This window comes from Channa argus, chromosome 1 (assembly GCF_033026475.1).
Source record: "Channa argus isolate prfri chromosome 1, Channa argus male v1.0, whole genome shotgun sequence".
Taxonomy (NCBI): Eukaryota; Metazoa; Chordata; class Actinopteri; order Anabantiformes; family Channidae; genus Channa; species Channa argus.
Genome location: NC_090197.1, coordinates 33,211,014 through 33,497,313, shown reverse-complemented (window position 1 = coordinate 33,497,313; position 286,300 = coordinate 33,211,014). Strand labels below are relative to the sequence as shown.

The 286,300-nt window shown below is 38.8% G+C and overlaps 15 protein-coding genes and 1 pseudogene across 51 annotated transcripts; 9 read left to right on the top strand and 7 right to left on the bottom strand.

Moving 5' to 3' along the window:
* Positions 1 to 3,294: 3,294 nt before the first annotated feature.
* On the bottom strand, positions 3,295 to 12,174 carry LOC137132024 (uncharacterized). 11 transcript variants are annotated; one of them, XM_067514064.1, is made up of 9 exons: positions 12,083 to 12,174; positions 10,595 to 10,687; positions 10,061 to 10,293; positions 9,107 to 9,295; positions 8,851 to 9,020; positions 8,351 to 8,500; positions 7,246 to 7,412; positions 6,892 to 7,166; positions 3,295 to 4,876 (listed from the first exon to the last, which is right to left on the bottom strand). In XM_067514064.1, the coding sequence occupies exons 1-9, from the start codon at positions 12,168 to 12,170 to the stop codon at positions 4,871 to 4,873; spliced, it is 1,371 nt and encodes a 456-aa protein (XP_067370165.1). In that variant the 5' UTR covers positions 12,171 to 12,174; the 3' UTR covers positions 3,295 to 4,870. The 11 variants fall into 11 exon arrangements, with proteins under 11 accessions (XP_067370165.1, XP_067370155.1, XP_067370137.1 ...); XM_067514054.1 differs by having other exon boundaries at positions 3,299 to 7,166; positions 8,851 to 9,017; XM_067514036.1 differs by having other exon boundaries at positions 3,300 to 7,166.
* A 6,366-nt stretch (positions 12,175 to 18,540) lies between these two features.
* On the top strand, positions 18,541 to 23,829 carry thumpd2 (THUMP domain containing 2). 3 transcript variants are annotated; one of them, XM_067514023.1, is made up of 11 exons: positions 18,541 to 18,738; positions 19,315 to 19,453; positions 19,663 to 20,298; positions 20,491 to 20,549; positions 20,707 to 20,784; positions 21,042 to 21,094; positions 21,247 to 21,334; positions 21,481 to 21,552; positions 21,945 to 22,059; positions 22,839 to 22,959; positions 23,194 to 23,829. In XM_067514023.1, the coding sequence occupies exons 1-11, from the start codon at positions 18,628 to 18,630 to the stop codon at positions 23,540 to 23,542; spliced, it is 1,821 nt and encodes a 606-aa protein (XP_067370124.1). In that variant the 5' UTR covers positions 18,541 to 18,627; the 3' UTR covers positions 23,543 to 23,829. The 3 variants fall into 3 exon arrangements, with proteins under 3 accessions (XP_067370124.1, XP_067370108.1, XP_067370117.1); XM_067514007.1 differs by having other exon boundaries at positions 19,663 to 20,326; positions 20,417 to 20,549; XM_067514016.1 differs by having other exon boundaries at positions 18,542 to 18,738; positions 20,413 to 20,549; positions 23,194 to 23,828.
* Positions 23,830 to 24,808: 979 nt separating this feature from the next.
* On the top strand, positions 24,809 to 63,904 carry LOC137131954 (mitogen-activated protein kinase kinase kinase kinase 3-like). Of its 14 annotated transcripts, none has more exons than XM_067513963.1 (36): positions 24,809 to 25,037; positions 35,277 to 35,334; positions 35,987 to 36,077; positions 36,672 to 36,736; positions 36,917 to 36,972; positions 37,590 to 37,637; positions 38,016 to 38,058; positions 38,307 to 38,379; positions 38,841 to 38,972; positions 39,385 to 39,447; positions 39,656 to 39,737; positions 40,273 to 40,389; positions 41,532 to 41,606; positions 43,666 to 43,744; positions 43,892 to 43,950; positions 45,841 to 45,903; positions 47,712 to 47,764; positions 48,203 to 48,241; positions 50,300 to 50,368; positions 53,222 to 53,273; positions 53,429 to 53,624; positions 54,779 to 54,885; positions 55,415 to 55,453; positions 55,662 to 55,746; positions 55,874 to 55,953; positions 56,173 to 56,233; positions 56,335 to 56,452; positions 56,593 to 56,651; positions 56,869 to 56,972; positions 57,278 to 57,449; positions 57,565 to 57,633; positions 57,803 to 57,895; positions 58,004 to 58,074; positions 58,897 to 58,952; positions 59,060 to 59,113; positions 59,954 to 63,904. In XM_067513963.1, the coding sequence occupies exons 1-36, from the start codon at positions 24,939 to 24,941 to the stop codon at positions 60,039 to 60,041; spliced, it is 2,868 nt and encodes a 955-aa protein (XP_067370064.1). In that variant the 5' UTR covers positions 24,809 to 24,938; the 3' UTR covers positions 60,042 to 63,904. The 14 variants fall into 14 exon arrangements, with proteins under 14 accessions (XP_067370064.1, XP_067370054.1, XP_067369983.1 ...); XM_067513953.1 differs by having other exon boundaries at positions 55,412 to 55,453; XM_067513882.1 differs by having other exon boundaries at positions 53,429 to 53,801.
* Positions 63,905 to 65,800: 1,896 nt separating this feature from the next.
* On the bottom strand, positions 65,801 to 80,568 carry arhgef33 (Rho guanine nucleotide exchange factor (GEF) 33). 3 transcript variants are annotated; one of them, XM_067513851.1, is made up of 17 exons: positions 79,870 to 80,568; positions 78,233 to 78,276; positions 75,817 to 75,981; positions 75,233 to 75,354; positions 74,745 to 74,893; positions 74,412 to 74,537; positions 73,734 to 73,860; positions 73,520 to 73,549; positions 73,069 to 73,201; positions 70,984 to 71,091; positions 70,722 to 70,814; positions 70,409 to 70,557; positions 68,908 to 69,080; positions 67,844 to 68,304; positions 67,513 to 67,755; positions 67,005 to 67,147; positions 65,801 to 66,456 (listed from the first exon to the last, which is right to left on the bottom strand). In XM_067513851.1, the coding sequence occupies exons 1-17, from the start codon at positions 79,886 to 79,888 to the stop codon at positions 66,327 to 66,329; spliced, it is 2,415 nt and encodes an 804-aa protein (XP_067369952.1). In that variant the 5' UTR covers positions 79,889 to 80,568; the 3' UTR covers positions 65,801 to 66,326. The 3 variants fall into 3 exon arrangements, with proteins under 3 accessions (XP_067369952.1, XP_067369943.1, XP_067369960.1); XM_067513842.1 differs by having other exon boundaries at positions 74,745 to 74,896; positions 79,870 to 80,566; XM_067513859.1 differs by lacking the exon at positions 73,520 to 73,549 and having other exon boundaries at positions 74,745 to 74,896; positions 79,870 to 80,562.
* A 1,425-nt stretch (positions 80,569 to 81,993) lies between these two features.
* slc17a5 (solute carrier family 17 member 5) lies at positions 81,994 to 92,449 on the top strand. Its single transcript, XM_067513796.1, has 11 exons — positions 81,994 to 82,188; positions 84,068 to 84,264; positions 85,004 to 85,237; positions 85,612 to 85,699; positions 86,066 to 86,152; positions 86,847 to 86,965; positions 87,657 to 87,818; positions 89,313 to 89,445; positions 89,587 to 89,734; positions 90,122 to 90,212; positions 91,181 to 92,449. The coding sequence occupies exons 1-11, from the start codon at positions 82,110 to 82,112 to the stop codon at positions 91,316 to 91,318; spliced, it is 1,476 nt and encodes a 491-aa protein (XP_067369897.1). The 5' UTR covers positions 81,994 to 82,109; the 3' UTR covers positions 91,319 to 92,449.
* Positions 92,450 to 93,416: 967 nt separating this feature from the next.
* On the top strand, positions 93,417 to 98,381 carry eef1a1a (eukaryotic translation elongation factor 1 alpha 1a). 4 transcript variants are annotated; one of them, XM_067513813.1, is made up of 8 exons: positions 93,417 to 93,566; positions 94,709 to 94,885; positions 95,130 to 95,309; positions 95,727 to 96,023; positions 96,497 to 96,647; positions 96,837 to 97,093; positions 97,258 to 97,492; positions 97,573 to 98,381. In XM_067513813.1, exons 2-8 carry the CDS (start codon positions 94,742 to 94,744, stop codon positions 97,695 to 97,697), a joined length of 1,389 nt encoding a protein of 462 aa, XP_067369914.1. In that variant the 5' UTR covers positions 93,417 to 93,566; positions 94,709 to 94,741; the 3' UTR covers positions 97,698 to 98,381. The 4 variants fall into 4 exon arrangements, with proteins under 4 accessions (XP_067369914.1, XP_067369908.1, XP_067369929.1 ...); XM_067513807.1 differs by having other exon boundaries at positions 93,421 to 93,566; positions 94,706 to 94,885; XM_067513820.1 differs by having other exon boundaries at positions 93,560 to 93,658; positions 94,706 to 94,885.
* A 144-nt stretch (positions 98,382 to 98,525) lies between these two features.
* Positions 98,526 to 103,427, top strand: cgasa (cyclic GMP-AMP synthase a). The gene is made up of 5 exons (XM_067513780.1): positions 98,526 to 99,576; positions 99,659 to 99,872; positions 100,384 to 100,641; positions 101,049 to 101,148; positions 101,351 to 103,427. The coding sequence occupies exons 1-5, from the start codon at positions 98,731 to 98,733 to the stop codon at positions 101,679 to 101,681; spliced, it is 1,749 nt and encodes a 582-aa protein (XP_067369881.1). The 5' UTR covers positions 98,526 to 98,730; the 3' UTR covers positions 101,682 to 103,427.
* Positions 103,428 to 103,887: 460 nt separating this feature from the next.
* On the bottom strand, positions 103,888 to 117,773 carry ddx43 (DEAD (Asp-Glu-Ala-Asp) box polypeptide 43). 2 transcript variants are annotated; one of them, XM_067513766.1, is made up of 16 exons: positions 117,391 to 117,773; positions 117,078 to 117,133; positions 116,685 to 116,802; positions 114,970 to 115,125; positions 113,220 to 113,301; positions 112,427 to 112,586; positions 111,072 to 111,190; positions 109,194 to 109,304; positions 108,924 to 109,065; positions 108,702 to 108,802; positions 108,373 to 108,460; positions 107,921 to 108,048; positions 107,672 to 107,781; positions 107,361 to 107,499; positions 107,077 to 107,164; positions 103,888 to 105,110 (listed from the first exon to the last, which is right to left on the bottom strand). In XM_067513766.1, exons 1-16 carry the CDS (start codon positions 117,725 to 117,727, stop codon positions 104,979 to 104,981), a joined length of 2,067 nt encoding a protein of 688 aa, XP_067369867.1. In that variant the 5' UTR covers positions 117,728 to 117,773; the 3' UTR covers positions 103,888 to 104,978. The 2 variants fall into 2 exon arrangements, with proteins under 2 accessions (XP_067369867.1, XP_067369856.1); XM_067513755.1 differs by lacking the exons at positions 116,685 to 116,802; positions 117,078 to 117,133.
* A 2,727-nt stretch (positions 117,774 to 120,500) lies between these two features.
* kcnq5a (potassium voltage-gated channel, KQT-like subfamily, member 5a) lies at positions 120,501 to 212,871 on the bottom strand. Of its 6 annotated transcripts, XM_067513690.1 has the most exons (15): positions 212,289 to 212,871; positions 148,214 to 148,304; positions 146,379 to 146,505; positions 145,309 to 145,484; positions 143,892 to 144,017; positions 140,077 to 140,187; positions 139,798 to 139,893; positions 135,960 to 136,054; positions 134,917 to 134,943; positions 130,314 to 130,558; positions 128,760 to 128,868; positions 126,328 to 126,459; positions 125,919 to 126,035; positions 123,231 to 123,357; positions 120,501 to 122,948 (listed from the first exon to the last, which is right to left on the bottom strand). In XM_067513690.1, exons 1-15 carry the CDS (start codon positions 212,627 to 212,629, stop codon positions 121,860 to 121,862), a joined length of 3,009 nt encoding a protein of 1,002 aa, XP_067369791.1. In that variant the 5' UTR covers positions 212,630 to 212,871; the 3' UTR covers positions 120,501 to 121,859. The 6 variants fall into 6 exon arrangements, with proteins under 6 accessions (XP_067369791.1, XP_067369798.1, XP_067369806.1 ...); XM_067513697.1 differs by lacking the exon at positions 134,917 to 134,943; XM_067513705.1 differs by lacking the exons at positions 134,917 to 134,943; positions 135,960 to 136,054 and adding an exon at positions 136,316 to 136,408 and having other exon boundaries at positions 130,314 to 130,554; positions 212,289 to 212,869.
* On the bottom strand, positions 171,917 to 177,874 carry LOC137101422 (adenylate kinase 2, mitochondrial-like; annotated as a pseudogene).
* A 436-nt stretch (positions 212,872 to 213,307) lies between the features above and the next one.
* Positions 213,308 to 218,363, top strand: cnrip1b (cannabinoid receptor interacting protein 1b). Its single transcript, XM_067513742.1, has 4 exons — positions 213,308 to 213,461; positions 213,602 to 214,716; positions 215,987 to 216,131; positions 218,076 to 218,363. The coding sequence occupies exons 2-4, from the start codon at positions 214,538 to 214,540 to the stop codon at positions 218,238 to 218,240; spliced, it is 489 nt and encodes a 162-aa protein (XP_067369843.1). The 5' UTR covers positions 213,308 to 213,461; positions 213,602 to 214,537; the 3' UTR covers positions 218,241 to 218,363.
* Positions 218,364 to 220,385: 2,022 nt separating this feature from the next.
* ppp3r1a (protein phosphatase 3, regulatory subunit B, alpha a) lies at positions 220,386 to 246,749 on the top strand. The gene is made up of 6 exons (XM_067513669.1): positions 220,386 to 220,655; positions 231,381 to 231,420; positions 240,374 to 240,550; positions 241,815 to 241,874; positions 242,387 to 242,571; positions 244,444 to 246,749. The coding sequence occupies exons 1-6, from the start codon at positions 220,653 to 220,655 to the stop codon at positions 244,489 to 244,491; spliced, it is 513 nt and encodes a 170-aa protein (XP_067369770.1). The 5' UTR covers positions 220,386 to 220,652; the 3' UTR covers positions 244,492 to 246,749.
* Positions 246,459 to 251,847, bottom strand: pno1 (partner of NOB1 homolog). The gene is made up of 7 exons (XM_067513655.1): positions 251,541 to 251,847; positions 250,598 to 250,744; positions 250,419 to 250,502; positions 248,540 to 248,600; positions 248,272 to 248,389; positions 247,758 to 247,828; positions 246,459 to 247,640 (listed from the first exon to the last, which is right to left on the bottom strand). Exons 1-7 carry the CDS (start codon positions 251,736 to 251,738, stop codon positions 247,573 to 247,575), a joined length of 747 nt encoding a protein of 248 aa, XP_067369756.1. The 5' UTR covers positions 251,739 to 251,847; the 3' UTR covers positions 246,459 to 247,572.
* A 192-nt stretch (positions 251,848 to 252,039) lies between these two features.
* On the top strand, positions 252,040 to 258,028 carry dnaaf10 (dynein axonemal assembly factor 10). The gene is made up of 8 exons (XM_067513645.1): positions 252,040 to 252,335; positions 253,378 to 253,478; positions 253,655 to 253,785; positions 253,898 to 253,999; positions 255,597 to 255,712; positions 256,199 to 256,333; positions 257,237 to 257,334; positions 257,464 to 258,028. The coding sequence occupies exons 1-8, from the start codon at positions 252,150 to 252,152 to the stop codon at positions 257,669 to 257,671; spliced, it is 1,077 nt and encodes a 358-aa protein (XP_067369746.1). The 5' UTR covers positions 252,040 to 252,149; the 3' UTR covers positions 257,672 to 258,028.
* A 152-nt stretch (positions 258,029 to 258,180) lies between these two features.
* LOC137131833 (uncharacterized) lies at positions 258,181 to 269,427 on the bottom strand. Its single transcript, XM_067513636.1, has 20 exons — positions 268,617 to 269,427; positions 268,328 to 268,535; positions 267,929 to 268,095; positions 267,438 to 267,568; positions 266,896 to 267,062; positions 266,281 to 266,366; positions 265,913 to 265,993; positions 265,597 to 265,711; positions 265,027 to 265,202; positions 264,517 to 264,738; positions 263,522 to 263,724; positions 263,136 to 263,258; positions 262,624 to 262,761; positions 262,131 to 262,380; positions 261,680 to 261,881; positions 261,179 to 261,428; positions 260,077 to 260,165; positions 259,428 to 259,588; positions 258,782 to 259,004; positions 258,181 to 258,411 (listed from the first exon to the last, which is right to left on the bottom strand). The coding sequence occupies exons 1-20, from the start codon at positions 268,773 to 268,775 to the stop codon at positions 258,272 to 258,274; spliced, it is 3,291 nt and encodes a 1,096-aa protein (XP_067369737.1). The 5' UTR covers positions 268,776 to 269,427; the 3' UTR covers positions 258,181 to 258,271.
* Positions 269,428 to 269,765: 338 nt separating this feature from the next.
* Positions 269,766 to 273,512, top strand: c1d (C1D nuclear receptor corepressor). Its single transcript, XM_067513680.1, has 5 exons — positions 269,766 to 269,864; positions 270,147 to 270,288; positions 271,174 to 271,240; positions 271,524 to 271,579; positions 271,675 to 273,512. The coding sequence occupies exons 2-5, from the start codon at positions 270,151 to 270,153 to the stop codon at positions 271,864 to 271,866; spliced, it is 453 nt and encodes a 150-aa protein (XP_067369781.1). The 5' UTR covers positions 269,766 to 269,864; positions 270,147 to 270,150; the 3' UTR covers positions 271,867 to 273,512.
* The last annotated feature ends 12,788 nt before the right edge of the window (positions 273,513 to 286,300 follow it).

The following is a 286,300-nucleotide window of genomic DNA, read 5'->3' as shown; positions in this document are numbered from 1 at the left end:
TCCAGCTGATCTGACACAGCATATAATGCTGCTGTGCAAAAACAACACATATATGCAACCTGTGATAAATACAAAAACAGCACTCATGTACTCATCATTCCTGCAAACAGACTTTTTTGGACTGCAGATAAAGTCAGAAGCACTGACTGTGGCAGAGGTGAGCACATATTTAAAGCATTCAATGAGGGGATGTTAGATCTTAATTCGATTTTTTGAATTTTTCTGTCATTTAGTGATGCCACTTATCAGTTTTTGAGATGCCCCTAAACTTGGGGCTGTACCGCTTCTGGGGAAGCTCTGGTTTCTTCTGGGGGCCTGGGGAGCTCCCTCTTGGTCCGCTGTAATCCAAACCATGTTCTGTGGAGGCTCAGATATGAACAATGATATTTAGAACCTCAATTACTATTTGAATTTCATATAAATTCTCAGCAAATACAGTAAATATTTTTATTTCAATACATTTATTTAAATGTTAGACCAATTAGATACTGTATGATCCATTTGTACTTAAAGCAAATGGAATCGTTTTCATATGCATAAAATATGTAGTAAAAGCCCACCAGACCCATCACTAAGCACAAAAACTACTGCTTTATATTTGCCTTTACTTATAAGCTACATGCTGCCTTGGCTTTTGTGTGTGTGTGTTTGTGTCTGTGTGTATATATGTTGGGTGGCGGTGAGGGTGGGGGTGGGGGGGGGTAGCATGGTTGTAGCCATGTTAGAGCAGGTGTTTCACACAAGCAGAACAAATTGAAATTAAATGTCAGGCAAATACCAGAGCATGAACTCTCCCTGAGATGGGTTCCTTTTGGCAACTGGCAACTTTGAGTTAAAGCGCTTTTCAAGACTATTTAAATGCTGCAGATGTTTCGTGGTGCTCGACATGTGGAGGATTTTTTTTGTTTTTTTTAACCAACAACCTATAAATGCATATATGTTATTTTTATTTACAGTTTGTTTTATGCTGCATGTACTTTATAACATTATTAGGAGGGCAGACTCATCTTGATATTTAGAATTTATCATCTTTTAATGACGACAAATGTTTTCATACAATTTGGAAGCTATGACTAAAGGTGTTTACCTGGGGCACATTTTTCCTTAATGATGCACTTAACATGTTCGACCAGAAGTGTCTGTTGCCATTCATAAGCTTCGTTATTCGAAAGGTAATACTAAAAAATAGCATTAATATAACTTGTTTGGCACGAAGACACAATAGACAATATCTGCTCACATCTGAGAGAAAGTGATGCTGATGAAGAGTCCGCTGTGATTGATTGATTGTCTATTCCAAGTACAAGTCAGTGAAAGTTAAGTTTCCCTTGGTGAAATGAATTGAAACCAAAAGCCGCCTTGAAGAAAGGAAATTAATTTAAGAGCCTATATGTGGCTCTGCAATAATGTAAAGTAATTTGCAATTTGAAGTTAATGGGCTCAAACATGCAAAACCACATTTCAGCTCTTGAAGCTGAACTAGTATTTTTCATAATGATGATGGATCAAATGCCTGTCATGAAATATGACCCTCATTGTGGCAAACTCTGCAGAGCCCATAATCTACAGAGACACATGTCTAAAAACAAATATCCATAACAGCATTAAAAGATAATAATAGCTGAGAATTGTTCAGATTGCTCCAATGTCCCCAGGTGGCCACAAAACAAAAACAAAAAGAAAAAACATCATGAACACACTTTTGAAGTTTGAACAATATGAGATATGTTACCTTCATTTAGCAACATTTGAATCAAACAATCTGAGAGTTGGTGGGTTGTTTGCCAACTGTCAGTCAAATGGGATTAAACCACACAGCTAATAAAACGGAGGATAAATAATAAATAATGGCATGATTTGTTACATGCCAAATGTTGTTGTATATTCAATTTTAAGTTGTCTAAAAGGGACATTTATATTTGGTGTGTATTAGCACAGCTCATCACCACATGATGTTAATTTGTCCTTGTTTTCTTCAATTAAAGTACATCTGTCTTTTCTTTTCCACATTGTCTCCTCCTGTCTCAGCCACCCCTCATCTCTTGCTCTGTCTTTTTTTTTGTTGGTCCTCCTCTTTCCTTCCTCATGTCTATTTGCTTCCTTATTTACTTCCTTTCTACCCTTATTACTCTTCCAGTTTCTCATCTCACTTGCTTTGTGCTTCTTCCGTCCTTTCTCTTGGCAGAAGTTGATGATCAAGTCCTCCTCTCATTGACTTGCAGACTCCCACACAATAACACACACACTGTCAAAACACACTCAAACTTCTGCAGACACACACACACACACACACACACACACTGTCGACAGTAGGTTACTCCATGTCAGCAACTGTTCTCTGCTGAGAGGCTGTGGGCGGCGAGATGATGTCGAGTTACTGTGGCGATTTTCTGTTGCTTGGCGACGCTTGATGATTACTAACCATAGCATGCAACAGCAGAAACATACAAACGACACACATAAACACATACTCAGGAGTGGAGAGGGGACACTGGAACATTTCAACATGCTCTGAGTTACTCACACATACAGACCCAGACACAGTGGAGCTTGACTTGACTCCCCCCCCCACATAAAAGGCAACTTCACAAATTTTCAAATTGCTCTCTAGAGCTTTAGTTAAGGCTGTAAATGTACATTAATGCTTATGAGCTTCCCTCTGACTTCCCTGTATTAAAATATTTCTCTGCTTCTAGCTAAAAAATGTCTCCAGATGACATCACATGGAGGACATTTTTGTAATCATGGTCAGCCTGCTTCTCCAGGTTGACCATGATTACAAACATCATCATTTGAGCAGGATGACATAATCTGAACTGAACTGAAGTGAAGTGATGTCATCTGGAGGCATTTTTCAGCTAGAAGTAGAGAAATATTTAAATATAGGGAAGTCAATGGGAAGTTTAATGGCATTTGTGGACATACCCAAAGCAGAACCAAAAGAAGCACGTTCAAAATCAGTGAAGGCGTCCTTAAACAAAGCTCATCAGGTGGAGTTACCCTAAAACAATCTGACTCTTTACTATGAAGTAGTCATTACATATGATATGAAACAGGGCTGTTTTGAATGTGCTATTTAAAGCATATCAGTGTGTAAAGTGATTTGCTACGTATGTATCCTGTATATGCAATTGACATGATTGATCATAAAGTCGTACATTTTGTTGTCCATGTTACAGCCAGTTTAGTCTAAAAGTAAATTTGGATTAGTTTGCAGATATCATGTGAATTAACTAAAAGTTGACATTTACAAATAATTTGGAGTTATTTCTACAATCACAGGATGCTGATCACCATTGATAGCCAGAGGAGGTGGGGTAGAGTTTATTTAGACAAGATGCATGTAGGAAATGGGAGCAGTAGAACGAGGCACCGGTGCAGTTTTTGACCTCACGTAAGATTTAGCCAGTGGTGGACATGAGTGTTTATTGTTAGGGTACCTAGCAGGGCACATTATCATGATTTTGGGAAACCTTAGAGGCCACTTGAGAATCTGTCAAGAAAAAAGACTTAACAGGACATTCCCGTGCTTTGATTTGGGAACTGTGGACTTTGAAAGATTAGTCAATCCACCTCCAGACACAGTTGAGTTCAGATTGAGTTACACGTTTCTGCTAAATTAAATGTAGTGAACAAGCCTGCCAGAGCTGGCCTAAGGTGAAGAGCAGGAAGGCTGAGCAGTAAGAGTGAGCAAAGCAACATGGAGCAGTCAATGCCAAGGAAACTAAGCTTCAGCTCAGGTGCCAGGGGTCCAGCATTGTGCCTGATCAGTTAAAGACAGAGCTGAATGATGGAGGGAAGCTCGCATTGATTTTGGGTCTCGTCCTGAGGTTGAGAATAAGTACAGCATAACAAACTTAGAAACTATAAACAAACCACCACCTTTTTAATTAAGTGTAGATGTGGCACTGAAAAATCAGGCAATTTGACAGCAACAGAACCTGTGACTGCTGCGTTGGACTGTTACACATGTGAGTCAAAAAATGGCAACCATTCTTAAAATGGGGCCAAATCAGGTGGAGTGGGTGCAAGGATGCTCTGTCTCATCTGTTCCTCTGTCTCCTCTAGGTGCTTAAGCTTCGTTCCACAGCAGTGCTGGTTATGGAGACACTGATTTGTATGGGTGTGTCAAGATCAGAAACACTTACACCACCAGTGGCCACTCGGCAATCTATGAGCCAACTTTGGCTTCCAACAAAATATTTGACCCCCTAGCGAAAGCTGATGGCAAGCTTTCATAGTTGGCATCAAACATTTAGTACAAGTCACAGATACATCTTGGGTAACAAAAGGTTTCCACAGAAAGTGTCTGATAAACATTATTACATGTTTCCACAGAATACAATTATGACCATTCAATTATTATTTGAAGTTACCTGCATTTACTAATCCAAATGCAGAATTTCAAGATTTAAGATAAACAACCAGTTACATTTAAGTCTTGCAATGATACACAATTTTGTGTCAGTTATTATATGTACAGTAACAGTCATTTTAACACTCACTAACGACGTTTCTCAATTATTGTGCTGAAACAAGCCTTACAAACCTTTTTTAATATTTTATTTTATTATTTTTTAAATAAAGAAACATTCACAACATACATAGTCACATGTCCACCACACCTGTAAAACCTGATGATGATGGTTTCAAAGTCCATTTTCCTTTGTGTACACAGGGTTTCTTTTCTGATCGATGCCAATCAGCCTTTTTCAGCTAGAATCAAATGTTCTTTTGCTTAACATCTTTATGTTTACTTGGCTATGAATGGAGCATTTTTCATTAAATCCATCTGAACTGAAATGTTCAAAGAAGACAGTATCCTTCAAGAATAAACCCAGACGTTCCTGAGGTTGCAAACAAAATTGTATTAAATCTATAAAAACAGCACAAGAAAAAGAAAAATACATTAAAACGAAGAAGAATGAACATGAGCAGAGACAATAACATCTTCACAAATTATTATTTTTCAAGTTGCTGCTTTTTATTGTATAAGAATTGTATGTACTTCTTTTCATCAATGTGTACGAATTCACTGAAATTTTACGTTACACCGAACAATAAAGTCACACTAATTTGATAGCCAGTGAAAGAAAAGGAAAGAAATAGAGGTGGAGCAAGAGAACGAAAGCGGGAGAGAGTAATAACACCAATCAGACAGCATTAGCAGAGCAGGGACCAGTAATTGGAGCTGTGAAGTGTGACTCATTGACCACTTGTACCACTCTCCCTCTTTCTTTCTGTACTGCCATCTCTATTATCTCATAAGTAACTCTCTCACACGCACACGCACGCACACACTCCTAATCACTGCCACTTTTAATTCACACAAAAGGCTCATCCCCGTATCCTTCCGAGCTCCACATCTTTATGTCTATCTAATCTAGACGCGAAAACACTCTAACTATTCCTTCCAACACACCAACACCCACACACCCACAGAAATCAGCACACACTCTGTCCCCCCCAGCCTGACATTCACACAGTGCTGCCAGCTATGCCACATAAGAGCTCCTTCCGGTGCTGCTCGCCCACCTGCTGCATCTCGCACCATAATACTGACAGATAAAGTACCTTTTCAACCTTTCTGAACAACAATCACTTCTCTCTCCTGAGAGCGTCACTCAGAACGTCCCCTCTGGAGCACGCAGTTCAATACACATATATGGGGGGGAAATAAAAATCATCTTGTGCATACGGTTGCAGGCAAGTTGCTGGGCTTGTGACCTTTCAACAGTTATTTGGTGCCAAAAGACAGTCACTGCCATGTGATTTGAGCTCATATTTTTAATCATCTGATGTATTTGATGCTGTACTGATCTGAATGCTGTTTGCTGTTTGTTTCACACCTACTTCGAAAGACAATCAGGACATAAACTTAACATAAACGTTGTATTTTCACTTCATTAGGAGCTGAAGTTTACGCTTAACTAACATCCAAAGCAATATCTGTTGCAGCGGCAATCAGTAACCATAGAAACCTGTTTTGCCATGGCTACGCTGTTGCAGAACTATGACTACAAACCTCGTAATCCATCATCAAACAGGATGTCAGCCTTGTACAAATATGGGCTTTGATGTGCGCACGCTGTGGTGAGTGCAGGACTGGGTGTATTTTCCTCCATACTGCTCTATTTACTGGCACTGGTGACAGTAACCATCGTATGTGATGATGGTGTTTTGCTTGACTTAGTATTAACATTATTAATTGTCATTCAGCTAAATGTCTGATTGAGTTTTTAGAAGCTTGTTCTCTTTTCGCTGTTTAGATGAACAATATCCCATTTAAATATCCTATCCAGGTCATATTATCTCAACAATTATTTCCCATCTATTTTTATGTTCCATTCGAGCTTCTGTAAGAACTTCCCGTCCAATAACTGTACTCTCCACTCAACAATGAGCTTTATGAACTATGAGGACACAGTAATCTTGTGTTTGTTTCTTGTCAGTCTTTATGTATTATTGTGAAAAGGTGTGCAGGTAAAAAATGGGTTACATGAATGTTGGGTATCAAAGTATGCAGCTTAGTAGGCAACCCAACACATTCTTGTTGATCTTTAATAATAATAATAAATAATGGCCGATGCCATTTTTGTATTATACTGTGTAGCACTGTAGACTAATCTATACAACTGCTTTTCAGCTTCTATTTTCAGCTCTAAATAAATTAAATGTAAATGTTTGCTTTTTTGTTTCTTTTCTTTTAAACATACTGCAGTATAGCTGCTGTTGCTCTTATGTGCCGTGAATGAGGCTTTCCTCTGCCTGCGTCTCTACAATACTCAGTTTCAAACTTTCATCTCTTTGATGACATTCCTCCATCTTTTCTCGTCTCTCTTCCCTTTCACCCTCAACTTTGCCGCTTTCCACTGTGTGTTGTCCACTTACTGCCTCTGCCTGGTCTTCAAGATGCACTCCATCACTTTGTTCTATTGCGTTTCGGGCCCCTTTCTTGTTTAAACATTCGGGTCCAGGTCTTAGGGTTGTCAAATAGTTGCTAGCCTTGTTAAAGTAGTTCTCCAGCTCTGCCACAGGCCCTTTATCAGAGAACAAATGGTCCAGGTACGCCTGGAGGTACTGGTCTGAGGTGACCAGGTCCAAGTTAATGGAGGAGGACACAGTTAGAAAGGGGTCATCAGGCCCAGAGTGTCCCCTTCTTCTCCCTGTTAATTTTCCATTAGGTGTAATTCAGTTAAATACAACTTTACAGGCACATTTCTTGGTATGATCAAGAAAGTTTACCTGTCTCCAGAGTGCATTGAGGGATGGTCACAGCCTTTCCTGTCTCTCTGTCTGTCAAATAAAGGCCCACCATGGCTCCCTCCTCTGGCACCTCGCTGGAGGGGTCACATGATGCCTGAAGATCCCCTCGACATTTCACAACACGCACTGTATTAGACTTATAACGCCTGTAATAAAGATATCGAGGGGAAGGGGGTGACGTGATAAATAAAGAACTGGGATGGATGAAAAGTGAATGAGTCCTATTTTTCTTTTAAACTTACTCATGCATTTGAGGCTGTGCCAGTGTATAAAACACTTTGTGCTCAAAGTACTTTATAGTCATTAATTTAGACAGGAATCTGATTCATCGCTGCAGCATTACAGTGATGCGCTTATAGCTTAACAGCTGGGGGACAGTCAGTCACCAGGTTTTAAAAACTCTAATGAACGTCACATTGTTGTTTTCTGTTTTTTTGTCCTACATCGTTCAAATGCTTTTGATTATCTCCTGATCGTAGCCATCACCTGTCTTACTAGATATTTTTTACTGTAAGCAGCAAGTCAAAATGCAAGCCTAAAAGTTTACAGCTAGACTTTTCTGACAGTCTGATGAGTGTTTTTGTGTTATTGCTGTCATATTTGGATGCAGGCTGGATGGCTTGTCTCATAGCAGACAGCCAGGCCCTTTGTGGCTGTGGTTTGAGCTGTCAGTAGGTTTTATTAGGCCCCTGCTTCTACTGAACTGCTGTGTATTTACGGTCTGACAACATGCTCGCCAAAAAAATATGCAGTGTTTGTACTTGTACTGTGTGTAGTATAATACTCCTCCTTTCACATGCTTGTATAGGTCCTCCACCTACAGTACAAACTGCAGCTCTACCAAAACACCACCAGTAGAGTTTACTGTAGACTTTCTGCACTGTGCCCATACAGCTTAATATGCTGCTGGCCAAGCATGTCCTATTGAGGAAACAAAAGTCATTGGAGATAAAAGCATGGAGAGTTAAATCTTCCTCCTTTTCTCAATAAAATACAAAACCTTGCTCCACATGGGTCAGTGACAGGCTGGCATTGACAATGACAAGAACCACCATAATGTTCATCAGCACATGTACTGTATTACCTGTAAGCAGGTATGATCTGTGCGAGGTCTTCCTTATAGTGCTCCAGTGCTGCCCTTGCAGCCAGGGGCTCAACCTGACCCTCAAAACCAGCCAGGTGAAGCAACATCTGTGTGTGAAATGCTGCTCCACTGGCCCAGTGTCTCAGAGACCTGGAGGATCACACAATGAGCAAAGAAAACTTCTCATCACTGCTGCTTTTAGCCACTGCAGTACTTAACTGTATAGTACCGTTCTCCTTTCCACACAACTACTTTGTGCTCTACACTGCTTCAGCATTGGTGGATGTATTATCAATCAATACTGGTATCTCTGCTCTGTATTTACATTTACCTTTAGTCACTTTGCAGAAGCTTTTATCCAAAGTGACTGAGTACAAGTTACTGTACTATGCAAACAAAAAGCTAAGCTGTTGAGATGTGTATGTTCTTTATTCTCTCTTCCTGTCCACCATGCTGCTCTGCTGTATGATGCCATCTTCTACTTCACTATATTCTGTCACCTGGAGTCACAGTCTCCCCCCAGCAGGCAGGTCTTTAGCTGGGTGAGGGTGAGGCTGAGCTGGGCTTCCAGTCTGACACAGTCCTGGATCAGCTTGTTTTTATCATTCAGGTTAATCCGACAGCGCTTCAGGTATTCCTCCATCTCCTCCTGGAGCTCCCAAACTCTCTGCTGGAGGTAGAAATTCAAAAATGTTACATAAGTTGCTTTTGGAAGGGGATATATAACTGGACCTAACTTTCCATCAGAGGATTTACCTGGCTCGACGATGACCCAGCAGATTTTCCTTTCACTCTTGACTTTGATGATGTGTGAGCCATATCCATCACCACGGTTATCACCAATCCCACCAGGCCGGCAAGCCGTGGCTCATCTGAGAAGGTCGTCAATCGGTTAATCAGATCCTTCAGGTAGGTGGGCACCTTGTTCCCAAAGTCACCCTGCAGCTAATTCAAGTGAATAAAAAAAAAAAAGCCTAATTTTTACCACCTGTCTAATTGAAATGATAATTAGTGGATTGCTCTGATTTCTTTAAAAAAATAACTATTAGCAGCAATTTGTCATCGTCATATTGCTCAAAAGCACATTTCTGAGTGGTGCTTCATGTTGCACAATTGCCCTTTTTTAACTTTCTCTTTCCCCTCCTGCATGTCTTCGCCTGCACTTCATGACTGAGTGGATTTGAAGGTAAAAATAAATGAGAAGTTCAGATGGAAATCATCTTCTGTTTTACAGCACTATGTCTCAGCAATGTTTTCTTCATAAGCAGCACCATCATGGATGGATTACTGAAGGGGCCTATGAGGTACACCCCCAAGGGCCGATAGCTCAGGTGGCTATCGGGTAAAGTTACTATTCATATTCTTAATTAAGAGGGCTCGGTTAAAAGACAAAATTACCAAAAAGACCCAAAACATCCTAAAATAGAAATAAAAAATCATCCAATAATAGACATTAAACTACCAAAATCACACAAAATGTCAAAAACTCTGGCACCAAATGTCCCAAATAAACCAAAAACAGACCCAAATCAGGCTTAAATCCACCCAAAGTAACGACCCAAAACATCCTAAAACCAAAAACAAACACAAAATGTAAAAGGTGGGGAGCTTTTCTGCCAGTTTTACCCAGTGACACATTTTCTCTTAATCCCACGAGAGCACCATCATTACATCTATACACTGTCACACTTTAATATATTTTATAGTAACTTGTTTCAGTTGTTCCTTGAGGCAGGTCTGGGATTCAAAGCTCTCATTGTGATTGGCTAGGAGGAAAGGATGGGCGACTCTGAGGTCGGGTACAGCACCGCCTTCCAACATGGCATCGTAGAGGAGAGAACCAAGCGCACCCTTCACTTCAGACAACTCTTCTTCTGTTGACAACAGCTGACCCATGATTGACTGTATGTTGTGGCAAATCAGTAAAGATTTATAGCAGCATCCTAAGAGGAAGCGAAAAGAGAGGAAATGCAAAACCAAAGGTTAAACAAAGGTTTAAGTAAGTGTATTGGCTCATTTTTTAGAAACGTCATGTAGTATAAGTAATAGTACACTGTGACTTAGCTGGGAATGACTTGCATGTGTCATAGATTCCACACAACTCCATGACACATGCAAGTCATTCACAACAAATATGTCTTTTTAGTCCATGCAAAACAATTTATCATATGTGAAATGTTAAGCTGTTTCTATATAAACACTCTAACACTTCACTTTACCATTCAGCTACAGCATTTCAGTCACCTCTGACCCCTCTTACTGCAGTGTGTGTGTTTTGGCCAGTCTGTTTGTCTCTTGTCTCTACACGTCCTCTCTTCCTCCTTTGTCCCCAAGCTGCTGCAGCAAAGAGATTAGCCAAGACAACACAGCCTGTGAATGAAGCTCAGCAGTAAACCTAGACCTCCCTCTAGCTGTGGTGACCAGGAAGTGCAACAACTGTGCACACGAGGAAGGGCTTATCATGTCTTCAAGGCCAAGGACCTGAGTCTGTTGTGGTTTTGTCCAAGTAATCTCCTTCCAAAAGGGTTTTTGTTGCTTGTCTGCTGTTGTATGGAGAAGCAAAACCTCTGAGAATAATTATTTCCCACTATCTCTTATAGGACTATAAGTGAATGTGTGAAAGTGGCCTTTAATTAATCCCTCTTGTGCTGGGGGACTCCCTGGACAAAGCCAGAGGTCATTGAGTTTGAAAGTAACTCTTTATAGCTGTGTCAAACACTGGGAAAATATGCCAAGGGCTTTTAGCTTTTTTTATTTAGCTAAAATGGAACAGCAGCCGTGGTGGTAGGATGTTGACTTTTTTTACTTGATAAAATATTGGGATTTGGGAATTTATAAAGTGAGAGAGATGTTCTTTATTAACTGGGACAAGTAATTTGCATTTATTGTAATATAAAAAAATAACTACCTGAAGAGCTGCGCAGAGTGTAGCAGAGCAGGGAGAGGAAGGGCTGGGCGGAACCGAGTGGACCGAGCACCCATGACCCAACTTTAATGTATGTGAAAGAGGCACTTTATTGTGAGAGTATCTGAGGATTCCTAACCTCAATTTTTTCAGTGTGTGTTATTTTATTCCTCTTACTAAATTATATTTTTTACAAAACAGCATGTAATTATTAAGTGGCTGTAACTCAACTAAGGGGTCACAGCCTTCAAAAGGCTGCACGACCCAGCAACCCACTATACTAACAAAACCGTGACGTTCCCTTTTGTCTAGAGGTTAAAGCAAGCGTATAAATGCTAGGTGTAACAGCAATAAATTATTTTTAATGGTGTTACTGAATTTGTCCAGTACAATAGAAGGGAACTAAAGCTCAGTTAAATACGATGTGCACAATAAAGATAAACTCTCTCACTCACTCACTCTCACACATACACATACACATACACACACACACACACAAAAATGGTAAACACAAGGTAAACACAAAAAGTTTGGCTTGAAACCAAAGGAAATAATAAAAATAAAAAAATAGAGCACAAAACAGTAACTAAAGCAGGCCAACAATGTTAGAAGGGTCACTGAGATGAACGAAGGTGGTTAAAAACAAACAAAAAGGTTTGTGGCCTGGCTGAGGCCTAAGCACATGGCACCAGACATACAAAATTGATGACAATGTACCATCAAACAAATCACAATGCCACATAAACTCAAATTAAAACAGCACAGGTCCAAGACTTATAAGTACATGCAACCATACCAAATAACTAACAAGCATATTGAAGACTCACAAAGCAAGATAAACTGTACACCAACACAAAGTACCTCCACCCAGGGTCCTAGTGTTGTTCTACTTGGTACTTGTGTGCTGGGGGGCATCGGCATCCTGGTTGGAGGAAACCCTCTGTAAAGGACCAATGGGATGTCTCCAGAATGACCACATGGCAGATGAAAAGAGGAGAAGAGGGGCGTGGTCCAGACAAGTGTGCGCACCAATAGCAGATGGGCACTGGCTGCAGCAGCTTTACATAGACACACCCACTGGAGAGAGGCACAAATAGGGCAGGAATGGGGCACAACAGCCCTTGGCACAAAACAAAAACCAAGAGGCTTAAACTCTCATGTTCTCCTAAAATGTTTTAAGTTACTTGGCATTATTGATGTTAGTTAGTTAGCTCAGCTGCCAACATCCAACAGGGGAACAGCTGGTGATGTAAATAAGACATCATCCATAGACCGGTCTGCCTCTCTCTACGGAGGGAACATACGAAGACTGCCATGACCAGATCCTTCAAAGGATGCCGCCCCTAAATTCAGACATAGCTATTCAACCACCCAATGACACAAACACACATCTTTGTCACTATCGTATACGTTACCATATCTTTGGACAAACAAGCTAAATTGGCTAAAACGAGCAGCACCACCTGTATAAATACATTTTGACACATAGTAGGAAAAGAACAGGTGTGAATAATGACTCGAATGATGGCTGAACTCAATTTAGCTTCAGCTTGTGCGTCCTGGCATTGTACATGCTGTCACACTGTCAGATTGTCATAGCCGAATGGGACGCGTGAATAGAACGGAGCCATTGTTAAGGTTAAAAAATTTGCTTTTCCTGTCAAAATGTCAGCAGTGAAAATGGCCTGAGCGACTTTATACGGAAGAAATAAGGAGAAGATAAGTCATAACACTGCAGTTTATTAATATGAATTAAGATAGAGGATAGGATGAGACTAATTATTGCATTAAATAACTAAACAGAGAGTAAATCAGAGAGCTGCAAACATGTGGAGAGTATTTGCAGTGAGTACACCAGGTGTCCCAGTATATTTGACAATTATATGTTGATGTTCCAGAACTGAACTTGCAATAAGCGCAACACCAACCAAACACTGTTCCTTTTTTTTCTCCTCCTCTTCTCCCACCAGTCTGTTTTGCACCCTCCAGCTCTTCCCTGTTTCTCCTGTTATTGTTGATTTGGATAGCTTCTGTCAGTTTGATGCAGAGTTTACTGGGTGAGTTTACTGCTGACAGTATGTGTGTGTGTGTGTGTGTGTGTGTGTGTGTGTGTGTGTGTGTGTGTGTGTGTGTGTGTGTGTGTGTGTGTGTGTGTGTGTGTGCGTGCATGCCTGCGTGCATGTGTGTGTCCCTCTCTCTTTCCCACTCACTCTCTCTCTCCATGGATGCTTGGCCCAGTTGACACACTTCACACTCGTTTGAGAGCAGTAAATATTCAAATGTGCTCATGTCACACACACTCACACACACGCACTCGCACACTCAAAAATAGGCATGGCCGTACATATATATGCATGGTTAAGTGGTGAAAATTCAAAACTCACCCTTCTCTCTCTACTTATGCATATGCTTTTTTGCTGTCTCTTTTTAAAGGTCTCATTTCCATGTGAGAGTAAAGGGGAAGGTGAAAGACAGAAACTACAAAGGACAGCAGGAAAGAGATGATGAGAAAAGGGACAGAAAGTTGAGAAGACAGTAGCACACACATACACACAAAGGGTCTGGCCTTTAAAATCTCTCTGCTCTTGACACTTTCCTGAATAATAATAATAATACCAATAATGATAATAATATATAATATATGGCCCTTGAAACGATTTAATTATAAATGAGAAAATACATGATTCAGGGAGTGGATCCATGATGTTTATGTTGTGCAAATGTTGGGTTTCTGTGTGCAGTATGATATTTACGTTGTGTGGGTGTTGGGTTTCTGTGTGTAGCATGTGTGAATGTACTGCATGTGTCAGCCAGTGAGCACAGACACAGTGAGGTAACAGTACCTGTAAATCAGCGACACACAGCTGCAGTGTATCAGTTATGTTTGTAGCATTTGCAATGTATTTAATGGGTCAGCGTGAAATCATTTTGAACACTGCTCGGTACTGAATGAGATATCTTTTTAAGAAAACTTCTTCTTTGACATTAATATCTTAAAGTTACTGTTGATCATATTAATGTGTTATCAACTTTTTGGTCAATTTTATTTTTGGCGGAAGCTTCAGTTTTTTTCCCTTTCCTCATTCACATCTCAAAGCACAAAAGCTTGCCTAGTTATAACTTAACAGAGGAGTAACAGAAGATATGGAGATGTTGGTCACTCGTGAGCTCTATCCCTTGGGTTTAACCTGTTCTGTTTTTCTCTGGAACTCTGCATAAATACCTCTTGGTCAAGCTTCACTAATTAGTTCAACATGATTCCCACTATTCAGCATTTCCTTTAACTGTGTTCTGCCTCCTTTAATTGTCCCTCTCTCTGCTTTTCTCCCTCCCTTTTTATTCTAGAATAAAAAGGAGTTTATTGTAGAATCATATAGCATGGCTGGTGTGCCAGAGGCCAGCTGGCACACCAGCCATGCTATACAATATTATTGTATGCTATATGATTGTATGCTATATGATTGCCTCCATTTTGTGAAATGTTGTGTTCACTTAGCAGCAATAGAGCTAATTAGTGCAAATGGCAGCTGCCAAAAGGACTAATGTCTTCTTTCTACATGGATACATCCAATATTATGGGCTGATGAAATAGTCACAGACTAAACTTTAAACAGTCAGAATTAGAGAAGAGGGAAATGTGAATTTGGTTTCATTCAGTAAAACCCCCATTAATCCTTAATCCTAAAACATTCATTTTAATTAAAGCTCTGACTGAAGGGAAACCTAATCATTATTTAATCTTGCAGCCTTTGAACTTGAGTGTTCTGATGGTGGTTCCGTAGCTGCAGTGTGTTTAGTATTCTTGACCGTAGGGGAACTGGATGAAAAGAAAAAGAAACTATATATATATATATATATATATATATATATATATATATATATATATATATATATATATATATATATATATATATATATATATATATATATATATATATATATATATATATATGTGTGTGTTATATATATATGTTATATATGTTTTGTTTTTCTGGTTAATAAAAGTAAAAGAACACTGGAATGCATCTGTCATATAAATGGTTTGAACAGATTTTAATGGCCTTACTTTCCAAACGTCTCCATTTAGCTCATATTAAAATGCTAAAATTTAGCTACAGTACCAACTGTTGTAGGGCAGTAGTCCAGTATCATGCATGTGCAGCTATCCAACAATTTACCTACTGGGATCAATATGGTAAATATCAAAAGTGTCAAAAACAATTGTGTGTGCAGTCTCCCAGTCTCTTTAAGTTTAAAATACTGAATCTCTAGATTATTTCCACAGGCGGGGCCAGACTGGGGCCATACTAAATTTAGGAAGGCTTTGATTTTATCTTTCTCCAAGTAATTTTTCTTTTTCGTTTTCATTTTAAAAGGGTTAATCTTTTTTATGCCATTTTTCAGACATAGAACAGACATAAGTTGGTTTAAATAATTGATTACAATATTTAAAAATATCTGGCCACCCCCGAGCATTTCACTTCTTCTCCCAGAAATTAAATGATTTCTGACAGGTGTTTTGGCATCACTAGCAGTGAAGTGAATTGACTACCATTACTGACGTACAGTAGAATCCAATAGCAAACTGTTAGAAAAATTATATAATAAATTCCCTGTAATGGAATTTTCTTTTCATATTAGGGGTAGATTACATTCTTTAGATGATCTTTGTGTCAGATTAGCTGATCACAGTGCTGGAACTTCCTACTTTGTCCTGAACCCAGTGATAACCTGCAGCCTTTCATCAACTGTATGATCATCCTGCTGCTCTATTGAGGCCCATTGAGGGTAATTGTGTAGGCACATTTGTTTTCTTATTGAAGGTTTGTGTCTGCGCATGAATAGTAAGTGAGTATTTGTGTGTGTGTGTGTGTGTGTGCCAAAATACAAAAAGGCTTATTGCAATGGCTTTCGTGTTTTGTTTTGTTTTTTGGTAGCCTGATGCTTTACATTAGTATTAAAATATTAACAACAGAATCAATAAACAAATGTGAGTACAGTTTATATATTATGACATTCACAACGTGAAAAATCTTAATGCACCACAAGGGGGCACAAGCCAGTTTCTTCTTGTGCCAGTCTGGATAAAGGCAAAGGGTTGTGTCAGGAAGCACATCCTATGTAAAACACGTCCGAATTATGACTTCCACACCAAATCTGACTCTCATACTGGAACAGTCGGTTGGTTAAAAACGACCAGCACTGGTGCTGTTGACCTACAGGGTGCCGGTGGAAATTGGACTACTCTCGGTCAAAGAAGGAGAGGAGGAACGCCTGTTCGTAGGCAGAGAGAGAAGAGGAAAGCTAAGAGTGAAGGACTGACAGTAGGGACTATGACAGGGAAGGATAGAGAGTTGGTTGACTTGATGCAGACGAGGAAGGTGGACATACTGTGTGTCCAGGAGACCAGGTGGAAAGGTAGCAAGGCTAGAACCTTAGGAGCAGGGTTCAACTTGTTTTACCATGGGTCAGATACGAAGAGAAATGGAGCAGGAGTTATCCTGAAAGAGGATTTTGTGAAGAACGTTCTAGAGGTGAAAAGAGTAAGCTACAGTACCAACTACAGTTAGCTAAGGTACCAACTGTACCATCAGATAGTGAAAGACTTTGCAAAAAGAATAGCAATGGCTGTAGTGAATACTTTCTTCCAGAAACATAGGAACATAGGGTGATGTATAAGAGCAGAGGTAGAAGCACTTAGGTGGACTACATCTTGTGTAGACGTTGTTACCGTAAAGAGTTACTGAATCAGTAACTGAAGTATTGGTAAGGGAAAGTGTAGCCAGACAACACAGGATGGTGGTGTGTAAAATGAGTTGGGTGGTGAGGAAGATGAAGAGGACTGAGGCAGAGCAGAGGACGATGTTGAAAAGGAAGAAGGTTGTGTAGTTTTCAGGTAGGAGCTGAGACAGACTCTGGGTGGTCAGGAAGTGCTTCCAGATGACTGGACCACTACAGTTAATGTGATAAGGGAGACAGCGAGGAGGGTACTTGGGGTGTCATCTAAGAAGAAGTGGAACACTGAGAGGACTGAAGATAGTAGACAGGAGTACAGGGAGATGCAGCGTAAGGTGAAGGTAGAGGTGGCAAAGGCCAAACAAAGAGCATATGAGGACTTGTATACTGTGATGGAGACTAAAGAGGGAGAGGTGGATTTATACAACTTGTCGATACAAAGAGACAGAGATGGGAAGCATGTGCAGCAGGTTAGGGTGATTAAAGATAATGATGGAAATGTATTGACTGGTTCCAGGAGTGTGATGGGAAGATGGAACGAGAACTTTGAAGAGTTGATGAATGAGGACAATGAAAGAGAACGAAGAAAAGAGCTGACTAGTGTGGAGCAGGAAGTAGCAAAGATTGTTAAGAGTGAAGTGAGGAGGACGTTGAAGAGGATGAAGAGTGGAAAGGCAGTTGATCCTGATGACATACCTGTGGAGGTACGGAAGTGTCTAGGAGAGGTGGCAGTAGAATTTCTGACTAGTTTGTTTAATAAGATTTTATAGAGTGAGAGGATGCCCGAGGACTGGAGGAGAAGTGTACTGGTGCCAATTTTTAAGAATAAGGGAGATGTGCAGATCTGTGGCAATTACAGGGGAATAAAGTTGATGAGCCATACAATGAAGTTGTGGGAGAGAGTAGTGGAAGCTAGGCTAAGGGTAGAGGTGAGCATTTGTAAGCAGCAGTATGGTTTCATGCCTAGAAAGAGAACAACAGATGCAGTATTTGTTTTGAGGTGATGAAGGATAAGTACAGAGAAGGTCAGAGGGAGTTGCATTGTGTCTTCGTAGATTTAGAGAAAGCATGTGACAGGGTGCAGAGAGAGGAGCTGTAGTATTGTATGAGGAAGTGTGGAGTGGCAGAAAAGTATGTTAGAGTGGTGCAAGACATGTATGAGAGCTGTAAGACAGTGGTGAGGTGTGCTGTAGGTGTGACAGAGGAGTGATGTTTGCAGATGACATTGTGATTTGTAGTGAGAGCAGGGAGCAGGTGGAGGAAAATCTAAAGAGGTGGAGGTTTGCTCTGGAAATCAGAGGAATGAAGCTTAGCCGCAGCAAGAGAGGATACATGTGTGTGAATGAGAGGGACCCAAGTGGAACGGTGAGGTTGCAGGGGGCAGAGGTGAAGAAGGACTTTAAGTACTTAGGGTCAACGGTTCAGAGCAACGGGGAGTGTGAAAAAGAGGTGAAGAAGCGAGTTTGTAATTTGTATGTTGGTTTACTACTGGCTTCTTTCGCTGTGTTAGAGGGACTCCTGTTGGACAAGACTGGTCACTGCACATTTGAGACGTACTTCCGTTTCCGGTAGCGCCTCTCCTTCTCAAACACAGCTGTATGGGAGTTTCTTTACTCTGGACACATAATAGATCACTATGAGTGACCCGAGGAGCGCAGGAAGTTTGCTTCGCTACTACTGCACCGTCGGTAACGGGATGGAGCCTTTCTTAATGGACGAAGTGAAGCGGAAGCTGGCAGCTGAAAATGTGGGTATTTCACATCAGTACGGATAAACAGACAAACCAAGGATCTTTCAAAAAGAACCATTTCGGTATTTTCTCCACATCCAACGTTAGGGTTCAGTGTGAGGTTTTACAACATTATTACTTCAGTGGACTTTTTTGGTAGGAAACATCGACCAGCACTGAACTGTGGACGGAGATGTGAAATGCGAATATGACTTATTGTAGACCTCCAGCTTACCTCCACCACCTGTCCAGCTCACTATCCAGGTTTAATTAATACACCGTGTATCCTTTAGAAAGCTTAAAAACTCCTTTCCTTTCATTGAAAAGTGAATTCTACATCGTCGAATGTGTCTCCCATTAAACTTGGACTGCCTTCTAAAATATTTTATGGCTGGTTTGTGCAAGGCTTTCAAGTGGTAGGATGAGCTTAAAGAAACTTTCCTTGTGGTGTCAAACTCTGCATGCACATCATTGTAAAATAAAAGATGAGCCAGACATAGTTTAAATTCCTAAACAAGGGAGGATACAATTGAATTGTGTTTGATTTGTACTTCTATTTTGGGTTAACCTGCTCTTTTTGTCATGTTTGTCCAGGTGTGTCAGATGCCAGGTAAAGTGTTGTTCACTTCTTCTGTGAGGATCGACAGAATCAGCGAGCTGAAGGCTGCAGAGAGACTCTTTCTCCTGTTGAAACAAGACGCACCTGTGCAGCTTTCTGTCCACACCAGCCCAGGTATCAGCTATTCACATCATATTCACAGATGAACGTACTGTAAAATGTTTATTTCACACTTAGCAAATACTAAATTTAATATCAGTCTTTTAGTTCTTGCCTAAAGAAATCTGTGTATTTGTATCACAAATTGCATTTGATAATATAACCTCTTTGAAAAAATATTAATATATTATTTTTATTTTACTTTATGTTCTCTGTATTCACAGCAAAGGCAGCCTCTATTCTGCAGTCAAAACTGTTAGGTGACAGGAATCAATGGACCCGTGCTGTATTGACATGGAGTCGCCTGCAGGGGGAACTGGCCGACAGAAGAACTACATACATCATCCCAAGCACTGACCTGGGAGGGCAGGGGAAAAAGGAGGGAAGAGGGGATCGCGAACAGAGAGAAGAGGAGGAGAAGTGTTGTATGGAAACTAGAAACACCACCATAAAGCAGAGGGAGAAGGAGAGAGAAAGCCGGAGGCTGACAAGTAGTGGAGAAAATGGAGCACAGACCTTAGAAAAGAAAAGAAAGCGAGAGAAAGAAATCTTCTTTGAAGCACAGACACTGGAGAAAAAGAGAAAGAGAGAAGATGAAGAATGGGAGGAGAGGAGAATGGGTGGAGGTGAAGACTCAAGTAGTGACAAAACCCTGGTGAAAGGCAAGACATCTGAGAGAGAAAGGAGCGAAGAAGGAGAGGGGAGAGAAATGGTTGTGACATTTGGCAAAGTAAAACCTGGTACAGATTTCAATGGTGGGTCAGTTGCAGTTTGTGACCATGCAACAGGAGGACCAGACAATAATGTGGACAGTAACAGCAGAGGAATAAAGGATTTTGCTGTAGACAGTGTGGAAAATGGTAAAAATTATTTTCCAAATTTAATTGGGTAAATATTTTGTTAAGTTAACAATCTTAAGTTTATTTTGTTTGTATTTCCTTTACTCTTCTCATGTTTCCCTCTGTGTAATAAAGTTAGGTTTAACAGAGGAGATGATAAGATGCTACTGGAACTCAGCAGGAAGGAACCAAAGCTGCCTTTTTGTTTCGCAGTTTCCTTTAGGATCAGCTGCAAGTGCACTGGATCTGTATCACGATTCTTCAGCACACAGGTAGTGCAAGTTAAAATACAGTTGAAAGAAACAGTGTAATGTCAAAGTATTGTCAAGTGTATATCAGTTCGTTCCTCAAATTATATAGTTGTATGGATAACCTACTTAAAAAAAACTGCATCTTAAATATTATAATGGCAAATTGTTTCTAATACAGGAGATGAGCAAAGTTATTGGAGTAGGGGTGAGCAGACTTTTGGGCTGGAAGGCCGATCTGAAAGATCCAAAGCTAGAGGTAAAACTTTTTAATGTATTAAATTAGAATTGCAATCTCACCATTGTATGTGTCTGCCATCCAGTCATGTTGCACTTCATGCCAGTTTGTGTCTGTCAAGAGTAATTGAGTCTGAGTGGATGTTTGTGCTGACATAGAGGCATAAACATCTGCCTTTTTAAAGCAAATGTTCTCTTTGGATGCTGCTATTGGCAGAGACTCACCATAGCTGTTGTCTGTCCTTCTAAATGTAACAACATTAGTGTTTCCCTCTGCAGGTGAATGTTAATTTGAGTGATGACCACTGTCTGCTGGGGATTCCACTGACCAGGTTATTGACTGATTCCATCAATAATTATGTTGTTGTGAAGGGGCCTGGCTGTAGGGTGGTTTTGCTTCATATTATAGCTTTAATTAATTTGAGAAGCAGTAATTGTAGTTTATAAATGGCTGCCCCGCGTGTCTCGTTGTTCTTTACTTCAGGTTACCTCTGGCCAACCGCAGCTACATTAAAACGACAGGATTAAGGTCTACAATAGCCTGGGCTATGGCCTCACTGGCTCAGATACAGGTACTAACAAATTGTTTGACCACCAGTACAGTACCAAAAAAAGCAAGGCAGTTTTAGACCCATTAAATGTGACCAATCACAGCCACACAGCATGCTCTTGACAAACTGGATGTTTGTTTGTTTTGTGTGTGTTTTTTTTTTTTCAGCCAGGTTTCTTTGTTGTTGACCCAATGTGTGGAGTAGGAACCATCCTAATCGAAGCAGCACAGGAACACAAGGTCAGGAAAAGTCTACATAGTGCTCCTGTATAGCTGTCAACTGTAGAAACATTTAGAAGCTGAACTTTTTTTACAACATTTTCAAATTGGTCTACACATAATAAACTGTTGAAAATGTATTAATTATTATTTGTTTTACATTTATGTTAATGCAAAGACTATTGTTAGTTAGTACATGATTGATATAATTTGATAGCTCTTATTTACTAATTGCTTTTCATTTTACAAACAGTTTTTGGCTTCACTTGAAATGTTAAGGTTTTCACTTAGAAAGGTGTATATTATTATGAGTATTGCAGTGTGTACTTCCTGTTTACCTAGTAATAATATATGGCATATAATTGAAATATTATTATTTTAATCTGATGCTTCACTGTTGTTGGGATCCTTAGGACGCCTGTTTCCTGGGAGTGGACATTGATGATGGACAGCTGCAAAAGGCCAATGAGAATGTAGAGTTTGCAAAGCTGGGAAAGAGTATACACCTGCTGAAAGCTTCGTCGATGGGTATGCAAATTCTGTGGTCATATTGAGAGAGACCAACAGTGTGTGCTTCTGTGGAATTGGGTTTTATTATAGTAAATGGCCAAATGTCAAAAGCCAAAAGCATAATTGCAATAAATAGCAAAACACCTTCAATCATTGATGACTGAAACACATCCATAATTATTTAAAAATTATTTTTAAGTGTAGGCTATCTTTTAACATTATGAATGTGTCAACCCTGTTGCACAACCCATTTGAATGTACTACACATGGTACATGATTTAGAAAAACAATTACACAAAAATGTAAATTTGCCATCTAAAATTTTTTTAAACATATGTATGGCATGTTAAGGAGATGTATTAAACCTGCTATTTTTATGATAAATATCACTAGAATTTTTCTCTAGAATATGTACACAAATTATAGATGTGTATATAAATAAGGCATGATTTATACTTTTTAAATACAGTAGCTTAAAAAATACATGTGCATTTCCTTTTTGTCTCTGACTTTTGGAACACATGCAAATAAGCCTGAAAAAAGCTCAAATTGAAATACTTTATTATTACTTTTAAATTATTGTCAGCATTACTGTCGTAACTATTACAAAATGTCATGTCATGTCTTAGAGGAATAGAATCATGAATCTCACCACCTTTTTATTTTGTTTGCTCACCGTGGATGCAAAGCTGCATGTTTTTGGATGGAAGTCAGTGAGTGGGAGCTGAGTGAGGACCCTGCTGTCATGTATATAATTACCTCTTGGCTTTGTATCTGTCCCTTCTCTGTGTGCGCAGTGCTGCCTCTACCCAGTGCCAGTGTAGACGTCGTAGTCTGTGACTTGCCGTTTGGCAGGAAGTTTGGCACCAAAACACAAATGTCTGCCAACCTGCCAGTCATTGTCACTGAGATGGAGAGGTTTGTGCCCGTTTGTCCATTTTAGTTGTTTCTTTTAGAATTGTTCAGTCAGTCAGATAATGTTGTTTGTGTGTGCTCATGTGCTGTGCAGGTTTCTTAGCCTAGGACTTAAGTTGCACAACAGTGTTATTAGATAACAGATTTTTATTTAAAACGTATTCATTTCAATGTCCTCCCTGTTAAAAAAAAAAGAATTAGAGCTCTAATTAATTCACCATTTGTTGTTTTGTCTAGAATCCTCTGTATTGGTGGTAGTCTGGTTCTCCTTCTTAGTCCCCAGTTATCCTGTCTCCTGAAAAAAATCCTGGCACAGAAAAGCACTGGATCAACATCTAATGAAGAAACAAAGCCACAAACTGGGCTAAAAGACTGCCCATTTCCTCCTCTATCTTCCACAAAGCAGCAGACGTTCCAAATCCACCAGGGAGTCAAATCCTCATCTGCTCAACCAACAGACCCTCAGTCTGAGCTACAGCACAGTCTGCCTCCTCCCCACTCATCCCTGAAACATCAAGCAACTATGAGAGTCAGCTTAGGTGCAATAGATGGACTTATCCATAAATATGTCAAAATAGATGCTTAATTGGCATTTATCTAAGTTAGATTTCAAAATAGGTACCTGATTTTGCTATAATTTTTTAAAAATGTGTACATGTTATGAAAGGCATATTTTTGAAACACTTGTGCATGCTCAATAAGTGAACTTTTAAAGTATTGATTTGAGATTTTGCAAAGGCTGATGTTTGTGTTTAAAAACTGTGCAACCACTCAGCCCTGTCTGTGGCACCCAAGCTCAGTGGTTTCTACTGAACATGCACAGTAAATAATAAAAAGAGCTTATACGTATATGCATTTATTCTTTTTAAAAGGGTCTGCAATTTCTTTAATCCATGAAGTATTCTTACAGATGGACACTGTGGATTTGTTGAAGATCTTTCAGAGCTTGTTTCCTAGGTCAATTTGTTGCCTTGATTATTCACAACTAAACAATGACAGGAAATACTGTACATAGCAGTGTCCATCTTCATGTTAATGAAGGATCATGTTACCCAGTGCAACGCTATACTTTATTGTTGTGTTTTGTAATACAACAGTTGAGGCTTATGGCACAGAGGATTATGCTACATTATATCAGATAGATAGATAGATAGATAGATTGTTTATTAATCCCCAGAGGGATTTTTTTTTTGTGTGTGTTACTGCATTATTATGTGTAATAGCTAATGTAACTATAAAAAATAATTATACACTGTACATTGTGCAGTTTAGTGAACAGGTATCACGCATAAAATACCAGAAGAATAGGATTGTTTTTTTTTTTGTCATCAGTAATTCTCGGAGAGTGTTGTTTTAGGGTGAGTAAAATGACAACTGTTTTTCATTAATGAAACTTTTGTTCTGCCTGTAACAGATCCCGTAAGCAGAATCACAATGTTGCCATCTGCCACAGTTTAGCTGTGCTTAGCCCAGTTTTACACTGAGAGGCCAACAAAGGCCATATAGGGCTTAGTGTTTTCATTCATTCCTCCTTAGCTGAAAACTTCCTTTTTGCTGCCTCTTTGATTGAGAAACATGGCCTTACTTTTATTGTATTGATCCCATACTGTAGGAACTTATAAATTAATATACAGTATCTTGGGGTCTAAATTAGGTGCAATGTATTTTTCTCAGGTCTTTTAAATTCTACCTGAACAAACTGACGAGCAACTTCAATGTTTTACAGTTTACACCAAACTAACACTGAAGCCAGTTACCAACAGTACTTAAACAGCTCCATCTCCCTTGTCAGCAGCCTCCATAGAGAGGATACGCAATGGTAGTAAGTGCGCATGCGCAATACATTGTGGCAGCCATGTTGGAGGTACGCTGGATTCGGGTTGGGAATTTCTGACGCCGTATGTTTTTCTTAAAATATCCGTTTTCCTTCATTGTTGGGGTTCTTCAATCGTGCGTGTTCGGCGCCGTAATCGGCAGTGGAAATGATGAACTCCAGTGTCGACCTGTCCCGGCGGAATCCGCAGGAGGATTTTGAGCTGATCCAGAGGATAGGAAGCGGCACATACGGAGATGTGTACAAGGTAAAACTGCAGAGAGGAAAGCAGTTACCCAGTTCCATGATCGGACAAAGAGTTACACAGCAGATTTAAAGCTGTGATTTGTGGCCCGACTGCGTGGTTTTATTAGTGAGAAATAAATTATGTAACTACCATTAGGCCTCTTTCCTGAACTGTGCGTATTGCTACTTGTTGTTGTTTACTGATGCAGTATTTAATCTGCTTCGCGTGCGCCTAACTACCCTTGATTCCATTTTCGGACACACTGCCAAGCCTGTACGTGTTATTGCTGGTGTTGCTTTGGCCCTTTCCCCAAACTCTTTACCAATATTATGTTTATCCTGCTTCAATTTACAGAAACGCTTTAAGTGAGTTATTATCTTTTAATGCCCGGTGCTAAGAAGCTAGTGTTAGCTTACCGTTGACTGTAAATATGTCTTAAGTCGTGCGAATGCACGATGCATGATTTTGTTTAACAGAAATCCTATTCACTTTGCAGTTACTAAATAAATCATCATGCTTGTTTACATTTAATATTCTGTGGCCACCTTGTACATGTTGTGTTTGAGCGTTAACGCTGAAACCGAAGAAGGGTGCTTGAGACGTGTCCGATAATGGACGTTTAGCCGTTAGCTCTCTGAAAAGGGGACGCATTAAACCCGATAGCATCTAGAAGCTAACCAGGCGTTTGTCGCTTTCGTGGGACACCATGACTACAAGCAGTGATTTGTTACTTATGCCCTAAAACAATCTAGTAGCGTTGCCTTTTGTCGTAATATGACAGCTCTGCCGCTAAATTTTACCAAACGGGTACGGTTTTTACTCTGACAGACTTGACAGCTGCCTCCCTGGAAATCCTGTTTGGCTAAAGCCGTTCAGAACAGATCAAACTACAATAACCACCTCTGATTGTGTTTATTTACGTTTTGACACCACTAAGAAGTACTGTGACTCACAAAATAACTGTTGATTTGTCGTATGAAAGTCTATAGCTTCTGATTTATGTCGGGGGATAGCTCAAATGTATGGCCCCACACCTTTCCAAGGGCCTGTCCTGAGAGCAGTTAGCCTGGGATCCAAACGGGAAGACTGTTCCTGAATTGCAACCCAACTTTATCACAGTGATATCATGCGGGTTAAATGCCATCATGCATCGTTTGGGTGCTGTAAATACACAGCTCAGTGCTTCTGACTTCTTTTATTATACTGTATTAAGACTTTATAATTTTAAAAAAAGTGTGATAAGTTCAACAGAAACATACAGAAAAACAATTTCCTGGCTCTTGATAGTTTTAAGTAATTTTTCTCATTGCAAATTTTCATACCTGGTTGTTTTCCACATCAGCTCACTATGGTAAATCAGTCAGGTTATGCAAGCATGCATCCACAAAATCTTAGCACCGTTAGTGTAGCAGCCACTTTGTTGTGGAATTTAATTTCACTGCAGTGTGAGGAAGAGGCTTTTAGCAGACTGGAGATTCAATAAACATGGTTATGGGACTCAGTTGTTTGTTTAACGTCTAGACTTCTTTTGGTAATTACAGGGATATGAGATATCTTAAAGACAATGAAATCTTTCAGGTCTTTTTGGTTGCATAGCATGCTTCTTAATTCAAAAAGTGCACCCTAAGGAGCCTGTTATTCATCATTCTTTCTTTGTTAGTTTTCCATGTTTTATCTCTCTCTGCTGAAGCTAATCTCTTTTGTTTCTAATTTAAGGTCAGTATCTTCCTTTGTTGCCGACACACAGATCTGACAGAATCTCATCACCAGGCCAGGAGCTCAGAGCTCACCCAGCTCCTAGATCCGTGGCAAACAGGCACAGCTGGTTTACGTGGTGGTCTGGACACAGTTATGAAGAGAATCATTTTACATTTTTAACATAAACATGACAGACATATGCATTGATAAGGCTGATATACTTTGAATTTATTATGTAGCTGATGTTCTGGTTCAAAGTAACAGCAAGCCCCTTGCTGAAAAAAACATGGGACTCAAATCTGAAACCTCTATGTTAAAGGATGTGCTTCTAAGAACCATAGTACTTCGTAAACCACATTGATGCCTATATTTGGTTCTGCTGGTGTGTGAAAATCTGTGGCTTGGATAGGAATGTTTGAGCAGGAGGCAAAGTGTGAACTCTGTTAGCTTGTATTCTCCTCTGTTGCCTTGCTTATTTATTTATTTATTTTTTTTGTATGATGAGGTGGACTGTCTGATTGGTTAGAGAGGTCTTATGATCAGGTCTAATCGTTTTAACAGGATGCTCGTAGAGCTTCATATCTTTGAATGAGATGTTTGATTGAAGCTGCCAATACTGGATGTGGATAGTATCAACAAACCAGTATATTTTTATGCTATTCAGTAATTTTCCACAGGAATATCTCCTTAGCAGGAAGTAGAATAACCTAACTGTAGATCAGATTGACCAGTAGCCTCACAGACTAATGAAATTCTTTAGCCACTTGTTAAGGGTGGGTGGAGTTGTTCTGACCTTTACCAACAGCCCTGAGGCTAGAACCATGTTTGCAAACCTGTATCTTTTTTTTTTCCCCACAATGTAGTAATTGTCAGCTTTAATTTAGTTTGGCTTCTAATGTCAATCAATATTTTACCATTATGTTAGGACTGAAACACGTTTCAAATTAAAGTTGTTTCTCGCAGAAAGGTTCATGAAGTACTTGCCATGCTTAACATTGTGAAGTTTACTGTAAATAAGACTATCTAGACAATTTCATGTGTGATGTACTAAACAATCACAAATCATTAGCTTTAAGTCCATGTTGGAAGAAAGCCACACTACTTCTCTTGTACTGCAGGTGACAGGACTGAGAGGTTTCCAATATTTAGGCTGGTTCTCACTTACTTAGCTGGAAACGCCGGTGGGAGCCAAGTGTCTGCAACACACTCAAAGGTCCTGAACATGATGATAGCAAAGTACACACAGCTTTTGTTTATCAATCTGAATGGTATTTATAATGCTTTAAACCAAGAAAAATCAAACGCTGCTGAACTTAATAGGATCTTATGTTGATGACCCTGGCTTCCTAATGTAAAAGAGACAATTTTACAGTGTTTTTTTGTTTGTTTGTTTGTTTGTTTTTTTGCAGCCCACTGTTGTCAATGCATCTCCTTCAAAAAGACTTCAATAAATAGCTGTATTGGCCTATTTTTGTTACTGTATAAGCCATGATAGCCTGTCCCAGGGGAGTGGCTGTAATAGCTGCCCTCACCCTCTGTTCTTCAGAAGACATTACACAGGCCAGGTATTAACCGATACAAAAGATCTGAAGTAAAGTCTGTTTAATATGACTGGTGGCTTGTTTTCTCAAGGTGACAGTGCTTGTGGCTTCAGAATGAGGAAGCAGAGGCACAAGACAGCTTTCACTCGGAAGGAGTCGATTCAATTTCAGTAATGAGGTGGCTCTGGTAGCTGTAGAAAAATGCTAGCTTTCTGGGTTTTTCTGAAGCATGCAATGTTTGTTTTTTTTTTTATGTCAGTTTACAAGCACAACCAGGAAAAAGCTAGAGCTATATATGATATATACATGACCTAAATAAAAATAGCATAATAAAATTAAACTTTTAGCTTTATTTGTGTGAGGAAGTCATTATAATAGCCCCCATGGATTAGAAAGGGATGATTACTGATTAGTTTTAGTTTGGCTTTTCTCAAGCTTCCTTAAAAGGAAGCTTGAAACACATTAAGACAAGAGTCTATAATTGAAGCCATATGCTATAGATTTTTGTTTATGCATTTACACACTCCTCTTTTTAATTTAACAGTAGTGTGCTTAATAAATGTGCTAACTGTTTGCTGTTTCACTGTCCAGTTCTCAGACTATGTGTGGCACAACTAAACAGCCCTGGTCCAGGAATGCAGGATTCTTATTTCCTTCTTCTATGTATGTTTGTGTGTGCATGTCCTATTGTTTCACACTGCTTCAGCAGAGGAAGACGGGTAGAATGGCAAAGTGCAGTACAACACATTCACACATGCACACACGAAACCAGATGACTGTTTTGTCACATGCGTACATGCACAGATGGCTGTAGAGTCACAATTAAAGCTGCTGGCTCAGAACCATCCTGTTTTTGTCACTGTTCCTCCAGTTGTTTGTTCACTGAGGTGGAGATACAGATATCAGCCTGCATTCAAGGAGTCAGAGATCCTCTTTGGCCCCAGACGGGAAACCTAGCCCCCATCCTGGCACCCAAGTTTCAGTTTGCCAAGTATGATTAATGAATTGTGCAGGAATTTGTGTCTGTCATTGGTGCAGTGTCATATTGATAACTTGCTTTGTTACACACTGAATGACAGAGTGTAGTGACATGGGATAAAACCAGCTGTACCACAATAATTGAAGAAATTGATGAAGTCAGAGTATGCTCATACAGCATGGTATGGCCATTAGCTTTGTATTAATATTACTATAGATTATGCAGTTAACAGGCCCTTAAAGACAAAAATCATTGCTTTAATAAAAAGTAAACAAATGAACTATGTGATCAGATATGTTCAGTGGAGACTTTAACTCTTGTGTGATTAAATTCAAAATTATAACAAGGTTAAGAGTTATGAAGTCCACCCTATTATATCCTATGGAAGCATTTATTGTCTCTAGTGAGATTTTATTCTATAATCATTCATCATCTAATTGAATATCTTATCTTTGCTTCTTTTTATTAAATACTAAGTGGTGTCTTGCAGGGATACAATGTTGTTTAATACTTTCTGTACAGACAGCTATTATTATAACACTTCTCTACATGGTGGGTTAACACTAAGGCATTAATGGTGTGACAAGTGAAGAAGACTGTGGTCCTTTAAACACAAACACATTTTACGGTTGCTGCACCTTCACTCAGCACTTTGAACAGCTCTGAAGTACAGGACCTGCCATGGTCAATATACAGATCTTAGAGCCCTGATGCCCTAAGCAAGCAGTCATCAATCAGCCAGTAGCAGGCCTATAATTGCAGAAAGTATTAGAAAAGTTATTGTCTAGTTTATTTTCTCACAGTTAGGCTGCAAAAATGGGGAATTAATGAAGAAAACATTAAATGTCTGTGTTACTATTTAGCAGAAGAAAAAAGTGCTCTCTCTGCCTGTAGCTTTCAACTAACTGTGCAGAACGCGCAGGGTGCATCCTGCACAGTTGCCGCTAGTCGAACTGTGTTTTGGCGGCTTTTAAGCTGATTGAAGATGTTCAAGTGTTTGCCATCCCATCATTATGAGGGCAACTCTGATTGGCTGTTTGGTGAATCAGTGCAGAAGTAGAGACGGCCATTTGTTATTTTCAATTATCAGACATTCTAGATTAGATATAACTATAAACCATCTGTGGTGTGCAAGAGTGATATAAAATTGGTAAGCAAGTATTGCTATGTTTTACTGCTTCTATTGTACGATACGCACTTTGTTGACTGAATCTTTAATTACTTTCAGAAATGTCCATGAATTTTTAATTGGATTATGCAAAATTTTCTCCTCACTTGAAGAAAAAGTTTTGAACCCTGCAGCCTATGTGCTCCAGCAGCACCGCCCCTCTGCCCACAACCACTCTATTACTGCCTACACAAGAATAAAGTCAAACAGTACAGATATAATCTTCAGACAAAAGCGCCACAAGTATGCTGTACATTCTTTGTACATTTTGTGCATTGTACAAAGTACATCTTGGTCCTGTGTGTATAATTCAAATTTTAATAAGAAATGTATCTTTCCAAGAGATATTTCACAGAGAATATGCTTTCTTCATAAATTGTTATATGGATATGAAATTAAATATATTAGGATATGTAAAAACGTTTGGAAAGAAGTGTTGGATCCTATTTTCAGATTGTGTGCTCCTGTGGTAGAGTATAGGGTTCTCAGACCCATAAATGTTTTAATACCAGCTGAACATTTTCTCTGAAAATGTTTTATGAATTATAAAGAGTTTTTTGTGTGTTGTTTGGACAACAAGTTTTCCCCATTTACATATGCATTGTATTAGTTGGTCAGTGTTGCAGCAGTGTGTGAAGTCCACGGGTTAGTTGACTTCTCAGGCCAGCACTAAATGTAGATGCTATTGATGCAGAGGAAGAATCACATTACCATCAGACATCATGTATGGGAAATTTCTTTTTGAAACACCACATTCAACCTTGTTTTAATAAGGTTTTCACATTGTTTGACATACAGTAATTTGAAACAAGTCAGATGGATTCCAGATAGGATGTAAAATACATAAATAGAGGTACATTAGACAGTAGTGCAGTAATTTAGTACTCCTGCCACGTTTCACTAGCCTTCAGCAGTCATTTAGTTCAGTGATTTCCTTTCTGTCAAGTGAAGTGTTGGAAACTAATGTCATTATATTGCTATTGGCTCACCCCATCACTTGCTTTGAAGAAAGCTGAATTTCAACACTAAAAGCTGGGTTAAATCACCCCTCAAGGTGGATGAATTGGCAGTTTATTATTATTATTATTATTATTATTATTATTATTATGTACTTTACTTGAATAAGAAGGTATTTGGCTTTTATAAACAATAAACTTTTCACCTCACCAGTTTTCCCTACTGTTAGTTCCTTCCTATACTTGCCTTCTATCGCAACTTCCTAGAAGTATAGGAAGCCAATGCAACACTCATTGTTAAGTGAAAAGCTATTTGTGTCAATGCCCTAATTGTCTGAAAGATTAGAAAAGCGTGCTTCTGAATGTAGGGTTGTCTGTTTAAAGCCTCAAATCTCGTGGAAAAATCTCTTAGAGGAAGTGAATGACCAGAAGTTATTGCCCCTAAGCTAGATTTGAGCCACCCAACTAGTGAAGTAAAGCTGGTCGGTTGCTGTCAGCAGGAGGTTTTAGTTACAGGGCTGCTCATACATGGAAGACTGTGAGTTAGCATGAAATTAAAACGTAAAATTCAGGTTGAGATGATGGAAGGAGAAGATGTGACCTGGATCAGTTACAACAATATGGGTGTATTTTCTATTTTTTTTTTTTTTCTAATAAAATGATTTGTAGAAGACTTTAGGAAATCTCTAATATGGGGAAGAAACTGCACGTTTAAGCATTATAAAGTAAAATAGCTAAGGTCCTTGAGTTAAATGAATGTTTTGAGTGTCTTCATGTATATGCTGCAAGAAAACCAAAGGCTTTGAAACATTTACATGGTGTTGAAAGTGATTTCCTTAGTAATTAATAAAAAATAAGGGTCAAAGATCACTGTTGGTAAAAGTGGAGACAATTTTAACCACTTTCTGTGCTGACAGGTGCTTAACCCATAATGATAACATTAGTATTTTATTATTTCATAAAGTTTTTGGCTGTCTCCATTAGTACCCCCTCATGCCTTGCCTTTGTCCCCACACTTAACACAGACTTTGTGTTATGGGGCAGGTCCGTCAGGGATCGCATTTGTGCCCACCTACAGTCGCCACAGCCCCTCAGTGCATTTGGTTTGTAAACTGAAGCAGACATTCTAGATTAGATATAACTATCGAACAAAGCCCCTCGAACAAATGCCCCCCACCTTCAGTAATCCTGTTAAAGAGTCTGTGCACGCATTCTGCCTAATAGCAGTGTTACTGATGGATGTGTGGCACATTTCTCCTTTCACTGCAACAGCAACAGCTGATCTGGGTAAACAGGACATGGCAACAGCTCCCCATACCAGCAGTCTGTCCAACCTTGACTTTGTGGGGAAATGTGCATTTCTTCATTTGTTGGATTTTTTTTTTTTTTAATAAGGTTTACTGTAATTATGTAAACATTTCTAAAATAGGGCTGGGTCTGGCAATAAATTGTTTTTGGTAATCCCCCACACTGAAAGATGCATTAAAAAACATGGGCCACGCTGACCCCTAGTCCCCTGGTCAAGTGTTGTGTGTTTTTTCTCTTCAAGGACACTGTCTCTTACATCACAGTTTTGACTCAAGTTCTTGTACAACTCTTTGGGTTGAATATTTCAGAACTTTGGCTTTGATATTGCAAAACAGTCTTTCACAGTGGTTTTGCAATCAGTTCTTGTCACTTCATGCATCATAATTTTCCTCTTTGTCTCAACATGTAAGAGTCAGGCACACAGACTTTGTTGTGTACTGCTGAAGCCATTAGTCATTTATTTATGTGCCATTTTATTGAGTTTGAGTTATCACCCAATATAAATTAAAATGAGAAAGGAACTTTTTTCCTTGTATAAATGTAACCAACAAGATACAGCTTACTGTTTAGTGGGTTCAGTTATAAGATCCCTGATTTGCTTCATTGCTGCATTTTATTTTAATTTATTTTTTGTCAGGGATTGATGGCTTGTACTGCTGAGTTGTAGCATTTTCAGTAATTTTCTGAAGAGCAAATGGAGGATGTCATTCATTAGTTTGTTTGTGTATCACATAAGATGGACGGTAGCATTGTCAATGGTTGATACAAAAGTTCCATTGTGTATAAAAATGTTTTGTAGTCATTTCTGGTTGGCCCCAAATGAACCCAGCATCATTTGCTTTTTTGCTTGCTCCAGAAGCTAACCCATTAAATGCTATGATAATGTTTGTCATCAGAAACTGCTTTTTGGTGACCTTACTTAGCTTTACCAGGCAGCAAGCTTCATGCAGCAGCCAGCACATCAGGCTGAGTCGGTCTGCATGTTGTAGCCACTAACGGTGGCAGTGAGCGCTATGAGTAATCTGTGCTGTCTGCTGACACTGTCTCTGCTTCTTCTTTTCTCTTTTCATCGCTTTGTCTCTCCTCCCTCCCACCAGAGCTTTTTTGGTGTGGATTGGTCTCTGTTGTTCCTCCTCCACCCCTCTTTTTTTCCACTTGGTCACCTCAGTTTAGGAAAACCATTTTCATCTTCTTAAGATCATTATTAATTATGTTTTCTATAACATATTTATATTATGCGTTTTCTTGTGCTCATTGATGTTTAATTTAGTTCGTACAAACTTGCACCGAATGACAAATGGTACAAGACATTTAAATATGTATCAGTATAAACTGTCTTTTAGTCCTTCTGTCCTAATGTGAATGTATCAAAATGGAATTTTCTCTAGTGGCAGAGACTTGATGGATGCTCTTCCATATGTGATAACCAATACAATAAGCGAAACGCAACGTAAAATGTCATGATTTTTTTTATTTCTCATGACTCAGAGTAGAAGAAAGTGTTTATTTTGGTCTCTCCTCTTACACTAAAGGCAGGGAAACAATATAATTTGAAAATAAAGCAACAGATGCTGCTGATAATGACCTGACACATTACGTCCCACATTGTTTGTAGTGGTGAAGCACTTGTTTTTTCCCTCCTGATAGGTCTATTAACTTAGACTGTCTCTCACTAACCCACACATATTCTCTCTTCTTTTCTCTCACACATACTTGTGCAGTATTTCACATGGTCATACTTGAGCATTCTTGGTAAGACAAGTGAGCAGTTCTTGTGTCCTCTGATAAACCATCTTTTATTCATGTGTATCACTTATAGAATTCCTCCCCTGGCCCAATCAGCAATGCTGTTAAATGTAAACAAACTCACTATTTATAGAAAAATCACCCTCAGCATGGGGCAGTCTCTTCGCAGTTCAACAAAAGCCAGCTTTCAAGGAATACAGGAAAAATGGCTTTGATTTCCTGCTGATAGCCATACATTGCTCCTTTACCCAGAGTTATGAATGAATTCTGGTGCTGCAGATTTCTTTAACTGGCTGCAAAAACCAGTTGGATAATTGGTGTTTTTTCCAGTTGCATCAGGAATATGAAATTAAAAATAGAGCCAGAAAATGCAGTCACTAGGGAAGCTCTCATGATAATATACATGAATCGGTGCCAAAATTGTAATCCTGATTAAGTGGAAACCGTAAACAGTTAATAAGGTAAGATAAGATAAGTGTCTGTGTAGAGTGTAAGAGAGAGATTAAAGGTAATTGTAGCTTTATTTGAAGTGATGGACATTCTGATAAGTTTGTTAATATTAGCTACAACAAAGAATAACTACTCGTGTTATGATGTAGTCCTACACAAATGCAAACGTGCACTCACACAAATCCTAATAATGTTAATGTGGCCAAGTTCAACTTCCCTACCTAAGCCCCCTCACTGTTCCAACAGTTCCATTGTTTTTGGTTTTTTCCCCACACAGTGTACATGTGATCTAAAAGTGGCAACAGTGCAATCAAAATTAGTGCTGTGCTATGTTGCACAAACAATATTGCCATACCTGCGTTTCAAAGCCTCAGCTGACCGCATTTGTCTTTCTCTCCTCTCTTCCCTGCTTAGGCTCGCAATGTAAACACAGGAGAGCTAGCTGCTATCAAAGTCATCAAACTTGAGCCGGGTGAGTTATCTCATCTCTTTTTCTTGTCCTTTTATCTTGCATTTGTCTCTTTATTTGTCCCTACTTACTGTACATTAAGTCAGGAATCTATTTAAAAAATTTGACTTTTACTGTTTTCGGTTCAGAGATTAAATTGCCGTTCACAATGTGCTATTTTTTTTTTCTAATGTAAAGGTTATCTAAATTGAACCATAAATTAAAACCAAACAAATTCCCCCCCTCCCCCACAGCCTTCTTTACTGCCCCATTCCCTCATTCATTCAGCCTACACCTGCAGATACTTCAGTCTCTTTCCCTCTGAGCATTATTTGCCCTCTTTCTTTCCCTTCAGCTCAGTCCGGTTAGTTTCCATCTTGCACTCCTCCACTAAACCAAAGAAAACATAAAGGCAGAAATTTCAGGAAGTCTGGAAATGAATCATCACACTGTTTTTAAATAAGAAAGGACAATGTTAAAAAAATAAATGTGGAAATTCTACAAGAAAGATGCGTTAAAACCTGCTTTCCCTCTTCGACTTCCAAAATTCAGTGCCCATCACATTCACACTCACACAAGCGCAAATACAGACTTCTCTATTCTTTTGCTTTGTAAAAATAATAATAATCATGTCACACATTAAGACACATTATAACTATAATTGTTTTCACTCCAGGTGAGGACTTTGCTGTTGTCCAGCAGGAGATCATAATGATGAAGGATTGTAAACACTCCAACATCGTTGCTTATTTTGGGAGTTATCTGCGGTAAGAGTGGACAAAATTTGTTTTGGTACCATTTTGGATGGTCCACACAACTTTAAATTGCTTTTGGATGGTATAGACTTTTAGACTTATTAGAAATAAGTTGAGGTTATGCACTTTGTCCTGATGTTTAAGGTCATGGTAAGGGCAATGGAATGCATTAAGTCAAGGTGTGTCATTTGTTTATTTCAAAGTGTGTGTGTCTGTGTATGTGTGTGTGTGTGTGTTTTAGGGAGAGAGAGAAAACCCAGAATAGCGAGTATGTGTGTGAGGAATATAAGACAGAAGTGTCTGTTGAGATTCTCAGTTCCAAAGCCGCTGTTCACTGGAAAACTGGACTTGTTTGAAGTTCTTGGAACACATTCCATGTTTCATCCGAAAACATATTTTAAGAAAAGCTGAATATAATTGCTGGGATTCCCAGTTAGTCAATCAGCTGAAATTGATGTAGCCTTTCATTTTGAACAGCATCAAACAAGTCCACTTGCCACTGACCAGAACCTGTGGGACAGAGGGAAGTGTGTGAGGAGAAATGAGTTGTGTGAAACAATGTATGTGTAAAGTTATATTGACAAAGTGTTCTCTGTGTGTGTGCAGGAGAGATAAGTTATGGATCAGTATGGAGTACTGTGGAGGAGGTTCTCTGCAGGACATTTATCATGGTGGGTATATCAACCTAAACCATCACACGTATTTCACCACACGTATTTGAACTTAACAGTGCAGGGTTTTTTTGTTTGTTTGTTTTTACATTTTGTTGTAACTCTTTTTCCCCTTCATCCATCTCTCTCTCTTTCCTCTGCTCATGTCTGCCTTACTCTTCTTGGGATTTACTCCTCAAGTAACTGGGCCTTTGTCAGAGTCACAGATAGCCTACATGTCACGGGAGACCCTGCAGGTAAAGAGGGAAGACAAAAACACAAATGTATATTTCATGACATTAATCCTCTGCCTAGGTTGCTTCACTCTTTCTCTCACGCTTAATGTGTTCACTCTGTTCAGTCTATTCAGTTGCTACTTACTGTACATTAAGTCAGGAATCTATTTAAAAAAATTTTGATTTTTACTGTTTTCAGTCCAGAGATCAAATTGCCATTCACAATGTGCATTTGTTTTTTATGTAAATGTTAACCATTTAAATTAAAGCATAAATAAAAACCAAACAAATATTAAGAAAAAAATGGAAATGGGTCCCAAATGGCCCCAGCTGCAAGTATTAGCCACTGTAGTCAGTCATCTATCAGAGACTCAGCTGATATGCTTACCTGCCGCCTGGAAGCTGAGCCAGTATTCCTAATGATTATCATTTAACCAACAGGCTGTTCTAGTAAAATATTTTAAACATTTCCTTTTACAGATATTTTAGCATTGGATTCTTTTCTGTATTTTAATGTGTGGATGTTATTTTAATCATGTAACAGTGTTTTTTTTTTTTTGGGGGGGGGGGGGGGGGGGGTTGTTTTGAAGTTCAAATCACAGCCAATAACACCAGCTGCTGTATGATTCTCTTTTTAGGGTTTATACTACTTACATAGCAAAGGCAAAATGCACAGAGACATCAAGGTGAGTTTGATGTAAAATGTATCCATGTATGTCCATCATTGTTTCAGTTAACCTGTAAGTTTCTGATGATTATGCTACATGTTACCCCATTTTTGCTGTGCATGTTGTACATAGGAAAGTTGTCAATCAGACATTTTCCTGTCCATTTATTGGCATTTGGTAGATAAAGACAACCTCAGTTCTGTTAATTTGTCATGCCTAACTTTAAAAAATATTTTAAAGACTTATTAGGTGGAGTTTATTATTGGGAAACTTAATCAATTACAAACCACTTGGCAACAAATGCGCAGTGCTAAGAGTGCTTCTCGAGATAAATTTGAATTTATCTTATGTGGGATCGTGTTGGATGCTGATGTGTGCCATGTTTGTCTTTGACAGGGAGCCAACATCCTCTTGACAGACAACGGCTATGTTAAACTAGGTAAGAGGAACACGCAAAGCCTGTGCAATTTCCTTCTGCTCCAGAAACACTGAATCTGAATAGCCTCATTGACTGACTTGATGTCCTCTCTCCACTGTCTCTCTCATTGTATAATCATTTGAATTCTTACTCTAACATTTAAAATTCTCCCATAATACATTTCTATTTTTATTTTTTCTCTCTAAATAATTTTACTCCTTCCCCTTTATTCTCATTGTTATCCCCCCCTTTTTTTAATCTTTCCATAGCTGACTTTGGCGTATCAGCCCAGATCACAGCAACTCTGGCCAAAAGGAAGTCATTCATTGGAACTCCTTACTGGTGAGTTGTGCTTGTTTTTTTTCCGTCAGCTCTTTTTTAAAGCTCTATGTGGTAACACATGCAGGTAGTTTAATTGTATAAACTCCTACTTCCTACTTCATGTAAGAGAACTTGGCGGAACTAAATGCTTGTCATGCTATGGGAATGTAACAGAATGTGTCACTTCATGCAATTTATGCAGCAGCCGATGGTTCTCAGTGCAGCTGAAGTGGGGCTAGGCAATTTACTTCTTCATAAAGCCTTACCAAACTTGGAATAAATTGTTTATTTTTTAGTTATAGAGTTAACAGTGTTAAAGAGTTGAATATTATGGTGGGAACTCACATTTTCTAACCTTGTAGGAAATTCATATTCTCTTCTGGTGTGTAGCTGTTTAATTAACTCACATTAGTAGTAATGAGCGCATAATTTCCTACCATTCTTTCCTCTTTCCCTCTTTTTATTTTCTCTTGTTTCCATAGGATGGCTCCAGAGGTAGCAGCAGTGGAGAGAAAAGGAGGTTACAACCAGCTGTGTGATATCTGGGCTGTGGGAATAACTGCAATAGAGCTGGCTGAACTGCAGCCACCCATGTTTGACCTCCACCCCATGAGGTAGGTGTGTGTGTGTGTGTGTGTGTGTGTGTGTGTGTGTGTGTAGGTGCTGTGTGTGATACTTGGCTGTGTTAGTATGATGGCAATAGAGCTTATGTGGCTAATGTGAAACAATGTGGAAACTAAAAATATTCGGCCACATTTGAACGGCATGTCATATAGAATATCACATGGTAATCGGAGCAGATATATCAGTTTATAGCATGAATCAAATCCCTTGGTGAGATATGAGAAGTCTATCTTTTGATTCTGTTTTTAGTTCACACTGCAGGACTATCAGTACGTGTTATATAGAATAAAACATTTCCAACCATAAAACACATTTTTATTATAATTGCGTGATGGGCAAGAAACTCTTACACCACTATAAAGACTTGAGGTTTAATCCTTGTCTTTCTCTCTTTCCTCACAGGGCTCTGTTCTTAATGACTAAGAGTAATTTCCAGCCTCCTAAGATGAAAGATAAACTTAAGTGGTAAGAGGCAGTCCTGTCCACAGTTTGTCGCCTCTTTCATTTCTCATGTTCTCCTAAATTTTTAAAATTTTCAATCGAGTTTTTTTCAATGTACATGAAAAACACAACTGTTGAGATTTTCTAGTTCTGTCAAATCTGTGTCTGTAACAAAGCTGAAGGGCTAACATGTTGTCATTCTTTTGTCTTCCTTTCTTTGCTGGGTTAACAGGACCAATAACTTCCACCATTTTGTCAAACTAGCACTCACCAAGAACCCAAAGAAAAGGCCCACAGCGGAAAAGATGCTTCAGGTGAGCAACAAAACAACATATTTACAAATTCTTAACAAGAACAGCTTGGATGGCTAAGGGCTAAATTATGCTCCCGCTTGCTGCATGCACGCAAATGTTGGCATGTTTTTCCTCGTCACATCTCTCCTCAACATCACTGAAAAATGTCATGCAAAATTATCTGGTGCTTGGGTCACACATAAACATGAATGCATATTACATAAACTGGACTAACATGACTGCATCACAAATAATCATAATCATATTCAAAACCTTGTATAAAATCCACTCTATAATAACATTTAACATATAACCACAATGTCTTGGCTATAACATTATTCAAAGAAGTTGCACAGCAATTGGTCATTAGTTAATGGGCCTGTCAGTAGACAAAATGTAATCTGTTTGAGCTCTGATAAGCAAACATGTTAGTTGTTAGTCAATCAAAACAGTGAATAGCTGTCACAGTTTCTAGCTTTAACGATTAATAAATACAGTTGATCATTGGTCATTTTGATACATCACTCTCATTGACCCTCTCTTGTCCGTCTTCCAGCACCCATTTGTGTCTCAGCCCCTCAGCAGGACACTAGCAATCGAGCTGCTGGATAAAGCCAACAACCCCGACCACAGCACCTACAACGACTTTGATGATGACGACCCAGAACCTGAGGTAACCTTTGACCTTCTCAGGTTTTTTTGTAATATAAAATTAAAGTGTCATTAGCCTTGCAGAAAGCTGGAGAGAAAGTGATTTTGTTTTTCTGGATCTTGCTTCTTTTCCTTTACTTTGACCTTCCTTGTCCTCTCATTTATGGTTTTCATTAAAACACTTCCTTAAAATGGCATTCTACTCTTCCCTCCTCAACTTCAGCCCCCTTTTTTTCACGTGACTAGGGGTGGGACAACGTGTGGAGGTGTCGACATCTTGCAAATTTTCTGTTTGCAAAACATAACTGATACACTGCTACCAACTATAGCTATTTTCTTAACTATACAACTGATCTCAAGTGAAACTAGCCTGGATATTAAAGTTTTTTTTTATACAGTATTTTTGGCTTACTGGAGTATCACTAATTATGGAGACATTCAACTTACTGGAGACAGTCCTTTAGACTTTTTTTCCTTTAGAAGAAGAGAAATTAACAGCAATGCGGAACACCAACAAATCAGAGATGCAGCAGGATTTGCTGATTTGTCTATTAAACAGTTTCACATATTTATATAAACATTTTAGGTAAAGCTGAAGACTCATGAACATATTTACACAAAACACATTAAATGTATTAGTAAAGATGTACCCATGTCTCCTCTTAACTAAATACAAGACATTTTATTCAAATTGCTTTCCTTTCTTGCAAATAAATAGTTTTCAGGTTTAAGGCTGTTTCACAGCTGTATTGTTAATTAAATGTTATTACTAAATTATAGTCTTTTTAATGGCACATTTTTATTGGATCACAGGTAGCGTGATATTTTATTGATTATTTTTGCAATAAATTGTGTGTAAAATTGCAGGCGAAATATCTTGATCGTATCATATCCTCAGCTGACATGTGACTCATTATACTGCTATTTGTCCTCTTTTCTCATTCTCTTTTTCCTTTACTCTGCCCTCTTCTTCCATTTCTCTTTCTTTCCTGGTTTTCATTTCACTTCTTGTCTTTGAACTTCTCTTTGCTGTGCTCTTTCTTCTTCTCTTCCTCCTTTAGCACTTTTTCCTTTGTCCTTACCATTCTCGTCTCCCTTTTTCTCTCTCTCTCTTTTTTTGTCATGTCCTCTTGTCTCCACTCCCATTCTTTACCTCATTTACAGTTTAAGTACAGGGGTCATTTCCTACCTTTAAGCCCTGGTGCTCGACGTGCACCCCGTTTTGCAGCCCGTAGGAAGGTACCAGTGTGGGTTACAGCATCTGCAGTGGTTTCAGTCTAACATAAACCACACTCTTAGTTGTTGTGTTGTTTTGTTTTTTCACTCAATGGATGACCACAGAACTGAATGAATAGAAAGTGGACTTCTATTCAGTTGAGGGTATACAGAAGTTGTCATGGAAACTGACATTGGCATGTGAGCTTCAGACTATTGATGTATTTCCATGGCCGTTGCATAATTAGTTAATGGTCATGCTCTCCTGTTGACATGCACATTATATAAGCTTTTAGTTATACTGTTACAGTTGTACTTTCTTCCAATGACAGTTTATAAAATCTTGTCAGTTAGAGCTACAGCATTTAGTCCATGAATCACTAAGATGTTCAACATTTTCCCCGGTCTTGATCAATTTATTTCAAATTCTCATGTGAAGCTTTCATGCTTTTCTTTGTCACACACAAAGAAAAACAAACTTGGTGTGGAAACATTTCCTTCACATTTCATTCAAGTTACAGAAAATAATATGGTTTAGTCTACAAGCTCATTAAAATGTCTTTACAACACAGCAGATATTATAGCAAAAAAAATAAATGTATAGGGTGTAGATATAATGAAATGCATTCATTTTAGTGTTAAAGATGTTAGTGTTTCTATTGGTGTTTTAATTCCTGTATAGTTGAAATGAATACAACTTAATAAGTAACCCACAAATTACACATACACAAAAAACATTTCCATGACATCCTCATGATGTAATTTCCATGACAACAGCTACATTGGGCATACCGAAACACATCCATAAGCAGCATTGTGAAGGGTCAATTCAGTTCTGTGGCAGTAGGGGGATGATTTAAAAAAAAACAGTTGGGTTCATAAAGATGGCCTCCAAAGTGTGACATTATCAAATTTGAAAATCAATTCAATCAAATCAGCAAGGTTTAAACTGTTTAAAATTGTCCTAATTTGGGAGCAGAGGATGTAAGATAGATACATTCTTTGAAAGGCAGGAGACACTCAAGCATGTCATTTTTGGAAGTCATCTACCTATTCCATTACAGGTAGCAACCATATGTATTGAGAATGGACTTAAGCCTTTTAATAGGTTGTTTTAATTTGAAACTCCATGAGTGCATTTGAACTACAAATGGCTTTGATAAATGCATACTTATGTAGTCTTGCTTTGTGTTTTTGCAGTTGGTTTACAAGCATGGATTGATGTTGCTGTGTAGGGGTTTACATCTTGAAACTAAATATTGATGACAAGAAGTCAAGTAGGGTTTGAATTCTCTGCAAATTAAACCACAGTAAGCTTTACTGCTATGCTGTATTTCCAAACCCCTTGCATGACTACTTATAAAAAAGGGTGATGAAACTATATTTAACTTATTTTCTTTTCAAAAGAAAATCCATCGTGTACAGTAGCCAACTCTGTGTTGTGATAGATGAGGCATTAACACAACTTGGGTTTCATCCTCTGTACATTTTGTCATGTAGGAGCTTGTAGGAGCTCATGAGGACAACACCACATTGAAACATAGATGTTGTTTCCAGGGAAGGTTTGTGTTGTGTGCCCACCGTGTTGCTAAGTTTTGGTTGTCTGGTTGCACAGTGCGGCTTTTGCTGTGTCATCAAATCCCACCCACAGGAAATAGCAGAGGGTGTGTGTGTGTTTTAAACCTATTGTAATCTTCTCAAGTACCTTGTACATTTACATTTGCATTTAGCAGACTCTTTTATCCAAAGTGACTAAACTGCTATACTGTGTACAGAGTCACAATAAGAAGTAATGGCACCTGGTTATATTTAATGGTTGTGTTCTATAAAGATTTAAAATACATGACATACAATACATGACTGTATTTAATCATCTTAGAAATATTGCGTTTGTTGGTAATTGTGACTTTGGTGAAGAATAGATCACATTTTATCACCAATATATGCAAAAAAACAGGAAATAGGAAACAGTGCCTTTACTTTTTCTCATGATTGTATTATTTGAACAGCTATTTGACTTAGTGTGTGTGTGTGTGTGTGTGTGTGTGTGTGTGTGTGTCTCTCTCTCTGTCTAACCCAACAGTCTCCAGTCTCTGTTCCTCATCGTATTCGTTCCACCAGCAGAAGCACTAGGGAAGGAAAGACACTGTCCGAGATTAACTGTGAGTTTAGTTTCCAACATAAACAAATACGGTTTCCGTTTGATCTTCTTAAGTTAAATAATGCATGGAAGTGCCCTATGCTATCTGTATTTATCTTACAGTCTTGTATTGTTCTTACTTTTTTTTTGTCTTCACTTCTGTTTCCAGTTGGCCAAGTGAAGTTTGATGCTCCACTGAGAAAGGAGACGGAACCCCATCATGAACCGGTGAGTTTCTAGTTGTGCCATTTGTCTGGGTGAGCATAAGAATATCTTTGTGTAGTTGTCACCTCACCAGTACCAGCATGAACGCTCCTCACCTAACCACACCAATCCATGTTGTATTTCTGCACTGAACCAAATATGATTATGGCAGGTGGGGAACACAAATCTTCAAGCAGATAGCAAATAAATCATGTACATTGAAATAGGATCACAGAGTATAATTGCTGCTCAATTGCACCAAAGGACTCCAGAATGTGCAGGCATCTTACAAAGATACCACCTGGATGCCTCCCTGTCGAGCAATGTTTAGCATGTCCTAATAGGGAGCGATCCTGATAAAGACTCAAAGCATGCTGGGGGAGGGATAATGTGTACCACCTGGCCTGGACTGCCTCAGGATCCTGCTTTCAATGCTGAAACATGTTGCTTGACTGAACAGGTTCATCTAAACCACTGTCATCCTTGTGTCACTGGTGGAGTAGTGACACTGATTTGCTGCCAGACAGCCCAATTCTGCACAAAGATTACTTTGAACTGCAAAGATTTATTGCCATTATGTTACTTGGATGAACGCATGCTTGATTTGAAATGATCCACCTCCTAATGTCTTGAGCAGATTTGGTTGCTTTATCTTTGTCGTTTTGTATTTGTTTTTGTTTATGTTTTTTCTTTTTGTTTTTTGTTTAAGTGAAAGTGGTTAATTTATATATGCTGGATTCTGGCTGAAAGAAAATATTAACATTAGTTTAACTCAAGATCTGCAATGATGTCAAAAAAGCATGTTGTTGAGCTTTAGTATTGAAGTTGTCTGGTTCCGGACCAGTTTCTCTAGAAACTAAAACCGGTACTGCTATTGCCATTATAGTTTGGAGCAGCCGACAGAGGAAGTTGGTAGTAGACAAATAAGATGGTGCAGGGTTCATGCACAATCACAGCGTTTGTAAAACTCCTCTGTTTCTTCAGTCCCTTCCTCCTTTCTTTGCATTTTGCACATGCACCTTTTCCTTGAAATCCCCTTTGCATTGCTCCACGCTTCACACTGTCTGAGAAAAATTCACTTAAAATCAAATCAAACTCTCACTTCATTCTTCCCTCTTTAACTGCATCCATTATTGGTAAGAAAAACATTACCAGGGAAAGGTCTTTGCGACATTCTTTGCTGGTTTATAGCTGACCAAAGTCCATCAAGGTGTAATTGCTGCAGTGTGCTGCACATTCATGTATTCAAATAATATTATTAATTATGTAAATACTGTAATCAAAATGGTTTTTATTTCATGGCATTTTGGCTCAAAACAGACACAGGCAAACACTGATGTTCCAGGAGCCATAGCCTTTCAGCATAACTTTCTTGTGTAATACTAAACAGAACACCCACAGTGACATCAGATAACCGGGATTTTGATACAATGTAGTATTACTGTAATATAAAGTACTACCGGGAATAGCTGTTCCACAGTACAAACGCTAATTGGTTCACTGAAAGAGGCTACGCAAAGGTATTTTCTTTGATTCTATATGTTTAAGCTTCCCAAAGTGCCTATGTTATTTTAATGCTATATATTAACGTCTCTCAAAGTCCATCTTGCTGATTTTATCCCCCCATATTCACCAGTTTGCTCCTGGATCCTTCCATTTCTCCTTTGGTCAATTGCATTCATCTCCTCTCTGCCTCAAATAAATTTTCCAGCATGTACTTCCTTCTCTCATTTCCAGCATCTACTTCCTTCTATCACTTCCTGATCCATAGACTTCTGAGCCCATTTTATTGTTCTTGCTCTTTCTCATTCTCTCGCTCTCTCTCGCAACCACATCTCCATTCCTCTCTGTTGCCTCCATCAGTCCAGGTTAATGTATTAACTGAGGTCTCTCTCGCTCTGTCTTGCTGACCAGTGTGCTTCTGAGCCCTATCTGGACTGTGTTGAGGAGCACTACTATACCGCGAGATCTAATCTGGTAGTACTCTTTCTGTCTCTCGGTCTCTCTGTCTTTCCTTCTGTCTACATATATGCTGTCTTAATTTCTTTAACCGTATGCCTTCCTTTATACCGCTCTCCCACTCTCTCCATCTTATTTGATGCATTATAAATTTACTTCTGAAGAACAAGTCCACGCCTTTGCTCTCCTATTCTTGCTGTCTTTGTCTTTTTAATGTTCAAGAATGCTGATTGCTTTGGCTGCTCAATGTCCAACATGTGTTTTTGTTCATTTCACATATTTCTTCCATCTGTTACTGTTCATTTTGCTCTTGTTCATTGAGTATTTAGTAATGTTATTTTTCTTCTTTTATACATTTACACACATAACAAAACCCTTAAAGTAACTTGATAAATTTAAAAATAGTTGAACATTTGGAAGTCAGATTCAATTTCGAAGGATGGTACTGATGCATTGCCTTGATTAGGGAGATTTGTTGAATTTACAAACATACACACTTAACAAATTAGCATTTGCTGTATTATAGTATGCTATATTTGTCATATCTCTTGATTCCTCTCTGCAGAGTTTCTCTACTGTTTTTACCGTATATTCTCTAACCTCTTCATCCTGTAGTTGGCCAGAGCAATGTGTGCGCTCGTGTAATGTTTGTTTTTCTCTGTTTGTTTGCACTTTATGTGTCCCACTGTGCAATTGTTGCATTATTTCATGTTTTTGCGACACCATGCTGCATTCACAATGTGGCTTTCAGTAATAGATGAACCAAGACTTCATTTGTTTCAGTTTCAACCTGTACCTGTTTGGAAACTTAAAAACAACAATTGGCATGAAAATTTTGTGATTGACACGGAGATTCAACACATACCTGTTGAAAAGAAGTAGTTGTTATGCAATATGTCTGAAATCTCAAACAAATCAAGCGTCCCAAATTTTAAATGTGGTGTCAATCAAATGGCTATTGTACAGTCATAGCTTATTAGCCATAACTAGACCCAGCCTAGTCAAACTGGATTTCTCCACATGCCAAATAGTTGTCCACAGGGCTTCAGTAGGATGGATACTTCCTCCAAAAGTATTGACAAAAGTTCTGAATTGCAAGGACATTTTTTCTGTACACTGAAGACATTTGTGTTTGTAATCAAACTGTGGACAAAAATATTTTAGGCTTTATTTTTATTTTTTATTTTTTTTTTTTTTTTAATGGTATTTCCACTTGAAGGCAAATAACAGGGGAAAATTTGATATATAATATTTTACATATTATTCTGCTACCCCAACACCTAAATAGGAGTAAGTATTTAAATGAAAATGATGGCCTTTCCAAAACCAAAAACAAATGTGTTTATTTACTAACATAGGCTTCTATCATTAGCATGTTTGACAAATTAGCAGTAACAGAGCTTTACTTATGAGCAAAGGAAATAATTATTAAAATAATTACATTAGGTGATATAGGTTTGTGGCTATAGTGTTAGGATTAACATCTACATTAAGCCACAATGCCAACCCAGCATGAGTCAAATCTATACCCACAGTCGCTGAATTATACAAATTCTGGCATCGCTCTTTTTATTGAGGTTTTATAATTTTTAACGGACTGTTTTAACCTTCACTGCAGCTACTACAGTAGCAGTTTCTGCGATAATTTGGCATTTGAGTAGTGTTTTCAGTTGTTGTTGCTATTTTGGTTTACTGACAGTGGCACATGGCCAAGAGCTTCAGCCCTGTTTTTGCTCCTGGAAAAATCAAGTTCATAGATTCGTTTTTAAATGAGCCAGTTTTGCGATCTTATGTCACAGTACTAATTTAATGTGTCTGTCTTGTAGGACCTGCAGTTTGAGTATGGACATGATTCACCAAGTCTTTTGGGAGGAAACAAGTAAGTTTTGCCGTCGTGTTCTCTCCTTTTTGTCATTCTTATGATGGCCATTTCTTTTTTTTCCACTCTCTTTATCTTTAAATTGTTTTGAATGTTTTCCCATTCTTTTTTTCGACAGTTGCAGTCCTAGTTTTTTGTTAATAATAATGATTTAGATTGAAGGAAGGTGGCGTCAAACAGAGAGGCGGCATCTGAGTTAGAGAGAGTTTTAAATGTTGTGGGTTTGATGATTTATTCATGATTGTAGCTTGAGGCTGAAGCTGTGTGTGAGCTTTCTCCTTGCAATTGTGCTTTGTGAGCAGGAAGCCCAGATTTATATCAGGACAACAGAATTTCCTCCACAGTTTGTAACAGACTAAGGATTACTCAGGAAAGTGGATCTTGTTTCTCTGACCAATCTGTCAAATACTCTCCTTTACACTTTTCACTTATAAACAGGAGTCTTCTCAAATCTGTGGAGGAGGAGCTACAGCAGAGGTAAGTCAGACCCTTCTCGCATCCTTATTCACCGAGGGTGTCTTGATTTGATGGCTTTCTAACCATGCCCACCCATTAGCCAATCATTGTTAACAGCAGGACTAACTTGGCCAGTCACATGCAACTAATGCTGTTAGTTCAGGCAGTCAGGGCTCTCAGCATTTTGGACTCTTCTGGGTTTAATTTTACCTCTGCTGCTTGCGTCACGCTTTGATTTCTTCAGGAAAAGGCTGTGCTTGATAGACGCTTCCTGCAGAGCATGGCTTTACACACAAACGCACACATGCACATGTATACAGTATTGCCCAAAACTGCAGTTATACTGGCTTGTCTTCAGAGAAATTCTTCCTCTTTGCCCCAAAGATAATGATGATCATGGTTCTTGTGAATTTCTATTTTCTTCAAGACCTTTTATTTATTACAAGTGTGACTGACTAAGTTGTGAAGACCTTTTTTGCATTTAGACTCTCTAGAGGCTAAATTTGCTTTATTGTAAAATTCCTGGGAAACACATCTGTTGGTTGATTCTTTTTTTATTATATCATTAAAATAACGATAAATTGGGAGTTAAGTCTATGTTTAGCTTGTTTCGTTACACCTAAAATCTATTGTCTTTTAGTTTTGGTTTCTACTAGTTTTCATCCCTTTTTTCTCTCTTAGTGGACAGTAAAGGAGAAGAAAACATCGATCTTGTTCTAGTCCTTGAGGTTTTTAGATGTCCTCTTCTATATCAGGGATGTGCAATGGTCAGGCAGCAGTTTAGAGACACTGGAAAAATACAGGTCTTTGTTTATGTGTCCAGGTTTTTTTTGTTGTTGTTGTTGTTGTTTGTAGGTGTATGTTTCTGACAGTTCTGTAAAGCGTGTGATATAATATCACAACAGTGGCTTTTTTTTTTTTTTTTTAAACTAGGCTGTGACAGAGAGCATTATTATTTATCCTCATGTGTCAAAGGACGATAGGTTGACAACAATTTTAAAAACTTTTGTCGTTTTCTGCCTTATCTTGACATAGAAGTTATGTATTATTTACTTTATCCAGATATAAGAAAGGGTTAGTATACTGTATATGGAATAGTACAGTATACAGTATTTTATTCACCGTTTCACTGTTTACCTTGCTTTTGATCAGTGGAACATGCTGTCAATAAAATACTTCACTTCCTGCACAGATGTTTCACATTAAAAGTCTTCATTGGTTCTAAAGGCATTGTCCTCCCTTCCTGATGTTTACTATGTAACACCTGCAGGTAGTGCTGAGTTTCATTGACAGCAGCAGAAAGACAACCCTGTTCAAAAGCACTACAAAGTAGATACAGCTGGTGTTTGGTAGTGAGGGAGAACTTTTCTGTCTTTCTGTACAAAGGGGAGAAACGGAGTGAGTAAGCAACTGTCAAACTGTGCTAGTTTAAATTAATAGGAAGCTTCAACAAGTTAAAATATATGTATATGAGAAAACAAGGGGGCATCTTGTCTCTAAAATAGGCCAGCTTGTCTTTACAAAGAAAGGCCTAGCTCTCTTTGCAGCTGATATAAGCATTGCAGTTATTTGAGGATTTATGATTCCAAGTTGCTAAATTTGAATGTAAGGTTAAGTCTGGTGTTGAGGTGTGTGTAGATCTGTAATGATTGTATAGGTTTAAACAGTATGGTTGAGTTTAAAGAGGTCTGCTTGTAGAAGTAAATGGCATCATTTATAGCTGATTTGTTATTGGGGTGCTTTAGGAAATTGTTGTTTTTGTTTTTTATTTTGATGTAAAGCTAGGGCTTCTACATATTTTGTTTGAATCTTTCCACTCCTTTCAGATCTGCCCACAGTTTGAAGGTTAGAGGTAGATTGTGGAACAAGCTTCACTCAGCTCTCCTTCCCCTTCCCCCCCCCCCCCATCCCTTATCCTCTTTCATCTCCTCTTCTTGTCTTGTCTGCTTGCTTCCTTTCTCCCAAAATCTCTCCCTCCTATGCTCTCCCTACCTCTTCTCTCTATTTCTACTCTCTGTCCTCATCCTCTCCCATATCCTTTCCTCCCAACCCTCCTTCCATCTTTCCCTCTTCTCCCAGGGGCCATGTGGCACACTTAGGGGATGATGAGGATGATGATGGTGCAGATGATGATGAAACTCACAATCAGTAAGTTCTCTCCCAGTCTTAGAACTAGAAGCCTCTCCCCTTCTTGTCTCCCCATCTTTCTTTCTCCATACACTTCTACTTCTGTTTAAAGTGAAAAGGAGAGGGGTGGGGAATAAGTCAAGGCGGAAGGCTTCCTGTCTTTGCTGCAGTTTCATCCACACATCTTTATGCAGCACACCCTACCATCATGCCACATATGCCACCTGTGTTTGTGTGTCGGTTTGTATGAACAGCAGAGTGAGGACCAGTCAATTGTTTTTTACGGTTAGAATTAGGATTAGGTATTGACTTGGGATGGTTGAGGTTGGGGGCTAGGGAACGCATTATGGCGAAGAGTGTCCTCACTTTGGTGGCTGTACAAGTGTAAGTGTGTGTGTGTGTGTGTGTGTGTGCATGCATTTACAGCCGTTGTGTTTTCCATGCTGATATGATGGTTTTATTTGAAGTTTAATAGCTACTAACAATAACTCTAACCTAAAACACTGACCTGAAGGCAATTTTTTTTTTTATTTGAGGCCTGAAAAGAAGAGTACATTGTAGCAACATATAAACCCAGCAATAAATATCAGCTTATGGAACATCATATCATTCAATTCAAACTGGATTCTTAAATATTTTTTAATGTTTGAAAGATAAGGTAAGGAAGTACTGTATGTTTAGTGTTTTCTTAACTGATCCTGATGACCTTGATGTCTTATTTGCTGTTGCCTTGTTTTGTTCTCCACTTGTTTCGCCATCTGTGAGCCTCCTTGCGGTGTGTGTGTTCGTGTGTGTGTGTGTGTGTGTGTTTGTGTGTGTGTGTTCGTGCGTGTGTGTGTGTTTGCGTGTGTGTGTTTGTGTGTTCTCAAGCTGCTTTCTGTTTTCTCATGCCTCTATAAAACTGTATAGTCGGCATCCAGCCTCGTCCCTGATTGTACAAAAGCCAAATCTCTCTCGCAGAGGGGAGGGTTCTTTATAGGATAGCTTCTATTCAAATTAGAAAGACATTTAATTATGTTTAAAAAAATTGCCATGAGGGACACACAGTACAGTGATTACAAACATGGCAAAAAGGACTCTCATAAATTGACTCCAAGTAATTGTAGTGTAAAGTAAAATCAGAGCAGATAACTCTATTGTGCTATGTTTAAAATCCTCCTGCTCTCTATGTAGATGCTTTTTTTGCCACCTACCCTATAGCACCCTTTACCTTATAGAGGTACTTTGCCATTGCCTCCCTCATCATGCTACTTACCAAAAAACACTATTTGTATTTTTTTTGTACTAGATCCCAGTCACAGATTCTAGCTTTTTAAATTCCAACCCTGAATGTGTAAACTGTGTCAGCTTTTACTTATGAAGTTTACATTAAGCTTCATGAGGGGGTTAAGCTATGCATCTTTTGATCACAATTTAGCTGAAACTCTGTTACACATTTTTTGTGGTCTTTGTATTCATGTTTACATTCATTCATGTGATTTATCAGGTGAAATGAAAGTCTCTGTGAACATGGGGCTTGTCTGATATTAATGATGGATTATTGATATTTAGCTGTCAGAAGCCAAAAAGAATCAAAATGTAGCATCTCTTGATTCATGTTAGAAAAGCAAGTATGACACTGAAAACATATTCCCTTTTGCTTGACTAAATATTTAATTTAATAATAGTGGTTAAATATTTTTTTTTAGAGACTTAGAGAAGTTTTTAAATTCTCAGAAACTTTAACCATGTTCCATCTGAGTTTTAGTGTATGTAGTAGTTATCCTTTAAAGGCAGTAATCCTTGTGTCAGATGGTGTCAAATTATAGTTCTACTTGCCATCTCGCACTTTAACGTGTGATTACTCTAAAATTTTGCTTCTGATCTGGAATTACAAAAAAAATTAATAATCCACATCAGACAAATTTCAAAATAAACTTAACAGTGTAATCTTTTCACAAATACCTACGGTGTAAGAGGCTAAGAGGCTCCACTTTAAATTACAGCCCTTATTTCTTGCACCTACTCTATAACAACAGGTAACAAAGCGGTTTAGAGTTATACATTTGTGACCAATTAAACGATTACGCTTTTATTTTTATTGCCTCAAAGCATTGAAACCAATTTAAATAACTGAACTTCACTATTCTAAACAACGTATTGATAAATAATTAAATATTACATGATAAGTGTGATAGATTTAAAGTGGAGCCACTTACCCTCTTCTTACCTGTAGTTACACTGTAAGAATTTGCACCTATCATGTAATATTTAACAAGTACCCCATAACTACAACATACATGCACTGTAAGTATTTTTCTTATTCTCATCTTGTTGCCCTGTTATTCCCCAGTTTGCTTATTGTTATCAAGTATGAAACAAGCATGTATCCATAGGTACTGTGAAGGTACACCGTTGTTACTAATAAGAACACAGTAAGTTTGCTGGACTTTCCCTGTAAGCTAAAGTGGTACCGCTCTGCTTGTTTTTAAGGTGTGCTCAGTCAATCAGAAGCTGGAAAGCTATTAGCCAAGATGGCAGTATATATCCATAAAGTAAGTGCATATATTGCAGCTTCTGATTGACTGAACACACCTGATCCAGGTAAACAGCAGTGGATAGTGCAAGGATAGCTGGAAAACAAGCAGGGGTGCAGCTCTAAAGAGTCAGGGTGGGCCGCCCCTGTGCTGAAGTATGTGATATGATGAAATTTGCCTTTTGTGATCACAATTCAAGCTTTAAATTGTAAGTCAACCTTAGCTCCCATGGTGACATGTTGATAAATTATCATTAGCGGTGTTACTAATGTTTGTAATTAACAGTACCTGTCATTATACCATGCCATGCCATGTTGTATGGGTGTGTTCTCAATTTCTCTGTCTTCTCAATCTTCAGTAAATCAAGCACTATCATGAGGCCAAAGGTCCCTCCTCCACTTCCTCCCAAGGTATGAACAAGTGAATGTGTGAGTCACAGTCAATAGTTTTGTCATTTAAATGAAAGTTATTCATTTTGTAACAAATTCTTGGTCTCTGGTTTTGATTATTTTTGCTTTTCAGAATGTGTAAAATAAATAGAAGCTTTATCTGTGTTTTCCTTCAGCCCAAGTCCATCTCCACATCACAGCAACAACAAAAACACGACGACAACCAATCGCACAGCGAGGACGACAGCGGAGGGGGGGGGACCATTAAGCGTTGTCCAGTCCCAGAGATGCAGAGCCCAGCCAAGCCAGCCTCCAATGTTCCCCCACGGCCCCCGCCCCCGAAGCTGCCACCCCATCGCCGTGGTAGCCTAGGTAACGACAGCCCAAAACACACGGACGTCGAACACTCTGCCCCAGAGGATGATGGGAGCTTTAGGCATTTCTGGGAGTGGCTCCACACACCTCACACAGAGGAGGAGCTGGAGGAGGCATGGGAGGTGCTGAAGGAGGTGAAAGAGGTGCAGGAAAAGGAGGAGGAAAAGGGAGAGAGTAAGAACAGACGATTTTTAGATGAGTAGTTTCCGCAGACCCTCTCACTCTCTTTCAATTTGTTGTCTGGTCTTCCATTATCAGTTCTCTCAGAGTCTTAACGGATATTTTTGTTACATAACTCCATCAATATTAGTGCCTTTTGATTTCGTTCATAGTTCCCCAACATAATTGTTTGTCTTTGTAAACATCCTTTGTGTAGTTTTTTTCAAATCAAGTCAAAATCTAGCAGTGTGCTACAGCCTCCTTTGCTTCCTAGGAGGAAGAAGAAGAGGAGAAAACATTGTCCTGGCTGATCAGAAAACTAAACGTCAAAAAGAGTTGGAATGAGCTTTATTCAATTGAAAAGGATAAAAAGAAATTCTAGCAATGTATTCTTATGCTGGAAAGGCCCCTCATTTACAATGCACATCTTGGTAAAGAAGCATGATGTGTATCAGGTGTATTCCCCTGATAAGTCTTTGTCCATAGTTACAGAAACTATTTAAAATAATTACATTCTTGTGATTATTCCGGAGTGTTGGAGTAGACAAACATATCATCAATAATTGACAAATTGAAACCACTATCAGATGTTATATGGCGGGTTAACACCCTACTTTTCCAGTGACTATATTTGAACCTCTTTTTTTCTTCCTGCTAGCCTGCTCCTGCCCTCCCTCCCTCCCTCTCTGCTCCCAGTAGTTTGTTTGCCACTGTTTTAGATCAACTCTGATAAATGTCATTAGTCCTGCAGATGTGATTATACTCATCGAATCCAATAATGTTAATGTGAATGTCAGTGTGAGTGGAATGTTGTATGTTCTATACAAAAGTGTATGTCTGTTTTCTTTTTTTTTTTTTTATATAATTAACATGCTTCCTCAAAAGCCCATATGTATATTCACATTAACACTCCCTCTTTGACTTCTACACTTACACAAGAACTAATTTTCTCATTCACTGACACACATTAAGTTCTTACCCTGTTATTGTAGGTAATGGGTTGAGTTCTTCACACAATGGTGAGAGGGACAGCCCAGCAGACAGACAGTCCACCATGCCCCCTAGTGTCCCCATACGGAAAGACAAAAAGGATGTTCCGGTAAGCAGGCTTGGCACTGCAAATGCAGCTGGCAGTGTTTTATGGGCAGGAAACTGGTGGGTGTTAATGTCTTAACTGCTGTATTAGCAACTTCTACTGGTTGCCGTGTGCAAAGGAGGGTGGGATTCAGTTTCATACCAGTGAACCGTTCTAATGATTAAACAGCTGAAAGTACTGCTCAGGATTCTTCAGGATTCTGGGTTTTATTGATCTGTTATAAAACCCAAAATTGCTGATGGTCCAGATACTGAACTAGTTGAAAGAAACAATAAGAACTGTCCTTTTAATCAGCAAAGTAGTTTTCAGCTGTCACAACATAATTACATCAGTTAAGATCAGTTATCCTTTTAAATACCAATCATAATATGCCACTGAAACACATGACTAGTTGCTGATAATGGGCCTCCAACCCTTACAGTTTAAATGAATTGTATATATGACTGAGATCCAGTTAAAGTGTGTGATCATCGTCTCACTGACTTCGTGTTTGTGTATCTCTGTCTGTGTGTGTTTGCGTGTGACCCAGAAGCCGATCAGTAATGGTCTCCCCCCGACACCTAAGGTCCATGTAAGTGACATTTTCTTTTTTCCTCTCAGTTGGTTTACCCTGTGACAAATAGATCAGACACAGTAGTTCAACCAGTTTATCTAGTCATCCAGAAAAGCCTAAGAATCCTGGAGGGATTCCTTTAACTGGCTGAAGGAAGAATTCTGTTCTCAAATCAAAAATATAATTTACATCATCTTTATTTACTCACTTCTTCTTCCCTCTATAGATGGGTGCATGTTTCTCCAAGGTGTTTAACGGCTGTCCTCTGAAGATCCACTGTGCCACTTCTTGGATCAATCCCGACACCAGAGGTAACCAATAGTGAACAAGATATACATTAGCATCAACTATTATGTGGTCACGATATTCACTGTTGTCTAAAGTGAGCTGTTGCTTTGCTGTAACATATGCTCAAATGTTTGTGTGTGTGTTTTTCAGACCAGTATTTAATATTCGGAGCTGAAGAAGGAATCTACACCTTAAATCTAAATGAGCTACATGAGACCACGATGGAACAAGTGAGACACATTTATGCTTAATGAAAATATGTTTATTAACTTATTTACACTGTTTTTTTTTTACTTTTTGTTTTTAATATTTCATGCGAAAAATCTTGAAACAGTGATGCTTTGTACTAGATTGAGATAACAAACTCTGGAACAAAGGATTAAAGCTGGTGTGTTATACCATGGTGCTCATGTGCTGCATCTGTTTTTTGTTTTTCTCTCCGTCTACAGCTTTTCCCTCGACGATGTACCTGGCTATATGTCATGAACAGCTGTCTTCTTTCAATATCTGGTGAGCTCTAAGATATCTGAGTCAGCATCTTTGGCTGTTTATTTTTGGTCTCTTCTGCTGTCTGTTCTATTTTATTCTGCTCTTTTGTTTTTCCATTTCAGGAAAAGCCTCCCAGCTGTACTCTCATAGCCTGACTGGTCTGTTCGAACAGGCCAGACAGTTACAGAAGTTACCAGTAGCCATTCCCACACACAAGCTGCCTGATAAGATGATTCCTAGGTAATTCTACATTCTGGATGCTAATGTTCACTACCTATAGAATTCTAGTATTTTAAATAACTTTATCCAGATTTAAATCTGTAATGTCAGCCTCAACCCAAATGCCTCTTTGAAGTGACACTGCATTCTCTTGTTTGTAGAAAATTTGCTGTGTCCAATAAAATTCCAGAGACTAAAGGGTGCCAAAAGTGCTGCGTAGGTAAGTTATTGTGACCATTAAGGTTACAAATGGCTTTGTTTAAGCATTTTAGTCTTAGCCTGTTTTATTATTATAATACTGTCAATTTTTTATTTAAGCCCTATTAGTAAATAATAACAAGTTACCTGTAGCAGGAGTGTAAAAACACTAAATGTACAAATTACATCCAGGTTACTAAGACACAAAGGTAGTGAGTATTTGTGTTGTCTCCATCCAGTGCGTAACCCATACACAGGCCATAAGTACCTTTGTGGAGCCTTCCAGTCCAGTGTGATGCTGTTGGAGTGGGTCGAGTCCATGCAGAAGTTCATGCTCATCAAAGTAAGTTTCGTTTCCTTTCAAAACTCCTTTTCTTCCCCCTTTTAAAACTCGTGTTTCACAGTTTAGGAAAAAACTACATACAGAGGATGGACTCAAACATGAAGGCATGTTTTTTTTTTTTTTTTTTTTTTTTTTAAGCTGTTAAATTATAAGACTACTATTTCATGTACTATTGCTGCAGCCACAATTTGTTAATAAAGAGGCTTAGTAATACAGTAATAGTAAAACTCCCTCTCTTTGATGATGCGTATCCTCCAAGCTAACAATTCTCTTTCTCATCTGCCCTCTGCTGATCTACTCGATAGAATATCGACTTCCCGCTGCCGTGTCCGCTGGAGGTCTTTGATATGCTGGTGGTTCCTGAGCAGACCTACCCTCTGATCTGTGTGGCGGTCAGCAAAGGCATCGAACTCAACCAGGTGGTCAAGTTCGGCACCGTCAATCCCAACTCTACCTCCTCCTGGTTTACAGAAGCCGGTGAGAGTCATCTGAGAATTTGTGTTCAACCGGCATTTGATTTGTTGCTGAGATGTTGCATATGTTATGTCCAGTGTAGATGTTAATAACCTTTCTCTCATCTTTCTGTCTGCAGACACACCACAGTCATGTGTGATTCATGTCACTCAGCTGGAGAGAGACACTATCCTAGTCTGTCTTGACAGTGAGTGGCAGACACAAACACATTTATACATGTCTCTGCATTTTTACTGCGCAGCTTTATCTACTACTTAAGATCATAATGCTGAGCTTTTTGCAGCATATTTACCAGGATTTCACTCAGCTGTCTCCTCTCTTCCTCCCTCTCTCCATCTCTCACTCTCATTCAACAGGGTGTATAAAGATAGTAAATCTCCAGGGCCGGTTAAAATCCAGCAGAAAGCTATCAGCGGAACTCACCTTTAACTTCCAGATCGAATCCATAGGTAAAAGAAAACACAAAACAGATCACATATGTTTATTTTACATGTTAAAAGTAAAACTTAGAGATAGCAGTACAAATACAAGCTCTTTTTTTTTATTTTTTTTTGTAGTTTGTCTCCAAGATAGTGTACTGGCCTTCTGGAGGCATGGCATGCAGGGACGGAGTTTCAAGACCAACGAGGTGCGTGTGTGTGTGTGTGTGGTAAATGCAAACTGGAAATGTCATCGGACCATGTACTCTAATGAGGCCCACATCCACATAATAGGATTTTAATTTCAGTTTGAGTGGTAGTTGAAATCCTGCAATGTATAGATTAATGGAATCTATTATTGTATTATATATTAGATCATTAGTACCTTTCTATTGTTCAGACCTGCAAAATCTTGTCTTATGCTTCACCTTGTTGTTTTCATTTTAGCTAACAAAAGTAAAAAGTTCTTCAGCTAGAAGCAACTTATCTAAATCAGAATCAACATGTATTAATTAAAAAAAAATACTAATTAAATAAACTTTCAATTTCCTTTAATGAGAAGTCTTTGAAACCACCATTATGCACATGTCCAGGCATTAGATAGCCTCTCAGTTATACAAGTCAAAATTTGCTTGCTTTGGATTTTGCATTAGTCCAAGATGGTAACATTTAGTGCTAACCTTTGTAGTCATTCCAAATAATTGGAAATAAATCATAAACTACCAAATGAATTCACTTGAAGTTAAATGCTTTTGGTTGCTTTTGAGATAAGCACTGTGCAGACCCTGAATGCCTCATAGGCAATGGACCTGAGCTGCACCTGACAGACAGCTCCCAATATTTCTTTTTTTATAGATAAAATGTTGAAACTGCCAGTGATGCAGTCAATTCTCCACAGGTTTATTGACACTAGTTCTTTGGCCTAATGAGAAGTTTCCTTACCATCAGAAAAAACTGACTTAACAGCAGTGACAGCTTGTCTTTGTGTGTCTTGTGTCTTTTCTTTTTGCCTCTTCTCTGATATTCATCAGATCACCCAAGAGATTTCTGACAGCACACGCATCTTCAGACTACTGGGATCAGACAGGTGAGAATAGACACAAACCAACACATGCACACCTTTATACCCACTTTATACACACCACACACACTCAGGGCTGTGTTAACATCCTTTCTGATGTTTTATCACTGAAGACATGCTGACTGTAGAGATCAAGATGCTGAGGACAGAGGACAAACTCTGCCCAGGTACACTGCCCGCTGGCCTAAGACAGCCCAAATAAGTCTGCCTTTTTCTGTTGGGACACTCGAGGTCTGCTTGACACCATATGTTATTGGTCTGGAGCTTTTGCTCTGTGGAAGTGTGTTTGAAATACAGCAAAGTCTTCCGTGGGATTTTACCTGTTGAGCAGTGTGAGCATAGAGACCAAAATCGTTGGCTATTAATCACTGGCTATTTTGTCTTCACTAGAACCTAATTTTACTAAAAGTAGGACATTTACACTGATTAAAATTTCAGAAAAAGATATTGTAGCAGCTCTTCAGGACTACAATATAAATGCAAAATCCAAAAATTGCATTTCATCTTAGATATTTTCAAAATGTACATATAATCTTCATGCTTTGAGATACGAGCAATTATCGTTTCTGTGTCTTCTCCCACTACTCAGTAAGCAAGTCCCTGTGCATTATGATGTGTGAATGTGTAATCCTATGGGTCCCTATGAAAACAGGAGTGTTTTCTCACAATTCTCCTTAGGGTAAACAGAGTGTACTTTATTGAAGGGCTCAGTTTCAAAATAAATCATCTCCTACTGGTGTCTTTCTAAACAGGGCTTTTTTTTTTTAAGGCTTTAAACATATCCTGTGTGGTTTGGCTGTCTGTCCACATGGCTACCATAAGTCCTGGGTCTTTCCTTCATATCTTCATATTTTATATTACTTAGTGTTTTATGTGTTTTTGTCAGAAAACAGGCTGAAGTAGACTTGACTCTTCTTTTGCCTGGGATGTAAAGGTGAAATAAAGGCTAATTGATGTTTTGTTACCTTCCTTCGAAACTAAGTGGACGTTGTGTGTTTGTGTTGCAGGGTGGTGGTCCTCGAGAGCAGGCCTACAGACAACCCTACAGCCCATAGCAACCTCTACATCCTTGCAGGCCATGAAAACAGCTACTGAGACACAGACACACACAACACACTCTCTCCAAACACTCTGCCACTCATGCAAACAGGGGAGTAAGCAACCCGAAGACAAAGCCAGCCCAGTCCCACCACACCACCCCACCCCCCCAAGCCTCAATTTTTTGCTGGGAGATAAGCACTTTGTGGGTGCAGATACTCTTGGATTCCCAGTTACAGGCATGTAAAATGCACCATAGTGTTACACACGTGTCAGTTAAGCATGTAGTAGTAGGACTTTGTGGGCCTGTTTCTGACAGGGTGAAGGTTAAAACAGCTGGTGTGAGGCTTGTGTGGACTTTCCTATCTGCACCTTAGGAGAGCAACATCAACTGATAGTCCTGATGCCACCCCACCATCCCCTGCATACTGCACACTGGGAAAACTGCACCCAGGATAGAAGTTTGACTTCAACACTATCTCTATTACTACTTCTACACATACTACTACTACTGCTACTACTACTGCTACTACTACTGCTACTTGCGCTATAGCTTCACAGAAGAACCATCTTGCACAGAGAACTTTGTCTCAATCATCCTTTCCTCTTCCCCTTCCCTTTTATAAAAACCTTTATTTATTGTGGCATGATGTAACGTTAACATTCAGAATGGCTTTCCTGTCTTTTTTGTTTTATTTTTTTTCTTTAAGGGTTAAAAAAGCTAAAAAGCTTCACCAACTCTGCTAGCATTGAATTCCAGTACTCATCACTACACCACACAAGTGCTTAATTGACCTCTATTTAATTGTTGTAAATATAAATGTAGTATTTTTTTTATTTTTTTTTTTTTGGACAGAGATGAACACTAAAAAGACTGGTCATGTAGATAAGTGTGTGTATACTTGTTCTGTACAGCTGTTGAGAAAAATGCAGAGACAGGCATTGGGGAGTGACAGGGTGGTGAATTAACTTCCTTGTCCACTGATTATGTGACAACTGTCAGGAAGTATACCCCCCTCAGGTGGACAGCTTTAGTAATTTAATATTACTCTAATGATGATCTAGAGCTCAGGATTAGACTGATTAAACACAGGAAGTGGCGCGTATTGGTCATTTTTATTTTGCATGCGTCACCATCAAGACTTCCTGGTTGTTTACACCATAGCAACTGTTGTCAGGGCAGCAGACATTATCAGTTATGTTCATTTCAGTTTTTTATTTTTGTTTTAAACCCGTTTTTAATCAGCAAATTTTCTTTTTAATATTTTTTATTTTTATTGAACCACTGGTGTTAAAAAAAAAATTTGCACAGAGAAAAAGGTATTTGATTACCAAATGTGATGTCATTATAATATATGTCCTTATGTATGCACTGTGTGTGTGTGCGTGTATGTGTGGTAGACATAGAAAAAATGCACAAACTAGTGCATCATGAGCAGATCTCATCTTTAACAAGTGACAGTCGTGTTTCTGCTTAAGCCACTTGAAAGCTGAATTTACACAGAAAGAAAAATCATTTATTCTATTTAAACGACCTGGTATATATTATCCCTTTGCAGTTGGCACCATGTAGTATTTTCTCATGTAGAGTTGAACAGAGTTTCATAAAAACAAAAGTTGCAGACGTAAAAGGTCCCATATCGTTCCCCTTTTTTATTAATTAAAATTAGTTCACCAGAGGCTAAGAAGACATGTGTGGCATACTCTTATACAAATCCAGTTCTAACCCTGTCGGTTGTTTTCGTGCCTGTTGCTTTAAATGCTGAAGAACCCATGATAACCATACCCCCTCCTCCACATCCCATAGAAAAAGCCTTTGTACCTTCAGTGTTTATTTTGCATTCAGGCTAAAGTCATAGCCACAGTCATTGCTTTGTGATTACTTATCATTAAGGGTCAATGACACAGAGAGTCAAGGTAAAAACATCAAAAAGCATACCATGACCCAAACATCTTTCATAATTCACATCACTTAGCTGTAGTTGTTTAATTGCCAAAAAAAGTGCTTTTATTGTGAAAATGATGCAGGTACCAGAAAATTGACAGAAACAGTAACTTAAACAAAGGTTAGCTCAGCAGTTGGGGACTTTTGCTTTTTAATTGATTTTTTTATTTCTGTGTAAGTTTTAACATATGAATTGTTTGTCATATTTGGACCCACTTTTGGCCTTCATTGCTGTGACTTGTTTAAAGGCTGACATCTGCATGAGCCTTCACACTACACACATGTAGATGCACTGTAGTGTGCTGGAGGGTCAACATGTGTACAGTACACTACCATGCTTTACAAGCTGTGACACTAGTTAATTTTAGAAGACATGAACACTAGTTTGAATTAGGAGAAGTCTTTCTAATGCTGACATCTAAGAGTTAAAATGCTTGGGTTTATTTTTCTTTCACACAGAAAACTCTCCACATATTTTCACTACATTTCAATGGAAATCATTTTGGACCAAGCCAAACTTCTTACTGGATTCAGGCTCCTGATGCGGTGTTGCAAGAGTTTTTGAACCCACTATGAGGATAACGTTTCTAGCTTTCCATCTCCTTTATATAAAGTTGTTGCTTTTCATACAGAAGGCTGACAACACACTAAAGTACCTTGTTGTAAATTATGAGTGGACACTTGTTCAGACACTGAAATGCATAAGAGACCCAAATTAGAGATTTAGTCATAATCATGTTATTGCCTGTCTTTCAGCCAATGCCAAGTATTTCAGATGTGTCATAGTTTCAGGGCTACAACAGTTTCTTTCACACAGTCCAGGTATTTAACACAAATCTTGCCAATTTTTCAGTCAGTGTCAAAAAGATGTGACTAAGACCAAATATAACACACAGCATAACATTGACATCAGCCACATTATTCAGTTTGATTGGTTTGTCACGGTTCCGTTGGTAAAATGTGGGTGAATGAAACACGTTTTAAAGATTTCACATCTTATGCCCAAAGTTAGAGGGTCTATCTCTTGGTATAAGTGGAAAAAACACTCTTCAACGAAACATGTTGATTATTGTTCAGTGGTTCCTGTTAAAATGCCTGTGTCCTCTCAGTTCATGTGTGTACATTTCTATGCAGAGCGATTTTCTTAAGTTTTTTTTTTTTAAATCTTGTTTGGTTTTTCCTAAAAAAAATAATAATAATAATAATGGTTTCTAAAATACTTGTTTGCTTTTATTATAGATTTCAAGCCCCAGAAAACTCATCCTGCATTGTAGCTGCACAAAATTCTAAAATTTATTGTGGACGATATATTGTGTTTAGGTCAGAAAGTCTGAAAAGCTCATAGCATTTTTTTTCTGTGCAGTTCAAAACTTTTTCTTCTGGCAAAGTGTCCTTTTGCAGAACTACTAAATTAGGTTTCTATGAGATTGAATAATGCTTCAATGACTCTTAACATCTGTTAAGTGCTGTGTTTGTACCCCCTCCGCTGTGGGATTTGCTGAAATATTAAAACTTCTGTTTCTGTTTCATAAACTGAGATACTCCTGGGTCAAATCACATCTCGAAATAATTCATAGAAATTCTTTTAAGATTCTTCAGGTAACAGTTGTGTGGATATACTGCATGAAATAGTCACAGAAATCCAAGTAAATTTGGTTGAATTGCACTGGTAGCTTCTATATGGTAAAATCCACCTTTCTGGTGCCCCAAGCACTTCAAACACCGATGAGTTATTTGCAAAAGCTGTTCGATCTAGGTCTCCTCCCTAAATAAAACACAGTAAGTCTGTTTTGTTCTGTTCTGTCATGTTTTGTCTTTTTGTTTTAATGTTGCAATGCACATGTTATGAAATGTATATATTGTAAAAATAAAAAAGGGTTTGTTTTACATACTGTATAATTGCCTATATTTTGTTTCAGAAGTGTAACAGATTTATGAGACGACAGGTTAACATTAAAAAGGAGGAACTGAATCATTTGGTGTCTTGTGATGGTCATTCATTCTTATATTGTGCGGCATGACTCATGGCGCTGGAACAATTTTGAGGAGAGAGAGGGAAAAAAAAAAAAAAAAAGCAAACATGCCATTGACAAAACCTGCTAAAATTATTGGAGATCACAGGTCGACCAGGTGATATTTTTATAAAAGACAATTTATAAATGATTTTCATTTAACTACTGAACCAACAGGCCCCTCAGGCTGAGGTGAATCCAGGTCCAGTTAATGGGTGAAATATCACACCTGTCTGCAGCATGTACAGGTAAGTCAAAGTTTTTAACAGCAAAGCTCTTTATATTTAAATTTTGGGTTTTGTGTTTAACAGCTAATCTTTCCTGGAGTCTGTTTGACCTTTTAAACCTTAGTAAAATTTTCATATTGCCTGTATTTTGTTGTGACGTTGTGCTTTGTTGTTCCTGACGTGAGTGTAGGTGATCATAAAATAATCTATTGTAGGTATTAAAAGGCAGAAAAAATGTTAGACTACAGTATGATCCAAAAAAACAAACAAAAAACAGTTTTTCTTTCCTCTGTCTGTCTAATTTTGTTCTCCTTTTCCTTTCGGCTGTTCCCTTTCAGGGGTCACCACAGCGAATCATGTGCCTCCATCTAACCCTGTCCTCTGTATCCTCTTCTCTCACACCAACTAACTTCACGTCCTCTCTCACTACATCCATAAATCTCCTCTTTGGTCTTCCTCTAGACTTCCTGACTGGCAGCTCCAACCTCAGCATCCTTCTACCGATATAATCACAGTCTCTCCTCTGAACATGTCCAAACCACCTCAATCTGGCCTCTCTGACTTTATCCCCTAAAACATCTAACATGAGCTGTGCCTCTGATGTCCTCATTCCTGATCCTGTCCATCCTAGACACTCCCAAAGAGAACCTCAACATCTTAGGCTCTGCTACCTCCAGCTCTGCCTCCTGTCTTTTATTTAGTGCCACTGTCTCTAAGCTGAACAACATCGCTGGTCTCACCACCGTCTTGAAAAACTTTCCTTTCATTCTTGCTGATACTCTTTTGTCACACAACATACCTGACACTTTTCTCCACCCGTTCCAAACCTGCTTGCAGATGCCTCTTCTCCTCTTTTCCACAGTCAGTAATCTCTTTCGGATTGCAACGTTGACACTAGATGTGGTCCACCTGAGTGCTTCTGCCTCTGCTCTTATACAACACGCTATGTTCCTGCCTCTTATGGAAGAAGGTGTTCACTACAGCCATTTCCAGTTTGCATGTTCTGGGGCACCTGTAGCTCTGTTGGTAAGGCAGTCATCCGCAGACCAGAGGGTAAGTGATTCCATCACCAGTGCTAGCTACGTGTCAAAGTGTCCTTGGGCAAGACACTTAACCCCAAGTTTCTCCCGGTGGGTCAGGTGAGCACCTCGCATGGTAGCCACCACCTACACATGCACACACCATTTGTGCGTGTGTTTAAATTAGAAGCAACATTGTAAAGTGCTTTAGATAACAGCGCTACATAAGCAGCAATTTATTTATTTATTCTTCTCTTTGTTCATGCTTTTATTCATTCATTCTTCAGATGTATTTTGTGACCCTGAGTTCAGACTCTGCACAAGTACATATTCTTTAAAATTAAACACATTATATTTTTCTAAATTGCAGTGAGTCAACAATGTTTGCCTTATTGTTTTATTTTATCCCGAGACTTTTGTCAAGTGAAGGATCTGCTGCTTCCTGACCATGAGTACAGTGCACTTGAAACTGGTTGATCATAGCTCAGTTCGAAATTTGTCGTTTTAGTAAGTTAGGGCTGATAATGACCTGTATGAAAAAAGATCACAAATTCACTTTACAGGAAAATAAAATGGCTTGATTCTGGGAAAATCAGCAAAGCAACAAAACAAATTCTCAGTCTTGACCTTTATTGAACGCTCTTAACATCTCCTGATTGTCATTTCATTAATTTCTTAAGAAAAACTCTACTGAGGCCACAAAACAATTGTCACTGAAAAAAATAATAATTTTTCCTCTAAACAAAAAGTTTAAAAACATACAAAAATTAGAATGATCTCCTGAGTATATGCCCATTATAGTAACTTCAGATTTAGTCCTAAATTAAGCAGACTGCCGTTTATCTGCATGAAGCACAGAATGACAAGAGGCACTATATTATGTTAAAACCCCTTGCAGAAAAGAATAGAAAGGTGTTGGTTAACTAAGAAGTTGGAGGTAGGGTTAGGGTTAGGGTTAACCCTAACCCTTTTATTATGGGAAAGGGTGGTGGATACGTTTCTGTACAGTTAAATACAATCTAAGCCAGTGTTTTCATTTTGGTTAGAGTGAGTGACATCGTACTCTTCTTAAGAATATCAATGTTTTATTATGCTGTATATTTAATCAATGTGTGACGGTGTTTGTGGCGCAGTAGTGTTCATACAGCTGTGCCACGGTTTATTTCCACATGTGCCAGTTTGGGATTTTTCCCCGACATCTCATGTTCACTGTTGTTTTGGTTTTCTGGAGTTTTCTCGCCTCCCTTCTCTTTCTTTTCATCACTGCTCCTGTTAAAAAGAAGAAACTGTGGTAAATTTGACCCTGATTTGGAGACTCGCCTATAAATTGATGCGTTTCATAAACTTTGAAGGAAAAATATTTATTTAGGTGCTTTTTTCTTAATCATTTGATTTGTTTTTTTTTATTATTATCTCCAAGAAACAGAAGACAATCATCAGCTCTCAGCTATTAAAAAGCAAGGGAGGTATTTGCAGTTTCTTGGTTTTTCTGCAGAAAAACTTCTTCATTAACCTCACAGATATCAACAAACACAATATTTCTAAGCTGATAAAACACAGTCAGGATCTTACATGTCTTTATTGAACACACCCATTAAACATACAAAGTGATGGAAAAGTAGTGGCAACACTTGGCCTCTGAGGTTGTTGAGCATCAACTGGAGTCAGGTCTTAACAAACCTAGAGTCTAATCAATGAAACATGAATGGAGTTATGGTTTATAGCTACCTTGACTTATAAAAGCAGGTGAGTTTTACTTAGTTGCAGTTCACATTCTTTCTCTTCCAACTGTACACATGTCAAATTATCATTCTTACTTCTTCTTGAAGAGTTTTTTAAAAGAGCTCCTGAATCCTCCTTTATCCTGTTTCTGACTCCTCTCACTGAAGGGGGTGTGGTTGTTCTCCTCTGTGGCACATCTCCACTTTGACTCGTCCCCCCATGATTGGATACCAGAATCCTGGAGGAGTTGGACACAACATTACATTTACTTCAATTACCTCTTGTGCCGTCCATAATGTTTCTGTCTCCAGCAGATCATGGTGGCTTTATAGAAACTCATAGAAAGATCAAGGTTTTTTCTCAATTTCAAATCTGGCTGTTTCAACCTTAACAAAATCCTAAATCTTTACTGCTAACGCTAATCAAAATGTTAAATTACTGATTTTTCTCTTTCCATTCACAGAACAGATGTGGTGCCAATATTTTTGTTGAGGCCATTATACATAATCTCTGTAGAATAAACAAGAATTCTGCTCTTTTCGAGGCCTCAATGTTTTACAGCAAACTGTACCAGCACCATCACCTCTGTATTCATTAAGTCACCTCTTTGTTGAAACCCACTACGCTGAGCAGCCCATGAAGATCATCACGCTGTTTGTCAGTGTCCACTCTGTTTCCCAGGGGGCTGTGGAGCTTTTGGGATGGGGTGGAACATCCTTTGCTGCCCTTACTCCCTTGGCGCTCTAGCTTGGCGTGACTGCCCAGTCCCACCCTTTGGATATTATCTGACAGAGGTGCTCCGTCCAGACAGCTGACTGTGTTGTCCATCTGCAGGCCATTCAGTGACTAAACATCACAGAAGATGTAAATACTAGTTTTAACACATGCAAAAGTTTGAGAATCTTTCTTTGGACACAGCTAAAAGCAAGCTCACCTTGCTTTTACGCTGGCTGGCCTGAAGGGGGCGATGTTGATTGCGACGCATCATCACAGCTTCATCTGGTGAGACACACCCTCTGTTGGCCAGTTTGCTGTAACCATTCTTTTGGGTTCCACTGTTGCCAAAGACATCCCGGGTTGCAGACACATTTGCTGCCACTGCGTGATGTGACACTGAGGGGCCTTTGGGGCACTTCACAAAAGCGATGTCAATAGAGGAATCAGAAGAAGCAGAGGAGCAGCGATCAAACATAGAGGCATCAGGAATGGAGCCTCCATCCTCCTCATACAGGTTCTCCATCCCTGGGGGGTCTAGAGGAAGAAGGAACTCTCCAAGAGCATTGGCCAGAGCAGAACCCGGTTGAACCTGATGAAATTCAGCCGGTCTGGAGAGCAGGTGATGCTTACATGGCACAGACACCTCAGGTGTCTCGCTCTCTGGGATACTGCCAAGACCTGAAAGCATAAGAATAGATGAAGATGCAATTGTCCCAAAACCGTTTGAGTATAAGTTGCTTTTTTATTTGTACTGAATTCCTATATGCCACAGACAAAAAACTAAACAAAACGATTGAAAAGGAGGTTACAAAACCCACAGGTTATGAGGTATGGGATACAGGTCACCTAATACCTGGGTACCAAGAACTTGCCTGTGTTCAGTTGGGTTAGAGAGTGTATCATTTCCTACCTCTCCTCACTTGACTGACTAGACAGTCGCCTCGCTCTGTCTTTGAGCAAGAGATGTCATTTATCTCAGCTCAGATGGATTTGGTAAGCATCAGATTAGTTCATATAAAGCATGAATTGTTTGTCCTTCCTGTGGAGGTAGCTGTGTGAAAAATGAAATGAGAGACTTTGAAGGAAAAGGTCAAATCCTGTCTACTTCCTGACTCCAGATAGCTGGAAAATTGTTCTGTGAAGTTGGCGTGCTGGTTTGATTTTTTACAGTTCCACAATCTGACAAGCCGTCCATTCCTTCCCTGGACCAACCTAATTAATCACAGCAGAAAAATAATCAGAAATCTGCTAGAACAATCAGAAGCTTCTGTCACCACAGACCTGTCAGTTTGCGGCTCCGTGAGTCGGGGCTGTAGAATGGGAGCTGGGTGGGCCACTCTCTCTCGTAGCAGTTGGTTTGGAGATCCTGCCCCCGATCCCAGTCCTGGAAATGGTGAGACTGGATCTGCTCAAGGAGAGGCTGCTTGCTGTGCCTCACCTGGTTAGAATGTTCCCTGTGATGAATAAAGGATTCATTAAACAGTCGGAGTCATCAAACCCGGGGCTGTGTGTCTGCTCAAACATCATTACTAGCAGTTCTTTAACTTCAGTGGGTTCTTCTGAACATTGAACATTAATGGTTCTTCTGAACATTAACATGAACATTAACGTTTCTTCTGAACATGGCTTCTCTCGCCTACTTCTTGCTGCCAGAGACGCAGCGCTTCCTCTCACATAGCTGAGCCACATTCAGCTTGAGGGAAGAAGCAGTTGAGACCCTCATTATGGCTTGAAGATGATTGTCAGTAAGTCTTGACCTGTACTTGGACTTATTGAAGTTCAAGTTAGAGAAAGACTTTTTACACAAATATGTGCTCCCAAAAAGGCACAGGGTCTGCTTGAACATTCTGGAAAGCTCAGGGGAGCCGAGGGACAATTTTGAACTTCCACTCACCTCCCTGAACTTGGGTTTGAGGTCAGAGTTGCAGTGCACGTCAATGAGCTCCATTTGAAACACAGGAGGGGCATCTTGCACATTAAAGAAGAAGGGGTCATGTCTTTCATGATGACATGAACATCATAACAGATATAGATGGTAGAAAGTACCAGGATAGCGAGCGCAAAAAAAGGCGACTGCTACCAGGCTGTTCATTATCAGCTGGGACAGTAGGACACCATTGTTTATTTATTAAATAAAGCAATGGGATGCAGCCATGGAGGCGTTATTTACTGGCTTTTATTTTCTATAATAACCCCATGGATTCAGCGATACGTCCTAGGAAACACAGATTTTCCGTTGATTATATAACTGAGGCAGGTAAGCCCCTGATTAGGCTCCAGCCTGACTCCAAAGTGGGACGGCGGACGGGACCTGGCTGAGTGGCCTCATCGGAGGTCCACTCCCCTTGGTGACATCGTCAACGGAACATTGGTGTTGGTCGTTTAACGCACCAGTAAGAAGTAGTAATGCTATGACGGTTATGGGATGTTACACGGGCCACAAATTATCGTCTCGAGGGCCGCAATTGGCCCCCAGGTTGCGAGTGTGAGACCCCTGCTTTAAGTGGTTTAAATCTTTACTGGATAGTGTGTATTAAATTCTAACTGTATATAAAATAAATACTTACAGCATAACAGGGATGCAAGGGTATGGTGAGCTAGTGTTGTTACTACAATCTTTAACATCTGTTTCACGGTGGACCTGCAGCATGTGCACAGCACAGTTGGCACACAGTTTCATTTAAGTTTGTTTGTATATTTACAACCTGTGAGCTGCTTGGATAAAAGCTTCTTCTCAGTGAAAAAATGTGAAATGTATAATTTGTAGAGGGGTTCTTCTGACCTCTTCACCTCCTTGCGGTTATGCAGCAGAAGTTCCTGGTTGTGCTGAAGGAGGTGGTGGTACTGAGCCATGAAGGATCTGAACTGCTGGATGCACACCAGCAGCAGGTAGTAGTCTGGGTGTTCTGCATCTGTCTGCCTCAGCAAACCCTACTCACACACACACACACCTATTTACACATCATTCTCTATAAGGTGCATTGCATTATTGCTGTGTGTAACATGTCTAATCTAAATTTTGACTTTAAATAGAAACTAATATCTATCATATATTTCCTAAAGAGAGAGAGTGTGTGTGTGTGTTTTAATCTAACTTGTAGCAGCAACAGGTACTCAGGAATCCTTTGAACCGGCTGGAGGAGCAGAGTGTAGAGGGAGGGTTTGGATTCATCTCCCATTATGTCACTCTGTCAGAAGCACCAGTTAAAATGGTGAGTAAAAGAACATCATTTATTCAGGTATGTGTTGATGTTTTACTCAGTTGTCTTTAAATTCATTATAATAATAAATCATTAATTGCTATACAGTATCACATCTTGTCTTATCCTGTTATGTCTATATCGTGGTCTGGTTTACCTCTAGCAGTGCAGAAGACTTCATGGAGTTGGAGGCAAGCCTGGAGATGACTGACAAACAGTCTGGGAGCTCCTTCAGGTACGACACATAGAAATCCAAGAAATCACTCTGTATTGAGGTGGAGAAAGAGTGAGGTTTGTGATTAGCCTTTAGTTAACAGCTCATTGTGGGAAATAAAAAAAACTGCTTGGTGTACAGAAACAAGCTGAAAGTGGACATCTGTTATTCAAGTAAACCATTTACATCTTTCTGGATTAAATTGATTTACTGTCTTTCCGTGCTACCTTGACACTCTCGTTCATCTGGATTCCAGCTGTCAACATGGCCCAGCTGGGATTTTAATGTCTTTCATGGCTGCCAAAGTGCTTTAATATAAATGGCTTGTCATAAGGCTGACATGTTTGACCTCTCCATACTAAACCAGCCTGGAACATCACTGTACATTGTGGAGGTCAGGTTTTTTGATTTAGGGCATAAATTGGAGGTCGGATTGTATTTATTACATTAATGATGCTTTTAATACACAGTTATAGTTAAAAAAATATGCCAGTAATTAGCCAAGAGTTTTTTAAACTTTACTTTACTTTACAATAGTGAACAGCTGGGAGGTTTAACATGTAAAAAAGAGACCTAAATATTTGATGAATCAGGAGTAAGAGGAGTGTGACAATTCCATTGTATAGTTTTATGTTGCTATGTGTGTTTTGTGCTAATTGAGGTCACATTGTACAACCCCAATTTCTAAAAAGTTGGGAAGATGTAAAAATATAAATAAAAACAATGCAATGATTTACAAATCTCACTAACCCAAATTGTATTCACAATAGAACATAAACAACATATCATATTATATTACTATCATAATATCATATCATATATTAAATATTACCATTTCATGGAAAATATGATCTCAAAAACCAATGGAGGAGCATTTGACAACTAATGAGGTTAATGGCAACAGGTTAGTAACATGACTGGGTATAAAATAAGCATTTCAGAGAGGCAGAGGTTCACTACTCTGCGACATTCTGTGTCTAAAAATTGTGGAACAATTTCAGAAAAATGTTCCTCAATGTAAAATTGCAAAGACTTTAAAGATCCCACCATCTACAGTTTATAATATCATCAAAGGATTCAGACGATCTGGAGGAATCTCAGGTCAAAACTGGATGCATGTGATCATTGGGCCCTCAGGTGGCCACTGCATTAAAACAGACACTACACTCTCTACTGGACGTCACTGCATGGGCTCAGGAAGACCTAAAGTGACACCGTGCTATCCACAAATGATAGTAAAAGCTGTATCATGCAAAAAAGAAGCCATATGTGAACAAGATCCAGAAAAACCGGCATGTTCCCTGGGCCAAAGCTCATTTAAAATGGTCTGAGGCCAAATGGAAAAAAGTTCTGTGGTCAGATAAATCAACATTTAAATAATTTCTTTTTTATTTTTTGGAAACCATGGAGGCAGTGTCCTGTGGATCATCAACAATGTCTCTTTCAGGGATGGCCTTGCATACTTCAGGAAGATGTTTGCAGTATGTGGTTTAGCATCATCACAACAGCATGGCTTTCCAGGAGAGGAGTCTGGGTGCTGAACTGGCTGGAACGCAGTCCAGACCGTTCACCATGAGAAAATATTTGGCACATTAGAAAACGGCTAATCCAGCAATAAAGGCCCAGGACTGTTGAGCAGCTAGAATCCTGCATCAGACAAGAATGGGACAACATTCCTTTCCTAAACTCTAGAAACTGGTCTCCTCACTTTTCAGACGTTTACAGACAGTTCTTAAAAGAAGAGGGGAAGCTACACAAAGATAAATGTTACCCTCTTCCATCTTTTTTGAGATGTGTTGTGCCAATAAATTCAAAATGAGCTAATATTTCTCAGTTTCAACATCTGATATGTTGTTTATGTTTTATTGTGAATAAAATATGGGTTGATGAGATTTGCATTTTACACATCTTCGCAATTTTTTTGCAATTGGGGTCGTATACATTGTATCTATAAGCAGTAACAACTACATTTTTACTACTATAAATAACAGCTACTCTGTGTATTCAAATTCTATGTTTATTCATTACCTCTTTGCTGGTGAGCCTCATAAACACATCCCCCATGATACCTTGCCACTGGCATTTGAGCACACGGTCCTGGAGAGTGTGAAGCAGCTCGAGATGCTGCTGTATCAGAAATCTCAGAGAGCTCGGAAAAGGACTTAAGAGGGCAACACGAGAGAGAAGAAAGGGTGAAGTTTAATTACAGAGGATATGTAGTTAAATAACCAGGTTAACTTTCATATATAGAAGAGTTATGTGATCCTAACATGGATGCTTTTTTTCCCTTTCAAATTCCATTTGACCCAGTTGCACCTTTTCACTGGTGCTTTTAGTCACTGGGAACAGGTGAGATGCGGCTGAACAATGCTTTTTTTGTGAGAAACCTGTTCAAATACCTTGTGAGATAGCCCTATTCATCCTGCTAGGGTTTATATCCTGCCTTTATGTCATTACTTCACTTCTGATTTCCACTCACTTTAAACTCGGATTAGATCCATAGCTGCTCCTGAAATAAATTCTGAGTGTTAATCTGTGGATGCGATAGAGACATGTTGTCTGTGATACATATATATATATATATATGTATGTATGTGCATCATAGTGTTAAGTTTGTATCTAATGTCATGTATCAAAATTTGTTGTCAGTTTTGTCAATCTGAACTCAGTTGTCTTTGTGTCTGCAGTCTTACCGTTTGTCTTTGGAGGTTAGTGCCTCCGATCCATTGAAGGATATGTTGGCCTTAAGTAACAGAGACAAGTGAGAGACGTAAACTCTCTCAGACTCCAGCAGCTCCAGAGCTGCTCTCTGCCTCTTATCTGTGCACACACAAAAATACGCACAAATTGGCCAAAACATTAATACTACCTGGTGGTGTATGTCAGCTTAGATTGAGTCATATGATTTGCAGTTTTTCATGGAGCCTCCCCTGGTGGACTAGGAACCTTATAGTGAAGACAGATGTAACATGTTTGCTAAGTGGCAGACCGATAGGGGGAATTTTGTTAACCTCGCACAATCCCAGGCTGTCTGATTTCTAGTACAGTAACTTAAGTGGATGCTCGCTACACCCTGTCGTACTCTAGTCCAACTCTTGCAAAGACTGATAAATTGGACAAGAAATTTTAGGACATTTAGAAGTCAACATTGCACATATGGAAACTACATAAATGTGACACTGTCCAAAACCTAAAATCCAAAGGAACACTGGTCTGTGTGAAGTGTGTGAAGGTATGGAGCACACTGTGGGTATTACTGACAGCAGGAGCAATAATAGTAGTAGTTGTGGTAATAGTAGTACACTTAGTGGTACTAGTGGTAAGAGGTGTGGCTGTAACAGCAGGAGGAGTAGTGTAACAGTGTTTCTTACTGTTTTCAGTCTGGTTGTTGGGGATTTCTATGTCGTCTCTGCTGTTCTTCCCCTCTCCCCAAGCTGGTGACCTTGACATACATCCTCTCTGCTGCTGCTGCTGAGCCTCTTGCTCAGAGGTTGAGGCTGCAACACACACATACACACACAAATGCGAGTAAGTGGCCCCTAGTGTTCTTTCATATGTTTCCCTTTATTTTACCGGCTTCCGTGATCGTACCAACTGTTAGATTTAGGGTTGTGTTACATGTGTATTTACATATGTACAAATTTTTTGATGCAAAATAATGGACATTATTGAAAGCTTTACATGAAGTTTGAACATGGACTCACTGTGCGTTGATGTGGTGCTCCTCTGTGGTGACCCACTGTGTGACAGACTGGGAAAAAAGTGCTGAGTTATAGCACTGAGTTCTGATTGGCTGGGACCACAGACGTGTTCCTCACCCGATGCTGTTAACACGTCTGCCTTAGAGCTCTTTCTGCTTTTGGGCCAATCACCACAGTCAAAGAGAAAGGAGAAGGAAGAACTTATTTGCAAAGTTGCATAACACAGGTTATATTTTCACATTCCTGATAAAAGGCATCCATTTAAGGGAATCAAAAGCAGTTCTGGAGACCTTTCACAGTCTTTGCATTGCTCAAGGGCACTTAATTAGCACTAGTAGGCATTGTAGAGGAAAAACGGATGTTCTGTCTCCACCGATGTTGATAATCAAATGCTGCAAGTTATTGAGAATAGTACAATAGTGTGGATTAAACTCATTTGTGTATCTGTTTGTGTATGTGTATGCATGTACCAGTGCATATTTCAGCCCTACCTGTGTGGAAAAGTGAATATATCCTTGATGCTTTCTGATTGAAGCAGTTCTATCTTCTTCTGAACCTCTCTCTGTCTGCTTGACACATCCTTAATGTGGAACAAAGCCACATTTAGCTCCTCCTGGAGGCCAAGAAACTGCATTAGTGTTACTGTTACTATTACACTGGGCCACCAGGTCAGCTTTGGGGAGAGATCTGCTGAGAGAGTGACTTTCTTCTATAGTAACTAGTTCTACAAATTGTATAGTTTATGGTGATGTCAGATTGTGGACTAGGTGAATAAAAGACAGGAAAACAATTTTCAAAATGAATAGCATCCTGACAAAAACACCCATTATGGGCTACATAAAAGATGCACATACCTTTTACTGTTAAACAGTGTCTGAAATTTCTGCTTTCCAACTAATAAATTAAATTGGAGTCACTGTCAGATGTTCTGAATTAACCCACAGCATCCTCTCCACCTCAATAAGAATATGTGTGTGTGTGTGTGTGTGTGTGTGTGTGTGTGTGTGTGTGTGTGTGTGTGTGTGTGTGTGTGTGTGTGTGTGTGTATGTTTTGACTCTGTAGCATCTCCACCACCTTGAACGTGTTGAGCGAGTTCTTGACGCCCATTATCTTATCATCCACATCAGTCTGATGAGCCTGGAGCTTCTCCTCCAGGCTGTGATCCCTGTGACGCAGATCGTGCAGCTCTGTCAGGGCAGCGTGGAGTCCCTCGCGCAGCTCAGCCACCAGGCCCTGCAGCTACATGAAAACAACTTATTTTCAATGTTTCAGGAAATGCTAAAAGGAATAAGAAGAGTTTAAATTTAAGGAAATGAGAATTGGATGTCTATTGGACATCACTGCATGAGCTCAGGAACACTTGCAGAAATCACTATCTGTGAACACAGTTCATTGTGAAAACCACAAATGTTAGTTAAAGCCATATTGTGCAAAGAAGAAACCATATGTGAACATGACCAGAAACACAGCCGTGTTGTTTGGGTCAAAGCTCATTAAAATATTCTGAGGTAAAAAGGAAAAATGTTTTGTGGTCAGAAAGCATGGATGCTGTGTCCTGTGGAATAAAGAGCAGAGGGACCATCCAGCTTGTTATCAGAGGATAGTTCAAAAGCCTCCATCTCTCACGGTGTTGGGGTGCATTACTGCCTATGGCATGGACAGGTTACACATCTGGAAAGGCATCATCAATGCTTAAAAGTACATATAGGTTTTAAGCAACATGCTCCCATCCTCACGTCTCTTTCAGGGAAGCCCTTGCATATTTCAGCAACACAATGCTTAACCATATGCTGCATCCATCACTACAGCATAGCTTCACAGGAGAAAAGTCCAGGAGCTGAAGTGGCCTGCCTGTCATCCAGACCTTTCACTATTAGAAAAAATTGTGCACAGCATAAAATGAAAAATCCGTCAACAAAGGACCAGGATTTTTGAACAGCTAGAATCCTGCATCAGAAAAGAATGGGACAACATTCCTCTTCTAAATTGGTCTCCTCACTTCCCAGATGTTTACAGACATTTGTCGAAAGAAGAGGAGATGCTACACTATAGTAAACATCACCCTCTTCCAACTTTTTTGAGACGTGTTGCTGCCATCAAGTTGAAAATGAGCTAATATTTTCCATTAAATGTTAACATTTCTCAGTTTCAACATCTGAGATGTTGTTAATGTTCTATTGTGAATCAAATATGAGTTGATGAGCTTTGGAAATCACTGAATTCAGTTCCTATATATGTTTTACACATTGCCCCAACTTTTTTGGAATTCCTGCTTTCTGTTCATAGCGGATTAATTCAGCAGGAATGACTGAATCTGCTCCTGGGAACATAACATGGGTCTCTGTGTCTCATGTATCTCTTTTTGCTTCTCTCTCTGTCATGTGAAAGGCATCAAGCAGCAGACTGAATAGAGCCTCTGTCCTTTTCGCCTTCTGCTGTTTTTCCTTTTTGATGTTATCATTGGTTGACAGTGGCACTGTAGGTCTGTACACCTGGGTGCTGAACATCTCAAGCACCACTGCAACATGAATTCCTCATAGATACGAATATTTAACTGTATCAGTCGAAGGCTTAGCAACAGTAAAGAATGTTTCAATGACATTTGAGTACACAGTTAGTCTATTGTATCCTAAATAGGGCTCTTAATCAAATATCAAGAGACCTGGTTTAAATTAAAACCCAAGAAGTATGCATGAAGTGACACAGATTTGTGCTTCTATCTACTAGAAAGTCTGAAAATTTAAAATTCAAGAGTTAAATAGGTAGAAAAATAAGCAAGTTGTAGATAATGCCCAAATGATTCCATTCCCAAAATACTATTTATTAACTTTTATTTAGAAATCAGCCTTTGGAAATGAAGCACAAAAACAGATAATATATTGTCTTTTGTATTAGGATGCTTGACTGCAGAGTCTGTTGAAAGGAATTTCAGGTTGTTTCTCTAGTTAATTCTAAATCTCAAATTCATTAATGATCCAAATTAAAATATACACTGATCAGGCATTACATTATGACCACCTATGCAATTTAAAGCAATCCAATCCAGTGGCTCTGCCACGATTTCTACTTTTTACAATGTTATAATTTCTCAGTTTTTAGATTGAAACTGTCAGAAAGGTGATAATTCTAATATGTGTGTATTATTGAGGTCAAAGTGGGTGGTGGAGTTGTAATGGAGTGCATTATAAGATCACTTGGTTCTAATGTTTTGCCACCCGATTCATTTTAAATAGGGTGGCGATGTTATGCCTGATCAGCGTATATCTATGCACTCCTAAAAAGCTGACAGGTGCATTGGAAAATTCAAGGAATTAAGCAAAATTCTTGTGCACTGTCTCACATCTGGCTTCAATTTTTCTATTCAACATTCATCAGGTTAACACTAAAATTGTTCCACTACAATATGCATATAGAAATAAGTCCAGTTATCCAGTCACAGGACCATAGCAACGACAGTGATTATATTTTAAAAGAAGGGGCTCTCAGTTACCTGAACAATCTCTAGGGTAGCCTCATCCACATTTTCTTGTTTATCTAGAAAACAAAAGACTCGATTAGGCACCCACTCTTGCAATGGTTAACCTAAAATTAAAAACTAAAATTATCAAATTATTCTGTCATATTATTGTTTTATATACACATATAAAGCCAACAATGGAAAGCATGAAGCAGTGACAAAGTCATACATTTGATGAAATCATCCAGCATGCAGAAAGCTGCAGAGCTACACAAAGTCTGTACCCCATGTGGTGTGTTAGCGGTGCATAGTTTTGCATCTGTGGGCTGTAGTCATAGGTTTAGATATCCAGTGTGTAAACGCTAAAATGTAATATCAGCTTATTTCATCTTTTGTTCATTCAAGACAAAAAATAATAACGATGACAGTCTTTCATACTATAATTTCTTCAAACAATGCTTTTTTTGTTAAATGATGCTTTCTAATAAAGCAGAATAATATTCGTCTCATGGGTGTGTTTGTGTGTGATGTGTTAGAGATGAAAACTTGATGACAAAAATTTCTTGCCACAGACAAGACAGTAAGAGTGCTTCAGCAGTCATGTGAAAGTGCTACACATGCCAGTCTTTCTCAGAATAGAGATCCAGCTCCATAAAAACAAACCTCATGTTTATGTCCTTTCATTCCTGTATGTTACACTTCCTGACTTATGACTTATCTGCAAGTCTCCATTTCGCTGTAAACACACCAGCTCTAGGAAGTGTCTCCTAATGCAATCACACCCTGATTTCTAGCTGCAGGAGCATTTAGAGGGACTGCTGGAGGACAGTGCGCATCGGATTGCAATAAGCACAATGCTTCTGTTTGTTGTGGAAATATCACAGGTCAAGACTTTTGGCAACATTGAAGAGGGCCACCTCAAATACGTATTTAACATATATTATCACGCATAACTAACGTGCACAATGTACCATGTCTGCATGAGTCCAAAAAAAAAAGGAAAATCCAGTGTCCAACAACAGTCTTTCTGTCTGCAAGACATATGGGATGAAAGATTTCCTTTAACAATTTGGGTTTGTGCTATTGGCCGCAGTTGTTGTAGGTCAAAAAAATGACGTCATATCATGCTGCTGTCCATGAGTGACTCCAAACTTCAAGTAAAAAGATAATCTTCCCATAGTTGTCTCTAATTGGAGAATGATTATGACATGATTACATCATTGTCCTTTAAATCCATTTACCAAACAGTCCATGCATTACAACTGTTAGTGTAACATCAGTCAGTTGATGAACTCCAGGAAACAATGTGTTAAATGTGTTATATTAATGTGTTATATTAACATTAACTTACATTTTGGATGAGCATTTCAACAATTAGCTAATTTCTATTGATTTCTGGCATCAGTCAACCTCATTTTTCTTGAGAAACCTGTTGCTAAGACCGGAAAATCTGAAAGAAAACTTTAATTGATATCTCTGCAAATACTACAATGGCTTTATGTTGGACAGAAATTTAAACTTTTCATAAAAGAAAATATTTATATCGTTTACGCAAAGAGCTGTTTTACCCATTTCAGTCATAATGGTACAAACTAGCACAGCTGTCAAATGTTTTCTCTGAGAAAATCTGTTCAAAAGATGCAGCTCAAGCTTTCTGATATCTGTTTTACCTTCTGACACAGCATCCATCTTTCCTTCTGTTTAGGTCCAGTCTGATCAAATCCAGTTCACAGCTGTCCAGTTCTGAACTTGTTACCCTGCTCAAGATAACTTCAGTCTGCTCCTCTGTCTTGTTGTTCTTCTCTGAACAACTCTATCCTTTGCCTGTGATCACTTGCTGTCTTCCAAAGCATGTGAGTCCTATGATTTCCCTTTTGCACAAAAAGCGCACTGTCTTTAGAGAGTTGAGAGACACAAGGGAAAGATGAGGAGGAGAGAGAGTCCTTTGCATACTGTAGATAACTCATTAGATTTAAGGAGGCGTGACTCTGTCATTGATAATGACTCACACAGCAGCAATAATCACCATAAGGTTGAAATTAAAAGAGCTCAGTATAAACATCCCAAATTACCACAAGAAGATGCAGAACACTTTAAAAAGTTAAACAATGACCTAATACTATCCATAAGGTAATGACCAATACCAGACACAGTAAACCCTGCTTTGCCAGCAAACATAGTCACTAACGGCATTTCTTAAAGTTCAGCAACGTGAGACTTAGCCAGACAAGGCATGGATCAGTGATTTTTAAATCATACAATATGATTTCTTATACATATACTACCCGGTTTTAACCGTTTCTCCTTTAAAAGGAAGCAAAAGGTTAGAGGTGAAGGTCGGTCACAGAACAGCAACCTTTAGAGATCTAGGAAAAGGACACAGAAGCTGGATAATGACCTTTTGAACTTGAACTTTGCATCTTCAGAAAGAACTTAATGAAACATTTAAAGGAATAACCGGTCATGACAGTTTACAGTGCTATATTTGCTTTTATATCTTTTTTTTGTGCTGGAAGTCTATATGTATCTATTCCTGTAAGTCTGTCTGTCTGCAGGACTTGTGTCTTTGCTTTCTCTGGCCTTCTGTCTGTGGTGGAGACAATAGAGCCTGGAGAAAAACTGCTGAGCTGCTCTTCATTTCAACAACAAACCTGTGTTTGAAGGTTACATCATTACCGCACATCATCTGATGCTGTGGCTACATGTGAGTGGTTTCCATTTGCACAAAAAAACAAGCTTCTCTTATTCACCAATAATTAAAATGGTGCTTAGAGAAAATATTTTTCTTATTTACTTTGCAGAAACAATGTCTACAGTGTCCCATCTGTTGCATAAGGAGATCATTTCTTTGACCTTTCCACACTACATTTGTTTTCCTAATGCAGGGGTTGTAATAGAAAAACTGTGGTATCCTGGATTCTAATGTGATTAGATAAACCAGGAACAATGATGGATCATGTTGGTAGAAAGGTCACATCTCTTTACTCTCTTTGAAGCTGAAAACATGGTGGACAAAAAGTTCCTTTGCATGTGATTGTTAACTATAAGAAACCCAAAAACTGTAGGCAGAATGTTTCTTCTATAGGTCCATTCATTTGGTTCAGGAACCAATTTAAAAACTGAATACAGACCCTAATGTCTCTTACTTTTCTCTAAGTAAATCTTCAGTAAATCATTAATATATAGGTTTTTTAAAATATGCTTACAGTACTAAAGTAGAAGTACTCATTAAGAACACTGGGTTTCACCATTACTTAAAATACAAAAACCTCAAAACCATACTGAAGTAGTATGGGCATTTGATTTTATGTACTTATATGCATACCTATGAGTATATGTATATGTGACAACTGTATTACAACTGTCAAATAATTATCATTGTACTAAGGTGAAAAATACTATATTTCCTTCTGGAAAAGTAAAAGTATAAAATATAATTAAATTGAAATAGCTAAAATCTCTGCTTAAATAGATGTCACAAGATGTAAAAAATGACTATATTTCCATCTGTAAAATTTAAAGTATAATAAAATAACTATTAATTAAAAAAACTACTAGGAGTAACGCTGCGTACAGTAAATGTGCTTATTTACCTTTTACAACTGGTAATGCAAAAGTAGTTAAAGTAATAAGAAATAAATACCACAGTGGCACGCTGGATACTTCGTAATAACTTGTATATTGTAGGACATGAGAAAAAAAATTAAGTCTAAAGATATTTAAAATAGAAAAATACAAACGTACTTACTTCCGATGTGGCACTACTTGTCACGTGACTGCAGTCAGCACTGATCAGCTGATTGGAGCCTACAGTGAAGACGGGTTAGCATGTTGCTGCTGTTGCCGCTGCTGTGTTGTTGGGTTTAGCTTGTAATGTGGTAGACTGTTAACTGGCAACCTTTGACCGAAAATGGAGAGGTACGGGTCGGACACGGATATGGACGAGCAGGAGAAACCGCTGCTTCACCGAGGACACGAAGTCCAGAAAGGTAAAAGAGAACTATATATTAGCCAACTTAGAAGAACGACGTCTAATAAGTGAGCTGATTTTTTATTTATTTTTTGGCGCTGTTTCTTGGAAAAGTAGCAAAAAAAGCTACATCCCTCTAACTCGTGTTTCCCTCTCTAACGGGTTTTTCCTTTTGGACAGCGAGGACACATAACAGACACCTGCACTATGTAAAGCAATCTACCACATCAGGACTAAGGCGTCTGGAGTCAGGAGCAAGAGCACGAAATGTTGCAATAGAGGCGTTGTCAGTGCTGAAAGAAGAATATAAATCACGTTAAGCGAAATTATACTTCAGAAAAACTGAGAAATTAAAAACTAACACTTTGGCACTGATGTAATTTTCCTAGTTTTACTCTAACTTTTTATTTTTATTTTTATTTTTGATGTGCATATTATGATGTTATGTCTGGGGTTAAGTGTGCATCCTAACATAATAGCAATGCACAGTCTGCTAGTACATTAACATTGACAAAAAATGCAAAACAGTGTATAAAAAAAGTTGATGCAAACTGATGTACCCAACTTTAAATATACTTTTCACCAGTGGCTGTTAGTACTGGATTAACTATAGTGGCGTGTTGGTCATAGTTCCAACTCTGGTGCATTAGCTTATATTCAAAAGTAGTTGAGTAGCTGAATTATTATTATTTTAAATTAACTGTATCTAACCATTACTATAAGCTCATTTACAAAATTAAAATTTTTAGGACATTATTGTTTATGGTATTCTCCACACCTAGACTGTGCTTTGAACATATACTGAAATTAATAAAGTTAGCTAAGGCAATCATCCATCGACCACAGGGTTAGTGGTTCAATCTCCGGTCCTGGCTACGTGTTGAAGTGTCCTTGGGACACCCACCATCATATGACAGGCCTACCTGAACTATGAGTGATGTCATGCTCGCACCAACAGTCAAGTAAATAAAAATGCCAAATGATGTCCAAAAATAGTGGCATTTAAATCTCCTAAGTGTAAAAGTGTATTGAAAGGGCACAAGCATAACCATGTTTAAACACGAGTTGTGCTGGCTAAGTAAGCAACTGGATTATGATGTGCTATTGTCTCTCATGTAAAGAGCGAGAGACAAGGGCCTTGCCTGTAAGACACTGTATATACTGTATGTGGTTTGCCTAACAGTCATGTGAGCATGTTATGCAGACTTATCAGTCAGACTTATCATGAGCCACTACTCCAGGTATGAAAAGCAGCTGTATATGGCTTCTCTTTCTGTTGACTGACAAAAAAAAATGGTTATATAGTTTGTAAAAAACTATACAATGTTAAAAAAATGTTCTTGTCTACCTATTAGTAGACAATTCACCATAGTGTCGGATAAGTAAAAGCAGCAAATTCTCACATTTGAGAAATGTATTAGATTGAAATTAGATGTGTTCCTGAAAATGACTTCAACCATGACTTGTTAAAATTATTCACCAAAATAGCTGCCAATAAATGTTTTGTCACCTATCATCTTATTGTTGCATATCTGGTGGGTACATTAAACATTAATTTAGTAATTCTTAGATTAATAGATTAATTGTTTCATTTCTAATACTACCTGTGAAGTGTGAGGTTGGACTATGTGGAAATATTTCATTACCACTATATTTGGTAAGTAAATGAGCAAATGACTTTATTTCCAAAAAGATGAATTTGAAAGTTTAGGTTTTGTGCATTTCCTGTTGCTGTGCAGAGAGATGCAGAGATAACCATACTCTGCACTGCCTGTTAAATGTTGCATGTATTACAACAGATACTTACTGACAATGTTACTTGATAAATTGATTGTTGTAAAATGTTACTGTAGAACAGAGCACAAATACAATATCTCTCTCTCCTCTTCTCTCTGTAGCCCCGGTATGCTGTTCATCACGCTACGGCTTGGCGTTGCTCTCCTCGTACGGCTTCTTTGTTGTCTACTCCTTGAGGGTGAACCTCAGTGTGGCCATGGTGGACATGCTTAACAGCACCCACCAATCCAGCGCCGACCACAACATGTCTGTGTGTCCTGGTGATCTCAACCCCGCACAGCCCAAACGCAACCACTCGGTGAGCAAGAACACGCCTGCAGCCGAACCATGTGGTTCTCATACCACATGGAAAATATCAGTGGTTAAGATGTTCCGTGAATGCTGGCAGTGTAATCTCACTTAGGACAATTCTTATCCAAGTATTAGGCCAAATAACGGCCATGTCAGTGCAACTAGAGTAGCAATGTATAACTTTTTTGCTCTCTGAAAAGTCAGAAGTTAGTGTTATTATTTTCTTTCGGTACATAATTGCTGCATGCCCTTTTTAACATTTTTAAAGGCTGAAGGAACCCAGGTGATCACATCGGGCTATAAAATGCCCCTTTAGTAGTACCACAGCCATTTGCAACTGAGCCACCTGAGCATATTAGACGTGACTTCTGATATTCTAGGTTGTGTTCTGGGCTGATGCATACACATAATTTTATGCTATATATTTATTTACATTTTTTTACCACTTCTCTGCAGACATGACACAACAAAATTGCAACACAATCCACAACTGACATCTGGACCGTACTCACTGTATTTCACTGTGTGTAGTTGCATGCTTCATTGCTTCTGTCCTGTTTGACACTACTCGTTAAAGTTTGACTGTTGGGACTTTAAGGAGATTATTGCATTAGGAAGAAAATTAGGGCAGTAAGAGACATATAGCCAGACAACCACAAATCAACGCAATACCCTTTATTAAGAAAGACTTCATAATGTTTGATCTAGTTTAAATCCTAATTAAATAATTCTCTCTCTCGTCATAGGCCAGTGTGTACAACTGGAGCTCTGAGACACAGGGCTGGATCCTTGGCTCCTTCTTCTATGGCTACATCCTGACACAGATCCCTGGGGGCTATCTGGCAGGCCGCTTTGGACCCAAGTGGCTGATGGGCTTTGGAATCCTGGGAACTGTAGTTTTTACACTGCTTACCCCTTTGGCTGCAGACCTGGGTGCAGGTTACCTCATTGCTGTCAGGGCACTGGAAGGGGTAGGGGAGGTAAGAAAAATTGTAATTACATCTGGATGCATGTTGTTCATTAAATGGTAAATAGTCGCTTATATATCGCTTTTATCCAAAGCACTTTACAATATTGTAAACCATGTGGTCCATGGTCAACTGCCTTACCCACTGAGCTACAGCTGCCCTTGTTTACACCATAAACACCAGCTATACTGCAGCCATATATGAAACGAGCTTTATTTGCCTAAGCTTCTGATGTTAAAGGCATCCAGTGAGTGTTGAGAATAAAACCTTAATAGACTTTAGAGACAGACACACTTAACAGAGTTGGTTTGTATGTAGATGGCATATTAGTTCCAGATGAATGTCATTTGTAGACTCCTGGATTAATGTTTTATGTTTATTTTCAGGGAGTCACATTTCCTGCCATGTACACCATGTGGGCAGCGTGGGCACCGCCGCTAGAGAGAAGCCGACTGCTCACCATTTCCTACATCGGTAAGATGGAGGGACACAATGTCAAACGATAAATGTACATCAGCGAACTGCATGTCTATTGAACACTGTCAATCCTTCAGTTCGGCTGAAAATTACCAATCGACCGAAGATGCTTAACATCTATTGGTTCTGGCCTCTCGAATGTGACGATTCGCTGCTTTTGTAGAGATCTCACTCATCAAAAAAAAGAAAAACAAACACAAAAATATGAGCCACCTGTCAAAGTACAGTGTGCCTCACCCCAACCATATGTACTTAAGGGGCTAGACTTACATGCCTCATAATTGCTAGTGTTGACAGAACTCTGTGTATAGTCATCATTTTGTATGCTATGTACAGATGTTTGTCTTTTCTCTTCCTTTGCAGGAGCCCAGCTTGGGACAGTCGTATCTCTTCCTCTGTCTGGTGAAATCTGCTTCTACCTGGACTGGACCTATGTCTTCTATGTATTTGGTAATGGACCTGGGGTGTCATTTGTGAAAGATAGGGGCAATCCACTCAGTCTGTAACAGTTCATCAAATAGAAATCTGTACATTGTAACTACTTTGTAAATTAGTGGTTACCTATCTTTTACATCAACCTACTTTTTAAACAAAACTTCCGTTTCACCTTTTGTCTTTAGTACAGCAGACTTTGTTTTATGGCACAGTTTCTTAAATAGATGTCAGGATACTCGATTGGCCCATAAGAATTTGTAGCTGTATGTGCGTGTGATGCATCAGTTTGAGTGCTGATATAAATAACTTATGGAAACTTTGCATCTCAGCAACACTGGAAGCCCTGTTTAATGAAAACATACTTTGCAGATTATGTCCCATCTTGTATGAAACACTTGCATATTTCTCTGACCTCAGGTGACCTTTCCAGCTATTAGCTACAGACTTGTTTTCCATTTAACAGTTGGCTTTCTTCCCAAGAATCAGATGAGCCGTTTCCAGTGTCTCTGTTTCTTTGTTCCTCTTCTGTTCTGCTGGAAACAATGATTTAGCAAGTAAAAGAGGAAAATGTGCTAACTGACCGAACCTTGCAGAAGTCTTGGTTTTTTCACTTGCTTTATTGTCCTCTCCACACAACTTCACACCCGCGAGACACAAGTATCAACTTATTCTCACAGATATTAATGCTTGTTTGCGTTTGTGTGTCCAGGTGTTGTTGGCCTGGTGTGGTTCGTCTTGTGGGCGTTTCTTGTCTTTGACAGTCCAAACACTCACCCACGAATATCAGAGCAGGAAAGACTCTACATCACCAACTCACTCAAGAATGAGGTAACAGCAGAAATCAAGTTTTATGACCCAAATTAAAGTAACACTTCACTATATGGTTTCCACTGATAAAGGAAAAGTTTTTTCATTTTGATTTATTCCCTTATCACTGGTGGGATTCTAAGTTAGGTCTGCACTTGTCTTAGGTTTTTCTTTTTCCAGATTGAAAACCAAAATCGGACTTCCTTAGTGCAGTTTATTGATGCTAAAAGGTCCAACATGTAATTATTGTGTAACAAATTTTAGATAAGAGGCAAAGATGAAAACAAAGGAGTATATAATTATATTATATACTCCTTATATACTTTATTACATATTATAAAAAGGTTTAAAATATATAGCAGCATTTAAAGTACAATGATTATACACCTAATTGTCATTTTGCACTGTTTTTATGGCCATTGCTAAGGAGAATGCTTACAGGCAGTTCTGCTTCAGTACAGTAATCTGATACTAATGTTGCATAATCTCAGTGTATTGCAGCATCTTATTCTCTTATCTGTTTTACTCAGCTGTTAGGTGACAACACCCACCGCAAGTACCCCAATTATTTAGACATTTTGATGCATTGCTACTTGCATTGCTACTTCCTGTTTCTATCACAAGACCACAATGAATATTTAGGTAGAATTACAGATGCATCTGTCGTTAAAGAAGATTTTGATAAATACATCAATTTCCTGTGTTGGCCTAGCTGTCTACCTCAGTAAGCAACATCCCCTGGCAAGCCATAGTGACATCCAAACCACTCTGGGCCATCGTCGTGGCTCACTTCTCCTACAACTGGACCTTCTACACCCTTCTCACCCTGCTGCCAACCTACATGAGTGATGTACTGGGATTCAACATAAAGGAGGTTAGGCTAACAACACATACAGATGTCGTTTCATGGTTAGATATTCCTGCAACAGCTAGTGGCAAAAATCAAATGATAGGTAGGTGGCACAATAAAATTACTAAATTCTTCATATCTTTTGAAATATTTTTATGGTAAAATTTTATTAGGAGTGTGTGAAAAACAACTCCTGCAGTCAGAGTTCTAGGAATGTCAGAAGCTTTAAGCATCCAAACCTACAATGTAGTTTCACTATTATAGCTGTACACAGACTGAAAGACAGATGCTGCACATACACCTGAATATGAGACCTAAAAACATATAACTTTAGAAAATACACTTTAGAAATTCTGTAACTCCAGTTGCTGAAACCTTACTTTGGAAAGCGGTTTAAAAAAAAAGTTCCCCTATCAAATTAAAGGCACCTTAAGAAAATATATTTGAATGCTTACTAAAAAAAATATAAATGTAAATAAAAATTAATTAATCACTAATTAAGTTATTTACAATAATGTCAAAATATCTAGCCTTTGAATGTCTGCAGATCATGGCGTGCACTTTAAAACAGAACCAGCTAAACACCTATGCAATGTTTTACCATAAGGTCTCTTGATATTCATCCTCTAGAAAACCTTGTGTACAACGTGAGTGAAGTATGCATTTATGCCCACATTCTCACCAGACACTCTTCTTTAATCAGGGTAGGAGAATAGGGAAACCAAATTATTCCCTAGGCAGATTTCTCCTAGAGAACAGCAATTCTCTGAATTGTATACAGTGCATCTGGAAAGTATTCACAGCGTTCAACTTCTTCCACATTTTGTTATGTTACAGCCCCTGTAGGAAAACCAAAAAAAAAACATAGACTATTGGTCTTAATGTGATGGAGGACAAGGGTCAGCTTGACCACTTTAGGCAGTCTGTGTGGCTACAAAGTAAAAAGTTCATGTATTGGCCTAAAAAATTATTTCTTAAAAAGGTACCACTTCTAATCTTTTAATCAAGTAAAAGTAGTAGAGTACTTTTACTTTTTACTGTAAATATAATATTTCATTCATCTGGAACTAATATGCCATCTACATGCAAAAATGTGTATTTTGTGGTAATTATGATAAAATGTACAATAAATAAAACAAGGGTCAAAGATCCCTGTTGGTAAAGGTGGAGCTGATTTTTAGCCCCTTTATGTGCTGACAGGGGGTCAACCCATAATAATACATCAGCATTTATAAGTTAAGGTATTTATAAGGTATTAATAGGGTGGTTAATGTTGTGGCTAATAGGCAAAAGCTGGAATCTGATTACTTCCATCCATGTACTGCATTGGTACATCTCCAGTAACCTGCTCTCTGAAGTGCTTGTAAACTTGTTGCCCTTTTGCCCAGGAAAGCTGGTTTCTCCTAGTAACCTGGTCACTTAAGTGTTACCAACCAAATGTTGTTCGGTAATATCTAATCACTTTTAAAATGCATAAAATTAATTTGTAAGAATAAAAATGCTTCCTGTTCTGAACAGAATGGCATCTTGTCTGCGCTACCTTACTTGGGCTGTGCTGTGTTCGCTGTGCTGAGTGGCCAAATTGCGGATTACCTTCGGGAAACCTGCCACTACCCCACAGTCAACGTCAGGAAATCCTTCTCTGCTATTGGTAAGGAAAATCAATATTACAGCTGAATAATTAATGTGTTATTTTGGTTGGTAAAACAATATTGGCACTTCCTTGGCAATCCATACATCATGTCTATAGCTTCTGGAGAGATTTCAGTGGTTTTGCATTTTTTTTCTGCAGGTATGGTTGGACCAGCAGTGTTCCTGGTGGCAGCAGGATATACAGGCTGTAACTACATCTTGGCTGTGACCTTCCTCACTATCTCCTCTTCTCTGGGTGGAGTGTCAGCTTCTGGCTTCAATATTAACCATCTTGACATTGCACCTTCGTAAGAATGATTCCTTCCTTTCACTTAAATACTCTCTGGAAATATTACAGCCTTTCAGTAATTCAAAGGCTAAATATACAACCTTAAGAGAATAATTCTACCCAGCCCACTAATTTAACAGGATTCATTTCTTTCTTATTAGCAGTACTTCTGAGCAAAATAGCTGTTTTTATTTTCGCAAATGGAGTATATAAAAATGCAATCCAAACATTGACCGATTTGTTTTTGTCTTGGAACAGGATTATTTCCTATAGGGGGAGAGGGCTCTCCTGAAATTGTAGGCAGACTTTGTTAAACGTAAAATACTGTTGAACTGAGTACTGGGGGAGTTCAGCAAGGAAAAGCTCTAAATAGTTGTGGTATTAACACAATCTGCTTTTTGTGCAGGTATGCTGGCATACTGCTGGGGATCACCAACACCTTTGCCACAATTCCTGGCATGGTGGGACCAGTCATAGCAAGATCTCTCACCACCACTGTAAGAAACACATTTTTACTCATATGCAGCCATTACCTCTGCACAGTGGGTTTGAACAGAGCTGGTTGGGCTCAAAGAATAAAGCTCAAGTTTAAATGTGGTTTAACCTGATCTCTGTGCTGCAGCTGACATACTAACATAGGTCAGACTGGGTGTCCTGACCTAAAGTGTCCTAGCCTTACAACGGCATGAACATTGGTGTCATGCTCCATGTCCTGTGTAATTAGTCTAGTTAACATTTGGCCACTAGGGGGCAACAATAGTCCTCTATAACTCAGAGGCACAGTGTTTTTGTCTGGAAGGATAAAGGGAGTTAAATAGCGTAATTTTATATGTGGAGAGTAGCACAGGAAGGTAAAACAAGTTTAAATGTAACATGTCCTTTCACATAAATGTTCAAACCCCAAATAGAAAGAGAGGGTTCTGCAGAGCAGCACACTACACTTAAATGGCTACATCATGGCCTTGAGCCGAGGACACGCTGTTAGTTATAACTGGTTATTTAACAAAATACATTTATTCACATCATTGATCGGGGCTGATTATGGGGTAGTTATCTCAAATGTAATACTGCATGTTAGTTAGTATTCTTTAAGAAAAACAAGCTGCAGTTACTTGTTAGGCAATAAATTACCTGTGCATTACTCTCAAAGTGCATCATTAACTAAGTTATGGGCTAATAAAAGATAAAACTTTAGATCCAATTATCTTATGTTTTTTTTACTTTATGGGTGGTTTAGAATGTAGTCTTCATTAATGCTATTACAGAGGCTATCCAAACCCTAATGTGTCCCACTTACAAAGCTTTAAACCAAACCAGATTCATTAAAATACTAAATTACCTTCTTCTGAACAAAATGCACCAACTGCACCCCATAAAATGCCAAATCTTTAATGAGACACAGTACACTGAGGTTTAAACACTTTTTAAAACTGCAATACTAAATGCCTGTGCTAACTGTCTTCAGAACACCATAGAAGAATGGCAGACTGTCTTCTACATTGCTGCTGCTATCAACCTGCTTGGAGCCTCATTCTACACAGTTTTTGGCCGAGGCACAGTGCAGCTCTGGGCTGTCCACACATCCAACTCTTACGGACACTGAGGCGGAAAACGAGTAGCAGACTCGTCCATTTGATGAATCAATCACGGCCTTATTAGGAGGGTACTTTCTACAAGAGGTGTGTTCCAGCTGTGTTGATAACGACCATCATAAACATGCTGTGACTGTGGGTGTTACTATACTTAGTAGATGAACCTGCAGACACTAATGAAAAAGAGGAATGCAGTTTTAGTTTAAGAACAATTTCTAAGAGGCATATATGGTTTTATGCCTCTGAGTCTCTGGGATCTGCTCATTAATTGACTCACAGTATGCATCTGCAAAAAATGTATCACGGGTATCTGTTTGTATGGAGCCACCAACTCTAGTTACTGATAGGGGGGGGGGAAAGAGATTGTACCCAGTTGGTTAGACAACTGCAGGTTATTATTGATAATGTCAACCTGACAGCTCAGCTAGGCTATGAAAGCTTTACTGAATCAGAATTATTTCCCATGTTTAAACTGTTGTCAAGAATGATGAATAACATTTTAAATGAGCCATGAAAGAAAATCACTTGTGGTTTTCCTTTAGTGTTAAGTTCTCCCAGTTAGTTGAGCCTTCTTAGCACTTACACTTTGAAAATTGTTTTCCCACAAATTTGAAGGTAAGCCTTGGATTTTATTTGAGTTCAAAATTCAAAACTAGACACATCTACTGGAAATCCTCTTTGAGGAAATAATGACTTCACAGTAGGCACAAGCACTTGTTTGGGGAAGATGCCCTACAATGAAGTCTACTTAAAATTATAAAGCTCTGTCTTTCATGTGATTGCAAATCGACCATTTTTTGTATTTACTTGTCATATGGTGCGGTTAAGGGATTTTATGTGTAGATTGTGTAATGTCAGTCAGGCGTATCTTTGATTTTAGGCAGTGGGCTTTAATGCGTAAAGTACGGGTTATAATATCCTAAGTCTAGAACACTAAAATAAGATGCACTTGTGCCTTATTGCATTAGCTTAAATGTGGTCAGTACAATTCATGACTTGTTCTTTTTATGAAGGATTCGTTTTGTGTTTTACATATAGAAAATAAAGGGACTTTGTTGTATAATCATTGTAAACATTCCACAAATGTATAAATTCACGTGTTAAATACTACATCAAATATACATATATATGCTCAAATCTGATATTGTTGGATTGTTTATTTTATAAACAGCCACTGGGTTTCCGCTATTTTTATACACCTAACAGGCATAACATTATGACCACCTGTGCAATTTAATGCAATCCAATACAGTGGCCCTGCCTTGAAGTCTTACCTTTACGATTATAAATTCTCAATTTTTACCTTCAATCATGACCTTTCTGATGGGCTGTGAAATCATACTGTAGAGCATTATATAAATGTGGTTCTGATGTTTTGACCAGACTATTTAAATTAAATGAGGCAGCCTAAACATTAGAACCACTTCTCCTTATAATGCACTCCAGTATGACTCCAATACCCACTTTGGCCTAAATAACCTGACAGTTTTCTAACCTAAAAACTGATAAATTATTAAGTAGAATTCATGGCAGAGCCACTGGATTGGATTGCAATAAATTGCATAGGTCATCATAATGTTGTGCCTGATTTGTGTACAGTTCCAAATGCTTCTCTAGGTTTGACAACATAAAATTAAAAATATAGCCTCTAATCTGAAATATTTACCCCATTCAGGTATGTAAAGAGAGCAAGCTTCCACATTAATGTCAGGCAAAACTAATGAAATTTAAATATGTAAACTGAATTTAAATAAACTCACACTGTACCCCACTAACAGAGGCACAAATGACAAACATGCTTTTCTTTCATATTGGTCATTCTGGCCAAAATTGCTGCTTTATTTCCATGACTAGATGTTATATTTAACAAAAGAAAAAGCTTAATACCATCAGGGTCGGGACAGATGAAACTTATCTACACCACACAGTTATCCAATTCTCTACTCAGACATTTCTTAATATCCATATAAGAGAAGGCATTTTCAGTTTCATCAGCCATAATTATAATCCAGACGCGCTGGAAAGAAGTCAAACGCGAGATCATTTCAGTTTGCTTACTGGTGCGTCTTTCTTGGGCATACAGGATTAATAAATGATAAAATCCTTTAACCTAACTTCTAAAGTCCCTTCTGATGCTGTGCTGCTGCGGGTGCGCGCAATTACGCAATACCCCCGCCTGTCCTGCGCGCTATTACCGGATCAGTGTCTGTCCTCAGTCTCTCCCGTTCTGCAGCCAACCCGACACCGGTCAGCTCTCAGGTACGACACAGTGCATGATTTAATGCATTAGCGGGATTTTTTGTATTTGATGCTATGAGGACAACGAGTCCAGTGTTTTCTCAGTCGGCCCAGTATCCAAGCAGCGCAATGGGAATATTGTGATGCAGCAACGGGAGCAGGCGGCTGGTAGTTAACACGCATCTAGGCGTCAGTAGGCAGACAGATGATAGAACATGGCGGATGGCTGACATTTCCGTTAAATCATAAAGACATAAGAATGACCGAAATAGCTGTGCTAATTTCCACACACTGACCGCTGACGTATCATCGTCTGTACATTACAGCGCACTCCCGCAATTGGCTGTGATGTTATATATGAAGAATAAGCCAAATACGCGCATGCAAATATTTTTTGTCCTTGCACTGAGTTCACCTGAAGACGTCCGTGAAGATCATGTGGGGGTCCGTGTTACAGTTGTATTAAGCTACTGGCCTTTTTATTAGGTGCAGACTAAACGCAAGACTAACCATAGTAAATCTACACTGACTTGGATTATCTGTAAGAAAACTGTGTAGTTTATCTTCTGAATCCTCATATTACCAACCCTCCTGCAGAGGTAACAGCACTGAGCACTGCACTGTGGTGCCTGACAAATGGCTGCTACACTGTCAGTGAACAGAACCTGACAAAATGGTGGATTCTAGCTTAGAGTGAAGCTGTAGTAAGACCAGGTGCTGTGAAAAATCAGAGCATTGTTGTCTTGATGTGTCAGTGCACACCAGAGCGAAGCAGCGACAACAGGAGAAGGCATAGAGAATATGAGAGGCAGAGGGCCTTGGTGCAGTTCGGTGGCCATTGACAACCTCCCTAGTATTCTGTGCATCACTTAAGAAGTCAAAAGCACCTGTCAGTCACAAGTTCATACAGGACTGATGAACGAAAGAAAATGAAGTTCGGCACCGTTTTTGCAACATTTGAATATAGAAAGTTTGTTTCTATCTCTAGCTGCAGAGCATGGCCAGTCTACCATTTATTTTTTTCTACCTTTAAACTACAGTTATTTCATCACTAAAAATAAAATGAATATCGACAATTTAAATTACTGGCATATTAGAGGTTTCTGTTTCCTGCAAATCACCTATATATCGTACTAACAGTAACTTAACCCTGGATATAGCAGATAGTCTTGTGAATTCAACCAGCTCCAGTCCCCATGGGAAAAGAGAAACTTCACATCAACATAGTTGTGATTGGCCATGTGGACTCAGGCAAGTCCACCACCACGGGACACCTTATCTACAAGTGTGGGGGCATTGACAAGAGAACCATTGAGAAGTTTGAAAAGGAAGCTGCTGAGGTAAGAGGAAGATGCCTTCCTGAATAAACTGAGGTCTTTTAACTCAAACTCAAAATCAGCCCCCCCATCCCTCTGACCACAAGATACAAGCCACACTACTTATACATACATTTAGAGCCCCATTACTAGGACTCAAGTATGGTCACTAGTGGTAGAGTAGACAATCATAAGCTGTCTTAAGATCAAGCAAAAGGACAGCAGAAATAAAAACTTTTCTATCTTGTTTGCTTTACTTATTTCTCAGATGGGGAAGGGCTCTTTCAAGTACGCCTGGGTGCTGGACAAGCTGAAGGCGGAGAGGGAGCGTGGCATTACTATCGACATCTCGCTGTGGAAGTTTGAAACCAGCAAGTACTATGTGACCATCATCGATGCCCCAGGTCACAGAGACTTCATCAAGAACATGATCACTGGGACCTCACAGGTCTGAAACACGAGAGCACTCAGCCAATGCTGTTCAACGGGTCCATTTGTAGGCCTCTGAGGAAGTTTGATCTGTGTTAAGTTTCAAATCTGTGATGACTTATCGCAAGTGTAACAGTAGAACATGCTTTTATCTCTGTGTAAATAATATAAATAGCCACAAAAGGCATAATTAACATCGGCACCAAGCTTATTTACCAGGTTTCTATTCAAAAATGTACTTACTCATATTGTTGGATTTCCAATCAGTGTTACTGTTATTATCTTAGAGTGGATGTCAAAGAAATGCTTGGTCAGCTTTTGAAGTCTTAGGACATTATTCCTCTTTACTTATTCTAGTGCAATTCTAGTGCAAAATAACAAATGATGCCTAAATTTGAGTGCAGCCGTATTAATAGCTCATCTACTGCATGCTCAGGCAGACTGTGCTGTGCTGATTGTGGCAGCTGGTGTGGGAGAGTTCGAGGCAGGAATTTCCAAGAATGGACAGACCCGTGAGCATGCCCTCCTGGCCTACACTCTTGGAGTAAAGCAGCTCATCGTGGGTATCAACAAGATGGACTCGACTGAGCCAAACTACAGCCAGAAACGCTATGAAGAAATTGTGAAAGAAGTGAGCACGTACATTAAGAAGATTGGCTACAATCCAGACACAGTTGCCTTTGTACCCATTTCAGGCTGGAATGGTGACAACATGCTTGAGCCAAGCGCCAACGTAAGTAGCACATTAAATAGTTTGGATTGGATTTGAATGCTAATTTGTATGTCTGGCAATAAGAATGGGAAGCTGTAGCCTAAAGGTGAACAAGCTGCTGTGACTGTATATCCAACTCAGATATTCAGACTAGTCTAAATATCCATACATTTGGTGATAACAGGGTGATGGTAAATGCTTACACACTGTAGCTTTAGCACATATATTGAAGAGCCATTTTGTCATAATACAGACTCCGCAATGTGGGTTACACATCTACAAGTATGGACACAATAGTACTCTACCTGTGATGCTATTGACCACAAATTTGTTTTAGTTCTTATGTACTCAACTTATTTGTAGTTTATTCATTCAGAAAGTTCTGGAGCTTTTTTCAACATTGGCCAACAATATACTACAACTAAAAAAAAAATACTACAGTATCCACTAGTAATTGAGACAATGTGTAATATAATGCATTCTCTTTTCTTCAGATGACATGGTTTAAGGGGTGGAAGATCAATAGGAAAGAAGGGAATGCATCAGGGACAACTCTACTGGAAGCTCTGGACGCTATCCAGCCCCCCACCCGTCCCACAGACAAACCTCTGCGTTTGCCTTTGCAGGATGTTTATAAGATAGGAGGCATGTAATGATCAAGACAAAGTCTAACAGGGTTATTGTGTTATGATGTTATAACTCACAACATAGCCTATGAAACGTTCCTCGCTATAGAATGTTGTACTGTGCCACAAAATGGGACTGAAGTACTGTTATGCTCATTTTTATGTTCTTCACTGTGCATTCTCTGTACTGACAGATCCTCTTCTGCAGGAATTGGAACAGTGCCTGTAGGCCGTGTGGAAACGGGCATACTGAAACCCGGCATGGTGGTGACCTTTGCCCCCGTCAATCTAACGACTGAGGTGAAGTCTGTGGAGATGCACCATGAAGCGCTGAGTGAGGCCCTCCCTGGCGACAATGTGGGCTTTAATGTGAAGAATGTGTCTGTCAAAGACATTCGCCGTGGAAACGTGGCTGGCGATAGCAAGAATGACCCACCACAAGAAGCTGCCAACTTCACTGCTCAGGTAGTTATTACAATTTCAGTTTAAATATACTGTATACATTGATCAGACATCAGAGGTGCATGGTGTATTCAGATACCTGCTGATCACTGACAGCATTACACTTTTCCCATGCTGCTAATAAACTATCCATTAATAGAAAGATTATTCTCCATTTTAATTTCTAGGTGATCATCCTTAATCACCCAGGCCAGATCAGTGCTGGTTACGCTCCTGTGCTGGACTGTCACACTGCTCATATTGCCTGCAAGTTTGCCGAGCTCAAGGAAAAGATTGATCGCCGTTCTGGCAAGAAACTGGAAGACAATCCCAAAGCCCTCAAGTCTGGAGATGCTGCCATTGTGGAAATGATTCCTGGCAAGCCAATGTGTGTTGAGAGCTTCTCCGAGTACCCACCACTGGGTAAGTTTGAATGCAGAGGTTATGGTATATTGTAAACAAAAAAATCAAAAATCTTGATCTTATCACTGTTCATCCTGCAGGCCGTTTTGCGGTACGTGACATGCGTCAGACTGTTGCCGTTGGCGTGATTAAGGGAGTGGAGAAGAAAGTTTCCACTACTGGTAAAATTACCAAGTCTGCCCAGAAAGCCCAGAGGAACAAATGAATGTTGTGCTACTCTGCCGACCCCAAGGTCTCCCAAGGCAGGACATCAGTCACCCAGCTCCATCCTACAATTGGCTGCTTTAATCTAATATTTAAAGACTGGTTAATCATCACAATGCATCGCAAAAGCATTCGGAGGAAAGAACAGCATTTATATCTTTAGTTCCTTAAGGCAACACTCCTGACTCCATTCTAGTGGTTAAATTACTATTATGTGCAGTGTAATATCAAACCGTTTTAAATGTGCACTGTTAATTTGGTTCATGGCAATACCTTTATGTAAAACTGAGAACATTGAACAGTTATTAATGTAATTTATCACCTCAAGATCTCTGGAGTACAGCTACTAGTCTTGACATTGTATGTGTTATCTTGCTTTTGGTGTTTGTTTGCAGCTAAATGGTGCTCTCTAGGAGCCTATGGTAATAAGGTCAAATTATATTATTCTCAATAACAAAGTAGTACAAGTTAGTGATTTGTTGTGCTTAAGCTTTATAAAAGCACCTTAAACTAATTTTCCCCGACTGAAAGGCAACGAATAGACAATCGGTCTAATCTTTGATTGGCATTTTGCTAACTTTGCACATCAACTTAAGAAGCTTGAACTGGCATAAGCTACTGCACTTTATTGTAAGATGGCATGAGCCTTTTTGCAACATTAAACATGTTTTAACCAAAATGTCAATCAGTGGTAGTTTTTTGGGTGATACAAAAGTTAGAAGAAGTCAAACTGCCAAAAACGAAAGCATCCTTACAATTCACACTTTCGTCCACAAGATGTTGCTATTGTTACAGCAATAAAATAGCAACTTTCCAATTTCAAATTAATTGTACAGAGATCATAAACAGACATTTTTATAGATGTATTTATTATAATTACTTATTCAGACACATGTCTAAATATAATTTAACCTCAAAAAGATGTAAATGGCTCAAGGGCAGTCTCCTGTGTAATTCTGGGGCGTGTTCTCCTACATTACCGGAACTGCTTTGAATGTAATACAAAGAAACACTTTCATTCCTGTCATTTCAACATGACTGGTAGAGGGACACCACGGAGGGCAAAGAGTCCTGAGCCTAAGAGTGCCAACATGTTCCGATATACAGGGGAACACTTTTCAGAAGAGAAGCAAAATGGTTCAACTAAGGACAGGAAACTAAAGGAAAGGGAACAGAAAAAGCCAAACCACACTGTGGAGAAGCCATCTGTTCAGAGCATGCAAAAAGAAACTACCACAAAACAATCTACAAAAGAGATCAATTCGCAAAGGACACCTAGAAATCACCTAAATAGAGCAAAAGCAACTGCTGCCAGGGCCAAATCACCAGCAAAGGAGACAAAGAAGATTCAGCCAGTGAAACCCAAGGATACAACAAAGGATTCTCTGAAGACCACAAAAGCAAGACAACGTGGGAAGGAAAAGTCACCTAAGGAAGAGACACCTAAGGAAGTCACAAAGACTATAAAGACCACTGAAGCAAACACATGTGGTAGCGAGGCAAAACCACTGGTGGAATTTGCTCAGGAAACAGAGACACAACTACAGAAACAAAAAGACGCCAGAAATGATTCTGCAAAGAGCACAAAAGCAAAACCATGTCTTGGCAAAACCAAATCAAAGGAGAAATTCATAGAAGAAATACCAAAGATACAGCCAGAGAGACCTGAACACACCACAAATGCATGTGTAACACAGGAGGACTCCATCCTCTACACAACTCTGGAAAAACTCAAGATTAGGAGAAATGACAGGTCAAATGCAGCAAAAGTTATCAATGACATAAAGAAACACATTATCAAGCATCTGAAACAGAACTCTGAGTGCTTCAAAGAAGTAGAAGAGCCACTAGGTACTGGAAGTTACTATGAAGATGTTAAGGTAAGCTAATGTAAAATCAAATGGCATTTTTACATAAGGTTCCTTTATAGTGTTTTATACAGTTATGTTTTTATTTATATAGATTTCTAATCCCGATGAATTTGATTTAATGCTGCCCATTCCTGTTGAGAGAGTGACGATCAAAACATTTGGAGAAGACGGAGCCTTTTATAGTGTGGAATTAAAACGTGGAAGGAGCCCTCTGCAGAAATTTCAGGAGACAGGAATTTTATCTGCTTGTATAATGCTTAAGGAATTTAGGGAAGAAGTCAAGAAATGTGTCAAGGAAAGTCCAGGTGAGTACAATTTACATGAATAGGTTAGTGGTAGAGTGGGTGGTGGGGTACTGATTATTAAAGCTTGAATTGTGGCTACATGCATTATACACAGTATCCCATTTATTTTACCTTCTAAGGGAATCTAAGGGAATTTGCCATAGATGGGAATATCCACCCACTATCTGTTACCGCTTATCCTGTTCAGGGTTGTGGGGGGCTTACGCCTATGTAAGCTGTCATTAAGAGAGAGAGGGGGGGTACAAGGACAGGCCTCCAGTCTATCTCAGGGCCAACACAGAGACTCATACACAGCCAGACAACCAATTATACTCACATTCACAACTACAGGCAAATTAGAGTCACCAATGAAGCCAACATGCATGGCTTTAGACTTTGGGAGGAAACCCACACATGCAAGAGGAGAAAATCCCAATTCTTCTAGGAGTTGAACCTTCTAGCTTTGGGGTGGCAGCGCTAACCACTCAATAATTCAATATTCAATAAATTGATTGCATTTCTTGTTTTTCAGAATGGGAGGTTACAAGAAAGAAAAAAGGCTGCCCTGCAGTGACCCTCACCACTAAAGTAGAATCAGTAACCATTTCCCTGGATGTTGTTCTCTGTCTCAGGATTAAATCCAGCTGGCCAGCTTTCACCACTGAAGGCCTTAAAATTAATGACTGGCTTGGAGTCAAAGTAAAGCGTGAATACAAAAGGAAACCATTTTATTTTGTCCCAAAATATGAAGGCAGAGGTACAATTAAAAATGATGGAGTCTTAACTAAAGGTAAGTAACATCTCTCAAGTGAAAAGGTAAAAAGATTGTGATGAAGAGAAATGACCCACTGCCTGCTTACACACCTTTGGTTCATCTTAAAGTGATAAAAGCATTACAAGAAAAGAGGATTCTGAGAGCTGGTTCAGGCATGTAGTGTATAAGCAAAAACACACAACATGCTAAAAAATTATTACGGCTGTCCAATACCATGTTGAAATAATTTGAAGACATACTCCTACCTAGCATTCAAAATAGCTTCGTTTCTTACGGTAGTAGCAGAAGCGACTGCATTTATTTTTTGGGGTTTTCACACAAGCTGTTTCATGAATAAATACTGCCAAAAAAAAAAAGAAAAAAAAAGGGAAGCTATAAATTCCCATGCACACTGAGTCTCGTTTTGGTTTTCTATAACACAGATGTTTGGCGGATTTCGTTCTCTCATATTGAGAAAGCCATTCTGAAGAATCATGGATCAGAGAAGACGTGCTGTGAAAAAGATGGCGAACGCTGCTGCAGGTCAGATTTAAAATAACAATCAATTTCCTTTTATCCAAGTCCAATAAATGAAATATAAGACTTAAGACCATTTTGAATCAATTTTTGAAAAAAAAAAAAAAAAGCACAAAAAGGATGAATGTCTTGTGTAATAAAATGAATCTTTTCCTTATACAAGAATAAATTGTAATTCCAAAGAATCTGGTCTTGACTCCGTGTACAGGAAGGACTGCCTAAAGCTCCTGAAGCATCTTCTGAGTCTGCAGAAGGAAAGAGACTCTTCATTTGCCAAGTTTTGCTCCTACCACGCCAAGACCACCCTGCTACATGCCTGCTGCTCTAGAACCAAAGACAGTGATTGGAAGGCCTCAGATTTGAGCCAGTGTTTTCAGCGGCTCCTGGAGGATTTTATCTGCCACCTGGAAAAGGGTGAACTCCCCAACTTCTTCATTCCAAGTCAGAACCTGCTCTCAGGTGTTGACCAGAAAAGCTGCAATAGCCTGGCTTGTCGTATTAGAGAAGAACATGAAAATGGCTTTTCTATTTTCAAATGATAACTTCTCAACAACCAGGAAGAGCTTGACTGTCTGTTCCAGCTAACAAAGTTTGAATCATGTTTATCTCATTAAAGAATTGAATTGAAATTGAATTGAATTGATGTTTAATAAACATCAATTCATAATTTTAAAACCAGGGTAATCAAGGTTTTTGAAATGTGATTGTTTGTATAACAATATCATGTGTGCTTTTTCTAAATGTATTCTTATCTAATCAAAAATTGGGGTTTTTGCTTATTATTTTGGCAATTTTCGAAATGTTAATATCTTTAAAATACTATCCTGATTACTACTAACAATACAATCTAAGAAAAGAAAAATACAAGATCTATTAACTCTTAAAATTTCTATTTTTAAAAACCGATCAATCTCCATTTTCGTCCATTTTGATAAGTCAGACCTTATACTGGGGGGGATTATGACCAACGTATCACACATTGTCATAGTTTAGTAACTATAAGTAAGAGAAGTCAGTGGGCTGGTATTTTAAAAAGGAATAATTAAATATTCATTAAGCCACATCTGAATGGCTTCATATAAACAACAAAATTTAGAAGGTGAGGTGCCTAAGCCATCTATCTTCACTGACTAATCTGATTCTTCTTTTTGAAAGGATTTTTTGACATGCAGGGTGGACTACAGTACTGCTAACTTCAAATACCACATAAACATGATTATGCAATGTCTGCCCAAACGCCATTAGCACTTGTCAAAAGCACCAGCTTATTACAAAGCATCTGAACAAGACATTTATTATGAAATGAAAGAGAAATTGACAAAGATGTTTCAGTTTCATTTCTCCTATCAGCACACAGAGTTTTAAACCAACACATTTACAGTATGTGTACAGCATAAGGGAACTACAGTGTAGTACAGAGTACAAAGCAGATACTTCACAAGCAACACTATTGTTTGATTTCGTCAAACGTTGGAATCCCTCTAAACATAAGTCAGGTTCAAAAACTTCCCAATTAGAAAAGCAGCTTACATGGGTTTCACAATATTATCAAAATATATAGCATATTTACTTTCGTTTCTGCCTTATGGGGAAGACCAAAACCATAGAAAAATAAATATGGCTGAGTATTGTCATTGTTAATGTGGGTGTTTTCAAATATGGATTATTGTAAATCAGCAGGATTTCCCATTGCAAATGACAGGTGCATCTGTCCTTGCAGTAACATTTAGTTCAAAAATATGGTGTCTAGGTTTTAAAACACAAATTAAACTCATTGTAATTGCAGGTACGATCAAAATTGTTGGTCTACAACTATTTCAACAAAAACTGAAAATTGTTACACTGCTTTGGTTTTAGCCTGGTGTACCCAATAACATACAATTAGGTGGCAGTTTGAGGACTCTACTGGTTCTGAGCAGATTCTGTTGGAACACACTGAAGGAGAGGATGGGGGGGGAAAAATTCTTGTTTGCAAAAACCCACTCAATTTGTCTCAAAATGGATAAGCTTTGGCAGCCTCTCATTAACAGCAATGCGGTCTTCATCATATTTGTGTTACCTGTCTTTGCTCTGTGTGATGACTCTCCTGCGGGTCTCCATCTGGACGTCCAGCCTTCTTTTCATGTAGCACATCTCATGTTGCTTTGTATATTTCATCTGTTTTAACACTTCCTAGTCCCAACTAATCACATTTACTGCAGACACTACTGTGATTGCCACTACTTTTAAAATTACACCAGTTGTTTGACCACATGATGTAATAAAGTCTCACCTTAGCTGATCAATGGTGTCCTGTTATTCTTTCTGCCTTCATTTAAACACTCTCTTGATTGAGTCCTCCTGCAGCAGGACTCCGAGTGGGGCGAATAAATATTCACTAGCAGAGTTAAAATGCTAAGCAGGGACAAAAGAAGAGTAGGTGTTTCTGACTCAGAATATAAGTGAGTAGAGAAAGTAGTAGAAACACATTACTATAGTATTTATTAGAGCAGCGGCCAGCTTCATGTTATGTTGTAGATTTCCTGCAAAAAATCTCCACTGATTTAACATTTCTGAGATTAACGATACATTAAGGAACATCCTTCACCGAAACCTGTTGATTCAACACTGCAGCTAATCGGGCTTTTATGAAACCACAGACCAACATCAAGGCATTTCTATACTAAAATACACCAAGAGGTAATAATGAAAAAATTCAAGATGCAAATTTAGCTTTATTCATTATTGAATCCACCATCTGGTTAAACTCATGTAAAATAAGAGCCATTAACAACTGTATTTATACGTTATAAGAGGTTATTTGTTACTACAAATAACGTCACTGAGACAAGGAGTCTGAAGTCTTTCAACATCAAAGCATTTCACTCCTTTCCATTAGGCTGAACATTAGGTTGCAATATAGTTCCATAACACAATTATACACCAGTGTCATCAGGAACAGACGTCACTGCAGATGATGGTTCAGAGGGGAGAAAAAAAAAAGTCTCCTGTCGCCAATAACACATTTCCTCTCTTTTCTCAAATGACTTATTTACCAGAAATAACTAGGATTTGCATTCAAAAAAGAATGTGAAAACTGAAAAACAGGATTTAAACTTTTTAAACACATCTGAATAACCGTTAAACACAAAGAAAGCTATATTATTTTCAATGTTATAAATCGGTCTCTTCAAAGTTTTGAAACTCGCTTTGCAAACATTCAACAGTCCTTTCAGACATTCACTTTGTTTTCAATAAATATATTGAATATGATGTCGACATTTTGCTTTCTCCCCCCACTGACCATAAAGCTACATAGATTTTTCTTACTCTTCTAGACTAGGAAAGCTCACATGGTCAGCAGAATAAAGAACCTTCCAGTCCATGTTTTTGCAGACGAGCTCTTCAATTTGCGAAACATCTCTAATGGAAAAAATAATGTTTACCACACATCATATTGTATATAGCCAAGGTACCAAGTCAATAAAAACAGTGTTCTCACCTCTTTAAGAGAATTTTAATTACCAGATTTCTGATTGAGATACAAAAAAATAAATGAATCTGTCACAATTGTGCATTTTAAACAAGAAAATATAAAAGGTGTGTAACTACCACTAAATTGTATATGATAATTCAAAAACAAAGAAGTTTTCATACTTCAAAGAATAGAATGAAAAAAAAAAATTACAACACAGGCAGTTTGAAATGCTACTCAACCCTGTGGAGGAAATAAAAGAACAATTTTAACATCAGTCCTGTATTTACTTAGAATAACAGACAAATATCAATACTATAATAAGGCTTTACAAAGTATTGTCCAAAGTGTAAATTGAAGACCTGTATATGAAACTTGCAAATTAGAATCCCCAGTGTTGGCCTCCATCCCTGTATCCTCTCCTCCCCCCTCCTTCTCCCCTTGGATTGCACATCTTTTCTCTCTTGTGCTTCTCGTATCTCTCTGCCATAAGCACCAGCTCCTCGGGAACCTCCTGCAACAGGATTCACGAAGATTGCATTGATTGCAAAATTGCAAGATCTATTTTATGATTAATTCAAAATACATGTACAGATGTAGACTTTCAAAGTGCCACCTCTACTGTGATAATTTAAACATTTAGTAAAAGAAAAAAACCTTGTTCTGAAAACTTATTATTACAGTTTTCCCATGTTTGCTCATTTTAAGTTCTTTTTGGCCAATTTTTTTTTTTATTAAATGATAGTCATATGTTGTTCACCTGAGGTTAAAATTTGTCTAATACTCGCCTGTTTTTACACAAAAAAATACAAATTAAAAAGGAGTTACTAACTTTTGCATGACTATTTTTATGTACTGCATTATATTATAATTCGCAATATGCTTATGCCCTGAGCTTGTAACATGGGTCTTGAAAGGAATTAAGCACTTGCAGTGGATCATGCTGGTAGTTTATTAACCAGCAATCATTTTGCATCAACGGTTTCAGATTATTTTTCATGGTTCGATTAGTTTTGAATTTACTGACTAAAATAACACTGAACTATGTTGGACAAACAGAAGCCTTAGAGTAAAAATACTAATAGCCTAATTTAATCACAGCTGATAGACTGGAGGAGGAAACCCCGCAGTGAGGAGAAGAAAATAAAAATTGAAGAAAGTGACTTATTCAAACTCCTACAGGCCACTAGGTTTTAGTTTCAGTTTTAGTCGCATGGGCAGATGTTAATAAAAAAAAAAAAGGAAAAAAAACACCATCCCTCCACAGAAATTGTCCTTTTCATCTTGCTACTCAGCACAATGAGTGCGGTTATGGATTTCTGGCAGAGAACGATGACTATTCTGCTATCTACAAGATATAAACAGGTAAAATAAACAGGTTTCTGATCTGCTTTGAAAGTTGAGACAATTAAGGGGGCCATGCCGCCTCACTTAAAAACAAAGTCCGTCTAAGGTCGTCCAGAAACTTTAACGCAAAGTGTCTTGTAGAAGTTTAAATAAGTGGATTTGACTGCTGTGGATCAGCTGCATGCATCTTACTATTCCGTTAAAATCACTGCACCAGCTTCTAAAATAAGTCTGAGGTGGAGGAGAAATCAGGTGCTGCATGTTTACGCAGATTTCTCGTAACCAGGTTTCTTAAGTACATGTAAACAATGATCACCAATTACCCTAGAAAGCTGAGTACCCTAGTTTGTCTGCAGTTGTAAGGGCTTTAGCTACTATAGCCAACCTGTGTTTACATGCAACATGAACCATTACCACTTCAGGAGAAGAGACTTTCTGAATCTACATCTGACACTAATAATAGGCTATAATAAAAAAAAAAAAATTTAAATTCGTTTTTCTAACTCCAAGGAAAGAAAAGTAGGGCAAACAGTTGAGAAGAGAGAGAGTGCAGTTTAGAGCTCCAGCTTATCTGTAACCAAAACCACAGTTGTGCACAAAAGGTGAGAGCAGTCCATGATAAATAAAAACAAAACAAAACTAAACTGTCTTAGTTGGCAACTCCAAATAACTACTGTGACATTTAGCACATACAGTATAAATATTCCAGTGTGCAAAATTTCCACCTGGCGACCATGTGTATATTTTGACAACATGGATGGTTACAGCCATGACAAACCACCACCAGTCTGGAGCCGTAAATATACAAACAAGAGTTTAAAAAAAAAAAAAAAAAAAAAAATTATACAATTACAAATGAAAGCCCCCCGTTAAGATTTCAAGTTGCAAATACAACTATGAAAAAGAGCGTTCTTAGTGCCAAAGTGTTATTTTCTTTTATCATGATCAAATAATGTCAAATCTTTCACAGCTGTATTATATCAATTTTGGCTGTGAATCTCATTATTTTTATATCAATGAATAAATAAACAGCCAGTTATAAAGTTAAAAAAAACAAGCTATTCATTGCTTAAATGTTCCGCCCCCACCCAAACATACATAAACATACAAACATTAAATGTGTTTGAGCTAACCTGTCCCGCTCGCTCCAGGATGGAAATCAGTTCAGGGGCCATTCTCCAGTTTTCTCTTGTTACTAGGGTAACAGCAGCACCTGAACGTCTGAATTAAAATTGCAACAATCAACATCACAATGTTTGTTTAGTGTTTTTTTTTTAATGCTGCGAGTTCAGGGTCGCCACAGCAGATCATTTGTTCGCATGTTGATTTGGTAGTTTTACCCAGGATGCCTTTCTGACGCAACCCTCCCCAACTTTCTTCACAGAAAAATGCTTCCAGCACAAACACAGACTCTTACCCTGCTCGACCAGTGCGACCTACACGATGGACGTACTCCTCTATGTTACGTGGGAAGTCATAGTTAAAGACATGTGTTACATCATGGACATCCAGCCCTCGAGATGCCAGGTCTGTGGCAACGAGGATACGAACTCGACCTGGAAATTGATAACATACTCGTTTTTCTCAATTTAAACCTCCAGCATATTTAGGTTTACTGAGTTCAAGCTTTTGGCACCTTCTAAACACCAAAAATTCAATTTCCTCTGTTAGAGGCAGAAAAGGCAGTTAAAAAACAAAACAAAACATATTGGCCTTTCAGTTACATACTCTCTTTAAAGTCCTTGAGGGCTTCTTCGCGGTCACGCTGTTCACGGTCACCATGGAGACTTTGCACAGCCAGACCCTGCAGACACATGTCACTGGACAGGTCATCGGCCCTGAGATTGTACATATTACAGTGTATGGTTAGCGTAGGTGGTGGCCAATGGCAAGGTTTAATTCTCATATTCACCAGCAACTGTGGGCTTAGTTAAAAATCACAATTTACTCTGGCATCTACAAGTCCTACATACGCACACAAGCTTCTTGCCAACAAAAATTATGACTTTGTCCTCAGGTAGCATGTTTCTAATGAAGTCAAACACGTAGGACTTTTTCTCTTCTTCGTGGATAATCAGCACTGTTTGAAGAACTGTGTTAACAGCCTATGACACAGAGAGAAACAGGATATTCACTTTGCCTTAATTACAATTTCAGAGCAATTTTCTATTTTTAGATGCAAGGTTAAATATGTAAAGTTTAGAAAAAGGGAACACGATAAATATCTGCTGAGAATAGAAATAAAGGATATGTAGCTTATTTTAAACCAGAGAAATATAAACTCTCTCTCATTTGACTGGCTCAATCTTCAAAACAGTCTCTCCAATACTAAGGTGAGACATTTTGGTTGTGAACATATTAAACATCAAAGACTAAATTTCTAATTCGATACACCTAACAAATGATTTACTGGATTTATTACAACTTACCGCCAAGTCCAGGGTACCAACATAAACCATCATAGGGTTCTTGAGGTAGGATTTGGCCAATCGTCTCACACCAGTGGGCCAGGTAGCACTGAGATATAACAGTTTACATTGGAGAGAAGAAAAAAAATTATATACTTTAAATCCTACAATTCTCAAATATTCACATCATTTATCTGTGTAACAAAATAATGCAGGGGCTTCTTTCTTTAAAGTTACACCTGCATTCTTCTTCCAGTACAATAAAACATATTCTGAGCTTATCAGCCACACACTCTAAAATCTTTATTTCTGCCACACTATATTAAAAAAAATTCTTATGTGACCTATACCTGGTCATGACAGTCTGCCGATCAGGGCGAATATCCAAGAGAATCTTCATAATCTGGGGTTCAAAGCCCATATCAAGCATACGGTCGGCCTCATCCAGCACCTTTATCCAATCATCAGAGAAGTTATTACAGCCATACTATACAATTTAGGTGGAAAAAGACAATACACAAACTTTTGCTACCCTTTTTTTGGTGCCAAGACCGATATAAGAACACACACACCAAGTAAGTGATGGAACGAAGATTGATGAGCTCGTTCATCTGTAGATCGTTTAGTCGGCCTGGTGTGGCAATTACTATGTCCACCCCACCCTTTACCAAGTTGATCTGGGCTCTTCTATCCCCACCACCATAGATGCAGACGCTGAAAGAAGCCACAGGAAAACAGTCACAATCATGCCGCCCCTGCATCACAAGTAATGATAAACCACAATTAATGGTTCTAATTTTTTATTTTTTTTTTAAATGACTGATAATGAACAGCTTCTGGACCTTTTGTAGTCTTTATAACGGTATTTGTTGCACTCAGTTTCAATCTGCAGAGCAAGTTCTCTGGTGGGAGTCAGCACCAACATGCCTGGACCACCCCACTCAGCTCTAGGCCTATGAGGAAAAGGCAATGACAAAGGGTAGGGCCATGCAGTTAAGGTTTGATTAAATGTGAATTATAGATTCCAACAATTATGAGAACATAATAAAGATACAATTATATTGCCTTTTTCCATTTTGTGATGATGCTTTCATTTTGTTTTATAAAACCAGCACACACCTTTGCTTACATGGGTGAACTTTCACCCATCACTAAAAGCTCAAACTCTCAGCAAGGCGTTGGGGGATTCAACACAAGATGGTTTACCTGCTTGCGGAGCCTGTTAACAGTTAGGCAGTTAAACAAGTGTCCTGACCAGAATCACAAAGATTCTTTAGTTAAGTGGTCAGTGGTGGACTCCAGTCTGGCTTCACACTCAAAGACATTTGTCAAAATAAAGTTTATTGTCATACAAGAATTTCTAAGAGACAGTGTGGCAACCTTGGCAGAAATGTGTGGGTCCTTGTGTATTAATTGGGTAAGAGCTGGGTGTCAGACATACGTTATAGTAAACATTAGATCCGTAGGCTCTGGAACAGTCAGAGGTAACATAAAAAAATCCAATCTCATCCCACAAAAAAAAAATTAAATAAATAAATTATTGGTTGGTGCTGCCAACAGTGATGTTTGCATGCGCGATGACTACGAATATTAAATATGGTGACGACAAGAGTAACACAATGACTCGTTTCTGAAGGAAGGAACTAATATTACAGTAATGTGTGCATTATGGGCTCAACAATGATGTGCTAGTTAGTGAATTTCAGTGAATATTCATTTAAATATAAATGAAACTACACAGCTGGGTGGCTGAGGAGACAATAGCATAAATATACATTTTTCCAACTACAGATGACATACAGTAACTGCATGCCATGCTGCGGCACAAATGTCGTCTCCATATTCTGATCTTTTATTTGACAGGTCACTATTTTTCAATTAAGTTCTGTCAGTTCTTGACATTTTACTCCATGATAACATTCCCTGCCCTGTTTACAGTCTGCTCCCTTAACTATGAAGAGCAGATTTGCATAGCACAAATAAGGTGGTGAATATTCCTTCTCGGTAGGACACATACTGTGCATCCAGAAAGTATTCCCAGCATCTAACTTTTTCCACATTTTGCTATATTACAGCTAAATCCATTATTTCAAAATAGATCAAATGCATCATCCCCAAACAATACCTCATAATGACAACGAGAAAGAGGTTTTGAAGAATTTTGAAGAAAATAATGAATTTACTCTATTTTGGAATAAGGCTGTAACATCATAAAATGTGAAAAAGGTTAAGGGCTGGGAATACTTTCTGGATGTACCATAGCTCTGAGGTGAGGATACAATAAAAAACAAGACTTCTCCTATAACCTGCTGGTGGTCTCATATTTTATTCTCTCTGCTCTGCATCTATGAACTAGAATTTTATGCGGCGACACGAAAAAAAAGGTATTTAAGAATAAAATATTTCCTAAATTTTAAGGAGTTGTCACCTTGAAAAAGTCTAATAAATCCATATTTCTACAGTCAATGAGCAATTGATTTCAATATTCATGATCACAATACTGAACAACAATAATCGCAGTTATCACTTTTGCAATTATCACTGAGCCCTTTGAAGTAAAAAAAAGCGTAGATGGATGAAATGATAGGAAACTGTAATGTTAAAAGGGGTTGGGAAATATACATAATGGCACATAAGGCATCAAAATATCAGACAAAATTATATAATAAATTGCTAAATAAATTAAAAAAAGAAAAACAACACACAGGTCATGTACTCACACAGGCTGTCCATCCATGTGAATGAACCCAGGGAGCAGATAGGCCAGGGTTTTCCCAGTTCCCGTCTGTGCAATGGCTATCAGGTCTTCTCCGCTTAGCAACACTGGCCATGCCTGGGACTGGTGGTGAAATAATTGCATTTATTGATTTCGAAGCATAATTCAAACTCATGAACTCCAAAATCTAAGTCAACAAACTGTTTAGGCTTGAAGAGTTTGCCACAAAAAAAAAACCTGGAATTCAGTGTGCCTTTACACTCACTGCTCACTTTATTAGGTACACCTCTACAATCTAATGCAATGCAATATAATACAGCAGCCCTGCCATGAATTCTAATTTTACAAACAAAGAAACAGCATTTAAGATCAAAATTCTGGCAACACCTTTCATGAGTAAGGAGAACAATCAGTACATTTCCACGCAGTGTGTTTAAATGGACTTAAGTAATCAGATTACAGTCAGCTTTCTCTGGAAAGGTGCTTTCTAACAATCATGTAAACGGAAAAGCTGGCTTCCAAAATCAGGGTATGGGATTAGGGTACTGATTTTCCAATTTCTTTGCCATGTATACACATAACCCACTGTCTAATCAGCTTTCTGCGCATATACGTAACAAAGGGCTGCAGACAGAAATGCAGCTGGGTGAAGCGCTGAACGAAAGGAGAGAGCATTACCTGGGATGTTGCCTCATTTTTAAAACAAATAGCCTAAAGTCCAGGACTAAACTCACATTTGGCTATGTATGGGCCCGTGGAGCAATAGGTTGCTCAAAGTAACCATACTGGTCCTTGGCCTACTTAACTTTATTAAGACGACTTGTTTAAGCTGTTCATAAACATGAACATTGAAAGTCATTTGCTGGAGCGATTTATTAGAGACTGTGTTCTTTGATAGTAAACTTTAAAAATAATCACTAAACTGGTTGGTACAGATTCCAGTCTAACAGAGTCACAACAGCAGGTATTAACACACATGCTACATTTGGACTACAGCAAAAGGGTGCAGCACGATACCCAAGATATTTTTAAAAATGTGTATTCCAAAAAAATAAATAAATAAATAAGGAGGCAAATACGTGAATCTGTGTCTGTCTGACAAAACAAAAATATAGCAAATTTACTTTCACTTCTGCATTTTGGGGAAGACTAAAACCACAAAATAATAAATTGCTTAATATTCCTATCGTTAATATGGGTGTTTTCAAATATGGATTGTTGCAAATCACAAGGATTAACAACACAAACTGGGCAAATATACACACAGACACAAACAAATAGTACATATGCAAATAGTACTGATTCAGATTTATGAGATAGATTTCATAAACTAAATCTGCCAAAACACCAGACTCATACCTGAATGGGAGTTGGTTTGAGAAAGCCAACTCTGACAATATTTTCCATAATCTCTGGATACAGTTCAAAGGCCTCCAGAAAAGTGCGACAGGGATTGGGGATGGGCCGCTTCTTCCCTTCTGCCTTTAGGTCATCCACAAAAATATTGTTATTCTCCTTTCTGTGAAAATATAACAAAAAAAAAAAGAACATGCTGGATCTGGGTGAAAGGGTAGAGTCGTTGATTCCAAACCACACTTCCATGATTTACAAAAACAGATGTCTTTGTTATTGTAAACAAAAACAGATGTTTCTTTTGTTTAGAGGTTTCTATTTGACTTGCACAGAGTCAAACACCAAATGTTATATTTACATTGCATTGAATATTTACATTGATATTTACAGTGACATTGGCGCTTAACGGCATTATTGTGAGACCCTAATGAGTGAGAACAACAGTTAAATTCAGAGAGAAGCTGGCAGTATCAGGCCAAGACATGCTCAAAAGACATGAGGAAGTAGATAAACACTGCCACATGTTTATTTATTTGAGGCTGTACCAGGATAACAGGATTTTATAAAAATTTTACAAAAAAACGCTGGTCATAAACTTGTGGCTCAAAGTTTGTGCCATGTTATGTACATGTTAAATAATGGTCATCAAAAGTCTGCCTCTGTAAACTGCATAATACTTCAAAATAAATACTGGTCCATAACACATAATATGTAGATATTTACATACACCAAGTCCCCACACCTACATATGTGTAGAAAACAAAATTATATGTTAAAAAGATAACACTGTCACATTTACCTCCACTCACTGACTTCCTCTGCTGTGAGCATAGATACACTCTCTGCCTCACTGTAAAACTTCTTTGCCATGGGTGGAAGGTCTAAGGGAGTTAAAAATGAAAAATTGTTTTTTTTTTTTTCATATCCAAAGGATAAGCAACATTTAGTAATTTAACTAATAAAGGCAAACAACTTAAGGCAAACAAAGTAGTCATCATAATAGGACAGCTTTGTACTGTTGCCCAACGATTCCAAATCTTTTATTGGGAAGGACCCCCGAACACAAGGGACAGGGTAGAACAAATTTACTGTACTGTGGGCCAATATTAGCAGAAGTAGAATAAATATTGTTTATATTCAATTTAATTGTATTTATTAAAAAAAAAAAAAAAAAAAAAAAAAAAAAAAAAAAAAAGCCTTCTGACTTTGGTGCAGCTTATTTTTTAGCAGCTACTTGCTTTAAATAAGCTCCTGACAGTCTTGATTGAGAAGTACAATCTGATTTCTTTACACGATATAACTTTTAACACAAAGATTGTGAAACAGCTGGTTTTAGTAGAGATGAGGTCTCTATATGTTTTGAGAGCTTATGGGACTACTCTGATGTGCAACAGTAAGATAGCCCAGAGCTTGTAAAGACAATCTTGGACACAGTCAGCAGTGTTTCACAGATAAGTGATACTTCTTACAGCATATACAGTAGGGTGCAAAATTTTGCATCCCCTTACACTGAAACTGCATGTAGGGGAAAGAAATTAACTTTAAAATTCTGATAAAAGAACATTTGTGCTAGGTAATTGTGCATTAAATATGTTCAGACATATTTAAAATAAATAAATGGGCTGGCAAATATACTTCCTAACTCTTTTTTGTGTGTGTATGATTATTTTCTCAAATGTCCTTTAAAAACAAGTTTAAAACATTTACCAAAAAAGGCGGACAGTTCTTGTCAACAGTACAGTTTTCATCCGCCACCAACAAAGGATTATGAACCAAAATGAATATCTGTAATATATCTGTAATATCTAAACTAGACAAGACCACCTAAAATGCTAATATGCTTCTGACTCTATGGTTGAGCTACAAAAGACACGCGAGAAAAGACTTTGGTTGCCCAAGATAACTGACAAAAGTAACAGAAGGACACAAAGTTTGATTTCATGTATAGGGAGATTACAAAATTATAGTGTTTGTCCAAAAAGTTTTACGATTTACTGTAGAACTTAAAGGAAGTTTATGCCACGGATTGCAGAACAGCTGTGAGCAGATCTCAACCCTGATCTTGTTACTGGGAAAATATGGGCCTCTGAGATTTTAAGATTGTTCATCACTTCAGTTTCTGTAGCAACACTGTCAATGAAGTACAATAAAGTAGCTACATATGCTATTCTAAATTAGCAAGTCATATCAAGACGAGACATCTGTAACAGTAAGAGATGTAGACTCATACATTACATGAGCATATAACAAATTCTGTAAAATTATATGTATGTGAATAAGCCAAGGGGAAAATAGGCCACGATTCCCACACTGTTTAACTACTGGTGTGAGCACTTCAAAAACACCAAAGATGAAAGGCCATCACTTCTTTTACAAGTCAGAATAAAAAAAATATATTAAATAAAAAAAAAAAAATAAAAAAAAAATTATATATATTTATTTTAATTTATATCTATTTATCCCCCCCCCCCCCAATGCTTTGGGTCTCTTACAGGCCAAATCAAATATAACTACATCAGATTAATCATTAATGACAATTAGCGCCTCACCCTTCCACTTGAGCTCCTCATACTTATGCTTGTTCTCCCGGATCATGTTCCAGTCTATGGATACACTGGCTGGGGCGACATGTGCAGCCTGTAATTCTGCAGCAGACCAGACAGAAGGGTTTCTTGCTCCTCCATAGTCAGTTCCTCTGCCAGGAGCTAAATAAATAAATAGATAGATAGATATATAGATAGATAAATAAATAAATAAATGGATCAGTATGCTGAACAGAATAATATTTATCATTACACCACACTAAAGTAGTGTAACTTGTATCTACAAGAAACAAAATAATTGTTACAAATGCACAGATCTCAAGCACCTTGATTGTACTGACACGGCTATCTGATTTGCTAAAGACTTTGATTTTGCAATAAAATAATACTACAACATGTATTGCCCAAATCAAAGTGTCACTTTCTTCTCACTTAATTTTGTATTAAGGTTAATAAGACTGGTAATTAGACAAATTGCAAATAATCCTAGTTTGATGTACTCTAAGTGTAAAGGATTTGTGCAGAATGACACTTGAATTTTATGTTGAAAATTACCTGTGGATATCAGGCTAAAATGACACTCAATTCTCACCCAGCTAATTCAGATATTGGAATGCAATTTAAGGATTGATTTGTTCTCTCAGATTAAATTCTCTTGTGTTTATGAGTACAGAGTTTAAATCATTATCAGCATTTGTAAAAATTTATATAAAACCTATTGCGTTTCTGCATTTTTCTATCACTATGTTATGATCCTCATAGTGTTTCATCATGTTGTGAATGTTGTCACTTTCGATTCTTCTTTCTAGACATTTCCAGTTGGTCAGATGTCAGTGTTTCTGCATAACTGGTGAGGTTCTTTATCACATTCATACAGTGACACAACAAGTGTAACCATCCTGCTGTGAAATTTAAAGTGCGACTAAAATATTATGTGTTAAATCCAAATGCAAGTTTCAACAAAGTCAGGTTTGCACTATACTGACTGACAAGTGTTCGTTTTTGACTGAAAAAGTATTTTAATAATCAAATTAAATTCAGTGTGTTCTTGCTTCGCTGGCCCTAAAAGAGTCAGAACTGAGTTTTTATTTTTATTTTTCCTGCAAGTAACTTAAAATGTGGACTGTTTGCCCACTTTCTGTTGATAATAATAATAATAATAATAATAATAATAATAATAATAATAATAATAATAATAGGATATGGTGCTGAAACTTTTGGCTCAACTTGTAAGCACATACGCGTGTTATTACTATACAATCATGCCACTTCCAAAATTGAACTTATTTCCTGTCACTTGAAGAGTAATTACAACTAAGATACTTCTTTGCTTCACTGTCATGCCTCTGTCTAAGACGAATTTGGAGGACACTTTGGAAATAGCTTGAACAAACTTTTGTCACTTAACTGAATGTCATTTTGCTAATGCTCCACTCTGTGTTAGTCTAATCCTAACTAAGAACTAAACCAACCAAACCTTTTTTTTGGTTGGGGCCTTTTTTTCCACACCCAAAGCTTACTTAAAACACTGAATGGAAAGGTAAGACTCCTTAACAGATGCAAAATGAATTGATGTTAAAGAGTCAAATGTGGCCCCATTCACAAAATAAGATTTGTTATTTTGTTTCAAGGAGCTGATATGCAAATACAAAACGAAAATTGTCTCGAGACATCTCGAACTAATCCATTTATGATCAAGATTGTCTATAATGATTTTGTACCATTGCGAAATCGAAAATTGCCATCTGCCATCAGTTCTTCAATCATCTCTTTGGCCTTCTGCTGGGCAACCAAGGACCCAAAGATGACCACCTCACCTCCATAGCCCCCCTTGTTTATCTAACCAAAACAGGAAACAGCCAAACAAAATTCATATCTTAAGCAAACTTCACTATGCTTAGCAAAGTATACAGGACAGTAGCACAGCAGTAAGATCGTTAAAAAATATATTTTAAAAAACCCCACTAATCTTTACTTAGCTTAAAGGACAAGTCGGGAACAAGAAAGCACATTTACAAACAAATATTTTTAATTGTAAAGTTAAAATAGTGAGGACCAGCACCAGCAAGTTACGCACGTGGCATGTTATATTGGTAGAACATGAGGAAACTTGCCTTGATTCTTGCACCGGTGCTTTCTTCAAGTTCACGAATTTTGGCTCCTCCGCGACCTCAAACAGGATTGAAGCTTATTGAGTCGCACCGAGGTCAAATCTCTCAGCGAAAACATGAGCTAACGTACAGATAAATGCCGCATTCTCCTACCCACGTCAAAGTAGCTTGACTGATAGGAGTTAATGCCAGTTAGCTAAGTAACATCAACTACTTTAGGTTAGTTAAGCTAGTTTACCTTAATCGTTCTCTGGCTAACGTCGGGTTTAAGGGTCAAACCTTAGGTAACGCTGCCGTATCTGCCTTCGAAACCTACCTATTATCTTTCCAACTGAAGAATTTTCCACGGTGAAAGCCACAGGTGGAGAAGACCCCGGTTTTTCATAGTTAAAAGACCTTCCTGGCGGTGTTTCGCGATCTGTTCTCCAGGAAAACTCACGGCCTCCGCCTCGGCGACTTCTGCTGTCGTAGCCCTCACACTTATGGCCAGCTCTAATCTCGTTTGACCGCCTTAACCTGGTTCCATTATTGACACCAAAAAATACATTTTGACCGTCTTCACATGGCAATTTCCACTTAGTCAGAGCTGAGATAGTCGCAGGCTTCTGGACAGCAACACCCTCGCCGTTGTACTCGTCTTCCCAGTCAGACATTTTAAATGTGACTCCACACCTGTCGGGCCAGCAAGCTTACAAGCTACTTCGCTTACATACTGGATAACGTCAAATGGTAAATTGTCGCCTTCAACACCCTCTGTAAAGTTCACACTTATGACTTTGCAAATATTGGTTAGAATTACAACTGATCTTGGTAACTAATCTGTTCTAAAATAGGGCTGTGGCTAATTAAAACGTGAAATTCTGTAGTCCACGATGGTGTCCACAATTAAAAAGAAAACATATTTACTAGCCGCCAGTCTGACCATATAAAATCCCAGTTCCACCAAAGGCAACGCGACCTTGACGGATCACGTTCTTATGATAAAAGACACAAAACAAAAACCGTTTCGTTAACTTTATTATCTAATAATAAAATTATTGTTGCATTTCTCATCCAGAGAACGTAATGTGCACTTGAATAAATTAATTTTCAAAGAAATAATAATGTTTACATTACGAAGCTTTAAGGCCAGTTGTGTAATATATCACTGTTCAAGCAGTAGATAAATAGTATTATTAGCCAACCGAGCTGTAAAAAGTCTGTGGCTAAAGCTACATGACCTAAGTGAACTGGATGGCCAACCCAAATTGAGCACTACCCTTAGCTCTACAGTATGCTCGGCTGTAGGCGGACTTTAGCCTTCTTTTATAGTCCTGAAAAGTAAAAACTAAAGGAATTATCATTTTGCAAGAAAGGCACCCTTAAGCAATTTACAGATTGCAAATACAAGTATGTTCCATGAGGGGGAAAATACATCCAATTCCCAAACTGGCTTTCTCCTTATTCATCCATTTGATCCTACTGCAAAGTAACTACATTTTTGATTCTTTCCATATGCAAAACTTAGTCAACAGCAACAGCAAACCTATTCTAATAGCAAGCATTGAACTAACATGTCACATATTAAAAAAAAAAAAAAAAAGCTTGCATGTTTACAGTATATTTTATCTGCCCAGAATAACTTTTGCATTGCCTGTAGAATATTTCAATCAATCAAAATCAAAGTATTTCTTAGAAGAAAATACATATTATATCCTACCACTGTATGTTAATTTGCTAAGCAAAGCACTCACCGATCAAAACAAAGGGAATATAACTGAAACTAACAAATGGTGTCATTTACACATTTAAATAGTTCTTTTCTAAAATTGTGACTGCATACAAATTTGCATGTGCAAAAAGATATCAACATGGCTAACAAACAATAAGATGGCTTACAGTTTCGAACATAACTCACATTAAAGAGCAATCAACCCATTTAAAAGCAAGATAGCCGTGAAAACAATGCTGCTGTCAAGCGTTTTGTGGGTGCACTGTGTCGGTGTCATTTAAGACACTTGCAAAATACCAGGTTTTGTAAACCGGCCAGTAGAACAAAACTTCTAAATCTCATTATGGAACACCAAACGTTAATTTGTTAAAAAATATTGTTTAAGCTTATTACAAAACCCCCCACATGGTTAAAAACTGTATTGTAATTATAACATGGATGTTAAGGAAAAAGTGTGTACACATTCAAAATCCTTGTAAATTATAACCTAATGTTTTTTCTATGGGAGGGGGGTACCACAATGGGTTAAAGTTGTCACACATAAGCCACATTTTACTCTTAGTCTTAGACAAGTGTCATGCTCAACTTGCTTGTCCCCTACCAAAGTTTCATTGAGCTTACTGTTCCAGATAGGGGCATTGAGTGAATGCTTTTCCCATTTAAATCACCCTCCTATTTAACTATGCAAATATATCACATTTAACAAAATAAACAGAAGAACTCACACATGGATAAGGCAACATGCAAAAGTGCAAGCAGCAACAGTGCAACTTTAACATATTGTTGTCATGGATACCTCTGCGCAATTTTCTGTCTGTGCAATGCAAATTTCACCTGTAACACTGAACAACTGGTGTTGCTCTGTTCTACAACTGATGTGCATGGTGCAACCAGTACCCAGTGAAAGTATGGGTTTGTCCAAAAAAAAAAGACAATAAAATAAAACACATGACCTTAAAAATATGTATGTTTTTACTACAGTTTAGCAGTAAATGGGACATCATCAATATAACTTGCAATAAAGGTTTTAACTATCAAACGGGTTTAAAATAAAAGACATAAAGTCTGCATAGTCAGACATTGTACCTTTTTGTTAACAGTTTGGAGCAAACATTACTCTAGCATGCAGAATGGCATCAAGGCGGTCATGCTAGTGTATTACTGTTCTTGACTATAAGCTGCAGCTTAAACATGCAGCATCTCATGTTGGTTGAGAAATTCTGCAAAAATGCAGGATTTTGACCATTAAAAACTAACTTGTGGACTGCTGTGCAAACCTCGTTGTGAGTAATTGCTGATTTTTGCAATTTTCCAATAGAGCTGCTGCATTCAATTTGCTGACAGATAAAATGAAGCAAGTACAGCATATCAATGTCTAACATTTCTGTGGCTGCAGAAAATGATGCTCATAATCTGAACACATGCTAAGGCTTTGAGCTTAAAATTTATTTTATATTTCAGAAATTCCCATACATTAGCCCAAACCAATTATTCTCTCTTTATCTGTGTGTTTTTGAATAAAAAAAAAAAGTTCATGCAGTGATATATATGAAAGTATAAGTTAAAGATGACATTTTACAGACAGACGCTGAATCAGGAGAGTGACTCTCCTATATTTCTAAGAAGGTCTCTGAAAACAAGCAGTTGAATAATGAAACAATAAGTTACAAGTCAATCTCATCTCTTTGACAAGTTGGCTCATCTTACCAAAATGGTTTTATTTCTGTGTGTGTGTGTGTGTGTGTGTGTGTGTGTGTGTGTGTGTGTGTGTTTGTGTGTGTAAATGACCTCTGTGTATGATTTTACCACAGTTGTGGTTGGCATAAAAAATGCAGTGGCATGATTGAGATTCAGCTACATTTGTTTTATATTTGTAACTAGCAATTTTAGCTACAGAGTTAGTATATACTTCTATTTACTTCTTAGTGTTTTCTTCTTTTGATTTACTAAATTAATTGTCAAGGTTGGCAGAAATAAGATATTATGGTTAACATTTCAGCTTTGGTCTTCATTTTAAACAAAACATATTTTTATCAACATCCTGGTAATATACAGTATGATACCGAATATAAAAGAAAAACATCTATTTTCTGTAGAGTGGATAAAATTATAAGAGATATCTCAAAGTAGTCTCAAGTATTGGACTTTTTCAGGATCAGTATAGTTCTCTGTTTCCTCTCTCTCCTTTTGAATCACCCTCCCTTCTCTGCTGAATGAATGGGTGAGTGACTCACAGACACACAAATCGTGAGAGAGGAAAATATTATTATATTTTACTTCAAATCACCACATATGCAATAAAATCCACCAGTTATGGAGACAGTACAAGCAATTTGTCAAACACCTTGTGCACAAAAAGAATGTCAACTTGCAGAAATCTGACATTTACCATTGCCAGTCAAAGTTTCACCCCCTAAACCGGTGCAAGTGTGTATGTTTTTAGCAAAAATGTACACGCATATTTTGTGTATATTTTTAGTTAGTTTTAGTATAATCATGTATAAGAATGTGTTGAATTTTAGTTTGTAAACTTTGAAGACCAACCAAGGCTTCTTGTCCACTTAAGTATCTCTGAACCACAATGTGTGTGAAGGCAACACTGAAGCAGCCAATTTTGGAATATATCCTATCAGACATGGTATCAACAGACACCGGATATTAAGGACTTAATAGGGAGCAAAAAAAAACCCAAAACATTTGGACATCCCTAAAAATTGCCTTTACCTATGTTTAGGTAAAGAGCATTTCAAGCATTTGTTTAGGAATATTTTTGTATTGTATTTGTAAAAAGTTTGTGTATTTTGTCCTACATGAATATGACCACCTACATGCATATTTTATGTATTCCTATACTTTTGATTTCTATTTTTGTATTTGGTAATTTACCATATACCACATAAAAAAGTAGTAATATTTGTATAAGAGTGGATGTATGCATGTTTGACATAATATTACAAAAAGCTTTTAAATTGTAAAATTTGTAACATGATCCAGCTAGTGTCCTGTAAAAATACTTCTTGGGTTCCCTAATAATGTTGTACAGTATGTAAGTGTGTGTGTCAGTGTGTGCATCTTTATGCCAGCTGTATGTGTGGGGACTGACTGAGAAACTCAGAGTTTCCCTTGGGGTGTGTGTCAGCCTCCTCCACAGTCTGTAAAAGGTCAGAAGGGCTGCTGTCAGGTCCCTGGGACAGGAAGTTGAAATGTTCTTCTGCTGACTCTAGTTTGCACTCATTAATGAAAAGTTCTGTTTCGTCCCAGTTGCTAAGGTCACCATGGGCATTCCCACGGTCACTACCATTGCTGCTGCTGCTATTGTTGAGCACAGAAGAGAAACTAGTGGCACGGTTGGTCAAAGGCTGGCTGAGATTGTGCACAGAGAGGGATTTCCCCAGACTTCCCTCCCAGTCTGAAGGCCTCCCATCTGTGTTAGATGAGAGCAGCAGCAGGGGATTGACCTCCAGGCTCAAGTGCTTTCTCCAGACCTCCTCAGATTTCAAGCCAGGCTTCCTCCGAGGCTGCACCTTTTCCTGTCCAGACCCTGCCTCACTGACCCCTTCCAGGTCATCATCCACACTAGCTCCCACAACTACAGAGGGGCCCAGCGTTTCCTCATCTGGTGCCACTTCATCTGTCATATTATTTGGAGCAATGTCAGTTTGGCATCTGAGATGGGAAGGGTGTACAATGGGGGGCAGCTGAAGGGTGAAACCCCCTGTTGAGGAAGGGGGAGGTGGCAGGTCAGGGTAGTTCGCTCTTTTGGATGTGACACTGGGGGTGACCAAAGTTGGGTAAGGGCTGTCAGGAGGCAGCAGAGGTGATGGGGACAGTGAGGCTGTGGATGGAGGGTAGGATGGAGGTGCTGAGTCTGGGGGACCGTCATCATCGGCAGGTGGAAGGATGAGCCGCAAACCTCTCGGGTTGGAGCTAAGGGAACGGCGTATGCAGCCATTGTTGTCTCCCCCGCTGCGAACCGGATCACTTCCCTGGGGCGAGGGGAGATCTCTGCCGATGATGGAGGTCTGGAAGTCAGAGTTGCGGTGCTGGTGGTTGTCCAGCTCGAACAGAGGCAGAGAGGAGAGGGTGAGCGCTGAGGGGCCCTTCTGTAGGACTTGACGATAAACATCCAGCAAAGAGTCCAACTTTGACTCTATGGAGGTTACCTGGGGGAAAAAAAAGAACAAGTGTGAGAGTGAGGATATGAAGAAGAGGTAGTGCCAGCTACAGAGTCGAACTAAGCCGCGTGGGACTTTTCCTGTAAAAATACAATGTTTATGTGAATTATTTCCAAAACAGAAAATTAGTTTTCGTTTCTTGGAAGCTCACTTTCTGTTTTAAAAATAACCATCAGAACATATTTCCTACTATAGGGGAAATCAAATCTTGTAAATGCATTTTTAAAGGATTGCACAATGTGTTTTTCTATTCTTTGATGGTAAATTCACCTGTCTCTCCACCTTACACACACGCCCCAACATGCTCATGCCCTCGAGAGAGTCACCATCTGGGTGTAGCTTGTCTCTCATCTTCTTATCCAAAGGTATCTGGCCTTTTCCCAGGATCTGATCCACCCTGAGAAACAAGAGAAACAAATTGTGTTTTTACACAATATCCTGGAATATAATGAATTTGTAATATAATAAACAGCTGTTTCATTTCAGGTTATCCCAAATCAATCAAAAAGCCTGAAGCAACAGTAGGATGTTACGTTTAAAGTTAGTAAAACACACATGGCTTAGCTTTATTAGTGTTGTTGAAAACCTTGTGTTTCCAAAAATGTCAGTGTTTTAGGGATTAAAGAGAAAACACCCATCCATTATCCCGCTTATCGTGTTCAAGATTGCGGGTGGGCTCGAGCCTATCCCAGCTGTAATTTGGTGAGAGGCAGGGTACACCCTGCACAGGTCTCCAGTCTCCACAGAGCCAACACAGAGAGACAGACACAGACAGACAACCATTCACAACTACAGGCAATTTACCAAGTCAGCAATTAACCTAACATGCAAGTTTTGGACTGTGGGAGGAAACTGGATGGGAAAACAGCATTTTCATAATGGATTTCATGCACTATGTTCTGTAGTTTACAGCACATTCTTTACAACATATGCAACTTATTTTTTAGAACTCTTAAAGTGGAGGGGAAAGCAATTTATAAACACTACATTTTAAAATTACAAATGCAACATGTTCACAGTGTATTCAAATCTTGATCTGACCAGGTGTTCACAGGGATCTTTTAAAAAACACTGAGTTGATGTTTGAAGTCCATCCCTCACTTCATTTCATTTTATTCATTCAACTTTCCATTTCTCTTTAGCAAAGGAAAAAAGCCAGAGGAAATTATGCAGAACATTTTTATTATTTTATTGATTCATTTCTTAAAGTAAAATGTGTTACAGCAAACTAGTGTTGGATTAGTGATGTTAGTTGGGGCAGACATGCAAAAACACTAGTCATCTTTAACTGGGACACACAATTATGTTTCCCCTTTCACCTGAAGCATAAAAGTGTAAAGTATGGACCTACAGTTGAGACCTAAGGTTATAACAGGACGATTTCATGTGTACACACATTACTATACATTTACATGAAATGAAAACGTTTTCATGTGTCAGACAATATTAATGAAAACTGTACCCAGTGGGTGGACACATTCAAGGTTTAGAAAAATTGTTTCACTTTCATTTCACTTTCAGTCTGTTTGTGTGTGACATCTCAGTCAGTCAGGCATTTATGGGACTGGGAAGTGAAGATTACAAAAAAGGGCAACTAATGTGATTTTACGGTTGATTGAACTCAAATTTAATAAAATCAAAGTAACCCTGAGCCATGGAGCTTCTTCTTGTTGTTGTAATAATAGTGCAGAGCAGGAGAGGACATTTTCCTGGTTCAGTTACTCAGGCTGGGACCAGAGCATGGTGCACTGGCCAGTCTAAAGACATGGGAAAGACTGAGTCAGATCCATCTGTCTCTTCCATACATACACACAGACGTTTGACTCACAGGTGCACAAATGAATAAATCATTTGTTCCATGGTAATAAATAATTCTGGCATTTCGGTACACAGAGAGGCATACGAGATTAGTTTTTAAAGGCCAATATTGATACTTGATCATTTTGTTATTTCAATTAAAAATCACTCTAAATTTTGTATTTTTTTAGTATTTTGCCATGTCCAAAATGTTTCTAAAACAGCAGAGAATACTTGCCAATTGAATCCTACATACAAAATTTAAACAGTAATTTTAAATTCACGTTTATACTACCCACATAGATTGAAATTCTGAAAACGTAAAGATGACCAATACGCTGAAGAATTCAGGCCATCTGTGTATCTACAGCCTTCATACCAACACTCGTGTACAGAAAACAAACATTATGTTAGTCCCCTGAAGTTCTCTTGACAATGTCATCATCATCCACAGTACAACAAAGCTGTTCATTGAGCATTACAAAATACCAGATGACAGCCTGGACCATGAGCTAAAAACAAACTTCACTTAATGGTTTGTGACAGTCCAAGTCCATAACAGCATTATAGTGCCCTCTGCTGAATATTTCAAGCAACAAAATGGCTTGTGAAATGTACCTCTGAACGCTGCATGTTATATTTCAAGATGAATCAAATTTAGTAAAAATGAGCTTAACTCTTAACGGAAAATGATCCAGTGAACCAACATAAAACATCTAACACCATGTCAACAAGTCTACAAACAAAGTGTTTGAGCTTCATTAGAAACATGTTTTCATGAATTAAACTAAAGTTGCACTTGGTGGAAGCCATTTGTATACCCTTTTCTGGAACAGCTTACCATGTATTAGCTCAATAATGTGCAAATGATTTAACTGATTTAATGAAGCTAAGGTTAAGAATATTATTTGCAAAAATAAAACTGGGTAAAAATTAAAGTTTAAAGTACTTTAAACCTGATTTTAATCAGGTGTGAAAAAAGCTTCAACTTTATTTTTAATTTAGACCTAAATTTCTCACATGTGTATAATTAACAAGCAGGAAGTTGCTTTTTTCTATGCCCCCATCAATGTAAGTGGTTGTTTGACCATCAATATGGCAACCGGTTAAAGTTAGAAAACAAAAAGTCAGAGATAATTTGACTAGTTTTAATCATCTAACCCCGATGCAGAGGGCTTCCTCCAGGCTTGGCTGTAATATAAATGCAGGGAGGGAGAGGAAAAGGTCTTGATGTGACTGCTGAAAGGCCTTGGAGCTGGACCCACTACAGTGTCTAGTCTGCGAGAAAAAAGGGACACACAGGTACACATACATGGACACACTTATGAAGGACATATTGTAAGGGAAGGTATGAAGTGATCTATAACCTCTGCAGAACTATCAAGTACTGAAGCAACATCTGGAGCAACAGTCAACTGTGTGAGTGTCTTAAACAATTCTCTTAAACAATTAAACGATAAAAAAAAAGACGTTAAAGCTCAAATGCAGGAAGAAAAGTCCAACTCTGTAGAAAAGATTGATTTTGCAAAGCATGTTTAAGTGTCTGTGTGTGAATCCACTGTATCCTGACCTGGTCTGAAGGCTCTTGATGCGACAGAGCATGTCCAAGTGTCCTGCAGAGTACTGCTCTATCACGTCCTTCACATCGTATGGGCGCAATGTCTCCTTAAACTTCTTCTTTGCTACGTGAAACTTCATGATTCTACAAACACAAACACACAATCACTTGTAAAATAAATAAATAAACAGACGGCACTTAGTGTGATGAAACACCGAGATCACGAGACCCAATTGGGTGTAATACCTTAAACCAACCACCAGATGGTGTGAAAGAGCCAATAATAAAGTTTAATAAACGAAACATTATTAAAATCTCAAATACCTCAATAAGTATCTAAGGGGCCCCAAAGCCCTGGTTTTCCTGTCTAATCCATAACAAACAAAATGCATGGCCTTGAAACCTGAGTCTAACCTTCTATCACTGTGTATTTGGTGAACAGAGCCCCTGCTGGGTCAATAATATTGATACAGGTAAGCAAATCTATCCCCCTTGGCTTCTGCTCGTCTCCACTTGCCTGTTTTTCTCACTATCGAAATGGAAGCAATAGTGACAGATGACCCTCTGTAACAACAGTCCTGATAGGGGAGGGGTTGACCCACCCTCAACCCGACACCCTGGGAAAGTCCAGGCGTGCGGATGCCCATGGAGGAGCCGTACTGTGTGGGTAGGCTGGCTTGTGATGCTATGCATGCATGTGTGTGTGTGCGAGTCCTATACAGAAAAATCAGCTTGGTGATGGAAAGGAGGTTAGTAGGTGTCAGTTCGCAAAAATAAATAAATAACAAATAAAACTATGACTGACTGCATATTGTTACCAAGATATAATTTGGGAGAAAACACTGCAAAATAACTTTGTCTCACGATTCTAAAGAGATTCCCCTAAACATATTGTTTCATAAATTGGACTGTTTTTAATAAAACACATTTTATGACCATTTGACTTTATGACTATGCTGTACATCCAAATGTGTTCAAGAGATCTATATTATGCTAATGATCTGTGGTTGAAGAAAAAGAAACACAGGATATCAGATGGTCAGAATTACAACTAAACAGAGAGTGGTGACGATACTGCTACAGGTAATTACAACAAATTGCACTGTCAAAATATTGGAAACATGCAAACATAAGGCATACCCTGTGCATAAACAAATGTATTTTTGCAAATGCCTTTTGTTTGGTTTTCTTATATATAGAAAAGTTTTTTGTGCTCAACACGTGCAGAGTCATGCGTTTAACAGCCAGTTTTAATAAATATCGCATAGCTGAATGATTTAACTGTAGAACAGGAAAAACCTGAAGAGACTGCTGTAAGAAAGTGTGATTTGAGTGATGTAAAACATATATTTGAACAATTGGGTTTAAAATGTTGCTTTGAAGTTGTTTTTTTTACCCAGACTAAGCTAAGCATCATAGCAAAACATTCTTTTTCTTCAGTGCATCATAATAATCACATTTCAAGCCCTGACATGAGGTAAATCATTTTCAAACTAACCTGTAATTGCTTTGAGACGTGAAAATTGGTACAATATTAGGGTAAGAAGCTGCAGTGAAGGGAGAGAATCTGTCGGCGCCAGTTGGATAAACATTTGCTCACAGGGTGCCGGTGCCAGTGTAAGAAAGCAGAGTGTACTGAAATTCATCCACACACCCAATACACCAACCGACCCCCGTACACCCCCCCACACAACAAAAACCAAAACAAAAAGCCCTCAAACTCTGCGGGTAGGTCATGTAAATAAAGAGAGAAGGGTGTAGCAAATGAGAAGAAAACCAAAATACATTTTGGGAATCACACATTACATGAATCCCATGAGTGAACGGATGTTTTTTATCCCATTCAGAAAGTGGACAATGGAGAGAAGAAACCCAGGGATATTGGGGTGTTGTGTTATACTTTTATTCACTCTAAAGTGGCTGTGAGATGATAGAAGAGGTGAGATGGTTCAGACCTATACAATATTAAATGTATTGAAAACAATTCAAAAATAACCTTCTTTAACAGCCATAATTAAGGCTCTCCGCTGCGATGATGAAATCAGACAAAAAAAACCCCACAGGCCCACACCAGCTTAATACCTTCCTAAATCATTCATCTCTATGTTTGTTTGTGGTATTTGAAAGGCGGAAGCAGTTCAGAGACATCAAAAGGTATATTTATACATTTGTACATTTCTATGGTTCAAAGAGCTCTGAGTCAATGTGAGAAACAAAAGGGTTTAAAATGTTCTAATATTAATATGCTCCATAACTTAAGTGAATGTGGAGAGATGATATTTTCTGTGCCTCCTCTGATTCATTGAACAGCACTGGCAGCATTGCAGAGATATTCACAAGTCCCCAAATGTTTGTAGGATTTTGGTGATATACAGATGATCTGACAAGAGCATCAGCTGAAAGACTATAAGAAAGAAGTGCACCAGCATTAAAAAAACACTCACCTCACAGCTCTGATGACAGCCTTGAGAGGAGCTGATAGATCCTCCACTGTAACATCACAATGGCAGCCTCGCTCATCAAAGGAATCCTCTGTGGTCATGCCTGTGTCCACTGAGAGAGACAGATGTTTAAAAAACAAATATAACCCTATAAAAAAAACTATTATTAGTGTTAAAAGTAATAAAAAAAATGGGAATATTTAAGAATGTTTCACACTGATACTATTTTTGCTTTCAGGAGTGAAAATTTATGCCCTGCTTGGATGTCAGGAATGGGCAGTGTTTTGCAGGCTCAGCTGTGTAAGACGAAATATGTGATGTACGTACAATTTATCCTCACAGAAAAAAGCACAAAGAAAATTAAAATAGGCTGAGTAATAATATAGTGCATATTGGAGGTTATAAAATCGATTCAAACAAATGATACAGGGGAATAAGAGGAGAAGCAGAGGTACAATTAAAAGATTCAGCAGTTTCTCTATTTCTGTAGGGTAGAAGTTTCTGGAAAATGTAAGGAAACTAATTCAGTATGCAGTCTGTAAACAATGAAAATATAATTTTAAATCAACCAACTTGGTGCAGACTTCATTGCATTTCAGAAAATGACATTTGATCTATGATTGGTAAGGTTTGGCCAAGAAAATCAGTCCGAACAGAAACTGGTTTTACTGGTTTTAAAACAGTTTTCTCCTTTAGTATTTAGTGAATATGACTTTATAATCACTTTGATTTCTTCAAGGAAATTGCATCACTTTTGGAAGTTTGTCTACATATGCATTTGACCTAAGGTTAAATAAATAGCTACAAGCGGGGGCGGGTCATTCAAAAGAGGATGTTTCAGTAGAGTTTTGGTAGAAATTCATTATATACAAGCAGAAAGCCTGATCTGAAAATGAAATGAAAACAAATTTTGTCAATCAAGTAGTGAAAATTATATGATACACGATTAATAAGGTGTTTCTGTCCACTGTTTCGTGTTCCCGGTGATTTGAAATATACATCATCTCTCATCTCTTATGCATTACCTTGTACTGGATGATGCTACTCAAAATAAGATAATAGTACAGGTGTGTTTCCAGATTGCTCCCAGTCCAATCTGATCACTTGACCACATAGTCCCGATTAAGCAAATTAGACTAATGTCAGAGTTTTGACTCAAAGCATAATTTCTGCAAAATTTCACTTTGATCTAGGTGTTGCCCTGAGTGTGCAGTTTTTTTATTTATACACTGCTTGTGTAAATGCAAGGTCTTAGTGTTCCATAAATTTTCTGTTAAAAACCTAATCTTCAACCCCTCAAGATATAGCTACTTTTATTGATCTTTAAACATTTTCCAAAAATTCAGCACAGCATTTTGGGAAATGGTAACTTTACTAAACACAACATAAAAGTTTTAATGACAGGCCCAACAGAAGTCCACAGGGATGAAAAACAGTTACTCTACCTACTGTGTACTGTATAAAAAAGCATGCTGCTGAAAAGGATAATTTATCCGATGTTCTCTTCGTTAATTTCCATTTACAGTTAGCTGGACAAACACTCATAGGCCCACTCACCATCTGGGACAGCAGTGCGAGTCTGACTCTTCAACCTCAGCGACGGCCTAAACCGCGTCCGATCGTTGAAGCTCCAGCTCTTCTGTACTTTGGCCGGGCTCCCGCCCATCAGCCCATCAGCACCGCCCACCACATCGTTGCCAGGGGAACAGCGTTGGCGGTCACTGACGGACATCTGCCTGCTCTTCATGCTCTGACCACGAGGACTCGCCATCCGGACCCGCTCCTTAAAACTCAACTTCTGACTGCAGGGAGGGGGGGAATTAAAGAGAGAGAAAGAAGGGGAGACGAAGAGGTGATGGAGGAAGAGTGAGAGAGGAGAGAAAGCATTCAAGAGAAGGAAAGAGAGAGATTTGGGATGGGTGAGATGGGGCCAAGAGTGATGGAAGTGTTGACCCATGTAGGGATATTTAGAAAGACAAAGTGGGAAAATGTGAGGAAATTCAGGAAAGTGACACATGGATGGAATTAAGAGAGAGGTTGGGGTTGATAGAGAGACAAAAAGAGAGAAAAAAAAGTAATGCTGTCAACATCTATTTCCCCTTAGAGAATGAGAAGAGTTCAGAGCGCAGACACAGGGGAGCGTTCTGTCGCTTCCTTCAGCCCCAGCACCATCCATCTGATTGACATGCCCAATACACCAGAACAAAGCCAGACTGTCCACCAAGACACCAAAGCCTGATTTAACAAACTTACCCAATCAGCTCATGACCTATAGTCATCTACTCACTTTTCAAAACTGACCTAATGAGATAATTAAAGACTATGTGATATGTCTTTAGAACTTTTCTACCTACAGGGTGGTGGGTGCAATTTCAGTCACTGAAACAGTCACTGAAATAATTCTGTTGCTATAAGGCAAATAGACCAGCATGCAGTGCTGAAAGAGAGAGAGAGAGAGAGAGAGAGAGAGAGATAGAGAAAGAGAGAGAGAGAGAGAGAGAGAGAGAGAGAGACCTCTGTGTCTCACCCGAACCTCTGTTTGTTTGCATATTCTATTTTATTTGTATTGATTTGCTAACATTGCCTTTGCTTTATAAAGACGTGAGTGCTCTCAGACTTTGTAGAAACGTTATTTAAACTTATTAGTGAGTATTTCTTGTTCTGAATCTACTGAATTTTTACAAATTTTTTCACTACCAAGGCTATAACAACCACATACTCTTTCTTAAACATAATGAATGGAGCTACAGTAAATAGATATTTAATATTGACTATTACCATTCTTTTGATCTCTGATGGCAAAAATGACTAAAAGCAGGAATGCCAGTAGCATGCAGCAAAATGTGGAAAATGCCTGCAATAACTACTACTGTATACTGAAATGGCCATTACTGTATATGCTGTGGAAAGGCAATTAAAGGTGAACCTGGTCCAGCCCCTTGAATTAGTCATTTGATTTCCATTCTATTTTACTAAATTTGCACTGGACCATATTAGTTTTATGACTGAAAATACTATATCTTAGAAAAATCCTCAAAAGAACAAACTTTTGGTCCCAAGGAGCTAGAAATAAGTCAAAATAACTTACTCATGTGGCTGGACTTGGAACAGTTTGCCGAGAAGATAAGAACATTTTAGGTGAGCTGCCAGGAAAATAAAAATTAAAATAAAGGGGAATTTACACCTTGTATTTTTACATTTTGCGTCAAGAAAATAGAACAATTCAAATGAACCAGCTTATTTATGAAAGGACTATATTTATGGCTATAGTCAATCAATCTAAATATGTTTAACTATAAATCAGGTACGTTTTTGCTTATTTTAAATGTATTGTTACCTTGTCTACTTCAACGGTGTACTGTAAATATCTGTTTTAGTGGAATTCCCCTTTAATTTGTAATAAGGCAACAAAGTTTCACATTCGACAGGCAGCAAGCAACAGTCACCGTCTCAGTCCTGGGTGGGATCAAAGGGATTGAGAAGGGAGGTTATAATGTTGTTTTCGTTCTCCTCATGCTAATGGTTAGTCATTCCCACAGGTTGTTGGGCTCAGGACAGGGCAGAGAGGATGCTGGGTAATAATGTAGATACCTCCTATATATCCGAGTACACCTTCTGAAGAGCCTTCCATTACTTACACCCTTACTACAGTTAAGAAAGGGAGAGACGGATGGTGGAGAGAATGGAGAGGAAAGAGGAGGAAGGAGATTACAAGAGGAGTCCAGCAGAGGAAGGAGAAATGTTCTGCTGTTAATATTGATCCGCAGTATATACACAGAGAAAAAGGGCAGGAGGGCATATTTCAGAGACGGATGAGAATGGCTGGATGCAGAGGACCTGAATTCAGACTTCCCTCAAATTTATTTATGATGTGAATCCACGATTTTAGATTTTGTAGCCTGTTGTACACTGCTTTAGCAGGCCGGACTCCCAAATGTAATCCAAAAAAATCTGATACTCCAGTATAAAAACTAGTTATATTCTCTGGCCTTTAAATCATGCAGGACACCTCTAAATCAACTCAAACAGCACCCAAATCCTCTTTTCAACACATAGATATGGTGAAAGAATTTTCTGACAGAGCCTTTCTGTGTGCCCCTGGTGTTGTTTAAAAGTTAATCAATAACTGAAAATCAGCCTGCACTCCTGCGTCCGTTTAGTCTATTTTGCTTGGTTTGATTTCAGTGCTGTTATATGTCGCCTGTCCTGGATTAAACAGCACTCTAACAAACACAAACCCATGTAAGCGAGGCGTACTTTTGCAATAAGTCTTCCAAAAAGGGAGCAAAGAAAGGGACACGTCATCAGAAGATGAGAAATAGTGCCCAAAGTGAAAGTTGCATTGCTGGCAAAAAAGAGCATCATCTTCATATAAATTATTAATATCTAACTGGAGGTTAACCCCCCCCTCCTTGTTTAAAACATCAGTAGAATTAAATTAATTCAGAAGGCACCTGGCTACATACATAAACTCTAGAGTAAACCCCCATTATCCTTTATTTTGTGCTGCCTCTTGGTGCCAATATTCAGTACACTTAAACTCAGCGTGATGTGCGGTGCAGCTAATGTTTACTGCTGCTGGTGTTTACAAGTCTGCTTAAACAAAAACCACCAGCCATTTACTATGGCACCTACTGCTGCTGAGCAGCCGACTGTCTGTAAAACCACTAATAACACAGCGTGTAATGGCTTCTCTGGTTGAGGGGGTACATACAGAAAAGACACATTAAAGTGTGCATAATTAGGATTTTACAAGTGTAAATTGGATTTGCTGCAACAAAAACTTTCTAAGAAAGAACAGTGTAATTAAACACAGCCCTTTAAACACAGAGGATGACTGTTGTGAAAGCAATAAAGACTACTTAAATGCTATTTTGTTTAAGGGTGAGAAGCCAATTTGTTTGTCTGTTTGACTGAGCAAGGAGAAGTTATTTTTTATATCTGTATGTGTGTGGCTGTCTTATGTTTAAACGCCTAAGAAGTTGCTGGCTGAACATAAGGACTCCAAATGTTGCCAAAGAAGCGCTGCTCTGTAAAAACTATACTAGCATAATTAAACTCAAAACTCTCTCTTAGTCTTCCCCCCTTCCCTGAAAAAGAAAGGAGAGGGAACCTTTCCTCTGTCTCTCCTAGACTTGTGTTTGATGAGTTATATAAATACCATCCCAATGGAAAAAGTGCGTCATGGTACAGACATGGTACAGACTCCTGTCTTTTGGGATGTACACACACACACACACACACACACACACACACACACACACATCAAAGTTTATTGCCCTTCACTGCCTGAAAGTCAAGTGCACAGACAGACAACGTAATAAAAAAAGGAGGAGAGACCAAATCAGAGATGGATATGTGTGGTAAAAAAGTAGAAAAGAAAAGTACAAGAAACCTAAGAACTTCAGCACATTGTACCTTCGCAAAAGCTCATATGATAATATAATATGATTATATATGTAATTTGCTTTATTGGCTGTGTAGTTCAGTTCAATAGACACAAATGTCTCTATCACAATGTCTCTGCTGCCTGTCTTCAGTTGTGTCAGTCAACACAACTCAAATCAATGACTGCACTTCACCAGAGCACTTGAGAGACTGCATTAGCTGCTGTTCTTCACAATGTTACTCAGATGGTAACTATATGTTGAAACCTCTGCTGTCCTTTTATCAGAACAGATCAAGCTCGCTTTGAACAACTGTGCACTACAATATTGATGCACATGATAATTATAAGTCAAAAGCAGTTTTAAAGTTTCTAACCTTTTGCCTTCCAATTGTGTTTTAACATCTTTCTCACTTTTAAAAAGGAGTTTAACCTCATTATGAGTCACCTTCATACCTTACCATAAGATTTGGGTAAATAAGGAATGAGTGATTTAAAAAAAAAAAATAGTAGATCTTCCTTTGGGAATTGTAGTCTCAAACTGATTTACTCACTATTCACTATTAACTGGTAGTTAGTACTATTCATTATATGAGGACCCACTCCACAGTGAATGACCTAAAAACAAGCCTGTAAGCCAGTTAAAACCACATATCACCGTTCCAGAGCTGATATGATAAAGCATTAGGCATAATTATAAGTGCATCGCATGAACTTATAATTAGAGTGTGTGTGTTTGTGTCTTTGGGGGAATGAGGTTAGAGTCATACAAACCTGTAAGTAGTCTCGCCCTGCTCTTTTCTTCAAGAGTTAGTGGGATAAAGAGGAAGAGACAAAGGCGGAGAGTCAGTATTCCAGCTGATTAAAATAGCTTCATACAGACATTTCCACTAGTTAATACAGGAGGCAGGAACAAGAAGAAAGAAACTTTAATTAACTGCAATTAGTCATTTCCAAGCACATGCAGGCTACAGTATGGCCATGCACAGTAAGGCTCAGCAGGTGGAAAGATGCACACAGAAATCAGGAAGGTGTGTGTGTTTGTGTGTGTGTGTGTATGTGTGTGTGCGTGTGTGTGTGTGTGTGTGTGTGTGTGTGTGCAGGAAAAGTAATCCTGCTTCAGTGATTCTATTTTAAACATCTGGAAACCAGTTTGAAACAAAGAATAATTGTGCTGGACATGGTTCTAATCACTTAGGTTTTTAAGAAAGTCAGAAAAAAAAACGTTATTTATGTCTAATGTGAACATGGTAGTTCTACCATCTATATTATGTGCTATTACCTTTTTAAAAATCCTTTATCAAACAGATAGTTTCATTGAGAACTTGATTTCTTTTTCAAGATAGGCGATAAATTTGAGCACAGTCTTTTAAAATCTTCAAATGAGATGTCAGTGTCTGCAACTCATTCCACTTATGTAGAACATAGCAACAGATTTTTTTTTTTACTATTTAGTTTTATTGCTGCAGTACACAACCATAAACATTGTTCTTTTCTTGGACTAGTCTGCATTTTCAACCATATAAAGTCATAATAAAAATTAATTATGATTACTTAGCAAGTCATCGACCACCAACCTTATTGCACTGAACTGTCTGAATATGAAAAGGATGTTGAAGGTTGTTCTTGCTAAGCAAACCTTCTTTAATTAGGGGGAGAAGATAAATTCAGGTTTGGTTATGAAAACAAAATGCTGAGAAAGCTACATAACAGTGAGTTGCATGATGGTAAAAACGTTTAAAGCAAATGAAGTGACCAAAAAGAGGGGGTGAGCAGCAGCAGCAGCCATGTATGTAAGTCTGTAAGTTGTTACCTACTTGGCAGGGCTGCAGGTGTGCAACGCCTTCAAATGAGGCTTCCAGGTAGCAATGGAAACCGAGTTCTCATCAGCAGCATAACTACGCCAGACACACTACGTGCAGAGTCGACAGGGTAAATAAAATAATGATAAATAAAACAATGAACAGGGTAAAATGTAGGAGACAAAAATGGGGAGAGGGGAAGGAAAAATGTTTTGTAGGTCGTACGGGAAGAAAGTAGTGAAGGGAAAAAAAAAGAAAAAGCTGCTTAGTTCTTGTTCTTGTTGATACATTGTGGTTGGGGGCTGTTGGAAGGAGGTGGGGGCAGTAATGGTGGTGCTGGAGGAGGAAGTGGTGATGGTGGTGGGGAATACATGCCTGAAGGGGGGGAGGGTGCTGTGGTAGTGGTGCCAGGTGGCTCTGAGGTAGGGACGAGCACCATCCGTGGAGTACAGACGCCAAGCAGCCTGGGTGGGGGAGGGAGCAGAGATGGACAGGAGACACACACACACATCCACAAGTATGTACACACACACACAAGACACATAGGGGCAATGGCACAAACATGGTGAGCAAAAAGGGACTGAGATTCATGTGAACATGGAACATACACAGTGTGATTTGGGTGATGTAACCAGCTGGCAGCCATAATGGAGGTCTTCAGCTCTTATGAGGGGTTAAAATATGGTAAAATAAGTTTTACCATATTTTAACTACATTAAACATGATGGTTTTAATGTAGCAGTAGAAAGATGCTTATATAGCCAGAATCTTACAATCACTAACAACCCATGGAAAGTTTCGATACTTTGTGTCTCAGTAATACAGCCCAAAGTATACAGGGTGTATAAGGATATCTACTGTATGCTCAGCGCATGAGATAGAAAATGTAAAGTGTTTTTAATAAATGCTTCATTCTGGGAACATACATTTTGGTGCTCTAAATTGCCAGAGCTCTTCAGAGAGTTTCTACACCTGTCACTAGTATTCACAGGAGTCCAAACTGTAATATATCTGGACTTAATTCAGTTGGAGTCTATGAAGACACCATGGGAGTGTCCCTCTTTTGAACACTTTAGGGCATCGGTATCCAAAATTACACCTGAAATAACAAAGCCATAGCATATAATTCCTCCTTGCTGCTTCTCAACATTGGTTTTTATTCTTAAATAAAAGCCAGCACAGGCTTACAGACTAAAAAGAAGAAATGAAGAGAGACACTGTATTGATTTCTCAATAAGCTAAGGTTATGCATTATATAGAAGAGTGTTGGTGGTCTGGGACAATGTCCTGTGTCCTTTTAATGGAAAACAATTCAAATGATGTGCACAAATAATCGGATTGTTTCTGTTATTTTCTGTAATACCTGGAACACTGACTGTATTAGAAAGTAATGCAGCTGGCTGAGCGAGTTATGTTTGCTATAAGTCAGGTGTGTTTGGTTTGATACAGGTTTGCTTATGCAAGTATCAAGCCAACAATGTTTGAAATGTACAAGATGCAATTTTGGGGCAATGTTCTGAGGCTTTGAGTGTGGGTGAAGCAAATAAATGGTTGCGTTGTCACACATGTTTCTGCTTAATGGGTGTTTGTAAGATTGGAGGCAGTCATGCGTGGTATTTGCATGGCTTGATATTTTGGGGCTGCGTATGATATGAACCCTCTTTGCCACTTGTGTACTAAGCCAGATTTGTGCACCTAATTAGTCTATTCTGCAACCAGCAGAATCTGATCTAAGCACCCCCATCATTTTGCAGGGTGTTTTCTTTACATCTTAAATGATGATTTATAGCACTTGCTGCCAACAGAACCTCTGTGATGGCACCAGGTGTGGTTACAAAATTTGTGACATGACTGAAAAGCATTTACATAAACACTTTACACAGACAGGGTGGGAAATTAACACCGGCCACCTGCCAAATGCTGGTCAATTTAGTCTGTATTATATTCACTGAATATGCTTCTCAAGAGACCACTTTAAACTCATTTGGATATTCAGTCTTGTATTAAAATAGACTTGGTAGAAAGTGAAATTTAGAATCAACCAGCTGTTGCAGGCTTGAAAACAGTGGTAAAATCCTGTTCCGCTTACATAGAGAGACACACAGCACACAGTGGTTTAAAGCAGGAAGAGCTGTGTGAGATGGGGGAGGGGGGTGATGGGCAGAATAGTAATGTCATACACATGTTTTTAAAACATCACAGCTGCTTCCAAGTTTCCTTTTACCTGTTGAGGAAAATGTTATGAACTTGGCAGACACTGTAAAAGGCAATAACCAGGTGCTTGAAACAAAGCCAACAAAACAGAAACAAGACCAACACACACCGGATTAATTGCTCCCTTTGTGAGTTATTTAGGACCAATTTGGTTCCAACTGGTTTTCATCAAGCATCACAATAAGAGGGAGCCCAGACAAAACAATTTAATTCCTTATTCACATCAATGTGTCAAGATTCAACTGGAAAATTTGGAAGTGGAACAACCATGAATGTTTTAATACTGTCCTCTATAACAAACTATGCTGTTAGCGCATATATCAAATCACGTATCATATAAATGAAGAGGTAATTTTGACACTTTGCTTGCACAAATGATAGATTTGCAAGTGATGGTAAAATTACATATATCTAAATAATTCTTATTCCTTGTAACAGCTAATGATTAAAAACATTGCTGTGCTGTTAATACAAAGAGAGGGTTTTATGTGTGGATTTTCAATATTTACAGCCTGCTGTGACTTTTTTCCAGTGGTGTAATCAAAGTGTTAAATTTGCATGACTGTATATTACAGCAGTTTATCGGTTTACAAGTTGACAAGGAGTGCCTGATTGCTGTTTTTAACAACTGATGCAATGGATTATGGTATACCAAGTGCAGAAAAACGCAGCCCTTTTTAGCTACATTTGTTTAGCGGACAGCCTTGGCAATTCGCTGTGGTTTATTCAGTCTAGAAAATCCCTTCACTGGGAAACAGATGCAATCTTTACTTTACAATTTTATTATTCTGGGTTGTTTCCATTTCCAAATGATTAGGTTTAGAAATGTGTTTGGTCTATCATTATCATTATAATGTCCAAATCTTAAAGGATCCTTGCAGAATAGAGTTTTAGGAATTGATTTTTCTGTAGGCTCAAAATAAAAGCTAGGACTTTATTTGATGGAAAATGTCAGAAAATAGGTAGTACATAACTTAGAGAAGAGACAAAAGTACGCAACAAAAAGCAGACAGATGTACACATGGAGTACATAGAAATTGCATTACAATTAGATAGAAACACACACACAAACACACACACACACACAGACACACACACAAACACACACACACAGAAAGACAGAAACACTACACCAAAGATATTTATTGTTCATTAGAAGGTAATGCAGCTGGTTTTGTCTATTACAGTAAGTGATGGTTCAGAGGAGTGTTTGCCCAGGGAATAAGAACCATGGAAATGGATCATAAATCCCAGCGGCGTATGTTGCTGTTGGACCTGAGAGATGTGGCTTACACACTGTTAGTCATCGTCAGCTACACACCCTGACCAGAGATTGGCAAGACACACACACACGAGCACACACACACACACACACACTCTCAATACACTGTTAATGAAACACCTTTACTCATAAAAAAACACACATACACACATTTCAGCATATTACCAACACACTGTTGAAAGAAGAAAGAGTGGACACACGCATGCTTACTTTTATTCAGACACAATGACACATATATGAGAAAGTCTGCACATTAAATAAATAAAAGTTGTCTGTAGTCACACTGGTCCTCAGCTGCAAGAAAAACATATATCTATATCAGGGGTGATGTGAGTTTGTTGAAGTGTGTGTTTCTACCTGGATGAGGCTAGCAGCTGGGTTCCTCCTCTTTTCAAAGTGCTTCTGTCGATGCTGCTCCTGCACCTTAAGGGCAAAACCTGACCCCAAGATGCCCTAGACACACAAACACACACACACACACACACACACACACACACACACACACACACACACAGACACACACACACTCGTAAAGTTGCATAAAAACACCCACAAATGCTGCTAGCATTAGCTTTATGGAGCTGTGAGGAGATGATGTAAGAAGTTACAGTGTTACAATGTAAACATTTGACTCACAGCTGGCAGGGCAAAGAAAGAGATCCCCAGCAGAGCGAAACCAGCCGATAACAGCCGTCCTGTCCATGTCTGTGGGGTTTTGTCACCGTAGCCAATGGTTGTGAGGGTGATCTGAAGGAAAAGAAATCTGTCTCTAGGGCATGCAGATTAGCCTTCTACAACATCAGCAAGATCAGATCCTACCTTTTTGAATATGCAAGCCAATTCTTTGTGCATGGGCTACCAGCATGCACAAACAAACAGCTGCAGATGATTCAAAATGTGACAGCACCACTCATTTGTCTCTGCATAGGTTTCCTTTAACTGGTCAACTCGACAGCACCTGCCTACCTCAACTCCCTCATTTAGGATTAAAATCCCTCCCGGCTACTGAGTCCTGCCATCAAATGGCATCTGGTGGTCTTACCCCCACAGAAACGATCCCATACAAAACTCTTCAGCTCAGTGGTCCCACCAGGTCTGCTAAATGACTAAATGTTAATGTAAAAAAAGGTAACCAGGTCTTTGAACCATCATTTTGCATTAATACATTTGAATTGTGGTAAATAGTAAATTTAGTGCACTATATACGCAGTACATAGAGACCAATTTCAGACGAAGCACAAGTATATGGTAACTTTATGTCTTTCATGTGTATGCCCACATACACACACACAAAACACAATATATTATCAAAGTATAGAATATAATGGGTATTGCACATTTATTGCACTGACGCTCGACTGTTATTACAAAATCTTGCTGCCTGATAGTTTCTTAGTTCTCTCTTTGTCAGATTTTGTGTTCCCAAAAGGTTTATAATGCTAAACCTATGTTCAAAATAGCAGCTTTAGTAAAAGATGGTGTAAGTGCCACAGAACATATGTCTGAGCAGCATTCCCACAAACTTATCAGGCCACTTGACCCACTTGACCTCACTGCAGGTGAAAATTGAATATTTTGATTGGGCCATTTCTTGTCTTTGAGTGGTCTGGTTCCACATTTTGTAAGTGTAATGGCTCTTAGATATAAGAGGGAACAATGCTGTGCATGTAGCATTTATCTGTGTGTTTGTTTTTTTACTGCAGGTATCATTAAGGTCACACAGAAACTGTAGGTAGAAATACATGAATGATCTGACATAAAAACGGCAGCAGTCTATCTTTGTTCCTTTCTTAGATTCTTCCAGAGTTTCAGAGGGAGCATTCACACAATGTTAGATGGGAAGTTTGCTCCAAACATTTTATGACATGTCAGTCACTTAAACAAGTTATGCTTGTGAATTTGGAATAATGTCCAATAGGGTGTAAGTTCATTACAGTTTTGTTCAGTAAGGTAGAAATGTTCTCTAGAAGTAAAAACCATTTACAAAATGTTATCAAATTCAAATTGTACATGTATATACATTGTATATTTCACTTTCCAATTTCTGTAAACACTTTGAAAATGTTTTTGCAATTAAAAACAAAAAAAAGTTTTTTTTCAAAGTGCTTAACAAGTGAATTTCTTCACTGTGGGATTGATAAAGTTTGATCTTAACTTAAGCAATATCAGGACCAATAGCTTTTCTGTTAGACCCTCCTAAGAAGATTAATCAGGCCAGATACTAGGATAATACAGAACTGAAGGCAGGAACTGTATAGTACATTGCCATGTATTGTAAGGATGGACATTGTCAAGCCATAAAACAAGTCAAACATTTTCAACACTTCTGAGACCTAGAGGAGAAGTGAAAGATGTGTCACTTTCCTCTGGGTGTTGCTTTCACACTTTGGGCCATTTTGAGACGACATTATCTCCTCTATAGATGGAGCCCAATAACTTCTGACACTACTTTTACTGCGATGAGAGGTGATGGTCTCCTATGGTAAGTGGTTTGTTTTACAGCGTGACTGGACTTTCAAGACTGTTCATAGATACTTGGATTCGATGGTTGGACAACATATAATTCTCCCTGCACCTTTTTCAAGGAATCTGCATTGTTTTCTTTGTGATAAATAAAATCACTGAATGTTTTCACTGCCCAGCTTGAAACCTTTTGAGACTTGTGTTTGTTGAACTTAATGACCTAAGTTTCTTTTTTTTTTTCAGCAGCATCCCACTTTTCAAAAGTTGAATATTTACCAAGACGCTTATACTTAATGTTAAATTCATCCCTTTACAGTCTGTGTGTGTGTGTGTGTGTGTGTGTGTGTGTCATTTTTCAAAAGGTTGTCAGTAAGTAGTGAGCTTAACCAATGGGTGCTGATGCTTCAGCGCTGTTGCTATGGTTACATACACTTTAATAAGGCCCCACTGGTTTAGCACAGCAAATAGGTACCTATACTGTAGGTCAAAGGTTTGTGTTTAAGCACTGCATTCCTGCAAAGTTAATCCACCACTTTGAATCCTGGATTTTTCATGGCCCTGGTGTAATAATGCATAATACATCATCAAAATATTTTCAGATATTCTACAACATTTCCGGAAACACTAATATAATATTCTATGAATGTTGTTACTGAGCTACACGAACATGAACCATGACACAGATTTTACTTCCAACCAAACAACAAAAACTGAATAAAAGGATGGAGAAAATGGCTTAGAGATTATCGGGTCAGATCAAAAGGGAAGTGTATTCTCGAAACATTCTCTTATTCAACTTCCTATGCACTAAAATCCTATCTCTCTTACACTTTCTGTCAGGATCTTGTTGCACTTCCTGTCCCTGGACTTTTATTTTGTGGCCCCTTCTCCTTACTTCCTGTCCCTGGTTCTGTTCACCCAGCTTTACCCTCGTTGTCCCTCATTGTTTGCACCTGTCCCACTCTCTATTTAAGTTCAGTCTTCCCTTCACTCCCCTGCCAGATCCTCGTCATTGTTCATGTGGTCTCTGCCTTCATCGTGGGCATCATTGTCATCATTATTACCCTCACCAACCCCGCAGTAGACTCTGGACTTTTGGTAAAGCCTGAAACTTACGTTTCTCGAACTCTTGGGAAATCTGGACTCCTGCTTCGTGGACTTTGGTATCGTGGACTTTGGTATCCTGGACTCTGTGTTTCCTGTGTGGTTTTGGTCTGAGGTTTGCCTTTTGTTTAAATTCAGTATTTTGGCCTAGTCCCTAGTTTTCTCCGCTTGTTTTATCCTGGTTTTTTCATGTTTAGGTTTGCTTGTGTGCTCTTCAGTTTGCCAGTGCTTTATGTTGAGTTTGTTTGTGACTGCCTCCCCTTAGTCCTTGTGTGTATGTGCTCCCCCAACTCTGTTACTTTGGTATTGTTCCCTTCCAGTGTGTTTTTAAGTGGTGCTCCGTTTTACTTTAATCATTATTACGTCTTAGCCTTTGTTCAGTAGTTCGTTCTTGATATTTCTTAGTCTCCTTAGCCTTACCCTTGTGTTTACCCGCTCTAGTGGTTTAACGTTTATCTGTGCCTTAGTTTATCAGTAGCCTCTGTTAGTTCTTTCTCTAACTTGTCCCCTGAGCCCGAGCTGTGTTTATTTCTGGTAATTCGGTTCCCCTCTTGTTTTCAAGTTAACTCCTTTCGTGTGCTGGTCCTGTTCATCATTTACATCTCTTTCAATAAAAGCCCCTTATTTTGCAAACCCTCGCCCTGTCTCTTCTCTTGGGTCCATCCCTTAACCTAAACGTGACACTTGCAACTCAAAAAACTGAAACATTTTAATGACAGATGACTAAATGTAATGTAAACTTTGTGTTTAAAAGCTACAAATAACGCATAATCTCTTTGTCATCATCTTTGATGCTTAAAATAAGTTCAGATCACTACAGGAGCACACAGGGCTAACAAAGTGTGTGTCTAATATGTCTTATGTTGCAATGTGTGTTTGCTCACCGTGCCCCACCACAGAGCATCGGCATAGGTGGCAAAATCCTTGTTGAATTCTTTCTCAACCAGATAGACAAGGAAGGAGGAGAAGATCAGCACCAGGAACCCGATATACCAAGCAGTCACCAGCTCCTACCAGACACACATTTTACTTCATGAGCACAAATCTTTACAGTTTTTCACGTATTTTGATTGGAAATTCGACTAATATGGAAAAAAAAGGTTGGATTCTTTCACAACATGAAAAACAGTTAAAACCAGCATTTACCCCTTCAGCTGTCATACAATGTCATTTGTTCTCAGTCGACTTAATTATTTGATAGCACTGCGATGTAAATGTGACAAATTAAGCCAAATGGCTGATTTTCTCCTGAAAAAACAAAAAATCCTTCATCAATTTGACCAACAGTAATATCTCCAGGAGCAACTGAAAAGAAACTGTCAAACCCATCAACAACGTGCATATACATTTTGTCACAAATTGTGTTCGCAGCATAATAATTAGCAAAACACTAACACTAGGTTAACAGTAGTCACCAGCAATACAGCTCATTTCCCAACCAACAGATGGAGAGTCAGCTCCAACCAAGTGCGTCCTAGTTGCGTCCGTCACTTTTTAGTGTCCACCGGGTTTGATTTGATTGTATACAATTGTCATTGCAATGTTTCCAGGGGCCACTAAAAACTGATGTATTTTAAGTTGCTCCCGGAGACATTTCCGTTATGTTGCTTTCTTGCAGTGCATTTTTAAAGCTGGGCCTTTGTTGTCAAATTGATAAAGTTGTTTTGTTTTTTTTCTGGGGTTTTGTCAAGTTTTATGGGATTTTGTGGTACTGTCAGCTTTCAGGGCCACCGTACCATTCAGTTATATTTCTGTACTACTACTGAACTACCGTACAGCCAACCTCTATTGATCTTCTAGTCTATAAAGCATAATTTATTGCACATATTTCACAAAGAGTATGTTCATTCACTACTTCTGGAACTGATGTTTTAAATGTTGTTATTCATTGGATTTACTCAAATCAAGACTGGTGCTACTGTTACAGTTTCCTTTACTGTATCCTTCTCCTACTTTGGTGCTGTAACAACAAGTTTTTACAATCATGTTGATAAAGATATTTTTATAGTTTATGCCAAACACAGCCCACATTTACTGGCAAATGCTTTTCTCCAGTTAATGACTTTCATATTAAAAGTGCCACATAATTAAAGTTTCTTAGTTACCATTATGAGTAAATCCATCGGCAATGACTGAAAACACAGAGTACCAACCCAAGGAATACTTACTTCTTGGTTCACATCTGATCTCTAAGATTGGAATACTAGAAACACCTCACAACTGACTGATTTCCACTTCACCTTTCTCAATACAAAAATGTTAAAAGTTGACACATGGCTCAAACAACAAAATATGCCCTACCTTACTATGTGCATAAACTACAGATCCCAGCAGCTTCCAGGTCCCTCCCCTGCGGTCCATGCGCACCATGCGCAGGATCTGAAGGAAACGAAGGCTGCGCAGTGCTGAGGTGGCAAAAATGTTACCCTGGCTACCGGCTGAAACCACAGCAACTGAGGCGATGAGTACGATGATGTCTAGGGAACCAAAGAGTGAAAATTAAAGGTCACAAGTTGCACAGGATCAGTAACAGGAACTGTGGTTGACTCACCTACTTTCTAAATCCAACCACCTGTCCATCCATCACCTTTACCAACTATTGATTCACAACAAGCTGTTCATTGCCTTTTCCATCTCTATTAGTCTTTCTCCATTGTTCTGTCAGCAACCCTAAAATACCCACTTTTTCATGTCTTGTATTTCCCAGCAGGCCTTTTTCATCCCCGCAGGAGCATCACATGAAGGACAGAGATCCACTGTGTCCTAAACACACGTGTTTTTGTGCTTTTTTTGTACCAGTTACATCGACTGAACAATGAAGAACACATTTTTTAAAAAGTACCTGTACAAGTGAGCAAAAATCATAATTACTTGATTATAATGTCTCTAACATGAGGGAAAACAGTTTGATGTTCATGAGAACCTGGCCTAATTCATTGCCTAATTGACGGGAGCAAATTGACTAAATGTAAACTTTGAAATATTTCATGCCTTCATTTAGATTTTTGGGACATTTCCACCAACACTGTAAGTTTAATTGGGTTTCTTTTAATTTGTCTGTATTTTGATTTGAATATTTACTATATTCAGCTTTTCTGTGTTTGAACAATATGGAATGAATGTAGCACTGTAGAATGGTAAAAAAAAATCTGATGTAGTTTTAGGGAAACATTAGCTTCTGTTTCATGTTTTTAATGTTTTGTTAGTGGAAGAGCATTTTGCAACCAAAATGTGTTTTTTTTTTTTTTCTGCAATAAGCTTCTGGTGACTGTTTTGAAGATGTGACTTAAGAGTGTCTATGTAGTCAGTGACTAAGAAAAATTACAATCACAAGTTTTGCAAGACATCGTGTGATACACACAAAAACCTACCTATGACACAGAACGGTTTTCTGGCGAAGCGGAGGCGTCCCTGCCAGCCCCGATAACGACAGCAGCAGCCAGCGCTCCATATCCGGATGATGTATTCCAGACCAAACACTACAATCATCACAAACTCCTGCAGGAGACACATGCACACACACCTTTTTAAACCTTTACATACTATGCTGTAAATGCAGAGGTGTAAAAGACAGTCAAAGCAAAGGGGCAAAGAAGTTCCTAAGCTTCCATTAGCCTGGCTGTGTATTGTTTCACCAATGAGCCCTTTTATGGTTAATATTTTGACATGCCCTGGCAGGAAACACACAGGTGTCTTTAATAACATTAATAATGGCTCTGTTCCGTTTAGGTGAGCCAGCTTATTACACATGCTGCCTCTCTAACTTGACGTAGTGTGATGCTCCAGTGGAACAGAGCTATTGGTAAGTGATATTAGTTATACCTGTGTGTTTCCTGCTATGACAGTTTAAGATGTCTGCAGTGAGAAAGGCTTGCTCATTTCTTTCCTAATTATATTAGTCACAGCTACGACAGTAACAACCTTCCTTTAATAGTGTGCCTCTGTCCAAAATAAACAGCTCCTCCAAAGCTCACTTAAATGAACAGGTTACAGTATGTGTTTTTTTGTTTAATCCTTACAAAAACGTGACAACAAGACTTCAGTAAGTTACTGTGCTAGATTGAGACATAGTGTTAGACATACATTAAATCACAAATGTATCTTTAAGGTGCAAGTTTATGTAGATTTTAAAAACATGTTAAGAAAGATTTAGCAGGGCTTCCCAGTCACGCACTCTGGCCAGAAGGAAAGCACACACACATACACACAGACACGCAAACACAAGTACACTGAGCCAGACTAACTAGACAGGGGCCGTCACACCTTTTATCCTAACTTTGCAAGCAGGTTTGTTTTCATTACTCCAGGGTTTGAGGTTTTAGACTCTGAATTTCTGTCAATTTTTACCAAGGGGAATGTGTTGTTGTTAGGTGATTAATTCAACATGTATTTAATTACTTGCAGAGATTTTGTGGTCCAAAAAACATTAAAATACAATAAGTGGACTAGTATCTTAGTTTGGCATAAAAATTGGAATCAGCCTCCCTGACTCTGGAGTAGCAAGGATCATGACTCTGGAGACTATTAAACAGTTGGACTTCTGTATCTTGTCCTCTCTGCTGCTAGTTCCATAAACTGTTCGCTTTGGTTTGGTTCTTGTTTGTGCATTTTTGACGCCTCATTCAATATCTGCACAAACACACATGCAAACTACTGACCGAGACATCCCATGGTTTGAATCAAGTTATCTACTTTAGCGAAAGTAAAATTGGAGTTACAGTAACTTTTGTGTATCTTTTTCCACTGTGAGCTGTGTTATGACACAGCTGAGGTAATTAAGGTGTTTTTAATGCGTCAGTGAACTGACCCTGTGACGTCGCTGCTCATCTCTGTACATAAACATTACTTCTGCTTCTTCCAGTTTATTTAGCCTACATTGCTCTGACTGATGGTTTTCTGCACAATCACATCTGAGTCAAAGTCTGTTACTGTAATTTAAATCGAACTGTAACAGTGTGATTTTTATCTTGAGCAGCAGGGGATCACTCATTACAGTTCATTATCATGCTGTGAATTGACATCATCAGCATTTGCAATGCAGACATGAGCATCGCTCACACACACAAGCAGATGTTCAACACTATTATGCAACACTTTCACAGTTCATCAGTGTTGAAGTAATGTAAACCTAGTCTCCCTGGGACTGAACACACATAAATGGGTGAATGTGTGTGTGTGTGTGTGTGTGTGTGTGTGGCTGTCCTACCAGGATGAGCAGGCAGTGTGAGGAGAATTCCTGGTGAGCAGGGATGGTGGAAAACACAGAGAGAACCAGACATCCAAACACCAGGATAAACCTGTAGTGACAAACACACACACAGACACAAAGATACACACAGACAGAATATTAAAGTAAATCTGCAAGCTACAGACTTCTCTACCTGGTGACATTATGCATGATTTAGGCTGCTTTAAACATCATTAAGATCAAGCTAAACATTTCTTAAAGATTTAATTTTGTACTGTTACCATGACATTTCAGCTGATTCACATAATGTACAGAAAACAAATCTTTCCCACAGTGAACTGACCAAGCACTTGACACAGTGCTGCAGGCTATGTACAAAATACATATGTGTTTTTCCTCTGTGGTCCAGTTATTCACTTAAAGCTTGAGAAGGAAGATGCGTTCCTTTAAAGTGCTAACTGAAATACAAGATTTACATTACATTGCAGCAAAGTATGTAGTTGGGTTAGTGGTCCTTGACTCTACTCAAATGTATTGGCTCAGATCATTTCAGTTTTATTTCGGGCAGGTTTTGGGCGAACACAAGTTAACATCTCCAAACTGAACATGTTATTGGTCTGAGCCCTACGAACATAATCCCATTCATCTAAAGAACCATCAGAGATAATATATCAAAACTCAGAAATGCTAAATCAAAACTAACGCTGATAGACAAAAATATATTGTAGGAATATATGTCTTGTTGATACACATTTATTAACAACAAAACTGTGTATTTGTATTTGCATTGACAGTAATACTAAGCTTTTATTGATATCAGTGAAGCTTAATGTTGAGGTTAATACTAATACGCTGACTACATCAATCTTATCAGACTAGTCTTATCAGAGCCCTTCTTTTTGCCTGACTGACCCAAAATGCCCGTGCTCTGCTGCCTGCAAGAAAATCATTGAATGCCTTCTAAGTCATATGGTAACTTGGTTAATGAGCAAATACAAATTAAAATTCATAAGGCAGCTTCCAGGCAACATATGCACTGGCTAGCAGCCCCAGCCTGCTGTTCTTCAGAATATCTCTGAACTGTTAGTTTTTGTTTTTTTTTTGAGATGCCATCTGTCTTTCTGATATTCGTGGTCTTCTCATCTCTACAGAGCTTTGACTGTTTGTTTTCTGTGTACAAATGTGTTCTAGTCTTGCTCCCGTCTCCTTTACAGACCTTTCTCAGTGTTACTTTCTCTTTAATCTTTTATGATTTCTCTACCACTTTTCTCCTTCTTTCTCTCTCTCTCTCTCTCGTTGCTCATTGTCACTTTGTCTTTTTCACCCTCTCAGCTGTCCTGTATGATTGATGCTGCCATTTATTTTCCCTGTGATACATTAGGTATACGAAATGGGAGGTGATTGTGCATGTGTGTATGAACAGCATGTGCACCTGTAGTTGAGTTACAGCAGTGGATGACTAATGGTTCTGAGAATTAAACCAACATCTGCATCTGATAATGGATCCTTGTCTGATAGCACTTTGGTGTCATAAAGACAGAGAGAATTCACATATATTATTTTAAAATGTCTGTCACTGTTCCCATATTTGAAGATTATTGTTAAGTTACAATCCGGTATAAACAATGCTAGGAAGGCACTATGCAAACTCTTGATTTAAACATAACACAACACTGATAAAACCATGCAATCATGACATATGCACATGATTTTCCATGTAACAGGCCAAGGTCAACTGGAGCTGAACCTTGGACTACATTCTACAGACGGCACCGCTTTTGTTGCGTAAATAGGATGTGAAAAGCATCCATATGATTGTTCTATTTTTAGAAGATCAGGACTTCTCTATGACATATTGCCACGTGCTTGTGAAGAAAGTTACAGTAGATGTACCCCTCACAGATGTTCAAGAGTGAAAAATACAGGATTAACAGCTTCCTGTCATGGAATAATAAAAGGCTTGTCAATTACAAATTAATCAGTATTAATGCAAAGATACATTAGCCTTAGTATACATGGAGCAGATTATTTGAAGACTTGATTTGAAGTGCTTTAAACAGATACTTGTAGTTAGTACTGCACATGTGGATAAACAAACCTTAACCTGTATTTTTGTGCAGATAAATTATGACAGTGAGTGAGTCTAAGTCTGTGGACTGTTGCCTACAAACATATGAGAGATTCTGATAAGCTGAATTGTTTTCAAGGTAAAGGGGAAAGTTTTATTTCACACCCAAACCAACAGATATCAATATAAAACACTGTCTGCAGTTATTCTCATGTCACACATCACTTTATGCTATTTCCTTTTTTGAGGCAGCCAAACACATAGATCACTTGCCAAAGGAAATAATATGATGACAGGAATTTCTTTCTGTATTTTTACTTTTACTATTATATATACCCTTTAACATTTTTTTACATTTTACTATGTTGTAAATTATTTTGTAAAAGAAAAACAGTCTCTAATCACAATGTAAAATATTCCGACCTTAGTCCTGATTGTAGTCAGGTACAGTCTGTTTTCTTTAATTTATCTTGAGATGAGCTTCAGATGTTCTCTGCAGACATGGGAGAACTTGGCGGAAAGGACAAACATATCAGTTACACTCCATCAATCAGACCTTTATGGTAGAGCGGTAAGACATAAGCTACAGCCTGTCTGAAGTTTGGCAAACACTCATGAGGATAACTATTCTGGGGTCTGATGACCCAAATATAAACTCTTTGGGCAGAACTCCAAGCAATGTCAGACAAATATGAGTTCCAGTGTTGTCAGCTAGCTAAAAGCAACTCTATGGTGAAGCATGGTGGTGGCAGCTTATTGCTATGGGGTGGGGGGCTTCTCTGCAGCCGAGAGAATGAATGCAGCCAAATAGAGAGGGTGGGGGTTTAAACGTTCAAACGTTCAAAAAAAAAAGAGCAGCTTCAGAACAATTGTATGACTGTCTGTTCAGTGACCCAACCAAAATCCTAGACTTTGACCCCACAGACCATCTGTGAATAACCTGGAGATGGCAGTTCACAACGCTTCCATCCAACCTGATGGAGCTTGAGAGGATGTGCCAGGAAGAATGGGACAAACCGCTCAATTCTAGCTGTGAAAAATGTATAGAGACCTAGCCAAAAAGATTCAGAGCTGTAAAGATATGCAATTATTGAACTACAGGTGTGATTATATTGGGTTTATGTTTTTAATAAATTTGCACAGATTTTTCAAATATGTTTTCATTTTGTATTTTCACTTTTTTGCATGTTTCTGTAAATCATTCCTATATAACCCTCATAGTATCATTTCTGGATTAAGTGTCACCTTACCAAATAGTGATGAAATTAATCAGATTTCCCAGGCAGAAGTGAAATATAATAAGCTACTGCTGAATGATGGCAGCAAAATGAAACACATGATCAATAAAGTTGTTACACGGATCAATCTGAAGGAGAACTTCATGGAGCTAAAAAGCTGATATCCATGTGTGTATGTGCTGAATGAGGAGCGTGTGGATATAGATATGGTGTATGGATTTGAAGTGAGGCTGTCCATTAACGTTGGAGAAGTTACAGAACCCCTATGATATCATGATATAAATTCTTTATGTATACTGCATAGCTCCATAAAGAGACAGTTTTTATTTTTTGCCATCACATTATTTTTGTCACATTATGAGAATCATTATACAATGATGCCAATGGGGATTTAAGTCAGTTATTCAACTTAAACCATTTAAAATAGCCTTTTAAAAACATAATGTACAGTGACTTTAATAACACAAAAGTGTCCTATTTGCAAGAGAATTTCCATACTTTTATATTTAAAGAGAAACATTAAATCTGGGAGATGATTCGCATCAATCTCAGGTCAATTAATTTAGTTACTGAAGGTTAACTGACAGATAATTTAGCTTAGTGTAAAGACTGAAGGCAGAGGGAAAAAGTTAGTAAATAATCAAATATTCCATGAACTTTATCTGTAAACTTAAAATTAATTTCAAGTAAATGAAATGCTCACGATGGACCATATCTAAAGCATTTTGGTATGAATTTATATGAAATCATATTTCCCTGGAAAAGTAAACATCAGTCTCGAACTACTACTAATTGTCAACCAAAATTGCATTTTATACTTTTGGGTTTAAATTTGGCCTTTCCAAGCGATTCAAGGTGTAAAAACTAGCATAAAGCTTCCAGGAGGTGATAATGCACTGACAATGATACTAATACATTTGAGTGCAAAACTTAGCATCCCTTGACTCAGAAATGGCAAAGATTAAAAAACAAAGATTTGTTTTAGATCAGCATGATATTTAACGCACATTCAGCCACTAAGGGGAAGGCCCATAGTAAAACAATCACCTTATTCTTCTTATACCATTCCTGAGTTGGCTTTGCTTTATGCCTTGCTTTGTACTTATTGATCAGTGGTTTGCATTTGTTAATTGTCTTGGTTTGGTGGAAGATCTTTTCCTTTCTTTCACACGGAGAGCAGCTGCAACAAGGCAACACAATTTCCCTATGGGATCATTAAAGTTGTTCAATCTTGAATTTTTAATCTTCCAATTTCTGCCTTCCACTTTATGCAGAGCTCCAGTGCCTGATGCAGACATACACCCCCAAAAGACCCGCAAGCCTCTACCATGTTTGACTGTGGTCAGACATCTGATTTTACATATTTAAGTTCATCAAGAGGGATGCAACATTTTGACCTGATATATATTTTTACTATTTTACAATAACTTTCTTGAGAAATTTTGTCACTTCTTAATATGAAAGAATCAGCTAAATGTGCACTTAATATTATGTTAATAAAAACACATTCTTTGTTTTACTCTTTTTTGCTATTCAGGTGAGAGAACAACAACCTTTTCCTCAACTGTATAATTTAGCAGCTGTTTATTGATGATTATTATCCAAAAACCGCAGCAGTAAGAACATCTGGACTCTCCACTCTAAATGCCAAACACGATTAACTAACTGACCGTCTCTAACGTTACGCTGTCACACACACATCTGGTAAAGGTGGTGCCTAACATACTCCTTGGATCCTGGACATGGTGCAGGTGTAAGAGAGTGCTAGCTTTGTTGCACATGGCAGAGACAAACTGCCTCTGGCTTAATGCTGATGAATAACCTGAGGATGTGCAGACAAAACCATATACAGCCAAAAACTTGCGCTGCTCCTTTACAAGCTGACAAAGACGCCTGAATAGTGGGAGGACAAGGGGTGTGTGTGCAATGATAATGAGCAGCCTAGGCTCGCAAGGTGGTTTTATTACCAGTATCAAGTCCTGAAATGCAAACAACTTATGGGAGACAAGAAACAAGGATCTGTAGTAGTAGAAGTTTCCAATTGAGAGAATTTCAAATGGTCTTCTTAATGAACCTTGAGTACAAGTTTATTTTGGCCAAATTAACCTTTTTTAATTGTTACCTTACACTAAACACATAACATTGTGTGTATAATAAAGTCTCATTCTTTCACTCCTACCACTAATGCCCTTTAAATATAAAATGGGTAGCTACTATACTTAGCTTGGGCTAAGAAAGCTGAGCTGAAAAAGCAGAGCTGTTTCAGAGCAGGGAGAGGGAAGACTTAGCTGAGCAGGGTGGGTTGACACTGGATTGAGCTTTATATTGTAGTTTTAAAGTCACATTCTGGTGTTTTTCATATGTCAGTCTGTATGGTTTTAATCAATTTGGAATTCAGGAATAACACCACCAAAAAATTTAGATTTAAGCCTTACACTGATATGAACAATAAATAAATAAATACATAAATGCACAGAGAGAGAGAGAGAGAGAGAGATTTGATTTAGACTCTTTCATTTAATTTCATTTAAACAATTTAATTTGCAGCGAAATGTGTGAGTTTCTGTGAATTTAAATCTCCTCCTTTTAATACATAATGTACATGAAATGTACATGAAAGGTCATGTAGATTTAGTTACACAGCAGCATGCTTAATAAGGAACACCATTAAACAGGTGCATTGTTTTGTGCTCATATAAAATAATGGTCTTTGGACGGGTAGGAGAGAGAGTGTGTGTGGGTGTGTGACAGATTGGGTATGTGAGAGGTCAGCTTTTTCCATACAATACATTCTGGTATTTATTGGTATCTATTCTATCTATTTCCTTCTTTCTTTCTGTGCCAGCCACACATACCCTTTCAATCAAGATGGAGGGAGGGGGTCGAAAACAAAGAGCAAAAGATTGAAAGAGGGAAAGAGAAACCAAGAAAGTCAGAGTCACTTTGGATTCTATAATGTCAAGCTAACACAACTGTACATACAGTAGAAGATGCACGCATAGAGGAAAGGTGCGGCAGAGGAGGTCATAATATGAGAAAATGCTGAATCCTGTGGTTTAAATTACTGAATGCCAGGGGAGGGGTGATAGCAGCAGGTTCTCCAGTAGGAATTAAGACTGTGACAATGGGCTTAGCTACAAATAACATTTCTCCTTCTAGAAAAGGCCTGGTAGAAAATAAGAAAGAGAAACAGTCAGGGAGAGCTTGAGAAAGAGATGACAAGCTGAACAGACCGAGCACAGTCATTCTCCTCTTTCCCTTTGGCTCGTATTTCGTCTTCTCTCTGAGTCTCACTGTGTCAGCTGTCATTGTATTGATCCTCTTTCTAGTCTAATCCATACCTATTCTTATATGGCCTTAGTGTGTGCGTGTGTGTGTGTGTTGCACATTCAGCCACAGCTTTATTTTCAAACTCATATGACACAAAAACGAGAGCTGAAAGAAAGAACAGACTGGTAGATAAAGAGCAAGGAGAGAAGGTAAAATGAGAGAAAGGAGGTAGAGCAGGAAGGAGTGACAAAGAGTGATGGAGTCAGGCCGACTGCTTGCCAACAGTCTATTAGTTAATCCTCGTGTTTATCCAGTCGAGTGCGGTACCTTACCTGATGATGGCAGTGATAAAACATATGGTTTTATTTCTAAGCAACTACTTGACCAAACAGAGCTGGGCCAAGGACACAGCACTGCACAGGCCAGTTTTCTCTGCTCACTCCATCAAAAGCAGAGTTAATTTATAATATTAGTCTTAAAATCACATCAGCAGGGAAGGAACTCAATGTCTTGCTTAAGGAATCTTCAGGATGCCTCATCTACTGTAAGCGCTTGAACATTAAGGTTTTTAAGTATACTCACTACTTTAGGTGCAATATTCATTTTGATCAAATGATTTCAGTTCAGGAAAGGATGCTAATATATTTTAAAAAACGCAGACCAATGAATTAAAAACCACACACTGGGTCCTTAATGTGTTATTTAATGCCCAAGGTGCACAGATTAACCCTTTAATGTCCACTCTAAGAAATACATTTGCAAAATTACATTTTGCAAAAAATATTTATTGGTGAAATTGTGTTGCTGCTTCTTCATTTAGCAATATTTCTGGTTTTATTTGTCAGATTACCCAATCAGGAAGCAGATGCTGGTTGACTTGCATTCATTCATTTCATTTTTATTTTTTCATATAAAAACAACACAGAGATTAGAATACGTACTTTGAGTAGTAGTAGTAGTAGTAGTAGTGTGTTTGCATATAGGCGAACATTTTGATTTAATTATTAACTAAAATAAGATTTTTAGGGTATCTAGAAATTATATCGTATTCTATGTAATTCCTGAGGAGCTGCGCAGGACCGAGTTCAGACAATATTTTTCACAGCATCGCCACCCATTGGATATAATCGGTGTTACATACACTACTCAATAAGGTGAAGCTAAATAGAGCGAAAAAAAAGGTCAACCACGTGCTTACAATGCCAGTGAAAGGGTTAAGAATAATATTTAGGATGTGCCAGAAGGCAAATGTAATGTAATGTAACAACATCAACAAAGAAGCAGATGCATCTTGATACTGGGGAAAAGGACATGAGTGTGTGAGTTGGCGTGTTCAGCTTTTCAGGCTCTTAACAACAGAGTTAACTATAAACAGGCATGCATGAAATGTCATTAATTTTTGAGTAGTTTATGAAGTTTTACATACAAAACTTCATGTAGCCTAGTACATGAAGTGCACCTAGTTCATGCACCTAGTAAAGAGGACCCAAAAAGAACACATTTCGTGTCCCACATCGAGAAGCCATGCCACTGCAGTGCAGAGAGACAGAGAGAGGTACTGAAGATTGTAAAGTTTTAGGAGAAGAAGAAGAAAAATCTGGGCAGGAGCCAGTTTTCCATGATGCTGGTTGGATGCACCGAGGATGAGTGATGGTTTTGAAAAGAGTCAGAAAGCTTTTAGTGTGTTTTCTCACTAACTAGATGCAGACTGACATACTGTTGAAGAAAGCCAACTGCTAACGGTGTCCATAAAAACACTGGCTTACAGGCACACACACACACACACAGTCACACACACAGACACACACACACAGACAAACACACACCATACATCAGATTCCTATCAGCACTCATCTTAGCACTAATACCACTCCAAGACTCCTGTTCTGAGTGCTGTGCAGCAGATGTGAGAGACAGAGGCAGAGTGAAGGACAGCCAGAGAGAGAGAGAGAGTTAGCAGGAGAATAAAACAGTTTAGTTTGTTTTAATTAACTAGATCAATATGACCAATCTGAGACAAAAATCTTAAAAAAACAAGTGTACTGTCAACAATGGGTGGTAAGAGGCTTAATTTTCAGTATTTTTCTCCTTGAACTTAATCTCCAAAATGTTTAATTATTTTATTTATGATAAACAGTAGAATGCACACACAGTCTTACCTGAAGTAGACTTTGCAGCCATAAGACTTGAAGTTGAAGTTAATTTCAACAACACACACGCGATACGCAGTTTGCAGACACAGCTTGCCCTTTCCTCCTCGTTGTGGTCGAAACATTTTCCACTAACCTTAGCCAGCAATATTGTGCACATAATGACAGAAGACATTGCACCTTTTGTGTTTTCTATCAACTAGGTTTCGTGGGAAGCTTTGATTAATGCCACTTAAGTACCACTCATCAATCAGACCTTGCTGCTACAATCACTAGAGAGCTATGACTGAATGGATACAATGCCTGTGCAGCTTAATTGAGCTCAGTTGAGCCAAGACCAAAATATTATTCGTCAGGAGTCTATTCTTGCTTTTGGCAATAATCTCAAAAGCATGTTTAGTCACTTTTTTATTAAATGAGGGAATGTTCCATATCTGTAAATAAATACAGTTTATGTTCAAAATAAACTGTACAAAATGTTCAGACCATTAAGCGACTTCATTCTGCGCAACTGAATGGAAACTGGAAACTGGATTTTATACATCATGTCTGAGCAGCACTACTGCACAAGTGTTTTCAAGCTCTTGGGGAGATAAACTGTGTTAAGTGATGCCAAGGGGCAAGTCTTAACCTCAATGACCATACAGTATAGTGTAGGTGGTTTTCTACTGCCTGTGTTGAGCAGCATGCTAATAGTTGTAGCAGGACTCTGCGTATATTTTCACTGAGTTCGCTGGATGTAGTGGGATAGCATGGATGGTGACTTATACATTTATTTGCAAAAGGGGGGCAGACAGTGAGACACATCTGTGAGATTTCTCTGTGATGCTGAACCACTCAACAAAACACTAGTTATCAAGAGGGTGACCACCTAAAGCCTGCCTGCACTCATTCACACAAATTCATTTTGACACCATGTCACATTAGTTGCTGAGACGTTGTTTTAAGAGCCTCCTCATCCAACGCTTCGTAAGGTGTCAAATTGTGCTGCTTTTTACATCCTTTGGCGTATCATATCGATACTCTTTGGCGTCAGTAAAGTACCCTCCAGGAGCACCACAAAAACTGCGTTAGGGTTAGCCACAAATATTTCAGGGCTAGGTTAAATTAGAATACACAAAACAAAACGCTACAAACAGTGACAGCAGTGCGATATTGTGTTTGGATCATTATTAAAATGGAATATGTCTAACACTACAGTCGAAACCTGCTCTCCTGGTCTCCCTTTTTCACTTTATGTACTACTTCATTGATTTAGGCCTCAAATACTGAAGTGTCGGGGCTTCCATTGAACTACACTGAACGGTCCAAGCGTCGATCACCAACACAAACGGGTATCTTACGTGCTTTTTGTCACCTGGGGAATGAGGACGGACTGCCTCATTGTTTGTACAACAGCCAAAAGTGATTAAACAATACAGGAATATCTTGAGACTGTGTGAACATGAGACTGTCACACAGTATTTCGAAGAGGTTGGGGTAAAATGAAAGATGTCACAGAGTGTGAAACAACTGCTCTTGTTATAATCTTTCATTTTTAAGGCAAACCACAACATTTTTACTAACAATTTAACCCCAATGTTTTTGTCCCTAGCTCAAACTGAACAGCTGCATTCACACAGTTTGAATAAACAGGTTGACTGCTTAGAGGGAAAAATGTTTTTCCATTTTGGTGGAATCATACTGATTGAACAACTGAGCCATCAAACATGTCAGGTGGGCCATCCACTAGCTTATCCCACATAAATATAATGCAGATAAAAGACCAGGACATGTATCTTCTTTTTGCCTGCATTATTGAACAAAGGAAAGATGTAAAAGCAAGTTTAACCTTCCTCTTGTGTTAGGGTCGGCACCCATTTTCAGTTTTAAATGCATAAAAAAACCATATACATTTGTTTGTTACATCAAGGCTTTTTGACTTTGTCAGTAACCTCTATTTCAACAAAATAAAAAACATTTAAAACTTCTAACTAAATTATGAAATGCTCTTAATGAAATTATGACATTTGTGATGTTAGGGTCGGTTTCGACCCACTTCTAAAAATAAGGTTATAAAGCAATATTTAGAGCAAAAACTGAAACAATAAGTGCACTGTCAGCCTAAACACTGACAGCCAGCTCCTCTCCCAATCATGTGAGCTTTAGGTGACTCTTGTTTTCCTGTATAGCTGCACAAATACAGAACAAACAAACAAACATGGACGCGTCCAGACGTGTGAATTCAGTATTGAATTGGTGACTTGCAGAGTTCACATCTCCAATTTACAGCTTCAAAAATGAGAAAGATTTTAAATAAGCCAAGTTCTGGATAGTATTTTTGGTAAAAATGAGGAAGTAAACACAGAGGAACAAAGCGACATGCATAAGCAGGTTTCTGAGGAGGAAGACAATGTAAAGTTTCATCCAGAAGAGATAGACACATCTGATGAGTCTGATAAGGAGGCCACCATTGAAGAATTTGCTGAAAGTCCAAAGATGGTAAGATCTTTTGGAGGTCAGTACCTCATGATGCACATGGCAGGGCAGCTGCTGCAAATGTCATCAAAATGACCCCTGGATTCACAAGGTTTGCTGTGACGAGAGTCAGTGACATCAAGACATGTTTTGAGCTTTTTATGCCATTGTCACTAAAAAGAGTAATTCTTGCTTTGACAAACCTTGAAGGAAAAAAAAGTCCATGGTGACAAGTGGAAAGACATTGATGAGGAACACCTAGATGCTTACCTTGGTGTTCTTCTTCTTGGTGGAGGGTACAGATCCTGCAATGAGGCCACTGATAGTCTCTGGGACGCATCAACAGACAGAAATTTTTTTCGCGCAACAATGTCACTTATGGTATAAAAATCTGGGCAGCCTGAGATTCAAAAACAAGCTATGCCTGGAATTTACAGATTTACACAGGCAAAGTTGCTGGTGGCATCCCAGAGAAAAATCAAGGAAAACGTGTGGTCCTCGATGTGACTACTGGACTGCAGAGTCACAATATCACTTGTGACAATTCTTTGTACCAGCTATGACCTTGGATAAGAGCTTCTCAGGAGGAAACTTTTAGTGAAATTTTAGTGAAATAATTTTATTTTTTGGCTTTTCCTTGAAGTAAATGTATATGGGTCAAAACTGACCCGTAACACCATAGATGTTACTATTGTTAAAAATATAAAAAAAAAAAAAAAAAAACTGAACAAAATTATTAAAGTGATGTGTTCTAACAACCCTTAATAATGGTAAGGTAACAAAACAATCTTGTATTTATTTATATTTTTCTATTGAGGTTCATTTTACAATGTTCTTATACTAAGATTGAGGGGTATGCTGACAAAAAAAGCCCCAAAAGGCCCACACCTAAAACATTAAAACTAATATTTTCATTGAAAAAGAAGCCTAACAAGGTAACCAACAAATGAGAAACAAATTACATGAGAAATTATTTTTTTTGTGTGTATTTTACAGCTGATTCAGGACACGGGTCAAAACTGACCCGTTAACACAAGGGATGGTAACAGAAAGCTAACACAAGAGGAAGGTTTAAAGTGGGTTAGGGCTAGAGAATGATGTTGCCCAGTAGATTTATGACAGCACCCACTTCCTCCTTCATACAACCAAGACAGAGCTGACTGACAGCAGTTTGACGCGACCAACTTTGCTCACTTGAGGCCAAAATGAAATTAAATAAAGAAAACAAAACATGCAACTGTGAGCAAAAGCACTGCTGGTGTTTGCCGAAAAGAGCAGAAGTATCTGAGTGGCTCAAACATACTCTGGTAGTTTGGATAAGGGAATTAAAGGGGTGAAGCTGTGGTGCAGAATTGCTTCGGTGGAGTAGAGTCAGCTCATTATGCAAACAGATGGCTGACTGGTTCCCTTTGCGCAGAGATAAGGGAACTTAAATAGAGAGAGGCTGACTCAGCGCAGGATTTGAGTCTGTGCTATAGTGTGTATTTATATTTGTTTTCATTTTACGCTCAGTCCAAAAAGATGTCAAACATGTACAGACCAACACAAATCTCTTCTGCTACCTCATGCGCATTCACATTACATTATACTGTACAGACAAGAATTAAAAAGGTAAAATAGTAATATGTGTGTTACTTTTTACTTTTTCTTTCCAGACTATGGAAAGGTTAAAGGGAGTGCTTAGAAATGATAAGGAGTCTGTGTAAAAAGGTCCTTCTAATGATCTATGGACTAAAATCAATATCAGCCGTCTCTCTCTCTCTCTCTCTCTCTCACACACACACACACACACACACACACACACACAAAATAAACAGAGCCTCTTTGAAGCTTGATCTACAAAAACAAAACAAAAAAAACAGCTGTTTTAAATTGAGAGGATTAGATGTCTATGCTCTCATTACTGTTCTAGTTTTGCAGTGCAATTCATTTATTATTCAATGTGTGTGACGTATACAGTGACATTGTTTTCCCTAATTCCCCACTAATGAAGTTAGACAACAATTCAGTCGCAATAAGTACTGTATGTGCTTCTGAATATTTAGCCAACAAAACTGCAAAATCGTTACTGAAAATGTTCCATTTAAATTTTCTAGGAAACACAAAACAGTTTTCTCCTTAAAAATCAAAGATCCACTCAAATAATGAGCAGAAATGTACCAGTTTTTGATTTCATGTTAACACAATCAGTTACTATTTTAGGTTATCAAGCATGCGCACACCTGATAATCACAAGATGAGAGAATTTAAAAATGAAGCAGGAGAAAAAAGAAGAAGGAGCTTGAGAGAGTAAGGAGGAGTAAAAGTCAGACAGAAAAAAGAAAGAAACAAAAAGGAATAGAGATTTTCCCCTTTTCCAGTCTAGTGGAAATGGGGCAAAGTCAGACTGCAGGCAAGAAAGAAATCAGCAATACGTCCTGTTACTGTCTGATATTCTCCTCTTCCTAAGCAAACCAAAATAAAATGATGTGTTTGACAGAGCTGTGGAGACAATGTGCACTGTACAATTACTATTGTCCCCTTTTGGGAAATAAGCAAACATATTTGTTTCTCGTGTAGCACCAGTTCTCTTGATGTATCTATTTTAATGATTCCATGTTTAATCTTTACAGTGTTACTCACATTTTTTAGGTGTATGACAAGCAAAAATAAATCCACATTTCAAAAAGTGCAGCAACATCTGTGTCGATCCTACTCCTGTCCTAAATGTATATGTATGTACTAATTACAGTAGAATTCAAATAACAGGAAGCAGGGGACAGTTATAATGCACTAACAAATCAATGCCTTTTACTCTAGTTATTGGGCACAATACCAAAGGTTCAAACACAGACCTTTAACCTGGGCTACATCTAATGACACGAGAACGTAAACAGAGAGGAATATGTGCATAACCAAAACCAAAAGGCCATGAAAACTGAAAGACTAATCACAACAAATGCCTTTCTCTATTTCAGTTATTATCTAATTAATATTTCTTTGCCTATAGTTATTTTGTTTCTGACTGACAGAAATCAGGCCACTTTCAAGAAGCTGAAGCAGAACTTTTCCTGAGTAGGAGAGGTGCAGAGAAACACTGTCGACCTGACCATTGGTGGCATGGGTGGCAGACAAAAGAAGAACCATGTGTAATTGGCGGAAATTATAGCACTGTGTTTCCTGAGCGTGCATGCTAGACTCTCTCTGCTCTATCGATCCGTCTTACTATTGGTTGGGCTGTGAAATACAGGCTGGCAGGTCGTGCTGACTGCGTGACTCTGCTCTGTTCAGCATCATTACCATTAGCACTAAGAGGTAAAATACTGAAGTTCTCACCACTTATTGCAGCTTGACACTCAGTGAAGAGAGCTGAAAGAAAAAAGTAGGAAGTGTGCGTGTAGCTGATGTGTGTACCCTATTATTCCAAGCGTTTTGAATAGTTAAAATGTTCTTGCATGACATCACTGTGATTCTAATTCCTGTAACAGGACAGAAAAAATGCAAAATAGTTTTAAAAAAAAACAGAAAACTAAAGCATTTTAACAAACAGCAGAAAAGCAGACATTCCAACAGTGAGGAAAAGAAAAAGGAAAAGATGGAAATCTGTCCCAATCAAGCCAAACTGATGGCCTCCAGATAAGACGGATAATCAGCGATACAGACAAATGGGTGTTCGTTGATGGAAGGAGATGGGAGAAACGTCTGCCCCAGTGACACCCATTTCAGCAGATCAAAAGCTCTGTTTGAGAACCCGCCCACTGCTGTTTGATGTCTCATTGGCGTGGAATATGTGGGCAATCTACAATAATGTGTTCATCTGTTTGTGTGTAATGTGTGCTGCATACTTGGTTGTAATTGAAGGCGTGCATCAATGAGATGTGCACCGTGTGTTTTGTATGGGCATATGTGTAACGCATGTGCGGACACCCTGCATCTGTTTCTACCCCTTCTCTCTGTGCGGTAAACAACAACATGTGTATCGGCTGCATCTTCTTTCTCCATCAGTTTGTTATATCATAAATTACCTAATATGATGAATCGGTTTATCACGATCAGTTGATTTGAGGCTTAACAGCAGTTAGTACACTGGAGATGGACGGCAGAGTTCAACCTTCCAGTTCCTCTGGAAACATCAACGTTAGATTAAATGGTTTTGCTTTTGACAGGTCAGCTGCTAAGAAATGAAAGAGGTGAGAGTTTTTAGACAATTTAAAAGTCCATCACAGATGAAACAGAGAGCCTATATTCAACATCTACCTCCTTGATGGACCATGATTCAGTGCAGCCGTGATACCTTTGTGTTGGTTGTGTAAAGGTTTTCACTAAATGTTGTTGTTGTTGCTCTCTTTTTCAAGAAAATAATAAAACATTTTTTATTTACTAAAAGTATTCAAATGCTGATGATTTTGAGTTTATATTCTTTACTGCCATATTTTTTGGATACGAAGCTGTTTAATTAAACCATTTCTCTTTTGAATCACACTGCTCAAAACTTCTATTGAAGTCTTCTATTGCTTAGAAGACAAAGTTGTGAATCATTTATGTTCTATGTTGTCACTATATAAGAAATGAGTAAGATTGCAGAGATTGTAACGAAGAAATTTCTTTTGGAAAACAACACAACAACACAACAATGAACATTTTAATAAATGGAAGAATTTATTGCCCGGCCTTATGATATACTTCAACAGTTTTATCAAGGTGTACTTCGTAAATATACAGCATGTCTATGGGTAAGAAATGTTCTATATATATATATATATATAGAGAGAGAGAGAGAGAGAGAGAGAGACTATATGTTCCTTAATAACTGTAATATTGCTCATTTTCTTCTCCAAAGGAGAGAAAAGGAGCCATTAGAGGTACAGTATCTCCCTTACCTCTTCAAGATGGCTCTGTCTCACCTATTTCTCTTGGCGAATTTTAGGAAAAACATATCAGAAACCGAAACCCACCCAACAAAATTGAAACCAAAATGAAACTCGAAGCAGTATAATGTTCATCTGTGTCGTCTCTCTAATATGAACTAACTGCCTCAGTGTCTAAATTGTATTTATTACTGCATTGTAAATTATAAATGATTTACATATGTAAACTAGTGCAGGTAAGAACTGTAATTTCCATTTTAATAACATGCTTAGGTACTTTTAACATGTGTGTGTGTATACATTATATATATATATATATATATATATATATATATATATATATATATATATATATATATATATATATATATATATATATATATATATATATATATATATATATATATACAAGTTCTCAATCGTTCTCGGCTCAGGAATTTCCTGCCTGGAAGCCTTAGATTAGTGTTTGATGTTAAAGGTTTGGAAAACTGAAGGGATGTCACTGCTTATTTAAATGAAATACATTGCATAAGCTTGTATGTTTTTTTATTCCATGGAGGCTGTCACAATAGTGTGGCTCTGACTTTTTGTTCATAACTGCAGGTTGGTTGTGACATTGAAGTGAAACTGAACTGATGAGTGCCCACAAAGGAGAATGCAGAAGCATCAGAAGCTTCTCCACCTTCAAAGCCCCCGATGAACCCCTTTGAATGGAGTTGAGCGTGTTGCTTTGTTCTGGCTGGTGTCTAGCCTCCAATCTCCTGCCACACACAAACGCACACATGTACGCACACACCTCCAACCCCATCCCAGGACTCTGTCGCAGCCCAAACATTATTCCAGCTGATCACATGCCAATTCCCATCAAGAGCAGCCTGAGAGGCCCTTCCCCACCCTGATTACTGCCACACACTGCAATGTGTTCAGTATGACTTTTTCCATCCATTCCTTCTTTTGTCTGTGTTTTATTTGTTTAATCTACCTTTTAGCTTCAATATATTGCATTCTCCCCAGGCTTCATAGGCCTTTTCCCCTTTTGTTCTTCTTTCCTTTATTTCTTAGTTTTTTCCCTCCATTCTTTTCTGTCTTGTAATGATTTTCACATCAGCAGTTAACATCTGGATTGTAGCCACCAACACTTTAAAAAATAAATACACACAAGCATATCCAAAAAAGGCTGTCAGAGTCATGTAGAGTTCACGGTGATTTTCTTGTACAATTTCATATCAACGGGAAACAACAAGACCATAGGAGAGCAAAACAAAAAAGAGAGAGAGGCCAGTGATAGTGTGATGAATGGCCAATGCCATCAGTTTAATAAGTTGCCCTGAAAGAGCTGTCTTCCAGCCAAGTATTTAGGGAAAAGAAATTGGACTGTTTTTCTTCCATAGATTAGACAGACCAAAGTCTTTTAGCTAATATGATTTAGCATCTTATATTTAAGAATCACAGCAAGATGTGTGCACACAACAACAGGTATAGTCTCAGGTTCATACTGTTACCTGTACCAGCAACAACCTTGCAGCCTTAACTCCCACGCCTACAACATGAGATGACTAAACAGGGAACTGTAGGATTTCCGTGAGATCACAAACAGGATTATCTGTCTTTGATGTCTTTATATTTGATTTACCAAAAACAATTTGTGACAATTATTTAAAGACCAACCAAAAAACTGCTGCTCAGCACACTGTGGTCAGCACACACAGAAGCACTGTGGCCTTGTGGCCACATGCCTTTACACTTGAATTTATCTATGCCCAGCTGTTGCACGTTGACAAGACTAAAGCCAGCAGTGTGCATGCATATGTGTGTGTGTGTGTTCAGGATTGCTTGATATTTCCTCAGCTGCCTGTTGTAATAGTAAGTGCAGCTGTTTTTCTCTGTGCCTTTATTGAACAGAAAAGGGTGACATGCAAATTCTGACTCACGTGTGTCAGAATACTTTTATTGTGTACATGAGTGTGTATGTTCTCTATTGGGACAATAAGGGAAAATGTGTTGCTCTAATGTGTATTTGTGTGAGGTACAGTTACACTGGACTGATGTGATCATCTACATATGCAGCCATCAGAAATGCAGACTGCTTTGTTTCCATTCCCTCATTATGTAACTGATATCGTCTTATATATCATGTAGTATTGCACTGGGCTGCAAATGGAGATCAACACCACACAAATTCAATTTAACCTATTATCTATTGACTAAAAGCAGAGTTATGAAAGCTTTTTAGAGTTTTGCAATTGATTTCCCATCCTCCAGGCGCCCACTTGAACCTAGTGGATGCCTTGAGAATGACTTCCAGTCAAATGTACTCGCACGAGGTAGGATATGTAGTTATGAAAATGGCAAAGAATATACAGAAATAAATAACTTAACCTAACTTAGCTAATTAACCTGAAATATGGCAAAAGTCTGCAGTGGGAATTTCACCAAGTATCACTTTTGTGTTATGGAACAAAAACTTTAGCTTACTTAGCTTTTCTTACAGTTATTACAAATAGAAAGACGTGACTTAGAAACCACTGATCTGAAATGATATTTGAACATAACTGAGAACATCAGACAAACTAAGCTTCTAACGCTCTTTAATAGAAACATTCAGATGTTCAGCTAACCTTTAGTATCTTAGTAACACTTTCCCGACTTTAAGCAAGTTGAATACTAATCCTCCAGGACACTAGCCTCATGCCAAAGTCTTCGAGAGAAAAACAAAACCATCACTGATTTTTAAAAAAAAAAAACAAAACCAGTTTGGCTAAAATAACTTTATTAATAGCAGGACTTGGAGCACGACAGTGTTTTTTGAGATTGCCAAAAGAAGTAACAGAAATTGCACTTGTGTGTGCGTGCTGAGCTGACAGAGAGACTCAGAGAAAGTCACAGAGAAGAGAGAAAACAGCGAGTTTAGTACATTGTGTGTTTTCATGCAGACTGTGTGTTTATGTACGTGTGCGGATTTACTCGTTCTGTGTGTTTGTGTATGCTAGTGTGAGAAAGGGATGGTTTGATCTTGTGTTGGAGTGTGTAAAGAGATTTTCCATCCATTAGGGTGGCCACACTCCTAGAAACACACACAAACACAAACACACACACACACACACACACACACACACACACACACACACACACACACACACTCTTACCAGCATAAGGAAAGTCAGATCCAACAACTTACTGTATGAATCCACTTACAAAATACACTAATTATATAATCCTGCGCATGATGCATCACATTTAATCTGGGTGTTTTACAAGTGTTTTTACGGGCCGCAGGGATCGCACACAGTGAAAAAACAAGGGCAAAACAAAAAGAAGGAAGGAACTAGTACAACAAACATTTTTCTCCCAAAGTGGGACAAATTCATAGCCAATGTTTTCCTCAGAAACAAGGGATCTCTATCAGATTTGTGGGTTAGTATTAGGATTTAAGTTGAAGACCATGGGTCTGCTATTTTAACCTCTGTGCAGCCACTACATTTCTGATTCATGTTAATATAACAAGTTTATTTTTCTCCACTAATTACAATCAAAAGCAAACCATTTGCAAACTCAACACTGTTTCCTAAAGCTTGATTTCTACCTGTGTGTTGAGTCAATGCCATAGATATAGAGAATTGCTTAGACCGTTAACTGTATTGCGACATTCCCCAGAAATTTAACAGCTGTTGTAAAGGCAACCGCTCTGATTAGTCCACTTGGTCCTTCTGCAGTTGGGTGGTCTGTGGACCATCTTATAGGATATCTGCACTCTCATCTGCCTTGCAGTAATTTCAGTAAATGTAACTGCTGTTTAACATCTATTCAACTCCAACTCCAACATGGTTCACTCTGTTGCAGTTGCCATTACTTGTAGGCTTGTAGTACACCACGAAATCTCAACAGAGCAGCACAGAAACCCCCTAACTGGCAGTTTGGCTAGTTTGACTGCAGTGCAATACAGACACACCAACGCAGAAGTAGAAATGCTCACAAATGTGTAGTCAAATAGTAGATACAGACAACGAGACATAAAGTGACTAGAAATGCATCCATACATTATCTGTAACTGCTTATCTTATTTAGGGTCGTTGGCGGACTGGAGCCTATCCCAGCTGTCACTTAGTGAGAGGGGGGGAACATCCTGGACAGCTCGACAGTCTATCTCAAGACCAACACAGGGAGACATACACAGACAGACAACCATTCACATTTACACCAACAGGCAATTTAGAGCCACCAATTAACCTAACATGCATGGACAGGTGTGGATGGCAGAGAAAGTCCTTCAGCTGAATACCACCAAAAACCGAAGCCCTTCTAATTAGTACCACCCACCCATTGCTTCATTCCTCCAGTATGAACTGTGTTTCCTTTTCTGGCCACACCATTGCCCTCTCCCACTCTGTTAACAACCTGGGGGTCAAGTTTGACACCCACCTATCATTTGAAAAACATGGCCAACAACTCTGTAAAATTGCATTGTTCCATCTCAGAAACATAGTACAAACTCCGCCCTTCGCTCTCCCTCTGTGACATTGAAAAGCTGGTCCACGCCTTTGTCTCCTCCAGGCTGGCCTATTGCAGCTCTCCTCATTGAGATCTCTGACTGGTGCCTTCAAAAGCTCCAGTACATGCAAAACAGTGCAGCCAGGATCCTTATGAGGGTGCAGAAATATCACTCCTATCCCATGGACACTTCACTGGCTCCCCATCCACCTTCCCATTGAATACAAACTCTGTCTACTTACCCACCAGTGCATCCATGGAAACGCCCCATAATACAGTATCTTAAAGAACTCCTCACACCACAATTTCCAAAAAGACACCTTCGTTCCACCAATACTTATAATCTCTACCCCTCCAGAACCAAACTCCACACAATGGGGGATCGAGCTTTCTCAGCAGTTGCTCTACGGCTCTGGAACTCTCTGCCTGAAAACCTCTGCTTGTGTAGCACTTTGAGATTCGTCGACAAACGTAAAGTGCTTTATAGATAAAATGAATTATTATTATTATTATTATTATGTCCTGTAGGAAAGTGGAGTACCTAGAGGAAATGCACACAAGCATGGACAGAACTCCACACAGAGAGACTGCAGCCAGATGGGATTCGTACCGGTGACCTTCTAGCTGTGAAATGGCAGCACCAACCACTCCACCACCGTGCTGCCCATTAGCTGACTAGAAATAAGCACCAAACTGCCTTACCATACAAACAGAGGAAAAAAATATAAAATTAACACACACAGACTTAAAGTAACCAAAAACAAAAGGCTCACATCTCTGTGCCCAGGAGCCCATTTTCTCCTTATCCTTCCAGTTCCAAGTCCTGGCATGATGAATCTAGTTAATGAATTTCAGATCTGATGAGGATGTAAGGTGTTGTTAGTGCTGTTTTTGCTATTTCTTAATAGTTTTCATATTAAATTCTGTTTTCCTTTAGTGTATGAGCAAATCCTTTTCTGTAAAAATGGCTTAATGAATTACCATTTGAGTGGAACTGTACTCATTACAAGCTACAGGTTCACCATCCACCAACTGCAGGTTGTGACGCCCTGTTGCAGTCATTTACTGGATGGTTTCATTCTCTAAAACAAAAATGTCACTTAACAGCTACAACACTTTACATTTTATGTAGTAGTTATTGCCAACAAATCTGAGTCCTTTATCAGATATTCTATAAGAGTTTTCTAGTCACATCACTTGATTTTACAGCTGCAGCAACTTAATCTATCAGTTTTGCACCTTACGATAAAAAAATCAGCCCCACTTTTAAACAAACCTTTTCACAGCTGGATTCCAGAGAAACTGGTAATGAGTTGCCAGTTTCAAACCTACTGACGACAGGAAGCTCAGCCAGGTGCAGCAGCACTGAACCTATTCTGTTTTATGACACGGACCTAAAATTGAACGGCAGCTTCTAAACAAGTTCACAGACATTACATTTACCTTGTTTGCTAGACAAAATCTTGGAAACTGTTATGCTTATGTTTCCAAGCATGAGGAACTGCTGGCGATCAGATGTTAACCTCAGTCTCCAGTTACCCATAAGTCTTTGCATCTTAGAATTCACAAAAAGGACTGTGACTGACGTTTTTGGCTTTCTCTGTCCAGCTCAGATGTTGTTGTGATTTTTCAAACTAAACAAATTGAACGAGTACTCACCCCATAGTCTGAATAAACTACTCTGCTTTGTGTGAACTCCTGTTCTGGATCAGGACTTCAGTAACGTGCCTCAAACATAAATGACGGCTTATTTAATTGTTATAGTTCTTATGAGTCTTTCTGGAAATCAATGTCAGCAAAATTCCTAAACGAAAAGTAAATGCAATCATTGTCTCCCTGGAGGAGACTAATCTACAGAGTAAATGTTTAATCGTAGCTGTATGATGTGACTGTGAGCAGCCTGCAGCCCTCGTTGCGGAAAAGAGCACTACGTAATGGAATATTAGCGGGTCTCGTGTCTGGCTTACTACTGTAGCTGTGTTTCATCTCATGCTGGAGCACACACACACACACACACAGACACACACGCACACACACACACAGTAGTGGTGTCTGCAAGCTGCCTGTGGTCTGGACAGCATCACAATCTGTGGTCAACACTGTGGTGTCTGGGTTATACACAATTTACACTTATCTTCAAAGACACACAAACACACACGCACCCTGGTACCAAGTGGATCCTGTGGCTGTGTAATAGTGCACAAGTGTGTTTTACTGTCTTACAAGGGCAAATAAAGAGTCATATATACCCAAATTTACAAATCACAAATGTGGCTCAGAGGGTTTTACAATCTGTAAAATCTGTGATCCTCAATTTTTGAAAAGGAAAAACTGTAAAAAAGCTTGAACTGAAAGGAAAAAAGGGGAAGTGCTTAAGAAGGGCTACAGTAAGCCAAACTATAACAATAAACAACAGCACAGAGAGGGAGAACGCTGCTTCTTTGATGCTTTCGGCTACAGTGGCATCTGTGTGCTTCCATCACACAGTAGGTTGAACTCCTTTCTGTAACAATGCAAACCTCCCCTGTATTGTGACAAACTGAGAACGTGAGCATGTAAGATACACAATTACCAAAAATGTTAAACAAGCATCTTTAAAAAGGAAATATGTATTATCATGCACAAGACATTTCATTTTTTTCAGTTGCAGCTGTTGTAGGTGCTGTACGAGTTTATACCTGGACTCCTTCTGGCTCACATAAGCATAATGCGGTAACTGCCTGAAAATCTACTGTATGTTAAAGAGCGATGTCACTAATTTTCAGCTTGCTTTCTGCCACTTTAGTTTATGTTGTAAATGCCTATTGCCTATATCAAAATATTTCTTTGCTTCTAGCTGAAAAACCCCTCCAGATGACATCACCAGAGGAGTTTTTCATCAATAGGAGTTCAGATGAGGAGCTCTGGTAAAGCTGGTTAATAATAATAACACAAGCTCCATATTATTAGCAACGAGATGACACAATCTGAAATGAAGGTTCCTCCAAATTATTTCATCTGGAGGCATTTTTCAGCTAGAAGAAGAGAGATATTTTATTATAGGGAAGTCAAGGGGACGTTTAAGTAGGAAAACAGGACGGCTTTGCTTAAGTTTAAGAAATCTTCCTATTGTCTGAATCCCCCACCCTCCACCTGTCCTCCCACGCCAGGTCTTTTTCCAATCTTCAGTCCTTCGCCTTAGTGGAAATGGAAAAGCTCAGGATTTAACCAGAGGCAGTTGCACGTGCAGTTATTCCTGTGGCAGGAGTGAAGGCAGCTATGACAGAGGCGATGACGACGTTTGGGTTCTGAGCTCAGTCCATGGATGTGCGATGGCCCCTTGCTCTGTAGTACCAGTCTAGAGGGACCGGTTGGTCCAATGGTAGGCATCCGGATGGGAGAGCAGCCTCGTCTCTTTTTTATCACTGCCGCAGATGAGCAGCTCACCTGTCACGTCATCTTTCATGGGCAGTTTGGGGGAGGGTTAAACTCCTCGAGGCACAGAGAAGCGGCCAATTAGCTGATGAATTAGTCTGCTACAAATCCTGCGAACCAACAGCAAGTCATCAACACCAAACTCTATTATAGAGTCCACCTTCTGGAATCTTTTGGCCAACAAGCCGTCCCCCATCTCTGCTTGTTTGACTGTCTGTGGGAATCCATCCAACAGGAAATTTATTCTGCAGGCCAGGGTGTCCAAGGTCTTCTGTATGAGCTCAATGACTATTCATCACTGACTACTTTGCCCGCATCCACGGTCACTGTTAGCCTCTTCTTGATTATCAGTATGTCTTTGGTGGCCACATGGCACAATACTGCTCTGCTAGCTGAGGGGCATGTGTAACCTTTTCAAGCTCTGGGAATATTATCAAACTATACAAAATATAAATAAGTGATACGTGTTTTAAACCTTCAATTCTATTTATATCATAGGAACCCTTGTATACTACTTGCACAAGCTTGATCCATTAAAAGTTCTTGATGCTTCTGTGTCAGATACTGCTGTTCTGCTGATGGTAGTAAGGTCTATACATAGTGTCTGCAAGCAAACTAGTCAGGGCCAGTATCTGGTGACCCTGGTGTGAGTTCTGGTTCTCATATTCTCATATAGTTCTCACTATATGAATAAGCTGACCTGTTTATCTGTCTGTCCATACAGACAAGAAAACAGTAAAGTACTGTGGTTTGAAGATTAAGTAAAAGATCTCTCTGGCAAATATCAAACTATATTTAAAACACTGTTGGGTGGCTTGTGCACAGCTTTTTGTGGCTTGTGTGAGGTCCTGTTGTGAAAATGTCATAACCACCTGCTTGTACTGTATAAGTGTCCCCAGACAATTTTGACTGTAAAGTTTCATCTAAAAAAGCTGTTTTTGAGGCGAATGTCTCTTCCTCCCTAATGTGTATAACAGGCAGGGTGTAGTGGTGCAGAGGATACACATTCCCTCTGTCCACAATCATGTCTATCTGTGACTAATGACCAGATGATCTCATGTGGTCTTTGACCCTTGAACTTTCATCTTGATGCAGCCTCAAAGCTCCACTTCCTCGGGGGCCACACTGGTAGAGACCTCAGCGTGTGTGTGTGTGTGTGTGTGAGGCTTTTTCTTCTGTATAGTTGAATGTTGGCAGGTATATGTGCATTCAGGTGCATGTGTGTGTGCTCGCTTTCATCACAGCATCTGGAACATATTTCCACTTTAGCACCATTTATAGAAACAGGATGTGCAGACATTGTATGAAGCCCACAGCCCAATGCTCTCTGCATTTAAGAGCCCCTCGAAGAGAGGCAGCTGGCCAAGCTGTGCCCCCATACACCTCTACGTACAGACACCCATTAACAGGCTCTCTAGCTGGGGTCTTGGCCCCGAGATTTGGGGTTAACAGGTTAGAAAACACTGAATCCCTTTTCTTAGTGCAGGTGTTGAGAGTCTGATGTAAACCAGAGGTTTAGAGGAGTACTTCAGTGAGGTGGTAAATGTTTATTCCACCTCTTGTTTACCTTCTCCCCCTGTTTTGCTTGGCAACATAGGCCAAAATACCACCAAGCAATAAAAGTAGCAGATGAGCTGAGTTATGCTAATGAGGACTCCCTGTGTTGCATAAATGTCTCAAGTAAATGAAAAAGTGGAACTACACGCCCTCAGAAAAGGCCTGAAGCTTGTTTGTAGCCATGTCAAAATACTGGTTAACACACGGCATAGCACTTTTAGGGCACTTGTTATGTGGAGTAAACATCATAAGTCTTTGGTAATGGTTGCTATGGGAAAATTAAAAAGAGCAGAAGGGCATGACACTCAGTAAGAGTCAGCACTGCGGACGATTGCATATAATTACACTTAGCTCTGCTTATTGTATGTTTGGGCATGTTGTTGATTTATTGTGTTCAGTCTGTCTGTGTGTCCTGACTCAGCTTTGCAGTGTGTGTGTTTTACCTCTTGCTGGGGATTTCAGTGGTGGAGGAATTTTCCACTGTCAGAATAATATATGGAACCACTACTTTATGTCTCAAGCTAATACTAAATTGTTTCTACTGTACTGTCAGTACAACTGTCAATTATACTTCCCCTGCTACTGATTTCACTTTTATGGTTACTGCTACTACATGTAGCACATTTCTAATTTCTCCAGTTTATTCTGCCTTTCGATTCACAATTAGACTCAATAGACACAAAGTTATAGAAGTGAATTTTAAAACACCTGTCACAGAGAGATTTTAAAGGTGCCTGCAAAGTGGTTCATAGAAGTAGTAACATGTCTGTTTAGTTATTAGAATTGTTCAGTGAACTAACAACACTGTTAGAAAGTGCAAAAGCCAGGTTTTCTCCGACAGGCTGAAAGTGTTTTAGCAGCCTGAGGTTGCTTTTTGTAATTGTTGTAAATAAAAGAGAACATTGTGCTTGCTGCTCTTGCATTGCGGAGCACCAATCAAATGAATCAAGAGGATCGATTGCCAGACTGGCCTAATTCATCGTGAAGCTGCAAAGCTCCAAGACCAGTGGTTCATAATCTTTCCTCTTTCTGTCTAAAGTGTCTACACAGATGTCTGCTTCTGTGTTTAGTGTATTTAAGACTCTCACCCTCAACTGGAGACAGAGCAGGTACCCTCCACAGTCTATTTTTAATGCAGAAGTTAAATGCATACAGATAATTAGCAGTCTTAGTTAGGTTGAGGACAGTGGATTTGGTGGTTCCAGCATCAGCTGAATGTCTAGTGAAATTCATTTTATAGGACTGATTTTAGCTGAAGCCTTTTGCTGAATCAGAAACCTGTTCAGGAGTCCTATATCTACCTGTCAACAACTCAGGGGGAGGACAGCATGACATGTTTACGAGTGAAAGGATGGATGTTAAGATGTTAAATGATGAACTGCAGAAAATCAAGATGGATTTGGAAAACAATTTACTAAAGAAATATATATAGTTTGTCTCACAAGCCTGAAAACAGCAGCCAGCTAGAGTAATCAGGGTGTGACTGTGCTAAACCAGACCACTCCAAGGTAACTTTAATGCATTTAAATTCCTGCGGATCCATTTCCAAACAACCTGTATCTGGGGCACGGCGTCAAGGTCTAATGACTTTCTAGGTTCTATTTTCAGATATTGCGGGCTCCATTTCTAGTCGTGGTCTCCACTGAACTCAAGATAACCCCTCTGGCAAGTGGAGCACTGAATGCAAAGCTTTATCTTGTCAACAAGGCTGTTTGTTTGGACAGTTCTTGCAGATTGGGCTCATTAAATTTTAACGCCAACAGCGAAGGGAAAGAGAGGCCTGCCAGTGAAAGGACAGAGGGAGGAAGCTGGGTTACGTTTGTAAACTCTGCTATAGACTATTATTTACATGCAATTCAACTGACAGAAGCGTCTTCTTCACTTTGTTGTTTCCCACTGTTCTGCCCTTTGTGTCTTGCACTGTATGTTTGAGAAAGTTTTTGATAATTGATTTGAGAGGACTGAGAACTCACAAGGCTCTTCAAGATTTTGGATAAAGGTATTGTAGACTACGGTTTCTTTGCAGAGAAAAAAAAAGTTTGGTTCCCTGTGAATGATACATATGTTTCACAAGTCAGTAGTATAATGGGCACCCCATCAAATGTAATCAAACCCTGGCCTCTATGGCATTTCTTTTAGCACCATATCAAAAATTTACTTTAGCAGGTCATCATTATGTGCAACAGCACACTGTGTTGAGAGTGTGCCAATATTTTCTGGTCAACTCCTGGTGTGATGCAGTCGACTATAAATGTATGTACGATCTTGCTAAATCAATGTTAAAGTGATTTTTAAAATATCTCATACGGTCCACAGTGACCTCTGATGTCAGACTGTCTTGTCGTTTTTACTAACTGCTACCACCTGGTATATAAAATGTGTTGCAAAGCCCCCGTGGCAATCTAGCTGAAGCAGTGCAACCGATCAGCGAGATGCATTGGCAAAGACACCAGCGTTTCTGTACAGTATGAGTTCATTCTCTACACACTCTCACACGATAGGGATAGGATATTAGATAGGGACTAATTTATTATTATGGCCCAGGGGGCTACTTGAATCCTGACATTTTGAACAAGTCAGTGCAGCGATATGAGTCACAGACCAAAATGAAAGTGTGACTCATTTAATGAGCCTGTAAATATCACGTGGTACTCTGAGACAGATTCTGCAAATGCTATTCCAATGCAGGAAAAGCTTCTGTTCTCTCCGCAGTGCCACAGATTATGAAAACACCACCAGTTGAGGAAATCCCTAGAGGGATCAGATTTATAGAGATTACTCAGCCAGTGTCACGTTGATCCGAGAATGTAAAAGTGCTGTTTGTCAAGGCGGAGACTAGGTGCACATAGAAAAGGAGCAGTTTTCCCCTGCGGACTATATTGTAAGCTGCCTGATAGCCTGTAGTGTGAGAATGGGGATGTGTTACCCACCAGACGCTATGCTGCTGTGGTATTTACTGGATCTATATATACTGCCTCTGTGTGTAAATTCAGAAACGGAAACATAAACATAAGATAATTATGTCTAAAGTACATTTGTGTTTAAATCACTTTATTTCGAAGTACTTTTTTTGTATATCTGGATATACAGTAGTGATCGTCTATCCAGGTACTTTGCGATGGTTTAGGATTAAAAATCTAAATGTTGCTGCTCCTTTTGCTCTTATTATACTTCCATATAATCACACTGCTTCAGTAGAGGGAGAATAAGCGTAAAATCAGAGTTGTGTAGTACGTTAACATGGCTTCAGCTGCAGAAAGTGATTCTGCAGTTGATCATGTGTAGACTGCCTCAGGTTGCCCATAAGAGAAAATTAACACAAACATATAAGCAATTTCTCAGACGGTATTAATACAGAAATTTGTAGGGGTTTAAAGTTTAATACCGGTGACACAATAATAAGAAGAACTGGAAAGTCCAGGTGGAGGTATGGAGTTGTGTGTGTAAAGCTTAGTAATTGCAAAATCACAGCACAGTGACTTGTGTTTGGGGCAGCTGTGCCAAAGGATTGAGCAGCTGTACACCAAATATAGGGTTCATAGTTTGATCCACAGCTCCTCCTGTCCATATAGCAAAGTGATCTTGCTCTATATCTGTGTGAATGGGTGACTGTAAAGCAAAATTGTAAAGTGCTTTGTACATTACAGTAGAAAAGCCATTCTTGGTGCAGACTATTTACCATATGTTGTAAAAAATAAATCACAAGGGATTTTATTTAAAACAAAGAAGACATGAAGAGACGTGAGTACTCATAGGCAACTCTGGAAAGTTGTTGTGGCAGCAGTAATGGCAGAGGTAAACAGTGGAAACATGCGTAGGGAATTCAAACTTGTATGTCTGTGATTGGCACACACAACACACAGCATGACCAAGTCTCATTTCTTTCCTCGTGGAAAGTTTAACAGACCCCTCATGGTGCCTTCCCCTCTGTGCAATCCAGTTCCCAGCTGAACACAAAGACATGGCTTAAAGAGACAATGCTACTCTTTCTAAAATAAAAATCACTGTACAGATAGTAGAGCACAGTACTGGATGTCGAAATCTTGAATAAAGCCTTGTGTGACTCCAGAGGGAGCTGCATGACAAATTGACTCCAATGTTGGTGTCACTTGAGACACCCTTAAAGCTGAACACTAAACATTTTAAAATGGGGAGGGGAGCTCACCAGACCTCTGCAGCCTGCTCCTCATCTCCGCTACATTAACTTCAATTTTGCTAATAAACAAACTAATACAATTAGTTCTGGCTAACGCTGGACAATAATCTGTAGGCTGCCATTTCCCCTCCGTGAGCTGATAGCTACATCTTCTAGTGTATAACCATTGCTGTACTGGCTGACTCATGGCAACAGCTGCTTCGAGGCTTCAGTCGTCAGCACACACAGAAAACACACCAAAGGTACGATATGTCGGTCGACACTTTAAGACACTGACCCATGGAAACACATGACAAAACCCATGCAAAGATATACACGCACATGAATGCACAGGCGCAAGGGATACAATAAAGATTGACTGCATGTGTACACACACACTCACACACACACACAAACACACACAAAATGTACAGGAAAATCCAGTAAATGTATTTGTATAATGAAAATAATAATATAATATAAAATAATGTGTCAACAGTGGCTTGGTCTTCTTCAGGAATCACATTCTGGGTTCCAACAGCTATAAATTGGAAAACAGTCAAATACACACCTACACAAGCACATACATATGCGCAGCTATGTATACACACCTGCATACACACACAGACACACACATGCGTGCACACAAATTACTCTGACAGTCAACATCCATTCGCATAAACACTTTTCACTGATGTACTGATGTAATACTAACAAACAAAGAACTTACATGAGAGGCAAAAGAGATCGAGGGAGAAATTCATTAAGGAGCTCTTTCCTCCCACAGCCAGCTGCCGCTCAGCAGCTCACATTCATACATCAACATGTTAATTAGATAATTCATCAGCACAAACAATCAAAATGACAGGAAACTCCCCCTGGGGTCCTGTCACTAAGAAGCTACATCACCTTCTGCAAATAGCAATATTCTCCACATCTACGTGTTTACAGTGTCCTCTGACAGTGAATATACAGATATGGGACATATATGATAAATATTATGGTCCTTTTAAATGTATTCTTTCATCTGAATTTGTATTTATTAATTTGTTTATCAGATTCTAATGAGTTAATTAGTTAATTAGTTAATTAAGGATTAGAAGCAAAACTGTGATATTTTTCATAATTACACAACAATTTTGTAATTTCGATAAAAACTGCAATAAGAAAATCGGCTAAGAAGTGGCTTAAGTCATTTTTGAGAATGAAATGCAAACTGTTTCTTTTTATCTCACTCATTTCCACTGTTTTAATTTGCCCTTCTTTACCTCTCCAATCCTGTCTCCCAAAAATCCAGTTTCGGTGCAACTTATCTGCAAATACATTTCTGTTTTTGGCATCAAACAATTATTCATTGTTTTGAGTTACAATATATGTTTTGGATTAATGGAGTGTTAATAGTAGTAACAGAAAACAATATATCACAGACGAACTCAACTCATGAGTCCTGTGTGAGGTTCTTAGGCAAGAACAGAGGGCAGTTTTTTAGTTATTTTTTGTAAATTTTTGTCACTTCGATAGTGTCAAATGGTGACTCACCAGCAGCGTCCAATACCGACACCAAAGTGTACTTGTAGCGTCGATACCTGACGGAATGTACAAAGCGGAACAATTTGACGCCTTAGGAAATGTCAATATCTGACACTGTGGGATGAGAATGTGTTGGACAGATTATGGTTTTTGTTATGTGTGGAGTGACAAGCCAGGCCACAATCATCTTTAACCAAGTTCTGTTAGTGCCTACACACAACCATGAAAAAGTGTAAAACTCAAACTCAAAAGTATTCACTCAAACCGAATGTTGTATCGCAGCATATTTTGGTGGATAAAGATATTGTCGTACGAGTACATTTTATTAAGATGTTCAGTATCAACATATTTGCAACTTGCAATTTATCTTAAATATCAGCACATGTTGATTATAGTAGAAGAAAATGGAATCCACTTCAAATTATGTTCCTCTGAAAACTGAGATTTGAAGGTTAGTTGTATAAGAATGTAATTTTCAGCATTCTCCTGTCCTCTATCTTGGATTTTCCCTCTTGGATGAATTAACAGCCTGTCTGGGGCTCCTGTCAAGTCAGGTAAGAACTAGATGTGACAGCCCTAGTGGATATGATTGAGTTACACATCTATACACCTATAAATGGGCTGACATGTTTTTTTAGAATCAGCTTTCTAACTTTACATAAAAATGACCAGGTTTATATGTAAAACCTCCAGGTTGATGAATGTAAGTTAGTTTTCTATACATTAACAACAACCAGTATTATCTGGGTATCTCCCTACTCGTACAATACACCAGCACACACACATTAAAGAGTCAACAACACGCACGCACACACACAGAGACAGAGTAAAATATAAACCACTGTTTCAATGCTGGATCAGAAATGTCAAAGTCTTTGCTCTGAGTGCTGGTACAAACACAACTAAATGACACTGGTCAAAGGTGATAGCTGAACTCTGACACATTGCTTGTTCATGTCCAAAACATTTATAAACATTCATAATCCTGCTGGGATTAGAAGAGGTTTAGTGAGGCAGGACAGAAAAATCAACCTCCACCATCTAAGACCGTATCATTTGTTTCTTTTTTCCTCATCACCCTCCATCTCTTCACTTCCCTCTGTTGCACTCTTCACCTTTAAGTGAGGAAACTCCAAATACAGCTCCAAAGATGAAAATGCAAAATTTCTGAAAAACACTTCTACACACTTTATATCAACAACTTTTATTTTTCTGTTTCACACATCATTCACCGTGCTAGAACATTTCCCTCAACTGGAAACGTTTACAGAGTCCATGAAGAAAAGCTATCAAATCTCAAGGATTGTTGATGGAACACAGATAAAAATAAGAACAGTTCTTCTTTTCTTAAAGTGTTATAAAGTGCATATTTCAGATGTGAATCACGTGACCAATTGCATTTACAGTCCAAACATACTGTATTTTCCTGTAACATGACCTGCCAAAGAGATGAGACAGACACTAATAAGTCTAATGCTTCAGATACAAATGTACCTGTATTTGAATCATCAATAACCATCAAAAATTTATTAAAAAGGGGTTTTGTTATGCATCTCACAAACCTGAAACCAGTCCCTCTATGACTTTGCAACGTTGTAATCACATAGTCAACAAATCTCTGTGAATCCCGAGTTGCATTTCAATTTTGTCCACAAATTTTACCTACACTCTTTACTGTTCCTGAAGGCCTCACATGTACTAGTACACTGATGAAAGGCTGCTAAAAACATTGTGTGACTTTTATAAAATGAAACCTGCCCACAACGGCTAATAATGCTGTTTGTAACTTGGGCCTTCAGGGAGATGCTGATAATCTGAAGAAGACTCCCCAAACAAAACCGGAAATATTTTTGAATGTCTATAAACATTACTACCAGACAATGTATGTTCTGCACAAAAGCCAGAATAAACTGCTTTGCACCATCACAACATTGTGGTGGCTGAACACATACGAAAGTCTTCGACTGATAAACATGTGTCCATCTCAAAATACACCCAGAGAATGGCTGAAACGTGGGGACAACAGACAAGACAAATCACTGTGACAGAAGTTGTTTTATCCAAGCACTATAACAATCAAGGTTTGTTAAATTACAGTATACTAAGGATGGTTATTTGTAATGTTAGAGTAGTATAAATAAAATAAATAAATAAAGTGAGATACTTTTGCAATTTCCACTTGAATTGAATTCAAATAAAAAAAAACACCTGAAAACATCGTCGCAATTTTCTAGAAAAGTTGCTTCAAAATCAGGAATTTGAGGCTGAAAGAATCCCAACAGAAGTCGGTCTTCTATTCCCACCTGTAAGTTACTGTGGGACAAACATATCTTCCAAATGACAAATGTAAACGTATTTACAGTGTGTTGATCCACTTAAACCTTGATCCAACCAGTGGCAGATTGAAATTCATCCAGACGTTTTGCATAAATTTGCTACAGTGGCTTTTAGTGACTACCTGCAGGGCTATTTCACGAGCCATGAGCTTCTTTCCACTTTTTCCTCATAATTTAGGAACAGCTTGACTTTGCCTCTGAAGAAAGATGTGTGAAAAAGTAACTACAGAGGGTTTTGTGGGCTCTGTTACGTATCAAAGATACAAAGAATGTGTTAGGGTACAGCATTAAAAAGAAACTTTGACAGGAATGGCATAGAAACTGAACATTTACTGTTATGAGCCTACAGTTTTAGGCTCATAACAGTAAATGTTAAAGTGTTCTGGCTTCAAGTTCTACTAGTTAAAGCTATTATGTCTCAATAAAACATAAAACATTAATTTACATTTGGCTAATTCATTAATTAGAAATATCACACTAGAACCATTTAAACGTAAAGCTTTGCCTCTTTTGAAATACAAACCATATCAATCTTTTTCTTAGCCATTATGTCTGATATAAAATGTGTGCATGATGGCATGTGACAGGTAGTGTCCCGGGGCTACTAAAGGATTACCTCTACTCATCCCTCTGCTATCACAAGCCTGCAACCACAGCACCCAAACCACTAAACCCAGTCCATTCACACACATTAATCCTGTCTGTGAGAGTTGTTCGCTCTGCGCATGTGATGGGTGTATGTGTGTGTAACAAAATTAGTATAAACCATTAGGTTGCATTTCTATTTTCAAACTAATACAACAAATATTCTATATATCCAATTTGCATTCCATAATTTAAATCTAGTAACACTGCCTACTAAGCTGAAAATACCCCCTTTATTACTAAATGAATTGGCACAAAATTTGGCACAGCCAATCATTTCCAGAAATATACCCTAACTATAATCTGCCCAATAACTTTGCTACTATGTTTCTCTATCTCTGTAGTGTTTACTTGTTTTACTTTTTATACTTTTTGCAGCATTAAACCTTTATGTTTTTGTAGTATACATCCTTAGATCCTTACTTCACTACTTCATTATATCAGTAAACAACACTACAATACCCACAGTTACACTGCATTTAGTTTGAAGAGCTATAAAACTCTTGTTAACGAAATTTACAACCCTCTGAGAATCGTTACACACTTCAGAGCAAATTTGTTTTACACTGGTAAAAAGAGAAATAATGAGAAGAAACAGTAAGACATGAAGAGAAACTGGAAAATGAAGAAAGATGGGAATGGGAACAGCATAGCATTTATTAAAAGGTGGGTAGATTCATTTAAATTCAAGGCCCATTTTCATAACCTGGAGATTCCTGACTACCAGTATAGAACAGAACAAAAATGGAAAATTTAATGAAGCTTACAGCATACATTATAAAGGGCAACAAGAAGATGCCTAAGTTCAAGCTGAGAGGAATGACGCAAAGCTGTACGTATGCCAAGACCCACACACACAGCCACACACGTGTAATGCTCATACCGAGGAGGAAGAAAAGAAGAAAAAAGAAAGGAAAAGGAAAGTGATGAATTAAATTTATGAAAAGCGTCAGGGAAGATGAAATCACTGGTACGTCAGCGAGAGCTCACGGGCTGTTGCCTGGAGCGTCCGCTGTCTGCTGAAAAAATGTGACACGGGAGACAAACTACGGCATGTTTTCACTGCCACAACACCGGAATTACTAATTATATTTATAGATACCGACTGCTGCACATGAATGACTTACTGTGCATGAGAACACACACACACACACACTCACACACACACACACAAACAGCCAGAAGTGTATCAATCAATAGCTGGCAGCGTCATATAGTGGAGAAGAAAAGGTCTGGTACAAAGATGCCCATGGAGACTGGACAACTATTTCTGGACTCCATATCAGTTACCTGTCTCTCCTTGGTGACTACAAAATTAAAAGGAGGTAAGCAACTGGCGGTGTGAAATATGCACAGCTTCAGTAAGTGACCAATTTGTCCACAGAGGGGAGAAACGTGAGAAAAGTAAAGAATCCTGTTTCTTTCCTACATTTATTATTGTCTTTTTTGCCCTTTTTTTTGTTAGATTACAAAACTCAATAATCTAACAGCATGAAAAACACTAAATACATTTTAAGGTTGAAACTGCTTTAGGGTTTAACCAGCAGAGCATTTTGCTCTTCCGTACACACCTTGGTCACTGGTGTCACATCAAGTGCCAATTTTTTCAAACACTTTTTTTTTTTTTTTTTATTGTTCATGGATTTGTAATATACATGTCGTCGTACCAGTGGACACTAGGTATGCTTTTTCATAGGATCTGACAACAGTGTTGGAGCTAGGCTCAATCATACAATCTGCATTAAGTGTGTCTGAGTGATGGTGTGACTGTAGAAATTTAACACAATCAGCTAAAATAGCCATAGCTTCATTTTTAGATCGGTTGTTATTGTAAAAAAAACAACACAAAATTACGGACATTGCATTTGTGATAGCTGCTTCACAATGAAAGCACCCTACTGTTTGCCTGCTGGGAAGTTCTTCATATGATGCAACAGCAGGAAATGTTCAATCTACATGCTCTTTAACCAAAAATGGCAACTACTGCTGCAATATGGCAGTAAAAATGCTATCAGTAAATACCTCCTTAGTTCTTTAGGTGTCACTAAGAACAACAACAACGTGGAAACAACACTCCAAAACAAAATAAAATCCAATTACAAGTTAAAACAAATATAAAATGTCAAACTAGTAAGACTTTTAAGAATGGAGCCTTTCCTTTATTTGCCTGCTCTTTCATGCACCAAGGTTCACACTGGAAACTTAGCACTTCTTGATTTATGTCCAATGTTTTGTGAAGTTTAAAGTAATAATGTGGAGGATGGCTTGATGGAGATGCAGGCCAACACACTGTCACGTACGGGAGTTAGTCTGGGCCCCATCACAAATCTGCAAGTAATGTATTTATTAACTATAAGTTGCCATGATCGGAGCACAAACGTCCACAGTGCACGGGAGCCAACTGTAAAATCTTATGCAATTATTTAGAGTTTTTGATGTAAATATGCACCCTTTTTCAACACCTTTTTTTCTAGCACAAACACCTCGGCCTGTAGCATGGATGACCAGCCGTGAGTTGCTTTGCTGGAACACAAGCTGTCACTGTGATAGAGCACAGGCTGCTTTGACATTTGTAATAGCACAGCCAGTACTGGTCAGCTGTAATGTCAGGCAGATAAACCGCACACAAGGCCGATAAATTCACCAACACAAATGACCCGACCAGATAGCGAGGATGTAGGCTTTAAGATGATATAGTTTGTGTGTAATGAAGATTCACAGGAATGAGGTTCTTTCTTTCTTTAATCACAGTGTGCTTATTAGTCCAGATCTGACTATAACAATATAATTGAAAGCCAAAAAACATGATTATTTGTGATTTGTGATTATTTAAATTTTGTCCTTTTTCTCCTATACACCATATGATAACCCTGATATAGACTGGCGACCTGTCCAGGGTGTACCCCGCCTCTCGCCCGATGACAGCCGGGATAGGCTCCATCCCCCGATCTGCCCAAATAGGATAAGCAGTGCAACTCATATCATAAATACACACGATCATGACTGTTAATTGGCACTGCTGACTTATAATTTTACCATCACCACATCAATCACAGCCAATGTTATGTCTGTGTAGGCTCCTTTTCTTTTCGTTTTGAGCAGAGAGCAACAAGGCAAAACAATTTCCTGCTGGGATTAATAATGAATCTTGATTGCACCTGTGGGCTGCCAGTGCTGTTGTGTTTAAACCGCTTATTCTGCTCTATTACGCTAGTGTGCATATGTGGGTTTTTTGTATTAATGCATTTATGCATCCAGCATCCACTGATATTTCCACAGGCTACTTAATGGGTTTATTGTTTATTTATTCACTGATGCAGGTTTTATCTTATCATCTAAATGAGTCTAGTGAGGCTCCACATAGCGATGATATTTGAATGTACTGCAAATTACATCACTTTTACAGGAACACCCCTATCACAGTCACGCAGTTACTCACCTTCACACTTTTGATTGAGTTACTAACATGTTTCATAGCCTCAGAAAGACAAGTATTTTCTATCGGATGTAATTGGCGGAAAAATAAAACCACCAAAAAACAACTAGGCCAGTTGTTACTGTGGCAGTAGTCACTGATATTGCACACTGCATTTGTCATACTGATACACAGCGGAATCCTCCCACTTTGCACCCACAAATACACCTTCAGCGAAATAACAAGGTCAACATTTGTTACGTAGATGTCAGTAAGAGCCTGATTGTGAAAATAATACACCAAACAGTAAAACATCTGCTGAAAACTAGTAAAAACTGCAAGACCAAAAAACAGGACCTATCTCACTGCAAGCTCTCTTTCTGTAATGTGACACCATCATCATCCTGCCTGCCTGGTAACATTTGTATTGGACATTCAACATTTATATTATACAAAAGAAGTTATGTGCCTACGGCAAATGGACATTTCCTGCAAAAACGAAATCTGTAATCTTCCTGTTAAAGCACCATCTCACTCTGTGCTTTGCAGTGGCTGATGATGATGATGCTTTGCCGCAGGTCGACACAGTGAGAGGAAGAAACACATTAGGATGCATGGAGGTTTCATTTTTACAGCTGAGATTCGGTCATTAGAGCACACATACTGCGAAAAGGAGATTGTCTCTGAGTGTGTGCGTGTCACTGGTTTACGACATACCTGTAATGTCTGTGGAAGCCTGAGGCTAGTTTAGAATACATGAGAAAGGTGGTCGCAGTGAATTTTTTGCAGCCTGTGAGGCTACGAGACAAAGCAGCAGAACTGATTAGAAATATGTAATTAACATTTAAACAAGGGACCGTGAAGGTCAAAGAGAAACCCAGGAGAAGATGATTTAATGACTGACTGACAGGAGCAGGTTCAAATACATTTCTCCAACTGTACTTCTGAGCATGATTCATCAGCTACACTCTTTTTCTTTATTTTTATACATTTCCTGCACAAACCACAGCTACATGTAAATGCATGAGATGAAGCCCCAATTTTCACTATTTTCACTACTATATAATACTATTAAACCAACTTTATATAACATGTTGACACAAAGCTGTTAAGTTATGTACATGATAGACAGAAAACAACTGAGCTGAGATATTTATTCGTTTAATTCGTTTAATGGAAAATTGATCATTCATTTTATTTATCAAGGACATATTTTCTATTCCAGATGTTGGCTCATCTTGAGGTAATTTTCACAGTTTATATTTTTAATAACTCATAGAAAAGCTGAAACCTGGAACTTGAGAGATGCAATGTTTTTATGACCTATATGTCTTATATATAAGCAAATCCTATATAATGTGTATGTATAGTTTTGATTTTTTACTGATCACATATTCACTAATTATTTGTTGTTTCTCTTCCTTATAATCTTGGCTATAACTATCGTTTTAACACTCTGCGAGATAATATCCCCCAAAAAATTTGGATGCTGTATTTTTGAGTTTGAATGTAAACAATGACGCCCAAAGAAGTTCTAACTTGTCAACAGAATATGTGAAAAATATAGACGTGTAGAAAAGCTGAAGCTCCCACTGTGATTCACTCACATATGATCTCTGACAAGTTCAGTGCCAATGCTGTAATTTTAAAGGACATCAAAGGTAAGAAGAAACATGAACTGAAGATCTCATGGATAGTACTTTCATCCTCTACCCTTTCTCTGCGATAAGAGAAAAACTAGCTCAGAGACATATCAGGGTTATACTGGTGAACTTTTTAATAAAGACTGGATAACAGCGAGCAAGTGTCGTGCCCTGCACAAATGACTGATGCTAGGTCTGCATTTTATTCTCCTAACTCACATTGTCTTACAGAGACTTTTTGTATTAAACTAAAAGAAACAAGAAAACTGAATAACAGATATTAAAAAGGTCACATGCAGTGAAAAAAGGTTAGTTAAACAGCCAGAATCCATACAAAGTGCGACTGTGATGTCACATCCTCATTTAAACACCAATTGTGTGTCCTTACTGCCTTAAAAAAGTGTCTCTACTGCCCATATAATTCAGAGTTAAAGGGACAATGAAAAAAAACGAACAGATAGAATGTGTACAGTGTGGAGTATAAGAGAGAGGGGCTGATGAAAACAGACAAAGAAGAAAACCACATATTTGTTAAAGCAGCTGGAGGGCAGGAAGTATAAACCAATGATCAGAGCACTTAAGGCACAATCTAAAACACAGTCAGACCTGTGACCGAGTCTGCTCATCCTTCATTTTCTGCTGAGAATTAAATGAAATAAAACAGAAAACTTTTGGCTTCAGGTGATACTTATAATGCTGTTATGAACTGAGATAGTGAAACTCATGAGTCTCTATGTTTATAGCATAATCGCTTCAGTAACTCATGATCAAATAACAGTTAAGTATATGAACCAAGAATGTGCCAGCAACTACAACACTTTGTTATTATCAAGCAATCTGTTCTGAATCAAACTAAATCTCCACAGTATAACTGACTGTGCGACATAAATGTAGTTAAATTAATAGTCTAGCGCACATGGGAGGATAATACACTTATTTATTTAAAAACAGGTGCCACAAAATCAGCAGAATTGTTGTCTTTTTTGTCCCAAAGTCTCTAATGTGACTCAGAACTGAAATTACTGACAACAATAATGCGGTAATGACCAGGTTCTGGCCAACAGCCTGAATGAGTTTTACTGCCGCTTTTAAAGACAATGGGACAGACCTGATACACCCCACCAACGACTGATCAGCAGCAGGCCCCCTTCCAATTCCTCACCTGGATCACTCACACTGCTTCACACCTCAGTGTCCCCCTCCCTGCCCTGTCTGCCCATCACCATCAAAGAGGGAGATGTGAACAGACTATTTAAATGGCCTCGTGAACCCTCGTAAAGGTGCAGGCCCGGACTCTGTCTCCACCTCCACCCACTGTGCCAATCAGTTGTCTCCAGTGTTCACAGACATTATTAACACCTTCCTGGAGATCTACCATGTGCCAGTCTGCTTTAAGACATCAGCCATCGTACTAGCCCCTAAAAAGGTAAGTATCATGGGATTTAAAGACCCATTGCCCTGACTTCGGTGGTCATGAAGTCCTTTAAGCGTCTCGTCTTGTCCCGAGTCAAGGACATAACAGACCGCCTTCTGGACCCCCTTCAGTTCGCCTACAGAGACAACAGATCTGTACACAATGCTGTAAACATGGCCCTCCACTTAATCCTCAAGCATCTGGACTCCCCAGGATCCTATGCCAGGATACTGTTTGTGGAGTTCAGCTTGGTTTTCTGTACAACCGTTCCAGCTCTGCTCCGAGACAAGCTCTCCCAGCTAAATGTGCAGGTGGATTATGGACTTCCTGACAGTCAGTCAGCAGTTCGTGAGGCTGGGGAAGTACATCTCTGACTCAATGACCATCTGCATTGGATCCCCTTATTATTCTCCCAGTATACCAAGAGCTGCACATCTGGACACCAGTCTGTCAAACTTTCGAAGTTCGAAGATGACACCACCCTCATCGGCCTCATCTCTGGTGTCGTGGTGAACCGTAAACAACCTGGATGATGATAGTGGATTTCAGGAAAGACCCAGCCCCACTACCCCCGATCACCCTGTGCAACACTCCAGTGACCTCTGTCAAGTCCTTCCGCTTCTTTGGCACCACAATCACGCAAGTGCTCAAGTGGGAGCAGAATATCAGCACCCTCACCAAAAAGGCTCAGCAGAGGCTATACTTCTTAGGTTGCAGCCTAGTTTAAGGGATCAATATGTTTTTATAATATATAAGGAAATGTAAATAATCATTTTATAAAATTGACCATTAGCAGTATAAACACAGAATTTAAGCCAACTGCATTTTTCCCCCATTAATTTTCTGTTAGGGGAAGCATATCACTGGCTCCCTACAAGAAGACTGTGTTTACTGTAAATGTTGTTGTTGATGTGAACCTTATTTTTGGTTAATAACGTTATAAAAATGGGTAAGCCTCAGCCTCCATTGGCCAGATAATAAAGGACAAGATCAAGGTGTAGAGGTACCATATGTTTTTGAATGACATACAAAATATAAAATACAGATTCAAGTCCATAAAAATTAAACTAGCAGTTCAAGTTTTCTAAAAATATTTTTTTTTCATTAAAAAGTATACACTTGAAGATGTTTGAATTTTAAAGAATCTGTCTAAAACAAGCTGTAATTTTTGTTTTCACAGTAGAAGAAAGAAAAATTATCAATTCTCTGCAAGTAAATAACTCAAAGTGAATGAGTTTTACTGTGCAATTATCTGTGCATTACTATGCACAGATAATTCCTGCAGCACTACAGGGCTTCAAAAGTAGTTTGATTGACACAGAAGGCTGAGTCCCTAAGTCAGGGCTGAGATGCGTGGGAGCCCCATGGATAAAAACTATGGAGAAATTAATTCCTTCTCACATACAGGCTAAACCCCCTTTCCAATAATACAGGGATTTATCAGGTGAACAATGGCAAGTGTTTGGAAAAATACTGCAGATGTAAACAACACAGAATCACCAGCTGAAGTTCTGCCGTTTTATTTTCATTCAATACTACACAATAAACAAAAATATATCATAACTTTTAAAAAGAAGAAGTTCAAGCACAAGCAGAAGGAGAATCAGAAAAGGACTATTCAGAAGAAGAATCACTAGAAGAAGAAGGAGAAACAGTAGAAGCAGAAGGAGAAACAGTAGAAGCAGAAGTACAACGAGAAGAAAAAGCAGAAGAAGAAGCTAAGTCAATAATATTCTACAATGTTCCCAAAAATGTATTTGGTATAAATTCTGTGCTAATTATAGTTAACTATTTTATAAAATGTTGAACACTCTATGACACATTGCTAATGTAACATGAAGCTACGCCACATCCCACAGATGGTTAGCATAGCTTAGCCTAAAGACTTTAAACAAGGGGAAGCAGCCTCATTTTGTGAAAGTAACAAAGTAACAAAATCTCTACAAAGTAACAAAATCTCTAAAGTTCACTAATCAACACATGATGTTTGGTAAATGTGCATAAAAACATGGGTGTAATCATCACAATATGATGCTGTATGTGAGATTATTTTCGGGACTGGTTCTGCTCTCCTCTTGTCTTGTTGTCACTGTGACATTAGTTGGCAAGTGTAGACTTCAAAAAGTTCTCATCTGCCTCTCTGCAAAAAAGCAATTGTGCATGACTGTTGAAGTCTCAGTGGTTTCTCACTGTGTAAATCGCAATTACAACCCAAAAGATGAAGCATACAGACTTTCATCAATAGAGCAGAGCAAACTATCATCTTTTTAATGTAAAGCATTTCCTCCTTAGCTAGTAATAAGACTGCCGCTCCTTGAAAATGACCACAGAATTGGTCTTGTCCTGCCACTGGTTCCTCCCATCAATCAAGCTGTTCACAGCCTGTGCTCATATTTGATCAGGCAGCTCAGCTGAGGCACAGATCATCAGATTTCCAGTAAGAAATCATCCGCTCTGGGAATGATTTATTATACAGTATAATTGCTTGTATTGACTTTGTGGCTTCAAACTGGTGGCCGCCCTTATTGGTTATTGAGCAAGAGCATCAGGCATTAAAGTTCAAAAACAAGAAAAGAATTGAGATGGATTTTCTGGTTTCATCAGCAGGCTGACTACAGGACTGTTTGATTTTCGGTTTTCTAGATATTATAAATTTTTAAATAGTCGTTGACTGTTTGAACCCTAGTCATACTTGACCACCCAGTGCCCTGGAAATAATAATGACAGGCCATCTGGAGCAGCCGTTGGTTTTAGAAATTATCTTAGACCTTTAATAACATTCTATTATTACATGTAAATCAGTTATCACAGCTTAAAGTTCCTTAAAGCATATTAGTTTTTTTTCTACCTAAATTACCTATAAATGTCTTTTTGAAAAATAAATGAAGGGTTTTTTCGTTTTATAAGATATAATGGCAAGAATTCAGAGGAAATTGGAGATTTTTTTTTATCTTTGAATTTGTGCAATGCTCTCAAAAACAGCTTTTTCCTCCCCTCATATTACATAAGGTAGTAGCTCTGCCACAGTCTACTGTAAGGTAATGAGTTGTGATGAGTCTGAGCAGGGAAAACTTAGTTTGACTATATTTTTGCTAATCTTACTTTCCATTTCACTGTATGTGATAGCAAACTTTACAAAACTGTTGCTAACTGGCGACTCCATTTCTCTTAAACCTTACCTATTCCTATACCTTGGATGCATAGCAGGCTCATTCATTTAAAGCTGTGGTATGTCATATGCAAATCTACGTTTTAGTGTAAAAATAAGAACTTTGAGCTTTTTGTATAAAAAAACCCAGCTAACCAGCTGGGGGCTGAAAATCTAGATTCTGAAAATCGAGTTTTATTAGACTAAAATAATGCTATACGAACACACTATGTATACTTTAAAACAAATAAATGACCACACTGATGTACAGACTGTCGTATTTGTTTGCTAATCGACTAGTGCATTGATCTTATTCGTTTCCTCTGCTCTGTTTTCAAGCCCACAGACACACTTCTCACCCAGCAAGCCAAGTGGTAATCAACTAAGTTCCCCCTCTTCAATTTGGAAGAGGGTCTGTGTTTTATAAAGGGCTGGGCGTCACCATGGAAACAGCCGAGCCAGAAGAAAGCTGTGCTTCAAGCTGGAAGTGAGAAAGAGAGAAGGAAGAGGGCATTGTCTACATAAAGATGTGAAGAAATGACAGCGTCAGACACCAGAGCAGGTCATGGACTCGTCCTCCTTTGATACAGCAGGTTCTGTCCAGCATGTCAGTACATCAGTAACTTGTGGGGCAAGCTGACACTGGTTTCATTTGTACGTAGATTTTCTTATGAATCTCTGAACCACTTAGAGATTTATACAAAAAGCAAATGCTAATTATTTTTAAAAGATAACTGATTATTGACTTTTTTTAAGAGAGAGACATGGTTTGTTTACAACAAGCCACTTAAAACCCACAACTCCCCTTTCTCAACCTCTACCCTGTCAACATGGATGTTTTGATCTCTTCTACTCATCTACTTCCAATTAGAGAATGGGATTATGGTCCAGCTGTATTACCCGAATAGGGGTGTTTGTTTTGCTTTGTAGTATTAGGTTCACTGCTTTTCTTAATTATGAATAATAGAAGTGATTCATATTGGAAAAATCATTACCACTTCACATGCACACAGATACTGACTCAATCGCACACACAGTGGCTGCCAAAGACGCTGAGTTAAAAGGATATTTCTTGGCCGGCAAATATTTTTGAGCAATTATTTCAAGAGCAATGGAATAAAAATATTTTTTTTCTATAAATGCATCCCGAGAGATTTGTCGTTGTTCTGCTCTTCATTGTCTGCCATAAGGACACTGAGGAATCTATTGTTAAAGACACACAACCTCAGAACCTCCCACTGTGTGACACGCATTTCATCTAAAGGCAACGCCAAGCCTTGTCATCACATAGGGGAACATCTGTGTCACTGCTGTGGTAACAGCAATTGTAAGACTTCAGTCCTCTTCCATGTTTTTCCAACAAGTTCTCATAAATAAAATGAGCACCAACTCTGAAATGCAGATTGGAAGTTAGAAGTCAGTATGAATTATATGAATGGTACCTTCCTCAACAAGAAAACCAAAATATGTAAAAATCCCATGAACTGGACATTCCGCTTTTTATCATATATAGGAACTGTTATCTTTGTTTAAACAACAGAGAACATTGATTCATGTTGAGCAGCTAACACAGCTCCTTTCTTCCATGAGTGATGAACCTGATGTGCTCATCAAACATTTTTTGAACCTTTATTTAATCAGGCCAGTGTCGCTGAGAAGTCTAGTCTTCAGGAACGCCCTTAAAATAAGACAGACACATTCACATCTGGAAGCTGCAATCCAGAGCCACTGACCAGATCTGCTGGAGAGACGTGGATTTAGGGCCTTGATCAAGGAAACAACAGTAGTCCAATCATGGAGGTCTCTAGGACTGGATCAATGAAATTTTAGCCACAAATTCTTTCCACTAACTACTAGTGGAGCTGCGAGGCAGCAGTACAGACTGTGATTGTACTAGGCAGCTTTCAGGTGTGACTGATAATTCAGCAGAGCGAATCATCTTTGGTTGGTTTCTTTGCTGTCAGTGAGAGAGACTACTCTGATTGTTTGTTCAGTTTAGTGAATCAGTGCATGTAAAGAGCATACTGTATTACCAACATCAGTACAATATGTGGAAGATAGATAGCAGTAGCTTATGAAGTGTTTGTGGTAGGCCTGAACGATTAATCATTTTTGCTGATATCACAATTTACCAGAGCAAATATTTGCTGCTGTAGATTACAGAAATTCTGATGTTGACGAGCAAGAGGCCACACTAATAGAAACAGTGAAGTCACATTGGTTGTTTGGAAATATTTTGGTTTTAAACGAGAGGCTTTGCAGCAGGAACAGGTGTTGTGCTGAATCAAAGTAAGCAAACATGCAAATAAACATTACAAATTTTCAGCCACATCTTAAAAAAACCCCCACATCTGCTAATGCAACGTCTGTAAGCCGAGCCTGGTATCAGCAGACAGATATGTGTTTTCAGTCTGGTAAATGCTAAATAACTTTGTTTGCGGGTCAGACAGACAGTTAGGGATGGAGACAGGGGAGTAGAAGAGCGATAGAAATTGATAGAGTTGGCAGGAAAGAAAATGAAAGGAGAATGCTTGAATGAATAGATTTGTCTAGGTAGTGTTTTTACTGTGTGTGTGTGTGTGTGTGTGTTTGCGTGGCCACCACAAAATAGCAGTTTATACAATGATGGTATTCTGTGCTACACTGGGTTTTCTTATCATTTATAGCTTGTTTGCATTAAATAATAAAGAAGGAAAGGAATTTTTAAAAAACTGCAATATTTCTCAAAAAAATAGCAATTTAATAATTTTCACAGTGGTGTACAAATCATACACAAAATGGCGCTTTCTCTTCCTCTCATGCAAATCCACAACGTGTGTGCTACTACATGCTCATTGGCTCTTGTCTTTGTGGTGCGATCAAATGCTACGTGTTGGCCCAGACAAAAGGGGAGGTGAGCCGACACAGCAGGTGGTCTTTGTCACTGCTGGTTCTTTGACATTAGCTTTTTGTCTCACAACCCTGGGAATGTGATCAGAGCATTCCTGAAAATCAGAGGTGGCCTTGAATAAATAAAGATTAAAAAGTATTTAATTATATAGCCTTATGTAGATTGATCTCCGTTCAAGGTTCATTGACCTTAAGAGGAGAATGAATAAATAAGTGAATGCTGAGGTATGTTGTTCAACGCTTTATTGATTGAAAAACTAATTCCTAGATTTTAGCAAACATGCATGAGTGAGTGGCTCCACTGTGGAGATGGTTATTTATAAAACAAACTATGGGTTCCGTTGCACTTCCTAATCTGTCTGGGTTTTAGAGAAGAAGGAAGACAAATTGCATTAAATTAGAAATCCTTTAATGAAACCACAAAACGAAGAGAAAAAAGAAAGGCAAGTTGAGCAGAGAAAAGTTTTAGAGCAGAAGAAAGAAAAGCAATGGTAAGTGAAGGCATCACAGAGACAGAAAAGCCGCTGACAGCAACAAGTAGACTACACTAACTGCGGTAGCCTCTGCTGGTTTTACTGCACTGTGAGCTTTAAAGTACAAAAGTGATGACTTTAACTATTCATATGTCTCATGGTTGGAGCCGGACCAGGTCTAGTCCTGTGTCTAGTGTGTCTCCTTACATCTTTAATGTGGCTGACTCTGCTCTCAATGCACCACTTACTACAGGAACCCCGGCAGTAATTTATACGCTGGCCTCTCTAGAAACATGTCATCTTCTCCTCCTCTCCTGCTCCTTTCTTTACTTAACAAGGTCAGGAGACAGAGGGAGGAGAAGATGTTTGTCACTTGGCTGTCATGGCGGAGAAGCTAAACACACTTTGGTGTGCATCTGTGTTTTTCTGGGTCTGCAAATATGGATAATCTACTCTGGATGGGATCTAAAGGTGAGCTAATTTTGGACCAGCGATCTTTTTGTGTATCTGTGCCAAGATCAGTTTGTGTATGATTATGTGTGAGGGTCTTTTTGGAGCAGTGTTGTTGCTCTCACGGCTGCATGAAGGTGCACTTTAAAAATGTATTCTACTTATACAAGGTCAAGCTTCAAGTTGAATGAGCGTAACGAATCTCCGACCACAATGTTTGCATTCTCTGACATCTCTGCAGACCAGGGTCAATGACTGTTCAATGATGGAAGGGACTGGTGCATTCATTGTCACAAGAGGGCCTGATAATAGCGGTTTCACCTGCAATGAAGTGGAACAGTAACTCCTCTTCAAAAAAAAAAAGAACTCAGGCTGAACACACATAAATTACCTGTGTATAATAGCACAGCTCTCTTTGTTGCTGCTTGCTGTTATTAGCTGCAGTGGTAGTTTGGGGATCATTTGGTTTTGGTTACATTTTCCTAACTCTTGTTTTTCCAGGTTTAGATTTATTTACTGCAAGGCTTACATTCTTTTGTCAGAAGGGAATATGTTGACTCCTCAATCTAATGTTTGGCAGCATAACTCAATTTTCAGGAAATATTTTATTAAATATAATACAGCTATTGTGTACTGTAAAAATAAACACTCAATTTGTACCACCTTCTTTCCCACAGTTGGAAACTGGCAAAAGAGGATGGAGGCATTTTCTTTTCCTCCACTGTTGATATTTTTTAATGGTTGTTTCACATTTTGTTTGGGGATAGTTGGTGTGCACACAGCTTTTCCTTCAGTTGTAATCTGTGCAGTTTTTATTTTACTGCTTCAGGCTGCACACAGCCTTCCAAAGCATATGGCAATTCTGTTATACATGCTCTGTGAACGGACTTAAAATATCATCTACAGTGAGTCACTCTGAACACAGTGCCAAACTGGTGCTTTCTAGCCATATCCTGCTTTATTTGAGATCCAAAGTTAACATTAATGCTTTATTGAAAGTGATTTTTCACAATATGGTATTGTAAAGTACAAAAAGCAATGCTCCACTGAAAAAGCAAAACGTTTGTGGACATTATTATTAAAGATGTGACACCAGACTGTAATTTAGTTAAATTCACCTTTGAATTGGCTGACTCACAGACCTGTGCACTTCTGCTTCGAATACAATTGCAGTTTTTCCAAGCATCACTGCTTCATCAACAATTGATCAGAATATCTTTCAGACCCAACCGCTGATTAGAAATTGCATGCATTAGCATGATTATGGCAAGTAACCAAGGACACATTTACAATGCAAATGCAGGATAATTGCTATACTATATAGCTTTCTAATGATGGCATTTGCTTCTTAACCTCTACAGTCTGAAGACACAAAGGACTAAATGACCTGCAAAAATAAAGGAAAATTCTCTAATGGAGCATAAATATGGTGAGTGCATTTATGGATCCATTAGGTTGATACATCTAGTGCATGTTCTGCAGCACTAAATCTGCTCGTATCTGATGAAATATCAATATCATGCAAAGTTTTTTTGCTGTTAGGAATTGTACAGCATGGTGATGTAGTGCAATGCAATGGTAATTTGTAGGAGGTTAAATTGGACTCTTGTGTAAACAATCCCCAACTATATAGATAGATTTAGATTAGAGCTGGCAAGTGAAGGGTGTCATCTTTAGCTTTTGGTTTCCTCACAAACAGCTTAATGCAGAACTGGATGGAGTTGACATTTAGCAAGTGTACAACACAGGCTCACAAATACCACGATCCCACTCATTCTCTTTCACACAGGCTGTTTGAGTTTTTGTTTGAACGTCTTTTCAGATGTTGTCTTAATAAACAGATATGGGTGTTTCTTCTTCAGCTCATTTATCCGCTCTTGTTTAATGTTGTTGTCATTGTGTTATTAAGATGGGCCACCTCAGTAAAATGACAGCAACATAACAATCCTCACCTTTGTTTTACATACTGGTATACACTGCTGAAGTCATCCTTGTCATTTGGAAGAAGCAGCTTTGACTAATTTAGTCCTTGGAGAGTAAACCCTAACCTTTACCTTGTAGACCCGGTGGTTTAATATTGCAGGAATCATTCCTTAAAGCAGCTACTTTATCAGAATTATAACCAAAGGGAAGCTGGTCTATCTGTTTACATCTAATAACAACAGCTTCATTTGGTGACCTCCACCGAATTTACTCTTGATGTCTCTGGGTGTGTTCTCATGAGCCCTCTAATATTTCACACACTAATCACTGTCACAGACCTATTCACAACTGTGTTTATCAGTCAACTAGGTCAATCTAAGGTTAATCAAATGTTAAAAGTCTATCTCTTTCTATGTTTCTCACTCTCACACACACACACACACACACACACACTCACACAGAGTGAGAAGGTGTGATGTTGTCCAAACAGCCAGCTGTCTTGTTGTGTCAGGCTGGTTGCTCTGTTGGCTGCAGGCCTAGAGAAGGCTTACTTAGAGAAAACAGAGACTCACTCTACATTAGACTGACTCCCGTCAATGGAATGGGCTCAAAGCCCGCTAACACAGTGACACACACACAGGCATGCATGCGCACACACACATGGGCAAAGAGAGTGTCACACACACACATGCATTTACAGGGACATTCTCTCTCCACATGGTTCTTCCCCCCTCACACACACTTTTATGCACGCTAATCACACACACACACACACACACACACACACACAAACAAACACGTAGGAAAGTTCACGCAGCATAACATGAGTCAGTCAGTTCTTGTACAAGAAGTGGTTTTTAGGGGCAACATGTACAGCGGGGAAAACTTTTCATTTTGTAGAGATTTCACACACTCAAGTGTTTGTACCCAAACAAATTCCGAAGCATGAAGAGCTTTGCAGTTTTCATAAATTGTAAATATTTGCAAAGGAAGTCATAAACAGGACTGACGTTTAATCAGTCATCTTGTTACAGAACATACCCTATACTTGGCAATCACACACACATACACACACACATCTGTCCTAAAATGCATCTGTCACCAAAAAGTTTGCCAATTGCATCACATAAGTTTTAACTTTATAGAAACTGGTCAGACAGAAGACGGGTCGGTGTGACCTCGCTCAACATCTAGTGTTACTCAGCAGGAAGTGCAACAACAACAGATCTGCTGTCTCCCTACTAAATTCTGTACCTTTGTTATTTGTTTGCACAATATTAAATATCATGGTAAAAAACACACAATAAGGGAAATAAACAGAAGCCAAAGGAATGTTTATGATGTCCAACTCATTTAATAGCCCATAATAAAGGGATGTTATCATAATTTACCAATTTGGGTTTGTGATTCGGGGCAAGTAAACTATACTGTATACACAGAACTTTGAATTGGCTCTGTATTGAAAAGGAGGTTTACAAATAAACCAGCTCTGCTTTCCCTCTCAATATCCATGTGACACCAGTGACCTTACACCTTCCCAAATTTTATATCTGAATGAATTCATTTGATGTAAGATGCAAAAAAGGCTTGTATTTAATGTGGATCTGTTGCATTGTGGCCAACAAGCAACCGATAAACAATTAGTTTGTAGGATGTTCTGTCTCGTCACTTAAGGCAAAAAGATGCAGTTATTGTTCAGATATAGAAATATTAGTGCACATTTTACAGACAGTCTCTCCTCACTCTCCTTTACAGTGCTGCTTCCATTTCTACACATGCACAGTGAAATAAATGACAAAGTTCTGCTTGAGTAGTACGTTTTGCAGCATTCACCCTTTATTTTGGGCAGTCCTTTGAGGATGAGATGCATCACTCTCTGAAGTTTAATCAAGATCCGGCAGTCAAACAAACAAATAAGAGACCTCTTGATCCCATAGCAAGGGACAATAAAGCCTTCCCACTCAGCAAACAAAGGGAAACAGATGATGGACAGCGCTCATGACCCCAAGGGAACACTTTCCAAAGAAGACATGTTCTGGCTCTTGATAGCTTTTAATAAAAAGGAAAACACATCTGACTGCCTTAGTTTCATTAAAACCTTGCACATATGCTCAGGATTCTTCACTCAGAGTACTTCAAAGGGCAGACATGGACTGATGCCTCCACAACAATGAGCCATCTTTACAGTGCAGTAAAGGAATCGAAATTGATTCAAGATACAGGCAGTAGAAGAGGATCTTTAAATCAAAGTTAAGTCAAAAGGCTGTCTGTTCCCTTTGTTTACTGGCTACTTAAAAAGCACCCTCTCTACATGTCCAACGTGCACAGAAGAACCGACAGATTGTTTAAGTCGGATGTGTCTTCACGGGGAAGCTTTTGCTGTCTCCACCTCTGAGGATTTGTAATGAGTTTGCACCATAAGCGAAGCCAAATCACACTTCTACACACATTAGCTCCATATTAGCAAGAAAGAAAGAAATGAAATGGAAAGTCAAAGATGCAGTGCCCAAGCTTGATAATGGAGAAATGTTACTGCTATTCTCTTACATGACTGACTTTTTTAACCCTGTCATCTCTCTCCACACCTCTTATTCTCTGGTGCATTTGCAGGGTGGTCAGATAACGATGCTGAGCTGCTTTTTTTTACAATTCAGGCAAGATATGCCAGATCCACATTAAGTTGGTTTAATTTGCATAAAAGCCCTTGAATGGTATGTATGTGTCTGTTGATGCCCGAGGCTTTGTCAAGGGCAGCTGTACTGGGATTTCTGAGAAAGGAATGTTATAAATATTAAAATGGCTTGTAGTTCCCAGCTTCAAAAAGTGAGTTTACCATTATACAAACATAATAAAAATCTTGGTGTTGGTATATTTCTTTTGAATACTATTGTGATCAGTTGTGCAGAGGTTGAGAAAATTTTTAATCTCAGCATGAAAGACATGAACAGTGGCGGTTCCTACAGGTTTATTTTGATTTTCTGTTGAACTGTGTCGAAAAATTAATGCAGTCAGATGTTCATGAAAGACGTTCTCAGCAGACATCTTAAAACTGTGCCTGCACCAGAGCAGTTCAGAAAGGAGAAAGCTAGTGCAGGCGCTCAGAGTTTTGAATTAGTTTACACAAATTGGGCTGATAGCGTATGTAAATCTTCAGTTAAAGCTATAATACAAAAATCGAATGATTCACATTTCTGACTTTAACTTATAGTTACTGTCAATGTATACCAACATATGAATTATTTGATAAATCAATCAACAATAGTTTTGGTTTTGTTCAGCAAACTGTTTACTAAATGATAAAGTGACATGAAAAAACAGATTTGTCTAGTTTTTTTATAAATCACAATATTGTTTATAGTTGTTATAGTTTATAGTCTTCTGTTAATTCGTGCATGTCGGTGTTTTACCATCTGTGTAAGTGTGTTAGTGACCGTATTAGACAGAGTTCCATACACCCTGGTCCACCCTGGGCATGTCTCTAGTCTATCTCAGGTCCAACACAGAGAGACGTAGACACACAACCATTCACACCCACATTCAAACCTATGGGCAATTTTGAGTTACCAGTGAACCTAACAAGCACATCTTTGAACTGTAGGAGGAAACCCATGTAAGCATGGGGAGACTCCACACAAAAAGACCAGAGCTGGCCAATGGATTCAAACCTTGAACCTTGGACCTTGTAGCTGTGGTGAGGTGAGGAGGACCTTCACCCTAGTGCTGCCTCAGAGAGACTTTAAGACAATAAAATGTGATGCCAGACTGTCAGGTACAGCATAATAAATTTGAATACCATTAGCCTTCTGTCTATAATCTCATTTCATTCTCCCTCACTTGGACTCACTTTCTCTCCTACTGTTCAGTTCCTTCATCACCTGCAACTTTAAGAGCTTCTCCAACTCCCATTATTGAACAGACATGACAAATGATGTTCCCCAATCTTTCAACGAAAAATACACCATTTTGAACACCTGTTTATACAGTGTTCTTTCTCACTCTGTCTAAGAAACTCGTGTGTGTGGGTGAGCTGGTGCTGTTCTGCCTGAATCAGTAAGTTCCTTGGGAAAAATATGTGACTAACCAAGATAAATTATTCATTCAATACGTGTTGGGCTGAGCTGGCTGGTATTGTTTTGCTACAATATGTCTTTGTTTGTGTTTGCAAAAATGCTACAGAGCAGACTGAGGAGCTTGGTATTCACACACACACAAACACACACACATTCATCTACTATCTGGATGCTCCCTAACCCTTTACCAGATCCATCATAACTAAATGCAAAAGTTGTGAGGACCAACCACAGTTTCCTCATTATAATGATTTTGAACTAAGTTTGGCCACACAACAGCAGAAATGTGTTTTCAGAGATACAAAAAACCTACATTTACACTCCCACCACTATGAGTTCTATTATGGCTAGTGTGTGCATAGTGGAGTGACTCAGATGAATGCATAGAGAGCTATGTTAGTGTATGTGTGTGTGTGTGGTCATGTAATGAACTACATTTGTACTGTAACAATGCTTCCAAAGAATGTGTACTATTTTCTGCATAAAGTAGTGCTACTTGCTGCATTATGTCTAGTACTGCAGCTAAACAAGTTACAACTGGGAATATAAAATTTTAGGATCCAAATATTCTCTGCATTTCATAGCTTGCTGCTTTCTGAAACTGTATATCAGTACTGTTCAGAACAAAAGCAAAGAAGCAACTCTTTGTGGTTTAACATAATATACAAATAAAATCACACACACAAATAAACAATACATTCAGAAACGTCAAACGCCCTTCGCTTTTTCTATTTTGTTATGTTGAAGGCTGATACTACAATCATTTAAATACATTTATTTCTAATTATTCTACAGTTAGTATCCAATGACAACAAAATTATAACAAAATTTTAGAAATGTCTCTAAATGTATAAAAAATAAATAAATATCACATGTACATAAATACTCACTCCCCCTTGTCCCTTACAGTCTGAGAGTCCTTCAGATGCGTTTTGGCAAACCCTGGGCTTTCACATGTTTTGCACTGAGTAGAGGCTTCCATCTAGCCACCCTGCGTTATAGCCCAGATCGGTGGAAGGCTACAGGGAGGGTCGGCCTATCTTCACGCAGGATCTCTGGAGCTCAGCCTGAGTAGCCATTTGGCTCCTGGTTACCTCTCTTGCTAAGGCTTTTCTCCCCCGAGTGCTCAGTTTGGCCTGGTGACCCGCTCTTTTGAGAAGTTCTAATTGTGCCAAACGTCTTCCATTTGAGAATTATGGGGGCCACTGTGCTCTTGGGAACCTGCAGTGCAGCAGAATGTTTTTGTAGCCTTTCCCAGATCTCTGACTTGCAATAATCCTGTTTCTTAGCTCTGTAGGCAGTTTCTTTAACCTCATGGCTTTTGCTTTGATGCAGTAACCATTGTCAGCTGTGAGGATACTTTCCAAATCATGTTCAATCAATTTAATTTACCACAGGAGTAGAAACATCTTTAAAATAACCAAGAAAAATGAGAGGCACCTAATTTCTAAAATGTTGTTTTGAATTTGTCATTATGTGATATTGAAGGTACATTAATGAGGGAAAAAATTCATTTCAATGACTATAGTATCAGGCTGCAAAATAATAAAATTTAAAAATGTGAAGAGAGTCTGACAATCCACTGTATATGGATATTGTACTACACATGGATTGTGTGTGTGTGTGTGTGTTTGTGTGTGTGTGTGTGTGTGTGTGTGTGTGTATAAAGGCATTTTGAGGTATGCTCTTGTTAAGGGAACTGACAGGGTAACGTCCGAGATGTGTGCAGCAGGGCAGGGGAGGCTGGTGTGATCCAAATCCAACATTACTGTAGTCTGTGTGGGCAGGAGGAAGGACGTGCTCAGCCTGTCTCCATCCATCAACGCCACAGTTTGCTCAGCAAACTGGCACCTCTGCTGGTGTATGAGAGGGCTGGCGGATGAGTAATGAGCAGATACACACTGATTCTGACAAACACAGCAACAGATATACCATGTAATCCTGAAGGACCTGCGCAACAGTGGTTATGCATATCATACCAGTACAGATGCTGAACAACACAGTTAACCATAAACTATAAACACTGGTACATACTATGTAAACACATACACAGTCATTTTCATTAATCTTTTGTTTATGTTTTTGTATTCATGCACACACTCAGCGCTGCAAGAATGTGCTCTAAAATCTAAAATGTTTTGTTCACTTTTGCCCTTTTTCTCTCAAACCCTCACCACACACACACACACATACACACACCAACAACCTACACACTTCCTGTGCGACCTGCCTGAATGTCACAGTATATTTGTCACTGCAATCCCTTCAAATCTTGCACCTTCTCACCAGTGAGCGCTGACTGATGTAGCCAACTAGTTCTCTGATAAAACTGACATCAAAGTCGATCTGATCGTTCTCCAAATCTGCCCGCTCTGGCACCGTCTAATTGGCTCATTTTTTTGCACACATTTGCAAGTGTACTAAGTGAAGGAAGACTGAGGAGCTGACGCAGTGTGTGTAATGAAACCGTATGCTTAATTGGATCTCCTTCATGTACTGTTGTATTCCTGGTGCAGTGGAGACACCTGGTACACTGAAGGTTAAAACTGACGTGAAATACAGTGTGTTTAGTTTAGTTTCAGTAGAAGAAAGTTTCCGAGGTGTCTTAGCAATGGGCCATTGATTGATGCAATAATCATAAGCTTGAAAGAAATTCAAACATCAGATCTTAGTCGCGAGGAATGCTATTGGTTGTAATTTAAAATTAGGGATGCATCTCATTAACTATTTAACGATTAAAATCAGTATTTAAGTACATTGGGGTATGATTGTTTATACATGCACTCCCTCACATTCAAAATTTAGCCAGGTAAAGATTTTTTATTTGGGATGATTCCAGTGTTGCCAAGTTAATTACACAAAGGGTTTATGTTTTAATTTTAAATTGGTAGCAGCACCTCTTTGTGCATTTTATTTAACCGCAATCAGCAGGTACATACTCTAATTTGCCCACGACCCTGAAATTCCCAAAAGGGATCGATAATGCAGTACTACAGTAAAAAGAGCCTATCCCTGCCTGTAAGTATTTAATACTTTATTTCAGATAACAGTATTCAAGTGGATGTAGCCATTCTCAATGTTCCCTGCATTACAAAAAATGGTAACATTTTCTTGCTACCATCCTTCTGTGCTGCAGTTGATCACGATTTGCCAACTGGACACACAAATCTATTCGGTGTCTGCGCTATGTTACACTATTAAGGACATAAAATACAAACACACACTTACTTTACCTTTAATAAAAGGTGCCCACCATTCATGCAAACATCGGAAGATATTATGACAGTGTTTATACACACATACACACATGCATCCTCCCTTCTATTCATCCTATCTAATGGGTCTTTAGCATTTTGCAGCACTTTCCATTGGGTGGCAGCCAAACATCTTCGTCCCTACCTGGAAGTACCTCTGAACCTAAACACAGAGACTCTTTTATGTGCTCAGGTGTCTAAAATGTAACCATGTTCTCAGGAAACAAAGTGCAGTCTCTTCAGGATGCCTTTGATGTTGTTCAGGTCTGATGCTTTTTACATCAATCAACTAGCGGTTTAATAACTGATGGAAAAATCTCTGAGTAAATGATGCTTTTCTACTGTTTAATATATAATAAACTAGATTCACATTTCCACGTTCCAAACGGACATATTTTTTAAATGAGCAAAAGGTCTGTGCAGGGCACAAACCTTATGAAGTTCTCAGGAACTGAAATGTGTTTTTAAGTGAACCGCTGTTGAAATTATCCATCACACTGTAACTTACAGACCAATATCCAATCTCTTTCTAAAATCCTTGAAAAAGTAGTTGCAAAGCAATTATACGATCACCTGTTCAGGAATAATTAGTTTGAAGACTTTCAGTCAGGATTTAGACATCATCATAGTACACAAACAGCACTGGTAAAAGTCACCAACGAACTTCTCTTGGCATCAGATAATGGGCTCGTCTCTATACTTTATATAGATCTTAGTGCTGCATTCAACACCACTGATCACAACATTTTATTACAGAGACCTTTAATTGGGATTAAAGGAACTGCACTAAGTTGGTTTAAATCGTTAATATATTCCAATTTGTTCATGTTAATGATGAATCCTCAACGCACACAAAGGCTAGTTATGGAGTTCCACAAGACTCTGTGTTAGTGTTAATACTTTTTACTTTATATATGTCTCCTATAGGCAACATTATTAGAAAACACATTTATTTCCATTGCTATGCTGATGATACCCAGCTATATCTATCTATGAAACAAATCAATTAATCAAGCTTCAAGCATGCCTACAAGACTTAAAGGGCTGGATGTCCTACAACCTACTTTTAAACTCAGACAAACTTGAAGTCATAGTATTTGGGTCTAAAAATCTCAGAAATATGCTGTGCAACCTATATATTTGACATATAAAACAAATCTCTAAAACAGCCTTCTTTCACCTGCAGAACATTGCCAAAATTAGGAGAATCTTTCTCAAAGTGATGGCAAATAAACTAGTCCATGAATTTGAGGTTGGAGTACTGTAATTACCTACTTTTAGGTAGTAAATCCCTAAAAAGCCTATAATTATTCAAAAATGTTGTAGCAAGAGTGCTGACTGAAATTAGCAAAAGAGATCATTTTTCTCCTTCACTAGCTTCTCTCCACTGGCTTTCCATAATTATCTAGAATGGAATTTAGCGCCCTGCTTCTTACATAACAAGCTCCATCATGTCTCAAAGACCTCATACCACCATATCATCCTGGTAGACCACTGTGATCTCAGAATGCAGGTCTACATGTGTTTCAGAAAATTCCAAAGGCAGAATGAGAAGCAGAGCCTTTAGCTATCAAGGTCCTCTCCTGTGGAACCAGCTGCAGTTCAGATTACTCTTTCTCTTTAAGTCTGGCCTAAAGCCATCCTCTTTTAATAAGGCTTATAGTTAGTTATACTTATGCTGCTACAGGCTTAGACTGGTGGGGGACCCACACTTTGATGCACTGAGCTATTCTCCTCCTCTCTTCCCTCTCTCTTCTCCTATCACCCCACATTTATCTGTCACCACTTTATGACATTGACTTTGTGTCTTCTTTTTCCTATAATTGTCCTTTCCCTCTCTTTCTCTCTCTCTCTGTCCCTTTCTACAGGTGTCCTCGGCTTTAGCTATGTGTTTTCCAGTATGCAGCATCTGGTCCTATCAACCTGCCCTATGTTTTGTTGTTGCTATTGTTGGCCCCTTTCTTTTCTCTGTCCACCTTCCACTCACCCAAACCGGTCAAGGCAGATGGCCGCCCACCCTGATCCTGGTTCTGCTGGAGGTTTCTCCATTAAAGGGAGTTTATCTTCACCACTGCTGCCAAGGACCTGCTCAAGGGGGAAATGTTATAGTCTTTACTTTCTTATGTAAAGCGCCTTAAGATGACTTCGTTTTTAATTGGCGCTATATTAAGAAAGTTGAATTGAATTGAATTGAACTCTAAAGAGGTTTAACCACATCAGTGTACTGAAAGGAGCAGTGTTAGTGCTGTGGATGGTTTGAACAAGAACAACAAACAAAGTGTAAACAAATATCAGTTATTCATACAACATATAGGAAGAAGGGGAAGTAAGGGAAACATGGAGGAATCAGACAACAGCTCAGGAAGCAGTGGCTGGCCCAGCTCCCACTGCCCTCTGTGATTCTGGGGAACATCCAGTCTCTAAAGATCAAGGTGGAGGAACTTCAGGGGAATGTTCACTTCCAGAAGGACTTCAGAGACTTACAGAGATGTGCCTTTTTTGCAAACTTTTTATTGACAGTTCCGGTGTCCCTCATCGCTTGGACCGAATACCCAATACCCAAAGTAACCAGGAAGAAACAAGGGGGTGTCGTATGTATGTATTTTATTAAACACTACTGTAACCCTTGACTATCAGAGAACGAGTCTGTAAACCAGACATAGAATTTTTGTCTGTATCAACACGCCCTTTCTACATGCAGCGGGAATTTCCACTGTTCTTCTTCACAGTAGTATATATCCAGCCAAAAGCAAACGCCTCCATCAACACAAGAGTAATTTTTGATGTTGTGCAAAAACAGTCAATTTCACCAGATGCACAAAACTTCATACTGGGAGATTTTAATCATGTTTGCCTTAGAAAGACTAAATTTTTACCAGTCCGTCGCGAGACAGGACAAGAAACTGGACCTTCGCTACACATCAGTGAAAGATGCATACAAGTCGCATCCCCTCCCTCCGTTAGACTGTTCTTAAAAGGAGAAGGTTTGAGAAAAAAGACATAAAGGCTTGGACTGAGGAATCCATATTAAGGAAACTGGAGCCCTTAAACAGTTTTTACTGATTTCTTAGTAAGTTTTAGTTGTGAATGTATTTTATACTATGCAATGTTTTGGTTGTATAGCTGGCTGTGTAAAGGGCCTGCCTCTTTTAAAACTGTAAACCAAATCTACCTACGGGTTCAAATAAAGGAAAGTGAACCTGAAACTGGACAGTCATGGGTATATAGATATACAGTTAGGAGCAAAAGTTTAATGCATTTAATGCAACACATTTAATGCACGCTCAGCTAGTACAAAGGTCATTCATTAGAAATGAATTTAAGGTCATTTTTAATAAATTCTACCAAAAATTGCAAAAAGCTGTGAAATAACCTAAGGGTCTAAAGAAAGAAAACTTAGTTAGTTTGATCACATCAATGTACACACGTCACTGTAATGTGTAATGTGTTCTCGTGCTATATTTACATATTATATAAATATGAATATACAAAAATGATCGACATGACTATTTATGCTCAGATATTTACTGGTCTGCCACCTTACTGTTAAGGTCTGATTTCACTATGATCAATTGAGGTGCACTTTTGTTATGACAGGAAAATTAAAAATAAGTTGTTTTACACATTTGGAGTGTCTGCCCTGTAATACCTCATTAGTGTAAAAAGCTGAGTAGTAATTTAAATTGAAATAAAAGTTTCCTTAAAAAGCTAAATGAATCTGGCAATGAATGTATAAACTATTCGCAACTTGTGTGGCCAAAGGATAAAACTGGACTGAGTCTGATCTTTAGAAAAAAGCTAGCATCATCAGGCTGGGTTTATGTGCTACCTGTCGATGGGCCAGAATTGCTGTAATCTGTGGCGGATGCACTCAAACTGTGACTGAATCAATTACAAGTGTGCACATACACGAGTTCTTACTGTAGTCATGCAGACACTTACTGACATAAAGCATTCCTAGCCCTCTAATCAAACCCTAATTCTAACAGTCAAAACTAAGCTTCATGGAGTTTTGAGGAGCATCACAAATGTAATCACAGTGATGAAATCAAACTAGAACACACACACACACACAAACAAACACACACACAAATACAAACACACATATAACCTTTGCTGATATTGTAGCAATGTGTATATCAAAGACAGCAACATTACACACAAACTCATACAGACATCAATGCATGAACCAGTGACATACCACCTTAAGTCACACAAAAAAGTTGCACAAACTAAAAATTTGCTACAATTTTACTCTCATATACACAAAAGCACTTGTTCCGAAAAAGGAATCTTCCTCCATGTGTGTCACATAATGCAGACTGTGGCCAGAACCCATTTCAGCAAATGTAATTAGCTGAACACACACTATCTCATTAAGACATTGAATTTTAATGCCACCCGTGTTTCAGTATGGAAGGACTATTTGCAAAGAGGCAGGCCAGATGTTTATCACTGTCTTGATTCATACCAAATCAGGCAAATTCTCTGGTACAGTAGCTGGTAAATGATCTGTACTTATATAGCAGTTTTCTACCTATTGGTACTCAAAGTGCTTTACACTGCTTCTCATTCACCCATTCACACTCATAATTACACACACTCACACACTGATGGGGGAGCTCGGGAGATCGGGAGCAGCTATGGTGGGGTTTAGTGTCTTGCTCAAGGACACTTCGACATGTGACCGGATCAAACCAACAACTGCGGGATTGGTGGATACATCCACAAAATAATAACTGTACACATAAGTACACACACATGTGCACTCTCAAGATGTTTCCTGACATATACAGAGTGTATCCACACACAAACACAAACAGCAGCATCTGTTTCAGCACAAACACTAACTAATTAAACAATCAAAGCAAATGTTTCATTTAAAAAAAATAATGGTTTTGTTTATGTGCTTGTTCAACTCTTACTGCCTGTGAATGTGTTTGTGTGTAACAGATGTGCAGTCAGGGAAGCACAGCAGTGTGTTGGTTTGTGCAGCTACCTCACAGTTGTAAGGTCTCTGGTTTGTATCCACCTGCTGGCTGTGGCCTTTCTGTGTGGACTACTCCAGTTTCCACAGTCCAAAGACATGGATGTTAGGTTAACTGGTGACTGGTGAATTGTAGACCTCAGAAAATTCACTTTAAGCTCCTAAATGCATTGAGTGGCTGCCAAGTGATTGGCTGATTAGATATTTGTATTAATGAGCAGTGGAACAGGTGTACCCAATAAAGTGGCTCTATGTATATCGACAACTCTCTGATGAACTCTATGAAAAATTTTTCAGTGCATCAAATCACATAAAACACACACAGCATTCTTTCAATTTGTCTTCAAAGTGAGACTGTTATTTTTCCTAATCTCACTTTTATGCTATTTCATAAACACAGCTGAACCAAACTACCAAGTGTGGGAGGCCATGGTGGTGAGCAGATGTAACGACTTAACCCCTGCGACCTCAGCTGTCCCGCCCGAGCAAATAAAACGTCAACATCCGCCTTCGCAGCCCCTCCTCTGACAACTCCATTTCCTCCTTCTCACAACACTCCTCTCCCAACAAGATTCTGTTGGAGCGGGAAGGGATGTGGGGTTACATAACTCCTTCCATGCAGCAGCTGATTGGCGTGCGGGGGTATGTGTATGAAAGAGACGCGCTAACACAGATTTGTGCATATGTAGGGTGAGTTTTAATAAAAAGCTGAGATATTTTTATATACCTAAACCTGGATATGATGGTAATGACAGGTAAAATAAAGCAGACATATAGAAGATTCTACACATTAGCGCAGCTCAGAGCCTCTGAAGTTTTATCCCTTCACTGAAGCATATTCAGAAGACATGCAACCATTGTTCACGTGTTATAAATATGTCTGTACCTCTAAGGTCCAGAAGAACAATGCTTACTAATTAGCATTGTGACAGCGGAGAAACCTGGCATCACACCTAAGTCCATTTGTTTTTTCAAGCAAAACAGGACATTATTAGCGTCAAACCATGGGTGAACTAAAGTTTCATATGAAGGCAGTGCAGGCCATCTAAAGGAAAATACATGTTATATCATATTTTTAAATAATTTTTTTTTGCCCCACTGTATATGTAGCATATGTAGTATACATTGATATCTGGGTAACAGGAATCAAGTTAGAAAGTGAACATTCTGTTTGAAGCTGTGTTAAGCTCCTCCATTAACTCCCTGTGTAATGTACATGCCACATGTACATTGGTGTAATTAATGTAATTATAAAAGCCCACTGAGATCAATAGCTTTTTCCTCTAAAACATTCCCAGCCACAGAGAATATGTGGCATTAACATTGCCAAAGTCGTTTGAGCAATGACTTACAGAAAGTGTCTCAGAAATATGACCACAATCAAAGCAACAAATGGTGTAAATAAATTCCGTTTACAGTAAGCGTGTGTCATGCTGATGAGAAACCTTGGAGCAGTGTCAGGCATTAGAACAAAAACTCCTATTAGTTTAGACAGACACAAACCCGGGATATTCAACCCAAATGCTTGCAGCAATATTCAAATTGTTTAATTAAAACTGTATGAAGACAAAGGAAGCTCGGGCATCATGTTACTAAAATCTGATATTTTGTTCATAGAAGAAAAAAAAAAAACAGTTCAGCTGAGAGCTGTTGAGTTTAAAAACTGTTTCATTGGACAGCGTTAAAAGTGGCCCTGCAGGACTTCACCTGAGACAATCTGTCCTAATAACTGTCTGCCCCTGTTCCTGAAAGACTGAAACTCGTGCAAGGCAGCAGTGATAATATAACACTGGGCATTTTTAGCTGGCAGCTTGGTGACAGTAGGAGCCCCAAGTGTAGTGAAGCTTCCAGTCTTACATAAAGAATCTGCATAAAGGGTTTTGCAGTTAGTTGTCAAATATGGCAAAGATGTGCACTGTAAGGTCTAAACGATTTTATACCATCGCACATGCGACTGTGGAACACTTTCGAGCTCTTTAAACTCTGGGTTCTGCGCTGTTTTTCTGCACATGGCAGCTGGAGCAACAGGAGAAAACATTGCAAACATGAGAGCGTGGAGCGACAACCTCAATCAAAAGGTGATAGAAACCAGGTCAATCCTAACATCCTGACCACCACTGTTATAAACAATTAGGGACAGAAGTTTCATTTCCTTTTTTATCCTTATAAACAACATCATTTTGCATCAGTTCGACACCAGGCATGCTTAATTAGACACTTTGCTCCAAATAAAAAACACATTTTAAGTGACTAGCGTTTTACCGCTCTATGGCTAAAAGTGTGAGCACTCACACAAACGCGTGGTAGACGAAAGCCCATTCCCTCGGTCTTTCTAGTACGTTGTAGAGGTAATTCTGGAACCGCCGGTACCGCGCGTTCCTGCGGCTGCTCTGCGCGCTGTAGGTCAGCGGCTTCCCCAGCAGACTGAGCCGGGCGCCCTGCTTCATCTCCGCTCCCACCGCACCTGCTACGGCGGGGGACACGGCTCCGTCACCGACGCGTACTGCGTTACTCATCGTGCTTCGCCCTGACTCCACATCTCTCAGTGCGTAGTCCTGCGCCCGCCGTCCAGTCGAGGTCTTCAGCCAGATCCCGGTTCCTCCGCTCTCATCGCCGGTGTGACTTCGCGGCATGGCATCACCAACGCAGGCGTGGGGTGCCCTGGGAGACCGGCAGACACTCACATATAGCCAAGTGCTCTTGCGCCAGAGGGGGTTTTGACTTCCACTCCGCACAGAAACACAAAACAATGTATAAGGAGATTCAAGTCTAATCCGGTCTTATTTCGTCATTTTGTGGCCGTTTGAGAAGATTCACTGTCCGTTTTGGACACTTTGCCATCTGCGCGAGGCTTCAGAGGAGTTGGGTTTTGAGGGAGTGAATCTAGACATTTGGCGGGGGGGGGCTCTCCCACCCTCCCACACTTTCCCTAACTCTCACTCGCAGTCTTGCTTGTTTCCGTCGAAGAATGCGGAGCCTGTCGGTGCCGTTTCTACGCACTTGACAGAGAAAAGCCCAGCACTGTCCTCACCACCAGAACCCCTGACTTAAAAGTTGACTGCGTCCCATTATAATAACAAATGGTTAATAAAGAAACGTCAAAAGACACCAATGGACCGATGACGCGGGTTTTACGCTGAAGAGGAAATTACCAAATTGCCTCACAATGACCCTTGTGAGCAGTTAATAATGTGGCTGCATCTGAAGTCATTACCAAGCTTCTTGTGCGTGTGAAATCTGACTTTGGGAAAACATTGGACATAGTTCCATTATGAATGCCATTAAACGGTTTTCACATTTCTGCAGGCTATTCCATGTACCAGACTGAAACTTATAAGTCAACATGCTGGAGATTGAAACGTGCTTCGAGATTAGTTAAGAAAATCTGACTTCGCAGTGAAACTGTAGCGGCTTCAGTAGGGGCAGAGACGGAGAGGGCTGCCTACCTTTACTCCCCTTTCCTGTGTATGTATTTATTTCATACATACAATATATACAATACAATACAATATATATGCCTAGTTTAAAAGAAGCATCAGTCTGTTATAATTGTTCAAAGTCACCCCGTTTCCCCCCTCTGTCCTTGTTTGTTGCCCTTATTTCAGGCGACCCTAATGTCTTGGGCTTCGACCTTTGGCACTGATTTGATGCATCCAAAGATCACGGTGATGTCAGCCTTCTGATTCTCCTCTGCTGCACTGAGAGCACATCACAGTCCCTAATCATCAGCGTTACACATCGCTGAACACGTCAGATTCGTTTTCCAGGTCAAAGACGACCTCTAGTGGTCAAATGGGGGAAGTACACGAGGATTTAAGAAATCCTCAGATACTGTTAATGATGAGGTAGAGCTTTCATCTTGTACAGTGTGTTATTTGGTGTTATACACCTCAATACGGTCGCATTGACTGAGAAAGTGATTTTTCCATTTTAATTTAACTTCAAAAAATCTTTTAATTTATTCACAAGTAGAAATAGCTATCGATGAGCACTGAATTTATGGCTGCATATACTAAACATGTACACGTGCTAATTGTTTGTGTTTTTACAGCTTAGTTTATTTTTACCCCGTTGTGCTTGTTAATTGTATAACATGTAGCCACTATTAGATTACTATTAAATTGCACAATATTATATAATATATTATATGAAGCCATTATATTACTGCATGTACCCACATGCTCAGGGGATCAGTTAAAGTAATCCTATGCTGGCAGAACTTCAGCACCGCGGACAGAGACAACCGCGTTTTTTGACGCAAGGTGCAGAAAACAAGTGACAATTAGGAAATCCAAGGAGGAGGAATGAGGAAAAAGACCACCGACGTTATAGGAATGGGTGGGGACGAGTGTGAGGGAGGGACAGATTGTCAGAGAGAGAGAGCAAACATTGGTCGGGATTAGGCCTGTGCTGTGGGTTGGACCGGATTACGGAGGGAAGCGCGGCTCAATTCCCTCCAGGCTACACATCGACACCTGAGACTTTGAACCCACATCTCACAATCCCGGCTGATCCTGGACATATTTTAGCTGTATGGAAACATGGCGGACGTCCCTCAGATCGTCAAAATAGGGATTTCCTTGAAGATGCTCCCCAACAACACCGCGGTGTACTTCAAATCTGACGGCGCAAGATTTGGACAGACCCGGACCATCAAGCTGTTGACCGGGTCTAAGTACAAAATCGAGGTGGTCGTTAAACCAGGAGCGGTCGAGGCCACGTAGGTAGCCCTTTCAATTTTTGTCTCATGCACGAATTATGATCGGACCCGTGCAAACTGTTATGACAAACCTGGTATATTTATGTAGTAAATACTATAACGTTTCCGAAAAATCCCCAAACATAATTTATTTCATTAAAGAGCATCGCAGGGACTCAGTGCCTGGGTGTGGAGAAGGCAAAAGCTGACAAGAGCTGTCCAAATAATAGAAATGTAATGAAATGTAGCATCATAGTGACGTTGTTATCTCATTTCTATTTGCAATATGTTGTGAGTTTCTTCAGTTGTGTTTATAAAATGTATTTCCTTCACAAAGTGAAATTCTCAGTAGGAACAGTGAGTCTGTCTGCTTCGTTTCCAGCAAGTTTTTATTCAAATTTCCCCTCTGATTAACATTCGTCCTTCTCTTGACGAGGCTCAGTCATCCACATATAGTGGTGACTTTCCCAGGTTTGCTGAGGAGAAGCAAGTGCAGATTTTAAGGCTGTATTCCATTACAGTGGGGACCATAGGCTTTAAGAGCCTATGTACGCTACGTGAAGAAGAAGAAAAGTGAAAGCTTTCGTTATTTACAAGCTGTAAAACAAATCTCACTTAAAAATCCTCATTACACATTTTTTTTTCAAACTCGTATTACCCAAAAATACAATTGCATCATCATAAGCGCTCAAAGTTCTAATTTCCAAGTTCAGCGCTCGAAATGGTATTCTACGAGGAACACGTGAAGGCAGCATAAACCCCAACTGGCCACAAATCAAATCCACCACAGATTAGGACTCCGGTGTTTGGCGTTTGTGCTTTGATGTGCTCACTGTTCACAACTGTGTAATGAATGTGTCTGAATATCCACATCCACGTAAGGATTAATGTTGGACATCTAAATATCAGGCAGTGCATCACGCCCCAAAGATGCTCTGATAGGCTAGAGAAGTAGGTCACACATGCCATGATGCAAAAGAAAAGTGAATTTCGGTCATGTTCACAGCTATAGGCCTACAGTGTATCACTTAATGATGGACCAAAACCACATCAATGGGTGTGAAGCTGGCTCATAGCAGGATCCATGATTATAAAATCTTTTTTTAGCCGTTTTACCCCATAGTTATTTATTTATAGTAAAATCATTACAAATCAATTGAAAGTGTAATTTGCAATGCAATTGTAATTTATTTTATTCATTATCCCAACAGTCTTGCTGTCATGCTGTGATGGACCTTCAGTTTTAAAAACATTTAACGCTGAATCTGTTATGTTGTGTAACTGTTTGAAGGTTGATGAGTATCGGTGGGGTGACCTTTCCCTTGGAGCAAGAGTCTAAAGACCCACAGGCAGTGGTTTATACTGGCCAGTATGACACGGAGGGTGTAGCACACACCAAGAGTGGCGAGAGGCAACCAGTTCAAATCAACATACAGGTACGGATTTACTCAGGGCAGGGAAGGAGAAGTCAGCAAGTGTTCAGGATCAGAAACACTACTTAGGACCTTACTGTTTAATAGTTGACTCTTGTATATTCTCAAAGTCAAGACAAACCAAGGCATGGTTTTTACCTGACGTAGAGTTCCCTAATTTGGAACCTCAGAGGTTGGAGTTTCAGTAATCTTGCCAAAGATGCATCATAATGGGAACACAACAAGTAAAACATATATACAAATCAATAATGATAGCTAAAAAGAAAACTATTTAATTCATTTCTGTCTGATGACAGACTATTTTTTTGCCCATACCTTCCATGAAAACACAAAGCAACACTCAAACAATGGTTGTACTAACAGGTAAAAACCAGAAGAGATGAGACGTTTGTAAATTCCTAATTAAAATTGATATTTTGTGGATTCTGTGAATTTATTTTTATTTTCATTTTTATTACTTTTTCAATTATTTTCAACCATTTTTGTTTAGCCAGCTGCATTTCTGAATCTGGTTTATATGGTTGTTTTATTGCACGGTAGAATTATATCTTGCATTTGTAAACACAGTCATAAACTCTGTTCGCTGACAATGGTTTTCAGAGGTGTTTTTTGGGACTAAGCTGTGATGTCAACTACAGAATTGTGTTTTTAATGTTAGTATTTACCACTGGTGACCAAATCCACATGCTTTTTTTATGTTACATTGAGTAACTATATTCAAAAGGTGCGCCATCTTTACTTCTGAAAGATTCAATGCTCTTTTAATACACAGTGGTGATACTGACCTATGGCCACATAACCTTTTCTGGAATGGAGTTTGTACTTTAAGTTTAGCTACTGTATGTCCTTTACTCTTTTGCAACATTACATAGATCTACCGTGTAATCCAAAAATACACTGCTGACCAACAAAAACACAAATCTCACCTTTTTCAATACTGGGCTAACACTACAGTGCACATCTTTTAAGCTTTACAAATCCAAGTGTAACATAGTCTAATTAAAATTGGAACGACTGGGCCACAGACTGAGAAAGAAGGTCAGAAGGTGCTGTTAGAAACACTAACCCACTGTTAGTTTTTGTTAAACAAGACCAAAAAGAAATTGCTTCTCCATCCTTTACATCACAGCACCACTTATTAGTCTCCAAGTGATTGTGTCTGATCCCTACAGGTTAAAAGATGAGTGGCAGTCTAACCAGATGTGATGACGTTGCTATGGTTACTGCTCTGCCAGCCTCAAGAGTTTCCATGGTTACACTTTTTCTACAGTATCTCTGTAGAAGTTACAGATTTTTCCACCTTTGGTGTATAAAATAACACACAGTGGAAATGAAACACATTGTGGTGTGTGTGTATGTGTGTCAAAATATCGACAGATCTAGGCTTGACCCTATAGGTGGTCGCCACAGTCCAACGTGTTCCCCATGTTGATTTGGCATGAGTTTGTTACGCCGGTTGCCCTTCCTGCCGCAACCCTCCCATTTTTTATCCAGGCTCGGGACCGGCACCAAGGTTGCCCTTGGAAGCTGGGCAGGGTCACACCTGGTGGGGTGGGATTCAAACCCGTGGCCTTCTGCATCCCACCTGTCCAACACTCACTGGGAGCAACTAAGTTGGGGTTCAGTGTCTTGCTCGAGGACACTTTGACATGTGACCGGACGAGCCGGGGATTGAACCCCGGTGATTTAACAAAAAGTGATTTAATATTTTTAATATTGCTTTTGAGTCTTCTGAGGAGAAAGAGAGCTTCAAACACAGCATTGCAAAAATTCTTAAAGATTTCATCTGGTTTGTGTTGGTATATATCTTACACATCTGCCCAGGTCACAGCCTGAAGCATCACAGATCATTTGTGTGTGTGTGCATATTTGCTTGTGCATGGATCCATCTGTCCACTCAAAGAGGCTGAGTGTGTGTATTCATGTGCAACTGTCTTTTTTCTTCAGTTTACAACGGCGGGGACATTTGAAACTGTGTGGCAGGTGAAGTACTACAACTACAACAAGAGGGACCACTGCCAGTGGGGAAACAGTTTCAACAGCATAGAGTACGAATGTAAACCCAATGACACACGCACACTCATGTGGGTCAACAAGGAGACGTTTCTCTGATGGAAAAATTCAGTACACGTTTCTAATAATTTCATGATAAAATTAAAGCAACATTTTCTATTCTGTTCCTGTTGGTGAAAGGATGTCCTCCTTTTCTCCTCATAGACAGTCATTCCACTTGAAGTTTTATTTCAACTTTTACAATCACCTACCATAATCAGATAATCTTAAGTGAATTCTGCCTGTTTGAACTTCCTTTATTTAACAATGCCTAAAATGGGATCCTATGGCTATTTTGTATGCAGTAACGTTGCCAGTCTTTTCACAGTGGTTTGGCTTCTTTATGGTGCTTTTATAAATGTAGCACTTCTCAACATCCTACTTCAAAATAAATTTGAATTATGTATTAAAAGATTAAATAAATTCCTTTTTTTTATGTACAGTTGTGGGATCTGGGAACCCTGAAGTGTGTTTGTGTGTATGTACAGTACTGTGTGTGCACATGTATTTGAAGTGTTTAGCTACAGTATGTTTGTGTTTTACAAATGTATAAGTTTCTATCTTCATGTGAAGAGTTTAATTCCAAAAAAACTGTCTGAAATGTCTTCAATATTCATGTCACACTAATTCTTAAAATGCATAGCTCTTTGAGTCATGTTGACTTTAAATAAAATATAATTTGTATCCCTCATTATAACTCAATTTATTCCAAGTAGTTATGTACTCATAATTCATATAAGGGAATTTTGTTAGTATGTTTGGCTTATTTTTCTGTTTTGTTTTACTTGTCAGACTTTAAGCTTCAAGCAATCCTGTTGATATCTAGAGTTGTTGATGTGCATTTCAGTCAGGTAATCTGATTAAATATTTCACAGGCTGTTCAAAGTGCACATGCAACTCTGCTTCTCCATGAAATAAAAAGCCTACATCTATCATGTCAAACAGGTTTACACCCCGATCTTTTTACTCTGCAGTGCATCTCTCCAGTGTCACCACCTCCAAACCTGGATATTATCCAGAATCTTGTGGTTATCCTCGTGCCACTTCTTCCACCTGGATTGATTAAAAATGGACCCCCAGCATTTTTGAATTAAATTTAAACTGTAGTTGTATGTATGTGTATTATTTTGTGGTATCATTTTTGTATACTTTGCAGTATTGGAAGCGGGAATTTCGCAATTTGGGTGAAGTTGAGTCCTTACTTACAGCCTGTTTGTTTTGAACCATTTGACAAGTAATATTGTGTGTATTTTTGAAAAAAAAAAAACTACAGTAATACTGAACTGACCTATGCAAAACATCATAGCAAGAACAAAACTGAATGAAATTGTTACATTTACATATGATACAAAATGTTTGTGGTTTGTAAGTGTTGTTATATTGTCATTCTTATTAAAAATGGACAATCTTAGTGTGTGGCACATGTATTCATTTATGTATTTTTTACAAACCTACTGTAAACTGTAAATTAAGATACAGTATATTTCAGGCACCTGTGTAATGATAAATTAAGGCGAGTTTCCAAGTACAGTAACAAAAAGTTACAAAAACCAAGAGATGTAATCCTGATGCCACAGTTCTGTATGTTCAGCTGCAAATAAGGTACAAATGTTCTCCTGCTATTTTCATAAAAAAAGCAAACAAAATGGTAAGTTTTGTTTAAGTACTTGTACTTCGTTACTTTCCATACCTGTCAGAACCTTTTCTCCAGGTAATGTACCTTATAGTTTTATGGTACGTGTCCATAAAGCAACGTCTGTAATGTTTAACTGATTTACTGGTGCTATAAAGTGACGCTCATCTGCCTGGAGTCAAGGTTAAGGTTTAGGGTGCACAAAAAGTGTTGACTGCCTCCGAAAACATAGATTAAAAAGCTAAGGAATAAGCAGAGACCCTGATCAGAGTTGGGTTAAGGTGAAGTGTGAATCAGGTTAAAGGCTTATGAGGCATTAATGGTTAGGGTGAAGCTGAGACTGAGATTATGGTCACAATGGGAGACAGACTTCACTTACCGGAGAACCTGTGGCCAAAGCTTGGGATCTGAACTGGCCCGTTTGCAGTACAGTCATACAACCAGCGCGGGGAGCACCCGCACAAACTTCTTCAGGAGGCAAAAATATATAATAAATAAGAACTGCAGTACCCGGATGTACAGTATTGCTGCACCTCCCCCCTTCACCTCCTCTCTCCTCCCCTCTGCCACCGCCTGCTTGTCAAAGCGAGCCTCCTCCTCCGCGTACTGTCCCCTCCCAGCGGGTCTCCCTCCCTGTGCCACTGCAGTGAAAGCCTCGGTGAAGGAGAGAGACGGAGGAGAAGAGCCCGAAGCTGGGTGTAAAGCTAGGACAAGAGCCCAGAAAGCCCCACAGCCGCATTTCTGGTGTTTTTTCGCCACAGCTTGGCGGCCCACCGACTCCCTGTGTTGAAAACTCTTTTCCGTTCACATCGCCTGGATTTCATCATCCGACCTGCAAGATGGTAAGCGGCAGCGGCTCCTATTTTCACCCTCCGCCGACTGGTAAACACACCAGCGGCCTGGCTTGTTCGTTAAAGTGTCGAATAATGTGGCGTTTCGACATGTTGATTTTGGTGGCGGGCGCTCTGCTTTGAGTTACCAGTCGACAATGTGGAGCCTGTCGAGGAGGAAACGCTTTTCTCACCCACTTTTGGCTCCCTGTCGCGCTCTCATTGCAATACCCCGGAGCTGACAGTAGCCTGAAGCCTGTGGCCCAGATATTTCTTATGCCTTCTCGGCATAGCCTGCACTCTCATCAGCACGGAGGCCTGTGTAAATTAGTTTCCCGTGACAAAAATACACGCGTCTTAGGCCTAAGTTGGTGACCGATTGTGGCACATTTTGTGCGCACGCACGCACAAACGCACACACACACACTAGGCAGGATAATGTAACGTCTGCTCAAGTTACGTCTTTGCACTCATAGTCGCGTTGCGTCTCAGTGCAACGAGATTTATCTCCATCTGTTTTCAGCGTAGTAACGTCATGGCGCTGTGTTGATAGTTGCAACAGTGTTTCACTTTGCGCTCCCGAGCTTTAATGAATGCGCCGCAGCTACATTTGTATATATTTACAGCGGTTAGAGGAAGCTGCTACAGCAGGCCAAGGGACTGGCTCGTCCTGTCCTACAGTAATCAATTGGTCATTCAGCCATACTTTTATGCATAGCCTGTATATAAATATATATTTGAGGACGAGTTGCCTGGTAACTGTTAGGCATCCATGTAGTGACCAATAGGAGTGGACCTGGCTGTACCCCAGTGTCCAGGCCTGGATCTATAATCAGCCTAACTGTGGATCACAGCTGACATGTTGTCAATAACCAGTTGCAAGCACATAGCTGGAAATTGTGGGTTCTTTGCACAGGGTCTCACCTCCCTTACACTGCTTTTTTTTTGCTCTGTCCTTTCATAGCCCCACTTTCGTTCCATCAAACACCTCCACACATCTATCATCTAACCGGTTATTGATGTCCACACAGAATTGACAGTTGCAGCCATTTGTTCACCAGCAGTTTAGTAGCAGTCCTCTGCTTGGAAGCTCTCCAAGGTGGGCAGTTTAACTGTTGTGTGGAATGGAAAAAGGTCAAATGACTCCATAGTAGATTATAACATGGTTGCTTTGTCATATCTTGAGCTGTATTTATTTTGGGTTTTATAGATTTTTGGCTGGCAAGACCTGTTACTTAGCCATAGATTCACATGTTGTTAAGTATTGACGTGAACTAATGAGCTGCCGTTAGGTTTGCAAACTGGAGTTAGGACGTTAAATTGGTCGGGCATATTTATTGCCCGATAGTACCTTATTGCAGAGATATCTGTACAGTATCAGGTGTAAATGTCAGCTGATAAGTAACAATAAATAATACATACAGAGGTCACTTGGAAGCGGCGTTGCCTTTAGCTTGCCTTCCAAAAAACAACTTTAATTTTCATCTTTTGGTAGCCTCTTATATTATACAGGTATAGTCATCTAAAAATCTGTTATAGATAAACTGCAGCACATGCCACATAACTACAACACAGAGGACCTCGGTTATATGTCATATCTTCGATTTCCCTTTGTTTACTGAAACATTTGGACATTAATTTCATACTAGTGAAAATAGTTAGGACTTATTTTCAAGTTGCTTGGATTGCCAGCCTGCAAAGTGTGAACTCTAGTAGGTTCATATAGTTATTTTGCTGAGTAAAACCTTAAATTTCTAACGTTGACTAATGCCAATAGGTCATTTAAGTTCAATAGCATTTGTGAATACAAAAGAACACATTCTGTAAACCACACATACATTACTCAGCAGTGTGTTTTGTGACATACCAAAAAGTGGCTTCAAAACCTCTGTAATTAATACATTAACCAGAGATGGCTAAACTAAAAATGCTCCGAACAGAAGTTACATTTGCCCTGCAGTAGTCTCAGCTCCACAGGGTAAGCTTGGAGCATGCACTTCCTACAGACAGTGTGCCAACTTATGGCCTGTCAAAATGTGTTCCTCTCAGCTGCAGGGGGAGGCTACAAGCAGGGACAAATAGATGCTTAAGCATGTAGTGGAATGATCTGATGCTTAGTGCACCATATGCTGCCTAGCAATCAAGTGGCACCCAGATAAGGATTGAGATGTAGCTAATGTGAGAAAGATAAAAGCCACAGTGATGAAGCACCAGCACAAGTGATGATCAGCACTAGGTGATCCACACCACACTTCAGCCAGCTCACTCAATATGGATTTATTTTCCTCGCTGGCCATTTCATCGCTGCAGTGTTTTTCTTGCACTGGAGCCAGCAGTCACTAGCACAGGCCAAAATCTATTTGTCTGGTGTGTCGGCTTCTGTGCCCAGTGCATAGCAAAGTTATATTCAAATGTTGGGGACAGGTTTCCTCTGTCATTACTAATTAAAAGAGGATGTGCAGGAAGGATGATGTAGAGCACGAGGCTGTTCAATAATGATCAAAAGTTGAAATGGTCAAACAGGATGTGTACATTCAATCATGACCAGAGAAATAAACCTACTGCAGACAGGAGGAGTAGTGCAGAATGGTTTCTGCATGAAAGCAGACACCATTACATGAGGCGATGTCTCATATTTAGGAACCTAAGTCCAATTAAAATGGAAACTAAAACTGATTAGTCTGTGAAAGTCCAAATAAGCTGTTGTTTTGCTGTGTGTTTCTTAAAGTTTGTGCTCTGAAAAGGAGCCCTCTTCTGTCTGGTTGCTTGTTGTTTTTTCTTTCTCTCAGATTCAGCAAAAGAATCTAAAGCAAAAAATTCTAAGTTGAGAAGCAGGATTTTCTATTGTCATACAGTTAAACTCGATGAACCATGCTATCAAAAAATAACCACAGAGAAGAGATACAATTATGCCGATTTACAGTGTCCAGGCCTATTACAGGGCTTATAAACACCCTCCCTGATACCTGTATAACCTGATTTCTCATGTGCATTTAAAGACAATAATTAACAGTCTTCGCTGTGTATATAAGGTGCACAACTCACCCTGTGTCATGAGAAAAACAAAGACCAAGGAGCTCTCTGTAAACCTCTGATTACATGATGGTGAGGTATAAAACAATTTCATGAAATAGTGGGCATCAGGCTAACTTGGCAAAAGGGACCTCGTTCTGGGAGGTGATTAAGAACCCCACACTAACACAGCTTCTCTGCAGAAATAGGAGAAGCTTCTGGAATGATGCCCATCTCTGCAGCACATCACTTAGGCTAGACAGGTTTACGTTAACCACACCTTATTAAAACAGACTTGATAGCTCATTTGGAGTTTAGCAGATACCGATTAAAAGGATTAAAGAGCATGAGTTTTCATTTGAAAAAGGTTTTCACTTTGGCATTAGAGTGTTTTGAGGTCCAAATATTAAAATAATATCTTCAACTCGATAAAATGTGCAAAAAGTGAAAGGTTTGAATACTTCCAGAATTGACTGTAATTATCACATCAGAACATTATCAGTGGCAGCGGTGATAAGAGAGTTCACTTCCAGCGATCCATAATGTTAGTGTACGGAGCATTAACATGCCATTGCTTTCTGCCGGATGACTGTGGCCAGTAGGAAAATGTTTGCCAACATAAGTATACAGTTATGACAGAAAGAAAAGTTTGTATTGTGTTTTCTACTTTTGAAAAATGTAATTTATAACATGATTATCTGTCTTTGACATCTTGCAATTGGCTGCCGTTCATGTGTTTCATTAAAGCTGCAGTTTTGACATGTTAGCTATTGCAAACTGCGTGTAGTCATATTAGTGTCGAAATAATAAGTCAGTCAGTTAGTCAATATAAAAATCAGGTAATAATTCTTAGATGTTGGTTTTTACCCTCAAAAGTGAGGATATATATATATTTACTAATTCACTGTAAATGTAATGTCAATAGGTTTTTTTTTATTAGTAGAGTGATTAGTAGTGATTAGTAAAACTAGTTACTGGAGTGTTCTTGTTTGATATTGTTACAAGCTTTTCATTGGCCTTCAGTGAATGCAGCATGTTGAACAGATGTTTTGCACTGAAGCCTGACCATAGCAGCCAAGCCTTAACATATACAGTGTAAAGGCTTGATAAAAAATATAACTCTTTTATAAATTATGAAGTACTAAGTGACGTGGGAGTACGATAAGAAAATAAAATTTGTCCCACCCACAACAGCTGCAACATGGGTGATGTTTGCACAATACTTCATCAGTAATCCTATTTAATAATATAAACAATGATTCTGATATGGGCCATTCTAGTATAGTTTTAGGCTCATACTTGTACTTTGTGAAGTTTTTTGTGCAGGACTTTCACTTGTAATACAATACTTCTGCATTTCGGTAATAGTAACTCATGTTTCCAGTTAGTAGCAAAGGCACCAACCTTAGATTTTTTTATTGTTACTAACTAAAGCTGCTAATGATTTTTCAAACACAAGTCTCAGAAGAAAACGTACATTTCTTTGAATCTGGACATTAATGCAACAGGGGCCAGAACATTTTTTAGATATTTGCAGAAATGTTGAGACATGTCAGACATCTCTGGAGTAGACTTGCACAGTCATGTTATCAACAGCATAAAACCGTCACTCTTACCTGTCATTGTCAAAGTGACTTATGATGGCACAGCGGGACCTAGTGATAAAACGTCATTTATCATCTATGCTGAGATTTTGTGGGAAAGCTCATCCAACTTTGTCCACATTTGGTTGTGTAATGATAACTGTGTCCCTGTAGCATTGAGAAGGTAAATTCCCAGTTTTGAGAAAAACCTGGTGTTGAGCTGTTTAGGTAAAGGCGAAAATTTAATTTTGCAAATACATTTGAGCATGTCACCATTAGGGTAATGTATAAGAAGATCTAGGCATTGTTGGTGTACATGTCCTTATGAGACCTTCAGATCCTTTGTCGGTAAGACCAAGTGGGGGATAGAAATGGCTGAGGAGATTAGCCCTCAGAGAGTTCCTTCAGGCAGCAGAGATTTTGGTAATTATTTTCGTATTTGCACTTAACTCCTAAATCTGGTACAGGTCCTTGACACACACATATCCACACCGAACCAAGCGTCCATGCAAACACAAAAAACCAGATCAACTCATATTCGTTTTTGCAAGTACTCTCCACAGTTTCTCATCCTTCATTTTTGAGGGCTGGACTCTATTTAAAACCTGAAAGCCCAGCACTCTGGAGAGTTGAGTATGTTTATCATAAAGCTCTGAGATATGGTAAGCTTGAGACTTGCACACACATTTGTGGGGAGGAGCGAAGACTTGTGAATAACTAAACCAATCAAGCAACCAAAGCAGGGAGAGACGACAACACCACTGCAAGCATGTGGCCAAAACATGCATGGTGTGAAAAACTAATTCAGAATGTTTTGAACCTGTGAGAAATAATATAAATGTGTTTAAAATTGATGAAGATTTTTTCAATTTACATTTAAGATGAGCAGAAAATTATCAGTGGCCAAGTGTTGACAAGATTGGCTTTATTCAAAGCTTTTTGTGTTGGATCAATGTTTTTGGACTAACAAGTAAAGAAGCAGTGCTTGCACCAATAACATATCCACTGCTCTGTCCCATACTGGAGAAAAAGTAAGCTCCAGGTGTCTATTGTATCTAACTATGTAAGTGGTGAGGATGATGCTAAAAGAGTACTGGTTGTAAGTAAACCTGGTTTGGCTAAAAAAGGGTTTCATCGGTTATCAAGTATGTGCAGAGAATTTTAAGTAAAGTGTAGTGTTAGTAGTGATGTCAGTAATTTTATGTGATGTCAGTAAATAATATAAGTGTTATCAGTAATCTTTTAACAATTTATAAAATACAGCTTTGTTCACTTTTGAACACTGATGTTTAAAGCTAAAATCAATACATTTAAAGAATTTTTTAAATAAATTTTTATATATTACAATCAACAAATTACTTGATTTAACGTTACAGAGCTTTCACTGATGTCTGTTGCTGTTCAGTAATTGTCATTAATTGTTAACTCGTTTCTATGTAAAGTAATACACATATCCTACCTTGTGTACATAATGGGAATGACCTGAAAACACCTGTTCAGCTGGGACCAGTGTCCTGGAATGTCACTTGTAAAATGAGACGGCATGAGGTGGCACTGCAAGAAAAAAACTCCTGCATTTCGCGAAGAATGTTACCCTGACGCTTTTTCTTAATGTCAGTGAAGTATGTGGGTTTTGTGCACCCCTTATAGGTTGTCAGCAGCTCCATTTTATTTTATTGGTAAGATACACTGCCTGGCGCATCAGAATACATTACAATTACTGACATCTACACTGCACACCCCTGACTTCTGAACTAAAGGTTAATGGCGTCTTTAGAAAATAGATTTTCTATAGTGGATAATTGATTAATGTTTGATATCCGCGAAGCAAGTTATGATGAAATCACCCACTATACTTACTCTCCAATGCTGAATTTGCTGTTGTTTGATTTGGTTAAGGTTAGTATGAGCAGAACAGATTCTTATGTCCTTCTGAAGGTGCCTCAGCAAAGCCCTTTAAATCGGCAGCTCCATATACTGTACTCCCCAGTCTTCCATGTTATGACTGTGTCCTGCAAATCTATAATTAGCTGGGTATTTGGGTTGGCCGTAGCATTGCTGCTGAACCAGTGACAGTGTCTCTTTATTATGCAAAGCATGTTTTGTATGATTAGATCTAATTGATTCAGAATGAAACATGCATTATTGATTAGCTACAACGAGTCTCTCTGTCAGTCGGCCTCTATCCCTCTCTGTACGTGCAAGATGTTTTTTTTTACTTTATGATCACTCCATCTGGTATGGTCCAATAGCACAAAGTTGTAGCTTAGCAAGAGTAGTGTGAAATGGTTTATCACAGAAGACATGAGAAGAGTTATGCTGAACACACATTAGCCACACCTGTGACCTAAGACAGGCCTTAGGTTGTAAACCTGTAATCCTCAACGCCAAATCTGCTTTGCTGTAAATCTCTTTACCTCCATGGACCCTAGCACCTAACAGGAATATACGTGAGAGTAAAAACACACACTCTTTGAACAGTGTGTCCTACCTTAGTAGCCTTTATAAATTACAATTGAGTGCAAAAGTTACTTTATTAAAGTTATTGTCGTGAAAGAACAACTAGCAGAATGTGCATTGTTTTTACGATTATAACAATAATAACCATGCACATTCAGCTACAAATTTTATTTATGTCATCAGATGTTAAATGTCATCGGAAATATATTTAAAAAATGATAGTAAAATAATTAAAAATGTGATGTTGTTGTCGTTTTCCATCTGTTGAGGTAAATAAATGGGTATAAAATGGGTATAAAAATTATAGTGCAGTGTTGCCACCAAGGGTTTCCCCAACATTCACAAACCACACAGAAGTTATCTGTTAACCACTTTTGGTGAATTTGGTTTTTAAAGACAATATTTTCCTGGAATGTGTGATGATGCCTGTGTTGTGGTAACCTGTCCTTGTATATAAGTACATATATTTTTAGTTCTTGTTCGACTAATCCAGCAAATAGCATTAATTTTTGTCTACATTGACCTGTCAGTGAAAGGAAAATTGTAGGCCACTACATCTCCTGGTCTTTAAATAGATCCAGCTCTTTGGGGATACTGAGTAATCTTTACCATGCTTGAGCCGGTTTGAGCCCCAAAGTCCAGTTTATTTCACTGGTCTGATTGCTCTTTACCATCCTCAGGCCCTGGCACGGCACAGTTGGACTTGGTACAGTACGCGTCTGTGAGCAAAAGCTGTACCTGAGTACAGAACTCCAGTCCTGTGGCTATGGGAGAGCACCTCCTTTAAATTTATTTATTTATTTATTTATTTTTAACAAAAAGTCAGTGTGGCAATGAAGGCATGCTCAAGCTTGGGTCACTGTAGTGTAATATGAGCGCAGGGGAGGGAGGGGACACTCATGCTTGGGCACATCAAAAGCCACCAGTGCCTAGTGAGAAATTATCTAGTTCATCAGGTCTGCATATTTTTATTTACTTTCTTATAAACAATAATTAGCTTTTTGTCAGACAAGTGACATTGCAGTGCCAGGGCTACAGTTTGGTATCATTTCCATAGAACAATAATAAAACCTCAAGAGATTGTAAAGCTAATTGAACTCTGATGTACACTGTTGTGTGCTGTGGAAAACACTTGCACTGAAACATTTTAAGCCCTTTTGGAGAACTACACCAAATCAAAGGTCTCAGGTCCTACCTAAATGTAAATGCAATGTAAATTTGAAGTGATAATGCAATAGACAGCGTTTGTCAGCTGATCAAATGCGGGACTTGAAATCACCTTTGCAAGAAATGTGACGTATTGACAGCTTAGGTCGAGGACCAGCAGGGAGTTCTGATGCTACTCACTATTTGAAAACAGAATAAAGGTTTAAACAACAAAAAATATCATAGCCAACTTTGAGAACTTGTCCATAAATTTGAATCCAAAGTCCCCTTTGGCAAGTCACTGTCTCTACGGCTCTTGTGATGCTCTGCAGTGGAGGTGGGCAAACAATGATTCCCTACAGTAATCAAGTATCACATTGTCACTATTACCCACTCAGTAACACAGGCAATGGGACACCCAACCCCAGTCATGCGCTACACATTTAGCTACAATGGAATTCAATCCCTTAAACTGGCAGCACACAGCCACTGCCAAGTTGTTGTTCCATAGAAGAAAAATATGTATATGTCAGCCTCTGATTTCTGCACTAGCAGCTTGCCCCACTGTCCTGATAGGGTGTCAGATGTCGAAGTCGTTCCCCGGGCTAATCCTGCATCACCTCTGTCTCCTCACTGCTCTTAAAATACCACAAGATCTGAGGTTAGTCTGCTGTTATATGGCAGTGCAACTACAGTAAAAGCCAACACGTGACATAACTGGCACTAGCATTCTGTAGCCCATTCAGTGAGTTTATACACTGTGTGTGAGTAAAACAACAAAAGTAGTAGCACCTCTCATCTGCCATAAGGCAGTGGTCACATTCTTGGGTGTGATTACATTTGCAGAATTTTTGTCTGAACCACAGTAGTGGAAGTTGTTTTTTGTTGCATTTACACTGGCAAATAAGCAAAGCAGGCACGAGCCAGTACACATATTTCTAAAGAAGTATTATAAATATGAAGCATTTTTTTCTGTTTTACCTTAGTTCTGCTTAATAATGTCAAAATCTGCCTGTTCTCCTCACTCACAAACATTTGTTTGTGTAGGTTACATTTTGAGACTCTCTTATCTGTGTGATTTATTTTGTGGAGTGCAAGTTCAGATGGCTAGGTTTCTGACACCCAAAGTTGGAATGAACACTTTTTTTTCCCCTCCCTGTGTCCCATTAGTTTAGACGTTTTGGTTTGAATGAACTGAAATTCCTTGCTTTTTAAAGCTTTTAAACTTGTTAAATTCCTGTGAGTACAATTTCACCCTTTAGACAAGGACGACAGGGACTCACTCACTGTTTCACATATTATGTATTGTCAGTGTATACAATCTGCGGTTGCATGTACCTATTCATCCACCCAAATATTTCACCCTATTGAATATAAGTAAATGATTTATCACCCCCATCCATCACTGTATTAAAACCACTAGGGTTGTAGAGCCTAGAGTCGAAGCTGTTATTTTGATGTTGGGTTTGTTTCTGTTGATTAGCAAGATGGCAACATCCCAGTAATTAAGTGAGAAAAACAATCTGGTACATTTCGTGTTCTTTTATTCAGGTGCTACTTTGTATCAGGAGGTTTTATAATATCAACAGCTGTGGATGGATTACTGAACGGGCATAATGCACACAGCCTCTTAAGTTACTGGACATATTCCTTGTTTGAAAAAGCTCTGTTAAAGACACAATGACCACAAAAGATACACAGTAACTACAAAAGGTGCAAAACTATTTTTAAAATGAACAGTGACCATTTAAAAGAGCTGCAGAATGGCAAATATTAAAGATAAATTTACCAAAAACCAAACACTAAATAGCCAACATCCAACATCGCTGGTCTCACCACCGTCTTGAACACCTTTCCTTTCATTTTTGCTGATACTCTTTTATCACACAACACACCTGACGCTTTCTCCACTCGTTCCAACCTGCTTGCACTTGCCTCTTCACCTCTTTTCCACACTCTCCATTGCTCTGAACCGTTGACCCTAAGTACTTAAAGTCTTCACCTCAGCTTCTCTGTACTTTTCCATCAGCATCCTCAAAGCAAATACTGCATCTGTGGTACTCTTAGTTTCTGCATTCACTTATGTTGAGAAAACCTGTGGTTATGAAAATCAATCCAATCCTCACAATAGATAAACAGGTCTTATTGTCTGTTGTCTTTCTTAGTAAGTGCCATTGTTAGTTGGATGAAGGGAACAGCTTTGAGTCTTGTAGAAATTTTAGTTGTGTTTTTGTACTGTAATTTTTAATCACTTTGAAGTAGGGGATTTAACAATGATTAAATAAATGTCCAAAAAACAACTGTTTTGGATTGTGTCATGATTGATGTTGGCAATCTTAGAATATTTTTCAGCAATACACAGTTGTAGTTGCTGATTTAGTCTTTTTCCAAGAGTGCCTAATCACTGCCAACTTCAAATTAATCGACGCAATAGATTTATTGGGTCTTCACTGAAACTCTGAACAAATTGCACATAACTTGAGGTTTTATTCTGACGTGTCCTGACACCCCGTGCTTTCTGTTTGTCTTTCTTTAGGGAAATGAAGCCAGTTACCCCCTGGAGATGTGCTCACATTGTAAGTATTTTGATTGTTCAGTTCTGTTTTTGCTCCAGGATTTGGTTTTTATCTAGTGTAGCAGTCATTTACTGTGTGAAGTAGGGCCTCTGCTCCTTTGTTTTGCTTATATCCCTATGAAAATGACTGTTTCTTGATTGTCAAATGTATTGTTCTATCATAGAGCCAAACGGATATCATCACGGGGTCACATCACCTATAAACATTTTCCTAATAGAATTAGTATACCTACAAGACATAAGAAAAGATTTTATACATGAAACCTATCCCTATTATAGTCTCTGCTGGTCATAGAAAGGTCTATTTTCAGTTAATTGTGTAAAGCTCCTCTTGAAAACGATTATGAGCTTGATTATGTTAAGCTATCTGCCAAGTAAACATCTTTGAGCTCCTAAGCTCTCCAGAGGAAGAGAAGAGCTGAGGATATGACTCGCATTTCTTCTTTGCCCGCCTCCCTTAACTTCTCTACCTGATGATGCATCAACACAATCTCAGCCTCGTATGTTGAAAAACCCCTCAGAGGTGCACATTTCTCACCAGCTCACTCTGGTGCAAATGGCACATTTTACACGGAGCAGCTTTGAAGAACCAGACTAAAATGGGTCACTTGCTCGATGTGTTTAATGAGCACTGAGACTGCAGTGAGACCATGTCACTGTTTAGTTTGACCTCATCACGTCTCAGAGTCACATGTGAATAATAATGTAGATGTTAGAGATTTTAATAGCCACAGTTAAAAGTGAAAGTTTTGTATGAGGCACGTGCTGTGAAATGACTAATTATGAGCTACAGGATAACTGTGATAAGTAGGTAAAAAGAAGGCCGTAGTGTGAAGGGAAAATGTTACGGTGGGATTTAAACTTAATGAGTTAATTGGCTTATTCTGCATTTTTGTGTGCAAATACACTGGCATGTCTTACTGATGCCTGATGGCATGTCTGAAATGTCTTACTAATGTGAGTGGATCTGTGGACACATTGGGGCTTGTCCGTACTTGGGTTGTACTACTTTAACATTGTGGGGGACAGGACCTTGGCCTGTCAAGCCTTTCAGGCATTTCTCCCCCCATGATTATGCCACTGTGGTGAAAGGGAGATGGATTTCGATGATCCATGACCCTGAACAGAAGCCATCAAGGACCTCTGCAGTTATTCTGTGATATTTACAGCTTCTATCAATTTCTCCTGGTCTTGTTGTCTCTCGCTGCATGAAATACAAGTAATAAATACAATAATATATTATTGTATTTATAATATTTATATATATATATATACAAATACAAATATTTTCATATAATTGGGCTTTTACTTTACTAGAGTAAAAGTACAATGGGTGCACATTGGATGCATGAATTTACGCACTTGGATACTTAACTGGAAGTAGGACATTTGTCCTCCTTTTTATTTTTTTTATTTCAGAAAGATACTTTCATGCTCGCTTCTCTCTACAAACTGTCATTTTTTCCCCCCTGCCTTTCTCTGTGTATCACTCAGGCTTTCTCCCTCTGTCTTTCTCACCGTAAACCAACAGAGCAGCTGTTCAGCTCATCAAGTGGTTGGATATGAAATGCCTGTGAAGAAATTAGCTTTGGCCTGCTGGTCAGATAGATTAACCGTGCTGCACCTCAAACTTATCACCCTCAGTGAGACATGAACAAAGCAGGTCAAACACTGAGTCATCTGTTTCAGCCATCAGACCCATTTTTTTACTTTTCTTCTTTCATTTATTTAAGTTAGAAAGAGGTGTTTGTCTCTAAGAATCATCTTGGTAGATGAATTGTAAAATAAGTATTATTCTGTGCAGGAGGATGAATTATCAAAAGGCCTGTATCCTCTTGTCAATGCACCACTGCTGGCTTAAGCAAGTTTAGATTGGGCAAATTTTAATGGCCTACTTGTGAGAGTGTGCGTAATTAGACTCACAAACCACACGGGCACACACACCAATATGCTCTACACACTTAAGTGCATGCATGCACCCACTCTGTTCTGCGCACGCGTACACACACACACACACACACACACACACACACACACACACACACACACACACAACCCCCTCAGCACATCATGCTCTCATAGAGAAATGCAGCAGTGGGCCTGAAAGCATTGCAGGCCCGTCTGCAGCCGCCCAAAATAAACAGCGGGCGGCTTGCTGGATTTCCTTGTTGCTAGGGGTTTCCCTGAGGGCGGGAGCCAGGGCCTCTGTTGGTGGGGGTGGTGGGGTGAGTTGGGGGTTTTCTGATGACGGCACAGCTATAAATAAACACCATCAGTGTGGTGCCCTGCTTTGTCCTCCATGAAGATGAGCTGTACATTGTCGAGCAGCCACAGCAATCAGCCTAATGCACTGGTGGACCTCTCCTCTGTCACACACACACACACACACACACACACACACACACACACACACACACACACACACACACACACACACACACACACACACACACACACACACACACACACACACACAGAGAGAAAGCTGTATGGGCTCCTCTCACCAATGGCGTAAATTAGATAAGATTAAGGGAGTGACAGAGAGAAGGTGTGTGTCTGTGTGCCCAGAACTATTCTGATTTCCACATCCACAGGTAAAACATAATTCTGTGTCAGCCACTAAAAAGAGAAACCCCAACCTGCTGTCAGCTCTTCTTAGAATGTTAACACTAACAGCTATTCTAGCCTATCCCTTCTTTTTTAGGGGCGGTCTTATCTCTTCCTTCAAGCTAGGGTCCTCTGCAGTATCTTGGCTGTTCCCAGGACTGCACACTTTTGGACAACGATCTCAGATGTTGACCCTAGGTCACAGCCCCCAGTGTTGCTATTATCAACCTTTCAGATCTTTTCCAACTCCTCTTTCAGCCCTTGGTATTTCTCAAGCTTCTCGTGCTCCTTTTTCCTGATGTTGCTATCGCTTGGAATTGCTACATCTACCACCAAAGCCTTGTTCTTCTATTTGTCCACAACTACTCTGTTGGGTTGGTTGGCCATTATTACTTTGTCGTTATGTATCTGAAAGTCCCACAGGATCTTATCTCTGTGATCACCTTTTGGAGGTGTGTCCCATTTTGACTTTGGAACTTCCCGCCTGTACTCGGCACATATGTTTCTTTACACTATCCCAGCCAATTGGTTAAGGCGCTCCTTGTATGCCCTAACTGCTAGCATCTTGCATCCCGCTGTTATGTGCTGTATTGTCTTGGGGGCATCTTTCCATACTCTGCACCTGGAGTCCTGCCTGGTATGGTAGACCCCAGCCTCTATTGATCTTGTAGTTGGATCAGTGCCTCTGTGCTGTCTTTCAGTGTAGCTTAGTCCAGCTACTGGTAGGATTTCTCGATATCAGCCACTTTTTCAATCTGATGTTGCATACCGTGCAGAGATTTGTCCTTCCATGAGGATTCCTGCAACCCTTGCTCCATGTATTCATCTTTCTTGATTGTTTCATCCTGGATAGAGGCTCTGAGGCTCACTAATTCTCTCTCTTCTTCCTTCTGCTTAGTGTACAGTCTTAGGATGCTGGATTTGGGGTGAAACCCTCCATGCATTGTAAAGGCTTTTAAAAATTCCAGGATCCATGTGTAACGCAATGAGTTGTTGGATTTCTTTTAGTCAATCCAGGCAGTGCACAAGTATTCAAAAGAAAAACATTTCACCAGAAAAGGTGTTAGTTTGTAAAAGATGATACTTTCACCCCTGATAGCATATAGCATATGTTATATTATTGTTAGCATATATTGAAATTTAAGAGAATACATATTGAAAAAAGAGAGACTGAATGATTAAAGGAAACGCGCCATAACCTCATTGTCTCAGTAAAACCCCCTATACTAAGTGTTATGTGTCAAATGTGTAATTACTGAACAGTGCATGTAACATGTTTACCCACCCTCACACCTCGCCTTGTGTGTTTGTGAAGCTGCATACAGCACAGTCTGGGCTGCAATTAACTGTAGCATGCCAACAGCATTTTGCTCTGTATATTTACCCCCCTAAACACCACCTCTGCTTGTCTCAGTTCAGGTTAGCTGTGTTAATGGAGTCACATGTTTCAGTTAATGGGCAGGGTGATCCGTCTGAGGACTAAACGTGCATAAGAGGATAAATTCATTAATGACATTGTGGGAACATTGTGTTTTTTATAATTAAAATTGCAGATATAAAGCCATTTGCACTCAGAAGGTTTTCTGTTGACACAGCTGTGCTACTGTTTAATGGTTAGCTTAAGCCAGCAGACAAACTGTGGCACCAGCAATGAACCAGTGTTAAAGAGAATATTTAATGTGCTGCCCAGTTAAAAATCCTGCTATTTATAGTGTGATACTTGCTGAAACCTAAAATGTATCAATTTTGCTGACACAATTTGTTGTTTTAGTGGGTTTTTTAGCTGATCATCCATAGGTATTGTTGCTTTGAGTTTGTATTAAAAACTGTTGAAAACGTCTTTGTAAAAATATATATTTTATTATAATCCATCTGGGATGAGTAGCCTTCTAAATTTACGATAAATATTTAACACACTCAAGGTAACTATAGGTAAAAGGTAACTGTAAAGACAGCAAGAACAGCAGCAGTGCAAGAGAAGCTATTGTCAAAGAGCGGGAGGAGGACCATTTGGCCAAACATTGCAGGATTTTTCTTTTAAAGCTAACTGTGTGTGTGTGTGTGTGTGTGTGTGTGTGTGTAACAGAGTGTGACCCTCCTGTGTGCTCTCAAAGGCTGAAGACATATACATATGCATGTGTTTCCATGCATACACCTTATAAACAAATGTGTAAATATTCCTCTGTGTGTGTGTGTGTGTGTGTGTGTGTGTGTGTGTGTGTGTGTGTGTGTGTGTGTCTGTGGTTGGGGGGGGGGGCTCTTTGGGGGCCTAACAGGTTCCAGTTGCTTAGTAACACAGTTGAAGGTGCATACAGTGTTTATGAAAGTGTGTGTCTGTGTAAGTGTTGTGCTCTGCGGTGGAGTAAATGAGATTATCATAATCATTTCACAGTTACATTGGGTCTCCCTCAGAGCTGATTATTAGTATAGCAGTGCGATGAGCATCCACGACTGTGCAGCCCTTGCCAAAAAAAGGTTTCTTTCTCTTAAAGATTTTTTTGATAGGTTTCCTTTAAATGTTCTGTTAAATTTAAAAAATGCATTCCTGGACTTATTATTCCACCATTAATTAAGTTTTCTACCAAGTAAAAGTAATTTTAAAAACCCACATTGTTCTATATTATATCAAAACACCATTCTTTTTGCTGCTGAATCATTTTGCAGTCCATAATCTATTTTAAAAAGTCTTAAGAACAAAATAGTATTATAGAGTGGTCTCCATCACTAAAAAGCTGCAGCTTTACTGTACCTTTATCCAGATTCTAGGTAGCAACATGAAAGGTGTGCATTTGAGTCTCAGTTTGCACCATTGCCCACACGAGCTGCTAAATGCTTGAACAAACAGTCTATGTAAGCAGCATAAGGTACACTGGGGTTAACACCATGTCTATCTCCTCCTCCTCTGCACGCAAAGGTCATGGAGGTAGATAGCTATCTGCAGAAACTGGGTCCATTTTACAGCTATTATACCAGCTATTTTGGAACTATTTTATATCAGATCCCTTTACCGCATTCAGTTCTTTTATGTAGAAACAATGAGGTTGGGCTGATGAACGCCAAAGCTTACAGGAAATTTAGAAAATACTCATTTTCACATGGTCTCAATTACTATTTCTGCAGCAGTATTAACCCCTTCAACCTGTAACTGTATGGACAGGTACTGATTGGTTAAAAAAAACATCTGTGGGACTTGTTGGTTCGAGACCAGAGAGGGGACTACAGACTGTGAGAAGGCAGTTTTCCTTGATGGCATGAATAATACATCTCCCTACTCACTTGGCAGCTCCAGGCAGCAAGAACGGATCTAGGCACAGTGTTTACATAATCCCTTCACATTGAGTGCATCAAAGTTCCTTATGTGCTGTAAATGTCAGTGTGATTTATTTGTTTTTTATTTATTTAATAGTTTTTCACCTGTAGTCTTGCTTATCCTGCTGACCTGACTGCATAACAACAAAGGAACTTAAACTGTGACATGGACCTATTTAATGATTAAAGTAACATCTGATATTTTCTGAAGACCTCTGCTTTATTTAGAATCCAAATCCAATAAAGGAGTACGAGATCCAGAAGATTTGGAGTGACGCTCCATATTATTATTATAAATAATAACAATAATTATGAAGTTATTGTAGAACAAAAAAGTTTGAGTGCCATTGGTTTTGAGCACTAAACCCAGTGTGATGTGAAGCACTGATAACCAGTACATGGGCTGTATCGTTATGTGCCAAAGCTTGTGAACAGGAAACAGGAGGCTGCTGATAAGGAAGTGTTTTGTGTCGCAGGACAGCCGTGTGCTCGGCTCTAATAACTCGCACCTAGTGGATACAGAAACCCTGTGCTGCATATCACTGTGTGCATGTGTATTAGGAGTCATCAGAGACACAGAAAACAAGCCAGTAAACCTGCAACTCCTCATTTGAAATAAATATACTCATGACAAACATTTAGATTTTATTATGCTTCTATGCTGGTCACAGCTGTAGCTGGACACAGTATATGTTGGGGTTGTCTCTGCATCATTTACCTCTGTTGTGAAGGTGATATTTGATGAATGCCTGAAGGGAATATCTTTATTCTTGGTGAAAACCTTTACTCAGGCTCAAGGACACTACAACCTTACATCAACCCATTTATTTTTTAATGTGATGTCTTTTATATAAAGCTTAGGGGAATTCCCTCAAATTTACCACAAATGTCCAGTTGGATACTAGAATTACATTTTGTCAGAGGTCAGAAGGTCAGGTACCTGTGACCTCCAATTTGTCCTATTCTTGTGAATACAATATAACAGAAATGCCCTGAGGGAATTTCTTCAAATTTAAGACAAGCATCCACTTGAACCTAAGGATGAATTGATGAACAGTTGTTCTTAATCCTGTCCCTCAAAACCCCTGCACTGATTGTTTTCAAACTAACCCCGCGCTACCTACTGCTGGTTACATGGATCAGGTGTGTTCAGTCAGTCAGAAGCTGGAAGATACCGATTCACTTTGTCTTTCCCCATTCCACCCTCATCAGAGATGGTATCTACCAGCTTCTGAAAGACTGAAAACTCCTGATTTCTGTAATCAGCAGTGGGTAGTTGGGAAAACAAGCAGAGCAGGAGTTGAGGATGAGGATTGAGAATCATTCAATTAGAATTTATGTTTAGACAGACGCGTATGAAAACTGAAACTTTAATTTTCCGGAGGCAAGAACCACAATGTAATATTTTTAGATCCCACTGATGGAGTTTACAGGCCATGGTGGCTTTTATATATAATTTACAATTTATAATTAGGAACCAGGTTATGCAGTAGTTATGTAACTATGATGATGATTAAAAATCAATCTTAATTTATATACCACCTTTTGTGTAGGTTAATGCCATACAAAGTGCTTTACAGATGATAGAAAAATTGAAGAAGCGTAAAAAAAAAAATAAACTGATTATTCAAATAATGAATTCATCATCAAAAAAGTTGTTACTAGTTGTTGTTGACTAAGTAATTACTAGCATTATTGTTTCAGCAGGTACCCCACTAGTTGTGTTGATCCCATTTCTTTGTTTTATTTCTCACTTTCTCATTCCTCCCATACTTCTCAACCACACACATTAGTCATCAAGCTGATGCAGCACAGCATATCTGAATGTTGAAACCCAAAACGCAACCCACACCCATCAATCTCTCTGTGGCTTCCTCTTTTTGCATCGTACAATAAGAATTGGAATAACGGGATAACATCCAGGTTTCTTGTGGCCATAGTCCATGGTTTGCATATTTTTCATTAAACAATTATGTGACTCTTGATTTATTACTTTTTTGTTTAGGGATTTTCTTTAACGTAACAGTCCTTATGGAATTATTTGCCATTAGAGCTATATTCTATATTTATTCATTCTTCTTTTATATGAACACGACTCACTTCAACATTATCATTTAAATCAAAACCCTTAACGCTTTTTTCATGAACCAGCAGCCATAATGACGATCAGTAAACCTGGTCATTCCCTGATGAATTTTTGTCACACTACTGTATCGTTCTTCCTTCACCTTGTCTGCTTTGTGTTAATATTAATAGACAGCTCATGTCACCAAGGGCCTCAGGTTAAAGCAGGTGAAGTAGTGGTTTGTGGTTGGCCAGTGGGATCATGTGACCATGTGTGAATGAGCTTACATAGTAATTAATAACAGGCTTTGTTGTGGCTTCTGGATTACTGCTTGCCTTTGTTCTGATACTGGCCAGAGAGTTGAGGCTGTTTGTGATGGCTGGGAAACGAATGATCCAGGGTCCCTCTAATAAAAAAGCACCAGTAGACAACAAAGGCTGTAAGTTTGCAAAGGTTGCTTCTATATCTTTGTGTCTCTCTCTACTAATTCTTCTGTTGTCCCATGCTTTCCTCAGCTCTCATTTCTCTGCCTTTTTATTTTAGGTTCCCAGCAGCACCAGAGTTGGCTCAATATAATATCTGCAATCTAGCAACTGGAGTTTTTTTAATAGTTGCACTCATTTCAGGTCACTCTCTGTAGAAGAGCAGAACAAACTGTACTGTGGTAGATGTGCGTTTGCAGCTTGAAGCGGTTAGCTCAGGCCTGTGCGGGCCGGAAGGTGTCCTTGACCTAGTTGCAAGTGGTGGCTACTAAAATTTATGACTACAGTTCATGCAGGTGTTTGTAAGGATATTTATATTTTGTGTACATATCTGCTGACTTAAAGTATATGATTCTAATTTTTTTTTTTTTTTTTGAAAAGACTGTAACACCATGCATCTGTTCTGATCATTGTATAAGAAGAAAATGTAAATGTCTCATCCAGTTCTCCTCCCTCTCTCTCTGTTTTTTTTTTCTTTTCTCTTTGACCAGTCGATGCTGATGAGATTAAGAGGCTAGGGAAGAGGTTTAAGAAACTCGACCTAGATAACTCGGGCTCACTCAGTGTGGAGGAATTCATGTCACTGCCTGAGCTGCAACAGAACCCGCTGGTGCAGAGGGTTATCGACATATTTGACACCGATGGGAATGGAGAGGTTGACTTTAAAGGTATGCAACATATTATGTTGATGTGGAGAGAGGCTGTGCTCAAACATCACAAAACACAACACACTACGGAGGGCCACCACGGTGAACAATGCACATCACAGATTTTCCTCTTATCATTCAGGCATAGTTTACAAATGGGCGCTAATGTCTGCACGAGGTCTGGTTTGCTTACCAGTAGAGAACCCCAGACAACGGCAGCAATCAAAGGGGAAATATGTCAAAATATAGAATTCATATGTTATCTGTGTGTCGGGGCGGCAGTGGCTTACTTGGTAGAGTGGCTGCCTATTGTCAAACTTTCTCTGGGCAAGACACTGAAAAGTCCATCCCCATCCCCAGCCATGCACTGCCAGCCACAAGTGCGGTAGAAATTGGTGGAGGGTTTAGGCAGAAAGGGCATCCAGCATAAAAACTGTGCTAATTCAACATGCGGACAAATGATCGGCTTTGGTGAACCTGAACTCCCAGGATAAGCCTAAAAGACAAAAAAATGGTTATCTGTATGTAATTTAGCACTTTCATATGGATGCACACTTAAGAGTACTGACAACAGATGATACCCACTGAGTGAATTTACTATGACCAAACCACAGATGCGAAAACCAAATAAGAGAGCACCCCTCCTACGTCTCCCTCTGGGGTAGACCACCCTGTGTCACAGGCCCTGTGCAACTGTTTTACACCTCTTGAGCTTTCTTACACCCTAGTAGTTTGCCAGATAATCACCCAATCATGTCCCAAAAATGAAACTTATTAATATCTAAAAAGTGCAAATATTTAATGATAAAAGTCAGGTTCTTTCATGGTATCAATCACAAGCCTAAGACAAGTCTCAAGTCATGAATATCAAGTCTTATATAAGTGTAGGTCAGGCAAGTCTTAAAAATGTAGTAAAAGAGACCATAAGAACTGATGACGATTATTATTATTATTATCATTATTATGACTCAGCATTCAATGGTGAAGGAAATCCACTTTCTAAAACATGACACTTAATTACCAGAGCCCTTTAAAAACACACCTAGTATATAAGGTCAGGAATACATATGGTTACTACAGTATCTTGGGTGTTTATCTATAGTTTATGCAAAAAACAAAACAAAACACCTGGATAAATAGGGACTTTGCACCCAGCACGGCAAATTATGTTATAGGATTGAATGAGTTCACATAGAAGGCGTACCATAATATCAAGATGTTGACACAGGTACCATTAAAGTGGAGTCTGAACACTGATTGTTGTCCTGTGCTGTCTCTCTTCCAGAGTTCATTGAGGGAGTCTCACAATTCAGTGTGAAGGGGGATAAGGAACAGAAGCTTCGATGTAAGTAAAACTGCATCTTCATTAAACCCACATGTGGCCAGAGGTAACGCTACTGGATCACGGTCTCTTATCCCCAGTCACATATGCTCATTTAGTTGTTTTGGGAATAGGTGAGGCTTTGTTTACTTGTGTCCTGTGCCCCCCATTTGTCTCACCATGCATTACTGATGCAGCAAAAAACCTCCACTGGAGAACAACTGTAAATGTTAAATAGTGATATACTTTTTTTTTTGTCTGCTAGGAGCTAGAAAAAAAAACTGTATCAATCTTGGTTATTTTTTAATCAGATTTCTTAGTGTGGAAATGCCACCCAGCAGTTTTCCTAGCTGCTATGTCCCTAGATTTCAGAACAGAAGTGTAGGTGTGGAAGTTGACCCGCAGAGAGGTGAATGAAAGGCAGGTTTCCTTTATGTTTCATGATTTGTATGTGTTACTGTAACTAATTGATAGTTAACTTACATCTCTCCCTGTCTTTGTTCCTCCTCTCCCTCTTGACACGCTGTGCACAACAGTTGCTTTCAGGATCTACGACATGGACAAGGATGGCTACATCTCCAACGGCGAGCTTTTCCAGGTGCTAAAGATGATGGTAGGCAACAACCTGAAGGACACGCAGCTCCAGCAGATTGTGGACAAGACCATTATTAATGCAGACAAGGATGGCGACGGCAGGATATCTTTTGAAGAGTTCTGTGCAGTAAGTCAAAGCCCTCCTGGGGTATTCTGGTGGGTGGCATTTCTGCTGATGCAGCTTGTTGCAGTGAAGGCAAATGTCAAAAGGGGCAGGAAACCCTACAGACACAGTAGCTTTTTGCTTAGGCTTGACAGCACTGGGTTCACGTTTTACGCTTTGTGTTGAAATGTGGCATCAAGCTGTAAATATAGGCTGGTGAGTTCTTCATACATGTGGTTAGGCACTAAAAATACTAGTAATAATATAAGGTGCAAGAACTTGGATATAAAAACACAGAGCTGGAGGTTTTCTTCTAACATACTGTATGATAGATAGATAGATAGATAGATAGATATGTAGATATATATATATTTTAGACCTAGTAGAGTCTATCCAAGTGAGGAGGGGTGGAAGGTTAATGAATTTCTCAAAAAAGAAATGTTCAGCCTGCAGTGGCAAACAAGGAGTAGTACTGCTGTAATTCTATAGTGAAAGGGTCACTGCAGTACTGGGATGCAGAGTACAAAGCTTGACGTGATTGAACAGAAGTATTCTAATATACAAACATTTGTGAAAGATAAAACACCTCTCTGTCTGAGAGGATTTAAATGTTCGATTTCTCGTCATGACTTTGTTGCTAAGTTAAATTTCAAAGATTTTCCAGTGTCTTGCAAAGCATCAGAAAGATGCAGCAGATGCATTTTTAGATTTGCTCTTGAATCTGTTCTTTAAGTAGTGTGTCACAGGCAGTGAAGGCACACACACATTATTAATATAAGAAGCAGATGGCATTACACTTCAGGAATCGGCTTTTAGGTATTTATGATTTGCTGGTATTAATTGTATGAGGATCTGTACTATCCACGTGTGGAAAGGTACTGACCCAAAGTAATGCAGAGGACTGAGATTTAACCAAGATGAGACTGCATGGCTGTCAAGACACTGAACCCCTAATAGCCCATTCCCATCCCCAGCTGTGCAGTGCCGGTCCAAGCCCGGTAGAAATTGGGGAGGAGGACATCCGGTGTAAAAACTGTGCCAAATCAACATACGGACAATGATCCGCTGTGGCGACCCTGAACTCATGGGATAAGCCGAGGGGACCAAAAAAAAAAAAAAAAAGACTGCACGGCTGTAACAATTTAAATTCTGGCCTTATTTAGATAGAACATACACCGTTTTAATAATAATTTAAAATCAAAGAGGCAATCAAATTCGCCTTTTAATACAATTAGCCTTCTTCTGTTGAACAGTATCATCCACACAACTTGTCTTTGCAGTGGAGCCTGCTTTGCTTTGAGACATTTTCTGAAATGAAAGGCATCAGCTCTAACTCTGACAGATACACGACCCACATTTTGACAGCTGAATCTCCAGAGCCTTGAACTAAAAAAGGCTCTCGTCCTTGCAGGAGTGTATTTTCAGGGTGGCACAGAAGAATATTAGTTCCTAGTTTTGAACAAAGCAGCACTAATCAAACACTTCAGAGATCAAGTAAGACACTGAGATCTGATTTCCATCTCGCTTATGGTATTTCTGATCTTAGTACTTTGTTTCAAGGTGAAAAAAGGTGCAGCAAAGAGTGTAAAAATAAGTCAATGGATGTAAAAATAGATTTAATACAGTATTTATACCTCCAGTACTGCTGCACGACTTCAGTAGTAGACATTTGGAGGACACTAATAATTCTATTCACATAGGTCTTGGCCAAGTTAAGAAAAACTTTCCCCCCTTTGTCTTATGGATAATTAATGGGCGAAAATGTCAGATTTATCCACTTAAAATTAAACGTACAGTTCAAGAAAAGTGAAGGGGCACTGACTAAGTTCTGTCACCACTGTATGTGCTGATATTAATCAGTGTTTCCTTTTGCCTTCCTCTCACTCATCCCTTCAGGTGGTCGGCGGTCTTGATATACACAAAAAGATGGTGGTGGACGTGTGAGCGCTCCTCCACTCGCTGAATCCCCCCCTTTCTCCTCAACACTCGCTTTCTCCACCATCTCTGAAGATCTGCTCAAGACGTCCGGCAAAACACTCTGTTACTCAATGGAAGTATTCTCTTTTTTCTTTAACTCTGTCTCTCTCTCTCTCTCTCTCTCCTCTCTCTCTCTCTCTGTCTCTCTGTGAAGCCACTTTTTCTTTCAATAACCACAGGCCTCGTGAAGCCAACTTTGAAGTGTTACTGAACTGTAAAGCCTCTCAATAACCCGGTCGTAGCACTTTAAGAGACTGAAGGACATCTACTGTCAATTGCAAGAGCATCTGTGGTGTTGGATGAGGGGGGGAAAACGTCGCAAAGGGGGCACAGTGAAGTGGCTGGTTGGCTTGTTCATATTTCATCCTTTTTTTGTTAATTGTTATTTTTGATATTTATTTTTTGTTGTCTTTTTATAAAGAGAAAAAAAACAAGTATATCTATGGTTGTCATGTGAGGGGAAGTGTATACCATACTATAACACTTGACTTACAGTACAACTAGAAAGTAGGGTATGAAGTGCCAACCAGAACATATCCAGACACCAGTCCAAGTTATTACCGACACCCACCGCTGTCATTCATGCTGTACAAACTGGCATGTGACATTTCCAACTGTGAGTGACATTAGATACAAAACAAAAAATCTGATTTTCTATTTGTTCCTCCATTTTACCTTCAGACCAGTAAAGCTTCCAGTCACTCTAGGCAAAACAATATATATATTTTTTTTGTAATAAGTTAGAATATTTATACTTAAGAATGTGTTTATTGTTGGAGTATATCTTTGTTTCCTGACAAGAACTATAGGTAGATAAGTGAATGCCAAGAAAATGTCTTTCCAAAAAATAATTTGTGGCTATCCGTTGTTTACTCTTGACGCATTTTGCATTCACCAGTCTGCAGCCATAAGACAATCTCCAACACAAAGAATTGCTCTGCTTTCATGCAGACAAATGAACTAGTGGAATCATTAGAATTTCTTCTGTACTTTTATTTAACGTTAGGAAAAGAGGCTGGATGAGGTTTGTTAAGAACTACAAGTAATCGTTTGAGAGCGAGATGAAACACGATTTGTGCGAGTACATAGCAATCTATGAGACTTATCTGCAGGCAGCGTTTTTTTTTTAAAGTAATGTGTATATTAGATAATGTGTGCTCATATTCTTTAACAGCAGAACGATAAGGCGTTGCCTCTGCTTTACATGAGCCCTTCTGAATTCTTACCTTTCTCAGTATAGCACAGCTGAGTTTCCTGTAACACGACACAAACCCTTTGAATCTTAACACATTGGCATGATCAGTGTGCAGTGGGACAGACTATATTTAATATATAGTGGGGGTTTTCTTTTCTCTGGGGGAATGTGTACATTTCAGAAGTTGGCTTCTTCTCCCACTTCTTGTTTTTCTGTCACAATGACCTCGTTTTTTCCCCATCCTGCTCACTAATACGAACAGGGAGAAAAATCATTAAATTCACATCTTAATTTCTACATGAAAAATGCTACCTGCGAAACACGGCATCGGGATAGCTTTTGGTTTTGCTTTGGAGCCCGATTGCTGATTAAAAATCTGGAGTGCTCTGTTGTCCCTTATCCCAAACCTCTGCACGGCTTGGGCCTCCCTGTGCTTGCATGACATGGAAATATATTTTTTGTTGTGCATGTAGATCAATTTTTTCAAATAATCCTCTTGTTTACACATGGATGGTGATGTTAATATATTTAAGAATTTATTGGTATACAATATGGATGTTGCCAAACTTTGGTAAATGTACACACATTATGAAAGGTAATCCAAATGAACTGAACTACATGTAACTTTTTGTATTTTTACCCGGGTCAGCGAAATGCTTCTATTCCAGTAAAGGTTGCATATCTGATCCTGTCTCAAACTGCCACACACTGTACTCAGCTTAAAGGGGAAAATTTGGTGTTTTTCCTTTTTTTTTTCTCTTTTGTATATAAGTATTTGTTAAATGCAGTTCTGGCTCTCTGTTCTCTGTATAGTTCAGACCACGCTTTAGTTTGTAAGTGCTACTTCTCTGGGGGACTTGGGTTCTTTTTAGTTTGTGTGGGGACATCGGAAAAGATTTACGTTTGAGAACCTTTTTTCCTTTTTCTGCATGCTGCATCTTATGCTGTGGGACTGTTGGAAACTTGATACTGTATGAAATTAAATAAAATTTAAATAAACTTTGAAAGGTTTTAACCTTTTTAAAAACTTCATGTCACATGGGTACATTTCACTCCCTGCTAACAAAACACATTAAAAGATAAAATATTGTACTTAAACACAATCTAGATGCTTATACTTTAGGAGTATCCCAATTTTCTTGTTTTTGCTCCACTACAATGGAGAGGGGAATAGTATAATTCCATGAAAGTGCATTATTATAAAATAACAACCTGGCAGTACAAAATGTTCAACTCAGCTGCAACATGTCGGCTGTGTATATTTTTTATTTAATGCATTAGGTATACTCATATATACAATATTTGACATATTGGTACTTTGTTCTGATGCCACTTTAGACTTTTACTCAAGGTCTGAAAATGTGATTTCTACAGAAACTTGAGGAACAAACTAATTGAGAGGATTTACAGTCATGTTTAAAATATGTTTACAATAAAATGTTAAACATAATTAACTGATGCCCATAGTGGAGCACCTGTACTATACATAAAGGTTAAGGCAAGAACTTACTTTATAAATTGAGTAAAGATTTTGAAATGGCACTTCTATTTGTAGTGGAATGTTTTTAAGTAAAGGCACTTTTAATCAGGTTTTTAGAGATTTTTTTAATTTTATTTACACAAGCTTATATTTTCATGTATCGTATGTTTGCAGCCATCAGTTATTTGTTCCCCCCTCATTTGGTGCCAGATGATCTGAAAACCAGGTGACCACTGGAAACATCAGGCCAAGTACAGAGGAACTCGAGGTGTTTAGGAGAAAGTCATCCAACAGTCTTGACTCATAGATCTAAGTGGGAACTCCATCAACCACTTAGCAGAAGCAATAAATACACACAGGAGTTAATCAGACTTCAGAATCTCTCAGCAGCCCTGCTGGCCACCACCCTGATGTTGCCATAGACCTTTGAAGGTGGACTTCCTGTAGGTGCAAAGGGGTTTAAAAGGTCATTCTTCAGCACTATTTGGGGATTCACAAGAGTTTGAAATACATCAATACATTAATCATAAGAGCAACCATAAAAGCTGTCTCTCTCACCTAAGATTAAGTTACATATTGCTGTCCGGGCCATCTTGATATTCTGGAAAGACCCTAATAAGTGAACTTTTCTGTTGAGACATAAGAAAAGAAAGAAAATGTTCCAGTTATGCCAACCATTCTCCATTAAAAGGGGGAAGAAAAAAAAAAAAAAAAAATCACAATATTCCTGTGGGGTACTCTAATTACACGAATTTAAAGACAAAACCTGACAGAAAAAAAATAAAAAAGATGAACCCTAGTATTAGATTACATTTCTCCAGAGCTTCTTAAATAAAGGAGGTTGATTTAAGAAGTTTGTGGTTCACTAGTACTGTCTGTTTCTTAGGAACCTTTCCTCCAGGGCAAAGTAGTGTGCAACAAAGTTAACACAGAACTTGCTGCTTTGAAAACTTTCACAATATGTTAAAAGCAAAAGTGCAACCAAATAAATGAAAAGCGAAACAGGATTAATAATCATGCAAACAATCCCATATTTTGCTGTAGTGGTACAGAAATCATGTAGGCTGCTTACGTCTCTGCAAGAACAATGCGTGTCTTTGTGACATTCTCAATGGTGAATTTGGTTTTTCCTCCTTTCCCTGCTATTCTTCCAATGGCTCTGGATAAGTGGTCTCCCTTTAGAGGTTTCACTGCCAAGACAGCACATGAGTGAACAATTAAAAACACATCAGGGCACTGGACATTTAGTTCAGTTTGCAGCAGGGAAAGAAATACACTAATAAAAAATAAATGTGGACAGTTTCAGAGCAAACGGAAGAACCATAGCCGTGCAGTCTCACCATCTGTGACATCAAAGCTTTCCAGGAAAAGCTCATCTAATCTGATGAGAGCCAGGGCGTCCTGTAAAAAGAAGGTGTGAGTGTTATTATGCCACAAACAAACACCATATGAGGCTCAAGGGACATTCATGAAATATTCAGAATGAAATATTGTGACCGCCATTATAAAGAATTAGACTGGATAAAGAAAGCCAATATTCATGAATAATAATGCGTTGACCTATCAGTGGGTGCTGTCATAGATCTGCTGGGCCCCATGACAGGCAGAACTATTTTCTAGCCCTAACCTCCTATACCTTTAATCCCACTTCTAATGCCTACCCAGCTAAAGAGTAAATACTCATGACCCAGACTTATATCAACATTGTCCGTAAAAAAAAAAAAAAAAGAAGAAAAGTCAGCTTTTGCAGGCAATTGGGGAACGGAGTAGTCTGATTTTTCCTCTAACTCAAGATTTATTTAGGAAGCATAATTCACAGATTTTAACTGTATAGTGACAAAAAAGTGCTGCTTTCCAACTTACTTTTTCCCCCCTGCTGTTTGTGTTGCTGCACAATGACGGTGCAGGGAAATAGAGGAAAAGTGAGGGGAAAGAAACAGCTGATGATAGACAAAAAATATCTGCTGTGGAAAGAGACTTATTTGGACTTCTAAGTGGCACTTTGTGTTAGTCGACTCAGAATTTGTGCAGACTTTGATTTAAACATGAGGTGGCACCACTTGTTAATGATCTCTGTGTCATTCAGCCTTTAACTGCTCCTCTGCAGTCTTTTGTTATGCACATGCACTTACTGGAGACATTTGTCATCTACACACATAACCAAATCTGTGCTCTCCAGGACAACCTGTGGAAATCCTGCTTCTTTAATTCTTTACCCCGATTCCAGAAACCAGCTTTATAATTTACATGACAGTTAGGAAATCAGCTTTCCCTAAAAAGCTGACTGTAACCTGGTTACTTCAGTGTTAACACACTGTATCTGCTTAGAATAAGCTGCTATGGCCCCACTAACCCTAAGGGTGGGTTCATCTAATACTACAGCTTTCTGACAGTCACCTGTTAGTCTTACTTATCTAACTGTCCTAGGCCTACCAGGAGTATGTAACATCAGAAAATTACTACTCTCTGATTGCATTTTAAAAGTCCTTGAATTGTGTCCTCACCCTAACAAAGAGCAGACACTTTGACCCAGTCTGAGATCCAATAAAGTATCTGCTCAGGTTAAACTACAGTAGCTAGTTTATCTGGCTTGTTAAGCAACTTCATCTGAAAGTCAGGCCTGCTCTGGGTGCAGACATGTCTGCAGGGTCATCAGGTGGACACCATGTCACTAACTAGGGTTTCTTTAAGCTGGGCCCTATGGCACCATGAAGAATTTATTACTACCAGCAGCCACACACTTGACCCAACTGTCTATAATGGATTAAATTCACTCCACTATTGCCAGCGACCAGCATGCAAAGTAACTATAACACGTTACCACCAAGTAAAGCATGCTACACATTACTACCACTTCTCTCTACGTAACTAAATTACTAATCTAATTAGCTGACCATAAGCTAAACTAATGATCATACTGATAAAGCCACCTACCAGACCAAATAACAAATGGCATGTATAATCAACTAGCAGCTACATAATAGTAACATGCTATACAAACCAGCATGCTGCCTGAGCCATTATTAACCAAACAATATGACATCTTTGTAATATTCACAAATGTGGAAGCTTTTTCCTGTCATCTGCCATTTCCATTTCATCCTCCCATGGTACTGTGAGATCCACAGCACAAACACTACCACATTGACCACAGTTCATGAAATTGGATAAAAAAACAAAAAGGAAACGTACACTAAAACCTGCAAATACTGCACTTACTTCAACCTGGAATCCAAGAACAAAGGCTTTAACAAAATCAGCTGCTTTTGTGAGCGAAGCAATATCCCGTGTTTCTTTGCATGTCTGAAAAAAAGAAAGTATATGAAATGAACTACAAACATAACTGTGAATACAAGAAAAAAAATACAACAAACAAACAGCTTAACAAAAAAACTTACTTTGATTTCAACATTTCTAGTTTTGAGGTTGAACCTGACTTGAAGCTGTAGATTCTCTACAATAGGCGTGAAAATCTTCAGCCAGTTTTCTTTCAACGGAGTGTATCTGTGAGCTGGAACAGGGATTTTGCGCATCTCATCAGATCCCTGAAACACACACAAATATTTTCTTGATCAGTTTGTCAATAAAATCTCACAAAAAAGTGAAAAAGTACCCATCAGAATATCCTAGAGCACACGGTGACTCCATCAAATATCTTGTTTGTCCAACTAATAGTTGAAAGTTAGTTTGCAGCACAATGTATTTACTGTGGGTGTTAAAGGTAAAGTTTGTTTGTCCCTTTCAGTGTTTTTACTTACTGACACATTAATCTGCACTGTTCATTTTAAAAGGTGTGGGTGTCCTCACTAATCCTTGTGTTGCTGGGCTATTCATTAGGTATGAATATTTGATTAACTTAGTAGCCAGTAACTGAAGCTATAACATAACTTCATTACTCAACAGTTATGTTGCTAGCTATATATATATATATATATATATATATATAGATATAGATATGTGTGTGTGTGTGTGTGTGTGTGTGTGTGTGTGTATATGTATATGTATGTATGTATGTATGTATGTATGTATGTTCCTGACGCCTGATGATAGCTGCCCACTCACTAAAAATATGCATTCTTGAAATGCTCGGTTAAAAGGGGCATACGGCATGTCAACTGCCGCATGACCTATCACGGGATCATCTGCCATGCTCAAGAACTGGACTCTTGTCTTAGTTGTAGTTAGTTATGACCCATTTATTTTTTGTAACCTAACTACAACTTCAATAACCTAGCCAGATGATTTCTGTGATTTTAAATCGTGGTGATAATTAAAAATAAGAAGCAGTATTTAATACTGATATCGAGGAAGACCTTATCAGAATATTCAGTCAGTATTTACCTGCAACTTGTCGCCTGAAATCGGTGGAAACTGCGGCCGCTTACTTGCCACGGGCTCTTCTGTATCCATGTCCACTCCATCTTGTCCACGTTTTCGTTTCTGAGTCTTTTTAGACTTTACTTTTGTGAATGATTCAGAGTCATCTTTACTCTCGGAGGTAGTGCTGGCGGTAGGAATCGAATCTGTAACAGTGTCCATAGCGAAGTTAGTTTTATATCGGATTAAATTCCCCAAAAATGAAGCAGAGTGTAGCCACAGATGCGTAAGTGTGTCCTCGTGCAACGGAAAAGACCCAGACGGCCACACCGTCAAAGCCTGTAGAGTTAAAACAATAAATAATATTGCTGTAATAAACAATAATATGTTTGGCGGGAGTTAATGAACTTTTGTTTAACCAAGCATACATTAAAATATACTGTCTTTGTATCTCAAAAAATAAATATGTTAACTTAAGTTGATATATTCTGTCAGGCATCTCTTTGGGCGTCCATACGCTCGACTATGGGAGGTCCTTCTATGATTTGGCAGTGAACAAGCCTGGAAAACGTTTGTCTTGGTGCTTTTTGAGAGATTTTCAACTGTTTTAGCTAATATTTTCTGATAGGAAATATGTCATCGCCTCTGTCAAAGCCTCAGATTATTGCGCATATTCAGAAGAGTTTGAACTATACTGTTTTCGACAGTAAATGGATTCCGTGCAGCGCGAAGTTTGTCTGCCTGGGGAACTTTCCTAGAGGAACTGGAGTAATACAAATATATGAAGTGCAGCACGGAGAGGCTCAGCTCATGAAAGAGGTATAAAACTATCTTCTCTTGTTAGTCCTTATCCCCCAGAAAATTTCATGCTAAGGGGCTTATTTTAGGCTTAGCTGGCTTATATATGGGTTCAAGAAACGTCTTGCCAGTTAGCGTCTCCATAGCAACAGGCAACATTAAATCCGTATCTTTGATCCTTTTAACGTGTCCGATGCACCTGTGCAGCAATTATACAGTTAAACAGTTAACAAGTAATTTGGCTAATGTACAGTTTTAAGTTTAAGTTAAAGCCAAATGTCACCATCGAGACAAACGTTATTAGAACTCAAAGTAGATTTGCTAAGCTTTTTACCCAGCACCGTAGGCTGTACGTATGAATACAGTATCTATTTGTACAAAGGTGTTTGTAGTGGGAAATGCAAAATGTTTGCAAAATTCATTTTCATATTTTATTTCACTTTTTCTTTTGACTCTTGGTCTTTTATAATGTAATGTGATATATCACTGCACCTAAACCAACCAAATACTCCCATGTTGTGCTGAAAAGTCTTTTTAATTACCTTATTGTACAGAATTTATACAAATATTTATATACTAAAAGAGGTGAGGACAAAAGACCCCACATAGTTTAAATTTTGTTGAAAGAGGGAGAAAACAGTTCACATGTTTAGGATAAATGTCAAGAAGATGGTTGTGTCTTTGAACACTGCAGCTTAATGACAATTAAAACAACCATTTATTTAAATATATGTAACATGCCATCTATTAGAAATCAAAGCAAAGCTTAATTTAAATAAAACGGCAGTGGTTCAGAAAAGCAAGAAATCCCAAAAATCACAGTGAGTTGTCCTTGTCAATTTAAGATCCTAATAATTTGTTGTTCATAATGTTTGTTTACCTGGTCATTTGTTTTAATTCTAAATTTCCCATAAACTGTCACAAACATCTTCATGTTCCCCCCTGCTTATTAACAAACTGCATAAGGATGAAGTATATGGGGTTTCCACAATACTGCTATGTTACTGTTCATTGCATTGTCGTTCTTTGAGCTAAGCCAAACTTAGTCTCTAATGTGATTCAGGTGGAGAAACCTAAACCCATCAAGTGTGGGACATTTGGGGCCACCTCTCTCCAACAAAGACACATAGCAACTGGAGATTTTGATGGAAATCTCAATATATGGTATGTAAATAAAGCGTAATTTCAAAACTGTTTAATTCCACAGTCTAAATAAATTGTAATTATATTTCCACTGAAATATTGAAGTTATGCACTATTTTTCGAATATATCCTGATCCACATAAATTGTTTTTAAAGTTTGCTGGTTTATTCAATGCTGATTCTTATTTTGTTCACAGGAATCTAGAGATGCCTGACGAGCCAGTGTACACTGCAAAGGCCCACAAAGAAATCGTGAATAGTATTGATGGTGTTGGTGGCCTGGGAATTGGCGATGGTGCACCCGAGATAGTCACTGGTAGCAGAGACGGTACAGCCATTAGATAGTGTGATGTGAATGTCATGAAGAAAATTGAGTAGTTTTAGACGTAAAGTACATTGAGTGAAAGTTTAATATGCATGTTGTCTTGTGGGTGTTACAGGGACAGTAAAGGTGTGGGATCCCAGACAGAAGGATTCACCAGTAGCCAACATGGAGCCCATGGAAGGAGAAACCAAGAGGGACTGCTGGACTGTGGCATTTGGTTTGTACTATATAAGATTTCAGGATTGAAAGAACCTACATGCACACCATTTAATTAACCCTGGCTGTTTCAGAATTGTGACCAGCACCATTTCAGACACATGCCTCTATAAATAAAAGCTAGCTGAAGTGTTTTTGTTTGTTTGTTTGTTCAGAGAAAAGATATTCCGACTCCCATGCCAAACCTTATGAATTGAACAAAATAATCTAAAATTAAATTAATCTAGAAAAAGCATTTCCAAAAAGAAAATGCACAGTAAATGATTCAGTGCTGAAAAGTTTTTACATGCAAAGCTGTAAAAATCTTTTATTTGTTCACTGTCTGTTTGTGTGTGTGTCTGTGTGTGTTTCCAGTGTAGATAGATGCATTATACCATTTAAATGCAAATTGTTTTTTAAAAAAGGCTTTTATTTTGACAGTGAGAACTTTAGTGACATCCCATTGTTAATCCATAGGGTTTAATATGACGTCGGCCCACCCTTTGCAGCTATAACAGCTTCAACTCTTCTGGGAAGGCTTTCCACGAGGTTTAGGAGTGTGTTTATGCAATACATAACACACAGTGCTCGCAGTCTTCGCTCTAATTCATCCCAAAGGTGTTCTATCGAGTTAAGGTCAGGAGTCTGTGCAGGCCGGTCAAGTTCTTCCACACCAAACTCACTCATCCATGTCTTTATGGACCTTGCTTTGTGCACCTGAATTCATTTATTTGGATGGGTGAGCGAATACTTTTGGCAATATAGTGTAGCTCTGAGTCTCATCACATGACCTGATTCAGTGGTGTTTGTGACCATGGCAACGGCATCGTTGAACCTGCTGAGTCACTCACATATGCTGAAAACAGGCTGTGAACTGTTCAGATTTTGCCTTTTGAAAGTGTGAAAAAGTATTAGTCCTATTAACAAAATTAAAAACTGCGAGCAGCAAAAGGCATCACAGAACACGGTGATATACTTTATTTGAAGATGCTCAATAAAATTAAGGCAGGGCCCCCATTTGTGACTTGAGAACTTCTGGACCTCCATCATAATGGGCTACAATGGGAGTTTCAGATGGCACTTAACATAAGTCATGTCACTATACACTAATGGAGAAGATTCCAAAAAGGTACCTCAAACTTAAAACTGCGATTATTCAAAAACCGAAAAAGATATTAAAAAGTGGAATACATGGGTGAGAGCTGAAAGTCTTCTGATTTGCTGAAGGTTTGAAATATGCCTGACTAGTTAAAGCTGAAACAGGACAAAGCTGGAGAGCAATTGCATTCATTTGTATGAGAACAAATTGCTAAAAAAAAAGCTGAGTATCATAGTATATAAGTATATAAAATATTAATATTAAGAAGCTGAATGGAAGAGCACACGTCCTTAATAAGCTGAACGTTTGAAAGTTTGATCGGTGTTTCTAGCTTGAAGTACGCTGAACTAGTAGTTAAGTGCCAAAAAACGTAGGGAACACAGAAATCAAGAAGAAGAATAAAGATTAGAATGCTGAAGCATTCACAGTAGATTATAGACCTAAATCTATTTACTTTCTATGAAAATCCTGTGCTTTCCTTATGAAAAAGGTAAATTTTCCATTGACCCTGTCTTTACAGGTCATGCATTCAATGATCAGGACCGCTGTGTATGTGCAGGCTATGACAATGGGGACATCAAGCTCTTTGACCTGCGGAATATGTCTGTACGGTGGGAGACCAACATTAAAAACGGGGTGATTAACTCTGCACTCTGGCATTTGAATTTTGTTGACTTTTAAGATTTTTGAAAAAAAAAAGTAGCCCGTGTGGCACCACAGCATGAACATTAAAACCTACTCAGAAAAAAAGAGGAACTTAAACTGACAGTGTGATTAAGCCACCTGTGCTATGAACACACATATTTAGAACTGATGTTTTTATTAGGATAAACTATCCAAACACACTTTATTTCTTGCACTAGAACCTATAATTGAAGCTGAAAATGCATCATTTAGACATCACATAAATCCACAGGGGAAGTCTGAGGTAAACACGTTTTCATCACGTAAGTAATTTAGTGATTTTTATTACAGTGGTCTCTCTTATTCATCACCTCTTGTTTACAGATGAACTTAACAGAGGTCATTATGTCTATTTCAACACATTCTGTTTGTGGTGGAGGGACGTCATGTGATACATGTGTAGGCAATGACAGCTAAGGTTTCTTATGTCATGAGCAGGTTTGCTGTGTGGAGTTCGACAGGAAAGACATCAACATGAACAAACTGGTGGCCACCTCACTAGAGGGAAAATTTCACGTCTTTGACATGAGGACCCAACACCCCACCAAGGGCTTTGCCTCAGTTTCCGAAAAGGTAATTTAAGTGGGTGGAGCCAGACGGTTGGGTGTTTGGCTCCTACGTATGGGGAAAGTGTCCGTGTCAAAAGGTGATTAGCATTATTGTTATTTTTACATTTGTATCGTACAGAGGGAAATGGGTTTTAAAGTTTTTACAGCTGGATGCAGTCTGAGTTTTGTTTGTCTAATGTTCTCTATGGGATTGTGACTCTGGCCAAACACGACACTGGGTGGATGAGGAGATAATAGTGTGGCTTTTTTTGGGTAAAAGAAAGAAAAACATACTTAAACCACTGTTAATGCACAGTCCAGCTTGCCAAGTGTTTGCTAGGAGAATTCAGTGGCTTCAGCTTTCTAAATATTTGTCCAGTTCTTGTAAGTAACCATGAATCACAAGGTTCTCGTGGGTATTTTGGTCTAAAAAAAGATTTACAGCTTTACACACAAGTTTTAAAATTGCTATATATTTTTTTAATACTCAAACTGAGTTGGTTGCTTAAATTGTTCTGTACTTTTTATTACATCTTCAATGCCAACATATTTATGTGTTGCGATCATTCTGGTTTTAGTTATGGTATTAATGTTTCATTATATGTTTCTGGAGCTGTTCTGCTCATGTGAAGCCTAAGTAATAGCTGCCTGCAAAGCAGTTTGGCCTCTTGACAAAATAAGTGGAAGGCTAGTTGGGGAAAGAGGCCTGATAGCAGAAATCACACTAGAGATAATACTTTTCCATCAACGATAAGGTAACAGAGTTTTAGTCAAAACCAAAAGATAACAATTTTGACAATAATAACAAAACAGCAAGGCTAACTTGTTTGACCCTAATCAGATTAAAGCAGTAAGAGGTTTCTTTACTTGTTTAGGATTAAAGTTTAATGGTACTAATTTACTTTTTCTGGTAACTTCTTTATTTTAGGCTCATAAGTCGACCATCTGGCAGGTGAGACATTTGCCTCAAAACAGAGACATCTTTATGACTGCAGGGGGAGCAGGCAACTTACATCTATGGAAATAGTAAGTGATCCATCTTTAACATTTAGCACAATTTTAAGATCCATTAATCAGAATGATTAGTGGTAAAGTATTCTTCTTAACTATAAACTAATCTCTAACCTATTTTCTTTGTTCTGATGTCATATCCAGTGAGTATCCTGCTCAGAGAAGCAAGAAGGACTCAGATGGAGTGGATGTGGGTGTGGCTGGCACTGTCAACCTCTTACAGAACGTCACACTGTCCACTCAGCCAATAGCCAGCCTAGACTGGAGCCCAGATAAGCAGGGCCTCTGTGTGTGTTCCAGCTTTGACCAGTGTGTCCGTGTGCTAATTGTCACCAAACTCAATGTGGTGTAAAAAAGTAGAGCACACCAAAGATTGACAGTCAAGTCCATCAAACCAAGCAAGATACAACTGCAAAAATGCACTAGTGGTGTTCAAATCACTGCCTTTCTCTGAGGCTAAATGCTATCCCTCATTACTGCATTGAAGAGCTTTTATTATTATTTTATTTATTTCTTACTGCAGATCTTGCCAGCTGTCCATTTTGCACAATGGATACCCATGTTTAGACCACTTTTGTTTGGTATGTTTTTTTTTTTTGTCTGTTAAACACAGTTGTTTGAAAAAATGCATAGTGCTTGGCTGAGCTCTGCAGACAACGTTACGTAATGTAGTATTTCTCATGTTATTAAAAAGTAACAGTGAAAATGAGGAATGTGGGCTCTGTCTTGCAATAACACTTTGGGCATCCAAAATTTCTTCATCTCTCTCCATTTTTGTAGGATACTCTGAAACACCTGTTGTTACACAATTGTTGAATGTCTGTTTTCAAAATTTGTCAATTATGAACGGCTTTTTATTAAATAAAAAGAACACAGGAAGTATTTTTCCCACTCAAGGAAATGTGTCTTATTGGCACAGGCTAAACAATCTTTTGTTAGAGAGGAACAATCATCATATCCAACATCTGAATCTGAAGAAGTCCTGTAGATCCGGATCATCCTCTTCTCTGTCATGAATCCTTGCATAGACACTCCTCAGCAGCTTGGTCATGCACTTTCCTTCCAAAATGTCAATATATTTCTCTATGCAACCTACAAACACAGCCACAGATAAGTACATCAAAAATACGTCACGACATACGTGAAACTTCCTGTTGAAAAATGTAAGTTGTCCTCTGCATAGTCAACTTATTTTATCTTGACATGCTGCATGTATGGACTGTATGGTATATGTGAATGCCATGCTTTTATAAATAGCATGTCACAAGGGCTTGGCTGCAGTCAGTATAACACTACTTTATCCACAGCCATTAATAAAATGCATTTTTTTTATATGTTTTTTTTAATCCATGAGCTAAAACAAAAATACATGCTGATATATAAAATTATACTGAAGTTACTCTGATGTTACTATGGCTGTATTCTTGATAACACTAATAGGAAGAAAGATAATAGAAATCACTTAGGCCCAGGACTTTTCCGTGTGCTACAAGGCTGGGACCCAGATGCAGGTGGTCATATTGCTCCAGGTTCATCAACATGCGGACAATCTCTCCCGTGATGAAGGCATCGTCAAAGCTTTGCTCTGCCACAGGCTTCAGAGGGAATCTGCAGTACACCTCTACCGCAGCCTGAGGGTCTGACGGCTCTACCAGCTGCACAAGCTCAATGTATGCATCGTGAACCTGGACAACCAGTTAATTCATTAACCACATTCTATCCTGATTACATGTGTTACAAGTTTGCCAACAGCTTTGAAAATGATGACAGTATGAATGTAGGGATAGACAAGGCACTGTAGGCCAAATCTACAGTAGAAAGGCACGTATTTTCATACTGGAATTTTAGTTTTAGAATATAACTGCATGGTGGTTTTTTCTTTTTTTATTATCTTTTACTCGAAAATGGAACCATCATAAATGACACCTAAAGAAACACATAAAAAACCCGCCAATTGCTAAATTAGTTACAGTAGTAGTATCTGCCGTAGTTTCGACTTTATCCTAATTCTTATTTATTTACCCCATTTTATAGATCTTCACTTATATATGCATTGCAAAGGCACTGAGGACATGCCTTAAATCTACATGTAGCAGATAATAACTGACCCCTGGTGCCATGGAAATGACCTCTTGGTAGAGTTGTTTTGCCTGGTCCTGGGTGTCTAAAGTGCGGGACAAGGCGCGGGCCAGACCCAGCCGGGAGATGTGAGAACTGCCGTTTACTGGACTTGACGTGCTGTCTCTGTCTTCTATTGCAGGATCTGAAACTAAAGTTCAAGTATAATTAGCTCCTTTGACAGACCCAGTAAGAATAACATGTTTTAGGATATATGCTACTAATGTTTCACAATAACACTATATATGTATTATTTTATTTTACATCTCCTAATCCATTTAATATTCTAATGCTGAAATTGAGTGAGGTGACATCACAATACTTACAGCTGAAAAAATATTAAGGAGAGTTTCAATTTATTTTATAGTGAACTTTAATTGAAATTTGCAACATTATGTAAACAAACAATTAAAGACAAAGCACATCATTGGTAGAAGTATGTCAAGTGTTTAAAGTAGTATTTCAACTACTTCATATATCATTTTTTATCAATTCTTCATTTTATGAAATGCAATATTCACATATTCCTGAGTATGATTGCAACAGTATATTATTCAGTTTAAATATAAGATTTGTTTCACTTTCACTCAAACTTAAAAAACTAGTGTGGCATTCTCAGAGCTTCTGTCATGCATTTACCCTTTAGTGCCTCGACAGTGTTTGGGTGACAGTCCTGTTTAGACTTGTTGGCAGGGAGCTGGGGTGTAGCTGCTGCTCCAGTTCTCCCCCTACAGGAGAAAAGATATAATACAACAGCTTAAATTGGATTACAAAATTAGATATTCCACATTGTTTTACAAACTGTTTTTCTTGATTGCTAAGATGCATTTAATAGAACTGGCATCCACTTGATCTTTATCCTCTCCTTCGTAGCACAGCAGAAGTCTATTTTTACAAAGATGTTAAGACTTTTCTATTGGTTTCACATTGTTTTACACCATTTCTTTCCAAAACAGTTAACACACACACGCGATAATAATGATGAGAACTTGTGGTTAAATTGATACGAGTTATTGGACTAATTTTAAAATTTGGAATTTGCACTCATAAATTTCATTTGGTTTCATTTTATTTTTCTGTATTTTGACAGTGGCATTTATAGTACACTTTTCTGTGTTTGAACAGTATAAAATTAAATCTGATACAGTTTAGTGTTTTGTTTTTGTTTTTTGTCACTGAAGAAAGAATACAGACAAAGGCTGTGCCACACTAAGTGTCCAAACTGGTTTAGTCAAGATGCTCACTTGTAGGCCTTGCATGTCAAAGACAACTGGGTGCTGAAACAAATGAACATTCTTGGGAAGTCTCTTTGATCTTCTGTGTTACCTATTTTAAAATATGAATTCAGAGTGGACACGAGTATCTAAGCATGAATGAATGAAACTGTAATGCCAAAGATTTGATCAGTTCCACACAAACACACACACACTAGAATATATAGAGTAGTATGGTTAGGATTTGTTTTGTTACATATACTCTATTAGTTAAGGCTTCAAGCTAATTGGGATCTGTAATGTTTTAATATTTAACCTTTAAGTCATAACTTCAAATATGTTCCAATAAAGCTGCCCGAATGGAAGAAAAGTAAAACTTTGTACTTTTTATAAATATAGAACATGATACAACTGAAAATGTTTGGATCCACAGGAAATTATCCATGAATAAATGTGAATAAACATCCACAGACATCCACATTAAAAGGTCTGCCAAACGTTTGTCTAAGGCTGCCAGCATGACTCACCTGGCTGCAGGGAGTTTGGCTGGGGGCCGGGAAGCTTTGCCTCCCCTGGTGGAAGCTGGAGGGGGAGGAATGGGGGCTTTAATCACAGCTGCTGCTATCCCCCCTTGTCTAGGCCCTCCCTTGCCCTGCCCAGCAACTCTCTTGGCCACACTGATGTCAGAAGGTCCCTTCACTCCCACTTGTTTTGTGTTTGGCTGCTTGGCAGCTTTCTCCTTTTTAGTCTTCTGCCAGTCCTGCCACCACTTCTGTCCTGAACAAACAGGGAATAGCTAATGTGAGCACAAAGTTCACTCCAAAAACAGATATCATCAATCTTCAATGCATTTCATGAACAATAGGGACACATTTATTAATTGGGAATTACCTGGATGAAAATCTTGTATAAAGCTGAATATGTCATGAAACTAATGTCCTGCATAAGATTTCCATGACTGTGAGCCAGTTGTGATTCTGAGTTAGTGACCTCAATGGCAAAGACAGCAATAAACTAAACAGACTCACTGTACAACTGTTCAGGTGGCTCTCCTCTCTGAGTCTTGTTTTCCAGTTGAATGCTGGCCTGGAAGCTGAGGCAAGCATCAGTTATGGCTTCCTTTGACTTCTCTGAATTTGGGTCGTTGTCATATTGAGCCAATTGTGCTTGACCCAAGAGGCACAAGGCGTGGCTGTCCCGTGGTGTTGTCATTACTGCTAGCTGGCATGCCTGTAGAAAACAGAAGGGAGGTGGGGGGGGACTACAAGTCTGCTTTATAGGTTACACCAGATAATTCTGGATGTAACAGGTAGTATGTGTTGTCGCTATGGTGATTTATTGTACAGGAATGCAAAACATGGGCAGCAATGATTGATCTTGTCAACTTTTCAAAAAAGAAAAATAAGAGCATTACAAAACCAACTTAAAGTACAAATAAAATACACATTTTGTATTCTTCTTGCCCAATTGGTGTCTTACCCTCTCTTGCATGTCCAGCAGCTCCTGACAGGAGGCAACAGAGGTGAGACATATGAGAGCTGTGAGGGCCTGGCATCGCTTTGCCACAAGACACCCTTTCTCTATGCCAGCCTTGGCCTGGCACTCACCCTGCTGGATTAGCCTCTGTAGCAAGGCAAAGTGAGCATCCAGTAGTACCCACTCCAACTGCCCGCTCACCTCGCTACGACACACACACTGACTCACACTCTGGGCAGTCAGTACTGCTACACTACAGCAGAGACAAGCACAGACGGGGTCTTTGATGCATTGCTTTAACACTTATTTAACGGGTTCATAATGTTGTGAATGTTGATTAAGACATTTTTTTGAATCACACCTTCGATATGAAGATGAGAGAGACAGCTAATTGGAGCTCAGATCCACTACAAACACTAAACATCTCCTCCTCTCACTGAACTACTGCCTGAGGAAACAATAAATAACTTGAACAAAAGTTCTGATGTGGACATACGTGTGATAGACCTGTTCAGCACTCATGGCCTTTTCAGACAGTGTGTTTTGTTCCTGCAGCTGGCCCAGAGTGAGAAGACCTCGCAGAAACTGTGTGCTGAGACTGCACAGAGGGTCTGATGATTCCTGCTTCACCCAGCTGTAGACAAAATCACAAAAAAGAATGGCTGTAGTGTGATGACTATGTTTAATACATATTTGAGCGAAACATACAAATTAAAGGCAGTGGCAGAAGCTTTTTAACTGTAAATCACAGAGAGCAAAATTAAGCAGCTGTTATTTTCAACTACTACTTTTTCAACTACTACAGTGGAAAACTGAACGTAAACTTTGCTTTAAAAAACCTAGGTACTGGAAACACTACAGATGCCATTTCTTTGTTTTTCAGTAGACTATATCAGCCTTTTTCCACTCTCTTTCTGTCTGTCGTATCCTGGTACATTACTAATACTGTAACGCCCTCACACTGTCTCCCTCTCTCAGTGAATGCATCCGCCTCCAACACATGCACACCTCTTGCTGCAGCGCTGGCTGACAAAGTGCTCCAGTCCTTGTTGTAAGAACAGAGCAGCCTCTTTCTCTGTGGCCTCAGATGCTTTCTGCTTCTGCTGCAGCAGAGCCAGCCCTGTAAAGAACCTGAGAGAATGATAGCAACACATTAGAGATGTTAAAGACAAAACTAAACTCTTGGTTTCAAGATAGACCACTTTTTATAGAACAGCATGAATACTTTTCTTTTTAGGCCATTTTTCAGTTACTTTGCCTATGAGCAAGGAACCAATAAGAGATCCTTGTGTAAAACTTTCTAGCTCTGTGGACACGTTGGAATTAATCATGGTCATTACTATTATAGCTACTGACACAACATATTTTTTGCTGCAATCCTTTTTTGACCCGACCGGAGTGCAGGATGTAGAGGGCACAGTGCCAGGCCAGTCTGGAGGTGCTGCAGAGCCTCCTTTTTCTTCCCCTGCAGTAGCAGGAGCCTTCCTACATGGAGATTGTACTCCCAGTTGTCTGGGCTCAGTGACCAGGCGTCCAGGTATTTCATTAGAGCTCGGTGGACACAGCTCTCCTCATCATGCACAGCTGAACTGCTATCCTGCAACAATAAGGAGGGAGTAATATTTCATCTGCCATTTAGTAATGACGAATTTAGCAGATGCTTCAATCCTAACAGCTTTGTAAAAAAATAGCTATGTAACATGGTCTCTTACATTACACATCAAGCTATATCAAAATCCATAACTAAGCATAAATATCCATAACCTGTGACAGTTTCTGAATATAGTAGTAGTTAGTAGTAATAGTTAGTAGTAATAGTTCAGAATATTCATATATTTCATATTTATTTCATCAGGTCATATATAAGGTCATAGAGTCTGTCTTACTATGGCAAATGGCAAAATATTCTGCTTTCTAAAACATCTGCTTATTTTGCTAAATGGTAAAATAAAAGTCGTTTTTGTTATATACTCTGAGGTAACGGATGCAGTCAATAAGTACAAACCAATAACTATTACTGTCTTTTAAACTGTGTGAATACTGTAATGCCTGTGTAAATACACGGTGAGCAGTGATTATAATATCACTGACCTAACTTATAAATCATACATCAGGTGTCATCACATCACAAACAGATTTATTGTCAAGCAATAAGAAGGGCTGACATTTTTTGATTCAAATCATATAGATGGTTTTAGTTTGCTTGATGGATTTCTTTCACAAATCTCTCTGATTATTTTCTTTGTAAGTCAAGGAAGCAGTATTTGATAAAATAAAAACTCTTGTTGACATTTCTTTCACTCGTTCTCCTAATTAGAGCAGGTAGAGGAAAGTAAGCTTCAATGTTCAAAAATATTTCAGCAAAAATGGTAAGCTCTGATACAATTACCTTGCCAATTTTCTTAGAAAGCCAGATGTAGAGTGTTTGAATATAGTCTGCTCTGCTGGACTGTCCTTGGTCTTTGAGTTGATGATACTCTTTATCCAAGGCCTGCAGCTGGTTCTCCACTGTGGGTGTGCCAAGGAAACCATGGAGTTTGCACACGGCCAGGATGTCATCCTGATGCGCTGTTGATTTGGCATCACTTAATTCATCTCTGTCCCTGTCAACCTGGAGATTGTAAAGTTGTTTTTTTAACAGGACATTTCAGTTGTATTTGCATTGGCAGGATATGGAAAAGATCATCTGGGGAAACATGGATCTGAAAGCCAAGTTTTTCAGTCAGGATTCTAAGAGTCACATTTAGGAGACATTTTGTACTGAGAACCTTTCAAGTGTGTCAGTGCTTAAAATTAAAGGATTCTAATAAAAATATCCATGAATAATGTTTGTTCTGCTACAACTATAGCAAAACTTCACAATACATCAGTGAAAATAGCTTATTTTTCTTAACACTACCTTTTTCTTCAGGCCATATATTCCTGTAGCATAGTGCTGCTCCTCCAGAACGAGACCCAGTGAGAAGTGCAGTCTGGCATCCCTGGAGCTCAGTCTGATAGCGGATGCATAGTGGACAGCAGCCTGTTCCAGACTATGCAGAGGAGACAGGCCATCCTCATACTGCAACACATCTCCTGCGTAAAAAGTAAAGAAGTAGAGAACATTCTCATTCACAGTTTAAACACATCTGATAAAGACAAAAAGTATTTGCCTATATTTGTAAGAACACTGTCAGGATAGAGTTGATTTTTCAGTCTAATTGTTTGTACTGAAGGCTGTCAGTGTTTGTCTACAACTGGGTTTATGTGGATACATGTAATACACATTTAGCATCAGCATGGTTTTAATACTAGAGAAATAAGAAACTGCTCCCGCGGTCTGCAGCTACGCACCCCCATACTCAACAAACTGCAATGCATGTGTTCTGACACCTTTCTCAGAACCAGCATTATCTTTTTCAGGACTTCTCCCATAGATGGCTCCCATAAATTTACAATTAATAGTTGTGGTTTGGAAAGTTTTATATACCTGGTTTTGGCAGGTGTTGACGGTAGAGTTTTAGGTAATCTTGGGCCAAGGCACACAGTTTTTCAACATGATCTTCTCCCACTGTCATTTGTAGTCTTTGCTCCCAGTTACGCACCTGTAAATTCATCCATCCATGAAGAAAGCAAGTTCAGCAGTTAAGTGTAAACAGAAAAGAGTAGCTCATTACATTGTTACTTAGAAATCCACAAACAAGGATATCTAATACTGTCAAACTTTAGCCCTAAAAACTCATTTTGTTTTATGAGTGTTTAGATAAATACAAAAAAATAAATTAAAAAAAGTACTCATTTATTACCTCCAAACTGTGTTTAGTCTCTACCTCCAAACCAGTGGATGATGCAAAGTGCTGCTTATACCAGTTTGCTTCTGTGACATCCTGAAAATGACCATCAACACAGGTGAAGCGCATCTACATTGCCGTCTGTCATTTGTAATCAAGGAACAGTAACCCATTTCTACATCCTGTCCATAAAACCTGCACTCATGCACTGCATGTATTGTTTGATTTTGTTTAATATTGTTTTAACCACCCCGGACTGTGTTACAATCACAAGATACTTCCATTCTGCAAGTCAGCACTCAGTAACTATCAAGGGGGTATTGGCTTCTAAATAAAGGATGAGTTGATTCAATTGGCAACATTGTTTAATCTTTCAAACTGACCTTTGCATCCAAGTTCCCTATGGGCTTGTATGGACAGCCCAGACAGTGTGACCCCAGCTCTGACAGTTTCATCACACTGTCACAACCTTTGTAACAACATCAAAGACACAAAGGAAATCACACATCAGAGCTGCTAAAAGGTAAGATATGTTCCTTCCTAGCATATTATAGGAACAGCGTACAATTTAATGTAGCTTGAGACTGTAAATTAGTCCTCTTTGCATTGCCAAGCCTTCCCTCAGCCTGCTGCGAAACAGCTTTGCTTTAAAGCCCTTCAGGTAATTGTCGTGAATGGAGCACGTTGCATAGTGTAACTCTAGAGGGGAAATATTTAAATGCTAACTGTGTAACAGTATAAATAGCAAGGGAAGTACTTTGAAAGCAACCACGCAAATAAAATGTCTCTTTTATTTAATAATTACTGAGACGTCCATGTTCCAGGGAACACAGCAAACTATTACCTTCTTCCTCTATACACCACTGTCTTTGTCAGGCTTTAGACAGAAATGATGTTAAGCTGTCGTGTTGCTCAAACCATTAACATTTCACTGAACAAATAACAGCTTTGCCTGCTTTACATAAATCTTTTAGAAGAGCTAAAGCTCCAAGGTTCACCTCTGTAAATAAAGAAGCACTTGACCAGTGCAGCAGACATGTCGCTGTCAAGGAGCAGTTCATCAACCTTCCAACCTTCTCCAAGAGGACAGTTTCCAAGCGGGTCAACTTTTGTTCTTCGTGCCAACATCTCAATATAAGGCCTTGAGTAGACGTGCTTTGGGTCACTGCAAATCCAAAAACAAAAATGGTATTTGTTGATCTGAAAATACAGCAGGCTGCATATGCATAGTCTATGGCTACTGCAGCGACACTAAATCATATTTATTAATATTTTTCATCAAATTTCAAAAAAGTTTCATCTTGGCTATGATGATGCAAAATATAAGATGCAAAATATGCTAAATATGCAAAAACAGATGCAAAATATAAACATTTCTTGAGGAGAAACTGTACATTTGTAATTTTAAAAACTAGGAATTTGGTTGTTGGTTGTTTTTGTTGTGCAACTGCATTTATAGTAAAACATTAGTTTCAGACAAATTCTGCTAAAAATTAATGTGAATATATTAAAGCAGCTACTACAACTACAACAATCTCACCTGTGTTTGACAGATGTAGGCCTATAAAAAGCAGTCAGGGATACTGGACATTCATAGACCAGCTGCTGCTTCCCATCAATGAAGGTCACAGCAATGGGAATTAGCTCTCGAGTCACCAACACTGTGTACACCTGACAGAGTGAGAGACACATTAGTGTATTACCTAATAACTAAATCAACCACTCTGGCAGGATGGTAGAGCCTCAAAATCTAAAAAAATCCAAATAATCTGTCTTTAAGTTAGCTTCCATTATTGATGAATGTGGAACAACTAAAGGTCTATGTGAAAGTTTAAATTGAAGTAATAGGGTAGCGTACCAGCCAGGTATCTAGACAAAAACGAGTTCAACTGCAATTCTATAAAAGTGACAATACATTTAAATACAATAAGTACAATTAACTGTTAAAACTGAACACACACACACACACCGCATCAGCACTACCAGTCTTATTACAGTAGAAGCATTCATCCAGTTTATGTCTCGTCCCACCTGTGAATTGCTGCCATCTGGTGAACAGACTGAGATCTCCACCACGGTGTCTCCAAAATTCAGACAGACTGGTTGTGAGCCGTCTGCCCCATTTACAGTAAATTTTATGTTTTTGTCAGGCACCACAGGATGCATGGTCACCGAATTACAGTGAAAGGGAACAATACCTGTTGGGAAAGAATTTACACGAGGGGAGAGCGAAATTCAGCAGTTATAAGCAGTTATTCTACAGTTATCTTTTATATTTATACTTTTATTACTTTTTCTGAAATACCAAATTACCACCACTGGACATGTTTGCACTTGTATGTACATTTTAAATGTTTTTTATGGTGTTACAAATACACATTTATTATATAATTTTAAAGGTATGGAAATAGAAAAAAAGTCTCTACTAACTATTATATTCATAGACTTTGGCACAAAATGCAGGATGAAGTGAGACATTTGCTTTTACAGTCAGGTCACTGAGCTCTGCGAGCTTTGCAGACAGCTTGGTGATTTCCACACGGTATTTCTTCGTGGTACCATCCTCAGCTACCACTTCAATTTCTACTTTGTTTAACCCTTCATTAACTGTTATTGTGCTGGAGCCATCACCAAAAAGCTGAAATATAAAAGAAAAATCACACTAAATGTGAAAGAGAGAGAAAACCTTTGCAGTAACCTCTTGCTGGACACTACTCACAATACTGTAAGAAGCCGCACAATCACTAGTAAGCAGCTCCAGAGTCACTTGGGCCACACTGCTCTCCACTGTCACTTTGTAGTCTGTAACTTCTGGTTTAAAAGCTGGATGCAACTTTCCACCACAGACACAAAGCTTCTTCAAATCACAGTTGTCCATGACTCAAAGTCTCTCGTCTCTCACGGCTGGTTGAACGTGTCTTCGGCCACGTAGGCACAGCTCCCAACACACTGTTTGGCATCCCAGCATTGAGGTGTTTACCCCGGGTTACCATAGTAAGGTAAGTACGAGATATCAAGTTACCGCTAACGCTAACTAGCTGTTAGCATAGTAGTAGCTAATCGCATAAAGATTTTTAAAAGCCCAAACAAAATGTTATAACTAAGAACAAATAAGTCATAATCAGAACATGTAATTTTTTGTGTGTTTTGGGATTAAGATTAAAATACACAATTCTGTGGAAATGCAGACGCCTTTGTACAGAAGGAATAGGGCGGCAGAAAGCTGAGCAATATACTGAAGGCGTTTGAAACCTGCACGCACATCTCTATCAAACAAAATAAGTGAATTGTTTAATTTATGACTATGTTCTGAGGTAACTTGCGTGTATGTTCTTCCAAACAGCAGACGGCAGCAGAGATCCGAAAAATTACGAAGCTTTTAAGGGGAAAGCTACAGCGAAAATGTATATCCGTTTCCTGCATAAATAATTGTAGGAATAATATTCCGCATATTTTTTATTATTCATTTTTTAACATCACTTAAAACGTGCCGATGTTAGGCATATGGCAAATTTTCAACTATTGTCCCTTAACCGACAAGGTGTTGTGTATCCTTAAAACAGTAAAGCACAACACATGAAGACATGCAGCAGTTAAATTGAATATTGAATTTTATTTCACGAATACAGTTATAGAATATCTAATATCTAATTCTTATACCTGGTTAATCTACTCCAGATTCTAAATAACTGTTTTTAAAAAGAGCCTTTGATAGAACTTTGTTTTAAACAGCTTATTTCCCCACCACATCAAAGTCCACATCATTCTTAGACTTACACCTGTTCTCTAAAATTGACTCTTACATTTCACAACAATACGTGATTAAAAAAAAGACAACTGAAACCAGTCCTTTACGTTTTCCCTATGTTTTACCTTAACGGGCAAGGCGGAAGCTACGATTCAAAAGCTATCTTCATCGACGAGCAGACGACGTCATTTCCTTTCGACGGAAGCGTGTTGTGAGAAGGTAAAACAGACATCGTTAATATAAAATATTGTTTAGATTAGTTGTTTGAGAATTAATGTGTGCTTCAAAACCAGTGAAAAAAAAGCATCGCTTCACTAAATGATTAATTCTCACTTTTTTTCTTCTTATATAAACCTTTATGGCTATTGTGTTAGCAGCATGTGCTAGCTTAGCTACCTATGTGATGCTGCTAATGTTACAGAGGATGTGAGCTTGCTGCTACTGTCTGCAGCCAGTGCTAAATAAATCTCCTAACGTTGAATGACACTAATTGTTTAACAGGAAAATGGCAGCGGACATACGAACTGAGGATTACCCCCACGAGATAGACGAACAGCTCGCAGCCTTCGACTCTTCGGTTTCTTCTGTCAAAACCATGTTGGAGGAACTGATGTCGATACCCAGAAATGACCCGTTGCAAAGGGTAGCTAAGCTTTTACAAGGAGAACATGTGACTCGCCAAATATTAGATTTTTGAGGGACAGAAAAGAGTAATATCCATGCACATACTGCCTAAATGACAAAAACAAATAATTCGTATTGTTAGTTGCACATGTTGTTTTCCTTATGTAGTAATTCAAAATGTCAAAAGGGAGAAAAACCTGATGTATTGTACATTATCATATTGTCACTGTAATATGCAAACTAAGTTTGTTGTTTGTATAAGTTAAGAACAGGTGAAACATATCATTTGAAGGCTTCCAAGGAGCTGTTCTATATCACACTAGGCTGAGACAGGGTATATCCATCAGTAGGCCACCAATCTGTTTTGGAGCCAAAGCATTTTGACCAACAAACCCTTAAATCTTTTTTAAGGTATTCATAAACACATAACTTTGCAGAGTAAACTTACAGTCAGAACATAAGAGCCTGGTCCTTTTGTGTTGTGTACCTAGCAGATCAGTCTAATAGTGCTAAACTTTAGACACCTTGTTTTACTTCATTTTGGCACATTATCATATTACAAGACTATGAAGTAAACAGCATAATTTATAAAGGCAAGAAGTTGCAGTTTATTATTGTATTCATTTTCTCCTTTATGGGCAACAAAAAGGCAATAAGGAAATATTACTTGGAATTAAAAGGGTTTGGAAAAAGCAAAAACCAAGGAAATGGCAGTTTGGTCAAAATAAACAAGGAGGAAATTGGCGTGTAGTGTCTGCTGCCAGGAGGATGGAGAGAAAAAAGACCAGAATGGTACCCCAATGGAGTACCAATCAGCTTAAACACACCTGATGCCCCTAGAAAAGAACACAGGATCACACACACACATTATATGCTCATTAAAGTGTATCTGTTTTATCAACAGCTGGATCCTTTGGATCAAGCCAAGTTGGATCTGATGTCTGCCTACACCCTCAATTCATTATTCTGGAGTAAGTTTTATGACTATTGTTTGGAATGAGAGAATAAAATGCTTGTCAGATTCATAAAAACATCGATATGCCATTTATATATTAAATTAGACAACATCGTAACACTTAATAACTTCCTGCACATACAGTATGCTATCTGATGCAAAGAGCAACAGTACAATGAAAATGTCAGACCCATCGTAAGGCCATTGACTGAATACCTGCTTTCATGTAACATTGTGAAAGGATGTCTGTATTTAATCTGCTTTGATGATTTTATGCTGTTTTTTGGTCTCATTTATAGTGTATTTGGTAACACAAGGAGTGAATCCCAGAGAGCACGGAATTAAACAGGAGTTGGTATGTACTAAATGTTTTCTCTGTACTATCTTTAAAAATAGTTTGTCTTTTTATGTGCATTGTCTAATCCCTCTGAACACCACTCTGTTCTTTAGGAGCGAATAAGGACCTACATGAACAAAGTGAAGGAGATCACTGACAAAAAGAAAGCTGCCCGTCTGGACAAAGGGGCAGCTTCACGTTTTCTCAGGAATGCTCTCTATGATTCAAAGGATAAAGACTCTAGGAAAAAAGCAGCGGATGCAGCATCTGATGCTTCGCAGTCGAAACGTCCAAAGCAGAGATGAATTAACAGACCGGTGCAGAGAACGCTGGAGTTTACACTCATCCAGTATCACAAAAGACACCATGAGACAACAAAATATACTTGACTTGCTTTCCAGTCAAGGTTATAGCTTTGAGTCAGTCACTGGTCACAACCCGGGGCAGGCAGCTAATGTTGCTGAATGTACAAGAAACAGAAGACTGCTGTTTACCACACACATCCTAGAATTGGCTGAAAATGTCTAGACACTGATGGCGGACACTTCTCTGGAATTTGATGGACATGATGCTCTAATACTTTTGCAATATTATGTCATCCTGTTGTCAAAATCACCATAATTATTAGTTTTTTATGAGAAGTGAATGTTATTTGGTTCACCCAAGTATTGAAATGTCATTTTTAGGGGTCCTTCTTTTAAACATGAGCAGTTTTATTGTCTTTTTATCTTGAAAATGATTCTATGAATCTCAAGCTGATTTTTCTGTGTGCTTGTTTAAAAACAGGCATTCAGTTTCTCATGTGCTGATATTAAAAAAAAAACATTGGACTTATTTCTCTTATGACTTTTTCATAAAGATGCTAACTGAATATGATAATGTAGTTGTTTTATTTCCTGTTCTTCTGTTTCCTTTTGCTATAGAAACATTTAATAAATTCATAATTTCTACTGTAAACCAATTCAGTATAGTCCAGCAGCTTTCAGGCCTTTGTCATGCCAGAAAAAGCTCAGGTCAAATAAAATTAATTAAGACTACAAATTCAATTTAGTTTATTTTTATTTATTTTTTTGTGTTGCTGTCTCACTTATTCAGCATGGCTGAGGGCTGAATATAACTGAGCCTACATTACTAAAACAATACTTGTGATTTTCCTGATGTGTGTCAGTGGTTGCTTTAAACGTTTCTTTTGTTTTTTGTCATCAAAGGTTTGATTGCCATTTCTCATCCTTTCTGCATGCGTTAAATAGTTGTGGCTCAGCAGCAGCCTTTGCTTATATGACGGCTTACATGACTTTTCAAAGACTTGTAAAAAGGCCATTGTGTATTAACATAAGATGGTTGGCTTAATGTTTTTGTATTTCATGAAAAGGCAACATTTAAGCATCTGAACTGACAAGGACTTTACATTGTTTTACGTAAAACCTATACAGTATGTTTATACTGTTCATCTAACTTCAAGTACCTAAGTATTCCACTACATGTAGTTAACAGTTTTGTTTAGTACTTACTTTGCACAAAATATCATGGATTTGCCAGCTGATTTAGTTTTTCTCAACAGTTAAAGTAAAGTCACTTCACACTTAGTTTTTATTAATTATCTGGTATTTTTTTAATTATAATCATCTTTAAGAGTTTGTAGTCAAATCTGGACCAGACCGACAGCATGAAATTCAATGCTGTTTATAAAGGTTTTTGGGGTTTTTTTTGTACTTTTAGTCCAGCATTTTTCAAACAACTACTTGCTGTTTTACTTAATGAATATATTCTACTGTTGAACCAATCACAGCATTACTTAATTCATGGTAGTAATTCACACTGGACAATGGGTGGGTCAAAATGGCCTCACAAACAGTACTTCAGCTTATCGTCTTCACAGTGTAAGCATAGACCATAATGAGACTTCCTTTTGTAAAAACCTATGTCACATATGATAAAGACATCCATATTGCTTCCTCTTTGTAATTCCCTCTGGACAGCCGAGATCTTAATCTTAATGTACCCACAAGTCACTGCATCCCTCTAATCAAGCCCAGGAAACAGTGAGGCAGTGAGTTAGATACTCAGGAATGTATCTTTTCATTCTTTTCATCATCTCTCCTTTTCTCATCCTCCCTGCAGCACCGTCCAAAAATGACATTTGTTTAGCCAATCCACCCTACTCCATCTTTTCACTTTTTCCACCAAGTTGTTGTTTCTAACTCTTTTCAAAGACGTGTGTCAAACTTGGCCTGATGAACAGCCCCGTCTGCATATTGGAAAAATATGGAATTCCCCCCCCTTTGCAATGTTCGCCTTCCTATGCCCCCTCCACACATGTGCTCAGTATAAAGGAGTTAGGTCACTGTGCGAGCAAATTTGTACAAACAAACTCACAAGCTGAAACTGTGCACCCTAACAAGCTCCAAACTCTGCTTTGTCCCAAGTTTGTTTATTTATGCTGTTTGTGAGCAGCTTGTGGTGAGGAAGTTTACATTATGTGGAGTGAAAGGCATCAGACCAAATGAGCTCCTCGGGCTAGATGAAGCTAGAAACAGCAGTTCTTCCAGACTCCTCTCTCTCCTAAAAGGATGCAGTGTGCTTACACCAGAGTGCATTAGCCTGCTTCGTACCAAATAGCTTTAACACTTCGGGGCAATACACATAATTTTAAGGTAAATTGTCAGTAAGCACTTGGGCTAAGGTAATGATGAAAAGTCATCCTAGCTGAACAGCTATTGCAAGTGTATGTTACTTTTTGAGTCCCTATTTACAGCACACTAACATCCAAGAACGTCTTAAGAATTTCCATTTAATTGCCAATCACACTTTTCACCTGTTTGAGCACCAGGCACAATTGATCTGTCCTTACGTTTTACTGAGTCAGGATTAAAACTAAAATGTATGCCTCAGTCGGCATCTTTCTGTGTTGAAATTTGGCAGTTTTCATCCCATTTGTACTCGAGACCAAAGTACAGATCTTAAATTGAAAATCAGGAAGGTGTAATTGCAGTTAGATAAGAGTGGGGGCTTGCTGTTTGAGACAATGCTGATGCTGAAATATAGAAAAAACAACAAAAAAGAGAAAAAACAATCAAAATATATCACATTGCGGTTGTCAGCACATGGTGTTGTAGATGTTCGTCGCACAATAATTTTAGACCCTTTTTCCTATTTATATTTGCTTACATGTGCAAATTCCTTGCTTATACAGTTAATTTAGGTTATTTGTACTATTTAGAAGTTAAACTGTTATAAATATAAATGGAGATATAAATAAAGGTCACTCAATTTCATGTTTGGGACAGGATAAGAAAACATCAACAGCAGAAGCTGTCAGACAACTGTGAGACTGGGTATTTTTATATATATATATTATTATTTTGTGCATGTGTTTTATGGTTTTCCACAGATAAATCAATCATAACTAATACAGTTTTGCATGGTAAAACCTAAAAACTTCGTTACAAAAACTGACACAAGTCTGGCAGAAAATGGGACAGGGTCTGTGTCTTTGAATGTTTTTTTTCCGTTCCTTGCATCATTTTTCTCTCCTGCTGTCACTCACTCCATTCATCACATCTTTTTCCATTATGAGGAAAAAAGACAAAAAAGACATCTTATTTATAACAGGAAATCTTGTGTCTGGGTGACGTGATGTTTTATGATTTGCAAACCTGAAGGCCCTCGTCCACCAGAGACTTTAAAAACAAAAAGTATTTGATTGCAGCTGAAACTGCGGGGAATGGTGAGGTTTTTTTTGAAGGAATAGGCTTTCCTTGGAATAAGTGGCTGACATTGCAGCTTTTTTTCTGTCCGACACACCAGGAATTCCATGCAGTCATTTGTGCCACTTTCTATTCACCTTGGCCCTGCTGACAGAGCTGCTGATTAATCATGATAACAATGTTTCCTTTATATTTACTCTCCACCCTGCAGCGCTGCGACAAATCACTTTCTTCAACAGTTAGCAGGTGGGACTGGAGCACAGACCACCAGGTTGTCCATCAGAAACTAATGTGATTTCTTTTGGGGGTTTCCTCCTTTTTTTTTAGACTATTTAGATTTTGCTAATGCAGTTTCCTCTTTTAAAGTGGGATGATTATTTTTTGTACTTTTAAATAAACCAAGCTTCAAACATCAGTTAAGTTCAGTTAATTTTATGTGTAAAAGTAGCTTTTGGGGCTGCTTATTTTTCTCTCACAGGTTCAATATCTATCGAAAAACCAGAAAGTCAACAAGAGGTCAGCCTCTTGTCACTTGTCCTTTTCACTTTCTTTGTCTTTGTCTTCCACCATTGCCTTAGTGTGATTGTTTTCTTCTCGTGGCATCAGTAGTGATATTGTGCAGCAGCCTAATGACGATATGCACATTGTTACAGATCAATCTGACACATCAGAATATTGCAGTGCCCCCCCCCCCCCTTTTTTTTCTTTTTAACCATCTACATTAAGTCTCATCTTAGTTCAGTTTCTCTGAGATTTTATAGAATTTCCAGTAATTAGATGAAAAATGAAATCAGAAAGAAGATGCAGCTCAAATGCATATTTCATTTTTCATTCCATTTATTTCAATACTCCCTGACTTTACTTGCTTCCTTTAAATCCCTCTGTACCTCCCAGAGGGTTTTGGCTGTGAGGTAATGGCATCTCGAAAAAATGCACAGAGCAAGGCCTTGAAACGACCTTGCTAAACACATCACATCATCATCACACTTCATTGAGTTTCCATCCTTTGCATTACTTTACTCCTGCCAGTGTTTTTTTGGGGGGGGGAATACGAAATACTCCTCAGTGAACGAGTTGGCGTTGGCTTGTCATCTATAAGGCTTAAATGATAAAATAGGAATTTAGAGAATCGAGCTTGGGCACTGTTTTTCGTTAACTCATATTGTCTCTGATTGTCATTGTACTGAGTTGTGCCAAAGACTAAATGTGTGTAAGTTACATTTTAATGAATAAATGAAGTTTTGAAAGTGTCTCCCAGGTGCAGGCCAGCTTTATGATGATGTCACTCCAAGTTACTGACTCTGTGGCCATTTGAAGACCTCATCTGTTGCTGTCGCATGCTGTTTAACTCTGGCGTGGACCTTGTTTTAAGAGGAAGGCATAACACTCCATATGGCTGCAATGTGAAATCAGGGCTTTTCCCCTTTAAACCATGGGCTTCCGATGCACAAAGCTTGAGGCTAACCGTTCATCCATCAAAGAGCTGGATGCGAAACCATCTCTGAATCCTTTATACACACACGTGCACATGCACACAATCGTGTACACACACGGAGGGAGTTAAGCAGCTGCGAGCACACTGTGAAAGCAGGGAAATGCTCACCGTTACACATGCTAAGGGCCGTACAAAGACACACAGAAAATGGCTTACACATGCATATATGCACATTGAGAATGGACTGGAGGTGTGTAATGGATTGGATCCCCCTCATAATTCCCAGGACAAAGTTGACTTCTAGGTTCGTATAGAGGCGGATGAGACCACAGCTGTTTGGACATAAATTTCCAAAGGAATGCCTTCAAACCAAGCCTTCAGCATAAAGAGCATGACAGTAGATTCCTCTCCAGATGACAAATGTTCACCCCGAGGATTTTTGTGTGTTTTATCATGGGTGTGTGTGAAAAAAGTTTTCTCATGTAGGCATGTACAAGGTCACGGAATCCACATCTCTGTGTTTTTCCTCATGGACAATGGCTACATGCACTGTGTGTATGTGTGAGTGCACTATCTCTGTGTAAAACCTTTGAAGGCCAAGATGGGCTGGAGGTTTTAGAGGAGGATGAACTGGCATGAAGATGGGAGTGGGTCTCCTCTGTTGTATCAGGAAAACTTAACAGCTGGGCAAGAAGACAAGGGCAGCTGGCTAGGTGTCATTAAAAAGTCAGAATCTCTCTTCTCTTTCTATACAGTAGCTAGAGTCATGTTATCATATAAGTGTGCAGGTTTGTAGGGAAATTCTTGAATAGATTAGGGTATATGCAGCTTTGCCAACTGGGAAAACTTTCCATTTAGTTCCTCCTTGGATCATACATCTTTATTAGTAGAATGCAGACAACATGGGTATTTGCTACTATGATATTCTAACGTAACCTAAAATGTCAAACATGAGCGTAACTTATTATATATACTTATTATTGTCAATATTACACATTTCAACTCAAATTACATCCATTTCTTCTGCTAAGTTCAGGAGTTCCTGTGACATAACACCCTCTTGGTTTAAAGGGATCCATGCACTTTTCCAAGGACTCATGCACAAAAAAAAAACACTGCAGTTCAAGTAAACTGCTGCATGCTGCTTTCATTGTTAGTGGCTGATCTAAATCAAAAAAACATATTGTAGGCATTTGGGAAATATTTACATGTTTGTCCAAATTGCAAACTGAATTCAGTGCCTGTTGCTTTTTATGAGACTCCTGAGCAAATGAACAACAAAACAAGCTCATGAACAGCGTCTCCTGTTTCTCCTCAGTTTTCCTCAAAAGATACACACCTGCTGGAAATGGACAGCTTGAGCTCCTCCACTTCTCCCCACACTCGTCGTTTCCTCTCTCCCTCGGTAAAATAATGGGGTTTATGGCACATCAATAACCCTTCTCATGCCTCTTCGTGCTTACATTCAGAGCCGAGGTTTACTGCTACTGAGGGGCAGGAGACTGTAGGCCTTGATGTGAGAGCCTGGGGCTAACGGTAGCACTGGGCACTGTAAAGCAATGAAGGGCCTCCACTTTTACGATGATGTGAATGATGTAGCCTGAGAGAGTAAAAGAGCTTGTGAGAGTAGCAGTGTGTCCATATACTGTACACGACTGGACTGCAGGGGAACTAGAAAGATTATATGCCCTGCTGCTATATATTTACACCAACTTTAAGGTGTTTTGCAGGTGCCATTATAACAAATGATTTGCAGTAGCAATGAATTACAAGCATTAAAAGGAGACAGTAACAAGGAATTTTGTAAAAGATCAATGTTAAATTAACTCAAGTCAAAAACATCAAGCTCGTACTTGTTTTTCCACATTTATTAGACTTTGAGATAATTAAACTGTTGAGCTGTTTTACTGCTTCACCTAAGAAAACTGGTCACTAAAAAATTAGCAGTTAAAGGTAAAAACTAAAACAAAGCAGCAAGTTCAGCAGTATTTATGTTCTCCATGTGCTCAGATTAAAGGATAAATCCCCCCAAAAGAGAAAAAACAACAATAAATCAACAGCACGTACTGACTGTGCAGACAAAAACCCACTGTTAGCTTCTTCCCGCTAAAATAGTTTTGCACAATGTGTGGCTTTTTAACGTGTCAATTTAATGCAATGAAAGCCTACAGTATATTTCAAACCAGTCCCACATACCCCATCCTGCTGCCTAAACATCCAAGGACATGGACAGAAAGAAAGATGGAGTGCGCAGCCTGTAAAACAGCTCACCGGGCAGCCAGAGGGGGGCAGTCCAACACAGCAGTACAGTAAACTCCTTCACTCAGGCTTGAGTGGCAAGCTGAGGTTTTCCTCTCCTCGTACCGCAGAGCAGATCGGGGAAGATTAGTCCTCGCTTGGCCGGTAATCACCCTTATCACACGAGGAAACGACAACAACGCAGGGAGTTTAATGACAGAAGTAATTGTTGGGGAAGTCTCGCGTTAAGCTGCGGTGCCGTGATGAATGACAGCCGCAATGCCGCGTATGCATGGTTGTTATTTAAAGCCATTTGTTATGGTCGCAACTTTCCTCTGGGCTTGTTTGGCTGAGGGAAGTGTGGCTTGATTTCAAAAAGGACATGGAGTAATTTTTTTAAAATTTCATTTTGAATGAAAAATATAAAGTGGTTTATATTGTAAAACGTTTAGATTGTAAATGTGTGCGGATGGGTGTGTGTGAAAGTAGGCATGTGTTCCTGTACTTTTATACATACTGTGCATAGTGTGTAAGTGAAGACACCAACTTTAATCTACAGAGAACTTTAGGCCTGTATATACATAGACTTACTGGGTTTTTGTATCCACCCTCAAACCACTGCAAAAACACACTGCCTGAAATTGTCTATTCATAACTGCAAATCTGCATGAAAAGTCCAATCACAATGTATAGAATAGAACTGAAAACTTGAGTGACAGTTGATATAAGACTTTTGGTTGTTATTAATGGCATAAATCCTCTGACAAAACAGTATTTATAAAAAAAGCGGATGTTCTAACGCTTCACTTACCGCAGGCAGGTCCTGCTAATCATGATCTAATACACAACTGCATGCTTGAATTGTCACCAATTGACTGTTTTGTGTGTGTGTGGCTCTGTAAATATCCATATACAGTTTGTGTGTGTGTATTCTGGGTGAGTGTATCTGCACGGGTGCAAACGGTTTTTGCTCATGTAGATGTTTTGGTATCATTATGTGTGTATGTGTGTGTGTGTGTGTGTGGCAGATTACAGTGCTTTTCAGTGAAGGTATGGAATGCTTCTTACTGAGACAGCTGCAGTCTAGACTGTCTTTCTCGCGTCACATTATCGCTCCAGGCCTAAAAGACAAATAAGGAGGAGAACCCAGATATGCAGCCTCATCTGATAAGGAAGGTGGTAAGAGGATCTACTGATGTCTTCTCCAGGCTAGCATGAAAGCCCTTGTGTGTGTGTGTGTGTGTTTGTGTGTGTGCATGTGTGTGATAGATAGCAGACAAAGGTTTTTTGTGGTAGGTGATGACTGAAGAGCATGAGCTATCCAGCTTCTGGTGGATTAGCAACAGCTGTACATGTATATGTTCAGAGGGATTTTTACATGTACATTCACACTTTTTAAGAAAAGATTGTTAGAGACATGTATGTCTTAACTTGCATCACAAAGTGATCAGGCATGCAACAGGATCTTCAAAAAACATTGACGTAGACTGGTTTATTTCATTTGACCTGTGAAAGCTGTGAAAAACATTCCCAAGCAGCCAGAGGAGGAAATGCCTGTCCTAATGTCAGAGGGCTGCTCTGTCCTATTATGGCAAATCGAAGCAGAATGTATCATTAGCTAATCGAGGGCTGGTTTCGCCTCCTTTCAAAACAACAGACAGAGGGCAGCCTCTGTCTCTGGTGCTCTTGGCCTCAAAGGACCCCATTATACTTCAATAGAGGGTAAACAGCGGCCCCCAAAAATGACGGCCTCCAAAGTTTAAAGCAACATCGTTTATCACCCTCGCCAGCCACTGCAGGTGTGACCCCATTCCCACAGTCTCATTGACAGCCCTGGCCAGGGATATGCTCAGGCGTGTGTGAGTATACTTGAGTACACAAAAGTATACTCACACAAAGCTTTATCTCTTTTGTGGATAAACATTAACTCAAGCAATAAGGGTTTTTTTATTAAGTGAAAAATGTAGGCAACTAGAGCAACTTTGATTGAAGTCGTGGACATAACACTAATATTATTAGTTTTCCCTAATAACAAATATTTAAACATTAATAAATAAAAGTTGAGCAAAAAACAAACAAATGTTGGACCTTGAAATGTGGTTTGTAAACTCCACAAGTTTTTTTTTTAAATTATATATTATATTTTATTATTTTATTATTTTTTATATTATATATTATATATATAATACTTTCATATTGTCCATTGTTGAAATATTTCAGTTCAGGATCCTCTAATCTTGCCATTAAATGTGCAACATGCTAGTATAATATGTTGGAGTGTGCACATATCTTCAGGTGTTTGTAACATACAGCAGAGACATAACCACCTATAAATCCAATCTTAACATTTGTCTAGGAAATAATTTACTTCAGGGCACTTCTACACAGCAGCTGTTAACGGCAGTGTTACTCATTCACCTTCTTTGCTCACATTTTCCCAGATGTTTCAAGGACTGAACTGGTGACCCTCTAGTCACAGTGGCTTTTCTGTAGCATCAGAAATGTGTGTGTGCGAAAGCGTGTGCACTTACCAGCTGACGACCGTGGTACTCCCACCTGTGTGTAAGTGACTGTGTGTCTTTATCTGTGTATGTGCACCTTATCAAATGAATGTGCTTGGTTCAGTTTAATTAACAGGGGCCATTTAAGCAGACTCCACTGGGGGTCAAGGTGATCGGGGCAGCTGAGCAGGTGGAAAATCAATGAGATTGGCTCACACAGAGCACATCAACCACTGGTCAAACACAGGCAATATTGATTGACATGTTTTACAGAGGAAGTGTGTTTAACAGTGGGGTTTATGTGTTGGGCACACATTAAACAGAGATCAAGATTAAGGCATGGAAGTAAAAAAAAGGCCTGCTGGGACAGTTCATCTATGCATAAAAAAGGTTTAAATATTTCTCTGGAAATAATTTTTTTTTTTTTCAGAGTAGAAAATGTGAAAACACTTTACATAGTGTCTTCAAAATGGATGTGTGTGAACTGTGTAGATGAGATAGACTGTTGATATGTCAATGATAATGATGAATATGAGTGATCTAAGCACTTTCCACTATTTTGTCATTGCCATAACTAAATTCAGTCAATATTAATACGCCGTAATATGTCTTGCCATTAAGTCACCCAACACTCACCATGACCGCAGTTCTGATCCTCTCAAGAATTCCGAAAGCTTTCCAGGAAAGAAAAGGCCAATGATGCAAAAAACAGTGTCACTTTTCATCATTTACTTTGCTCCTCAGATCAAATATGAGCTGCAGCAAAAACACCTGAACCTCCATTTTTTTTCATCATGCAGGCCCTGGGCATTGGGACAAAGACAGGAGGGAATGTGATGTCGGCGAGAAGAGACGCAATGGAGGAGATATGTAGGAAGGGTGAGAGACAGAGAGCAGAAAGGAGACAGACTAGGGAGTAGATTAAGTAGCCTTGAAAAGGCTGGCTTCCCCACACACATATAAACCCCCTGTGAAAACACAAGCTAATTATTAAGAAAACAAAGGGGGAAGAGCAGTGACGTGCCAATGCACACAGATCCCCGGCAGAGTAATTGTGCGTGAGCTATTTGGGCTGAAAACAGTACGATTTGGTGCTCTTCTTCAGCACAGCCAAGCAGAATGAACAACATCTGTTCCGTAGGATGGGGTTTGAAAACAAGCACAGGGAATGATTCTCTCTTTTTTATTTGACTTTATTTTTTTTACTGTGATTACTTTTACTTGAATGGAGTCTGATGAAAGACAATAGTTATTTGATTTTTTTATTGAGTCATCTGCAATGAAAGAGAGACTGAGCATTCTGTGGGTTTTTCAAGTTCTCTGTTTTTACGTTAAGGCTAAAGTAACCAAAGGTCATTAGCAAAAAACCATTCTTCGGCAATAAAGGGATCCAATCATCAAGACATAAGGCCAAAGCTCATAAAAGCTTGGCTTTGTAACAATGCAATCCTCCCAGTGAGGCTCAAAACTTGGACAGGGTTACCAGAGGATGAAAAAATCCTTAGTGTTTTTGAAATAGCCTTGAATGTGTCCGTATTTCATTCTTTCATGCATGATTAAGTTATACAGTCCAAGAGCCTTTTTGTGCATTTTCCCTGTGCTTTTCCAGTCTTTACACAGTATCAAAATGATCTCTGTCTGACACAGTTGAGCATATTACTTCCAATTGCTCTCTGCATTTTAAGCAGCAGGGAAAGTGTGGCTGGGAATTTGATAAGAGTCAGCGGCACAGTGGATGTCTTGGTGGAGAGCCATGTTTTGAATTGGTTCTGAAGCTGCAGCATTAACCTTAGCAAGACGCCAAGAGCATGGTTCCATTGGATTTCTGATGCAGTCAAAACAACTGATGTCAGCCCATGAGAAATGGTGGTAATAGTTGCTTAAAAGAGTCATTGTTTTTATTATGTGACCAGCCTTCCCTGAGTCAAAATGGTGGTGAGCTACGCATGGTGAAATGAGGTTCGCAGGAGTCTGTGAAGTGACTGTAATTTCTTATTTTTACTGTCCAGCTCTTGTTTTCATCTGTCATCTTTCTTTTTCTGCGAAGCCCGTTGCGGCTAACCTGTTTGCTAAAAGCACTTCTGAAGGAACTTTAAACACTCGACATGACAGTGATTGATGATGACGGAAGGGTTTAATACTGTATCAAGGGGTCATCAGCGTGCGGGGGAAGGGAAGTTTTATTTGTCTGACACCAGTGCTCTATCCTAAACAGACCAGCTCACTGTGTTTCCTAATGGAAACTCTGCCAGACTGTCCAGTGTGTGTATGTGTGTGTGTGTGTGTGTGTGTGTGTGTGTGTGTGTGTGTGTGTGTGTGTGTGTGTGTTGGTAAGAGAGCCTCCTATCGTGCTGCTGCTGATGAACAACTATGTTAAGTGCACTAGCGCGCTCAGAGACTTGTAATCTCCAGACACACCACACCACAGTCACCTGCACGTGCAGCACGGCCATGCACAGACACATGCACACAGAAACAAAAACACAACTACACATGATTTCATACATGTAGATATATTTGCATGCTAAGGTATAAACTCATACAGACCCACAAACACTTTTAAACTTGCACAGTTTCTGGCCCCACATATCTCTAATTATATGAGCTATGGCAACAATTAGATATAATGGCCAAAGGTAATAACAGCAATTTTTATACTTACGGGAATGATTAAACACAAGCAAAATATGCAGTGAATTATGTTTTAAGTAGCATGTGGCGTTTTGTTTGTGTGTTTTATTCAAGCATGTGTTTTCTTTATCGTTTCAAGTGTCAGTCAAAGACACAAAGTCTGCCAGTAATGCTCATGTTTTTGGACAGATAGAAGTAGTTTTGGATACACTTTTGATAATCATATGTAAATCGTGATGCAACAATTTACCACTGCATAATGCAGTATTCACTGCATCAAACTTTGTAGTGTAATTTTTAAAAAGTTGTTTGAGTCATTTTGGCTCCAAATTTATTTGCAAAAAAAATTGTATATACATTAAGTCAGATAACATGAACCAAATTACAATCACAAATTACTAATTTTAACATAAGAAGCCAGCGAATGTTTAATATATTTGACTGGATTTTCAGTGGAAAAAAACTGTTTCATCCTTTCTCAATAATTACAGATGGTTTTTATGCTGGCTGCTGTAGGGAGCCCGAATGAGCTTAAAATCCTTTTTTTTAATCACTCAGAAACTCTTTGATTAAACCCAGAATCTATAGCACAAACAGAACTGGAAGTAAGAAAATCTGAGCCATGATCTAAATATATATCTTCCTAGATCCTACCATATGGCCCATATTTTTATGTTCATAGTCGCTGGGTCTGAGGAGGATACTTAGAGGAGGTGAACACTGTGGCAAAGTGTGTTAACCTAACCCCCACACACTTCAAGGCCAGCAGCAGAAGAGCGCGGTAATAATTTATAGATGAGAGTGTGAGACCACCCAAAGGCTGGGGCCCCCTGACAGCTGCTTACCATGATCACATAGGGAAAACACACTGTACAGATACAAGTGTATATTTTTAAAGATGTACACACACATGGACAAATATGCAACTGTGATTATAGACATATAGTATAAACATTGTGGTAAAAGTAGATGTGTGTATTCATTCATCTCTAACATGTACCAGCCATGATGAATTTTAGCTACATTCACAACAAGTGAAATTTTCATCACTTCCATTAGTGTAGCGCTACAGTTCTGTATGTAATATACATAGAAATTCAAATCCCTGTGCGGCAGGAAAAGTGTGGGCAGATAAGATTTCATCAGGGAAATTTGAATTTTTCATATCTGGAAAAGCACAGCTGTAATTAATTATCATTATTTAGGCCCCTGTTTGATATCAGTGCCTAAATAAGACTTACTATTACATGGCATGGTCTGTGCTTTTTGTGCTCTCACGTGTCAAAATGTTGCAGTGAAAACAGCCTATTTGGAATCTCTTGAAGGTGTAATCACATAAATGTGACACTTATAACTTGTTTAACTTGCTTAGCAGAATTCTGGCTTTAAATTATAATGTTATCAATGATTCTGTGTTTCGTCTATATGACCTTGAGCTAAATATCTCGAATAACAGCTCCGGCCTATTAATTATCAAACACTTTGTTAGACCCTCCAGCCCAGACTAGGTGAATTGTGTCTGGAAAAGCATATTATCCATGATGACTGCTTTGTGAAAGTAGTAGCCTAAAGCTGTGTACAAAAGCAAAGAAAGGTGTCCTTGAATAGGCTTGTAGTCTGTAACAAGCAAACATGCACATAGATGTGCCTGTGCTCACATTTCCCCCTGGCACAAAGGTTACAGAGGTACGACCAGAGGTAAGTTTCTGATCACTGGACCCGCTTTGGAAAAGATAGCTCTGCTGGCTCATGAAAAAAAGGCTCACCTCTGTTTTGTGGAATCCAATCGCTCCTGCAGTGATAGAATCCCCAGACAGTTCACCTGCTTCTATTCATGCCGGTAGATTCCTGTGGACGAGGGATCATATCTGCTGCGAGAGGGATGGGGATTAACTTTTCCAAAAGAAAAGACAGGGACTGGCAGCTTAGATGACTCTTTCCTTGAAAAGAAAACTCGTTTTTGGCTCCAGGCACCCTTCTCATCCTCTTATCCTCTTTTTCTCTATCGCTTCGAACTCGGTCCCCTTGGGACTGCACTGAGGGACAGTGGTTTAAAAAAAAACCCCACACACATGTAATTGGAGTGATTTTGTATCTGTGCAGGTGTGTGAGAGAGCATTCACCGCCTGTATGTGGTGTATGTGTGTAAACACTTTTACGTTTCTGCACTTGTGATTTAAATTTGTGGGTGGTCACAGTTATGGTGACTTAAACATGTTTTGCATCT

Coding starts and splice junctions, on each gene's coding strand:
- c1d (XM_067513680.1), top strand. CDS start 270,151: ATGGCAGCGGACATACGAACTGAGGATTACCCCCACGAGATAGACGAA. Junction 270,289..271,173: donor GAAATGACCCGTTGCAAAGG/GTAGCTAAGCTT, acceptor TTTTATCAACAG/CTGGATCCTTTGGATCAAGC. Junction 271,580..271,674: donor ACGGAATTAAACAGGAGTTG/GTATGTACTAAA, acceptor TCTGTTCTTTAG/GAGCGAATAAGGACCTACAT.
- LOC137132024 (XM_067514036.1), bottom strand. CDS start 12,170: ATGCCCCCCAGCACACAAGTACCAAGTAGAACAACACTAGGACCCTGG. Junction 9,296..10,060: donor TCAAGGAACAACTGAAACAA/GTTACTATAAAA, acceptor CACTTGAATTAG/CTGCAGGGTGACTTTGGGAA. Junction 7,413..8,350: donor CAGATCATACCTGCTTACAG/GTAATACAGTAC, acceptor TCTTTATTACAG/GCGTTATAAGTCTAATACAG.
- cgasa (XM_067513780.1), top strand. CDS start 98,731: ATGACTGGTAGAGGGACACCACGGAGGGCAAAGAGTCCTGAGCCTAAG. Junction 100,642..101,048: donor TGATGGAGTCTTAACTAAAG/GTAAGTAACATC, acceptor TCTATAACACAG/ATGTTTGGCGGATTTCGTTC. Junction 101,149..101,350: donor GATGGCGAACGCTGCTGCAG/GTCAGATTTAAA, acceptor CTCCGTGTACAG/GAAGGACTGCCTAAAGCTCC.
- kcnq5a (XM_067513690.1), bottom strand. CDS start 212,629: ATGCCGCGAAGTCACACCGGCGATGAGAGCGGAGGAACCGGGATCTGG. Junction 146,506..148,213: donor CACACTGCCTGCTCATCCTG/GTAGGACAGCCA, acceptor TGTCTCCTGCAG/GAGTTTGTGATGATTGTAGT. Junction 134,944..135,959: donor CACACCTGCAGCCCTGCCAA/GTAGGTAACAAC, acceptor TAACTCTTGAAG/AAAAGAGCAGGGCGAGACTA.
- arhgef33 (XM_067513842.1), bottom strand. Junction 75,355..75,816: donor ACTCGCTCAACACGTTCAAG/GTGGTGGAGATG, acceptor CTTGGCCTCCAG/GAGGAGCTAAATGTGGCTTT. Junction 73,861..74,411: donor CAACAACCAGACTGAAAACA/GTAAGAAACACT, acceptor GTGTGTGCACAG/ATAAGAGGCAGAGAGCAGCT.
- ddx43 (XM_067513766.1), bottom strand. CDS start 117,727: ATGTCTGACTGGGAAGACGAGTACAACGGCGAGGGTGTTGCTGTCCAG. Junction 111,191..112,426: donor TCAAACCAACTCCCATTCAG/GTATGAGTCTGG, acceptor TTTCACCACCAG/TCCCAGGCATGGCCAGTGTT. Junction 107,165..107,360: donor GGTCGCACTGGTCGAGCAGG/GTAAGAGTCTGT, acceptor ATTTTAATTCAG/ACGTTCAGGTGCTGCTGTTA.
- pno1 (XM_067513655.1), bottom strand. CDS start 251,738: ATGGACACTGTTACAGATTCGATTCCTACCGCCAGCACTACCTCCGAG. Junction 248,601..250,418: donor TTCTTGGATTCCAGGTTGAA/GTAAGTGCAGTA, acceptor TTCTTTTTACAG/GACGCCCTGGCTCTCATCAG. Junction 248,390..248,539: donor AAGCTTTGATGTCACAGATG/GTGAGACTGCAC, acceptor CTGTCTTGGCAG/TGAAACCTCTAAAGGGAGAC.
- thumpd2 (XM_067514007.1), top strand. CDS start 18,628: ATGAGTGACCCGAGGAGCGCAGGAAGTTTGCTTCGCTACTACTGCACC. Junction 20,785..21,041: donor TGAAAGATCCAAAGCTAGAG/GTAAAACTTTTT, acceptor TTCCCTCTGCAG/GTGAATGTTAATTTGAGTGA. Junction 21,553..21,944: donor AAGCAGCACAGGAACACAAG/GTCAGGAAAAGT, acceptor TGGGATCCTTAG/GACGCCTGTTTCCTGGGAGT.
- eef1a1a (XM_067513813.1), top strand. CDS start 94,742: ATGGGAAAAGAGAAACTTCACATCAACATAGTTGTGATTGGCCATGTG. Junction 94,886..95,129: donor TTGAAAAGGAAGCTGCTGAG/GTAAGAGGAAGA, acceptor CTTATTTCTCAG/ATGGGGAAGGGCTCTTTCAA. Junction 96,024..96,496: donor TGCTTGAGCCAAGCGCCAAC/GTAAGTAGCACA, acceptor TCTTTTCTTCAG/ATGACATGGTTTAAGGGGTG.
- ppp3r1a (XM_067513669.1), top strand. Junction 231,421..240,373: donor CCTGGAGATGTGCTCACATT/GTAAGTATTTTG, acceptor CTCTTTGACCAG/TCGATGCTGATGAGATTAAG. Junction 241,875..242,386: donor TAAGGAACAGAAGCTTCGAT/GTAAGTAAAACT, acceptor TGTGCACAACAG/TTGCTTTCAGGATCTACGAC.
- cnrip1b (XM_067513742.1), top strand. CDS start 214,538: ATGGCGGACGTCCCTCAGATCGTCAAAATAGGGATTTCCTTGAAGATG. Junction 214,717..215,986: donor CCAGGAGCGGTCGAGGCCAC/GTAGGTAGCCCT, acceptor AACTGTTTGAAG/GTTGATGAGTATCGGTGGGG. Junction 216,132..218,075: donor CAGTTCAAATCAACATACAG/GTACGGATTTAC, acceptor TTTTTTCTTCAG/TTTACAACGGCGGGGACATT.
- dnaaf10 (XM_067513645.1), top strand. CDS start 252,150: ATGTCATCGCCTCTGTCAAAGCCTCAGATTATTGCGCATATTCAGAAG. Junction 255,713..256,198: donor AGACCAACATTAAAAACGGG/GTGATTAACTCT, acceptor TGTCATGAGCAG/GTTTGCTGTGTGGAGTTCGA. Junction 257,335..257,463: donor AACTTACATCTATGGAAATA/GTAAGTGATCCA, acceptor TGTCATATCCAG/TGAGTATCCTGCTCAGAGAA.
- LOC137131954 (XM_067513873.1), top strand. CDS start 24,939: ATGATGAACTCCAGTGTCGACCTGTCCCGGCGGAATCCGCAGGAGGAT. Junction 25,038..35,276: donor CATACGGAGATGTGTACAAG/GTAAAACTGCAG, acceptor TTCCCTGCTTAG/GCTCGCAATGTAAACACAGG. Junction 38,059..38,306: donor CAACGGCTATGTTAAACTAG/GTAAGAGGAACA, acceptor ATCTTTCCATAG/CTGACTTTGGCGTATCAGCC.
- LOC137131833 (XM_067513636.1), bottom strand. CDS start 268,775: ATGGACAACTGTGATTTGAAGAAGCTTTGTGTCTGTGGTGGAAAGTTG. Junction 267,569..267,928: donor CAGATGGCAGCAATTCACAG/GTGGGACGAGAC, acceptor TCACTCTGTCAG/GTGTACACAGTGTTGGTGAC. Junction 260,166..261,178: donor GCCAAACTCCCTGCAGCCAG/GTGAGTCATGCT, acceptor TTTCTCCTGTAG/GGGGAGAACTGGAGCAGCAG.
- slc17a5 (XM_067513796.1), top strand. CDS start 82,110: ATGGAGAGGTACGGGTCGGACACGGATATGGACGAGCAGGAGAAACCG. Junction 89,735..90,121: donor CATCTTGACATTGCACCTTC/GTAAGAATGATT, acceptor CTTTTTGTGCAG/GTATGCTGGCATACTGCTGG. Junction 90,213..91,180: donor CAAGATCTCTCACCACCACT/GTAAGAAACACA, acceptor AACTGTCTTCAG/AACACCATAGAAGAATGGCA.